The sequence below is a fragment of the Mustelus asterias genome, chromosome 7 (genome assembly GCF_964213995.1).
Source record: "Mustelus asterias chromosome 7, sMusAst1.hap1.1, whole genome shotgun sequence".
In the NCBI taxonomy this organism is placed as follows: Eukaryota; Metazoa; Chordata; class Chondrichthyes; order Carcharhiniformes; family Triakidae; genus Mustelus; species Mustelus asterias.
In genome coordinates, this window is record NC_135807.1 from 59,807,582 (window position 1) to 60,038,990 (window position 231,409).

Sequence of the window (231,409 nt, forward strand, 5' to 3'; positions counted from 1 at the left end):
GCATCTGAAAATCCCCAACACTCAAGGCTGTAATGAAATCTCCAGCTCATAACCAGTGCCCAAGAAAGAAGAGAATACTGTGTGAGTGTGTCAGACTTGCATTAAACAACCAATACGATGGGTGATTTTAATGACCACCCCCACCACCCAAGAGTGTTAATTTGTTGTGTGCTTTATGTCATAAATGAAAGCATTCCAAAGAATGTTTTTAATTGGATCATTTTGCAATCATCATTGGTTCCAGGTTGCTGATCTGGAAAAAGAAAGAGTAATTGTTTGGCTAGTTGTTCTGTGCTTCTGGAAGCTTTTTTTAATCTGCCCAGCCAATGGACCTGGTTATTGTAGGAGCATAGGGCACCTAGTCATGTATCAAATGCTTTGATTTCGTGAATAGAATATATGTGTTAATCAGTATGGTTAATTTAGCATAGTAGCTATCTGAACCAATCTTAGGCTGGAAACCTCCAACCTCATCCGCGGCTAGGATTCTCCGGTGCCACTGAAGTGAATGGAGTTTCGGCTGAATGCCAAATTCTCCATTTTCACTGGCAGCAGTGGCAAGGCAAATGAGATTGGAGAATGCTGCCCTTAATGTTTGGATGTACAGATTTATAACATTTTTGAGGTACAATGCTGTGGTTGTATACTAAAAACAAAAGTTGCAGTTAAAGAAATAAATCAAAGGAACAGCTAGTTCCTGAGACAAAATTTGAACATCTGTTGGGTGGATAGTATTTTCTTAAACTTTTGAAGGTAGTTAACAATCTTGATTTACTTATTAACAGAAATGTGGTACATGGCTCTGTTGAAGCTAGCATCTGTCAGTTGTCCAATGGACTATTGGCAATCTTCCTAGAGGAAGGTAATTGGGAAGTCTTTGGGGTTGAGGTGATTCCAAGAAAAAAAGACTTGATGTATGAAGATTCAAACATACTCTACTCACCACTGATGTGGAGATTCTGGCATTTAGCATCTAGTCTAAACTAAAGTCCAACAGACTCACCTGATGAAGGAGCAGCGCTCCAAAAGCTTGCGATTCCAAATAAACCTGTTGGACTTTGGTGTTGTGAGACTTCTTACTCTACTCACCACTGGCAAGTTTGATAGATTTAATATCTGAGCCGGACATATCTATAATGTTCCAAAGCATTGCTAAAAATTAATCTGCCATCCAGCCTATCTCAGCAGCGAGAGTCTGAAGAGGTAGGCCTATCACTCAGAACTGAAGATTTTCCTAATTGTTTCCAGATAACCCTTAATAGTTCGGGGGTTTCTAGTTGGAAAGAAACAATGGGAGTCTTAGAGCATTCTGTTCTGGTAAATTGTTCAGTGTTGATTGGGTAAACACTTGGAATCCCTAAAACTTGCCTGATCCCTATTTGCGTCCAAGTTCTCTGGAGCAAAGTGAAGAATCCTGGCTATCTAAAACTATTTACAAGGGGAGAATTACACTCCATAATGGACAAGGAGAAACTCTATGGGGTGAATTTTCTGTTCTGCCCGGCATGGGAATCGTAGCGGGCGAGGGGCGTATCATGGAAAGATCCGTTGACCTCAGGCGGGATTTTACAGTTTTAGGGCCAGCCCAGCTGGAAAATCACACCTATCTGTGTATATTCTGACTGGCATGATTTAAGATGACTTAAGTAGTATAGATTATGGAGATGAGTTTCGATGCATGATGGGCAACCAGTTGCCCAAAAAGAAAATAACATTTTCTCAAAGAGGAAGAAGGGAATTACAAGTATATGTGTGGTAAAACAAGTGGTAGTCTGAGAATCATTCAATTTGAACTTTGTACTTCAGGCAGATGACCAGATCTTTTCATACAATTTTGCAAATGATATTCATCTTATAAGTAAAAGATCAAGAAAAGGTTACAGGTGCAAATTAAAAGCAATCAGTTAATATCACCTTGGGTATTCTGAGTTGATTGGAGAAATTGGTTGTCTAAGGATATTCTAGCTGGAAGGAAATCTTATTGCAAAAATCTACTGCTAGCTATAAAAGACAATATACAGCAGCCAAGGTAAATTACGAGAAAATTCACTTTCCGAGTAAATTTTCAGGTCACTTAAGTTGCTGATTTAAAAAATATCAGTTTAAAATTAGATGATTGATTTCTGATGGTAATATTTGACAAACAGGCACAAAAGCAGAATCATCTGCAGGTGCTGAACAGAAACCTTAATGGAAATGATAATTCAGAAGTAATTGTTAGCCCGGAATTTCCTCTGAACAGCTTTTGCACCAGTGTCATATCGATGAAAGTGCGGCAGAAATCCCAAAAGATAAAGTTATGGTGGCAGAACAGTAGTGGTTACAATAACATTTTTTCCCCATTATCTGAGTACAGTGAATGTATTTGGTGTGACTGCTTCAGTCAAGTGCTGATAATATATACAGGAATAGCTCTTTACAAAACCTTTACAGAACTTTCAGCCACTGTTGCTGGGAAGGGCTATTATGTGAGTCAGTTATTCTGAGGGGTAAATATAACTAATGAAATGCTGACCAGATAGCATCCAAGCCCTTTTTTAAAATTTGTTCTTCGGATGTGAGTGTAGCTGGTAAGGCCCATCCCTAATTGCTCTTGAACTGAGTGGCTTGTTAGACAATTTATGAGTCACAAGTCGGCTTACGTTAACACTGCAATGAAGTTACTAAGAAATTCCTCTAGTCGCCACACTCCGGCGCCTGTTCAGGTCAATGCACCTAACCAACATGTCTTTCAGAATGTGGGGAGGAAACCAGAGCGCCCGGAGAAAATCAACACAGATACGGGGAGAACGTGCAAACTCCACACAGATAGTGACCCAAGCCGGGAATCGAACCCAGGTCCCTAATGTTGTGAGGCAGCAGTGCTAACCACTGCGCCACCATGCCACCTTAGTGTCATAAGTAGGCTTACAATAACATTGCAATGAAGCTACTGTGAAAATCTCCTAGTCACCACTCTCCGGTGCCTGTTCGTGTACACTGAGAGAGAATTTAGCATTGCCAGTGCACTTAACCAGCTCATCTTTCGGACTGTGGGAGGAAACCGGAGCACCCAGAGGAAACCCACACAGAGAATGTGCAGATTCCTCACAGGCAGTGTCCTAAGCCAAGGATCGAACCTGGGTCCCTAGCACTGTGGGCCAGAAGTGCTTGCCACTGTGCCGCTGTTAAGAGCAAACCAAATTGTTGTGTATCCCGAGTGCAGGCCAGCCTGGGTAAGGAAGGCAGATTTCTGGCCCTGAAGGACATTAGTGAAGCAGATGAGTTTTTAATGACAATCCAGGGGTTTCATGGTTACTCATGACACTAGTATTTAATCTTGATGTATTAATTAATTTAATTTTACTTACCCCAGCTGCTATGATGGCATATGAACTCCTGTCCCTGATGCGTTAATCCAGACTCTTGCTTATTAGTCCAGTAAAATTCCCATTGTTCCCCTTGCAATATTGTTTAAGAGATCATAAAAACAATAAAGGGCAGATAGTAATCAGTACATAGAAAGTAATTATTTCAGATAGATTTTTACACATTTAGCAACAGCTTGCAATTATATTGTGCACTTAACATAGTAAAGCATTACAAGGCAGGTCACAGAAGTGTTACCAAACATAATTTGACAATGAGCCACATACGGGATAGGTGAGCAAATTTTGGCCAATAGGTAGGTATCAAGAAGTGTCTTAAAGGAGAAGAGAAAGCTAGAGAGACAGAGAGTTGGGGAGAGAATTCAAGAGAGTTTCAGGCCTGGGCTGCTGAAAGAACGGTGGAGCGATTAAGATTGAAGGTGCACAAGTGACCAGAACTATGGAGTTCCCAGAGGTAGACATCGAAAAAGTTGCAGAGCTTGGGAGGGCACGGAGGGATTTGAAAACAAGGACGAGAACTTTAAAATCAATATACTGCTGAACCAGAAGTCAATGTAGTTTAATGAGCACAAGTGTGGTGGATGAATAGGAAAGTGCAAGTTAGGATACAGGCAGCAGAGATTTAGGTGGGCTCAAGTTAATAGAGGATGCATTGGAACAGCAGAGAAAAACTACCAGACGGGTCTCAAGATATTGGTCATCAGTAATAAACCCAATGTTTAGTTCACATGCTATGACACTTATCAATTTATAAATAAAATTAATATGTTTCAAAGACACCAGAATTTAATTATGTCTATGTCAAAACCAACTCGGGCTCGGGTTTCAGAACCAGAAGAGAATTTATGTTGTAACATCACATCTTATGGAAGTATTCTGTATACTTTAAATTTCTCATGTTTAGCCTAGCTAACATTTCATGAGAAAATATACAAAAAAATGTCATTTAAACCTGATGCAGAATGTAATGGATGTCCATCAGGAGGGAGAATATTCTAATAAATAACCTGTATGATAGAACTGCCATTAGAACTAGTGTTGTTCATTCTTTGACCAATCCAGTTTTCCAGTTTGATGCTGCATTCTACAAGTAGTCTAATATTTGATACAAAGCAGAATACGGCAGGTGCTGTAAATCGCAAATGAAATGGAAAATGCTGGAAGTATTCAGCGGGTACAGCAGCATTTATGAAGAGGGAAATCGAGTTATTGAGCTGGATTTTCGCAGTCATTGTGACTCTAGTGGACTTTAGAAAACGGCAGACAAGACCCAGATCCGGAATCCCACCCCCATTTCAAACAGAACTCATTTTCACCCGTAGGGCTTGACCCACATATAAGGGAAATCCTCTCTCTCTCTCTCACTCTCTCTTTATCTCTCTCTCTCACTCTCACTCTCTCTATCTCTCTGTCTCTGCGAGGAGAAATAGCTCTCTCTCTCTCTCTCTCTGGAGGCTCGAGGGCTGGCAGCCCAAGGATAAGTACGTTATCCTGTGTGTTGCTAAATGATTTTGAAGAATTTAAGTCTGTAAGAGGAATTTTGCTTGAATTGGAACTAATATGTTAGCAAATAAGAATTGTGTCTCGTCATGTTTAAGTATTTCAATTGGTAAAAGTTAAGCTAATTCATTCGTTATAGTTGAACTGTATTGTTAAATAAAGTTTTGATAAAAGCTTTCTAGTGTGTTAATAGAATCACCCGAGGGAGTGAAACACCCTATCCTCACACTAATGCCAAAATAGAAAAACCTGTTGGGGTCTAGTCGGGTTTCTTAACGTTCTTTGGGGTTTCTGATCTATACCTTTAAAAGGGGCCATTGAGTGGGGACATGAGTTAGCATGGTGGGCATGAGGGGGCCACAGCGTGTAGGTGGGAGTCATGAGTTAGCATGGGTGGGGAATGGGTGGGAGGATTGTGGGGTGTGAGGAGTAAGGACTAGAGGAGCTAATATTTAACAAACAACTTGGATAAAGTCCCAGAGAACTGGGGTGGGCTTTCAACTAGCCCATTTGGCACTTGGCAGCCCCTGCAGCTGCCTCTGATCTGCATTTGCGGGTGGTGAACCCAACTCTACCCACACCCACCACAATGACCATGCCATCCAAGGCACTTTTTTTTGAGGCAGGTTCACTGAGTCAGGGAATTTCCCAAATCAAGCTATCCGCTGAAGGAGCAAAAATCTTAACCAAAATTTCAGGACGATGATCTTTCCATCAGAAGATTTCATCGACCCGAAACATTAACTCTTTTTTTCTGCCCAGATGCTGCCAGACCTGCTGAGTTTTTATTACTCCAGTAACTGAATTTCAAAAGCACTTTTTATAGTTGTGAAACCCTGAGATTGTTAAAGATATTTAAAATGCATTTACAGGATGTGGGCTTCTCTGGCTTGGTCAGCATTCAATGCCCATCCAGAAATGCCCTTAAGAAGGTGGTGATGAGTTATTTTCTTGAACTGCTGCAGTCCATGTGGTGTAGGTACAACTAAAGTGTTGTTAGGGAGGGAGTTCCGGGAATTTGACCCAGCAACAGTGATTTCCAAATCAGGATGGTGAGTGGCTTGGCGGAAAATCTCCTGGTGGTAGCCTTCCCATGTGTCTGCCACCCTTGTAATAGGTAATAACGGTTGTGGGTTGGAAAGTGTTGTCTAAGGAACCTTGGTGAGTTCCTGCAGTGCATTTTGTAGATGGTACACACTACTGCTCCTGCTCGTCAATGGTGGAGGGTGTAAATGTTTGTGGAAGGAGTGCCAGTCATGTGGGCTGCTTTGTACGGGATGGTGTCAAGTTTCTTGAGTGTTGTTGAAGCTATATTCATCCAGGTAAGTGAAGTCTATTCCATCACACTCCTGACTCACGCCTTGGAGATGGTGGACAGGCTTTGGGGAGTCAGAAGATGAGTTGCTGCCGGATTCCTAGCCTCTGACTTGCTCTTATAGATGCGGTATTTATATGGCTAGCCCAGTTCAGTTTCTGATCAGTGCTAACCTCTGGGATTCAGCGATGTTAATGCAATTGAATGTCAAGGGATGATGACTAGATTCTCTCTTGTTGGAGATGGTTGTTGACTGGCACTTGTGTGCTGTGAATGTTACTTGCCATTTGTCAGTCCAAGATGCAAGGTATGATAAATGACGTTTCTTTACTTTTATATTAGATCGACAACATGTGGTGCAATGGTTAGCGCTGCTGCCTCACAGTGCCAGGGACCCTGGTGAGATTGGATGACTGTGTGGAGTTAGCATGTTCTCCCTGTGTCTGTGTGGGTTTCCTCCATGTGCTCCAGTTTCCTCCCACAGTCCAAAGATGTGCAGGTTAAGTGAATTGGCCATGCTAAATTGTCTCTTAGTGCCCCAAGTTGTGTAGGTTAGGGGGATTAGCTGGATAAATGCTCTTTTGGAGAGTCAATGCAGACCCAATGGGCAAAATGGCCTCCTTCTGCACTGGAGGAATTCTATTAGTCTGTTATTGAGCATATTCATGATTGAGATCAGTACATTAATGGACAGAAAATGAATCAAACAATAATGCAATAAGGTGGGGAAAAGATAGAAGATCAGCTATGATCTTACTGAATGATGGAGTACACTCAAGGGACTGTGCAACCCACTTTGACTTCGATTTCTTATGGTCTGAATGAAAAGATTATTTACTACCGTATGAAACATGATGTTCAAAATGCACACTATCCGAGGTTCTTTCAGAACAGCAGTTCTTGTCATTTATGTAAGTTAAGAACCCAGTTTCAGTTGTCATTGTGCCAGTCTTAGAAGATACTGAAAATTGTAACATGTTTTCTGGTGACTTTATACATTTCCACATCATCTTATCATGCATATTGCTGGAGTAAATTGTCACTTGCAAAATAACTCTGCCTGTCAGTCAGATTATTAAGCTCATAAGAAATAGGAGCAGCAGTAGGCCATTCGATCCCTCGATCCTGCTCGATCATGACTGATCTCACTATGGATTCAACTCCACTTTCCTGATTTCCCTCCTCATAACCCTTGATTCCTTATTGATCAAAAATCTGTCAACCTTGAATATATTCAATGACCCAGTTGCCACTGTTTCCTGAAGAAGAGAGTTCCAAAGACAATTGTCATTGTTCCACAGTGCTTGACATGAATGTAAATTTTCCCTTAACAAAAGCAGATTTAAATAGCTTAACAGTTCATTGGGTATGATTCTGGCCCTAGTGATGCTTCTGTTCATAATTATTTATTCAAAATGTAGAACTATATTTTCAAATTATTATCAGAAATTTCTGGTTGGTTCTGTTGGAAGTATCAGTCAGATTTCACCTATAGAGTTGACATAAACAGCAAGCTGATTGATTGACAGTTCAAATATGGATATAAAGGCCCAGATACTTGCACCCAGGTGAGGTGAGCAGACACTGGAAAATTCTCGACTCTCTGAACCTGACTTTTAAAAATGGCCACACAGAGTATGGATTTTTGATCCGGGAAGGGAGATGGGCTGGATTGGAAGTGGCCTGCCGCATCCGGAATGAGTGCAGATATTATCAATTGCGGAGGCAGACTGGTTGGAAGGCATGTCTTTGGGCTCCAGCGCTGTTGAAATAAATTTTACAAAAGAATAGAATGGAAAACAGGCCTTCATCCCTTACCTCCCCAACACACGCAATGCCCATCTTATGCCAACCCATGCCCCTCTACTCAACCCTATGGGCCCTCATATCCCCAATACCAACCCTTGCCCCTCTACCCACATCCAATGGCCCCTGCGTTCCTGTGCGCTGCACCCATCACACCTTACTTTTACCCCCTCTTTGCTAATTCGTCTAGTCTCCATTGACAGTTTTGACAATTTCTTAACAGATTTGACAGTTCCTTGATAGGTGGACAGTTGTTTTGCAATTGACAACAGAACAGTCCTTAGATAGGTGGACAATTCTTTGCCAGTTCTTTGACAGCTTGATGGTTCCAAGGAGATTGTGCATATAAAGTGCATAATCATGTTAATTTTTAATAATCTCTAAGGGTGCCTTATATTATTCAGAGGGATTTCCTGGCTATTTAAATGTAGTAAGAAGTCTCACAACACCAGGTTAAAGTCCAACAGGTTTATTTGGTAGCAAATACCATAAGCTTTCGGAGCACAGCTCCTTCGTCAGATGGAGTGGAAATCTGGTCTCAAACAGGGCACAGAGACACAAAATCAAGTTACAGAATACTGATTAGAATGCGAATCCCTACAGCCAACCAGGTCTTAAAGATACGGACAGTGTGGGTGGAGGGAACATTAAACACAGGTTAAAGAGATGTGTATTGTCTCCAGACAGGACAGCCAGTGAGATTCTGCAAGTCCAGGAGGCAAGCTGTGGGGGTTACTGATCGTGTGACATAAATCCAACATCCTGGTTTAGGCCGTCCTCATGTGTGCGGAACTTGGCCATCAGTTTCTGCTCAACGACTCTGCGCTGTCGTGTGTCGTGAAGGCCGCCTTGGAGAACGCTTACCTGAAGATCCAAGGCTGAATGCCCGTGACCGGTCACGGGCATTCAGCCTTGGAATCTCACTGGCTGTCCTGTCTGGAGACAATACACATCACTTTAACCTGTGTTTAATGTTCCCTCCACCCACATTGTCCGTATCTTTAAGACCTGGTTGGCTGTAGGGATTCGCATTCTAATCAGTATTCTGTAACTTGATTTTGTGTCTCTGTGCCCTGTTTGAGACCAGATTTCCACTCCATCTGACGAAGGAGCAGCGCTCCGAAAGCTTATGGTATTTGCTACCAAATAAACCTGTTGGACTTTAACCTGGTGTTGTGAGACTTCTTACTGTGTTCACCCCAGTCCAACGCCGGCATCTCCACATCATATTTAAATGTATCCACTTATTTCGGAACTCCTCTTACCTGCTCTAATCTACATGCTCCTGGTCTACCAAAATCCCACTTCAGTGAAGGCAGCTGGTGACCAGCTGCCTCTGCAAATCACACACGTACAAACCCCTGTCCTGCCCTGTGAAGCTGGGAAATGCCAGGTAAAACTGTTGGCCATTTCCGGGATTCCATAAAGGAGAACCTTTCCGACATAATGAAAATCTAGGCCAAGGTCATCTTATGCTGCTGATGCACACTTCAGAAAAGTCCATATTTGATTGTACAGATTAGAAAAATAGGTAAGCATCGGAAACTTAAGAAAACATGCATCTTTCCAATAATTTTAGTGAGTCACTTAAAAAAAAATACTGCAAAGAACCTTGGAAGAGTGAGGAGGTCCTAAAGAGTGAGTACAAAGAGCTTGGAAGGAAGTTAAAAAGCAGGACCCCAAGGGTAGTAATCTCAGGATTGCTACCTGTACGACGTGCCAGTGAGGGTAGGAGTAGGATGCTTGGGTGGATGAACACGTGGCTGAGGAACTGGTGTAGGGGGCAGGGTTTCCGATTCTTGGATCATTGGGACCTCTTCTGGGGCAGGTGGGACCTGTACAATAGAGACGGGTTACACCTAAACTACAAGGGGACCAATATACTTGCAGGGAGGTTTGCTAGTGTTATTGGGGAGTGTTTAAACTAGATTTGCAGGGGGATGGGAACCAGAGTGCCAGAGCAGATAGTGGAGCAGGGGTAAAAAGACAGGTTAGTTCAAGTAAAATCACAAATGGAAGGGTTGAGTGTGGTGGAAATTACCTTTTGAGGTGTGTCTATTTCAATGCCAGGTGTATTGTGGGGAAGGCAGATGAGCTGAAGGCGTGGATAGACACATGGAAATATGACATTATAGCCATTAGTGAAACTTGGCTACAGGAGGGGCAGGACTGGCAGCTCAATGTTCCGGGGTTCCAATGTTTCAGGTGGGATAGAGGCAGAGGGATAAAAGGTGGGGGGTGGCATTGTTGGTCAGGAAAAATGTTACAGCGGTACTCAGGCAGGATAGATTAGGGAGCTTGTCCACAGAGGCCCTATGGGTGGAGCTGAGAAACAGGAAAGGTGTGACCACATTAATGGGATTGTATTATAGACCACCCAATAGTCAGCGAGAACTGGAGGAGCAAATCAGCAGAGAGATAGCTGACAACTGCAAGAAACACAAAGTTGTGATAGTAGGGGATTTTAATTTTCCACATATAGATTGGGACTCGCATACTGTTAAAGGTTTAGACAGGGTAGAGTTTGTAAAATGTGTTCAGAAGAATTTTCTACATCAGTATATAGAGGTGCCAACTAGAGAGGATGCGATATTGGATCTCCTATTGGTAAATGAGTTCGGGCAGGTGATGGATGTGAGTGTGAGGGAACACTTTGGATCCAGTGATCATAATGCCATTAGTTTCAACCTGATCATGGATAAGGATAGATCTGGTCCTCGGGTTGAAGTTCTGAACTGGAAAAAGGGCAAATTTGATGAAATGAGAAGGGATCTGGGAAGTGTGGATTGGCACAGGCTGTTCTCTGGTAAGGATGTAAATGGAAAGGGGGAGGCCTTCAAAGGAGAAATGTTGAGAGCGCAGAGTTTGTATGTTCCTGTCAGGATTAAAGGCAAAGTAAATAGGAATAATGGTTCTCGAGGGAGATTGTAACACTGATTAAGAGGAAGAGAGAGTTGTATGAAATGTACAGGCAGCAAGGAACATTTCAGATGCTCGAGGAGTATAAAAAGTGCAAGAAGCTACTTAAGAGGGAAATCAGGAGGGCTAAAAGAAGACATGAGGTTGCTTTGGCAGACAGAGTGAAGGAAAATCCAAAGAGCTTCTATAGGTATGTTAGGAGCAAAAGGATAGTGAGGGATAAAATTGGTCCTCTTGAAGATCAGAGTGGCCGGCTATGTATGGAACCGAAAGAAATGGGGGAGATATTAAATGGGTTTTTTGCATCCGTATTTACTAAGGAAACGGGCATGGAGTCTACGGAAATAGGGCAAACAGGTAGGGAGGTCATGGAACCTTTACAGATTAAAGGGGAGGAGGTGCTTGCTGTCTTGAGGCAAATCAGAGTGGATAAATCCCCAGGACCGGACAGGGTATTCCCACGGACCTTGAGGGAAGCTAGTGTTGAACTTGCAGGGGCCCTGGCAGACATATTTAAAATGTCAGTATTCATGGGGGAGATGCCGGATGATTGGAGGGTGGCTCATGTTGTTCCGTTGTTTAAAAAAGGTTCCAAAAGAAATCCGGGAAATTATAGGCCAGTAAGTTTGACGTCAGTGGTGGGCAAGTTATTGGAAGGTGTGATAAGGGATAGGATCTACAAATATTTGGATAGACAGGGACTTATTAGGGAGAGTCAACATGGCTTTGTGCGTGGTAGGTCATGTTTGACCAATCTATTAGAGTTTTTCGAGGAGGTTACCAGGAAAGTGGATGAAGGGAAGGCAGTGGATGTTGTCTACCTGGATTTCAGCAAGGCCTTTGACAAGGTCACTCATGGGAGGTTAGTTAGGAAGGTTCAGTCGCTGGGTATACATGGGGAGGTAGTAAATTGGATTAGACACTGGCTCAATGGAAGAAGCCAGAGAGTGGTTGTGGAGGATTGCTTCTCTGAGTGGAGGCCTGTGACTAGTGGTGTGCTGCAGGGATCGGTTTTGGGTCCATTGTTGTTTGTCATCTATATCAATGATCTGGATGATAATGTGGTAAATTGGATCAGCAAATTTGCTGACGATACAAAGCTTGGAGGTGTAGTGGACAGTGAGGAAGGTTTTCAAAGCTTGTAGAGGTATTTGGACCAGCTAGAAAAATGGGCTGAAAAATGGCAAATGGAATTTAACGCAGACAAGTGTGAGATATTGCACTTTGGAAGGACAAACCAAAGAAGAACGTACAGGGTAAATGGTAGGACTCTGAAGAGTGCAGTTGAACAGAGGGATCTGGGAATACAGATACAGAATTCCCTAAAAGTGACGTCACATGTTGATATGATCGTAAAGAGTGCCTTTGGTACATTGGCCTTTATAAATCGGAGTATTGAGTATAAAAGTTGGAGTGTTATGGTAAGGTTATATAAGGCATTGGTGAGGCCAAATTTAGAGTATTGTGTACAGTTTTGGTCACCTAGTGACAGGAAGGATGTAAATAAGGTTGAAAGAGTGCAGAGAAGGTTCACAAGGATGTTGCTGGGACTTGAGAAGCTGAGTTATAGAGAGAGATTGAATAGGTTGGGACTTTATTCCCTGGAGCGTAGAAGAATGAGGGGAGATTTGATAGAGGTATATAAGATTTTGATGGGTATAGACAGAGTGAATGCAAGCAGGCTTTATCCACTGAGGCTAGGGGAGAAAAAACCAGAGGGCATGGGTTAAGGGTGAAAGGAGAAAAGTTTAAAGGGAATATTAGGGGGGGCTTCTTCACGCAGAGAGTGGTGGGAGTGTGGAATGAGCTGCCGGATAAAGTGGTAAATGCTTTTAACATTTAAGAAAAACTTGGACAGGTTCATGGATGAGAGGGGTGTGGGGGGATATGGTCCAAGTGCAGCTCAGTGGGACTAGGCAAAAAATGGTTCGGCACAGACAAGAAGGGCCTAAAGGCCTGTTTCTGAGCTGTAATTTTCTATGGTTCTATGGTAACTACATTGGCCCAGATTTTGGAGTCAGGAGCAAATGACTGACACTGATCTTTCATTACAGTTACACTTTCTTTCTGACTTTCTATGGTTCTTTCCTCTAGAACCTTCTGTGATCAAGAATTCATTTTGGCGAGCAATGCTCTATTAGAGATTTAGGAGCTTTGTGCATTGGCCCAGCAACAGTATGTCTCCTTAACCAATCACATTAAAGAATCATTAGAGCGATATGTAGGGCTGAATCGTAACTCACAAAAAACAAGTGGGCTGCTAAACACCCATCCCTCTTCTGATAACCGTGCTGGAATGGAGATGGGGCAACATGTCTGCTCACAGCAGGTGGATTTGTCACTTAAATATTATAATAAGGCCACCCTGTGCCTTCACTTAAATGGACATTCACTTTTTAGTTCACTGGCTGAATTTCCCATGTCTCAGGAAATCCGATGCTTAGAATGAGGCGCATTGGACTAACTCCATGAGCCTTTGCAGCACGGCTTGTTGGTCAGGAGGAGCAAAAGTGTTTCTTCCACATCCAAAAAGTTACCATCTCCGCTCCGTGATTTGTTGGTTTCTCCCAACGCAACCATCCTTGTGATGTTGGATTTTCCACCTGACAGCCTGTAACCTGTCAATCAAGCTGATTGTGGGTGGAACAGACGGAGAAAAATACATTTCAAGTTTCCCGACCTAAAACAGGATGGAATGCATCTCCCAGGCCACTATCTAAACCAGGAAGTGCAAGTTAAAATAGTTCATTTTCTGTCAAATCATGTACAGAAAGAAAAATAAAGACAGGATAAGAAAGTTAGGATTAAGTGAAACAAAGAGATAAAAGCAATGGAAGGAAAACACTTGCCAAAAACTTCAACAATTAAAATCTGAAGGAAAAGCTCTATGCTGGCAAAGGGTAATTTTCAGTGTTTGAGTTGTTGTTTGATTGAAACTCTCCAAGCTTTTAAAATGTCCCTACAATGAAATGGACAAGCCCTAACTTTTCCTGTCATGTTCAGTCGTTATCTACAATATAAGTATTTGAATCCTTCCAATCAGATTTCTATCGCTGCCACAGTACAGAAAAAGGTCTATCAAAATCACAAATCATATCCAGTGTGACAGTGACAAAGGCAAACTTTCCTTCCTTGTCCTTGTCATCCTGTTTGCAGCTTTTGACACAGTTGATTACACCATATCATCCAAGGCCTTGTCTTCAGCCAAACTTTTTTCTATTCATTTATGGGCATTGTAGCTGATTTAAAAAATCCTTAACTTACATTGATATCGAGCTGTAGAAGCGGAAACCGGGAAAAATGGCCAAAAGCTTGATCAAAGAGGTTAGGTTTATAGGAGCTTCTTAAAAAAGGATAGAGAGGCAAAGTGGTTTGGAGAAGGAATTTCAGAACTTAGGGGCCAGACAGCAGAAGGCCAAAGGATAGCATGTAGAAGAGAAGCAGAAGGGAGCCAAGAATAGATCCTTGGGGAACTCCAGAGCGAATAAAGGGAGAGTGAGATTAAGTAATTGAAAGTTATTCTCTAGCTATAATTAGAAAAAGAGGGATGGAATCAAGTTTGGGTGTTTCCATAAACCTGGATAACAAAGGAGAGGCATTGTAGCAAGATGGTGTGGTTAACTGTATTGAAAGCTACAGACAGGTCAAAAGAGATGAGAAGGGATAGTTTGTCACAGTCACAAAGGATGTCATGTTTAAGTTTATTTATCAGTGTCACAAGCGGGCTTACATTAACACTGCAATTAAGTTACTTTGAAAATCCCCTAGTCACCACATTCTGGCGCCTTTAGCATAGCCAATGCACCTAACCAGCACGTCTGTGAGGCAGCAGTGCCAACCATTGTGGACTTTAACAAGGGCAATTTCAATATTGTGGCCAGGTAGGAGCCTGGCTATAAGGATTCAAGCATGCAATTTTGAGAAAGAGGGGCATGGATTTGGGAAATAACAGCAAGTTCAAGGAGAGAATAGGAAGGTTGGAAATGGGACAGTAGGTGCAGATGCAGAGATCAAGAGGGGAAGGGATGATGCCAGCAGATTTGAAGAGAGGGGATCAGTAGCTGAGACAAGTGAATGGTTAACAATATCAATTAACATGGGACTCAGTAAGAGATGCTGAATGATCTGCAGTTTGGTTGGAATGGAGCAGCAAGTCTTCCTCACAAGATAAGGTAGGAGAGAGCATGGCAGGAGGTGGGATGGAATATAGAAAAATACATGAGAACAGGACGAGTGGACAAATAATTTTGGAAAGTTTTAGGGAAGGAAGGGGAACAGCAGAGGTGGCGACACAGATAGTCATTATCTTTGTGACAATATAGTCCATGAGCTCCTCATAGTTATTGCTGGAGTTGAAGGTGGAGGAGGCAGGGGAGGATAATTCATAGTAGAAAAGAGAAGGTGGGATTATCTTTGCATTTCTGGATGATCTTCGAATGGACAAAGACCAGAGCCACTCTTTGCATCTGTAGCTGATGACCCAGTGAGAAGCACCTCCTCCACGGCAAAATACAAATACAATAAGAGCCATGCCATCATACACTTTGGGGGCGATTTTGTGCCTACGTTCTCCATCTGCGAGAAAGATCTGGTGAAACCCGGAAATCGCGAATCTTGCCTTCGAGATCCTGATTTCCAATTTTTGTCACCTCTCGGCGGTGATGTAATCATGGGCGTGAATCTGATTTTAATCATCTTAAATATAACGAAAGACCATCCCATCATATATTGACCCCTTGCTGTATTTTCAAACCTCCCTGACGTGACATCACATCGGTGAGGTTTACAACAGGTTCACACAGACCTGGCACAGGGATCCCCGGGGGAGGTGGGGAAAGGTAATGGCCAAGCAGTGCCCTAGCACTTCCCCGGCACAGGTTGGCACTTCCAGGTTGGCACCATGCCAACCTAACAGTGCCAACCTGTGCCACGGATAGTGCCGGGGGCAGACCCTACTGGGAGCCTCATGGATCAGGGGGGTCTCATTTATTTGTGGTGGTGGGGGAAACGAACATTGGAGCAGTGGGATGCCAGTGATGGCTGTTTGAGAGGAAGGGTCAGAGGGGGTGCCAGCATTGATTGTTCAGGGTGGGGCTTGGGGGAGAGATGCCGGCTCTGATTGGGGGGGAGGGGAGAAATACAAACTTTGATCACAAGGAAGGGGGAGCCCCTCAAACCTCTTTGGTGGGGTTGGGGGAGAGGTTATTTTTTGCTTTGAGAGGGCCCTGACCTCTTCAGTAGTGCAGCTGGATTTCCTGGAATGTTTCTGCCCCTCCCCTGAACATGCCCTGCCAGCTGGAGGATCTGGAGGGAAAATCGGCCTGTTCCTCTGGAGAGAAACACATTCGTTTTTAGTCAGACCCTGATACTTTGCCATTTTTTCATAAGTTTCTTCTCCTTAAGACCACAAGATATAGGAGCAGAATTAGGTCACTCAGCCCATCGAGTCTGCTCTGCCATTCAATCATGGCTGATATTTTTCTCATCCCCATTCTTTAGCTCTAAACCTACTCTTCTGTATTTCTGTCAAGTGTCTTAATCTGTTTTGCGATGTTAAGTAGATAATTTAATGGAATGGTGAAGGAAAGAGGGATTAATTTTTATAGGAAACTCACACTAGTTTCTGGTACAGGAAAGAGCTGTATGTTGGATGGGCACCACCTGAACTGAGATGGGACCCAGGTCCTATTAGAAAAGGTAAGGGAGGTAGCAAAGGCTTTAAATTAGTAAGGGTGGGAAAAGGGAGCTGGAGGGAATTGTGCATTGAGAGGAACCACAAAACATAGCGATTATTGAGACACGGCTACAAACAAATCAGGATTGAGAATTAAACATTGCAGTCTCTATTTAGAAAAGATAGAAAGGGAAAACAGGGAGGTACTTATTTGGCATGACAAATGTCAATTTAAAAAAAAGGGATGCAGCTATCAGCAAGACAAAAATAGAATCTTCATGGAGAAAGATAAAAGATAATGAAGGATCCATAACAGTAATAGGTGAAGTCTACATCGCAACTAACACTGGAGGGAGGTGAAGGAAGAAACATGCAGACAAATTAGGGAATTAAGTGCAAAAAACTTTGAATAATAATCAAGGAGGATGTCAACTACCTTGATATTAATTGGACAGAAGATGGAGTAAAGGGGATAGGATGAATATAAACACAGGGAACCGTTGAAGGTTAGGAAAGAGGCGTACATTAATTATATAGACAGCAGAGGAGGACTTGATAATAGAGAATACAAAGAGATTAGGAGAGAAATCAAAAACACAATTCAGCAGATAAAGAGGAACCATGAAATTAAATTGTTAAGGAACACAAACAAAATAGTAAAATATTTTACAGGCACATCCATTAAAGAATGGGACAGACAGGATAAATGTTATTAATTACTGACTATTATTTTTGGCTATCCCTCGCTAGCGCGGATGAATGTCTTCCATGAGTCGGAGGAGGATGGGTGATGAGGCCGATGTGAGATCTGCAGAGGTTATGGCACCAAGGGCATTTATTGTCAAGTGTGATGTCTACTTGTGTATTATTAGTTTGGGTCATGGCATGTTCTTTTCACTGCTTTTGCTTCTCCTCTTCAGCTTGTCATCATTGGGTCTCACAATGCTGGGATCCTTCCACAGACTCTGCTGCATCTGTCTCAGTTCAAGGTGTTAGTCTCCCAGGAGTGAGTGAAATTATTACATTTCTTAATGTTGGCTTTCAACATATGACTCATCATGAATCCTAATCAGTGGGCCCAGAGTGTGTGCATTTGGAGTTTGCTGTTGGAGAACTTCTGAATGTTTAGTATAATTCTCATCTCTTTTACCTCAGTAAATGCTTCAACGATTCTCTACCACACATTATGATAGAGATGGCAGAAATATTAAATAATTATTTTGCTTTGCCAATACAAGTGAGATAGAACGTGTAGACATGAACTTGTCTGACAATTATTTAAGAGTGCATAAACACAACAAGCTTCACTGTTCTCATCTGCTGCCTTCATACATTCAATTTGCACCATCATTTAATATTTTCAATACATTTTCAAGTTAGAGTTTTCTAGAAAATAAAACATCCGTGCCAGCTTTGACCACTACTCCCGACAAGATTTTTGTTGCCGCAATAGCTGATCAGCCTATTTTTCTGTTATATTGTTGTTTTATATGTTAATTTTCAAGCCAAACACTTTTATTACTTTTCTCTCCCTTTCCCATCAGTTAGATTCAAGGAGCATAAGAACATAAGAACATAAGAAATAGGAGCAGGAGTAGGCCATCTAGCCCCTCGAGCCTGCCCCGCCATTCAACAAGATCATGGCTGATCTGAAGCGAATCAGTTCCACTTACCCGCCTGCTCCCCATATCCCTTAATTCCCTTATCGATCAGAAATCTATCTACCCGTGATTTAAACATATTCAATGAGATAGCCTCCACCACTTCAATGGGCAGAGAATTCCAGAGATTCACTACCCTCTGAGAGAAGAAGTTCCTCCTCAACTCTGATCTGAACCGGCCCCCACTTATTTTGAGGCTGTGCCCTCTAGTTCTGGTTTCCCTTCTAAGTGGAAAGAATCTCTCTACCTCTACCCTATCCAGCCCCTTCATTACCTTATATGTCTCTATAAGATCACCCCTCAGCCTTCTAAACTCCAAAGTGCATGCATGGCCAAGAGGCAAGTGGGAGATAAACTAAACTCCCATGTCTTTTAACAACATTGGGTGAAATCTTACCAAAGAATGGCAGAGTGTTGGTTCCGGTGCGAAAAACAGAGTGTTTTCTGCTTTTGGCTCCAACGTGTTTTCGGGCCAAATCTTATGCCTCATTAGCGATCATTTTTATTCCCAAAAGTTTCACGCCGCTCCAGTGGTATGCTCCCTCTGATTCGCCTGCCCTGCAATGACATAAATGGTTCCCCAGCACTTGTTCCACAACGATTGTGGGAGATGGCAGGCAAGAAGGCTTCCTCGTGCTTTTCAGAGGAGGTTCTCACAAGAATGTTGGATGGAGTGCAGCAGAGGCAGGACACGCACTACCCCCTGCACCAGGAGATGGCCTTCCAGCAGAATTAGCACCCCTGACTAGAATACAGTGGCAGCCTTGGTCAATGCAAGTGCACTCCAGAAGAGGATGGGGCAGCAGTATTTGAAAAAGATGAATGATCTTTTTCACTCATTCAGGGTAAGTGAACCACCTCGGTCTCCCACTGGATCCCCTCAAATACCCCTTGCACCTCCAACCCTTTCTCTCACTCAGCCACCTTGGCCTCTGCCAATACCAAGTTTCCCCCCTCCCTCCCACAATCACCCAGTTCCCCCTGTAGCTGCTATGCTCATCACACTGCAGCTCTGACCATAGGACAGAGAGGAAGTGTGTAGGTGGGAGTGTTGACATTTAAGATCATGTTGCAGTGTGGCAAGCATGGGACTTGGGTCAGAGCTGGAGTCATGCCCAAGCTGAGAATCCTCACATGTTTTGAGAAGTGTGCCCTTGACCTGACTGGAAGGAGGAAGAGCATACCTGTGCTGCTGGTGAAGTGGGGACAGCAGAGAAACCACTGAGCTAACCTGGCGCCTCATTTCTGTGGAATGTGAGAATGGCAGTGCTATGTCCCCTCCCACCCTCTTGCCAGCCCCACTATGGCAGGGCACTCCCTCAGCTGCAAAATGGACAAGTGGGTTACGGGAAGCACTGCCTGCGTACCAGCTTTCACAACCCCTTTAGAGCAAGGGGCATCCCGATAAGAAGGGAAGGTAGGCTGTAAGTGACCACTCCCAAGTGACCGCTCTTCCCAATATAGCAATTCTGGGACCCCCATCCCCAGCCCTGAGTTGAACTTATCTGTGTCCCCTGAGTATTCTCCAGTGTGCCTGAGCAGTGCACATCGCGGAGGGTGCTGTTTGCCTGAGCGCTCATCTCAGAAACCTCCCTTGTTCACACTTGCATAGACCTGTTCTAAATGGCATTGGCATGACATCACGCTGGTGTCTGCTGAATATCCGGTGAGGGGGCAAGTCTTGGAAAGAGTGCTTGCTAATGACATGCTAATGTATTAAAATGAGCTCTCTGCATCCCGTACTTCACGCCGCTCCACCGGTGAGGGGTTGGAAAGATCGGAACTCGGAAACTCGCTGACGTGAATCACGCTCTCTGGATTTTGAGCATGAGCTGCCATTCCCACAGACGGAGAATGCAGACTCTTGGCCAGCTTAAAGTGATTCACACTCCCCTCTCTGAGTGAGCCCCTGGCCTCTCGATGCTGGCATGGCTTGGATTAGCATTTGATTATTCAGGAGTTGTGTATCGCTTTTTAAATGGGATTATTCTGCTACATCAGCCATATGCAATGAAGCATGAAGGCTCCTTGCTGGTGTACAAATTGTATTCTTGAATGAAAACTGAGTTTGCTTAAGTTCAGTTGCACCTGTAGCAGTAAGAATTCTATCTGTGAATGGCAAAATTGCTTTTGTTTATGCAAGAAAATGTAAATAGCCAATGTATACTGAAACACGTGGCCACTGTATTTCATTAATAGCTGGAATACTTAAACTTCGAGCAACAGAAGCATTACAGTATTCAAATACAATATTTTATATTTTAACATAGCTTCTTATAATCCCTCAGTCCTCAAACTACTGATTTTTCCTTTCTGATTTAAATCTTTTCTATCTAAATTTCTAACATGCTGACTAGTTGGCAGTGCTGCCACAGGCACATTAAAATCAGTGGGGAATGATAATGCCTGCTGCTCTTATTTACCCCAGAGGTGGTGCTATGATTTTTTAACCTGTGAGAAGAAACATAATGCCCCTGAAAATTCCTGAATATGGATGGGGAGCACAAGTAAAATTTTTGAACGGACAGAGTTTGCTCTCCTTCTCAGCCATTTTTTTTTAACTTGAGTTCATTCGAAATGGGTGACTTCCTCCTCTAGCCTGAGGTTCTAGTCATCCCATAACTAATCCATGATTAGGGTATGAAGCAGATATATCTCATTTACATATATGGTGGTTGTGGACCAATGTTGGTTTCTTAGCACAATCAATCACCAGGAAGCCAGCAAGCAACATGAATTCATTTTTATAAACTCTGAAACATCCTGAAAGAGTGGCACAATGCCATCCCGATATTCTCACAGGGAAGATATCCGGGGCCATCGAAGAGGACGAACAGAACAAAATTTCACAAAAACACCAAAAATAACAGTGAAGAATTTTAAAATTATACCAGGGTAAAAGAATTGTTGTGAGCAAGTTAGAAGCTTCAAAGCAAGTGGGGGTGATAAAATAGCAGAAGAATTTAATAAGTAATTCACAATGGTCTTCGCTAAGGAAAAATACAATCAGAATGGAGGTGAATCCTGAAATTCACAAATTCCTGAAATTGAGAGTGACACAGGTGATATTATGTTGGCTAAAAGGAAAATTTGAGATAAGTTAGCTTAAAGTAAGACAAAGCCGTTGTGTCCAACAGTATACATCAATAGAAAGGAGGATGGAAATTGCAAGGCCCCAGAAATTCTACTTCAGGGTGTGTGTGTGAATGTGGATCAAAATATTGAAGAGTGATTAATGCAGTGTCCATTGTTAAAACAGAAGTCAGTGCTAATTTGGACAGTTATAGACATTTATAATGGGGAAAAGTTTGATAGGATAAAATTACCTTGTTTTCAAAATAGAGAAAATAGATTTCAAAGGAAAGATTTTACTTGACCAACCTATTTAATTCTTTGAGGAGATAAATGACACTGTAGATGACGGATTCAGCAGTTGCACATGAAATTGGCCCACTTTAATCAGGAAACACATGGGTGAATATTACAAAAGGTTAAGGCAGATGGAAGTAAAGGATAGAAAAGTAGATTAAAATCAGAGGAGAGAAAACAGCGAAGGAATTAAAGACAGTTTTTCGGGATGGATTGAAGTGAATGGAAGTGTTACTTTGCTGTAACAAGTCACTTGATGACTGTTAGAAGGGGAGGCGATGGCCTAGTGGTATTATCGCTAGACTATTAATCCAGAAACTCAGCTCATGTTCCAGGGACCCAGGTTCAAATCCCACCACGGCAGATGGTGGAATTTGACTTCAATTTTAAAAATCTGGAATTAAGAATCTACAGATGACCATGAACCCATTGTCGATTGTTGGAAAAACCATCTGGTTCACTAATGTCCTTTAGGGAAGGAAATCTGCCATCGTTACCAGGTCTGGGCTACATATGACTCCAGAGCCACAGCAATGTGGTTGACTTTCAACTGCCCTCCAAGGACAACTAGGGATGGGCAATAAATGCTGGCCAGCCAGCGACACCCGTGTCCCACAAATGAATATAAAAAAAAAGAAGCTATATCATGTGGCTTTATAAGGGAGGACCAGGGTAAAGAAATTCTGATATCGATCTTTATTCCTTCACAAACTGTTTTTCTTAAATTAGCTTACACTTTGCAGCAATGAAAGATAAAGCTGCAGTCCATCTGGTGTAGGTACATCAGCAGTGCTGTTAGGGAGGGAGTTCCAGGATGTAACCCAGAGACATTGAAGAAACAGCGATATAGTTCCAAGTCATGATGGTGTGTGACTTGGAGGAGAAGTTGCAGGTGGTGGTACATATGCATGCATATGCAGCTCATGTCCTAGGTGGTAGAAGTCATAGGTTTAGAAGGTGCTGTGACAGGTGCCTTGGTGAGTTGCTCCAACGTCTATTGTAGATGATGCGCACTAATGCCCATTGGTAATGGAGGGAGTGAGTGTTCATTTTGTTGGATGGGATGTCAATCAAGTGGGCTGCTTTGTCCTGAATAGTATTGAACTTGTTGGAACTGCACTCATCCAGGCAAGTGGAGAGCATTCCATCACATCCTGATTTTGCCTTGTAGATTGTGAAAAGGCTTTGGGGAGTCAGGAGGTAAGTTACTCTCCAGACAATTTCCAACTTCTGACCTGGTCTTGTGGCCACAATATATATTATGTATGTATATATAATACATTTGTTTGGTTGGTCCAGTTAAGCTTCTGGTCAATAGTAGCCCCCAGATATTGATACTGGGAGATTCAGTGATGATAATGCCGTTGAATGTCAAGGGGAAATGATTAGATTCTCTCTCCTTAGAGGCCAAGCCTGACTGTTGTCCAGATCTTGTTGCATATGTACCGAAGGAATTGTGAATGGTACTCTGCACTGTGAAATCATCAGCAAAGATCCCCACTTTTGACCTTCTGATGGAGGGAAGGTGAAGCAGCTGAAGATGGTTGGGCCTCAGACATTATCAAGAGGAACTCCTGCAGCAGTGCAATGGGACTGAGACGACTGGCCTCCAACAACCACAATCATCTTCATTTAAGCTACATATGACTCCAACCAGTCGGGGGTTTTCTCATGATTGGTTCAGTTTGCTGGGGCTTCTTGATGCCGTCAAATACTCTCTTGATGTCAAGGACAGACACTCTCACTTCACCACTTGAGTTCAGCTCTTTTGTCCATGTTTGGACCAAGATTGCAAAGAGGTCAGGAGTTGAATAGCCCTGAAGGTACCCAAACAGTGGGCAGAACCTGACTAAAAAATGGCAATGTCAGGGCCTGAGTGAAAACCAGTGTGTTTCTCTCCAGAGAAACCGGTTTTCTCTCCAGATCTTATGGCACAAAAGAAAACAAGGGGGATGAGTTGAGGGGCCGGACCAAAACACATCAGTAAAGCAGGCTGCACTGAGATCGGGGCGCCATTTTTAAATCAGAGGAAAATAAATAACCCCCCTCCCCAAACCAGCACGAAGATCTCAGAGGTTCCCCCTCCTTTGATCAAAGCCGCCTTCTCTCTCTTCCCCCTCCCCCATCACCCCACAATCAAAGCTAGCATCTCTGATCCCCCCCACCCCCAAAAGTCAATACCGGCATTGGACCCCACCCCAACTGGTCAATATCAGCATTGGATTCGTTCTGCTTTCTCAATGGGCCAAATGGCCTCCTTCTGCACTGTAGGATTCTACGATTCTATGATTTTATCGACAGGGCATAACTGGGCTTTTTCCCATATTGTCAGGTAGATGCCAGAGTTCAGTCTGCACCCAAATGGCTTGGCTAGGGGTGCAACTAGTCCTGAAGCACCACTCCTCAGTGTTACTGTTGATGTTGGCAGGACTCGTTGCCTTTGGTGTACAAATGCTTTCAGCTGTTTCTTCATGTTGCGTGGAGTGGTTTGAATTGGCTGAGGATTAGCATCTGTGTTGGTGGGGAATCCAGGAAGCGGTTGTAAACATTTGAAGGAGAGGACAGCAAAATGCAGTTTGTCTATTTTTTGATCATAATAGATCGAAGTGTTACAATGTTCTTGCATTGGGAACTCTCATATTTCTCATGCAGTGAGACTGGCGTTATATTGACTGAGAATTACAAGGTAATATAGTATTTCAATATACTATACAGAACATCAAATTTACCCTATCTTCACAAACTAGTACCTTATTTGGGATGCAACTGTTTATTATAGAATGTGGGTGTTGCTGGTTAGAGCAGTATTTATTGCCCGTCCCTTGAGAAGGGGGTGTTGAGCTGCCTTCTTGAACCTCTGCAGTCCATGTGGTGTAGGTACACTCACAGTGCTGTTAGAGAAGGGGTTCCAGGATTTTGACCCAGAAGCAGTGAAGGGTTGACAATATATTTCCAAGTCAGGGTGGAGACTGACTTGGAGGAGAACTTCCAGGTGGTGGTGTTCCCATGTGTCTGCTGCCCTTAACCTTCTAGATGTTCGAGGTTGTGGGTTTGCAAAGTACTGTCTAAGGAGCCTTGGTGAATTCCAATGGTGTTCTCAATAGGATGTTCCTTTCCTGTCTTTTTAAAAATAAATTAATATTTCTTCTCAATTGTGACAATAGAGTTTTTTTTCATCAATGTATATTTAAATAATTTGATTTGCCTTTCTTGCTCTCATGTTGTGTGTGTGCCTATTCATTTCTTCCAGGTCCTGGAAAAACATCCTAATACACCAATGACACCAAAGCAGATATTACAAGTCATTCAAAAAGAAGGCTTGAAAGAAATGAGGTCAGTAGACAGCAATGCAGTGCCATTTGTGACACTTGTTAACTTATGAACATGGATTTTTTTGCTCAAGTTTATTTCAATTTTGTAGGGATTTCCAGTCCAGATTTCTAAATCACTTTTCTTGTGAATCTGCTCTTGTGTATTAGTTCAGACTACAAATTCAGAACAATTTCTTGAGTTCCTGAATGTCGTACATATATTAACACCCTCCCTCTGCAGATAATTTCAGTTTTGTATTTGTTCCACCAGATTATGATCAGCGATCACAGATCTGTTAGAACACATTTTTTACAAATGTGGTTACATTGTCTTTTCGAAACAAATTGAATAAAAAATTGGAAAGTGAGAAGACCTACCTGTACCTTCAGTCGGACATCCTATCAATCATTCACTTATGTACAATAAATAGATGTTTTGTCATTGAAACAGAAAAAAACTGGAAAAAACTCAGCAAGTCTGGTAACATCTATGGAGAGAGAAATAGAAGTAATGGACTGGGTTTACACCTTAGAGGCAGTTAGCTTCAGTTGGAAAATTTGAAAGGCATAATTTTCATTTCAGGTTGGAGGGGAGCATTGGGATGGGTGCATACTGGGGTCTGGCCTGTTGTACCCAGATGTGGATCGGAGACAGCCGCAGGGGCTGTTGAGTGCTGGCTAAAAGGCTTGCCTCAGTTCTCTGGATCTTCGTTCCAGTTGTTTTGTGAAATATTAGGCCTTATAGCCCTCATGCCTGACACCCCATCATGCCTCCACCCACTCCCAGTGCCCCATCCATGCCAACCCCAATGGACCCTCATACCCTCCATCCCAACCCTTGTTTCCCCATCCACTGCTGATCCTCATGCCTACCATGCCAACCCATTCCCCCAACTACTCCTGATGGCATTTCATACCTTTCATGTCAATTAATTGTTCTTCCATGCCCATTTACATAGTATACACTCTGTACGGAACCAATAAAAGCTATAGTAACGCTGTCACATGTGAAACAGCTTTAAAAACAGCCTTTCATAAATTTCCGTTTTTATAAATGCTGTTACTACAACACTATAAATATGTCAATCAACCAGACCTTTAAAGTATCAATAGCAGAAACTATAAGTTCTTGACACCTCTTATGTAAATAAAAATTGAGCTATTGACAAAATAAATCCAAGAACACAAAAAATTTAGCTGTCTATCAGCAATGTTTTCCCTTTCCTGCACCTGTTTCAACAAAGTAATGGAAGTCTGTGCTCCCAGCCAAGCATGCATAATGAGGATTGGATGTTTTTGAGATTTGGAACAGGATATATTAGAGGAACAGTCCCTCTGGAATGGTGAAAGGGGACAGGATAGGTAGATAGGGCTTTAAACTAAATAGTAGGGGGGAGGTTTCAGTTATATGGAGAATTAGAAAATCAAAGTTAAAGGAGAGGGTAGAAGTGCAGGTTAATGTTGAGGACATTCAACTAGTTAAAGGAGCCGAGGGCTCAGGAGAGGTTAGTAAAGTTTCAAGACCATGTAATAGAGCAGAGAGTATAGAAGGTGGCAGGAATCTAACCTCAGGCAGAGCAAAAAAGGTGACAAGTATGAGACTGGAGGTGGTCAATGCAGGACTGAGGGTGTTGTACCTAAATGCACGCAGTATAGGGAACAAGGTAAATGAGCTTGTTACACACATTGAAATTGGACGGTACGATGTTGTGGGCATCACAGAGACGTGGTTGCAAGGGGATCAGGGCTAGGATCTAAATACCCAAGGATATGTGTCCTATCGGAAGGACAGGCAGATGGGCAAAGGGAATGGGGTTGCATTGTTGGTAAGGAATGAAGTTAAATCGATAGCAAGAAGTGATATAGGATCAGAAAGCATAGAATTTCTGTGGGTAGAGTTGAGGAATCGCAAAGGTAAAAAGACCCAGTTGGGAGTTGTATACAGGCCCCCTAGCAGTAGTCAGGATGTGGGGCAGAAAATGAATCAGGACATAGAAAAGGCATATAAAAAAGGCAATATTACAATAATCATAGGGGACTTCAATATGAAGGTGGACTGGGAAAATCAGGTAGGCAGTGAATCCCAAGAAAAGGAATTTGTGGAATGTCTAAGAGATGGTTTTTTGGAGCAGCTTGTGACAGAGCCTACTGGGGAACAGGCAATTCTGGATTTGGTGATTTGTAATGAGGTAGACTTGATTAGGGAACTTAAGACCATAAGACCATAAGACCATAAGACATAGGAGCGGAAGTAAGGCCATTCGGCCCATCGAGTCCACTCCACCATTCAATCATGGTTGATTTCAACTCCATTTACCCGCTCTCTCCCCATAGCCCTTAATTCCTCGAGAAATCAAGAATTTATCAATTTCTGTCTTGAAGACGCTCAACGTCTCGGCCTCCACAGCCCTCTGTGGCAATGAATTCCACAGACCCACCACTCTCTGGCTGAAGAAATTTCTCCTCATCTCTGTTCTAAAGTGACTCCCTTTTATTCTAAGGCTGTGCCCCCGCGTCCTAGTCTCCCCTGTTAATGGAAACAACTTCCCTACGTCCATCCTATCTAAGCCGTTCATTATCTTGTAAGTTTCTATCAGATCTCCCCTCAACCTCCTAAACTCCAATGAATATAATCCCACGATCCTCAGACGTTCATCGTATGTCAGGCCTACCATTCCTGGGATCATCCGTGTGAATCTCCGCTGGACCCGCTCCAGTGCCAGTATGTCCTTCCTGAGGTGTGGGGCCCAAAATTGCTCACAGTACTCCAAATGGGGCCTAACCAGTGCTTTATAAAGCCTCAGAAGTACATCCCTGCTTTTGTATTCCAAGCCTCTTGAGATAAATGACAACATTACATTTGCTTTCTTAATTACGGACTCAACCTGCAAGTTTACCTTTAGAGAATCCTGGACTAGGACTCCCAAGTCCCTTTGCACTTTAGCATTATGAATTTTGTCACCGTTTAGAAAATAGTCCATGCCTCTATTCTTTTTTCCAAAGTGTACGACCTCGCACTTGCCCACGTTGAATTTCATCAGCCACTTCTTGGACCACTCTCCTAAACTGTCTAAATCTTTCTGCAGCCTCCCCACCTCCTCAATACTACCTGCCCCTCCACCTATCTTTGTATCATCGGCAAACTTGGCCAGAATGCTCCCAGTCCCGTCATCTAGATCGTTAATATATAAAGAGAACAGCTGTGGCCCCAACACTGAACCCTGCGGGACACCACTTGTCACCGGTTGCCATTCTGAGAAAGAACCTTTTATCCCAACTCTCTGCCTTCTGTCTGACAGCCAATCGTCAATCCATGTTAGTACCTTGCCTCGAATACCATGGGCCCTCATTTTACTCAGCAGTCTCCCGTGAGGCACCTTGTCAAAGGCCTTTTGGAAGTCAAGATAGATAACATCCATTGGCTCTCCTTGGTCTAACCTATTTGTTATCTCTTCAAAGAACTCTAACAGGTTTGTCAGGCACGACCTCCCCTTACTAAATCCATGCTGACTTGTCTTAATCCGACCCTGCACTTCCAAGAATTTAGAAATCTCATCCTTAACGATGGATTCTAGAATTTTGCCAACAACTGAGGTTAGGCTAATTGGCCTATAATTTTCCATCTTTTTTCTTGTTCCCTTCTTGAACAGTGGGGTTACAACAGCGATTTTCCAATCCTCTGGGACTTTCCCTGACTCCAGTGACTTTTGAAAGATCATAACTAACGCCTCCACTATTTCTTCAGCTATCTCCTTTAGAACTCTAGGATGTAGCCCATCTGGGCCCGGAGATTTATCAATTTTCAGACCTTTTAGTTTCTCTAGCACTTTCTCCTTTGTGATGGCAACCATATTCAACTCTGCCCCCTGACTTTCCTGAATTGTTGGGATATTACTCATGTCTTCTACTGTGAAGACTGACGCAAAGTACTTATTAAGTTCCTCAGCTATTTCCTTGTCTCCCATCACTAGATTACCAGCGTCATTTTGGAGCGGCCCAATGTCTACTTTTGCCTCCCGTTTGTTTTTAATGTATTTAAAGAAACTTTTACTATCATTCCTAATGTTACTGGCTAGCCTACCTTCATATTTGATCCTCTCCTTCCTTATTTCTCTCTTTGTTATCCTCTGTTTGTTTTTATAGCCTTCCCAATCTTCTGACTTCCCACTACTCTTTGCCACATTATAGGCTCTCTCTTTTGCCTTGATGCATTCCCTGACTTCCTTTGTCAGCCATGGCTGCCTAATCCCCCCTCTGATAACCTTTCTTTTGTTTGGGATGAACCTCTGCACTGTGTCCTCAATTACTCCCAGAAACTCCTGCCATTGCTGTTCTACTGTCTTTCCCACTAGGCTCTGCTTCCAGTCGATTTTTGTCAGTTCCTCCCTCATGCGCCTGTAATTACCTTTATTTAACTGTAGAACCTTCACATCTGATTCTGCCTTCCTTCTTTCAAATTGCAGACTGAATTCTACCATATTATGATCACTGCTTCCTAAGTGTTCCCTTACTTTAAGATCTTTTATCACGTCTGGCTCATTACATAACTTGTGAAGGAACCCTTAGGGAGCAGTGACTACAATATGATAGAATTTACCCTGCAGTTTGAGAGGGAGAAGCTGGAATCAGATGTCATGGTATTACAATTAAATAAAGGTAACTATAAAGACATGAGGGAGGAGCTGGCCAGAGTTGCTTGGAAAGGGAGCCTAGCAGGGAAGACAATGGAACAGCAATGGCAGGAGTTTTTGGGGGTTATTCGGGAAGCACAACAGAAATTCATCCCAAGGAAGAGGAAACATGTTAAGGGGAGGACGAGGCATCCATGGCTGATGAGGGAAGTCAAGGACAACATAAAAGCAAAAGAAAAATCATACAAAGTGGCGAGGATTAGTGGGAAGCCAGAGGATCGGGAAGCCTTTAAAAGCGAGCAGAGGACAAGCAATAAGAGGGGAGAAGATGAAATATGAGTGTAAGCTAGCTAGTAATATAAAAGAAGATAGGAAGAGTTTTTTTCAAAATATAAAAGGTAAGAGAGAGGCAAAAATAGACATTGGACCACTGGAAAATGAGGCTGGAGAAGTAATAATAGGAAACAAAAAATGGCAGAGGAACTAAATAGTTACTTTGCATCATTTTTCATGGTGGAAGACACCAGTGGGATACCAGAGCTCCAGGAGAATCAGGGGGCACAGGTGAGTGTAGTGGCTATCACTAAGGAGAAGGTTCTGGAGAAACTGAAAGGTCTGAAGGTGGATAAGTCACCTGGACCGGATGGAATATACCCCAGGGTTCTAAAAGTGATAGCTGAGGAAATTGTGGAGGCATTGGTGGTGATCTTTCAGCTATCACTGGAGGCAGGGAGGGTCCCAGAGGACTGGAAAGTAGCTAATATAACACTGTTGTTTAAGAAGGGAGGGAGGCAGCAGACAGGAAATTATAGGCCGGTTAGCCTGACTTCAGTCATTGGCAAGATTTTAGAGTCCATTATTAAAGATGAGATCACGGAGTACTTGGAAGTGCATGATAAAGTAGGACTGAGTCAGCTCGGCTTTGTCAAGGGGAGGTCATATTTGACAAATCTGTTAGAGTTCTTTGAGGAACTAACAAGAAAGTTAGATAAAGGAGAACCAGTGGACATGATTTATTTAGAATACCAAAAGGCCTTTGACAAGGTGCCGCATAGGAGACTGTTAAATAAGTAAAGAGCCCATGGTGTTAAGGTAAGATCCCGGCATGGATAGAGGATTGACTGACTGGCAGAAGGCAGAGAGTGGGGATAAAGGGGTCTTTTTCAGGATAGCAGCCGGTGACTAGTGTTGTACCTCATGGGTCAGTGCTGGGACCACAACTTTTCACAATATACATTAACGATTTGGAGGAAGGAACTGAAGACCCTGTTGTTAAGTTTGCAGATGGTACAAAGATATGTAGAGGGACAGGTAGTATTGTGGAAGCAGGGAGGCTGCAGAAGGAGTTGGACAGGTTAGGAGAGTGGGCAAAGAAGTGGCAGATGGAATACGATGTGGAAAAGTGTGAGGTTATGCACTTTGGAAGGAGGAATGGAGGCATAAGCTATTTTCTAAATGGGGAAATACGTAGGAAATCAGAAACACAAAGGGGCTTGGGAATCCTTGTTCAAGATTCTCTTAAGGTTAACGTGCAGGTTCAGTCAGCAGTTAGGAAGGCAAATGCAATGTTAGTGTTCATGATGAGAGGGCTAGAATACAGAAAGAGGGATGTACTTCTGAGGCTGTATAAGGCTCTGGTCAGACCCCATTTGGAGTAATGTGAGCAGTTTTGGGCCCTTATCTGAGGCAGGATCTACTGGCCTTGGAAAGGGTCCAGAGGAGGTTCACAAGAATGATCCCTGGAATGAAGAGCTTGTCGTATAAGGAAAGGTTGGGGACTCTGGGTCTGTACTCGTTGGAGTTTAGAAGGATGAGGGGGGATCTTATTGAAACTTACAGGATAATGTGAGGCCTGGATAGAGTGGACATGGAGAGTATGTTCCCACTAGTAGGAAAAACTAGAACCAGAGGGCACAACCTTAGGCTGAAGGGACGATCCTTTAAAACAGAGATGAGGAGGAATTTCTTCAGCCAGAGTGTGCAGAATTTGTGGAACTCTTTGCCGCAGAAGGCTGTGGAGGCCAGGTCATTGAGTGTCTTTAAGACAGAGATAGATAGGTTCTTGATTAATAAGGGGATCAGGGGTTATGGGGAAAAGGCAGGAGAATGGGGATGGGAAAAATATCAGCCACGATTGAATGGCGGAGCAGACTCGATGGGCTGAGTGACCTAATTCTGCTCCTATGTCTTATGGTCTTATGTACTTGGTGGTGGCTACACTCTGGATGTGACAGAAATAAAGGTGCATGATCTGTTTAATGTGGAAAATGTTGGATTATAAGGGGAGGACAAGGTGAATCCTATCGTGGCTCTGGAAGGTGGGAATCATATGAGAACAAATGTAACCCAGGCCTAGTGAATCATGTTAGTGGAGAATAAATTCCTTATAGTTTAATATGTTTTCCTATGGTTATACGTTAACATATTAATGTACTATCCTAACAATTTGATGGTAAAGTTTTAATCTGTCTTAACAGTAAACCATAGCAAAATATCCTCCAGTGAGTTGCTTACTTATCCACCACCATTCACAATTGGATGTGGCAGAACTGCAGAGCTCAGATCTGATCTGTTGGTTATGGGATCACTTAACTCTGTCATGTGCTGCTTCCTTTGTTTGACATACAAGTAGTCCTGTGTTGTTATATCTATGTTTTGGTTGCGTATTCACTTTGCTTTTTACATCATTAAAGATTTTTAGCATGAATGCAATTATATCTGTATATTATTTTGTATGCATAGTCCTATATTACTATTTTCTTTTTCTTTCTACTTTAACACATGGATTTTATTCAACATCTGGTGACATATTTTAGAAGGTAAGCTTTATTGATATAGTTTATTGTTTGCCTGAAATCTAATGTAATTTGTTGTAATTGAACTGTTATGATTCATTTTCATTTTATTAAAAGAAAGATTTTTATCCATAATCTCCCCCATCCTTTTTTATATTATTTGACTAAGCTGGGCCACTAGCATGCATGATGTTTCTTTCAGTGTTGTTCTTGTGTCAGCTAGTGAAGAAGTATGTAAAAATGCCATCCCGCAAGATGGTGCCCATTTCACACTTCTTTACCAGATTCTTCCTCCTCCCACCTAAAATGCCTGACTAAGATTGGTAAATTATTGATTGGGACGGCACAGTGGTTAGCACTGTTGCCTCACAGCACCAGGGACCTGGGTTCAATTCCTGTTTTGGGTCACTGTCTGTGTGGAGTTTGCACGTTCTCCCCGTGTCTGCGTGGGTTTCCTCCGGGTACTCCGGTTTCCTCCCACAGTCTAAAAGACGTGCTGGTTAGGTACATTGACCCAAACAGGCGCCGGAGTGTGGCGACTAGAGGAATGTCACAGTAACTTCATTGCAGTGTTAATGTAAGCCTTACTTGTGACTAACAAATAAACTTTAACTTTTAACTCCTGTAACAGGGACTTGTAGTCATACAGTGCCAGTCTGTGACATAATTCTAGTCTTTCAATGTCTGGTACCAACTTGTTGACATTAGTTGCGATCACCTTGGTAAATAATTCTGCCTCAATAGTAAGGGGTCTGGTCTGTTTTTAAAATTAAATATTCGTGGAAGTTATCTGTAGTTAACTGCAACCTAAATTTTCTTCTAACTCAACTCAGTACCTTTATTTTGTAATTCTTGCATCAAACATTTATTACCAATCGCCCCTTTTCCTTAAGAAAATGGTGATGAGCTTCCTTCCTGACTTTTGAATGGTTTGATCGGCCATTTCAGAGGGGAGTTAAGAATCCTCTATATTGTTGTGGGTTGGAGTCACATATAGGCCAGACTGAGTAAGGGCAGCAGGTTTCCTTCCCTGATGGACATTAGTGAACCAGATAGGTTTTTAGAATAATCCAGTAATTTCATGGACACACTTATTGATATTTGTTTTTAATTCCAGTCTTGTTAATCTAACTGAATTCAAATTCCCAATATGTGGTGTGGTGGGAATTGAACTCATGTCTTTGACTTATTAGCCGAGGCATGTACATTATTAGATTACCAGTCTTGTAACCTAGCCATTATGTTACTATAGCTGAATATCTGGCCTGATTTTCACGAATGTGATAAATGTCTTTCTGATATAATGCAAGCAGAACTATGGATTTATAAGACAAAAGTTGTAACTATACATGATTGAGTTATGCTTTTCTTCCTTTAACTGCATTTTAATTGCACTAATAACTTTCAAGATAGTTAATTTTAAAAATGGGTCCCTTACTATTGAGAGAGAAAGGTATACTTTCTAATCATTTCTCATGTTTACAAAAGTTAGCAAAAACAATAATTTCCAGTTGCTGCCATAAGTAGTACACATCCATCAACATTTGTGAATTTTAAAATCAAATATCTGAATTATAGTGAGAGTTTTAAGAATGTATAACTGTAAAAGTTGCATTCACTTTTGGTTCAGAGTTCAATTTTCATGATCTGCCTCATTGCCAACTTTAGTTACTCTCTATTGACCTAATGCCACAATAATGAAAATTCGGAAGCTCCTCTGTTTTTCAAATCATAACTGAGTCTCTTATCCCTGGAAAATTTATTTTGTACCACAACCTTTACATCCTTCCTAAAGTAGAGCAGTCAAACTATTCCAAATGTGGCCTCACTCTTGATTCATACAGAGTTAGAATGGCCTCTTTGACCTTTTTATTTTGTGTCCCGTTTATAAAACCAAGGATCCCATGTGTTTTCTTTAAAAAAACAGCTTATTAACATACTCCACTTTGAAAGATTCCTGTATCTGAACTCCTAAGCCTCTCAATTCCTGTCTTTCTAAAGCAACTAGTAAACTATGCAAGATCAATCCTGAAGCGGTTATGAATGGGATGATCGGCTGATACTTGCCTTTTAGGTGGGATGAGGTCCCTCCCCCCAGTTTTCAGTCAAACACACTCTGCATTGCACAGAGTGAGATTCGTTCAGGTAAGTACACTCAAAAAACAGGCAGGAATTTCTCCCGTTTTCCTGCCCATTGGGCACTTAGTTTTGTTTCAGGAGAATCCTGGACGTGGTTTGCCGTGATTGTTGTTAGTTTATAGATTCAAGCTAACAACAACTGACTTATTAAAGGAGCTGTTGCCTGTACAGAGTACAAAATGAAAGTAAACAGGAGCCTATGAAATATCCCAATGACATCACCATCAAATCTTGCTTTTAAAGCAATCATACAACCACTTAAATATATAACATCCCTCCCCCTTTTACTTCTGTGGTCATGACAACAAATTACTACAATGTTACACATTGGATCAATAATACTCTAGACATAGTACTATGCATCATTAGTCATTTTACACAGTCAATAAGAAAGTCAATCAGGAGGAAGTTGATTCCTCTTTGGCTGTATATGTCTTTCTGGAATTTGGCTGCCCTTGACACTGGATATATGATTTGAATCTTCAGTAGACATTTCTTCTCTTGGAACTAATTCTGCATTATTTGTATGTGTTATAGCATCATCGACACAATCATCAAACAACTCAGATTCAACTGAGAACATATGAACAGGAGTAGGCCATTCAGCCCATTGAGCCTATTCTGCCATTTAAGAGGTCATGGCTGATCTGTGGCCTAACTTCATATACCTGCCTTTGGCCCATATCCCTGAATACCTTTGATGAACAAAAATGTATTTATCCCAGATTTAAAGATAGCAACTGATCTTTCATCAACTGCCATTTGTGGAAGAGAGTTCCAAACCTCTACCAACCTTTGTGTGTAGAAGTGTTTCCCAACATCTCTCCTGAACAGTCTGGCCCTAATTTTTAAACTATGCCCCTTGGTTCTAGAATCTCCAACCAATGGAAATAGTTTATCTTTATTTACCGTCTTTTCCTGTTCGTACCTTAAAGACTTCAATCAGGTGATCCCTTAACCTTCTAAATTCTAGAGAAAACAGGCCTAATTTGTGTAATCTCTCTTCATAATTAAGCCTCTGAAGACCAGGTATCATTCTTGTAAACTCACGCTGCACACCCTCCAAGGCCAATATATCCCTCCTAAGATGTAGTGCCCAGATCTGCTCACAGTACTCCAAGTGGGATCAAACCTGGGTTTTGTACAGCTGCACCATAATTTCTGTGTCCTTATACTCCAGTCCTCTGTATAAAGGCAAGCATTCCATTAGCCGCCTTGATTATTTTCTGTACCTGTTCATGGCATTTTAAAGATCTATGCACCTGAACCCCCAAGTCTCTTTGGACATCTACTGTATTTAACTTCATACCATCTAGAGAGTACCCTATCCTATCTCTTTTCGCTCCAAAATGAATAACCTCACACTTGCTTAGATCCAAATCCATCTGTCACAGTTTTGCCCTTTCACCTCGTCTATCAATATCCCTTTGTAATTGTATGCTATTATCTACACTGTCTACAATGACACCTAACTTTGTGTCATCTGCAAATTTACTTATATGACGTTCTATGCCATTATCCAAGTCATTAATGAATAACGTGAACAATTGAGGCCCTAACAGAGATCCTTGTGTCACATCTAGTCATATCCCACCAATTTTACCTATCCATTATCCCTACCTTCTGTCGCCTGCCACTCAACCAATTTCCCAGCCATGTCAGTAAATTGCCTTCAATTCCATGGACTTCTACCTTAGTTAACAGTCTTTTATGCGGGACTTTATTAAACACCTTCTGGAAGTCCATATAAACAACATCCATTGACATTCCCTTGTCTGCCAACTTAGTGACCTTTTCAAAATATTCAATGAGGTTTGTCAGGCATGATCTACCTGTCATGAATCTATGTTGGCTCCCGCTGACTAACTGAAAATTTTCAAGGTGTTCCGTTACCCTATCCTCAATTATAGACTCCAATAATTTCCCCACCACAGATGTCAGACTAACTGACCTGTAGTTCCCCGGGTATCCTCTTTCACCCTTGTTAAAAAGCAGAATGACATGAGCAATTTTCTAGACTGGGAGATGACTCCTGAATCTAGGGAACTCAGAAAGATTATAGTTAGGACATATACAATGTGCTCCCCTCCTACCTTTCACACACTCGGATGAAAACCATAAGGTCTCAGAGATTTATCACTCTGTAGTTCCATTAATTTCCTCATCAATGTTTTATTTACTTGAATTGTATTTAATCCCTGTCACTGATCCACTATTAATTTCCTTGGGACTTCCAGCAAACTATCCCCCTTTCCTGCTGTAAATACTGAGGTAAAGCAATTATCTGAAATGTGCGCCATTTCCCCATAGTCATTAACAATATCCCCAATTTCAGTCTATAGTGGGCCAGCATTGCTCCTGACCACCCTCTTTCCCCTTGTGGAATTATAACATTATGAAACAAAGTCTTCCTTAGTAGTCCCCACAACACTAGGGACTAATTAAGTGGATACTTATGGAGATGATTCTGAAAAAATAATTTTGAAATGTCAACATTTGGTTTGAACCGTGTAAGAAATTGGACTTGTTTTTAGCTAAAACTGTGGCTGGTATCCATTTCTCACTCATGGCATAATTATGCACTAGCACTCAACTTCCTTGTTGAAATGAGCATTGTTTTGCCCTCACTACCGTCTAGCAACTTGAGACTGTCTTTGACCTTCTACTATCGCTGAACTTTCTGGAAATAATAAATCAAATGTAGTTCTCAACTTTGTCTTTAATGGTGGTAATGCAGTTGAACTTAGAGTAGTCACATGAATAGTGTTTCTACAAGATGTCAAAAGGCTGTTGACATGATGTGATAATGGGCCTTGCTCTTTTGAAGCTTTTAAAAAATGTTTGACTTAATTTATTATTGACACATGTATTAGTATACAATGAAAAGTATTGTTTCTTGCGCGCTATATAGACAAAGCATACCATTCATAGAGAAGGAAAGGACAGGGTACAGAATGTAGTGTTACAGTCATTTCTAGGGTGCAGAGAAAGATCAACTTGATATGAAATAGGTCTGTTCAAAAGTCTGATGGCAGCAGGGAAGAAGCTGTTCTTGAGTCGATTGGTATGTGACCTCAGACTTTTGTATCTTTTTCCTGACGAAAGAAGGTGGGAGAGAGTATGTCTGGGGTGCATGGGTCTTTGATTATGCTGGCTGCTTTTCCAAGGCAGCGGGAAGTGTAGACAGAGTCAATGGATGGGAGGCTGGTTTGCGTGATGGACTGGGCTTCATTCACAACCCTTTGTAGTTTCTTGCAGTCTTGGGCAGAGCAGGAGCCATACCGAGCCGTGATACAACCAGAAAGAATGCTTTCTATGATGCATCTGTAAAGGTTGGTGAGACAGACAGGCCGAATTTTCTTAGCCTCTTGAGAAAGTAGAGGCATTGGTGGGCTTTCTTAACTTTAGCTTTGGCATGGGGGGACCAGGACAGGTTGTTGGTGATCTGGACACCTCGAAACTTGAAGCTCTCAACCATATCCACTTCCTCCCCATTGATGTAGACAAGGGCATGTCCTCCACTATGCTTCCTGAAGTCGGTGACTATCGCCTTCATTTTACTGAGCTTGAAGCAGAGATTATTGACGTTGCACCAATTCACCAGATTCTCTATCTCTTTCCTGTACTCCACACAGCCATAGCTGTTAAGGGGTATAGTAAGGGGTTGAGGACACAGTCTTGTGGGGCACCGGTGTTGAGGATAATTGTGGAGGAGGTGTTGTTGCCTATCCTCACTGATTACAGTCTGTGGGTGGGAAAGTCTAGGATCCAGTCGCAAAGGGAAGAGCCGAGTCCTGGGTCATGGAGTTTGGAGATGAGTTTTGTTGGAATAATGGTGTTGAAGGCTGAGCTGTAGTCAATAAATAGGAGTCTGACATATGTGTCTTTATTATCCAGGTGTTCCAGGGTTGACTGTAGGGCCAGGGAGATGGGGTCTGTTTTGAATGAGTTGCAAGTAATAGGCAAACTGTATTGGATCCAGGCAATCTGGGAGGCCAGAATTGATCTGTGCCATGGCTAACTTTTCGAAGCACTTCATAATGATGGGATGTCAGAGCCACCGGATGATAGTCATTAAGGCATGCTGCCTGACCTTTCTTTGGTACAGGGATAATGGTTGTCTTCTTGAAGCAGGTAGGGACCTCAGATCGGTGTAAGGAGAGGTTAAAGATGTCTGCGAATACACCCGCCAGCTGGTCCGCACAGGATTTGAGTGCATGTCCTGGTACCCCATCCGGCCAGTCACTTTCTGTGGGTTGACTTTCAGGAAGGCTGATCTGATGCCTGCAATGGTGACCTCGGACACCGGTTTGGGCGAGGCTTCCGAAGCGGAAGGTGTGGTCTTGCTGACCTCCTGCTCAAAACGGGCATAGAATGCGTTGAGCTCATCGGGGAGGGGGTGCATTGATTTGATTTGATTTATTATTGTCACATGTACTAGTATACAGTGAAAAGTATTTTTTCTTGCGTGCTTGGTGCCGGCGATTCTACATACATTCATCTTGTAGCCTGTTACGTCTTGCAGACCTTGCCACAATCGGTGGGAGTCCATGTGACTAGTCTGGGACTCTAGCTTGGTCCGGTACTGTCTCTTGGTATCTTTGATGGTTCTCCGTAGATCGTATCTGGATTTCTTGTATAGGTTAATGTCGCCTGACTTGAATGCCTCAGATCTGGACTTCAGCAAGCTGTGGATATCCCTGTTCATCCATGATTTCTGGTTGGGAAACACATGGATTTGCTTCTTTGACACACAGTATTCTACGCAATCTTCTATGTTTCAAGGATTATATGAATCTTTCACCTAATCCATTAGTTCCTGAATGACAAGGTGTGGATTTTATATGCTGAATACCATTTACTTTGAGATAATCCTCAAACTCATGTGAAGTAAACAGCAAACCATTGTCACTAACAATCTGCCCCGGTTTACCAAATCTTGCAAAGATTTTGTCAAGTTTTTCAATGGTTTCAATGCCATACGGCAGGGCAAGGTTTATAATTGGGGGAGGGGTAATTATGATGTGATTAGGCAAGAATTAGGGAACATAAGATGGGAACAGAAACTGTCAGGGAAAGGCACAAATGAAAAGTTCAAGGAACAAATACTGCATGCCCTTGATAGGTATGTCCCTGTCAGGCATGACCCTGTCAGGCAGGGAGGAAATGGCCGAGTGAGGGAACCATGGTTCACAAAAGAGGTTGAATGTCTTGTCAAGAGGGAAAAGGAAGCGTATGTAAGGATGAGAAAACAAGGTTCAGTTGGGTCGCTTGAGGGTTACGAGGTAGCAAGGAATGAGCTAAAAAAAGGGCTTAGGAGAGCTAGGAGGGGGCATGAGAAGTCCTTGGCGGGTCGGATCAAGGAAAACCCCAAGGCTTTTTACTCTTATGTGAGGAATAAAAGAATGACCAGGGTGAGGTTGGGGCTGGTCAAGGATAGTAGTGGGAACTTGTGCATGGAGTCAGAAGAGAAAGGAGAGGCGATGAATGAATACTTTTCTTCAGTGTTCACCAAGGAGAGGGGCCATGTTTTTGAGGATGAGAGTGTGATACAGGCTGATAGGCTGGAGGAGGTGGATGTTCTGAGGAAGATGTATTAGCAATTTTGAAAAACCTGAGGGTCGATAAGTCCCCTGGGCCAGATGGGATATATCCTAGGATTCTTTGGGAGGCAAGGGATGTGATTGCAGAGCCTTTGGCTTTGATCTTTGGGTCCTCACTGTCCACGGGGATAGTGCCAGAGGACTGGAGAGTGGCGAATGTTGTTCCTCTGTTCAAGAAAGGAAATAGGAATGACCCTGATAATTATAGGCCGGTTAGTCTTACTTCGGTGGTCGATAAGTTAATGGAAAAGGTCCTGAGGGATAGGGTTTATGACCATTTGGAAAAATGCAGCTTAATCAGGGATAGTCAACACGGATTCGTGAAGGGTAAGTCTTGCCTCACAAATTTGTTTGAATTCTTTGAGGAGGTAACTAAGTGTGTAGATGAAGGTAGAGCAGTTAATGTCGTATACATGGATTTTAGTAAGGCGTTTGATAAGGTTCCCCATGGTCGGCTCATGAAGAAAGTAAGGAGGTGTGGGATAGAGGGAAATTTGGCCGATTGGATAAGTAACTGGCTATCTCATAGAAGACAGAGGGTGGTGGTAGATGGAAAATTTTCAGACTGGAGACCAGTTACCAGCGGTGTACCACATGGATCAGTGTTGGGTCCTCTGCTATTTGTGATTTTTATCAATGACTTGGAGGAGGGGGCTGAAGGGTGGGTCAGTAAATTTGCTGATGACACCAAGATTGGTGGAGTAGTGGATGAGGTGGAGGGCTGTTGTAGACCTCAAAGAGACATTGATAGGATGCAAAGCTGGGCCGAAAAATGGCAGATGGAGTTTAAGCCTGATAAGTGCGAGGTGATTCATTTTGGTAGGACAAATTTGAATGCGGATTACAGGGTCAACAGCAGGGTTCTGAGGAATGTGGAGGAACAGAGAGATCTTGGGGTTCATATCCACAGATCTCTAAAGGTTGCCACTCAAGCGGATAGAGCCATGAAGAAGGCCTATAGTGTGTTAGCGTTTATTAACAGGGGGTTTGAGTTTAAGAGCTGTGGGGTTATGCTGCAACTGTACTGGACCTTGGTGAGACCACATTTGGAATATTGTATGCAGTTCTGGTCACCTCACTATAAAAAGGATGTGAAAGCATTGGAGAGAGTGCAGAGGAGATTTACCAGGATGCTGCTTGGTTTGGAGGGTAGGTTTATGAGGAAAGGTTGAGGGAGCTAGGGCTTTTCTCTTTAGAGCGGAGGAGGATGAGAGGCGACTTAATAGAGGTTTATAAGATGATGAGGGGGATAGATAGAGTGGACGTTCAGAGACTGTTTCCTCGGGTGGATGTAGCTGTTACTAGGGGGCATAACTATAAGGTTCATGGTGGGAGATATAGGAGGGATGTCCGAGATAAGTTCTTTACTCAGAGAGTGGTTGGGGTGTGGAATGGACTGCCTGTTGTGATAGTGGAGTCGGACACTTTAGGAACTTTCAAGCGGTTATTGGATAGGCACATGGAGCACACCAGAATGATAGGGAGTGGGATAGCTTGATCTTGGTTTCGGACAAAGCTCGGCACAACATCGAGGGCCGAAGAGCCTGTACTGTGCTGTACTGTTCTATGTTTCTATGTGGTTTGTTCAGTTGTCATAGATCTCATGATAACAACTTCTGGCCACTTTCAGTGTTCATCAGTGATGATTAACAACATGTAACCCTCAAAAAGACCAGCAAAATATACATGCAATTATTGCAAGGCATTTTAGGCCATTTCCAAGGGTGCAAAGTAGACAACGGTGGTTTATTTCTTATTCGTGAACAGGATTGACACTGTTTCACTTTTTCTTCAATCTGAGCATCCAGACCCAGCCACCAAAAATAACTACATGCTCATTCCTTCATCCAGGCTATATCAGGATGTCCTTCATAATAATTTACTAATTCTAGAAATAACCTCAATCGCATCACATCCATCGGCCGTGGTGCTTGTAAAATAGGTCCATCTTTTTAGGTGCCTTATGTAGATCTTTACTATCAATAACGTGACCCAAATGCTGGATTGAAGTCTGGAAAAAGTCACACTTTTTTCTCTGGATACCCAGACCATGTGCTTGAAGGCATTCCCATGTTGCTTCTAAATTATTCAAGTTCTCATGCTCACTGGACGACGTAATTAGAATATCATTCAGGTAACATTGTACACCAGGGAAACCACTTAAAGTTTGAACCATCGATCTTTGGAATACGGCTGGTGCAGATGTTATTCCAAAAGGCAATCTTATGTAGCAAAAAATACTTCTGTGAGTAGTGATGGTAAGCAATGATTTTGATTCAGCAGCTACATTCACTTGTAAATATGCTTGTGAAAGACCAATCTTGCTGAATCTCTGCCCACTTGATAACCCAGCAAATAAACCTTCCATTAAAGAAAGTGAATATTGATCAGCAGATATCACTGGATTTATGGTGCTTTTGAAATCGCCACAAATACCAACTGTATCATCTGGTTTCACAACAGGTACGATGGGGGTGCCCAGTCACTAATTGTAACCGGCTCTACCACACCAGTGTTAACAGGTCAAACTAATTCTTCTTCCACCTTGGGATGAATCGCATATGGCACCGCTCTTGCTTTGGAACTTTTTGGTTGACTGTTACGCTTTATCTTGAGTTTCACTTAAACTTCCTTTATTGAGCCAAGTGTCTCTTTGGATACATTCTTGTATTTATCCAAGGGTTCCAATGTTGAGCTGACCTTGTCCATGATGTTGTCATGGAAAAAGGAGATCACATTCAGCAACTTCGATGGGCAGCCAATTTTCTCCAGCAGCTTAAATAGACTGCCTCACATAGTCGAATGCCTTTTGTGAAACCGATGAATGCAATGTATAGTGGCCTCCTTTGTGCACAGCATTTCTCTTGCAGCTGTAAGACTGAAAAGATCATGTTGATCATACATCTTCCAGTTCTGAAACCACTGGGATTTGGGATAGATATGTTCAGCCAAGATTTTCAGTCTGACAAGGGCAACATAGGAGAGTACTTTTCACTTGATGTTCAGTAGGAAGAAGCTTTGATAGCTGTTGCAATCACCTTGGTCACTCTTGTTCTAGTACAGGGTCACAATCTAGCATCACATAATCCTGGGGCACAGTCCCCTCCCTCCAGCAGAGACTGAGAGGTTCATGCAGATGCTGCAGGAGTGCCAATTTCATGTGCTTGATAAGTTCAGACAGAATAGCAGCAGCATCTGGAGCTATACCCATGGCAAGTGAGTAAGTAACATTGCCAAGCTCCTCCACAAAGGGGTTGATATCCAACTCTGCCATGATAGGCAGACTTTCTGTTTAGTGCTTCCTTGGTTTTCCAGAGAGTTCAACTCAAAATAGTGTTCCACCCATCTCTCCAACTGTTTATTGCAGTCAGTAATGATCACCCCTGCCTTTGTTTTCAGTGGAGCCATTTTCTTTGCTGATGGACTGTTGCCTTTTTGATCCCTTCATGCACTATATTGAAGGGCATCCAGATATTCTGGCAAAGTTGTAACCAGCAGTCACTGATGTTAAAACTGCAACCCCAAGCAGTCTTCTACAGAGCTCTGAAGAAGAGTCATACGGATTTGAAATGTTAACTCTTTCTCTCTCCTCAGATGCTGCCAGACCTGTTGAGTCTTACCAGCTTTTCTGTTTTTATTTCATATTTCCAGCATCCGCAGTATTTTCCTTTTATTCTCTAGCAGCTTGTTGGACTTTGTTTTGAGGGGCTCTTCATGTATTCAGTCTTCTCGCTCAGAACTCTTCTGTAATTAATGAGAGCGGACTGTTTGGCATCAATTCTGTGTTCCGTCACAGTGATGCTAGCCTCAAACCAGTCAGCATTTTTCTGCTCTTGCTTCTAATAAGATGAGAGCGCGGTTTTGTAGATTGTGTCTGGAAGTATGTTCCATTTCACCTCTGCACTCTGTGCGGAATGCTGGAGAGTGCCTGTTTAGTTTAGTCAAGGAGCTGTTTATTTTTATCTGGTAGACAGTATGGCTGATGTTGATACTTTCTGTTTTGAAAAAGAACATTTCAAGGGTTGCATCCTAGCCTGGGTGCACACCAGGGAGTGATCTGTATCACAGTCAGCACTATGGTATCTGTATGTGTTGAGAATATTCACAGAGTCACCTCTGGTGATATCAGATTTAGCTCATGGCAGGAGCAAAGCTCAAGTAATCTCTCTCCATTCACATTTATCTATCCAAGCCCATAATGTCCGAGGCAGACGGGCCATGCCTTATGATCTGTGCCCTTTCTTGCATTGTAATCCCCCAGTAGGTAAAAGATAGTCTGACTTAGGGAATCTATTGATAATAGTGTCAAGCTCCTCATAGAACGAATCTGTTGCCTCTGTATTGGAGCACGGCGCTGGTTACCTGCTCTGTTTGAGTTGAGAGGTAGATAAATAGAACATGTTCTAAAGCATTTTGTGGGCGGGTCCTATCATTGAGAGCAGCAAGTTCTTTTCATTTGCTCACACATTCTCACTGAATTATTCCCCTGCCAGATGAATGTGAAATGTTTTTCTTTCAGTAATTCACTCTCTTGCAGTGAAGTTACATCAATGTTCAACCTATCAAATTCCATGTCAATCACTACTGCCTTGCACGGGTTACTGACAAGCTGCAAGTTTCTGTCAGTCCTATGTGCGTGGTCCTGATATTCCAGTTTACCAATTAAAGAGTTGGCATCTTCTTTCTTTTTGTCTGTTACATTTGTTTGCCTGGTGCAATTCATTCCATACATTTGTTGAATACAGACTCTAAGCTCCAAGCACCCATTAAAGTAGATAGAGTGTGATGGATTAGCACCTTGCTAGTTGAAAGCTGCCTTGCTTCAGGTGTCGGTAACTGACAAGTGCGACACAATCGTCCCTCTCTCTGCTGGAGACAGCCTGTAACATCTGTAAGCCAATTGAGTTCACTCCTAAATGCTGTCTCCAGTGTTGTATTTACACTCCACAGCGAAACTAGGGCATCATCTCCAGTGCACAAGACTGGGCAAAATGTATGGGGACCGTGGGCTGCCTAAATATCTGGGCTGCCTCTCGATCTCCCCGGTTGAGTCCAAAGGAATACAAAGCACTACACTCAACACTGGCTTGGTTTGCAGGAGTTGTTGGAAAGATGACAGGCAGGATTTTATGGCCTCACTTGCCCCCGAAACTGTAAAATCCCACCCGAGGTCAATGGACCTTTTTATGGTCCCCTGCTCACTCGCTCGCTCCGATTCCTATGGCAGGCGGGACGGTAAAATTCCGGCCGACCTGTTCAGACATCAGTCCGTCTTTGAGCTCCACTCCAGATTTTTTGTTAGGGTTTAGCCTCTTAATTTTTCACACGTCCATTGTATCCACAAGGAGTGGAGTTTCATGAATGCCAGAGCACATCCATATGCTGGTGGGTCTGCACATTGCTTGTCTGGGGACCACACATCCTCTGAGTTTCTCTGAAACTTCAGCCTTGGTCCAAAAAGGACCCAGTTTCCAAATGTCACCACACAGCTGAGGACTTGCCAATGGAGAGGCTGTGTACTGATAGGGAGAAACTGAACACCTTTGTCTCTTTTCTGAATTCCTGCTAGCTAGTGGTAAAGACTGAAAATGAGAAAAAAAGCGGAAAATATTCCAACTGTCTTCAACAACAAACGAGATGTATCATGTCAATCTGCTGGACACATGGTGCTGAGGGAGAGGCCAAAATGAGAAACACATATCTACCAAATTCCTAGTCCTGTTATAGAAAGAATAGAAATTTATCATAGAAATCCTACAGTACAGAAAGAGGCCATTCAGCCCATCAAATCTGCACTGACCACAATCCCACCCAGGCCCTATCCCCATATCCCTACATATTTTACCCACCAATCCCTCTAACCTACGCATCTCAGGACACGAAGGGGCAAACTGTTATCAACAGTTACACTTACCAAATTTGTTAAATTTTCTTTTTTCCCTATGATCTCCACATTTCTATTATTGAATTTGTATCCAATAATTATTAATACTTAAAACTTGAAGTTAGATAAATTCACTTTGAACAATATGTAATGGAACCTACGAGGGAGCAAGCTATCCTAGATCTGGTCCTCTGTAATGAGACAGGAATAATCAATGATCTCAGGGTTAGGGATCCTCTCGGAAGGACCGATCACAGTGGTTGAATTTAAAATACAGATGGAGGGTGAGAAGGTAAAATCCAATACCAGTGTCTTGCGTTTAAACAAAGGAGACTACAATGGGATGAGGGAGGAGTTGGCTAAGGTAGACTGGCAGCAAAGACTTTATGACCTAAACCTTTAAGACCTAGAAACGATCATTATCACTAAAGAGATGGTATTGGGGAAGCTAATGGGGCTAAAGGTAGACAAGTCTCCTGGCCCTGATGGAATGTATCCCAGGGTATTAAAAGAGATGGCGGGGGAAATAGTAGATGCGCTCACTGGACTCTGAGGCGGTTCCAGCAGATTGGAAAACTGCAAATGTGATGCTACTGTTTAAAAAAGGAGGTAGACAAAGGATGGGTAACTATAGGCCTGTTAGCTTAACTTCTGTAGTGGGGAAAATGCTTGAATCTATCATCAAGAAAGAAATAGCAAGCCATCTGGATATAAATTGTCCCATAGGGCAGATGCAGCATGGGTTAATGGAAGGCAGGTCATGTTTTACTAATTTACTGGAATTCTTTGAGGACATTATGAACATGGTGGACAATAGGAAACCGGTGGATGTGGTGTATCTGGATTTCGGGAAGGCATTCAACAAGGTGCCACACAAAAGGCTGCTGCATAAGATAAAGGTGCATGGCATTATGGGTGAAGTATTAACATGGATAGAGGATTGATTAACGGGCAGAAAAAAAAGAGTGGGGTTTAATGGGTGTTTTTCTGGTTGGTGATCAATGGCTAGTGGTGTGCCTCAGGAATCAGTGTTGGAACCACAATTGTTTACAATTTATATAGATGATTTGGTGTTGGGGACCAAGTGTAGTTTGTCAAAGTTCGCAGATGACCTACGCTGAGTGGTAGAGCAAAGTATTCCGTGGACACAAAATCTGCAGAGGGATATAGATAGTTTAAGTGAGAGGACAAGGGTCTGGCAGATGGAGTACAATGTTGGTAAATGTGAGGTCATCCATTTTGGTCGGAATAACAGCAAAATGGACTATTATTTAAATGGTAAAAAATTGCAGCATGCTACTGAGCAGAGGGGCCTGGGTGCCCTTGTGCATGAATCGCAAAAAGTTGGTTTGCAGGTGCAGCAGGTAATTAAGAAGGCAGGTGGAATTTTGTCCTTCAATGCTAGAGGGATGGAGTTTAAAAACAGCGAGGTTATGTTGCAGCTGTATAAGGTGCTGGTGAGGCCACACCTGGAGTACTGTGTACAATTTTGGTTTCCTTACTTGAGAAAGGATGGACTGGCACTGAAGGGGGTTCAGTGGAGAGTCACTAGGTTGATTCTGGAGTTGAGAGGGTTGGCTTATGAGGAGAGACTGAGTAGACTGGGACTATACTCATTGGAATTTAGAAGAATGAGGGGAGATCTTATAGAAACATAAAATTATGAAGGGAATAGATAAGATAGAAGCAGAGAGGTCGTTTCCACTGGTGGGTGAAACTAGAACTAGCCTCAAAATAAGTGGGAGCAGATTTAGGACTGAGTTGAGGAGGAACTTATTCACACTAACGGTTATGAATCTGTGGAATTCCCTGCCCAGTGAAGCAGTTGAGGCTACCTCATTGAATGTTTTTAAGGCAAGGATAGATAAATTTTTGTTTAGTAAAGACCTTTGACAAACTTTGTGTCCTCGGAATACTTTGCTCTGCCACTCAACGTAGGTCATCTGCGAACTTTGACAAACTACACTTGATCCCCAACACCAAATCATCTATGTAAATTGTAACAGTGGGCGGCACGGTGGCACAGTGGTTAGCACTGCTGCCTCACAGCTCCAAGGACCTGGGTTCAATTCCAGCCTTGGGTCACGGTCTGTGTGGAGTTTGCACATTCTCCCCGTGTCTGCGTGGGTTTCCTCCGGGTGCTCCGGTTTCCTCTCACAATCCAAAGATGTGCGGGTTAGGTTGATTGGACATGCTAAATTAACCCTTAGTGTCCAGGATGTGATAGATTAGAGGGGTTAGCAGGGTAACTAAGCAGGGATAGAGTCTGGGTGGGATTGTTGTCGATGCAGACTCGATGGGCCGAATGGCCTCCTTCTGCACTGTAGGGATTCTATGATTCTATGAAAAGGAATTAAAACTTATGGTGAGCGGGTGGGTAAGTGGAGCTGAGTCCATGATTTTATTGAATGGCGGAGCAGGCTCGAGGGGCCAGATGGCCTACTCCTGCTCCTGCATAAGTTCTAATGTTCTTATTTGGCATAACCCAGGAGAATAGCAAAAGGTCACATTTTCTCGACTTCAGCTTTTTTTCATGAGTTCAACAAAACCATATTTTCCCATAATTTTCAACTCCTAGTTAAACTGAAGCAATAATGTGTGGAAACTTTGTGATTTTGTAATTTAAATAGCAACTGTGCATTGTATGAAATATGCTGTGCTCATATCAAACTGGAATGAATACAAAACCAAAAAGTTTACGCATTATGTAAATGAGTTCTATAGGCAGCATCAGACTGTGCTACTTCTAAGAGGAAAAGAGAAAGCGAAGAATGTGTGTTTGCAGTGTCTCCCAACCCCCCACTTCCAGGTCATTCTAATGCATTTTCCTTTATTTCATTGAATACGATACTCTTGAACTTTCCCCTTCTTTGATCATTCTGGCATTTTCAAACACAAGGGTGGTTTCTTGGATTTCTGCTGAGTTTGTTAACTTGTAAATTTTGATTTGTCTTCAGTCTTCAATGACTGAATATATTTTAGATTGACAACTTGGATTGTGATTTCATTTGGATTTTATTTTCCTTTGGTGACTGATGGCTGATTTTACAAATGGTCAAGATTAAAATTTTCTCTTCAAGTCTGCTATTGTCATGTTAATGCTGGTCAAGGTTGGAGGCATTTGCACAAAGTCCAAGTGGAAAGTGAATATTGTGTGAGAAGCACTCCCACATTTATTTATGCATCTGTCTCTCAAATCAGTGGAACCTCTCCTCTGGCTTGCCTTAATGCCATGCTACATACCAATGCGCGTGTGGAAGATGGAGCTTTCTGTCGAATTCCAGGAAAGATGGGTCTTTATGCTCTTAAAGTAAGTGCAACACTTGTTACATTTCTAACGTTTTACTATACTAGGAGTTCAGCTTGTATGTCTCCCTATAAAAAAATGGTAAAAACAAGATGTATAAATGTTTCATTGGGGAGGAAAAAACATATTGATTTTCATTTTGATACCAGTAAGGAGAATAAGTAAGCTCTATAACATCACATGGTGGTGGAGACTTTATTCCTTCCAATCTGAAGTAATTTTTAAAGCTGTTGCTATATCCATCATGTTACCCGTTTGTCTTCAATATCAACTATAAATCCTGATTGCTAAATATTTTTGGTTGACGATTAATTAGTCTTATATTCTTTCATTATATCTGAAGATACAACATTATGATTTTTTTCAGCCATATAGATTCAATCTTGAGGTCAGGCCTGATTGAGGATGTTCTCACTATAACGAGCAATTGTGTATCAGTTAATCAATCACACTGGTATGGCAGCAAAAATAGCGAACTTTCAAGCCCAGTCAGTCATTTTTAGAAGAAAGACTTACACTTACTTAATATATATCACTTCTGTCAGACACATATCAAAATGCTTCAAATACAGTATGTTTCCTTGAAGTGCAGTGACTTATTATAAAGGCAAACACAATCGCCATATTCTGCACGACATTGAGAGTAATGAGCAGTTAATCTGTTCCTAGTGATTGGCCAGTGCACCAGGAGAAGTCTCTGCCCTTTTAGATATATAATGTTCAGTTGAACGGACAGAGTTGAGGATCGCAATTAAGTACATGAAGTACATTGAGTAGGATTTTCCAGCCGCACGTGCTCCAAGACCGGAAATTCCCGCCAGAGGTCAATGGACCTTTAACTGGTCTGCCGCATTTCCCGCGGCGGTCTCTAATAATGCAGCACTTGGGAGCAACAACTAGTACAGCCTTTTTAACATTGCAAATGTCCCAAGGCATGCCACTTAGAAAAGAAGTACTAAACCAGGGTGTCAACATAATTTATGTGTTCAGGTCCTAGCTTGCGGCTTGAACCGTATTGATTCAGAGGCAAGAATGCTACCAATTGAAGCAAACTGGAATTGTACTGCAATTGGCTAGAAATGCAAGATAAAGGCTTAAACAATAAATAAGCCAAATACTGATTTCCCTGTGTGTCTGAAACAGAGAATGTTGGCCAAAATAGCAGCAACCTCTCTGTGCCCATCTAAATTCCCCAGTTATTACGGTGCAAGTCATAATTATTACTCTAAAAAATAATACAGATGCTAATGATCTTTCACAGTTGGAAATGAATTTTTGGATTTAAATTATTTATTGTCAAACTTTTATCTAAAACATAGAATGGATTGTTTTATATATATAAACATTTAAACAGTTCAGGTTCAGGAAATATGCAGCCTCATTAATATTGAGAGTTTTATATTTCACCTCTGATATCTGGTTATTGATGTCACTGGCTGGAATTAAAGTTAAAAGTTATAGTTGTGAGCTGATACTAGTAAACTTATAGTATCACAGTTCAGTGTATTCATCAATGTACAAGGGATATATATCAAAAATAACCCACATGTTTTGTATGCAGAGCAAGCCTCGACAAGATGTACATCAAGGTTTAAGGTTGACAAGCTGCCTACCGTTCAAATGGAACATGAATGTTGCACTATTTTACTTTAAAAATGCTTTTGTAGAAAAGATATGTAACCACTAACTTAACTGCTTTTGTTATCCACAGAAAGATGAATTGGTAATGTCGGCAGAGGGGGTCATTGATTTGGAGGGCGAATCAGATTTAGACAGCTGTGAAATGGCTGAGACAAACAACAGTAATGGAGAGGAAAATGGAGGTATGTGGAGTTTTCGGGAATTTTCAATATGATGCTGTGGTAGTTTGCAAATTGAGAAGGTAGGCATTTGACATTTGTTAGGTTCAGTTTCGAAACAATGAATAACTCACAGTAGCTTTATGTAGTATCTGCACCATGCTGTTAAATACTCGTGTGGACTGCACCTAGCAACATGCTCTGTGAATGAACAGTAAATGTGTTTTGTGCCATTTAGTAGATTTGCCATTGCAGGCAGTACTCTGTTCCATGGATTTCAGAATTATAAAGTGAATGTTTTGTTTGGATTGTTATTTTACTAATCTGAATTTTGCAATGTGGTTTTTACATAATTTATATAATAGTACCATTTTACAATGTCTTCACATTTGCAGTGGGTGTGGGGAGTTTTATTATAATAGTCTGAAGCTTTTTTTCAATGTTTGGCTGACTTTACAGGACTAATAAAGAAAGCTCTGGGGTTTATTGATTGATTGATTGAACTATAAGAGCTGTGATAGTTTTTCTTTCAATAACAACTTTCATTTACAGTATACAGCAATTTTAATCTAAAACATATCCCAAGGCACTTCACAAATGGATGTAAAGAAAACAGATGCCAGATTGAAGAGAGGGATGAGGAGGAGTGATTGAAAGCTTGGTCAAAGAGAAGGATATTAAAAGTGGAACACAGGAACATAGGACTTCAGAACAGGAAAAGGCTATTCAGTCTTTTGAACCCACTCTACCATTCAATAGGATTATGGCTGATTTGGTAGTGGTCTCAACTACACTTTCCTGTCTGCAATTCATAACCCTTGACTCCCTTGTCTATCACACAAGATCCGTCTAACTCTACCTTGACCTCCACATGCAAACGACTCTCTGAGAAAACAAAATCCTCATCTCTGTCTTGAAATGGAGACCTTTTGTCCTTAAACTGTGTCCCCTAGTTCTAGACTCCACCACAAATTCTTTCAGGATCGTATATGTTTCAATAAAATCTCCTCTCATTCTTCTAAACTCCAATAGGCATAGGCCCAACACGTTCAACATTTCCTCTTAAGAAAGACCTTCATCCCAGGAATGAGTCAAATTAACCTTCTTTGAACTGCTTCTAATTCAATTCAATCTTTTTTCTGGGTTTCCTCCGGGTGCTCCGGTTTCCTCCCACAGTCCAAAGATGTGCGGGTTAGGTGGATTGGCCATGATAAACTGTCCCTTAGTATCAGGGGGACTAGCTAGGGTGGATGCATGGGGATGGGGCCTGGGTGGGATTGTGGTCAGTGCAGACTCAATGGGCCAAATGGCCTCCTACTGCACTGTAGGGTTCTATGATTCTATGATTCTAATAAGGAGACCAAAACTCTACACAGTATTTCAGATGTGGTCTCACCAAGGCTCCATTCAGATGCACTAAAACTTCTCTACTTTTATATTCCATTCCCCTTGCAATAAATAGCAACATTCCATTTGCTGTCCAAATTTATACCTACATTGTGATTCATGGACAAGAAACCCAGATCCCTCTGTGCCACCAAATCATAGAATCCGTACAATGCAGAAGGAGGCCATTTGGCCCATTGAGCCCGCACCGGCAACAATCCCACCCAGGCCCTATCCCCATAATCCCACGTATTTATCATGTTAATCCCCTGACACTAAGAGGCAATTTAACATGGCAAATCAACCTAACCTGTGCACCTTTAGACTGTGGAAGGAAACCGGAGCACCCAGAGGAAAACCACGCAGACACAGGGAGAATGTGCAAACTCCACACAGACAGTCACCCAAGGCCGGAATTGAACCCATGTCTCTGGCACTGTGAGGCAACAGTGCTTGCCACCATGCCACCGAGTTTTGCAATCCCTCTCCATTTAAAAAGTATACTGTTTTCCTATTCTTCCTGCTGAGGTATTGAAAAGTAGTATACTATGGAGACTGTATGTAATGCATACTACCAGTATGCAATGTGGAGATTGAGGTGGACAAGCAAAATATCAAAAAATAAAAATCCAACCCCAATCCACCATCAAGCTGCCACTTCTGGTTTAATGGAGATAAGTCGGACAAACAACCAATCTAATCTTAGGTGGTGGGTAGGTCAGTAACATATTTTAAAGAAGATGCAGGCTTTCATTTTAACCAAAGCTTTATTTTTAACTTCTGCAATCCAGCTTTCCCAGGAATCGAGAAACCTGGCAGATAAGGGAGGCAAGAAGGGCAATATCCATGAGGCAAACGCTTCCTCTGTCAGCCCAGCAAACTTACCTTTTAAAAACCCTGCAATGTTTAATCCCCAAACCCTCCCATCTCCCCAGGGCCTGCTTTCACCCTCATCTCCGGACTCCAACTGATGATGGATGGCTTGTCCCCAGCCCCCACAATGCCCAATTGGCCAACCCCGCCTCCGCCACGATGTTAGACAAACCTGCCATCCACTTGGGTGTTCTTGAGTCTTACAAAGAACTGAGAACCTGTCATTCTGGCTGACTATCGGCTGAAAAACCTTTCAAAATAATTGAAAACAGGCCCTGGCTTTACATTCAGCAGAACCTGTGGGAAACCCTTACTTCCAGTTTCCCATCTACAAATCCTCCCCTTATCTCTTCCTGTCTCTAGGTTGTTATCAGCTTCTGTTTGCTTTTACTAAGTGGAAGCATCAGGGACGATCATGCTCTTACTCAGCTCAGGAAACTGCTGATCCAGTAGTTTCAACCTCATTCCATGTAAAAGAAATGATTCGTTGATCAGGAATAAACTGAGTATTAGTTTAATAATAGCCTAGTAAACAATATCTAACATGGGTTCATAAATAGAAGATCATGCTTTGTAAAACTCTTCAGCTTCTTTGAGGAAATAACATCTGGGGTGGCACAGTGGTTAGCACTGCTGCCTCACAGCGCCAGGGGCCCGGGTTCAATTCCAGCCTCAGGTCACTGTCTGCGTGGAGTTTGCATGTTCTCCCTTTGTCTGCATGGGTTTACTCCGGGTGCTCCGGTTTCCTCCCACAATCCAAAGCTATGCAGATTAGGTTGATTGGCCATGCTAAATTGCCCCTTAGGTGGACTAGCAAGGTAAATACATGCGGTTACGAGGATAGGGCCTGGATGGGATTGTGGTCGGTGCAGACTCGATGGGCCAAGTGGCCTCCCTCTGTACTATAGGGATTCTATGATTTCAAGTAGATGCTGGGAAGCCTAATGACATAATGTAATGGCTTTTGATAAAATCCATTCTGAAAATCTATGTTTAACTGAGCAGAGCTTGAATAATTCTGCACCCTCCAATAGACAATTTCCACTGTTGTTCCTGTCTAAATCCCTACATCATGAAAGTGTATTAGTTAGACTCGATTCTGTGTGGAATTAGACTGAACATTGAAAATGGACAAGAAAATGACAAAAGGGATGGATAACATTGAATATTAAAGGAGTTATGTCAATATGATAAAATACTGGCTGCGATCTTCTCTGCTTAGTCCATGCCAGAATAGTGGGACCGTTTTCGGGTTGGGAACCTGACTAACAGATTTGCCGCAGCAACGCGATGATCATCCCGCTTCCAGGTTCCACAATCAATTAGGGAGGGTGGCTGGGTCGTCCTGCCAAACTCACAATGAAGAATTTCTATTTTAAGGGACCCTGGCAGGATTCATAAAGGCAGTGATGTGAGAAAGGGTATCCATTGTGAGGGAGGAAATAACAGCAGCTTGGATGGGATATGTGCAAAGGCTGCTCCCCTATCCCTCCCGGTTCACAGACTGGTCCCTAGAGGTGAAGACTGATGCAGTAAGAGCATGGTGTGCAGTTCTCTTTCCTAAGGACAGCAGGAGGAGATCAGCCAGCCTCACCAAACAGGCAGGGGTTCAATTTGCTGAGGGTGTCAGTAGCTGGTGTGGGGCCAGGACCTGGATCCAGGGCCAGAAAAGGTTTGATGCTCTGATGATGTCCAGCGAGGTGAGTGTCCTACACCTCTCAGCGGGCAGCCATCACTCCCTCACTTCCCCAGCATTCTCCTGCACAGCACTCCTCTGACTGCCACACCTTGCTCTCACGCACATTCCATTCACTCCAGCCACCTCCTCAAATCTCCATCTCAGCAGACAACACTCACACTCACTATCAACATTTTACCATCTCGTTCTCATCTCTCACAGTCACCCTCCTCAAATGCTCACATTCAGTGACCAGTTAACTCTTCACGCTTTTTGCCTTTTCTCAGTGCAGACAAATAGAGGCCATAACTCCAGGCAGAAACAGAACTTGGGGTGGATCTGCAGCCATAGCCACCCTGACCTCAATGGAGGAGAAAACTCTGGAGATTGACAGCGTGGCAGCAGTAAAGGCCATTACCGATGGAGAGATGGGATTTCCCAACAATCTAGTGACAGCATTAGATATGAGACTGCTACTTGGCACTTAACTGTCACTCAGCTTGAATCAATGTCACCAATACATTAAATATCATGAATACCTGCACTGTACCAACTTGGAATCCTATTTCACCTACATTCATGTCAATCATCTCCCACAGATGCATTGACAATGTTTTCAGAGGAGATGAGAAGAAGCCCCAGGATTCCTCAGAGGAGAATCAGCGGTCTCAGATTGCACTATCATGCCACTGCTGTGCAATCTCCACCAGTGCAGATACACACACCTCAGTGGGTTCAGCTTCGTCGATAGATGGGGTGGTTCATGGGGACGTGCACATCCATGACCAAGATCAGGTCATGGAGACAAGAGTGGAGAGAACGTGCAAATCAGTTCAAACTCTGCTCAGCTGGGTGCAGATTTTGGGGTGGGGTGTCATTCACTAAACAGGAAATGTGTGTGCATCTGTCAGAATCTCCAGAGGCAGTGAACACTCTTACATGGAAAAAGGAGGAATCCATTAGTACCATGATGTCTCAGACATTTGTTCTGATGATCAACTCCGTTGAAAGAATAGACAACCTCATGGAGAGTTGGGTGTGACAGACCACCGAGCAATGCTGGCCCACACCAATAGCTTGCACACTCTGACACAACATCAATTGTGCACAACATCACTCTGTGCACAACATCAGTTAAAGCTGAATGCTACCCTTACGTGCAGTCAAGCCCTCTCCCACTCATGGTTAGAGATATGAGGATAATGTGGGAAGGTAAATTTGAGGTAGAAGATCAGTCATGACCTTATTGAATGGTGGAGCAGGTTCAAAGGGCCAAAAGGTCTATACCTATGTCTTGTATTCTTAATGTTTTGTCTACCTTTGTGCACTTGGTAATTAAGTACAAAGTGGCATTGGAAGGAAATTGTCTTTATGGTCTTTCAGATTCTGATCCATTCTTGGGTAAGGCAAAAAAGAGAGAGGAGAAATTTATATTATATCATTTACTTAACACAGTCTTTAAAGAAATACTGTATTGCAAATGCTAACACTGCTGGAGTCATAATTCCTCTGCAATGTTTGTACAATGTTTAAAAATCTTTATATCTGTTGCTTTAATTATAGATAGTTCATTCAGTATAGACATTGGTAAAGGTTGCATGAAGCAGATATTTTGAATGATTCTGTCAACGTTGCTAACTGTAGTGGAGCACATTACGATATTGCTGTGCTAACTGAATAATTCAGAAAAGTTCATGCTGTTTTCAGCAGCTTTTTATTCTGTGATGAATCACCCCTTTATATCTCTAAATGTCTAAATTATTCAAAAAATGTATCCTGTCCTTTTTCTTTGGGTAGATTTCTAATCTGCTCTGACTGGCCCCTTCACAGTTAGTTAATAATAATCACTGACTGCATAATCACAACTACTCATTAGCCTCACCAGATATATCCTGACTCTAAAGCAGACTGAGACAAAGTGGACTGGAGACAGGGGGGATGGGGGATTTCCCCTTCCCCCTCCTTCCGTTTTCGGCAGGCAGGATGGCAGCAGGGGCGGAAAATCAAAGGGGAGTCCCATAACAGTTTCCACGTTGGTAGGATTTCCCCGCACGATTGTCCATGCTCCCTGCAAATGAAATAATGGGGTTCCAATGAGAACACCATTACGATACATTAACATATACTTAGCAGGCTTCCCTGCTGTATCATCCCCTCATATAGAGATTCTCTCCTCCCACCCCCACATGACATTGGTGGGGTTTACAACAGGTTTTGTAACACGGGAACCTGGCGAACGGCCCCTACTGGAGCCACACACTTAAACACAGCCCCCAGCGAGGAGAGGGTCCTACTTGGAATAGTTCCAGATGTCAGTACTAAAGGCCTGTACTGGACAGGTGTCCATTGAACAGGTCCATGGAGAGAGGAGGCGGGGGGGGGCGGGGGGGGGGGGGGGGGGTGGGTTCCCTGTTTCCATGGTGGAGGGATTTATTTGTGTGCGTGGGAAGTGGGGGGCCCCCCGTGTCCATCAGGGGCGATGGCGATTCCCTGGGGAAAAGGTTCCATGTGTCCCTGGGAGGAATTCCCAGGGAGGATTCCCTGTGTCCTTGGGGTGTGGGGGATTTGGGTGGGGGGCGGGGGGGGTGTTGATGGGCAGTGACGTGTGCGTAGTGAGTGGTCTGTGTCGGAACCTCTTATTTCTATTATGCTTAGATCGGTGCACCCTTTAAAAAGGTGCCCCAATCCCCTGAAGGCTGACGTTGCTGGCAGAGCAGTTTCACTTTTGACCAAGTGTCAAAACGTATGGTGGACAAAGCTGGCAGTGGAGCCAGCAGGCTGCACACTGCTTTCCCCACCTGAAACGGAAAATTCTGCCCAGAAAGTATTGATGGAAGTTTCCCTAGTTTTGTCAGTTAGCGAGCATCATCAAGATTTACCTGCTTGGAGTAGGTAATGTGCTTAAGCGGCCAAAATGGTTGTGTTGCAGACTATTATCTGTTGCCACGTGAAGCATTGTTTACTTTGTTTTGCTATGTTGTGATATGTATCTTCGTGGTGGTGCACTGTGTCTGGGATGTTAAAAGATAAAGCTCAATCATTAATTTTGTTCAACATTACTGGACAACCATATCCCAGGCAGTTTAATGTGTTTTTCCGAGTGGAAATTGGCAATGGTGAGCTTGCACCAAGTAAGTTAATGAGTCTTAGAAAAGTCATCCGAGATGTATTTTCGGTTTATAAGTTGAGTACACATTTATGTGCATGGTTGCTATCTTCGAAGTAATTTCAGTCAGCAATAAGATAGCAATTTTATTCTTCATAAAGCATTAAAATTATTTCATTCCAAGAGAGTTTTTTTACCCCACAATATGACAGAGGTATTTGTGTGCTGCTGTGTGTAGCTATTTTTTCATTGATTGAATAGCTTTGATGCAAGTTATTAAATGAGCGCCGACTGTAACTTTTGTAAAGTCATTGGGGGGGGTGTGATTCTCCCAAAAACATTTTAAGTGTCACATTCGCGTAAAAACTGGAGTAAATCACCCTTTTTTTTCAGTGGGAGTTTCAAAATGAATCTCCCACACTCTGCACTGCAGAGTGCACTGGAGTGAATCACACTGAAAATCAGTGGGCGGGACCTATTCCCGCTGGAGAGGCCGGCAGCATAGTGCTGAGTGAGCCACTGCGCATGCGCAGTGCCCCGCACTGCCAACCTCCCGATCGCTGGCCAGCCCTGTGACCCCTCCGCATCGCCGACCGTGCGACCAACCCCCCTCCCCACCCCCAACCCCTGATTGCTGGCTTCTCAAACATGCCCTGGCCAGCTTTGACCCCACGGCCCCAGCAGGCTGACCCCCCCCCCCCCTTCCCCCACCCCAATGGCTAGCCCTGATCACTGGCCTCCCTCCCTCTGTCACTCAGTCCAAATGCAGAGTGGCACACACCCACAGATAGCCCCATCCCCTTAGCACTGCCCTATGTCTGGTGGGCAAGGGGTCCAGTCTGGCACTGCCAAAGTGGCAATGCCCAGGGGGCACCACGGAGCCTCCCCCCCATGCACAGCTGCACACTTCCAAGTCCAAAGAAGCCACTAAAAAGTCATGGCTGCCAGAAGCAGGAGATATTCAGCACCCTAATTTACAAATATTTCCCTCGAGTCCCTGCTAGGTACAGTAGAGGCTCGCTACCCACACTCTGGGTGAAGCCTGAAACTAAGCTCACCAGTCCAGCATGGGAGGCAGTGGCAGCAGTGGTCAATGCCAATGTCCAGCAGAAGAGAACAGCCATCCAATAGCACAAGAGGGTAAATGATCTCTGTTCTTTTAGGGTTGGTCAGTTTTCTTACAGACGAGTTGAATTTTGTTAGTTGAAGCCCCCTATGGTTCATTTAGTTGACTCCTCGATGCCACAGAGCTCTGAGTGCCATGTGAATGCAGTCGCTGGCACCCAGCACCTGTGGAAAACCAGAAATCTCTGCAAATCCCATTGCTCTTGCTGCCTGGCTTGCCTCATCCCGCTCAAAAAGGACAAGGTTGCGTGTGCCCTCACAAAGATTCCGTCCATGGCCTCTTAAATGCAGTTATTTGCGGAGGATTCCAAAGACCCATAGAGTTCAGCCATGAAACCCTAGAATGAGCCACTGGCATATAAATTGAACACCACAGTCACTTTCAATGACACTGACAGTGATGCCCTCCAAGTCCCTGTGGCATCAAATCCTGTAGCAGATGGTAGATGTGACCAACCAGTTCCCTGGACATGTGCAACCTTTGGCGAGACTGATTCTCGGATATCTACAGGTGTGTCAAATGCCACCTGTAGACCCTAAATCTAGCAATGTACCTGCGAGCAACAACTATCTGGAGTTCATCCTTTACATGTAGAGCAAGCCCGGCCACACCTTCCTCTTGGCAGTTCTGCCTTTGTTGAACAAAGCACCTCATTGACATCCTCTTCTTTCCTCCCTATGAGCGAGAAAAATTGCCATATCAAAGGGAGAGACTTGATGGTTATTATTTGTCTGCTGAGGTCCAGTCTTTGTCCAGTCATTGTCTGCAGCTACCTCTCAAAGCCTCATGTCCTGGCTACAGCATTGAAGCCCAGTCTTTAGTTCGCGTGTTGGTTGGGCAGGACCCCACACCACACTGCCCCATACCACATGACCAATCGGCAACATCTTTGGCCACTCTACTGTATCCTAAGCTCTCATCTCGGGCACAGACATTTTCTTAACCTTTACTCCAAAGCCTTGCGCTCAGCTTGGCCCTTTGAGGTCACTTGTGAATAAACGCACAGTACAAAGGATTACTCGGGCAATTTTTCAGGGCCAGTTTTCAAAGTAAATATAGTTGTTTGCCCAGTTGGGAAGTGGTACACCATAAAAGGCATTGAATTTGGACATCCGTGTGCCAAGGACTAAATGTGGAGCAGCAATCATTGGCACTCTTTGGCAAAATGCTGCGAGTGGGCACAATTGCGAGACCAGTTTGATTTCAAGCAAGTCAATTGAGCTCAAGCTGAAAGATTTCAACTTCAATTCATTGACATATTTTTCTACTGGCCTCGCCTTTGTCTGCATCCTGCCTCCATACACCCCTCCCCTCCCGTGATTGCGAGCGATCTTCAGTCCGTGCTCTACCGCACTGAAGCCCAACCTTCCCTTCAAAGAAGCCTATGACCCTGCACCAGAAGGCAGTCATGAATACGCTGCTATTCAGACTCCTCTGTGATCATCCCGCCCCCTCCCAATCCCACACCCCCAGTCACCCTCCATCCCCCACCCACTCACACCCTGAAGGCATGAAGCTCCTTTGCGAGCACTGCGCCAGTTGTGAGTGCCCTAACCTCCAAGCTCCCATCGGAGTTCTGCTCTCAAGGCGCACACCTTTTGAAGCTAGTCGTACATTGCATTGATGTGGCGATGCCGGCATTGGACTGGGGTGGGCACAGTAAGAAGTCTCATAACACCAGGTTAAAGTCCAACAGGTTTATTTGGTAGCACGAGCTTTCGGAGCGCTGCTCCTTCATTAGGTGAGTGGAGAGTTGGGTTCACAAACAGGGCATATATAGACACAGACTCAATTACAAGATAATGGTTGGAATGCAAGTCTTAGCAGGTAATCAAGTCTTTACAGATGCAGACAACGTGAGTGGAGAGAGGGTTAAGCGCAGGTTAAAGAGGTGTGAATTGTCTCAAGCCAGGACAGTTAGTAAGATTTTGCAAGCCCAAGCAAGTCATGGGGGTTACAGGTAGTGTGACATGAACCCAAGATCCCGGTTAAGGCCATCCTCATGTGTGCGGAACTTGGCTATCAGTTTCTGCTCGGTGATTCTGCGTTGTCATGTGTCTTGAAGGCTGCCTTGGAGAACGCTTACCCAAAGATCAGAGGCTGAATGCCCTTGATTGCTCAAGTGTTCCCCGACAGGAAGGCCAAGTTCCTGTCACACATGAGGACAGGCTCAACTGGGATCTTGGGTTCATGTCACACTATCCGTAACCCCCATGACTTGCCAAGGCTTGCAAAATCTTAATAACTGTCCTGGCTTGAGACAATTTACACCTCTTTAACCTGTGCTTAACCCTCTCTCCACTTGCATTGTCTGCACCTGTAAAGACTTGATTACCTGTTGAGACTCGCATTCCAACCATTATCTTATAATTGAGTTTGTGTATACATATGCCCTATTTGTGAACCCAACCCTCCATTCACCTGATGAAGGATCAGCGCTCCAAAAGCTCGTGCTACCAAATAAACCTATTGGATTTTAACCTGGTGTTGTGAGACTTCTTACTTTACATTGCATTGTTCTGACATCACACCACTGTGGATGTTTTAATTGATGTAGGGGTATAATTCTGGCGTATAGGCCTATGGGCTCGATAATGATATGCTAACATGTTATAATGAAGTTCCTGACATTGGACGGCAGGAGAACCAGCCTGCCACTGATGGGGGGAGGAGACGATCATATCCTGCATTTGTGTTGATGGGAAACATGTCTAACACCAACTTGTGATATTTTCCACTTGCTCTGCTGAACCCACCCAACACAAATGGGAGCAGAAAATCCTGGCCATAACACCTGTATTAAACCTCAGTTCTGATTTAACACTAAAGGATGCCAATCGTGACTTTGATGTGGAGATGCCGGCATGGGACTGGGTGGGCACAGTAAGAAGTCTCACAGGAGCAGCGCTCCTTTAGGAGCAGCGCTCCGAAAGCTTGTGATTCCAAATAAACCTGTTGGACTTTAACCTGGTGTTGTGAGACTTCTTACCGAATCATGACTTTCATTAACTAGGACAACCACATTGCACTCCCATGAGCAAAAAACAGACCGGAAGCATTCAAGCAGCGAATTCCTGGAGAGATGAGCACAGAGCTGCAGAAAATGGCAAACTCTGGAACTTTAAAACTGAGAAAAAGGTTGGCGATGAGATAATGGTGAGAGAGGACTGATTCATTGATGGTCATAGAGGAGTTGATGATCTCATTAATGAAGTGGGTGGGGTGGTACCAGGTTAACATTGTCAGCTAACATGGGGACTATGCAGTAGCATGTGTCATCAAGAAGTGAATCAGCAGGAAATTTGATCGGCAGGAGATGGGTCACATGCAAGAGATGAAGGCATGGGGAGCATTGGGAAAGTGATAAAATATTGCTACTTCTCCATGCAGTTGGGAGGCTGGGTATGAGGTAGGCTCTGGGAAAAAGGATGAGACTAAAGGTTATATATTCTTCCATGGGATGTTGGCATCACTGGCAAGGCCAGCATTTGTTGCCAATCCCTAATTGCCCTTGCATTGAGTGGCTTTCTGGGCCATTCAGAAGGTAATTAACCACATTGCTGTGAATCTGATGTCACATGTGGGCTAGATCAGCTAAGGACAGAGGATATCCTTTCCCAAGTTCTTTATTATACCCAATGGGTTTTTATAACAATCAGTGATAGTTTCATGGTCACAATTGCTGAGACTATCTTCTACTTCCTGATTTTTCCTTTGTGTTAACTGAATTTAAATACCATAAGGTGCAATGGTGGGAACTAAAACCAGTCCCAAATGAGCCTGAGTCTCCGGATTACTAGTCCAGTGGCATTACCACTATCCCACTGTTTCTCCTATATAGGAACAGTAGAGATAACCAAAAGGATAATCTCAAGCTTCAGAACAAAAAGTGATGGAGTATGTCCGCTCTTGTGAAAATAGACCTAATTTCAATTCTCTCTTTATAAAAGTAAGCCATCGTCCTTGGAATATCCAAGCAATCTATGTAGGCTTTTAAATTCTTCCTCTAATGGAATGCCCAAAATAGTGCACATTGGTGCAATTGTAGCCTAAATTAGGTATTCTACACATTTAAAATTACAGCCATTCCGTAATCCATGCCTCCAGAAACATGGCCTTACGTGCGTGCACAGACCTTATTAATAACCTTCATATCTGAACATCTCATCATTGTTTACGCCTCTGTCGTAAATGTATGTTTTTTATTTAAAAAGATAGATTGAGTTCCTTAATACAATGAGGAAGACCCATAGTGTAGTTAGTGATCTTACAATTTCTAATATCCTTTTCCAGTTTGTCCAGATGCAAAACCTGTGCCTGATGAGAGTTCTTCTCCAACTAGTACCAGTTCTTCAACCACAGTTGCACAAAACAAAGTGTTGTCTTCTACTCAACAACATACCAAAAAAGCACTAAAACAGGTAAGGTTCATGTAATGTCACTCTTCACTCCTTGTATAATGTTGTAGGCATTTTCTTTTACTTAGTTTAATTACTATTCATTTTATGGCCATGTAAAACCCTTTTAGACTTCGGACTGTTTGGGGTAATGTTCCTCCTCTGAGACCAAAGTTGATATCTCCTTTGTGTTAAATATTTTAAGTTCTTCCAGCATTTCAGCAAACTTCAAACCTTTTGTTTTAGGTCTATTGTTTATGATTTTCCCCTTCCAAAATATATGATCTCAAATATCATTAAAGCACCAAATAAAAATGTGAGAAACTTTTATTATGTTGAATAGTTCTGATTAAATAATTTGTTGTAATTCAGACTTTATCAATTCTATTTAATCTTCCGAAATATATACCTAACCATAGATTGATTCAAAATTTCTCCGTAACACGACAGGAAAAAGTCATTAATTTTCAAGTTTCGTCACTTTAGTACTTCAGCAATATTGTTCAATCCTTGAAGCATTCGCAATGATACTGTATGGTTTGTGGAGCCAAATGATCTAAACTATATATATAAAATTGTAATAATAATATTTTTTATAGTACCTCATCAAGTTAAAGCAGGAATTATTTTTGAAGCGCAGCGACTGTTAAGTTGACAAAAGTTATAACCACGTTGCACCAACAATGTTCCACTAGTTAACAATGCAAAGAATGTATATTAATCAACTTTTTAGTATTAATAGTTGAGGACCAATACTGGGTAGGGGCAGTCTGAGAATGCTCTGCTCTCCTACAAGTACTGCCGTGGGATCTTTAAAATCATCCCTCAAAATGAAATCTTGGCTTACTCTTTTCTGGAAATCTATTCTGAAATGCAGTACTGCCTGAACTGGGTGGGAATTTACGGCCTCACTCGAGCGAGACCAGAAAATCCCACCCGAGGACAATGGACATTTCCATTGTCTGTCCCTCACCTGCTCTGATTCCGTGGCAGGTGGAGCGGTAGAGTTCCACATGTCTGAGTCTCAGAGTAGATATTGAATTCAATCCTTCAGTATGCAGCTGTAGATCTGTGACCACAGGAGATGTACCCTCTATTAATAAAAACAGAAAATGCTGGATAAACTCAGCATTTCTGGCAGCGTCTGTGGAGAGAGAAACAAAGTTAATGTTGCAATTTTATAGCACTGATAAGATGTAGAAATGTGTTGATATATACATGGGGAGGGGCTGGGGCAGAATGGAAAGTCAGTGATAGGTTGGAGTTAAGGTGAGATTGACAAAGAGGTCATGGACATGAGACAAAGGGGTTGTTAATGATATAATTAGGGGCTGAGGAGTGGCTTCTCACCCACAGAGAATCCTGAGAGGAACCGCAAAAGAAAGCTACCCGAGGAGGTGGGACATCAGGACGCATGGCCAGGTGCCTAACACCCCTCTTGCACGTCCACTCTGTATATAGACCAAGGGCAGAGTAATGGCACGCAGGTCAAGTGAACATCCAGCAACTGCTGACTGGTTGGCCTAACCTGGCTTTCGTATTTATTTTCATCCTTCCACAGGATGTGGGCATTGCTGGCTAGACCAGCATTTGTTGCTCATCCTTCCTTACCATTGAGAAGGTGGTGGTGAGCAGCCATCTTGAACCGCTGAAGACCATGTGGTGTAGGTACACCCACAGCGCTGTTAGGAAGGGAGTTCCAGGAATTTGATCCAGTGACCATGAATGAACAGCGATACAATTCCAAATCAGATTGGTGAGTGGCTTGGAGGGGAACTTCCAGGTGATGATCCAGGAATTCTGTGTTACAGAGGAACGCTGACTCAGGAGACCCTGGTGATAAAGCTGGGATTCTGTGTTAGAGAGGAGAGGGGAAATCATGCTTGATGAATCTACTGGAATTCTTTGAGGATGTAACTAGTAAAGTTGACCAAGGACAACGAGTGGCTGTGGTCTGTTTAGACTTTCAGAAGGCTTTCAACAAGGTCTCACATAGCAGAGTACTATGTAAAGTTAAAGCACATGGGATTGCAGGTAATTCTTGAGATTGATAGAAAACTGGTTAGCAGACAGGGAGCAGAAAGTTTAAAGTTTTAGGGTGGAATTTTACTACCTCATCGCGCCCGTTTTTGTGGTGAGAAAATGATGTAAAATTGGGCGTGATGCGATTAGCGGGAATGGTGCCGTTTTCGCGCCCATTTCCATTTTGCCGAGAAAAAAAATTGACACAATTGTGACCCCACCCAAAACGGGCAAAACGTTCATTTGCTTCATTTTGCATTCGTCACAATGTAATTAGTGAGTTTCACTCCCAATCATCCCAGTTCACCTGCCTTAACCACCTCATTCACTGAAGCCGGATCGGTCAAGAAAACACCTCATGCATAAAAGTTGCATTCAGACGCTTGAGCAGTGAGGGTGAGCGAGGAGGTTACAGATTAAAGGGGAGGAGGTGCTCGCTGTCTTGAGGCAAATCAGAGTGGATAAATCCCCAGGACCGGACAGGGTATTCCCACGGACCTTGAGGGAAGCTAGTGTTGAACTTGCAGGGGCTCTGGCAGACACATTTAAAATGTCAGTATTCACGGGGAAGGTGCCGGATGATTGGAGGGTGGCTCATGTTGTTCTGTTGTTTAAAAAAGGTTCCAAAAGAAATCCGGGAAATTATAGGCCAGTAAGTTTGACGTCGGTGGTGGGCAAGTTATTGGAAGGTGTGATAAGTGATAGGATCTACAAGTATTTGGATAGACAGGTACTTATTAGGGAGAGTCAACATGGCTTTGTGCGTGGTAGGTCATGTTTGACCAATCTATTAGAGTTTTTCGAGGAGGTTACCAGGAAAGTGGATGAAGGGCAGGCGGTGGATATTGTCTACCTGGATTTCAGCAAGGCCTTTGACAAGGTCCCTCATGGGAGGTTAGTTAGGAAGGTTCAGCCGCTCGGTATACATGGGGAGGTAGTAAATTGGATTAGACACTGGCTCAATGGAAGAAGCCAGAGAGTGGTCCCTAAAAGTGACGTCACAGGTGGATAGGGTCGTAAAGAGTGCCTTTGGTACATTGGCCTTTATAAATCGGAGTATCGAGTATAAAAGTTGGAGTGTTATGGTAAGGTTATATCAGGCATTGGTGAGGCCGAATTTGGAGTATTGTGTACAGTTTTGGTCACCTAGTTACAGGAAGGATGTAAATAAGATTGAAAGAGTGCAGAGAAGGTTCACAAGGATGTTGCCGGGACTTGAGAAGCTGAGTTACAGAGAGAGATTGAATAGGTTGGGACTTTATTCCCTGGAGCGTAGAAGATTGAGGGGAGATTTGATAGAGGTGTATAAGATTTTGATGGGTATAGATAGAGTGAATGCAAGCAGGCTTTTTCCACTGAGGCTAGGGGAGAAAAAAACCAGAGGGCATGGGTTAAGGGTGAAAGGAGAAAAGTTTAAAGGGAATATTAGGGGGGGCTTCTTCACGCAGAGAGTGGTGGGAGTGTGGAATGAGCTGCCGGATAAAGTGGTAAATGCGGGGTCACTTTTAACATTTAAGAAAAACTTGGACGGGTTCATGGATGAGAGGGGTGTGGAGGGATATGGTCCAAGTGCAGGTCAGTGGGACTAGGCATAAAATGGTTCGGCACAGACAAGAAGGGCCAAAAGGCCTGTTTCTGAGCTGTAATTTTCTATGGTTCTATGGTTGTGGAGGATTGCTTCTCTGAGCGGAGGCCTGTGACTAGTGGTGTGCTGCAGGGATCGGTGTTGGGTCCATTGTTGTTTGTCATCTATATCAATGATCTGGATGATAATGTGGTAAATTGGATCAGCAAATTTGCTGATGATACAAAGATTGGAGGTGTAGTGGACAGTGCGGAAGGTTTTCAAAGCTTGCAGAGGGATTTGGACCAGCTAGAAAAATGGGCTGAAAAATGGCAAATGGAATTTAACGCAGACAAGTGTGAGATATTGCACTTTGGAAGGACAAACCAAAGAAGAACGTACGGGGTAAATGGTAGGACTCTGAAGAGTGCAGTTGAACAGAGGGATCTGGGAATACAGGTACAGAATTCCCTAAAAGTGACGTCACAGGTGGATAGGGTTGTAAAGAGTGCCTTTGGTACATTGGCCTTTATAAATCGGAGTATCGAGTATAAAAGTTGGAGTGTTATGGTAAGGTTATATAAGGCATTGGTGAGGTCGAATTTAGAGTATTTTGTACAGTTTTGGTCACCTAGTTACAGGAAGGATGTAAATAAGGTTGAAAGAGTGCAGGGAAGGTTCACAAGGATGTTGCCGGGACTTGAGAAGCTGAGTTACAGAGAGAGATTGAATAGGTTGGGACTTTATTCCCTGGAGCGCAGAAGAATGAGGGGAGATTTGATAGAGGTGTATAAGATTTTGATGGGTATAGATAGAGTGAATGCAAGCAGGCTTTTTCCACTGAAGCTAGGGGAGAAAAAAACCAGAGGGCATGGGTTAAGGGTGAAAGGAGAAAGTTTAAAGGGAATATTAGGGGGGGCTTCTTCACGCAGAGAGTGGTGGGAGTGTGGAATGAGCTACCGGATAAAGTGGTAAATGCCACAACACTTTTAACATTTAAGAAAAACTTCATGGATGAGAGGGGTGTGGAGGGATATGGACCAAGTGCAGGTCAGTGGGACTAGGCAAAAAATGGTTCGGCACAGACAAGAAGGGCCAAAAGGCCTGTCTCTGAGCTGTAATTTTCTATGGTTCTGTGGTAAGTCACTGCTTTCAAACTGCTCCTTGCTGCTCAGAGGTGGTTGTTTCATGGCAGTCATGTTGCATTTCAGGGGTGGGGGGACGTTGCTGCTCACGGAGTCCAACTTCAGACTCTCAGCACAGACCCGGGTCTGAGTGCTGACCTCTGGTTTTAGCCTTCACTCTGGGTCCTAGTGTAGGCAGCAGCAAGCACTGTTGCAGGTGATGGATGGGCTGGAAACTCTCTGATGTAGCAGTGCTGCAGCCTCAGGACGTATCGAGCAGCACTGTCTGAGCAGCAGTGGGGACCGCGATGCCAGATGGCCCAGGTGCATCAGGTTCCCTTCTTGCAACACAGGATGGAGAGGAATCTGGGCGATATACAACTTACTTGAGATTTCTCCAACAAACGGAGGATTGGCAGGTGCTCACTTCTATGCTCCAGCCCGACCATGCTGTTGCTAATGGTCTGCATCCCCTCCTCTCCCGCAAGCTCCAGTGCCCACTCCTCAAAGGGGGTGAGGACCCGGACCTCAGGCACACCATCCCCTGGCTTCACCCTCTCCCGGCGATTACGGGTTTTCTTCTCCTATGGGGACAGAAGGATGTGGAGATGCCGGTGTTGGACTGGGGTAAGCACAGTAAGAAGTCTCACAACACCAGGTAAAGTCCAACAGGTTTATTTGGTAGCATAAGCCACAAGCTTTCGGAGCATTGCCCCTTCATCAGGTGAGTGGGAGTTCTGTTCACAAACAGGGCATATATAGATACAAACTCAATTTACAAGATAATGGTTGGAATGCGAGTCTTTACAGGTAATCAAGTCTTAAAGGTACAGATAATATGAATGGAGAGAGGGTTAAGCACAGGTTAAAGAGATGTGTATTGTCTCCAGCCAGGACAGTTAGTGAGATTTTGCAAGTCCAGGCAAGTCGTGGGGGTTACAAACAGTGTGACATGAACCCAAGATCCCGGTTGAGGCCGTCCTCATGTGTGCAGAACTTGGCTATCAATTGACTATCAATAACCATGTTCCGCACACATGAGGACGGCCTCAATCGGGATCTTGGGTTCATGTCACACTATCGGTCACCCTCACGCCTTGCCTGGGCTTGCAAAATCTCACTAACTGTCCTGGCTGGAGACAATACACATCTCTTTGACCTGTGCTTAACCTTTTCTCCACTCACATTGTCTGTATCTTTAAGATTTGATTACTTGTAAAGACTCGCATTCCAACCATTATTCTGTAAATTGAGTTTGTATCTATATCTGCCCTGTTTGTAACAGAACTCCCACTCACCTGATGAAGGGGCAATGCTCCGAAAGCTTGTGGTTTGTGCTACCAAATAAACCTGTTAGACTTTAACCTGGTGTTGTGAGACTTCTTATGGGACAGAAGGAGCCATGTAAAATCAGATGACACAGGTTTCAGGGGGTGGCCCTCGGAGGGCAAGTGTTGTGATACTCTTGGGTGGGAGAAGGGGGGTGCTTTGGGGTCAGGGGCGGGAAACATGCAGGGTGCTGGGGGTGAGGGGATCTGAGGTCATTTAGGAGGAAGATGCAAGATGAGGTAAAACACTCACCCTTGCTGCCTGGATGCTGTTACCATTGCTAAATTCACTATCCCTCCCTGACACAATCTGCTTGATTTTACCCAAGAGGCTACATTGCAGAGCAGACTTTTCTGCCCCTTCCTTAACAAGTGGTTTACTACAAAATACCTTTCTGCCATTGCATACTCTCTGTCTCTCTGTGGGATGGCGACTTCCTTAGAGCCTTGCTGTAGGAACATCCCTTTTCCCTATGTGTCAGATTGTATTCAATTCCAGGTTTTCTTGGTCCCCTGATGCTGTCACTGGAGAAGGGCACCTCCTATAATTCCTGGAGTGGAACCTGAAGTTGGGGGCCATACTTTGACTGAGCCATGTGCCACTTGAGTTTGAGATTTTGTGCTCCAGTTATTTCACTTGGAGATAGTTTCTTCAAATGCGTTTTCCCAAGTTGATGTCCTCAGTTCGTAGGTTCCACATCTTGTAGAGACTCTCAGCCTATTCCTCTGGTACCATTCTTGATATAGATAGTTGGTTTTAAACCTAATGTATTTAATAATTTAAAATTACTTAATTATTTAAAAAACTACTTAATTATTTCAATTAACCTGCTCTGTTGCCCTTTTTTCCTGTGCTCCCACTTTCTGATGTAGCAAAATTACTGTTTCACAATGTATTAGGTTTTGCTCTGTTCCTACATCTCTCACACTAGAGTACTCTCACTCCCATCTTTTGTTTATTCATTCATGGGACATGGGCGTCGCTGGCTGGCCAGCATTTATTGCCCATCCCTAGTTGCCCTTGGGAAGGTGCTGGTGAGCTGCCTTCTTGAATTTTTGCAGTCCATGTACTGTGGGTTGACTTACAATACTGTTAGGGAGGGAATTCCAAGATTTTGACACAGGGACTGTGAAGGAAGAGCGATATATTTCCAGGTCAGGATGGTGAGTGGCTTGGAGGGGAACATGCAGGTGTTGGTGTTCCCGTGTATCTACTGCCCTTGTCCTTCTAGATAGAAGTGGTCATGGGTTTGGAAGGTGCTGCCTAAGAATCTTTGGTGAATTGCTGCAGTGCATCTTGTAGATAGTACACACTGCTGCTACTGAGCGCCAGTGGTGGAGGGAGTAGATGTTCGTAGATTTGTCCTGGATGGTGTCAAGCTTCTTGAGTGTTGTTGGAGCTGCACCAATCCAGGCAAGTGGGGAATATTCCAACACACTCCTGACTTGTGCCTTATAGATGGTGGATAGGCTTTAGGGAGTCGGGAGGTGAGTTACTCACCGTAGTATTCCTAACCTCTGACCTGCTCTTGTAGTCACTGTGTTTAAGTGGTGAGTCCAGTTGAGTTTCTGGTCAATGGTAACCCCCGAGGATGTTGACAGTGGGGGATTCAGTGATGGTAACATCATTGAGTGTCAAGGTGTGGTGGTTAGACTGTCTCTTATTGGTGATGGTCATTGCCTGGCATTTGTGTGGCACGAATGTTACTTGCATGCTTTACTGTGACATCCTTGGTTCAGTGGTAGGACTCTCACTTCTGAGTCAGAAGAACAATGGTTTCAAGTCCCACTCCAGAACACAAGTGCTGCTGACATTTCAGTGCAGTAGTGAATGCTGCACTGGCTTTTCAAATGAGATATTAAATTCAAACCTGATTTCTTGGGTTTATCTAAAACATACTATGCCACCATTCAAAGAAGAGTTCTCCCTTTATCCTGATCCATATTTGTCCCAACATCACTAAAAATACAAGTTACTTCTTATTTATCTCATTGCTATTCATGAGATCTTGCAATAATCCATCCTTTCTCTTTACGGAGGCTGAAAGATGATTATTGTATTGATAGCATTTTTATTCCTAGGAATGCATACCTTTTGAAATATGTTTTCTTTCTAATATATTTCACTTTTTTTTCTATTATATTCCTCACTCATTTTGGGTAAAATACATTTCTAAGCAAATATAATACTGTTGTTGAATCTGTTTCCTTCTGATGGATAACATGTATCATATCCAATAGTTCTCCAGCAATTGACTCTAGATTTTATGGACAAAACACTATACTGTACCATCAATTTTGACATTTCTTTCAGAAACCTGCTATCAATCAAGTTAACAACAAGCAGGTTAAATAAGAAGGCCAAATTTTCAATGTACATTGTACAGCTTATTATTGTTTGATAGATCGACACCATTTACTTGTATATTTTATCAGTCAGATAAAATCAGTAATTTACAGGGCGCATATCTGCCCAAGTTTATGCTGTATATTATTTCTCCTTGTAAAGGCAAAAGCAAATAAAAGTACAATTTAGAAAAACGAAATTAGGCTTTTTGAGAAAAATAATATCTTGATCAAGTTTAGTTATTACTTAAAAGAGCGATTCCTACTAATTCAGTTCAATATCTCAATAAACTAATTGTCCCTCTGAGTGAACTTTGAAAAATCAAAGTTAACGTGGGGAAAATAGAACACAATATTTCTTTGCAGTCTCTTTTGAACTTCTTTGACTAGATCATTTGATTTTAGTGATATTGACTGAGGGAAAGTATTGTCAGGACACTGGGATAACTCTCCTCTTTTTTGAAATAGTGCCTTGGGATCTTTTGTACCCACCTGAGAGGGCAGATAGAGCCTCAGTTTAAAATTGCACACAAAATTCAGCATCTCTGAGAGGTAAGCATTCACTCGCTGCTGCCCCAGAATGTCAAGCTTGTTTTTGTCCTCTTATTTGTTGAGTTTAACTTAAACCCACAGCCTTCTGATTCAAAGGGCCCGATTTTACCATTTGGAGTCTAAGGGCCAGATCCGGGCGTAATGCAGAACCGAGCCCGGAATCCTCTTTGCAGCGCGCCCATATGCTTTTTGCCGGCTCCAGTCCGATTCGCGCAGTGGGTGGGGCTTAGCACTGGCGGAACGACCGTAGCTCTGAACTGCGCATGCGCAGTTCAAAAAAAAATCTGAAGCAGTGCGCCCGGGCGCGAAAGAAAAAAACAGCAGAGAGAGCAGAGAGGGGGGGAAGATGGACTTGGGAGAGTCTTGCAAACTGAAAATAATGTAGCATCTTCTTTGTGCTGCCTAATTATCTATGGGAAAGGTAATTAAACTACAGTGTCCTAGTGAGCAATTAGTGACCTGTATAATACATTTGTGATCTGTAACTGGATTGTTGATGTCCCTGTAGCCATGAGCCAGGTGCTCAAACGTTCAGAGTCATGTGGTGAACTTGGAAGAATTGTCCCCGTGGTGGAACTTGGTTGGAAATAAGATTCAAGGAGATTACTAAATCTGGGAAATCAACCATAGTGAAAAGAAGTTTGTATTAGCAACTCTTCTCTCACATTCCATGGCAGATGTGCCCCTACTTATGAATGTGATTTGCATGGGCAACGTTGGGTGCAGCTAATCTGCCTCTGGAGCAGCCTTGGATCCTTTCTGTCATCTTGTTTTCATCTGAACATTGCACAGAATTAGAGGAATTCCCTTTGGAAGATAATGTCAAAATTATAATCGCAGGAACTAAAAACCTGACAGTCAAAAATTTGGGAAAATATTTCAAAATATAAATATGCAAAAATGCAAATCACATTCATAAATAGGGGCACATCTGCCATGGAATGTGAGAGAAGAGTTGCCAACTCAAACTTCTTTTCACTATGGTTGATTTCCCAGATTTAGTAATCTCCTTGAATCTTATTTCCAACCAAGTTCCACCACGGGGACAATTCTTCCAAGTTCACCACATGACTCTGAACGTTTGAGCACCTGGCTCATGGCTACAGGGACATCAACAATCCAGTTACTGATCACAAATGTATTATACAGGTCACTAATTACTCACTAGGACACTGTAGTTTAATTACCTTTCCCATAGATAATTAGGCAGCACAAAGAAGATGCTACATTATTTTCAGTTTGCAAGACTCTCCCAAGTCCATCCTACCCCACCTGCCCCCCCCCCGCCAACCAGAGATCCATCTGAGCCCGCCCTCCTCCTCCGGCGGACGCCAAGGAAGGCCAGGAAGGTGCTGCAGGCTCTCGGAGGACTGCAGGTCAGAAGGATGGTGGAGGGAGACCAGCGATCGAGGTAGGTTGGGGTTGTGCTCTGCCGAGGGGGGCCTGCCTCTCAGGGGGGTCCGATCCCAGTGGGGGGGGGGGGCGGTTTGCTGGGGTGGTTAGCGGGGGGGTCCGCGAAGGATGGTCGAGGGGGATGGTGACTTCACAAGGGCAGAGAGGGCTTCGGAGGTTCCCCTGAAGAATAGAAATCCGCTTCGGATTTTTATTCAGCAGGTCGCTAAAAGCGTGGATCCGGAACGGGCCAGAAGATGGTAAAGTGGGATTTGGTGGTAGAGTTGGGTGCGCGGTTCATTAAGTCGATTTAAATGCATGCTAATGCATTTAAATCGTCGGGCCGCCCGATTCGGGCGCAGACCGGACCCGCGCCCGAATCGGGTGTCGGTAAAGCCGTGATCTGCTCGGAATCGGGTGCAGATCGCGCTATAGGCCCGACGCCCAGCTTTACCAAAATCGGGCCCAAAGTATCACCAACTGAGCCATGAGTGTCATTTCTGGAAATTTTAGTAGAATAAGTTGTTGGTAATCTATTAAACCTTAGCTATATGTTTAATGGATTACCTTGACCTATTCTACTAAAAGGTTTCATCCAAAATCCCAATTTGCTTTTTTTCTGTAAATTCATAGAACTGATCTGCACATTTGCAGCACTTTCTGTTTTTATACCGAGGCAATTGTTTATACAAATCCTGCAACTTGCCACACATCTGTTATTCTGTTTAGTTTTTTGGTTACTGCCAAACTACTTCACGTTGGGTTTCCTAACTGAAATAGATACAACATGTATGTCATAAATTCCATCAGATGTTCACTAATGATTGCACAGTGTAAAGTTGCATTCATAACTCCTCAGATAATGAACCAGCCCATGCCAATATGCAGACTAGGTCCCAGTCACAATTCAGGCATGTAAATGGCAAGCAACCTTTATGGCACACAAGTGCCAGGCAATGACAACCAGTGACAAAATCCTACAACTGAAGTACTGCATTCAGTTCAGGAACTACACCTAGGATATATTGGCCTTGGGGAGTGGAAATCTTGAATCCTGTCCCCCAAAACACTGATGCCACTAGGGTCAATTGACAATTTAAAAGCTGAGATTGATGGCTAACGGTACTAAGGAGAATAGAATCAAGATGGGTATATTGAGTTAAGATACAGATCAGACATGATTTTTATGAATAGTTGGACAGGCTTCAGGGCTTGAAAAGGGAGACAGTGGCATAGCATTAATGTCACTGGGTAGCCCAGTGATCTTGGCTTATGTTCTGGGGACATGGGTTCAAATCCCACCTTGGCAACTGGTGGAATTTGAGTTCAATAAAACCTGTATTTGAATGCTAGTCTCAGTAATAGCTGAACTGCTATTGAAGAGTTATAAATAGCTATGAATCTATCATTGATTGTATGAAAAAATCAATCTGGTTTACCATTGTCCTTGAGGGATAGAAATCTGTCATTCTTACCTGTTCTGGCCTACATGTGACTCTAGACCCATTGTCATGAGATTGGCTCCTAACTGTCCTCTGGATTGGCCCCAGCAAGCCACTCATTTCAAGGGCAATTATGGGTGGGCAATAAATACTGACCTTGCCAATGATGCCCACATCCCAAGAAAGAATAAATAATAAATATACCCGTTCTTTTGGAATTAGCCTCCAAATTTATCATCTATAGTTTGCTCCTTTGTTAAAGATTTTTGATTAAAATCTATGTTTTATGTGTTAGTTTCTCATTCATTTCCCATTTTTATAAGTTCATAAGATACAGGAGCTGAGGAGATGAGGGGCAATCATGGCTGATATGCCCCTCATCTCCATTTTCCTGCCTTCTCCCCATAACCCTTCAACCCATTACCAATTAAAAATCTGTCTAACTCCTCCTTAAATTTACTCACTGTCCCAGCATCCATCGCATTTTGGGGTAGCGGATTCCACAGATTCACAACCCTTTGGGAGAAGTAGTTTCTCCTCAACTCTGTTTTAAATTTGCTACCCCTTATCCTAAGACTATGACCTCTCATCCTAGAATGCCCCACAAGGGGAAGCATCTGCCCCACGTCTACTTTATCCATACCTTTTATGATCTTGTATATCTCAATTTGATCTCCCCTCATTCTTCTAAATTCCAGAGAGTATAGGCCTAAACTGTTCAATCTCTCTTCATACAACAAACCCTTCATCTCTGGAATCAATCTAGTGAACATCCTCTGAACTGCCTCCAATGCGACTAGTGATCCCTGTTTTCAACATGATCAAAGATTGAGCCTCCACAGCCTTCTAAGGTAGTAACTTGCAAATATTCACCATCCTCTGAGTGAAAAAATATTCCTCATTTCAGTCCCAAATGGCTAGCCCATTATTCTGACACTGTGTCCCGTGGTTCTTGAACGCAGCGCCACCCCCCCGCCATTGAAAACATCCTTCTTGCATTTATCCTGTCAAACTCTGTAAGAATTTTGTATATTTCAATGAAGTTATCTTTCATTCTTCTGAACTCTAGAGAATATAGACGCAGTTTCCTCATAAGACAATACCGCCATCCCAGGAATCAGTCTGGTGAACCTTTGTTGCATTCCCTTAATGGCAAGTATATCCTTTCATAGAGACCAAAACTGTTCACAATAAGGCTCTATACAATTGCAGTGAGACATCTTTAGTCCTGTACTCAAACCCCCTTGTGATGCAGACCAACATACCATTTGCTTTCCTAATTGCATGCTGCACTTGCTTATTGGCTTGATAGATTTTTGGACTCTGAGGGATATGGGGTTTGGATGGGAAAGTGAGGTTGAGGTACAGGATTAGTCATGAACTTATTGAATAGCTCAAAGGGCTGCATGAACTACTACTGCTCCTATATGTTCTTATAATGTTTTATTACCAGTTTAATTTCTGTTTCTTTCATTTCACTTTATCTGTTTTATCCTTTTCTGCTTATTTCAGTCATTTATCTTTGTTTCCTCTCCTTACTCCCAAACTCTGTTTTGTTTTCTAGTGTTGTAAGTTATTTTTAAAAAATGTTTTTCCCTTTTATATAAAGTTTCAGTTCTGTGGATTTATATTGGAGTACAGGGTTAACACTCTCGGGAAGCTATCTGAGCAGATTCTAATGGAGTGCTTATTGACTAGAGGGCAAAAGAATAAAGGAAAATGACAGTAAAAAACTGATAACACATCACAGCAGGGAGTTACCTCCACAGCAACAGAACGATGTTTAGTGAGTAATTAGGATCCGGAATGTTATATGCAAACAACAATATTCGTACTGGATTGTATAATTGCATTCACAATAGTTCTGCAGAACTAGACAACAGGGTAAAAGAAACCGAGAAGGAGATGAGTTCCATGGTAAATTTGTGCTTCAATATGTACTATGACCTAGTAATCACGTTGCTTTCTCATGCTCTTGCCATGCCCCTTACTCATATTTTCATATGAAGGCAGGATGTGGTTTCCGTTGTTTGATGTCTTGTTTTTGTCTGCTGGGGTATTCCTGCATGCGTATGTAGATAGTAATTCAGTTGACTGTTTTCATTTTTGTACATTCCTAAAAATTAATTCTGAAATGATATTGCCATCCTGCCCTTAATTATATATAGTATTTTAACCTCCCTTGAGTTATCTAGTTGTTTGTAGTTTAATTTTCTATCTTGTTGGTGTCAACATTTTTCTGTGTTGCCATAGTGATAGTGATATAGATGTGCACTTTGTGGTTCATTTCTGTTCGGCTTCATTGTAGCTTTTATAATTTTCCTGTCAATTCTACCCACCAGTTGCGGGTCAGGAAATCCCCCACTGAAGAGAAATCTCTATGCACACATTTCATTCTTTTCCAGCTTTGTCCACAGCATAGAGAGGGTTTCCTAACATGCCCTCTGTCTCAGGCCTCATACTGCTCTGTTTTTGTTCTCCTGCTGGCACAAGTGGAACCTCCTACAAATGACCTCTTACTAAAACAACCTTGTTTAACTGGAGAACAATAAGAAAAAAGAGGAATGATACTGATTCCCAACACAAACAACAAACAGAGGAACTCTGCTAAGAGGCAACATGAGAAGGAAAGCAGCAGAAGAGACAGAAAAACAGAAAAATGCTCCTAATGCTTTCACATTATGACATTAAAGTTATTATGAAACCTTCCTAAAAAGGCATTGAACAAGATATGGCTTTGTGATCCATAAAACCTGTGCCTTTTATGATCGATATGATCTACTCAATTAAGAACAACACCCATTTGTTTAATATCCCGAAGAATAGTTCTGCAAGGTTTCTTTACATTCTCAAAGATAAATCAAGCAAAACTTTAGAACATAAATCTAACACCCTGTATTACATCTTTGACATTTGTACCATTGTCTCAAAGGGAGAAACAGCAAACATTATACTCTGATAAAAAGCAAATTACTGCAGATGCTGGAATCTAAAATAAAAGCAGAAAATGCTGGAAAATCTCAGCGGGTCTGACAGTACCTTTGATGAGAGAACAGAGTTACTGCTTTGAGTCTGGATGACCCTTCATCAGAGCTCTATACTGATGTCACATTATACTCTGTCCCTTGCCGCCATCTTGCTGCTTCTTCCTTATTTTGTATCATATGACACTTCCTATGACAAGGCTAAAGGCTACTATCCCCAGGGCTCTGGCTTAGCTGTTCATTCTGTAGCCAACCATGAGGAAGGGCACATGAGTGGCCGAAGATGATTGGACTGACGCTTCCTTTCATTATTTCTTTATGGGAAAACCTGGTTTTCACTTGACAATTTCTGTAATAATACAACTGGGGGTTAACACAATGTGTGGACATTATGGGAACAGAGCTGTGTCTCCCCACTGGTGCAATATATTAAGTTTTCGATAAATGCACACTTTTTATCTCAATGTATTTTAATGCTTTAGAGCAATCTTATAACAGGGATGATGCTTTAGCCTTCAGTATAAATTTGTCAGTTTCTCAGATTAAACTCAGAAGGACACAGTTCCTGAACAGCTGTGACACCGGGAAACTCATCTCCATACATTTCAATCAATTTTATTATGGTTAGTGGGCTTCCCCGCCATATCATCCCCCACCTTTGGAATTCACCCCATGGTGAGGTTTACAACTGCTTTTCACAAAGGTGAAGCAGTTGAGGTGTAAAAATAGCCCCATGAGGGTAGAGGTACATGCCTTGACAGTGCCCTGGCACTGTCAGATTGGTAATGCTGGGGCAGCGCCAGGGTGCCGGGGGCAGTGCCAGGGTCAGGCCTTCTGGTTAGGGGGAATTTCTTTCTTTTTTCCCCAGCTACTTGCTTTTTCTGGCCCCACCCTGCATTGTTAAGGCATGAGTCATGCCTCCAGCATATTTTTTTCCCAAAGTGTTGAAAAATATAGTAGGAAAAGCAACTGTGCAGCCAGCGAGCTACACACCGCTTTTCTCGCCTGAGCCAACACTTTGGAAAAAGTATGGAAAATACCACCCCCGGTCTCCTGATGCTCAGCTGTGGGATTTTACAATAATCATGTCATTGGCTGTCAAAAGGAGGTGCTTAGGCCTGGCACATGTGTGGCGTGATTGTTGATTGCTACTTTTCTGCCCACGCCCTTATTGAGGTCCTGCTGCGACTTGGCCGGCCTCATTTTCAGAGGGATTGTGGGTGAAACTGAGCACGGCAATCATCAGCAAACGTCTCTATTTGTGACATTATGGAAGGAAAGTCATTGATGAAGCAGCTGAAGATAGTGGGACACTCTGAGGAACTTCTCCAGCAATGTTTTGAGGTTGGAAAAGATATGGAATAATTTCTTTTCTATTGACTAAGCCAGGGTAAAGTAGAACCAAGATAATTGCTAAACTTGGGGTATAGTTAAAAGATCACCAGCAAAATATCTGTAGGTTTGTGTCTTTTGAGAGCACATTTGGAAAACAGCCGTTTTATTATTTCACATGGACTCAAGCAAGTTCTTCCAGTGAAGGCAGAAATGCAACATTGCCATCCATGGATAAAGTGTGGAATGCAAGTTTAACCATTCTAGAATTAACAAACAAGAATTTCAATTCGAATAATCAAAATATTGAATGGCTACAGCACAGGAGGAGGCTATTCCACCTGTTGAGTCATGCTTATTCTATGCAAGAGCAATTTAGCTAATCCTCACATCCTTCTCCTGTAGCCCTGCAATTATTTCTCTTCAGGTGCTTATCCAATTCCCTTTTGAAAACCATGATTAAATCTGCTTCCACTACACTCTCAGGCTGTACATTCTAGATCCTAACCACTTGCTGCACAAAACATGTTCCTCATGTCACCTTTAATTCTTTCACTTTGTGTCCTCGGATTCTCAATCCTTCTGCAAATGGAACCAGTTTCTCTCGATCTACTCCATCTGGACCCCTCCTGATTTTGAACGATTCTTTCAAATCTCCTCTCAACCTTCCCTTTTTATAAGGAGAACAACACCAGCTTCTCCAATCTTTCCTCACAACTGAAGTTCCTCATCTCTGGAACCATTCTCGTAAATCTGCACCCTTTCTAATTGCTTCACATCCTTCCTAAAGTGCATGCCCAGAACTGGGCACAGTACACCAGTTGGGACTGAAGCAGTGTTTTAAAGAAGTTCACCATTTTGTACTCTATGCCTCGATTTCTAAGCTCTAAGCTTTAACCACTTTCTCAATCTGCCCTGTCACCATCAACAATTTATGCACAAATAATCCTGTGCCCCTTTAGAATTTATCTTTTAATTTAAAGTAAAGTTTATTTATTAGTCACAGGTAGGCTTACATTAACACTGCAATAAAGTTAGTGTTAAAATCCTCTAGTCGCCACACTCCAGTGCCTGTTCGGGTGCACGGAGGGAGAATTTAGCATGGCCAATGCATCTAACCAGCACACCTTTCGGGCTGTGGGAGGAAATCTGAGCATGTGGAGGAAACCCACGCAGCCACGGGGAGAATGTGCAGACAGACAGTGACCTAAGCCGGGAATTGAACCCGGGTCCCCGGCGTTGTGAGGCAGCAGTGCCACCGTGCCACCTCTCCTATTCTTCCTACTAATGTATGTCACTTCACTCTTCTCTGTATTAAATTTTATCTCCTATTTGTCCACCCACTTCACAAGCCCATCAATGTCCTCTTGAACTCTACCACTCCCCTCCTCACAGTTCACAACACTCCCAAGGTGTGGGTCATCCATAAATTTTAAAATTGTGCCTTGCACACTAAAACATAAATCATCAATATATATATTAAGAAAAGCTGTGGTCTCGCACTGACCCCTGGGTAACCCCATTATATACCTTCCTCCAGTTTGAAAATCAACCATCATTACCAACATTTCTTTGGAGTGTGCAGGTGATTTATTTAAGTATGCAGCCCCTTCAAATTATTTTGCACAGCCGTGCTCAGGTGGCAACTTAAGTTGTCAAATTGTGCACCCCTGTTCAGGAAGTTTTAAGTTGCTGCACAGATACACACCCACGCAGCTTCCAGGAAAAAAGGTTCATCACTTCGCCCTGTTCCCTGTCACTCAATCAACTTTGTATCCATGCTCCTTCTGTTCTTTCTATTCCGTAAACTTCAAATTTGCTTGCAAAACTATTTAGCGCTCTGTCAAATGTCTTTCGAAGTTCACATACATCAACTGCATTACCCTCATCAACAATCTCTGTTACCTCAAAAAAAGTGCAGCCACGTTGGGTACAGAAATTTGCTTGTAACAAATCCAAGCTAACTTTCCTTAATTAACCACAATTATGCAAGTGACTGTCACTTTGGCTCAGATCATCATTTCTAAAATCTTTTCCACCACCAAGGTTAAAGTGACTGGCCTGTAGCTGTTTGGTTTATCTTTACACCCTTTTCAAACAGGCGTATAACATTTGCAATTCTCTCAGCCATTGGCAAAATTCTTGCATCTAAGGAGGGTTGAAAGATCATGAAAGGTTATTGTGCAGTTTCTACCCTTATTTCTCTCAGCATCTTTAAATGCATTCCATCTGGTCCTGGTAACTTCAATTTTAAGTACAGCTGCTATTTCTATTACCCCATCTTTATTAATGTGTAGCCCATCCAACATCTCTACTCTTTCACTATGACTTTGGCAGCATTTCTTTCAGTTGTAAAGACAGATGCAAAATGTCAATTAGCCATGTCTTCTGCCTTCATGTGTAGATCCCATTTTTGTCCTAAAACAGCCCCACTCCTCCTCATATTCCCATTTTACTGTTTATATGCCTGTAGAAGACTTTTGAACTGTTTTTTTTGTTAATTTCCAGTTTTTTCACATACTTTCTTTTTGTCTCTCATAGTCCCTTATTCATTTCCCCTCCCATTTTTTAATATTGGGTCTGATTGTTATTTGTATTGGTATGTGTTATATGCCCCTTTTTATGCCTCATCGTAATCACTATCCCTTTTGTCATCCAGGGAATCTAGCTTTGGTTGACTTATCTTTCTCTTCATGAGAATATACCTCAGCTGTATATGAACCATCTCCTCTTTAAAGCCAGCCCATTGTTGCATTACAATTTTACCTGCCAACCTTTCATTCCAATTTACCCACTTCTCAACCCACTGAAATAGACCCTCCTTCAAATATTTATATTTACTCTAGATTACTCCTTGTCCTCTTCCATAGCTAATCTAAACCTTATGAAGTTATGATCACTGTTCCCTAAATGTTCCCCACTGATGCTTAATATACTTGATCCACTTCATTCTCCAGAATCAGATACAGCAATGTCTCCTTCCTTATTGGGCCAGAAATGTACTGTTCAGGAAAATTCTCCTGAATACACTTCAGAAACTCTTCTTTTTCTATGCCCTTTACACTTTATACCCCAGTCTATATTGGAAGAATTAAAGTCCATCTTTATCACTACTCTAAGTTTTTGCATCTCTCTGTAATTTTCCTGTAAACTTGTTCCTCTAAATCTTTCCCATTCATTGGTCCCTTATGATCTACAGTATTGTTGTTTCTTATGTCTAACCAAATGGCTTCTGTCCTTGACTCCTCAAATACATGCTCTCTCTTCAGGGGCCAGTTTTCTCCATAACCAATATTCCTCTTCCTCTTCTTTTCTTTCCTGTCCTATTTTTCCTGAGCACCTTGCATCAAGAATATTGTAGTATGCAGTCTGACACTTTTTCAAACCATGTCTTTAATTACACTGTGAAATCGTATTCTCTCAAGACTGAGAGTTGTGACATTCCACAAACTGACTCATCTGGGTACAGTACAAATGTTTAGTGGCTGCAGCCTATAAACTTACTTTGGGAAAAAATTCAAATTTGCTTTATGTTGAAACATGTGACTGGGTGTTATGAACAACAACATATAAAGGTGCTATAAAACAATAGTTCTGCCCACACCTATCTTATGCATGCGAGACCGGTGTATTAGTTGTCATACCAAGAAGATGAACCACTTTCACCTGAGTTGCCGTCAAAAAATCAGACGGGAGGACAAAATACCAGATACTGAGGGGCTCATTCCAGATGACATGCCAACCATCCCCACCATATTGAGACAGTCAGAACTGAGTTAGGTTGGCCATGTGGCCAGAATGGCTGACACTCGCTTACCAAAGCGAATCTTCCATTGAGAGCTTGAATCTGAGGTGCGCTCTCACGGTGGTCAAAGGAGACACTGTAAGAACATTTTGAAAGTTTTGTATCGGAGTGTTGGGTATCAAAACCAAGCCTTGGAAGAAGCTTACCCAGGTTCACTGCAACTGGTGCAGCCAAGTAAAAAAACAGTGTGGCCTTCTTCAAAAACAAGTGTATATCTGAAGGAGGAGAGGAAATCCTGAAGCAGGAGAGGAAATCCCGAACCAGCAGCTCATACAAAATTGAACCATGTTTGGTATCATGTCCTATTTGCCACAGAACCTTCCTGGTGAAGATCAACTTTACCAATCACCTACCTACCCGCCAGAACTCCAGATGATGGACATGGCCATTTTGCCTCGGATGGCAAAAATATGTATGAGTTACTTCTTATAAATGGGTGGCAATACTATTTATTTGTTCACTTATTTTTGCCCACAGTGTCAGTAGTAAAAAGCATATTTTTACCGGTTGTTAGAATAATGTGGGCTAGGAACAACAATATGGGTGAATATGAATTATAGATCAGGGCGAGCAGCCTGCAGTTGTAATGGCAGCTATTTATTTATTCATTTTTAGTTTGACAGCAGAAAAAATACCTATTCTAAGAGGTCGGTGTTTACTTTATTTTTGGTTTACTGGCAGAAGTGAGCGTATGTGAATTACATATTTTGAAAGGCTGGTATGTATAACTAGATTCCCGATGTGGGTGAAATTAATACCTAGAATGGCTGGTATTCATTTCCTTTATTTCTTGCGTTTCTTCATTTGAATGATTCGAAGTAAAGAAGAGATAAATTGAAGGGGACAATATTGATTTTTAAAGGTCGGTACATATTTTTGTGTCTAGGTTGGCAGCAGGGGGATGTCAGCATTTTGAATGTCTTGTCAACGTAAAAAATGAAATCAGGAAGAAAATCTTTATTTGGGAAGGCTGGTGGTATAAAGCTCAGTGAGTATAAATCTTGGTGAGCAGAATTATGAAGGCAATGAGAAATTGGGATGAGCAGCCAGCAGCTGCAGTCAGTCAAATCGCACCTATTTGTTTATTTATTTATTTGAGGTTTCTGGCAGTGAGGGAGATGCTGTTTTTGAAAGGGTTGGAATACAAAAGCAGAAATCAAGGTGTAAAAGATGACAGTGTAAGTTGGAACTCGAAGCAATTATGAAGGTGAATTATAAATTGGATCAGGCAGCAATGGCAGCACGATTATTTATAGATCAACAGAAACGTGAAAAATGTTCAGATTTGGGAGAGGAATAGAAAAGGCCATCGAAAATATTAAACAATCCTATCAGTTATAGCAAGAAATTATAAGTAAATCTTTACATGGGGAAAATATAATTATAATTATAGTGATATCCAAGGGGTGAGAATCCTGAATAATATACAATACAGTATTAATCATTAAAAATATCAGAGGTGGGTGTTATTATTTACACTACAGGTAGTAACTACAGGAGTTAACTAACGTTACAAAAGCAATACTAAATGATATCATTGGAATTGGGTTCAGTGGGCTGAATTTTACCAGCTATTTGGGAACAATCTGGGATGCAGGACTGCTGGCAAAGTGGTGTGGGAAGACAGTGAGTGGTGTCCCCCCACATTTTCCCACTCCTATGCCATATAGCCATTGGGAAAGGTGACAGACAAGTTGCCTGCCTGGAGCCCAATTGGGGCATTTAAGTGGCCAATAAAGGGCCTCTTGTTTCTCCGTGGCCATTTGGCCAGCAGTTGGACTGCCATGTGGCATCCATCCATCAGGCTTTGGTGGGTGGCCCTTCTTTTTAGACACCCTTTGGTCTATGGAGAAGGGCCCTGGTGTTACTTGTTGAATGGTCACTGGAGTGTGTTTGTCTTGCTTTTCTTCTTCCATATGGCTAGGTACATAACAACAACCATAATTTTACATCAAGGTGGTCAAGCCAGGGTAATACTTCAGATGTGTATCACTACCTCCTTTCTATTTCATAGAATCATAGAATCTCTACACTGAAGAAGGGGGCTATTTGGCTCATCGCATCTGCACCAACTCTCCAACACAGCACATTACCCCAGCCATGTCTCCATAACCCCACGTATTTACCCCGTTAATCCCCTTAACCGACATCAATGTCATTTCAGGACATTAAGTGGCAATTTAGCATGGCTAATCCACCTAATCTGCACATCTTCGGACTGTGAGAGGAAACCGGAGCACCCGGAGGAAACCCACGCAGACACAGGGAGAACGTGCAAACTCCACACAAACAGTCACCCAAGGCTGGAATCGAACCTGGGTTCCTGGTGTTGTGAGGCAGCAGTATTAACCAATGTGCCACTGTGCTGCCCTGTGTGCATTGAGTCATTGTGCTCCATGGTCTGTACTGGGTGACCACAGCAGAATTTTAAATTTTCCATTTGTGTATCAAGTATCTGCATCTGCCAGGGTTTGCCTGGATGCGGTTTGTTGATGCCCATAAGCTTTATGCAAGGTTGAAATCAGGAATCTTCTGCACTAGGTTTGCTCATGACTACTTGTGGGAACCATTCACTTTTCCAAGCTTTTTTGAAGGTTGAAATCACATTGCCGGAGGTTGTGTGTATGGATCCTAAAGGTTGCTGAACTGCTGAGAGCTCTTTCATAGGCCACCATCTTTAATAGGATGGATATCCTGACAGTAGCCTTTTAATTGGCTGTCTCTGGTAAATGCAGCCCCAGGTCTGCCAATGGTTAAATAAGGGTTGCTCCCCATGCTTTTTACCCGAGTTACATAAAATTCAGCACTGCTGCCTCACAGAGCCAGGGACCAGGTTCGATTCCCAGCTTGGGTCACTCTCTGTGTGGAATCTGCACTTTCTCCCCGTGTCTGCGTGGATTTCCTCCGGGTGCTCCAGTTTCCTCCTACAGTCCAAAGAGGTGCAGGTTAGGGGATTTGCAATGCTAAATTGCCCCTTAGTGTCAGGGGGAATAGCTAGGATAAACTCATGCAGTTATGGGGATAGGGCCTGGATGGGATTGTGGTCGGTGCAGACTCGATGGGCCGAATGGCCTTCTTCTGCACTGTAGGATTCTATGATCTATGTGTGTCAGTTTCCCACTGGCAGGAAAACCTCCCCCAATTAAATTGAAGGACAGAAATGACTGCTGCAGGATTCCCGGTTGCCAGTGGCTCATTAATGAGACAATTGACCCATTATCACTCAGCCCACAGCAAAGATTACAGAGGTCACACATGTCTGCTGCTCCCATGGAAGCCTGCCCAGCAAAACCAATCAGATTTGCCAACGGCCTCCTGAGGAAACAGAGGGGGGGAATCCCCCTTTATCAGACACTCTGTGCCCAATTGAGGGAGCTGGTATTGGGCAGGGAGTGGCAGCTGAAAGCCACCCCACTATCCTTGCCTCCTATTCCCTCCAGTCCCCCTCCCACAACTCTTCCCTTCTGATCCCCTTCCCACTTTGACTTATCTGTGGTCAGGGGTCCCTCCCTGATCATGAGCCTGAGGTGGGCGCTCGATCATGCTGGTGCAGATAGCAGTGATGAGCTGTCAGCCTCTGATTGGCCGGCAGCTCTCACTGGGGAACTCAGTCGCAGGGAAGGCCCCACAGCGGCCACGAGCCACTTGATTCTATCGGGCAACCCTCTATGTGGAAGTAACAGGGGTTCCCCACCAGTTCCCTGGCAGGTGCATGAGAATCCTATCAGTGCTATAAAGTCGCAGCTAGAATTAATGATTCACATCAATGACCTTCGATCAGAACAAAGAAATAATAACAGAAATGATGCTGCTTGATCTCCTGAGTATTTGCAGCATTTTCTGTTTTTATCTTTAGTAGGAGGAGTTAGTTTGCTGCCAGGACATATTATCTCTGATCATACCTCAGGATTATAGTGGCATGAAACCTGTGGGTTCATTGGGGTCAGACACACCTGGCTCTGCTCTGGGTGTTTTCTGCCACTTTTATATGTGTTTGGGCATTTTACGGCTGGGATATGAATCAAATCCAGCCACCTAACCTTAAACCACTACGTATTGCACATCATCACATCAATGTATTCAGTAATCTGTTTTGAGAGTGAAACATTTGACACTATAAGCTTTTTGAATCTCTGGCTCAAAGTTGGTTGTGAATACATCATTTAGAGTTTAAACAGCAATGTGCAGTTTACTTGCATCACTGAGATCTCCACTGCACATGCACCAGCATTTTCATATACTCCACAGCACATTCCACACAGCCATTCATCAATAACTGCACAAATCTGTTTTTTTGGAATTATTCAATATCTCCTGTGAGTTTTTCATTTCTGTGAAAAGCAGCTTAATTTATATAGCGCCTTTCATTTCCTTATTCCAAAGAGCTCCACAGCCAATTAATTTCTTTTGAAATGCATTAACTGTTTGCATGCAGCTGAATGTGACACATAGGCTGGAATTCTCTGACCGTTCATGCCCCACCGCTCAGCCAAATCTCCATTCACTGCAGCGGGACCCAGCTACGGGAATCCCAGCTGTGGGTGAGGTCGGAGAATCCAGCCCAAGCTTCCCAACTGGGAGTTAAAATGAGTGAATAGTTGCATTTTGGTGTTGGTTGAGGGATAATTGTTGACCCACACATTGAGAGAACTCCGCCACTCTTTGATGAATGCTGGAGAGTGTTTTACATCAACCTGAACAAATAGACTGAGCCTCAGTTTACTGTTCCATGAAACGTGGCACCCTCAATGATAATGGACTGCATTGAAATGACAACAGAGATTATGCCCTCAGCCCTGCTTGAACTCATGAGAGTGCCACTAATTGTGCCAAACCCCCAGATTCTATGGGCAGAGTTTTATACTCCCCCACAGGCAGATTCAGAGGCGGGGGAGTGTAAAATTGAATGGACAGAATTCCCCCGGGAACCCAGACCCAAACCCAGATCCAATTTCATGCTTGGGCAGGCAGGCCTCTGGCAGGAAACCCACCCTTTCACCTATTAAGTCCTTGCCCAGGCCCAATTTTTATAACTGGTGTGAGTAGGGTGGGAAACAGAGAAAAAAACTTTTCTCCATCTTGGATGGGATAGTGGGGAACGCCTCAAACTGAAGGTCCCTTCAGAGTTGGGACACTCTCCCCTTCAGGACCTTGGAGCTCTGGCCCTCCTTCCCCCCCCCCCTCCCCCGGCCTACTCCCCAACGCTGCGATTGTTCCCCCCTCCCCTAAACCACGTCCAAGGTGGCCCCTACCCTCCCGTCCCTAGCTCCAGGACTTAGTTCCAGGCACAGTGCTGCAGTACCGCTTCTGGCCACTGCAGCACTGTGTCTGGCCGAGGGTTCGGACAAAGGGTCACCCTGACTCAAAACGTTGGCTCTAATCTCTCTCCACAGATGCTGAGTTTCTCCAGCATTTTCTGTTTCTGTTTGTGTGGGTTGGAGAGCTGTTGGCCAATCTCTCATGGGCAGAACTTCCTTCCAAGTGTGCCCTTTATCAGTAAGCGCTCAAGTGAGCGTGAAATGGCAATGGGTGTCTGAGAGTCAGCAATAGTGCATTATACGCCGACTCTCAGGATGGTGAGCACCAATCGTTCGCCATCCTTAAAATTCAACCCGATCAGACTGTATCATCATTATCATTGCATAGTTTTCTCTATCTTTTTGCATGAATAAGCATGTCCATACATGATTCTTATTCGAAAAATAATGTTATGACCATTATGGTGCTTGTTATGACCTCAGGGAAAGCTACTGGTTTCACAATTACCTGTTCCTTCTACAATTCCCAGCATGATTTCCTTGAATCAGATGAAAGAGTCTGCAATCCCTTGCTGCAGTACCAGTGCAGGCTGTTCATGCCACTTGAAGGTCTGCTTGTCCTTGTGGGTAGGAGCACAGTATTGATCCTGTGAACAGATATAGAGCACTGATACTGGCAGGGAGCAGTAGTTTGTGAGACAACTGGATTTTGTAAGTGAATTGGCACCATCCTGCTGGGTCTCCTTTCAAGCATTTACAGTCTTAATAGGTTTTCTGGAATTCTTGCTGTGCACAGAGGTTTAAAGGAGATCAACAAAGTAGCCTAATAATTTACTTCAAAATTGTGTATTTTCTGTACCAAGCTGTGCTCTCTGTTCCCCTGATCCTGTCTTCCACTTCCTCGCTTGTTTGATTAAAACTGCAATCGTCTTCTTGTGAAATGGGCCTCCATTCTGATTGCTTAGAAAGCAGGCAGATGAGGATGTCTTAACCACTTTAAACAGCTATTGGGTGTGAGTTTCTTGCCCGCATTTCATTTGCATCTGTAATATGCAGACATTACACAACACGCGTTCTCTCACAAAACTGGGTCCACGATACAGTCTATAACCAAAACATCACCTTGATTATAGCAATATTTATGATCTCTGAGCTGATACCGAAGTACCTATTTCTTAAAAAAGATGTTCTCTCTTTGACGGCCGGAGCTTTTATTGCTAGCTCTGGTTGGGGCATTTTATTTTCATGCTTTAGACATAAATACAGTAGCTACTGGTAGCTGGAGTCCTTTTTCTATTAATGCCCCATGTAGGACTAAGCTTGCTCCTTTACTGCACGCAGCTACCATGTGCTTTGAAATTCCCACTAGACTCGAGACCAAAACCCACTACCTGAGGAGATAGTTGTGGAAAGCTTAATGCAGTAACCTGTAGGTTCCTTTATTGCACACTGTTATAAAATACGGCACATTATGGAAATATTCAGAAGCTGCAGTTAGTCAAAGCTCCACAATGAACTTGTATTGATTTTACAATCCACTTGTAAATTGTGCTTTTAAACTAAATAGAATATCTAATCAAACACTGTAAAATTGTTAGAAATATTCATTGTAATTTGAAACTACTGATGCTTTTTCAGACAAAGCTGGGCACAGGAGGCAGGCAATGGCTGGAGAGCATGGATTGTGGGATGGAGTGAAAGCTGGACAGGAGCAAGCTTATTGGGGAAGAGTGGGAAGAGTGCCCAAGAAAGGGGTGCTGGGGGGTGTTGTCTTAAAGGTTTGAGGGAGTGTCTCCTGGGAACATAATAAATAGAAGCAGGAAAAGGCCACTGAGCCCTTCAAGCCCATTCCACCATTCAGTGTGATCATGGATGAACTTCTACTGTGGTCCATTTTCCTGCACTATCACTGCATCCCTTGATCTTTTTGATCTGTAGAAATCTATTGATCTCACTCTTGAACACACAAGGCGAGGGGAGTATCCAGTGAAAGGTGGAGGCGGTGGTGAGTGTCCAGGGAAGGATGGCGGGGTAGAGGATCCAGGGTAAAGAGGGAGGTCAAGAGTGACAGAGGAATGGTGATATTGAAGATGGGGGGGGGTCCAGGTTGATAAAAGGAGGTTGGTAGGCGGCAGGGGGAAGTTAGAAGGTGGGAGAGTGAGTTTGAAAGGTGATGTGCACCATTTTTAAAAATCCAACTTTTACTCTTAGTCAGTGAGATCCCTCAAAGTGGGAGGAGGATCTTTTTGAGTGGGTCGAACTCAAGGTCAGCACAAGTGGCCAACTAAAGGGACATACTAATAACTGTGAGGCAACTGGATGTCAGCCCCATCGTTGTGTTCCCTCTATGCTGAAGGCCACATTGCAGTAGGTTTGTTCCCGACTCATGGGTCTCATAACAGAGATCCCAGCAAGGTGTGGAGCTGTCGTTCATTCAGTGCCCTTTGCCATTGGCTACAGCCAGAGGCAGGGATGAAAGGAGTGAGGGAAGGAGGGAGGTAGATGTCTGCACAGGCCACAGCAGGTGCAGGGCAACCAATTCGCGATTCCAAACCTCCATCCTCCTGGATGCATGGTCATGGCTGACAAGAATTCATCCATTTCCTCTTCATATGCTGCCAGGGAATGGTTTCTTGATAGAGTTTTGATGATAGTGGAGACAAGTGTAATATGTCAGAGGGAGGCTTCTTGCACATGGCTCTCATCACGCTGATCATAGAGCAATGATTCCATATGCAAACATGCATGAACAGGAGGAACAACAACAATCTCTGGTCCTCCATGATATCCTTTACTTTGAAGGAGGGAATTGGGAATGCCATGTCTATACAGAAGGGCTTAGCACTGTCTTGTTGGCTTTGAGATGGAGGGACATAGGCATTAAATGTATCACTTCAATTGGCTCACACATCCACTGAGGTATTGATGATGCAGGCCGCATGTAACCCTGCCTTGGTAATGGCTCTCATCCTGATGAGGAGAGGGAAGGCCCCTCACAGATTGGCACAGGGCCAGGAGGAACAAGGGTCTGAGCAAGAAGAGGCAGCAGAGTTACAAACAGTCAAGATGCTGGTGCACTGCAACGGCGAGCATGTGTCTGTCGCAGGCAATGCTCTTATCCAGAGATGAGTGAAAGGCAATGTCGGAGGCGTCCTCGTACCCCAGGATGTGGTTATTCACATCTGCCAGCTTTTCCAGCTTGAGCTGTGGCCTCGAGGATTCTAGAAGAGTAATGCAGAGCTCCTAGCCTGCTAGCAGTGATTATCTATCCAGGTTCCCTTTGCATATGGCACCAGGACCTTCGCCCCATGAGATAATAGCAGTACGGGTGACTTCCTGCCCACCCGCTGCCATGAGATTCACCGAGCTTCTCACTGATGCATAATTAATTAGCTAAAATGTAGATGATCATGCATGTTCATCCGCCCTGTCACCCAGCGGGAATCACGTCGACCTTCCCAGCCACCCGCCAACGGACTTAGTCTCCAGGATGGAATATTCTGCCATCTGGTTCTATGAATGGACAACCCTTTTAATACAAACTGATTTTTTTCCAATTTCAGACAATTTGTAAGATGGCTGCCAATTTGCTATTGCCTATTTTGCAATACTTCCCGAGGTGAATTCCAGCCCTGATCTGTCTTGGTCTTGTTTGCTTATTCTCCATTGAATGTCTGTGTTTGGTATTCCCAGTCTGCAAATGCTTTCCTGCATCTATCTTTTAATGTGTGCCGGATGCAAAATCAAAGGATTAGTTTCTCAACCACTGAAGTGTAAATGAATTTAATGAATCTAATTTAAATGCCACCCTTGTAGCCTATTTATAAGAAATATGATGTTATTTAAATTATAAGGTGTATATGTTAGGATGCCGACTATTAAAGCACATTCCAGGATTATAAATGATAAAATTCAATGTTTTGTAGTGTGCTATTTTGTTAATTTAATGTTTTGCAATTTTAGATCTAACATATTCTTTTTATTTGCCCCTTTCATTGCTTTCCCAACAACATGCTGTCTACTTTTTAAATTTATTTACTCATTGTATGTTGACACTGCCACCCAGACTGGCATTTATTGCCCATCTCTAATTGCCCTTGAGAAAGTAGCGGTAAGCCACCTTCTCGAACCACTACAGTCCATGTATTGTAGGTACACCCACAGTAGCATTAGGAAGGGACTTCCAAGACTTTGACCCAATGACAGTGAAGGAATGGTGGTATAGTTCCATGTCACAATGGTGTGTGATTTGGAGCGGAATTTGCAGGTGGTGGTTCTCATGTATCTGTTCTCTTAGTCCTTCTAAGTGGTAGAGATCAGAAGTTCAGAAGATGCTGTCGAAGGATACAGTTGACCACACCATCCTCCTCGAATGCCTATTTTTGCACACGGCTCGAACAACATTCAAGAAACTTGACACCATCAAGGACAAAATAACCCGCTTGATTGGCAACCCATCCACCAGCATAGAAACCGTAGGAATGATACAGCATAGAAGGAGGTCTTCGGTTCATCTTGTCCATGCCGACTCAAAGAGACCCTGGTGCCCTTTCTAATACAATCTTCCTGCAACTTACAGCACTTAAGGTGCAGACCCAGATACTTTTTCAAACAAGTTTAGGGTTTCTGCCTCCACCACCAAGTCAGGCAGCGAATTCTAGTCACCCACTACCATCTGCATAAAAAGTTTTTCCTCATGTCCTCTCTAATCCTTCTGCCACTTGGCTTGAATCTATGACTTTGAGGCGTTAAATTCTCTGTCAAGGAAAACAGGCTCCTCCTGACTACTCTCTCCCTACCCTTCACAATTTTGTATGCCTCAATCATGTCACCCCTCAGTCTTCCCTGTTCCACAGAAAACAACCCCAAACCCTCCAATCTCTCCTCATAGCCACAATTCTCCAGCCTTTAAACATTCACTTCTTCCACCATCAATGCATAGTGGCAAAAATGTGTACAGCCTGCAGTGAACCAATTCACCGAGGCACCTTCGCAGCAAACCTTACTGTCATTGTTAGAGTACTGATCAGCAACCCCAAGGTATATTAGGAAGCTAGACTAGTCCCCAACTATTTGCTATTTTTATATTAATGTGAGGATACGTTGTTTCACTCCAGATGTAATTCTATTGACACACTAGGGCACTTTTATCAAACAAACTTTATTAAACAATACAGTTTAACTATAACAAATAAATCAGTTTAACATTTAACATTCGAACAATACTTAAACATGAAAAGATACAATTCTTAACTGCTAACCTATCTCTATTACTTCCAATTCAAGCAATATTCTGCCTACAGACTTAAAACCTCTCTTAAAAATCAGTTAGCAAACAACACAGGCATACGTTCTTGTACTTGTTAACAGTCCTGGAGCTTTTTGAATACCTGTGGAGAGACGGGGACAAAGAGACCCTATCTTCTTACAGCACCAAACAGCAACCTCCAGAGAGAGAGAAAGACACCCCTTGCTTCTTTAAGTACCAGGTAGAAACTGTTTTTAAAAAAAAGAAACCATATATCTTTCCTGCAAGCTTAGCTCCTCCCATTAGCACATGACTCTGAATCTGCCAATCAACCTAATCAAAACTCTACTCTGACCCCAAGGGAAACCTGAGTAAACAAAAATGCATTAACTCTGTTTTGATAAACACACCATTAGCTAAAATCTTATCCTGTATTCCCAACATTTGAGCTGCCTCTGCCCAGGCAAATTATTGAATCGTAGAATCCTTTCAGTACAGAAGGAGGCCATTTGGCCCATCAAATCTGTTCCGACTACAATCCCACTCAGGCCCTCTTCCCATAACCCCACACATTTACCCTGTCAATCCCCTTGACACTAGAGTCAATTTAGCATGGCCAATCAACCTAACCCGCACATCCTTACATACAATCAGCACCATATAAAACAGAGCTGACAATCAAACATATCTCTTACAAGAAACATGATAAAACTACATTTCTCAAAGGCACAGTATCATCGCAGTTATATAGATCTTTAATTTTAAGTGGTATGTTTCCCAAGAAGGTAATGCGCAAGCTTCCTCAAGGTTAGGTCTTGGTCGATTCAGGAGGTAAGTGCCTACGTGAGATGCCTCATCCAATCCACTACCTTCCATCCTCCTTCCATCCACTTCCAATCGAGCACCTCCAACTGAGCTCCCTACCCCTGTCAAAATGCCTGGCTCCACCTGTTCTGATCAACCTTAGCCCCAGTACAGAGCTGTCCACTGCTAAAGCTCTCTCTTACTGTCTCTCTACCTGACTGAAGGTTCAGCTATCAATCAGGCTGGCTGGCCACAATGTGGGATGGGGGCTGAAAATATTTATGACATCAGAGGCAATTTGTAGAATTAGAATTCTGTCAGTCAACTCAGTAAAAAAAAACTACCAAATCTTGATAGTGGGCTGATGAATGGCAGATGGAATTTAATTTAGATAAATGCGAGGTGATGCATTTTGGTAGAGTGAACCAGAGCAGGACTTACTCAGTTAATGGTGGGGCATTGGGGAGAGTTACAGAATAAAGAGATCTAGGGGTACATGTTCGTAGCTTCTTGAAAGTAGATTCACAGGTGGACAGAGTGGTGAAGAAGGCATTCAGCATGTTTGGTTTCATTGGTCAGAACATTGAATACAGGAGTTGGAATGTCTTGTTGAAGTTGTACAAGATATTGGTAAGGCCACACTTGGAATACTGTGTACAGTACTGGTCACCCTATTATAGAAAGGATATTATTAAACTAGAAAGAGTGCAGAAAAGATTTACTAGGATGCTACCCAGGACTTGATGGTTTGAGTTAAAAGGAGAGGCTGGATAAACTGGGACTTTTTTCTCTGGCATGTAGAAGGCTGAGGGGTGATCCTATAGAGGTCTATAAAATAATGAGGGGCACAGATCAGCTAGATAGTCAATATCTTTTCCCAAAGATAGAGGAGTCTGGAACAAGATGCCAGAGGTAGTAGTAGAGGCGGGTACAATTTTGTCTTTTAAAAAGCATTTAGACAGTTACATGGGTCAGATGGGTATAGAGGGATATGGGCCAAATGCGGGCAATTGGGATTAGCTTAGGGGTTTGAAAAAAAGAGCTGCATGGACAAGTTGGGCCAAAGGGCCTGTTTCCATTCTGTAAACCACTATGACTCTAATAACAAAAGGCAAAGGAGATGGTAATGGAATAAGTAAAGGAACGAAAGATGGGTCAAGAGGAGGTGTAATAAGCAGAAATTCTCAATTTTTCATTCGTCTTGAGGCTTTGATAAAATAGCAAGGTGGCATTTTATTCCAGAGCCCACTCCACCACAACAAATTCTCAGGAAGCATTATGCAATGTGGACATGAATTCCCATTACAGACATCTCAACATCCCCCACCTCCCCATACTTCAGGTGGTGTCTGGCATCCAAATAAGAATTTTAGGACTCATTTCAAGAAATCTACTTTTCTTCAGTTTTTATCTGTTTTGTTATTTTCTTCACCTAACTAATCCTTTCGACTCCATTAACGTTTATGTGTCTAAATTAAACAAGTCATCCAATTAATTTTATTCATCCAATGAGAATTAAGAAATTTCCAACACTTTTGCAGAATAAAACTATTGAGCTCGTTCTTCACTTGAGTCATTTTCTCCCCCATTAAGTATCTGATGCCACATACCATCCACAAGGAAGGGACATGATGGGTAGTCTGCTGCTTGACTTCTCTCCATACTGTTCTAGAATCAAATCCCATCAGTTGTGCAAAGTCGAATAATTTATGCATTTTTCCTTTCCTCTATATGTGAAAGACTGTCTCTGCATAATGGTGCATGGTGTTCCAAAGGACTGCGCTACCACATTACCTGTATCAATTAATTTCTAATTGTGTTTAGAAGGTTAAAGATAAATTCCCTTAGTCACAGTTGAATGTAATATGTTTAATATCTGAATATGGTAGGGCTGGTTAGTTCAATTGGTTAGTACAATGCTTGATGGCATGGGTTTGATCCGCGTACTAACTGAGGTACTTTTTGGAGCCTTTCCAATCTACTTGCCCCATTGTGACATCTTGGCATCATTGAGCTATATGATTAGCAACCCTTAGATAATGAGAATGCTGCATAGAGAGAGGGGGGGGAGAGAGATCAAAATGTGTCATCGAGTATTGCTTTGTGATATTCACTTCCAGTTCTGCTATTTTTCCCTTGAACTGTAAAAGACATTATACACAATTAACCATCACATGCATTTCTTTCATGTTTTACACAGTATTTGTATAACAAATGATACATTCTGCACCAAGCAAACAGGTTACTGCAGTTTATAACGAGTAAATGCATTTACTGTATTGAGTACCAGATTCACAGCTCCATTTTCCAGTTTTAAATCTTAACTAGTCATCTGAAAATAAATCTATCACTTCACAACTGATTCTTCGATTGAAAAAGCTTATCCAGTACTTGCTTTAACTGAAATTTTAACTATATCCTTTATTGAACAATTCAACAGATTTTCTTCCAGGAACTTGGAAGCATTCATTTCTTCTAAAATTGGTGGTAGAGCAACATTTTTCTTTATCTATTTTGAATGAAGTCTGAAATTTACTGCTTCAAGGTATAGTTACCAACCTTGGTCATGGAATAAATGTAATCATGAGCGACTGGAATTATGATATTGATTAATCAATCAAATCTGTTATAAATTATTTAAGTAATAAAATGCAACACTACATTTAAACTTTCAGTTGAATACTGAATCCTGTAGGAGAGGATTTTATTTGATCCTGACTGATTATGGTCATTAAACCCTCCTATGCCCCCCTTTAACACTGCTGCCTCACAGCACTAGGGGCCCAGGTTCGATTCCCGGCTTGGGTCACTGTCTGTGTGGAGTTTGCACGTTCTCCCCGTGTCTGCATGGGTTTCCCCCGGAAGCTCCGGTTTCCTCCCACAGTCTGAAAGACATGCTGGTTAGGTGCATTGACCCGAACAGGCGCCGGAGTGTGGCAACTTGGGGAATTTCACAGTAACTTTATTGCAGTGTTAATGTAAGCCTTACTTGAGACTAATAAATAAACTTTAACTTTAGGGGTGGTGATGGAAGGGCAGACTTGCTAGTTAGGCCACTGGGTGGGGCATTGCACGACTGCAGAATGTCCCAAAATGGGTAGGGAAGGGGAAGACAAAAAAGACTAGAATAATTCCTCCTGCAAAAAAAACACTTATCTTGGGTGATGGTTGCAGTGGAGAAGGCTAAATTTTAAATTGTCTTCCAGCTATAAGAGATACAGCCTGGTTGTGAGGAGAGAAGTTACAAACGTTTTTTCATTTGTTTAACTTCCCAGATATAATTGGGATAGAGTCACATTCTGACAGGCAAAACATCTGAAAATGTGGACTTGTTTCATAAATCCTTTGTGATTGTGTCAAGTGGCTATCGTCTACTATGCTGCCTGTAACGCCTATTTCTAATGCACAGTAATTAACAATAGATTCCTCTGTTTACACACCCATTAGGAAATGCTTGCAATTACATTATCAATTATCTTGAGTTGTCTCCTTTTTGATTCCTTTTGGCATTTATGTCAGTTCTTCTCTTAAATGAGATTTGACCAGGAACGATTTCACAGAATTCTGCAGTACCATTTTGAAAAAGTAGAGGGAAAAATAGGAATCTGCAGAAAAGGTGGAAGAAAAGTCTTACAATATAGAAAATAGAAATGGCTAGTAATCAAGGCCAATAAAGAGATGGTTGCTGACTCCTCTGTGAAACCCCAAAACTTAGGCACGGGAGTAATCAAGGCCAATAAAGGGATGGTTGCTGACTCCTCTGTGAAACCCCATAACTTAGGCACGGGAGCAATGCAATGGCTGTAATATCACAACAATGGTCACATTGAGCAGGTAGTCATCTTAATGATGTGGCGCCTGTACCTTGGTCAGTTGGGGGATAGTCTGCTCACCTTGTTCCATCCCTTCTAATATTGCCTGAGGCCCCACCAACAAGTTACATGCATCTGGACCAGTGGAGGTTGCTGCTTAACTCCTGTAATAGTGGATTTTCACAGTGCATAATTTTCTGAGTCACCACTGCCTCCACATTTGGCTGTTGATAATCCTCTGGCATTGGCCCTGTGTAAGACATTTAGACAACCTCCTTCATCTCAGCAGATGCTTCATCAGAGCACATCTACTGAATCCAATTTCACAATGTCGGAGCTGCTCTAAGGTATGTTCATGGAGCATTCATAAATCACCCGTTCTGTTGGACGCCAATCCCACCATTGCCGACTGTCTGCTCTGTGGCCACATGCCAAAGTTAAGAGCCTCCTTGTCTGGGCATCAATATTGCGAGGTCAGCCCTGCTACCCCTTGAATGGCAGTTCTCATGGCCAGTGTGAGATCTTTGCTCCTACAAAACGAGGTTGAAGAGTTCAGCTTTAGTTAACCTTAGCACCTGACCATCAGATGTGAAGATCTTGGCATTGCATTCCTTCTAGGATTACATGAGCACCTTCATAAGCCTACCCTGCTTTGAGCCTTTTCCTCGGGTGAGAATTGGCACTGGACACACATTTCGTCAGTGTTTCCATACACTTCCTATCTTGTGGCCCTTCTGTTTAGAGGTATGCAGTCTCTTTACGAACCCCCCATTGCTCAGAACCTAGCTTTGTGTTACTCACCATGCCAATTAAGGGCTGTTTTTAACCCTGTGGTGGATGATTACACAACAAACAAACCCGGGTGTGTTTGCTTGCAGGCTCCTGGGGGCTCATGGACGGGGTGAGGATAGGAGAGGCAGAGGTGCTTCCCTTGTTCAAAGGCACTGAGTATCTGAGCGAGGGACCTGGCATCAATGTTGCTGCGTGATCCTTTCAGATCCTAAACTAGACGACAATCCCTGAAGCCCCACATCCGGCACAATGTTCTTTATAAAAGTGCCTTGGGAAAATTTTGACATTCACTATATATAAATGGCAGTTGCTGTTAAGATGACATATTATAATCAATGTTGTAAAAGTTGATGGGCTGATTTTTGAATAGATTGTAGTCATCATTGTGAATTTTCACAGCTAATTCTTTCTGCGTCCTCAATGACTGTCACACTGAAATACTCAATTTGAGAGATCAGCTTTCCAGCACATTAAGAAACAAAGGGCAGTAACTAATGATTAGCAGGATTCTTGCATACAATTTGCAATAAGAGTTTCCATTTTTAACACTTAGTCTGTGACAGTCAAAATATGAAAGTTTTCTGTAATTGCTAATTTTGGGGTCAAGATTTTTCAGCAGGTGGTAAGGAATTTGTTATCAGTTTGAGTAGCAGATGTGTATTCTGTTGTGTTGCTATGACTACGGTAATTATTTAAAATTATGTATGTCAGGATTTAGGACTGATAAAAGCTGAAAATGTACAATCGTAAAATGTTATCTCCAAAATCCACCCTGAGAACAAAATATCAACAGGCCCTGCAGGAGCTACTGTTCCAAGAAATGCACTCATTGAAAAGAGGAAAATCATACAAATTCAGTATGGGAACCATATCCAATATATTTATGATGCAGCAACAGTGGATATGTCCCGAAGTTACCACCAAATCTAACTTGATGAGTCCATGAGCAGGTGAAGAATGGCTAATCCGTACTGGGGTTATTTTCTGCACTGAATAATTGGTAGCAACTGTCAAAATACAAACAAAATGCTGTTTCCCTCTCTTAGAATTTTGCATTATACTTCATAACAGGCCTTCCAGTATCTGACCACAGAAAACAAGGGGTAAACTAAGGTTGTAATCTAATTCTTATATACCCATGCTTCACTCGTGTAATTTTGGCCATCCTTCAAATCCTTTATTAGATTACAACCTTGTAACTCAGTCTCACTTATCACCATTAACACGGTAAGATATTGTAATCTAGCTTCTTAGCTCTAAAGGGGCTGATTGATTTCATAATAACAGTAAAATATCCAATAGATCTGCTCCCATTCTTTGGTTAGAAATTCTGCCATCTACTTTAGGGATTGGAATATTGGCCAAGGCTCTTTAGGGACAATATTCACCTTCACCACTTGATGTTAAACAAGTACAGCAGTTAATTCACCTGATTGCACTCAATTGGATGTGCCCGATTTTCATTTTTGGTCAAATTTAATTGAATGAAAATCAGGTGTGTCGTATAATGAACAAGTGATCAGCTTCATACTTTACCAACCAAGCAACAAAAGTGAAAACGATCCTTTTTAGACCTGGGACAAACATTTGTTATCATAGCACACATTGAAAAATGCATGTGGACCACCTAAGCTGTCCAGGTAATAAAAAGAGAAAATGCTATATAAACTCGGCAGGTCTGGCAGCATCTGCGGAGAGAGAAACAGAGTTGATGTTTTGATTCCACATGATCCTTCTACAGAACAGTTCTATAAAAGGGTCATGTGGACTCGAAACCTTAACTCTGTTCCTCTCTGCACAAGTGCTGCCAAACCTGCTGAGTTTATATAGCATTTTCTCTTTTTATTTCAGATCCCCAGCATCCCCAGTATTTTTATTTTTATAAGCTGCGTAGGTCATGGGTTACAATGCTGTCTAACCCCAGGATATCATCAACAACAACAGACATTTATTGAACACCTTTAATGTAATGTCCCACGGGCTTTACAGGAGCATTATAAAACAAAGTATGACGCCGAGCCTCATAAAGAGATATTAGGTCAGGTGACCAAAGAGGTAGGTTTTAATAAGTATCTTCAAGTTGGAAAGTGACAGAGAGAGGTGGAGAGGTACAGGGAGGGAATTCCAGAGCTTGAGGCCTGGGCAACTGAAGGCATGGTCAACCATGCTGCAGCAATTATGATCAGGAGGTAAATCAACGTCAGCACAACTTCCATGAACTATTTCCTTCCCCTTAGGCTTGTTAACAGATTGCACAGTAAATCATTACAACATAAAAAGAAGATATACAAGAATTCTGAGAGGTTTTGTCTTGCATTAAATACTAAATAAAAGTAATTAAAGTTCAAACATATTATACACAGTATTGTTAAAGCGTGATCAGAACATGCACCAGCTACCATTAACCTCATTGACTTCAACCAAATAATGGGAACAATATTAGTCAGCATAGTTTTAATAGTTTTAGAGGAAAGTTTCTACTGAATAATCTCGTCCGGTTTAGTTTAAACCTCAGGTAATAATTATCACACAGTGGCTTATTCCTTTAATTACAGCACATAATATCCATCTAATTTTTAGATTTTTCTAATATACCGTACATCGATGTGAATATTTATTTTTTGAATTGAAAATTGAGTACACCTCAACAAATTATAAATCCAATCCAGTTATCTCTAAGGTTAAGCCTCTCTGACATGACCATAAAATTCTGGGAATAATTCATTTTAACATTTGCATTTGAGTCAACATCACCTGCTTCAAGTATGATTTCTTGCTTCTTGAAACCTGGTAAGTTGGATGTTCTACTGAAGGACAAAGGATTGTAATAGTAAAATAATTATTTTTGATGCCTATCACACAAATTCCAATTGATTCAGACTTATACATGCCACCTCATTATTCCCAGCCCTGTAAGTGAGTCGCATCAAGCCCAAGCAGCTCAGAACTGATCCTATAAATTGATTTTTGTTTACTATATCAATAAATGTTATTTTGTATGCTTCAGGTAAACAGGCTGATTCTGTATTGTGGCATTATTATTGTGTTAGTGTAAGAAAATACAAGCTTCTACCTTCTGTTAGTTTTGCTTTTGCACTCCCCTGTGGTCTGAACAAAGAAATTCAGAGAGCAGCTGAGCCACACAGACCTAAGTCTGCACTGAGATTGTTTATATATGAGTTCATTATGGATTCTTCAACTATATTCAGCACAATTAGGTTAGGTCAGGAAAAGAAATCAGCGAGGGTTACTGCTCCCATGTAGAACTTCTTCTGGAAACAGGTATTAGATAAAGCATATAAGAAGAACAGGCTATTCAAATCTTTACATTTACTTTGTTATTCTATTAGATCAAGGTTGACCTGTACTTCAATAATTCAATTCTACTTAGCTCATTTTTCTCCAGATCCTTCAATAAGTTAAGTCGCAAAAATCCTTGGATCTCAGTCTTCAAAAGTTCAATTGAGCCAGCCTCCAGTTTTTGGGGAAGAGCGCTTTGGATTTCCTGTACTTTAGATCTAATTTTAAAATAATAGCCCCTTGTTCTGGATTCCCCACCAGAGGAATTATTATATCTGTATTTGCCGATTAAATCCTTTTTTCACTTTACGGATATCAATTAGATCACCCCTCAATCCTCAATCCAAGGAGTACCAACCAGATTTTTGCAACCTTTAAGTCCAGGTATTGTTCTACTGACTTTGCACTGTACCTCCTCTGCAACCAATGTATCTTTCCCAAGATTCAGTACCTAAAACTGAATGATGTACTCCATATAGGGTGTGACTAACTGAAGTATAATTCCTCAATGTTGTATTCCAGCCCCCTTGAGATGGAGACCAATAGTCCATTGATCTTTTATTATTTTTGTGGAGTTACATTGGTTTTTACATGGTTGGTCATGTACACACCTGTGTACATGGATCACCAACTCCCTTTGCTGCTTATTTTAAATAACCTGATGGACTATTTTTAATGTAGATCTTTTTTAGATTCTTAATCCAGCACTGAATAATAAATGTATAGCATCTAGATTTGGTATGATTCCCAATAACACAACTTTTGTTTAAAAAAGTCATCTTGTCATATCCCCAATTTGATGTCTTTAATGGAATTCAATATTATTACTTCAATTGCAGATCATTTGTGTGTATTGGAAATAAGTGTGGCCCCAACAAAGCTTCTGTGAAATCTGACTTATCCGCCTGAAATCTTTGTCCTCCTTGGTGGGTGGGATTCTCCGATGCTGCTGAAAATAGATGGAGTTTTGGCCAGAACACCAAATTCTTTGTTCTCACTTGCAGTGGGGCTGCCATGGATGAGATCAAAGAATCCCGCCCATTATGTCTTTGGTTTATATGGCACCAAATAGCAATATAGAACTCATTGTAGCAAGACATGGAATAGATGTTGAGGAGCAGATGGGGAAACAGATCCTGGAGAGATGTAGGAATAACAGAGTTGTCGTGATGGGAGATTTTAATTTCCCAAACATAGATTGGAATATCCCTAGGGCTAGGGGTTTGGATGGAGAGGAGTTTGTTAGGTGTGTCCAGGAGAGTTTCCTGACACAGTATGTGGATAAGCCTACTAGAGGAGAGGCTGTACTTGATCTGGTGCTGGCTAATGAACCTGGACAGGTGGAGGATCTCTCGGTGGGTGAGCATCTTGGGGATAGCGATCATAATTCTATCTCCTTCACGATAGCATTGGAAAGAGATAGGATCAGGCAGGCTAGGAAAGTGTTTCTCTGGAGTAAAGGGAAATACAGTATCATCAGGGAGGAAATTAGACGGGTAAATTGGAAGGAGGCATTCTTGGGGAAAAGTACCGAAGGAAAGTGGAGGATTTCCAAGGAATGTTTGTCTGGAGCTCTGCATGACAACGTTCCGATGAGACAGGGGGGTGTTGGTAGGGTACAGGAACCGTGGTGCACGAAGGTTGTGATGAACCTGGTGAATAAGAAAAGAGAGGCGTACAGAAGGTTCAGAGAGCTAGGAGGTGTTAAGGATTTAGAGGAGTATACGGGATGTAGGAAGGAACTTAAGAAGGAAATTAGGAGAGCGAGAAGGGGTCATGAGAAGGCCTTGGCGGGTAAGATTAAGGAGAATCCCAAGGCTTTCTACAAATATGTCAAGAGTAAAAGGATGAGATGTGAAGGCATAGGACCCTTAAAAGGTGAAGGGGGAAAAGTTTGTGCAGAACCGTTAGAAATGGCGGAGGTGCTTAATGAATACTTTACCTCGGTATTCACGGTGGAAAGGGATCTGGGTGGTTGTACTGCTGGTTTGCGGTGGACAGAAAGGATCGAGCATGTGGACATAAAGAAAGAGGATGTGTTGGAACTATTGAATGGCATCAAGGTTGGTAAGTCGCCGGGACCGGATGGGATGTACCCCAGGTTACTGTGGGAGGCGAGGGAGGAGATTGCGGAGCCTTTGGCGATGATCTTTGCATCGTCGATGGAGATGGGAGAGGTTCCGGAGGATTGGAGGATTGCAGATGTGGTCCCTATATTCAAGAAAGGGAACAGGGACAGCCCGGGAAATTACCGACCGGTGAGTCTAACCTCAGTGGTTGGTAAGTTGATGGAGAGGATCCTGAGAGACAGGATTTATGATCATCTAGAGAAGTTTAGTATGATCAAAAGTAGTCAGCACGGCTTTGTCAAGGGCAGGTCGTGCCTTACGAGCCTGGTTGAGTTCTTTGAAAATGTGACCAAACACATTGACGAAGGAAGAGCGGTGGATGTGGTCTATATGGACTTCAGCAAGGCGTTCGATAAGGTCCCCCATGCAAGACTTCTTGAGAAAGTGAGAGGGCATGGGATCCAAGGGGCTGTTGCCTTGTGGATCCAGAACTGGCTTGCCTGCAGAAGGCAGAGAGTGGCTGTGGAGGGGTCTTTCTCTGCATGGAGGTCAATGACCAGTGGAGTGCCCCAGGGATCTGTTCTGGGACCCTTGCTGTTTGTCATTTTCATAAATGACCTGGATGAGGAAGTGGAGGGATGGGTTGGTAAGTTTGCTGACGACACCAAGGTAGGTGGTGTTGTGGATAGTTTGGAGGGATGTCAGAAGTTGCAGCGAGACATAGATAGAATGCAAGACTGGGTGGAGAAGTGGCAGATGGACTTCAACCCGGATAAGTGTGTGGTGATCCATTTTGGCAGATCCAATGGGATGAAGCAGCAGTATAATATGAAGGGTACCATTCTTAGCAGTGTAGAGGATCAGAAGGACCTTGGGGTCCGGGTCCATAGGACTCTTAAATCGGCCTCGCAGGTGGAGGATGCGGTCAAGAAGGCGTACGGCGTACTGGCCTTCATTAATCGAGGGATTGAGTTTAGGAGTCGGGAGATAATGCTGCAGCTTTATAGGACCCTGGTTAGACCCCACTTGGAGTACTGCGTGCAGTTCTGGTCACCTCATTACAGGAAAGATGTTGAAGCCATTGAAAGGGTGCAGAGGAGATTTACAAGGATGTTGCCTGGATTGGGGGGCATGCCTTATGAGGATAGGTTGAGGGAGCTTGGTCTCTTCTCCCTGGAGAGACGAAGGATGAGAGGTGACCTGATAGAGGTTTACAAGATGTTGAGAGGTCTGGATAGGGTAGACTCTCAGAGGCTATTTCCAAGGGCTGAAATGGTTGCTACGAGAGGACACAGGTTTAAGGTGCTGGGGGGTAGGTACAGAGGAGATGTCAGGGGTAAGTTTTTCACTCAGAGGGTGGTGGGTGAGTGGAATCGGCTGACGTCGGTGGTGGTGGAGGCAAACTCGTTGGGGTCTTTTAAGAGACTTCTGGATGAGTACATGGGATTTAATGGGATTGAGGGCTATAGATAGGCCTAGAGGTAGGGATGTGATCGGCGCAACTTGTGGGCCGAAGGGCCTGTTTGTGCTGTGGCTTTCTATGTTCTATGTTCTAGAAAGAAGTCAGTCATATAGTTCTTTGGTTAGTAATGAAAACATCTAAAAGGCTGCTATGTCAGATGCTTTTATCTCAGATGAGAGAATCAATTATTGATAGAATTAGATAAGTGCAGGAATGCTCAGAACATTTAATCATTTTGGGACAGTCATTTCATTTGATGTAGAGTTCCATCACATTTTGCTGACTTTGTGGGAGAAAAATAGGTCTTGGCTTAACAAATAAAAATGCAACCTTAAATGAACCAATGTTACAGAATCAGATTTTCTCATTATAACCGCTGCCTCTGGACTCGCTGCCCCTCTACCGGTCCCACTCAATCACTCATCAGCTCGCTACCTTCCTCCTCCCTGACCCTCTTAGTCACCATGGATTGTGTTTGCTGACTCTCCCTCCTGCTAATCTTCTCTCTCTCATTGTCCCTTACTCTCGTTGACCCTCACTCTCACCAAATCTCCTTTTTGCTACCTCTGCCTGCTTGCCGCTTCCTTCTCTCGAGTGAGGGCTTACAAGATAAATGGCGAGAGGCAGGAAGAGTAGCTTTGAGTTGCGCAGCTGCAAACGTAAACCACAACCCAGAGAGGCAGCAAGAGGGAGGATTGGCAGGGCAGATGGTCAGCAGTGACTGGGAGGGTGAGCAAGAGGGGAAGTCAGTCACAAATGGAAGTGTAGGCAGCGACTGGGAGGTTGAGTGAGAGGGGTGGTTGCCAGAAACTAAGAAGGTTGGTGGAAATAGGGTCAGTGGCAACTGGACAGGTGTGCAAGAGGGATTGGTGCAGAGTGCAAAGGTTGGCAGTGACTGGGAGGGTCGGGAGCAGGAGAGGCTACTTCAAAATGGTGTCAATCAGGTCATGTGACTCTTGAACCCAGTGAAACAACATTAGGACTAAACTCCCGACGCTAACTACAAATCCAGGCCCTATTAACTGGTCTTAAAATGGAAGACTTAAAAAAGGGCAACTTAAAATGGGAACTTACTGTGTATCATAATGCTTCTGGATTGTGTTCAAATGCAAATATAAGTGCAGTACTAATCGCAGTGCTAACCAGTATTAGAACTGTTATTTATATTTGGGTACCAGAAGCAACATGCAGAAGTGGCTCATTGCTCAGGTCTGTAGAAGTCAAGTAAAAATGTAACCAATAATTTCAAAACCCCTACATGGTGTTTCTTTGAGACTGAGGAGAACAAACATGAGAGACATTTCCCTTTAGAGAAGGAAATAAAACATTCTTTGGATTAAAAATGCTTCCACTTAATGACAATATTCTACTTAAAGGATGGGCCGGCATTAGTGCAACAACCAGTATTGTTAAAAGAAAAACCAAACAGAAAGGTTTGAATTAAGACAAAACTGATGAAAACCTTTGCAGATAAAGCAGAGTAAAACTGTTATAGTTAATCACTAAAACAGTAATCATGTTCTTGAGGAAAAATAAACGTGATGAAGAAAAAAGCACAGAATTTTGTGGCTCAAAGTTTCTTCCTTTAATTTTTATGCAATGAATAGGCACTGAAGCAGCAACAGAAGAGGAGGATCGGTGTTTCTATGATGATGAACAAGGCAATTCCTTGTGTCGTGCTGACACCAATAAAAGTATCAGAAGAGCACTCAGAGTCATTGGCTGGTAAGTAGCAATTCTGAATAAATCTATTATCATACAATTGATTTTTCTATGGAAGAAGCTCATTGAATAAGGTTGAGTTGAGATGACAACCTGAAAATATCTGTCAATAATGGCATCCCAATCAAAATGCCAACCATTTGAGCTTTCCTGATAGCTGTGTCACCAGAGGCGCCATCATAGCGGGAGTTGACTGCTCAGTCCACATTGGACAGAATGGTTTTCATGCCTTATGCAAAGTCTTGACAGAATTGGAACTGCAATCTTCTGTGCTGTGACATTGTACACAAGTTCACTGATGGACTGTCCAATGGTATCAATCACTAATACCTTGACAGGATGTGACTAGTCCATCTAGTGATATTCTCATCTTCAAATAAAAAACCCATAATATTGTATTACCAATTCTTGTTGCATGATTGGTATGTTTACGTTGAAGACAATAATGTAACATGGTGGCAGCATAGTTTAGAAGATTTGACTGAGCAGAATATAGGCCTTAACCCTTTCACATCCAGCAGAGGAACAAGTTTGCTGGAAGTGAAACAACTGTACAGAACTCACTCTGTAGAAGTGATTCTGCAGCTTTGTCGGAATCCAACACACCATACCTTTGTTCTGGGATCATGCCTCGCTCCAGGCGGCAGGCACCAGGTCCCAGTAAGATTGATTGAATTTGGGAGAGCTTAGGCGGTATAACTCTACATGCTGTGTAATTTAAGCAGGAACAGAAATTAAGTATCTGACTCTGAAAAGTATAACTTTAAGCTGAATTCACAGACCGGAGAGAGAGACCCCATTACTTATTGTCCATACAGGGGGTCAGTGGATGATCAAATACAAAAGGCTGGCTGGGAAGAAGAATCCATCCGGTAACAGCTCCGAGCAGCCAAAAGAAGTCTGTAAAAAAAGCTTTTTTCACTGTTCAATTCTACTTTTGAAGTCTGCAGTACAAATTAGCACCTAAATCACTGGGAAGCCCTTACTGTTAACCAGGAATAAACCAGAAAGATCTCAATAGTGTCACCATTGCAGTCAAGCAGCTGTGACCAGCTAACGTACTGCAACTTAGAACTAAATTAACTTTAGAAGAGCTGTCAGAACAGCCATCAACAGTTCCAGAAGTATTAACAATCCTGCAAAAAGCTAAATGATGGCCATAACATTTCCAACATCAAATTGGAAGGCAGCAGACCTCCTGTCTGAGTTTACTTTGTTCCAACAATGTGTTAAACTGTGTTTCCTGGACCTCAATATTTCAGAACCAAATAAACAAGCCATTACTATTACAAATCTCATGATGCGTACATGAGGGGGGTGGGGGCATGCTGGAAGGAGATTGGCATGGGAGGTTGGAGGGGAGAGTTGGGGAGGTTGGAGTGGGAATTGGAGGAATGGAGGGGCGTTGGGGGCGGTTGGAGGAATTGTTGAGGGAAGTTAGAGAGAGTTGGGGGAGAGTTAGCTAAGGAGTTGAATTGCTTAGTGAATGTAGTGATTTGTTTGTAGCTACTTTCCTAACATCATTTGATTGCTCTGTGATTAATTATCCTGACAGAATCAGCATTGGTCCTTTAAATTTCATCATTGTTACTGTTACCCTGCTTGCTCCACGCGGGTGCCATGAAAAAAAGCCAAAACCTACATTTGTACGGTCCCTTTCACTATGTCTTAAATCACTGTACAGTCAATTAAGTACTTTTGAGTTGTATTCACTGGTATAACGTAAGTCATGTTATCAAATGACAGAGCAGGCTCGAGGGGCCGAATGGCATCCTCCTGCTCCTAATGCATATGTTCGTATGTTGTTCTTGGATGGATGAGATGAACTGGGCTAGGTGGCCTTTGTATCCATAGTTATGTGAACAGTGGGTGGAATGATAACTGGAGTTTTGTTTATTTTGTTGCTAATGAAAAGGGGCTTTGTGGAGTGGGATTACCAGGGCAGAAGTATATATTGGGCTCACAGTGAATCAGTAATCTGCTTTACACTGCACATGATTCACAAGAGTCGTTCCCGTTCACTTCATTCTTGTCCTTTTGTCTATTTACCTATTATGCCGCTCTATATTGGTATGTTTGAGTTTTTTTGACTCATGGAAATATCATGTTGCTTAGTAGATACTGAAAATATATTGTAGTGAGAAGCAGCAATAAGCAGAGTTTGCAGATGTGCTGATCAAGAAAACACAGAAACAATTGTGAATGATTCAATCTTTGCCCTCTGACATCTTAAAAGTTGTGTTGCACAGAGACACCTGGGAGTGCCAATGCTTCTCACTGACAGTGGAGGTTTATGCTGTGCAATCATTCCACTTTGTTGCTCAGGAATCATTTGATCTTCCTGCCCTGTGAGGTTACTGATCAGTAGAATTCAATTACATCCCTTATATGAAATAATTTTACTGAATAATATCATGCATCCAGGAAGAAGAAACCCACCTTCTAGTTCTGCAGAATGGAAAAGATCTTGTACAGTTTATCTGGGTTGAATCTTTCTCCAAATATGAATTTACTGTCACCATGTCCATCTGATGCAATGTGCAGAACATGTTAGTGTAGGTTGAGACAATCACTCGAATCAGTATTATTGCCTACAGAGTTATAAATAACTAATGTGATATTTTCCTGTCAAATTAACAGTACTGAAATTTGTACTTTCTGGTTTGTTTAATAGTTGCAGTGGGATCACCTGTAGGGCACTCACAAACTAATACTGCATTAGATGGTTATTACATTTAATATAATGCTGCATATAAAATACATTGATATTTGCAACCCAATGCCAACAATGGGTGTCATTATTTTACCAGGATCTTTCTGTGATTGTTGAATCTTAAAAGGGGAAAGAATATCATGCATGATTGAAGTGAGATATATTAAATTGCTGGCAGAATGGGGGTGGGCGGGGGGGAATAAGAGACCTGGAAATATGAGAAGTATGGGGGCACATAATTTCTCTCCCTAGCCCTGCTGGAGTGCCCTGGCATGGTGAGGAGTTCCTGAATGGAACCTCTTCAACCTCAGCTCCAGGAGGCACTGTGGTCACTTGTCAGAGAGGGTGAAGAGTGGCTGCTCACCCTCTGAGCACCCTGAGAGGAATTGCAACAAGAGGCATCACTCCTCCTCCCTCTCAGTACAAAATGGCACCTCCCTGACTACCTGAGGAGGAGGTGCAGCTGAAGGAAGATCCAGGCACCTTATGGGCCTCTTGTCTGGCTAGAGCCCATGACCAGAGGGTGGGATGCTAATCCAACTGCATATCAGTAGCCACTGACTGCTCTTCTGACCCTGGCTCTCCATGACCACATCCACACTCCAACTGGTATGTCATTTCAACTATGAAGGAAGTATGAGACTGAAAGCTTGGGCCCAGATCTATCTAGGCCTCATGGTGTATCTGCTGCATGTTTCATTCTCCCACCTGCCAAACCTTCCCCTCAGTGAAAGCCTTTCCTTACTGCTTTGTGAGATCCGCATTGATCTAGCCCTACCATTGAACTTATCCTGGTGGTGCAGAGTAAGTCATTGACCCTCTTCCTGCATTGGACCCAGGTGGGCCTGCGGATCCCATGGCTGCTAACCTCTGCTACAATTGCCATCCTGGCTTCTTGGTTAGGCAGGAGGGTCTCCTGGAAGGGAAGAGCACCCCTTGCTCTTCCTGGGAATCTGGAGGGAGATATGAGGTCACACATTGTCTGCTCTGAGCCAAGTGCTGACTGATTCTGGAGTTGAAGATGGAGATCCTGGAGTTCTGTGTCAGAGATAAAGTCTGGGTCTGGAGGCTATGGTGGATTCTGGGGTTCTGTGTCAGAGAATCTGAATCTGGAGGCTATGGTGATTATTCTGTGACAGAAAGAGTCTGGTCTGTGATGATGGTCCTGGGGTTCTGTGACAGACTCTGCAAAGCCAGTACTGTTGGTTTGGTACAGGCTCCAAGTTTGCTTAAACTTGGAGCCTGGACTTTCAACCCATCAGCTGACGGCAGATTCAGCAACTTCCTGTCCATCCCATGTAACGTAACTTGCTGGGCCCCAGTCCTTCACCGTGTTTATTGGCCAGTTGCTGCATAATCACAGTCAGTCAGCTGTTCCTACTGTTCTACCCACTTCTGAGTCTGCCATCCTGACCGACACAGGATGACTAAATTAAGTTTGAAAGGGTACAAAGACAAGCAACAACAATTATTTATCTTGCTGCAATGTTGAGCAATTTTGATTTACAAGGTGTGCAAACTGATGTTTTCAGGGGAATTGACTGGATTGATCCAGGTACATTGTTCACCATGGTGATGGATTTGCCTATCAATGAATAGGAGTTAAATTCAGAAAGTTAGGAGCAAGAAAAGTCAGGTGAAAACTTTTGATCTGAAAGGTAATAGAGTTGTGAAGAAGACTGTATACATGATTGAAGAGGCAATTAATTGCACCACTGGAGAGGGAAGTGATTGAGGCAGCGGTGAAAAAGCAGGTAGGGAAGCTGATGTATGAAAAAGATCGGGTTTGACAGCCGTTTGCCCTTCTACCATTCCTAAAAAATTTTTACATTTTTAAAATATATTTTGTATGATGCTTTTGATACCACATTAACAACACAATGAACTTTGTGTTTTGGGATATTGTAAATTGATTTTGACTCTACAACTGTCAAGTTTTATGAACAAATAAAGGATTATTAGAGTAACCTTTATTTATTTAAATTTATTCTGATTTTAATTACTGTCTCGATTTCTCTCAATTGAGAGTATTATTCCATTCATCCACAATGCCCTGCTTCCAGAATGTTCTCCACTGGCTGACGAAGCCATTGAGGAATACAGTGAAAGTAGGAAGGAACTAAAACATGGAATTAGGAGGGCTAAAGGGGGCCATGAAGTGCCTTTCACCAACAGGATCAAGGAGAATCCCAAGGCTTTTTATGCATATATTAGTAACAAGAGAAAGAATAGGTCCACTCAAGGACAATGGAGGGAAATGATCCGTGGAGCCGCAGGAAGTGGGTGAGATCCTTACTGAGTACTTTGTATCGGTATTCACTGTGGGGAAGGACATGACGGATGTTGAGGTCAGGGATAGGTGTGTGAACTCTCTAGAGAATGTCAATATATCGAAAGAGGAAGTGTTGAGTACCCTAAATTGCATTAAGGTAGACAAGTCCCTGGGGCTGGATGGGATCTATCCCAAGTTACTGTGAGAGACAAGGGGAGAAATAGCTGGGGCCTTAACATAGATCTTCACATCCTCTTTGACCACAGGCAAGGTTCCAGAAGATTGGAGAATAGCCAATGTTGTTCCCTTGTTTAAGAAGGGAAGCAGGTGTAATCCAGCAAATTATAGGCCGGTGAGCCTGACATCAGTGGTGGGGAAGCTTTTGGAGAAGATACTGAGGGGCAGGATATATGGACACTTAGAAGAAAATTGATTAGTTAGTGACAGGCAGCATGGTTTTGTATGGGGAAGATCATATATCACCAACTTGATTGAGTTTTTTAAAGGGATGACAATGATAGTTGATGAGCAAAGAGCTGTGTATGTAGTTTATATGGATTTTAGTAAGGCATTTGGCAAGGTCCCACTGTACAAAAGCTAAAATCACATGGGATTCGGGCTGGGCTGGCTAGATGGATACAGAACTGGCTTGGTTATGGAATAGTAAGAGTTTTAACAACACCAGGTTAAAGTCCAACAGGTTTATTTGGTAGCAAATGCCATTAGCTTTTGGAACCCTGCTCCTTCGTCAGATGGAGTGGATATCCACTCCATCTGACGAAGGAGCAAGGCTCCGAAAGCTAATGGCATTTGCTACCAAATAAACCTGTTGGACTTTAACCTGGTGTTGTTAAAACTCTTACTGTGTTTACCCCAGTCCAACTCCGGCATCTCCACATCTTGGTTATGGAAGACAGAGAGTAGCAGTGGAAGGGTGTGTTCAGAATGAAGATCCATAGCTAGTGGTGTTCTGCAGGGATCAGTGCTGGGACTTCTGTTTGTAGTATATATAAATGATCAGGAGAAAAATGTGGGAGGTCTGATTAGTAAGTTTGAGGATGACGCAAAGATTGGTGGAGTTGCTGATACTGCCGGGGACTGTCAGAGGATATAACAGAATATAAACAGATTGGAGACTTGGGCATAGAAATGACTGATAGAGTTTAATCCAGACAAATGCGAGGTGATGCATTTTGGAGGATCAAATTTAGGTGTGAACAATACTGTAAATGACAGAACTCTCAGGAACATTAACATACAGTTCCCTAAAAATGGAAACACAGGTGGCCAAGGTGATTAAGAAGGCACATGGCATGCTTGCCTTCATCAGCCAGGGCATTGAGTACAGGAGTTGGGAAATCATGTTGCAGCTATATAAAACCTTGGTTAGGCCACATTTGGCATATTGTAGCAGTTCTGGTCATCGCACTACCAGAAGGACGTGGAAGCTTTGGAGAGAGCAAAGAAGGTTCACTAGGATGTTGCCCGGTCTCGAGGGTGTTGGCTATGAGGAGAGGTTGAATAAACTCGGATTGTTTTCACTGAAAAGACGGAGGCTGAGGGGAGAGCTAACCGAGGTCTACAAAATAATGAGAGGCGTAAACAGGGTGGATAGTCAGAGGCTCTTTCCAAGGGTGGAAGTGTCAATTACAAGGGGGCACAGGTTCAAGGTGAGAGGGGGAAAGTTTAAGGGAGATGTGCGGGGGAAGTTTTTCTCACAGAGAGTGGTGGGTGCCTGGAACTTGCTGCCAGAGGATGTGGTGGAAGCAGCAAATTAGCAACATTTAAGAGGCATCTGGATGGGTACATGAATAGTAAGGGAATAGAGGGATAAGGACCGAGTAAAGACAGAAGAATTTTTTAAAAGTTTAGCTTGGGGAACATGACCAGCACAGACTTGGAGGGCAGAAGGGCCTGTTCCTGTGCTATACTTTTATTTGTTCATTGTTCTCTTTATTCTTTGTTCACTGCCACTTCCAACTTGTTACCGCCCTTTTTATTATCAAAAGACTCCTTAAGACCCTGCTTTATGATCATACTTTTACAATCCTTCAACCCTCATTTTTCATTCCAAGAATGTCTACTCTTTGTCCACTGTTTAGAGGGTTTAGAGGTTGCTATGCATATGAGGAACATTTCAAGTGTACAAATGATTATGCCGGATTCTTAACATGTACAGAAGGGAATGCAAGGTGACTTGCTTTATTGACAATGATCCATATTCATGCTACTCTTGTTCAGCCTTGGTTCAATGATAGCTGTCTCACCTATGAATCCACTGTCATCAAAATTATGCCTGGCCCACAAGTAACATGAAGAACAAACTTTGTATTGATTTTGTGAAGGTAATTTATTTACAAATTGAGAACATGCTCCATGCACCCATTAGTACAGACAAAGGAAGCAGGTTTAATGAGTGGTAATTTTTAATGGAATGCAGTCAATTAAGGGTAAAGTCTGTATAATAGAGTGGGGTTTCCCAAACCTTTCGAGACACTGAACCCCGTGACCTCCCAAGTGCATCAGGGAATCCCAAGCATTCCCATAACATCAGTGTTCTTTTTTTGCCATAAAATAGATGTGAACACAGAAATCAAATGTAAACAAGTCTTTCCTAGCGATATCTATGTGTATATTAGGAATTGGCACACAGTCACAAATATATTCACCCTCACATTAACCCCAACCCAAGCCCCTCTCCCATGCCCCTCAACATTAACCCCTGGAAGTAGTATCCACTTTGGGAGTGGGTAATCCGTTAATAATTTAAAAGTTTGCATATTAAAAAATACTTCATTCTTATCTTTAGACATTGTTAATGGGAGGAATAATGCTGGAAAGCGGATTCTCATATTGGACATGTGCACCTCTGTCCCTCACACACAAACGTATACACACACACCTCACTTCCTCACACATTCACCTCATTCCCTCACATAAACACTCATGTCTTTCTCTCACATTCACACATACACCTCTCACACACACTTAGCCCCTCTCTCTCACACACAACCTGAATGTTTCCAATAACTTAACCTAGCTGCATGATGCATTCTCACTTGCTAACAACCAGGATGGTTCAATGGTTGGCCAATGGGTGTTCCTTTACCATTAGCTCTCAGGTATTATTTGCTCCCATTTGTCCTTGTTCTACTGCAAGTGCTTCACTTTCAGTCTGCTTTCAAGTGACTTTGCAAGCAAAAGGATGTTTGAAAAATGCTTGCTGTAGGAGGTAAATAAAAATTGATTTTCCCAAAAATTATTCCATACATACATTATTGATAAAAATTTCAGGCATAGTACTTTAATCTGGAATGCACTGACTGAACATGTGATGGAAGCAGATTCAATAGTAATTTTCAAAAGGGAGTAGGATAAACATTTGATAAGGAAACATGCAGGCTATACCAAACAAGCTTGGCAGTGAGACTAATTGCATAGCTCTTTCAATGGTCTGCATTGTGCTGCATGATTCTATGAAACATTTTTGTAGGCCCTCTACACACCATACTTCCTCCCTACATTACTTTCCTTCTTTAAAAGATCTTCTGAAAGCCTTCCTCTTTTGGCCATCTGATCAATGACATACTTCACTTTAAAATGTCATGTGCTGTGCCTTGAGATGTCTCATTATGTTAAAGGCACTATACAAGTTATTATGTCTCTGAACTATTAATGAAATTATTGCTGAAGCACTCTAGATTACAACATGCAGTTAATCAGAAAATTGCAGGCAGAAGGATTGTCTAATCTCCACAATGCCCACTGAAGGCACAAACCAGTCGGCCTTTTGGAATATTAATCAGATTTTGCTTTGTTAATCAATTGAATGATTCATTCACTTTTCTATGGCACCACAGCAAACACAGTATTTTTATTTACAGTATTTGTCATGCTGATTTATCTTAAGGTTCTGAGCGCAATTTATTCCACTTGCGTACTGGGTTAAATTGCTACAACAGAAAAAGATTTCATGCAATGATGTTCATACAATTTGTGATGGAATGAATATTGTATGTACAGTTGCTCCTTAGCCAGAGTCTTGTCATGACTGATTCATTTTATCATAATCGTACAGAAGGTTTAAGATGGACCTAAAATCTTTGAGGATGGGTGATGGTGGTTATGGACTATAACCTTATATCCACAAATGCTTTCCGAAGCATGTCAGCCAGTAGCATAATAGCCGTCAGTGCACTGAAGATGTACTTCAGATGCCTGCATTGAACCACGAGAGCATTACTGTGCAATTCTCAAATGGTGTGGCAGATTTTTGTGACATCCTGTGCATCGCATAATATTATTACTTACTGGATTGCAGTATGCTTTTTAAAAAGACAGTCTAAAATTTAGACACAAATGGCTTCAAAGTTTGATAGGTATGATATTATTCATTATCCTCTCGACAATAAAATGGCCATTATTGTTGTTACATTTAGACATTCCACATAAATTTAGCATTAATGACCATTCCTTTATGAAGACCTCATTTTCTCAACAATGCAGAGCATGGGGTGAATTTCCTTGCCACTTTTGAGACAGATAAACAGGGCAAGAAAATTTTTGTGACAGCAAAGTCAAGCATGAGCTGTTTCCGCCTGTTGTCCACCATTAAATAGCTTCCCCCGAGATACCTTGTGCTTTTTAGCTCTGTCTGCAATCTAAATGCCATTCCTCGGTCCCTGAGTTCCAAGTGGCCATATGTTACTGAATGGCAATGAAGGGGAACGATGTTGCAGCTCCAAGTTTCCTGCTTTTACATCTGTAATGCACTCACTATAGCTTAGACTGAGTCTTAGGGCGGCACAGTGGCACAGTGGTTAGCACTGTTGCTTCACGGTGCCAGGGACCCGGATTCAATTCCGGCCTCGGGTCACTGTCTGTGTGGTGTTTGTACATTCTCCCCGTGTCTGCGTGAGTTTCCTCTGGGTGCTCGGTTTACTCCCATGGTCCAAAAATGTGCAGGTTTGGTTGATTGGCCACGATAAATTGCCCCTTAGTGTCAGGAGGATTAGGAGGGTAAATATGTGGGGTTATGGGGATTGTTGTCAGTGCAGGCTTGTTGGGCCAAATAGCTTCCTTCTGCTCTGTAGATTCTATGATATTACATGGTGCCTGATGCGCGTCTGGTAAATAGACAAAGCTGATGTTGCCAGGAACAGAAGGCTTTTATTCACTAAAAAAGGAACGATGTGGAACAGACAATAAACAGACAATACTGAGCATGTGGACCTCCTGACTGAAGGCCGGAGGGGGAGGGCTGCAGCCTTTATACCCTGAGGGCGGAGCCTCCAGTTAAGGGTGCAGCTGAATTAAAGGTGTCAGGGAGTGTCTCATATATGAACAGTAGTGGCAACAATATATACAGCTCAACCGTGCCGAAGGCACGACAGTGGTTTACCACAGTGCCACATTAGCTAAGACAGGTGAAATGAAGAGATTCTGGGCCTAAATAATCTTAAGGATTTGACTCGGGTTGCTGCAGCTTGGAAATATATATTCTGGTAATATTCTGTCATTCCAACAAATGAAATCTGGACTTGCTGTGCAGTCCCTCTGTCAAGGTCAGATAACCAGCAGTTTTTTTTTTGCCCATGCTCACCAATCTGCACAGATAGCTTCTAAGAATTAGATATGGCATTCGCTATGGGTACACCCTTATCATGAGCAGGAACAGTACAGGATTGAGAAATACTGTTATTCAGTATTGTTATAATATTCATAAAGAAGTAGGAACTAATTTTTATGGGGATTTACATCCAGGGTGCCACATTTACTGCTGCGCCGCTGTCAAGTGCTGAGCATCAATGTATCAGTCCATCAGCCATATATAGAGCAGCAAGAAATACACTCCGTGAAGCTCCAGCATTTTAAATAGTGATTATTTCTAACTTATGGAAACCGGAAGACACAACATGATGGCAGTAGTGGTCTGTGAGCAAAGAAAGCACAAACATTTAAAACATATTTAATGCTGAATTAGATTGAAAAATCAACCCAATTAGTGCAGAGAGAGAGAAAAACTGAGGGAACCATACAAAAATGAAATGCCCACCACAGCAATAAACAAACATAGATCCAGCCCATGGTGGATTGGGAGGCTGATGATGTTGAAGAGATATTTGAGAAGTTTTAGCTAAAATGAGGACTCAAATTCAGTACATTTCTAAAAGACGCTAGTTAAGAGGAAAGGGCAGCACATTCAGTTGTGAGGAGGAAAGGATTATATTTGTTTAATAGCTGGGAGCTGAGCGACGACAAGTGCAAAAACCCAGACAAAATTTTGAAAAATTCAGCACCCGTCCCCAGCCAAAGTCAGATCATCAGATCTACCAACTTCAAGGCCTGAGACAGGAATCAGGGGAGCCTGCTGATAAGTTCATAATAAGCTTGAAAAATGCAATCAGAAGATGTAAATTAAGGCTGTGAGATCAGCTCGTTTGGGGCTTTGCACATCCTGAAGTACAAAGCAAATTGATCCAGTTTTAGTTTCGCTTTTGCTTTGAGCAGAGCACACACACACTGCTCTGATGTCTTCAAGTTTTATACTTATGTATAATGGTTCTCATGTGCCTAGTCTTAATAAATTAACCCACGTCATGTTTACCAAAACCCTTATGAGTGATTGGTGACTTGTGTCTTGTAGAGTAAATAAGCCCAAGGTATTATATTATTAGAACACAATATATTTGAGTTCACAGCCAGAAGGAAATGTCCCACATTATTTTTCCCCTGTGTGCATAAATATTTTGCTGTTGAATCAATTTCAAAATGAGATGATGTCTGAAACCATTGAGACGTTTTATTTTTTAAAAATTACAGCTGCATGTGAGAAAGGACAGACTTCAATGGATGCAGCAAAATGTAGTTATTGATGTGACATATGCCATCTACAAGGAGCTTTATTGACGGGATGGTAACAGATAGAGATAACCAGCGACTGCCCTATTAAGTTTCCACCTAAACGCAGCACGTTGATCTGGTGAGCTCCACATTCCAAAGGTGCATCTTGAACGAGAAGTCTGTCACAAATAAACAGCAGTCAGTTTTCTGTGGATGGTCTCATGAACAGTAAATGAATGTATTTCCTGATTTTGGACATTTATTTTGAATGAATATGTTGACGAGAGGATTTTTCAAAATACCGGCATTAATTTCCTTTGTGCTGGAATAAGGCCCGAATAAATTTGGAAGATTTATCTGAAATGGAACCCTCGAAGTTTAATATAATGTTAGTACAAAGTGGAAAGATCATATTTCGTTACACATTCCATGTCACCTGGGTCACGAGGGACTGCCACTTGGTAAAAGCGGGTCGCCAGAAAAAAGGTTTGAAAGACACTACATTAGATATTACTTTGTACCTAAAACACATATAACTTGTGCTGCTAATATGTTCTATGAGAACAAGTTGTATGTGTTGTGGTTACAAAGTAATATCTAATAGGCTGCCTGTCTGTTCTGTGAGGACATTATTGAGGATATATTAGGGGATGCAGTTCATTAAAGAAATAATGCTCCGTCACCTACTGCATAAGGACCCGTAGCTCCAATCATCTCCTTACACTGTTCTCTCAGTAGCTATGAAGATCACAGAAGGTGCATTCATAATGTGGCCAAACAATTAATTATCAACCTGTAAATACTCTCAATATGCCAATAGCAAGTGGCTTGAGCGGAACAGTTTCCCAGTCAGCCAGAACCATGAGGTAGCTGCAGCACCTTATTGAAATTCTAGTAACAACACTGAAAGCATTTGTTTTGTTTTTAAGAAGCAAAAATATAGAACTACATTTTGCTATTTTCTAACACTTTGGCCAGAATATTATGGTCGTTCAGGCCGGCGGGATTTTCCCATCCTGCTGCAGTGAATGGAGATTTGGCTGGACGCCAAATTCTCCGACTTCACCACAGCAGGAGCATGGCATGAACAGCTGGAAGATCGCACCCATTGTCTTTACTATTCTGAAAAGTTATTTGATTGTGATTACTTCACATATCACTTAACCATGTGTCGCTTCGGAGAAACGATGGTACAAGCACCAATTTATTGTAAATATGGCCCATTACTTGTTAATAAATGTGTTCACAGACTACATGTTAAAGGTTTGGCGCACAAAAAGATAAACAATTTTACCAAGTATTGTTCTCACAGCAGAGTGAGTAATCTGAATCTACAGTCTGACAATTGTCACAAGCAAAGAAAATGTTTGGTATTACCCTGTGTATGCCACGTTATTGTAGCAAAATCAGATACCCTTAGTGCATCTATCCGACATTTCCTGAATCCTATTTGTCCCTGCAGTATTGTTCTAGCAAAAACAAATTAATTAAGGTCACTGGAAAGACAAAGCAAAGCTTTGTTAGCAAGTACAGTCTATTGCAACACAGCACCCAACGATTTATTATTTGTCGGATCTTAATTTTCTGGAGAATTGGTGTGATATATGTGTCCCTTTTGGCTCACCATAGAGCCCTGCTGTAGTAATATACGCAAGGAAATTATGCAATGTGATGTAGAAGCAGCAGGTATGAGAGAGAACACACCACAATAAAGTTACATTCGTTTATTGAGTGTTCCTAAATGTCATTCTCCAAATACACAACAAATCTGGCGACAAGGATGGGATAACAGAGGTGCACTTGCTAAACCACTCAGAAGAAGCAGTTTAAGCAAATAAAAGTTAGAGAAAGAGAAACTTTTCACAAGTTGACTAGTGTGGACATGAGTAAAAAATAATCTGAAAACAGATTCCAGAGCTGGCTGTAGCAAATTACAGACTGACGCTCAAATTAATACCTTGTGTAAATAAGAAAACCGAGGTAGCTACTGGAAAGGTGGTTGCAAAATTTGCCTATGGGAAACCTGCATGAGTGCAAATGGCAGGGGTTTACAACATCATTGGAGCTTTTGATGAAAATGTGAAGCAGTGGAGCTCTCATATTGACCATTTTGATTATTCTGCACTGGTGAACAAAATAGATGACTTACAGTTAGCTTGTGATGCACCTCTTGATGGTGGAAGAGTGGTGGTTTTCCACATCATGCCAATGGGTGAAGAAAGATCCATTGTTTTTGTTTCTCAAACCTTAAGCAATGCTGAGAGCAGTTATGCCCAGATTGAACAGAGAGGGAGCGCTGGGGATCATCTTTGGCACCAAGAAATTCCATCAGTTTATGTATGGGAGAAAATTTACATTACTGATGGACCATCGCCCACTCACCACCATTTTTGGATCACACATGGGAATTCTGTCACTCATTGCAAAGATAGGCATTGCTCCTGTCTACACATATTTACACCATTAAATACCACCATTCTAGTTTACAATGTTATGCAGATGGATTATCAAGACCTCCACTACCTGTCAGTTCTTCAGACTGCTCAAAGGGGAATGTTTTCTACTTTAAGCTCATATACAACACACCAGTTACCTCCATGCAAATGAGAAAATACACTCGGAATGACTCCGTGCTGTCAGAACTGATAGACGAAGTTTTACAAGGAAAGACTTCAGGACTAACACCTAGCCTGAAAGCCAACTACTCCAGCAGAATGAAGCTGTCAGTTCAATCAGAGTGTCGTTTGTGGGCTCAGAGTGACTGTACACCACCATTGAGAAAGGGGGTGTTAGAGAAGCTACATGAAGACCACTGTGGAGTTGTTCGCATGAAGGAATTAGCAAGAAGTTATTTCCCATGGCCTGGACTTAATGCTCAGATCGAAGAAAAAGCTAGAACATGTTCTTCCTGTGCAAAGGTAAGAAACCTGCCACCCTTAGCACCCCTGCATCAGTGGGGAATGGCCTGAAGAGGCTTAGCAATGTGTGCATATGGATTTTTCTGGATTTTTCAAAGGACACATGTTTTTAGTAACTGTCGATGCTTATACAAATGGCCAGAGGTTGCTGTAATAACATCTACCTTATCTGAGAAGACTATTGCGAAACTGGGAGAAGTGTTTAGTAGTTTTGGATTTGCAGAACAGCTGGGTGAGCGACAACGGACCTCAATTTATCTTATAGCAATTTGAGAACTTTCTACAAGAAAATGGCATTCAACACACTACATCTGCTCCATATCACCCTGCCACTAATGGATCAGCAGAACACTTTTTCCATACTATAAAACATGCTTTGAACACAACCAACGAACAAGTTTCACTTATCCAGTGCCTTAACAAATTCTTATTGGTCTATCAGAACGCCACACAGGCCACGACCAAGATCTCCCCTGCATTACTCTTGATGAAAACATGTTTTGCATTTGATCTTCTAAAACCTCATAAAATCCAAGAAGATTGTGCGACAACAACAACAAGCATAAGTGGAATGGCATGAACGTAGGGCAAAGCAGAGTTTTTCACCAGGAACAAGGAGTCTTAGCTTGAAATGTTGGTGTTGTTCCGCATCACAAACCAACCGTACAACCAACTGAGCTAACCCCAGCCTATTAACTGTTGTTCAGGTTGAACTTGTTTTGGGAACGTTCAAATTAAGGGGGGAGGAAATGTTATCTATTTGTCCTGTTTGGCTCACCACGGAGCCCTGTTGTAGTAATATGTGCAAGGAAGTAATGTAATGCAATATAGAGCAGCAGGTATGAGAGAGAACACGCCACAATAAAATCACGTCTGTTTATCAAGTGTTCCTGAGTTCCTAAACTTTAAAACTGAGTGTCAGTCTCCAAATAAAAACAACTGGGAAATAGAATTAATTTACTGTTCCATTTGAATAAACACTCAAATTAGTGTGGTCATAACTATCTGCTTTTATTTCTCAACCTGCCACAATATTCCATCAAAGAAAGGCAAAGTAATGCGAGAATAAACATACAATTGTAATTACTTCCAATGGGCTTACTCCCAGCAAGAGGCCATCTAGTGTTCAGAAAACAGTATGACCATATCATACATATTACTTCCCATCGGATATTCTGTTTTTCAATTGATCCTTTTGTTGGTGATTGTGTATGAGCTTAGCCCCAAATATAAGGTTTGTAAGTGATGGATGGATTGATCTAAATAGCTCAATCATGTGTGGCTGCAAACCTTCAAATGATACTCGGGCTGACTCACAAACAGAAAGAAAAAGTGTTTTGACAAAGAAAATGGAGACAAATTATGTGGACCGACAAAAGAGGTCACAAGATAGTGGACAGGCTTTGGGGAGTCAGAAGGTGAGTTATTCACCGCAGGAATCCTAGCCTCTAATAATGTGCTGGCAATAGGCAGTCACATCCTGATGAGTTTAATAGTTGTCTGTTGACTTAAACTAGTCCATCTTCATTTATTTCAATAAATTCCCAAACTATCTTGCAATTAACTAAGAGCAAGAGCTGGGATGTTAAAGGCAGATGAGTGAAACATTGTTATTGTTGTAGTGTATCAAACAACACTCAACACGGAGATGTTAAAGGTCCAAACAAGACAAAGACTTTCGCCGGAATTCTACCGCCCCATCCGCCATGGAATCAGAGCGGGCGAGGGGCGGACAATGGAAATGTCTGTTGACCTCGGGCAGGAATTTCTGGTCTCGCTCAAGTGAGGCCATAAAATTCCACCTTTTTTAAAATTTCAAAATTCCACCCTTTATTCCACCAGTATGTATACGGGGAATACAGCTTGAGAGAGACTGTTCAATGAACAAAGTTTGCTGTGCACATTTATACACTTTACAATTGCGCTTGTTGCTCTGGTATCCAGTTGTCACATGACCACAAACAATACTAGAAAATTACAGAATCGACGTCTCAGCAGAAGTCTCTGGTTGAAATAAACACTTTCTTTGTAAAGCTAATCAAGCTCCTGTACTATAGTGACCCATTTCATGTCAATGCAAACAGGTTCCCATTTGCAGCAATTATTTCTCTGTTACTCTAAACAAGTTTAGACTTTACCTACATTATCATAGTTGTGTAGCTAAACTACTCTCTGGGTCTTAGCAGAGTTTGGATTAATTTTTTAAATCTTTGAAATCCTCAGTCTTGTATCAACCTTAGACTAAGCTCCCAGCCTGCTATGCACTGTATACCCTTCCACATATCTGCCTAATTGTCTAACTAATTTTTGTACTTATGTACCCCTACAATGTATGTACTCCCAAGATGCCTGTGCAAAAAGCAGCCTTGTGGAGTCCATCGACCATAAATAAATAAATTGTTACAGTCTGCCCCCCCTTTATAGTTTCCTTAAAAATGTGTTACTTCAGTTTTGTTTGCACTTCAGTTCCACCCTCTTGATCCAAGGGCATCCAGTGCAAAGTTTTTTAAGTCTATTTATTCGTGTCACAAGTAGGCTTATGTTAGCACTGCAATGAAGTTACTGTGAAGGGGGCAGGGAGGGAGGAAGGCCTCTTCATGAACCTGCTCCTGGGCCTGGCCAAACTTGCCATAAACAAGTACAGGAAGCTGGCAATCAAGGGGGCCATCTGGCCCTATTTGCTGCCTCACACTGCCAGGTAGCTAGGTTTGATTCCAGGCTTGGGTCACTGTCTGTGCAGAGTTTGTATGTTCTTCCTGTGTGTGTGTGGGTTTCCTCTGGGTGCCCCGGTTTCCTCCCACACTGAAAGACGTGCTCGTTAGGTAGATTGGCCATGCTAAATTCTCCCTCCGTGTACCCAAACAGGCGCCAGGGTGTGGCGACTTGGGGATTTTCATAGTAATTTTATTGCAATGTTAATGTAAGCCTACTTGTGACTCTAATGAATAAAAAAAATATTGTCTGTCCCTTAATGTAACTATATTCGCAGCCAGGTGTTCCTGGAGTGAGAGATTACCCGCTGTCTGCCAGCACCAAAGAGGTCTTCCATGTCCAGTGGGCACCATGGGGACTGGATGTTTTATTGACCCATGCATTTTGGTAGATTGAACCAAGCAGGACTTACTCAGTTAATGGTAGGGCATTGGGGAGAATTACAGAACAAAGAGATCTAGGGGTACATGTTCATAGCTCCTTGAAAGTGGAGTCATAGGTGGACAGAGTGGTGAAGAAGGCATTCGGCATGCTTGGTTTCATCGGTCAGAACATTGAATACAGGAGTTGGAATGTCTTGTTGAAGTTGTACAAGACTTTGGTAAGGCCACACTTGGAATATGCATGCAATTCTGGTCACCTTATTATAGAAAGGATATTATTAAACTAGAAAGAGTGCAGAAAAGATTTACTAGGATGCTACCGGGACTTGATGGTTTGAGTTATAAGGAGAGGCTGGATAGACTGGGATTTTTTTCTCTGGAGCGTAGGAGGCTGAGGGGTGATCTTATAGAGGTCTATAAAATAATGAGGGGTACAGATCAGCTAGACAGTCAATATCTTTTCCCAAAGGTAGGGGAGTCTAAAACTAGAGGGTATAGGTTTAAGGTGAGAGGGGAGAGATACAAAAGTGTCCAGGGGGGCAATTTTTTCACACAGAGGGTGGTGAGTGTCTGGAACAAGCTGCCAGAGGTAGTAGTAGAGGCGGGTACAATTTTGTCTTTTAAAAAGCATTTAGATAGTTACATGGGTACGATGGGTATAGAGGGATATGGGCCAAATGCGGGCAATTGGGATTAGCTTCGGGGTTTTTTTCTAAAAAAAAGGGCGGCATGGACAAGTTGGGCCGAAGGGCCTGTTTCCATGCTGTAAACCTCTATGACTCTAATCATATTTTGATTTAATGTTTAAATTTCCTTTGCCATTTGCCTATGTTTGATGCCACAACCCTTTAAGGGGCTGCCCCTTTAACTTGTCCTTCAGTTTGTTTAATTGACTTAACCCAAAATAGTACAATATATAACACGGAATCCATTTTGTATATTTTTCAGGACCTGAATCAAACAATATTGGTGAGTTGAATGGTTGTAATAAAGAATTAAGAGAAGGTGCAAGATCCTCACCAAGTCCCATTAAAGTACCAGATCAACATCTGAAAAGATTGAAAAGATCCAGCTCAGGTATGCTTCACAGAGGACTTCAGGCCGTAGCAAGTTTATTAACTGTTGCTTTGACTTGTCAGTTACAAGACATAAAGCAAAAATTTAAACCATCCTTTTATTAAAAAGCAATGGGACAAATGTTGCCGTAAGCAACATTCATTCATCTTACATTTGTCTGTAGATTTTCTGAGGGCTGTTGCATGGCAATTTGTTGCAACCAAACAACTAAAGAATGCAACACCCTCGACAGGGAAAATGGGACTTGTATTAACAGGGTAACTAGCTTTTGTGATGATAGTAGTACAATTGAAATATATATATATATTTAATGTTTAAGGGGAATGTTTAAAAAATCACATTTATTCTCCAGAACTGGGGATCATAGTCTAAGAAAAAGGGATAAGCCATTCAGGACTGAGATGAGAAAAAACTTCTTCATTCAGAGAGTTGTGAGCCTGTGGAATTCTCTACCACAGAAAGCTGTTGGGGCCAGTTCATTAGATATGTTCAAGAGGGAGCTGAACATGGTCCTTGTGGCTAAAGAGGTCAAGGGGTATGGAGAGAAAGCAGAGTGAGATACTGAAAGTACATGATCAGCCATGATCATATTGAATGGTGGTACAGGCTCGAAGGGCCGAATGGCCTACTCCTGCACCTATTTTCTATGTTTCTACAGGTAGTCAGTATGTCTGGTAGGAATGCAATTCAGATTTTGAGAGAGCAGGATAATTACTCATTTCAGCCTTGTAAGTGGTTATGTTAAGTAGAGCTAGTGGACTTTTGTTTACTGAAGTTCCCTGGGAGTTCTGATTAGAGTGATTGACAGGGTCATATGATGATGTGGTCATTGTGCAGTCCTCTGTCTGTAGCAGAGAGAAAAAAGATCTTTTTCAGAAAGCAGTTAGTTGCAGCTGAAGTTGAAAGGAGTTTTCAAGCTTCTGGACCTCTATTCTCTCTCTGAAAGCTCCAAGACTATTAACAAATGTTAAAACAAGTATGCCTGGATTTGCTAACTGTATTTATTTTAAAGTAGGTTTGATCGATGCGTGAATGTAGCTTTTTTGAAACTGGAACAGTCATGAGCTAGAAAATAAAGTTTCTTCCTTTCATTTTTAAATATTGTTCAACTGGTTAAGCTGATTCATTTGTTAGAGCAATATTTAAACTGTGTTACTAAATAAAGTTTGTTTCACGATAAAAGATTCCTACTTTGTCAGTGGATTCAACCCTGGAGAGAAATATCCTCTACTCACATTTATGTCAATAAGAAATTGTTGAAATCTAGTCTGGCTTCCTAATGGAACTTGGGGTTCTGATCTGGGACCCTAACGCTGTGTAACTCCTTAACCAACCTAATTGAAAAATCGATAATGATCAGCACAGTCTGAACCAAGAAATGTAGATAGAATACTGAATTCAGTATCAAATCAGGTATGGAATGTGAAATAAAGAGAAGGAAAGAAAGATTGGATTAAACAAGGGTAATACAAGTGGCAGGAAGAAAAGATTTTTAAAAATTACATCTTTAAAGATCTTAACTAATTCTAAGTTGAACATTTGTACAATTTAATTTACAGTGTCGGAGTGGTTGTTTGGTAGTAATTAAGACTTTGCATGCCATTAAAAGTATGCACAGGCTATGATGAATAGGTTAGTGAGGCGAGTTTAGTCCATATCTATGATGAGATGGCTAGCAGTCCCTGCCCTGGAGGCGGCGAAGTTCCGAAGTTTTTAAAGGAGGACACCTCCACCTGTTTAAAAGAAGGAAGTAAAAAGTTTTTTAAATGGCCCTTGGATCGGATCACCAGTAAAATCGACAGAAATGGTCAAAAAGCAAAGCATACGTGGACTCCTGAAATGGCCAGGAGAAGAAACAAAAAGCTGCAGAGTTCACTGAGAACGTTCCATCAGTAACAAGAAGTGAAATTATAAAAATTTAAAAGAGATTCAAAGGAGGAACAGCAGGTTCACGCCAAAACTTCAAAAGCACAGGAAAACACAGAGAACCAGCAGCTGCTGACAGCAGTGAAAATAGCTGACAGGCTTAAAGCTGTGATGTATTTAAAGAGGTAGTGCATTTAAAGTGGTAATACATTTAAAATGACAATGCATTTAAAGCAGCAACCACAAGAAGAAACAGAAAGCAATAGACAGGAAAAGTGGAGAAGATCCAGACAGAGGGCAACTCACAAAAATTCCATAAGTGATGAGGACCTCATGAAGGGACAGCGCAAAATCTCAGAGGAGGCAATGAAGACCTCAAGGCAACAGAAGACCATAATGAGGGCACTGAAAGATCCTGGAAAGAGGGCACTGAAGTACCCAAGAAGGAGGGCACTGAGAGACCCCAGAAGGAGGGCACTGAAGTACCCAAGAAGGAAGGCACTGAGAGACGGGAGAAGGAGGGCTCTGAGGGCCCATTTAACAAAAGAGAAAGAGGGTGAATGGAGAATTACAGACCCGTTAGTTTGACGTCAGTAGTTGGAAAAATGTTAGGATCCATTGTAAAGAATGTGATAACTGGACTTTTAGAGAAGAATGGTAAAATTGGGCAGAATCAACATAGATTTGTGAAAGGCAAATCATGTTTGACAACTTTGTGGAGTTTTTTGACTTGTAGCGTTGAAAAAAGAGAACCAGTGGATGTGATGTATTTGGTTTTTCAGAATTTTTGATAAGGTCCACACAGGAACTTAATAAATGAAATTAGAGTGTGTGGGATTGGGGGAAATATACCGTATGGATTGAAATTTGTTAACAGATAGAAAGCTAAGAGTCGGAATAAATGGATCATTCTCAGAATGGCAGGCTGCTACTAATGGCGTACCACTGGATCAGTTCTAGGTCCACAGCTGTTCACAATATATATATAAATGATTTGGATGTTAGGGTATCAGGTCAGAAACTCCAAGATATATTATGAAGCCAGACTAGACCCCAACAGTTTTCTATTTTGGCATTAGTGTGAGGATAAGATGCTTCACTGCAGATGTGATCCTACTCACAAACTAGGGAGCTTTTATCAAAACAAACTTGATTTAACAACAAAGTTTAACTATAATAAATGAATGAGCTTAAGTTTTAACAATTGAGCAATATTTAAACATGACAAGATACAATTCTTAATGCTAACCGATCAATATCAGTTCCAATCAAGCAACAGTTCTCTTATAGATTTAAACCCCTCTTTAAAATAAGTTAACAAAACACAGGCATCCTTGCTTTGTATTAAATTAATAGTCCTGGAGCTCTCTGAAAGCATCTGGAGAGAGACAGAGCAACACTTATTTCTTCCAACAGCTCCAGGCAGCAACTCATATTCGCTTTAAAATGAAACTGTTCTTTCCTGCAAGCATAGCTCCTCCCATTAACCACATTACTTTGTACTACCTGTCAATCAACCTAATCAAAACTCACATGATTCTGCATACCTAGTGTAAAATCCCAGGGGAACATAAGTAAATAAAAGGTCTAATAACTCTACAAAGTGACACAGTCCTAGCTAAAATCAGTTAATACCCTGCATTCTCAGCTTTTGAGCTGCATATTTTCCTGACAAATCAACTCTTGTAACAAAACATCGCCTCTTAAAGCAACCCCACCTTAAACATAAAATATATCAATATAACACAGTATCATCACAGGACCATTTGTAATATTTCCAGATTTGCTAATTACACCAAATTGAGTGAGAATGTAAGTCATGAGGAGGCTTCAAGAGGACTTGGGTAGGTTAGGTGAATGGACTAGAACATGGCAGATAGAATATAATGTGAATAAGGTGAAGTTAATCACAGAAAGGCAGAATATTGCTTAAATGGTGAGATGCTGGGAAGTGTGGCCTGGATGTCCTTGTTCATGTGTCATAAAAGATAGCATGGAGGTGCAGCAAGCAATTAGGAAGGCAAATGGTATGTTGGTCTTCATCGCAAGAGGATGGATTTGATTTGATTTATTATTGTCACATGCAGTAGTATATAGTGAAAAATATTGCTTCTTGTGTGCTAAACAGACAAAGCATACCATACATTGCGAAGGAAAGGAGAGAGTGCAGAATGTAGTGTTACAGTCATAGCTAGGGTGTAGAGAAAGATCAACTTAATGCGAGGTAGGTCCATTCAAAAGTCTGATGGCAGTAGGTTGGTACGTGATCTCAGTATCTTTTTCCTGACAGAAGAAGATGGAAGACAGTATGTCTGGGGTGCGTGGGGTCCTTAATTATGCCGTCTGCATTTCCGAGGCAGCAGGAAGTGTAGACAGTATCAATGGGTGGCAGGTTGGTTTGAGTGATGGGCTGGGCTTTGTTCACGACCCTTTGTAGTTTCTTGCGGTCTTGGACAGAGGAGGAGCCATACCGAGCTGTGATACAACCAGAAAGAATACTTTCTATGGTGCATCTGTAAAGGTTGGTGAGAGTTGTAGCGGACATGCCAAATTTCCTTAGTCTTCTGAGAAAGTAGAGGCGTTGGTGGGCTTTCTTAACCATAGCGTCAGCATGGAGGAATCAGGACAGGTAGTTGGTGATCAAATCAAATCAGGAATGATCAAACTGAATGGTGGAGCAAGCCCATCAGACTGAATAGCCTACTCGTGTTCTTAAAGAGGATATTTGACCATTTTAGTCAAAGGATGCAACCACAACAGCTCTAAAGTGCTGCCACCCAAATTCACCTCCCAGCCTCTGTGTTAGTTAATGTTGGTAATACTTCTGTCTCTTCAGGTATTGTCCCTCTCTTCTTTAAACCTGTCGTCTTTCCCCTCCCCTCAAACAACGCAACTCATTACCTCACCATCCCTTTCAACTTCAATCCCATCTCCCACCACCTTTTCCTCTCCAAAGTCCTGGAAGATGCTGCTGCCCGTCAAATCCATGCCCATCTTTTCTGGAGTTCCACATGTGGATACTTCAATTAGGTTTCAGTCCTGATTGCAGTAACAAAATATCTATTCTCAAAGTCACAATGACATCCTAAGTGACTGTAACAAAGGTAAACTAACTTTCTTTGTCATCTCAACCTGTCTCAAGCCTTTGACATGGTTCATGACACCATTCTCCTTGAATGCCGCTCCACTGTTGTCCTGCTGCGTAGGATTGCACTCGCTTGAATTCTTTCTTATATATCTAATCATAACCAGAGAATCATATATAATGGATTATGTTCCTGCCTCCTTTTGTGCCGTAACTTTTCTATGATTCTATGGTTCTAATTCTATGGTTCTAAAAGGGAATAGAAATGACCCTGGTAATTATAGACCGGTTAGTCTTACTTCGGTGGTTGGTAAATTGATGGAAAAGGTCCTTAGGGATGGGATTTACGACCATTTAGAAAGATGCGGATTAATCCGGGATAGTCAGCACGGATTCGTGAAGGGCAAGTCGTGCCTCACAAATTTGATTGAATTTTTTGAGGAGGTAACTAAGTGTGTTGATGAAGGTAGGGCAGTTGATGTCATATACATGGATTTTAGTAAGGCGTTTGATAAGGTCCCCCATGGTCGGCTCATGATGAAAGTAAGGAGGTGTGGGATAGAGGGAAAGTTGGCCGATTGGATAGGTAACTGGTTATCTGATCGAAGACAGAGGGTGGTGGTGGATGGAAAATTTTCGGACTGGAGGCAGGTTGCTAGCGGAGTGCCGCAGGGATCAGTGCTTGGTCCTCTGCTCTTTGTGATTTTTATTAATGACTTAGAGGAGGGGGCTGAAGGGTGGATCAGTAAATTTGCTGATGACACCAAGATTGGTGGAGTAGTGGATGAGGTGGAGGGCTGTTGTAGGCTGCAAAGAGACATAGATAGGATGCAAAACTGGGCTGAAAAATGGCAAATGGAGTTTAACCCTGATAAATGTGAGGTGATTCATTTTGGTAGGACTAATTTAAATGTGGATTACAGGGTCAAAGGTAGGGTTCTGAAGACTGTGGAGGAACAGAGAGATCTTGGGGTCCATATCCACAGATCTCTAAAGGTTGCCACTCAAGTGGATAGAGCTGTGAAGAAGGCCTATAGTGTGTTAACTTTTATTAACAGGGGGTTGGAGTTTGAGAGCCGTGGGGTTATGCTGCAACTCTACAGGACCTTGGTGAGACCACATTTGGAATATTGTGTGCAGTTCTGGTCACCTCACTATAAGAAGGATGTGGAAGCGCTGGAAAGAGTGCAGAGGAGATTTACCAGGATGCTGCCTGGTTTGGAGGGTAGGTCTTATGAGGAAAGGTTGAGGGAGCTAGGGCTGTTCTCTCTGGAGCGGAGGAGGCTGAGGGGAGACTTAATAGAGGTTTATAAAATGATGAAGGGGATAGATAGAGTGAACGTTCAAAGACTATTTCCTCGGGTGGATGGAGCTATTACAAGGGGGCATAACTATAGGGTTCATGGTGGGAGATATAGGAAGGAAATCAGAGGTAGGTTCTTTATGCAGAGAGTGGTTGGGGTGTGGAATGGACTGCCTGCAGTGATAGTGGAGTCAGACACTTTAGGAACATTTAAGCGGTTATTGGATAGGCACATGGAGCACAACAGGATGATAGGGAGTGGGATAGCTTGATCTTGGTTTCAGATAAAGCTTGGCACAACATCGTGGGCCGAAGGGCCTGTTCTGTGCTGTACTGTTCTATGTTCTATAATTCCAAAATATAATCTTGTGCATCTCATAATTGTAACAATGTGTGTTGATAAACACAACTCCACCTCATCACTACCTTGCTCGGCGATTCCACTGTCACTAAATTTTCAAACTGTTTGACTGACATCCGGTACAGGTTGAGCAGGAATTTCCTCCAATTAAATAATGGGAAGACAGAAGATACTTCCTTCGATCCTCACTGGAATCTCCTTTCCCTCTTCACTGACCCTATCTGTCTATCTTGTAACTGTCTGAGACGAAACCAGACTATTCAGAACCTTGGTGTCATTTTTAACCCCAAGATAAACTGCCGACCACATATTTGCTCTATTACTAAGGCTGCCTACTTCTTCTCTGTAACAGTGCCTCACTTTGCCCCTCCCACAACTCATCTGCTACTGAAATCCTCATCCATGCTTTCATTACTTCTAGATTTAGCTATTCCAACTCACTCTTGATCGGCCTTCCACATCCTACTTTCCGTATGCAGCACAGAAAAAGGCCCTTCGGCCCATCGCATATATGTTGGTCAAAAACAAACCACCCATCTATTCTAATCCATTTCCAGCACTTGGTCCACAGCCTTGTATGGCTTGGAATCGCAAGTGCACATCAAAATAATTATTTACTGTTATGAAAGTCTTTGCCCCCACCACCCTTCCAGGCAGTGAATTCCAGACTCCCACCACCCTCTTAGTGAAAAAGTTTTTCCTCACATCCCCTCTAAACCTCCTGCCCCTTACCTTAAATCTATGCCCCCTGGTCATTGATCCTTTCACCAAGGGGAAAAGTTTCTTCCTGTCTACTCTATCGATGGTAGTCATGATGTGGAGATGCTGGCGTTGGACTGGGGTAAACACAGTAAGAAGTTTAACAACACCAGGTTAAAGTCCAACAGGTTTATTTAGTAGCAAAAGCCACACAAGCTTTCGGAGCTCCAAGCCCCACAGAATTCCCACTCACCTGAAGAAGGGGCTTGGAGCTCCGAAAGCTTGTGTGGCTTTTGCTACCAAATAAACCTGTTGGACTTTAACCTGGTGTTGTTAAACTTCTTACTCTATCGATGCCCCTCATAATTTTATACATTTCAATCATGTCCCTCTCAGGCTCCTCTACTCCAAGCAAAACAAGCCCAGTCGATCCAATCTCTTTACATAACTAAAACTCTCCAGTCTAGGCAACATCCTGGTAAATCTCCTTTGCACTCTTTCCAGTGCAATCACATCCTCCTACAGTGTGGATTGCAGAACTGCATACAATAGTCTGGCTGTGGCCTAACCAGCTTTTAATATGGTTCCAGGGTAACCTCCCTGCTCTTAAACCCTATGTCTCAGGTGATAAAGGCAAGTATACCATATGCCTTCTTAACCACTTTATCCACCTGTCCTACTATTTTAAAGGACCGGTGTATGTGCAAACCCAGGTCCCTTTGATTCTTGGTGCTTCCCAGGTCCTGCCTTTCATTATATATTCCCTTGCCTTGTTTGTCCTGCCCATGTGCATCACCTCACACTTATCCAGATTGAATTCCATTTGCCACTGATCAGCCCATCTGATCAGCCCATCTATATCATCCTTTCTCTTTACCACCCCACCAATTTTCATATCATCTACGAACTTACTGATCAACCCTCTTGCATTCAGGTCTAACCAATTATATAAACCACAAACAACAAGGGTCCAACACTGATCCCTATGGGACCCCACTGGACACAATCTTCCAGTCCGAAAATCACCCCGCGACCATCACCCTCTGCTTCCTGCCACTCAGCCAATTCTAGATCCCATTTGTCACATTTCCTTGGATCCCTTGGACTCTTAACTTTGCTATCAGTCTCCCATGTGTGACCTTAGCAAAAACCTTCCTGAAACAACGGCACGGTGGCACAGTGGTTAGCACTGCTGCCTCACAGCGCCAGGGACCAGTTTCCTCCCACAGTCTGAAAGATGTGCTGGTTAGGTGCATTGGCCATGCTAAATTCTCCCTCAGTGTACCCGAACAGGTACAAAGAGATCCGAAAGGAACATATGTTGAAATAAAAGATTTTAGAAATGTATGTTACTCAAATACTTAGGCGAGCAATGATCCAAATGAATGTATCAACATACAGCATGTGTGAGCAGCATAGTTGGAAAAGTTACCATATGGCCAAACAACAACCCAGGCACAAATTGCACTCAACATTGAGTTCATTGAGATATATTCTTTTCTATTTGAGGTATGTTCTGTTCCATTAAAATATGTTCCTTGATATATCTAAGCATACTAACTAGCTGCAGTTCGTTAATTCAGCTGAGAAATGTTTTTTTCACAAAAAGATATTTTTAATCAGTGTCTTATTCCTTATTTAAGGAAGGATGTAAATGCATTAGAAGCAGTTCAGGGAAGTTTCACTAAACTAATATCGGGAATGGGCAAGTTATCTCATGAAGAAACATTGGACAGGCTAGGCTTCTATTACTGGAGCTTGGGAGAGTAAGAGGCGTCTTGATTGGAACACATAAGATCCTGAGGCATCTTGACAGGGTGGATGTGGAGAGGATGTTTCTCCTGTGGAGAATCTAGAACTCGAAGTCACTGTTTAAAAAACGAGGGGCCACCCAATTAAGACAGAGATGAGAGGATTGTTTTTCTGTCAGGGTAATGAGTCATAGAATCATAGAATCATAGAAACCCTACAGTGCAGAAAGAGGCCATTTGGCCCATCGAGTCTGCACCAACCACAATCCCACCCAGGTCCTACCCCCTTATCCCTACATATTTACCCGCTAATCCCTCTAACCTACGCATCTCAGGACACTAAGGGGCAATTTTAGCATGGCCAATCAATCTAACCCGCACATCTTCGGACTGTGGGGGGAAACCGGAGCACCCGGAGGAAACCCACGCAGACACGAAGAGATTGTGCAAACTCCACACAGACAGTGACCCAAGCCGGGAATCGAACCCTGGTCCCTGGAGCTGTGAAGCAGCAGTGCTAACCACCGTGCCGCCCCGGTAAGGAATTAGTTACAAAAATAGAAAATGCTGGAGATCTGGCAGCATCTGTGGAGAGAGAACAGAGCTAACGTTTTGAGTCTGGATGACTCTTCATCAGAGCTGAAGACAACAGAAAATAGGATAAGATTTATCCTGTTGTGGTGAGGGGGTGGGGAGACTGGAGGCTGGATAGATGGCCAGCAGTTGGTGGAGACAGGAGAGATTGACGAAGGTGTCACAGACAAAAAGACAAAGGGAATGTAAATGGTGGTGATCATGGCTAAGAAGGGTGCTGATAGTGGAACATTAAGAGATCAGAATGTGTCAATGGCAGAACAAAGGTAAGCAGTGTGACAAAGGACAACCTGAAACAGGTAACAGATGGCCCTCGTGGGGTACGGGAGGGAAGACAGTGGTCAGGGAATAAAGATGGAAAGCGAGATTAAAAAATTGAAAAATAAAACACTGGGAAAAATGAAAATAAATTTATCAATTAAATAAATTGATGGAAGTGGGGTGAAGAGAGGGGAGGGTTCATGGTCTGAAATTGTTGGACTCATTGTTAAGTCCAGAAGGCTGTAAAGTGCCGAATTGGAAGATCAGGTGCTGTTCCTCCAGTTTGCATTGGGCTTCACTGGAGCACCAGTGAAGGACAGGCATGTGGACATGAAAGCAGGATGTTGTATTAGAATGGCAAGCGACAAGAAGGCCTGGGTCATGCCTGTGGATGGACTGAAGGTGTTCTGCAAATCGGTAACCCAGTTTGCATTTGGTCTCTCCGATGTAGAGTAGACCACATTGGAAGCAGCAAATGCAATCGACCAATTAAAGGAGATGCAAGTGAAGCGCTGCTTCACCTCAATCAAGTGTTTAGGCCCTTGAATAGTGAGCAGGGAAGAGGGAAGGTGTTGCATCTTCTGTGATTGCATGGGAAGATGCCATGGGCAGGGGGTGAGGTGTTGGGTTAGATGGAGCGTGGACCAGGGTATCCCAGAGGGAACAGTCCCTGCAGGAAGCTGACAGGGGGAGTGGGGGGAAGATGTGTTTGGTGGTGGCATCTGCTGTCAGTCCTGCTGAGATTTTCTAGCATTTTCTGTTTTTGTTTCATATTCCAGCATCTGCAGTATTTTGCTTTTACTTTAGTCATTAGTTGCATTGGTCTAAAGTAGTCAGTTCCTTTGTAAAATGAAAAAGTACATAGTTTTTAATACATGCCGATTAATGCTCTTGTGCATTTAAAGAAAACTTAATTTTAAGAACCTCTTTGTTTGGCTGCAATAAGCAAAAACTTGCAATGGTGTTTAATTTGATCTCGGAGTATTTTGAGGGTGATGATTTTAAACTAACACAGAAGACTGCAAAAACGTGATTGCCTCAATTGTGATTTGCGTTGAAAACTCTGCCTTCTTTTGCACTGGTTAAACCAAATTGCACTGAAAAAAGCACAACCTAGTGGAAACTCCTGCCACGTTTTATTGGTCAAACAGGACAAATACACAATGATTGGCAATAATGATGGATACATTAATGCATTTGTAAATTAGACCAGCTGGAGTGATGGGCATTCCCTCTCCCTGAAAGATACTGCAATACTGCAGTGCCATTAAAATACCTTTTAAGGCAACATGGTTAAAATATGCAAAGAATGAATGTACTTACCTTGGAATTCTTGCACGGCCCAGCAATTTTCTTTTTCATCCAGGTTGCTGTGTCAGTACTCTTGACTGGAGAGTACCAATTGCTCTAATCGCTCCTCACAGTACCACCCCCTGCAATAACAGCTCGAAAGCATCATGCAGTTCTGCCTTTGTGCCTTGCTTTTGTCAATCTGTAACTTCAGAGACATTTCCCTGCTAAGCATGGCCTGGAGCATTTTAATAGCAATTAGCACTGGATAATGTGCCTCTGCATGCTTCCTGCATATCGATAGCACCATGTTTCTATAATAATACCCTGGCCTCACATTCTTTTGTAAGGTCGGTTCATAGGCATGTACGATGCCTAAGGAACAATAACACCACTACATTGAAATCACATTTTCAGCCTCATCATACCATTTAATTGAAACAAATTTAAACAATATGGAAGTGAATCGATAAATGTGAAAGAAAATATTAACAGACTCAAAAATCCTCAAACCTGATGTGTCATCTTAAATGTTGCTGACCTCCACAACATTCCTGCTGGAGTATTTGGGATCCAGGTGGAGTCATCTACTTTAAATATTTACAGTAGGCACTCTTGTTTTTGGTGCGCCTTAGGTACCCACCAAGGAAAGTGAGGAAAATCAGGAATGTGGGAATACCTTCCCCAAAAGATACAGCAACAGTGCTGACTGATACCTTTTGTAAGATATTAAATAATGGATATTAATTCCAGCATCTTCTGATATGCCCCTGATCCCCAGACTCGCAAAACTGGAGACCGTGGTGGTTTTCAGTTATACCCCTATACATGCTTTAATCCTAGTTTCTTTCTCATCTCCAGATCACTGCCTGAAAAGAAGGTGGAAACTCTGGAAAATCCAGTAGGGAAGTGCTTCTGTGCTCTCATGATCTTGTTGCTTCATAGCTGTTATCCAGAGAAGATGAGACATTTGCTATCTTTGGGCCAAGCTCAGACTATTCATAGCTCCACTTCTATGTGGAGACTTGGCATTTTAATATCCCACCTGCATTTCCACACTATCAAGTATCTTGCATTTGCTTCCCTAATTCCACCGTTATACCTCAAGTACACAAGTATATTTGAGGACATTTATTTAATATAATTTTAGCAAATGTTTTTAAGATTTAGATTTTTATTATTTTTTCACTTTATTGATTTTTTCCTATTCATTTTTCGGTTTTGAAATGCTACAGTAGCACATGTCCTATCTGGCTTGCTATAGTCATGTGACCTCTGGCATGAGGCAATCTCTTTGTAGGCTGCCATTTTAGATCAGTTCAATAAACACAGGCACTAAGAAGCACTGCTGTCTTTGAATTCAAAACATGGAGCAGAATTAAAATAGAGTTTTAAAACCCAGAAAATGCTACAGAGAAGCCACAGCTCAGGAAGGCACACAGAAATGTTCAAATCTACTAAATTCTGGTGAAAAAAAACAAGAAAAAGTGAACGCAAACCAAAGGCTGCAAGTAAAATACTGGGTGACTTAACATCACTGTGAACCTTCCACCCCCAGAACCTGTCAAAATGAAAAGTGACGTGTGGCAGAACTGGCAGATTTTTCACTTGCAATGGCAAAGTTATGAGCTGGCATCACAATTAACAAGCTAGAACAGATACAAATAGCCACACTTCTAACACTGCTGGGGAGAGGACTCTACAAACTGTATTCCACCCTAAATCTATCAGACAGCCAAAGGAAACGAATGACATGGATGTTGAAAACCTTGCATGCACATTTTGAACCTCAAGTAAATGTTATTTATGAATGATATGTATTCAACACGAGAGCTCCAGGTGCAAACCAGCCCATTGAACAATATGTGACTGCAGTAACACAGCTTGCAGAATCATGTGAATTCGGACAGCTGAACAATGACCTGATTAAAGATCCAATATCCTTAGACCTACAAGACCTTAAGAAAATGATAGACATGTGTCAAAATGCAAAGGTTGCAAATGTCAATTAGAGCAGATGTATGTCAGAGCAAACCAGGAGATACATTATACTGAGAGACATTGCAGGCTGAAAGAGTGCAGCTGTTGCAAACAAAGGGCAAGATGTAAATACTGCAGAGGACATAATACAAAGGAAAAATAGGATTGCCCGGTGTGGGGAAAGCAGTATTTTAATTACAAGAAGTTGAATCATTTCATATACAAGTATTTGGCTAGAAAGGAGCAAACAAACAGTTACAGATGACCACAGAAGAGTCTGATGAAGCACTAAGCATGATACAACAAGCTGGTTCAATCAAGTCCACAGATGATAAATGGTTTGTGAATGTTACAATGATGAGCTCAGAGGAAGAGAATCGTGCAAACAAGAAGTGTTAGATAGACACAGGTACATCATGCAACATAATAACAGATCTGTGCAAAGTGGCTCAACATGGCAATCCAAAAATGAAGCCCTCAAAAGTAAAGTTGAAGCTATATGATTACACAATACTCTAACCAAGAGTTCAAATTAGTCTGAGAGCCCAATGCAATGGCTAGAAGAGAGATCTAGAGTTCCAAATCATAGATGGGGTACAACAGCCACTTATCTCTGCTGAAGCAGGTCTAAAGCTTGGACTGGCAACCCTGAACGTGCAAACGGCGATTCACAATGTTGTCGCAGCACACAAAACCATTGAGTGCCAAACAAATCCTAGAAGAGTGCCAAGATGTGTTGGGATGTCTACCAGGAGGATATCATCTAGATGTAGATGAAAGTGTAAGATCCATTCAGCATCTGTCGAGAAAAGTAACAGCTGCCCTCAAGTCGAGCCTAAAGAATAAGAGAGAAGAGCTGGAAAAGAAGGGAGTAATCAAGTAAGTGACAACTGCTGCAGACTGGATTAGCAGCAGGGTAGCAGTGAAACAACCTGGAAAGCTGTGAGTAGGCTTAGACCCAAAGGATCTAAATAAAACACTGAAGAGATCTCATTACCCTGTGCCAACCATTGATGGAATATTTCCAATGCTCGCCAAGGCAAAGATCTTTACTACCCTAAATGCAAAGGATGGTAGCTGGCAAGTGAAGCCGGATGAAAGCAGCAGCTTTCTAACTACATTCTGGGGGGATGCCGTTTGGGAGATATGTTGGTTGCACATGCCGTTTGGCATTTCCATGGCTCCAGAAGAATATAAAAGCAGACAGTATGAGATAGTAGGTGATCTTCCCAGAGTGGATGATCTGCTTGTCTATGGATGTCGAGACACAATGCAAGAAGTCATGGCTGACCATGATCAGAATTTAATATGGTTGCTAGAGAGAGCTCGCCAGATGAACCTCAAGCTGAATAAGAAAAGATTGTAATTGAAAATGCCCGAAGTCAAGTATATAGGTCATGTACTGACAGCAAAAGGTCTTCACCCAGATCCTGACAAGGTGAGACCTGTAGCAGCAAACAACAGATGCGAAAGCTGCGCAATGATTTGTTGGATTCGTGAACTATTTAGCAAAATATTTGCTCGATTTGTGTGAACTCTTAAACAGGCTCACTGCCGAAGAGGTGCAGTGGTACTGGGGCACAGTACAAGAAGCAGAGTTCACGAAAATCAAATAACTAGTGATGGCAGCAATGATGACGCCACCTTGCAGTGTGACACCAGTGAGACGGATCTTGGGGCAACCCTAATGCAGCAAGAACAACCGGTCACATTTACATCCAGGGCACTAACACAAACTGAATGGCGCATTGCCCAGATTGAGAACGAGTGCCTGGTTATTGTTTTTGCTTGTGAGCATTTGCATCAGTACCTGCTTGGGAGACACAAGGTAACAGTGAATCCGATCACAAACCACTTCAAAGCATTTTTCTCAAACCGCTACTTTCTGCTCAAAACTGTCTGCAAAGAATATTAGTTTGTTTACAGAGATATCATCTGGATGTCACATACAAGCAGGGGAAAACAGATGCAGATTGCAGACATGCTATCGAAAGCAATGCTCCCCCTGAGTACAGTTGCAGATGCTACAATAGAATGTGAAATCTTCCAGATTCAATGTGGTGCAGCAGCTCAACGTGATCTTGAAGTCATCAACCCAGCAAAGACATTGAATCTGATAGGCAAGTCCCTTGCTCAAATCCAGCCAAATGCCCAACAAGATGCAACTCTCCAAGTATGACAAGAAGTACTGATGAAAGGATGATCTGTGAGCATCAGAGACACACCTGTGGACACAACAGCATATTAAGTATACCAACATAAACTGACAGGCCAAGATTGCATCTTGTACAAAGGAAATAGAGTCATCATCCTGAAGGAGTTGAGAGGAGAAATGTTGAAGTGCATTCATGCAAGTCTTCAAGAAATTGAATCGAGCCTGAGGAAAGCAAGAGAAGTGCTCTACTGGCCAAACATAAGCAATGAAATGAAAGATCACATAGGCTAGTGCAATGTTTGTAATGAATACCAAACGAAACAAACTGGAGAACTGTTGATGACACACAAAATCCCAGAGAGACCATGGATGAAGCTGGGAGTAGACCTTTTCACTCTAGCAGGAACCGTATCTGGTCACTGTAGACTACTATTCTGACCACTGTGAGAACGACAACAGGAGAAATAGTAGAATGCCTGTAAGCACACTTCAGTTGTTATGGCATTCCTGACATTGTCACGAGTGACAATGGCCCTCAGTTCATGAGTGAAGAATTCAGCCATTTCACACAAAGGATTGGGAAATTCAACACTAAGCATCATCCCCACACTAATCCCAGTTGAATGGAAAGGCTGAAGCGGCAATAAAAATTGCCGAAGGAATCTCAAAAAATTGAGCAAATCCAGCACAGACATGTGCAAGGCAACTCTCAAGTGGAAAGACAAGCTAATTGAAGGAATGGTCAGTGTTCCAATCCAAAGACTAATATCACACCTCATCTAACCTACTCTTCAATAGTAAAAAAGGCACAGAAGCCAGAAATCGTAACAGGCATGGGTGAAAAAAAAGGTGAAAAGGCAGGAAGCCAGATTTCATTTTGGCGAGACTGCCAAACCATTGCCAGAGCTGAGCATTGGAGAGCCAGTCAGGGTAAACTCGAAACAGTTCATACTGCTACAATTGCTGTGTAACTACTTCAACAAAAAGCACAAAAAGTCCCATTTGCAATTTCTCTACAATTCCTAATATTTTCCATGATGGGTCCTCAGGTCTGTATAGAGAGCAAAGTTGAGAGGATGTTAAAAAGGAAATCCAGAATTAATGGTTTCCCGGATATCCTGCTAAAATAAAGAGGACGTCTTTTATATTTTCTCAGTAAGTTTCCCTCCCGACAGGCAATGCGATTGAAGGACTAGCCGCTGCCTATTGGCTCCGAAAGCTTGCGGCACAGGGCAGGATGTGGAATAGAGGGGAGAGAGGGAGTGATCGATGGGAAGGGGTTGCAAGAGCATGGAGATTACAGGAGAAGCGGAGACTGTGAAGGTCGAGGGGGGAAATTACAGGGGCAATGGATGTGGAGACTGAGGTCAGGTTTTGCAGACACAGGTTGGGGTACAATCATAGTCGGTGGGAGATTGTGGAGGATGCCGGGGCAGGGAGTAGGTGGGACTGGGGAGATCAGCCGTATATGAGTTATTTAAATAAGTTTGTTGGTTGGGCCCAGAGGAAATATTCCTGCTCCTTCTGACTCATGAACAGTGCTGTAACTGTACTTACCTTGTGGGTCTGGCCCTTCTCAACTCCTTTTACCTGGCAGCTTTCCTGAGTCCCAGGAAAACCTGCTGACATCAGTTAAAAATCGAACTCATCACGCAGCCGCCTGAGAGCAAATTGATCGCCTGCTCTCTGCTGGCTACCAAACTATTAAAAAAACAAAAGAGAAAATGCTGGAAAATCTCAGCAGGTCTGGCAGCATCTGTAAGGAGAGAAAAGACATTTCAAGTCCGGATGGCCCTTTATCAAAACTTTGACGAAGTGTCATCTGGACTCGAAACGTCAGCTCTTTTCTCTCCTTACAGATGCTGCCAGACCTGCTGAGATTTTCCAGCATTTTCTCTTTTAGTTTCAGCTTCCAGCATCTGCAGTAATTTGCTTTTATCCAGTGTTTAAAAAAACAAAAGTGGCCAAGATGGGGTCAGGTTTCGAATTTGTTACATGTTTATTTCTAATTCTCGTGGATTAAAATTACTCCCCGAATATGTCTGTTGTGAAACGAAAGCTACCCTGTCAGCATTCACAGTTTCATCACTGAGATTTTTTTATTATCCTTATTCTATATTGGCCTCCAGCCTCCCCCAACCAGTGAGTCTCTGAGATCCATTTCCACACAGTCCTCTAATTAACAGCCTGCTGGAGAGCCGTTGAAATTACCAAATTAGCTATGTTCAGCAATGCGTATTAAATTATACTTTTATGTGCTGCCAAGCAACATTTTAAGGCTCAGTAAGAAGCAGTGTTGTGTGCAGAGCATGGCAAAATGCCAACCAGCATGTCCTTTTCATGCATTGACCATGATAGATAAAACTCTCCTGGAGATATTAGAAATCCTGTATTTTATATATTGCAGCAGATGTTTTCAGACCTCTGGCCATTCGCTCAAATAGTCTTCTGATTAAAAATATAGTTCAGAGCGCTGTCCTTGATTACAATAGGAAACCAGCTCTTTTGTTCTGTAAGATGTACACCCATGACTTTGATTCAGTGATTCCATTACCAGATACACTTCCTGAATTGTAATTAGTTAAAAACGTAGAACACTAAAATCAAGCTATTCCATCATTTTGGAAACAATAAGAATGATCTCAAACACAGCCAGAACTTACGTTGTCCGAGCCTTGAGTTAAAACTTCCTGGATAGTCTTGTGGGAACAGAGCCAGCAAAAATACCGAGGCTGAGAAATCGCTCATGAAATGCTAGTTCGGCCATGTGCTGCTCTGCCTGTGTCCCTGTACTGCCAGCCACTTCCTGCGTGGCTCCAGCAATGTTCTGCCAGGGTAAAGACCCACACTCTGCTTGCACTAGAAGGATGTGATACCAGGATGTCAGATGGGGTCAGTGAATATCCAGACAGCGTCTGCATAATTAACTCGAAAAAAGAAGCACAGAGTTGCTAGGTGGACCCTGCAGTGGTGTTAGTGGTGACAAGTGGTGTCCCGCAGGGTTCAGTGTTGGGGCCACAGCTGTTCTCTTTATATATTAACGATCTAGATGACGGGACTGGGAGCATTCTGGCCAAGTTTGCCGATGATACAAAGATAGGTGGAGGGGCAGGTAGTATTGAGGAGGTGGGGAGGCTGCAGAAAGATTTAGACAGTTTAGGAGAGTGGTCCAAGAAGTGGCTGATGAAATTCAACGTGGGCAAGTGCGAGGTCGTACACTTTGGAAAAAAGAATAGAGGCATGGACTATTTTCTAAACGGTGACAAAATTCATAATGCTAAAGTGCAAAGGGACTTGGGAGTCCTAGTCCAGGATTCTCTAAAGGTAAACTTGCAGGTTGAGTCCGTAATTAGGAAAGCAAATGTAATGTTGTCATTTATCTCAAGAGGCTTGGAATACAAAAGCAGGGATGTACTTCTGAGGCTTTATAAAGCACTGGTTAGGCCCCATTTGGAGTACTGTGAGCAATTTTGGGCCCCACACCTCAGGAAGGACATACTGGCACTGGAGCGGGTCCAGCGGAGATTCACACGGATGATCCCAGGAATGGTAGGCCTGACATACGATGAACGTCTGAGGATCGTGGGATTATATTCATTGGAGTTTAGGAGGTTGAGGGGAGATCTGATAGAAACTTACAAGATAATGAACGGCTTAGATAGGATGGACGTAGGGAAGTTGTTTCCATTAACAGGGGAGACTAGGACGCGGGGGCACAGCCTTAGAATAAAAGGGAGTCACTTTAGAACAGAGATGAGGAGAAATTTCTTCAGCCAGAGAGTGGTGGGTCTGTGGAATTCATTGCCACAGAGGGCTGTGGAGGCCGAGACGTTGAGCGTCTTCAAGACAGAAATTGATAAATTCTTGATTTCTCGAGGAATTAAGGGCTATGGGGAGAGAGCGGGTAAATGGAGTTGAAATCAACCATGATTGAATGGTGGAGTGGACTCGATGGGCCGAATGGCCTTACTTCCGCTCCTATGTCTTATGGTCTTATGGTTATTTAAAAAGCGAGGCACTTTGATTGTAGGTTTACAGAATCACAGAATGCTACAGTGCAGGAGAGGCTCTTCGGCTCACCGACTCTGCACCGACACTCACATCCCACAAATACATGTTTTGAAGTGTCAGATCAAATGACGGGACGTAAGAGCATAAGACAATGAGACATAGGAGCAGAATTAGGCCACTCGGCCCATCGGGTCTGCTCCACCATTCAATCATGGTTGATATTTTTCTCATCCCCATTCTCCTGCCTTTTCCCCATAACCCCTGATCCCCTTATTAATCAAGAACCTATCTATCTCTGTCTTAAAGACACTTAAAGACCTGGCCTCCACGGCCTTCTTCTTCAGTGCTGTGTCACTGCTCTCTTTCCTCCTCCGATGGCTCCTGAGGCTAAGCAGGTGAGAATTCTTAGGTGTCCAAAAGCAGAAGCACAGAAAGGAAAGATTGGTGTGAGAGAGGCAGGGTGAGGTGGAGAAATCCATGCTCACACCATCTGCACCTTGCTCATTATACAAGACCAGAGGATAGGGATATGTTGGGAGTTGAGAAGGGGCTTAAGGCAGGAATATAGCATCATCCTCAATGTTCTCAGTGGCGTTGGATGCTGCAGGCCCCGACCCACTTGGCAACATGAAACAGAGAAACCCCTCTTCTGTAGAGCTCAGGCAATGCAGGCATCCTTTTCAATGATGTGGAGATGCCGGCGTTGGACTGGGGTAAACACAGTAAGAAGTTTAACAACACCAGGAGGCTCTGAAAGCTTGTGGCTTTTGCTACCAAATAAACCTGTTGCACTTTAACCTGGTGTTGTTAAACTTCTTTCTACATCCTTTTCAATGCCAGTTCTGCTCCAGTCCAATCTATTCTTTGCCATGTTGTTCTGCAAGAGTGTGAGCAGAATGTCAATGTTTGAGTAACACTGAGATTGCATGATTTACCTGCCATAGCCGAATGGCTGGAGATATTGAAGGTAGTGAGACATGGATGTGAGGCTGGCAGCATTGGTAGGTGCATGAAGGTGAAGTTGAGTGTTTGGATGCTACACAAGATTCCTGAATGTGAGGAACTGCTGCTAGGTGAGTAGTTTGGTCCAACAGTGAGGGAGGCTGGTGTGTGATGAGTTGGCAATGTTCTGGGAAAATACAGGCATTGCAGACTCCTACCATTTGCATGAAATCATTAGACTGCACATGACAATGCTGCCAGGTTCTGCAGCCTCTGGGGGTTAACTTTACTGGCCACACCCTACCATCCATTCCTGAAAATAGGCGTTGAGGCTTCTTGGTCCTCCATGGAACCATGGCATCTCTCTGCTCACCTGCACCTTTAATACATTCAGCATGCATCTGACATTGGCTCCCTCTGTTGTCCTTGTAATAATTTACATTGCAGTAATATTTTTTGCAGCTTCAATTTAAGATGCTGCATACCATTATGAGGTGCCGGCTGTCTATATCATGTGGCCAACAAGCAATGCTACTGGGCCCTCCTGCTGTATGCAGGGGCTGCAGGCAACATTCAGGCATAGGAAGCAGTGCGGGAGCTGCTCAGAACACCAGTAAAATCATTCAGCTGAAGTGGGTGCACAAAGTTCACATGTTGCTCACCTTGACCTGAACAGGTGAGGATAGGTCGCAAATCATGAACGCTGTCCCTTGGAATGGAGGTAATAAATTTTCAGTCTGTAGCCTCACCTTCGAGTACAGAAGTGGGGTCCCCTGAGATTCCAGATGATAATTGAGGCCTGAGCCTCCAAAAATGAGAAGAAGTAAAAATGTTTTTTTAAATTTGTGTGTAGTCCCTGACATGTGCCCTTATCTACAATGCCTCAACGTTCCAGGCAGGAAACAGTTTCGTCCTTCTTTCAGAAGGCAAGCTGATACCACCTGGCTCCCTCTCACTTAGATCAACAAGTTTCTACTGACATGACTAATATCTTCAACAAGGAGGTGGCACAGATGTACCCCAAGTTGGCTCTTTGAGGCTCTTCGTCCCGACCCCATGGACTTCAGCAGGACATAGTTCATCAATGGGTATAATGCTATAATAGGTGCTGGGATTATGCTTCAACGAGGGCCATATCCTTTGTGACTTTTTATCAAATCAGTTATACCAGATTGTCAGGTGCAAAGTGAATATTATCCATCGGAAATCAAGGCACACATTCATGATATTGGAATTTTCCCAGTTTTCACCCTGTTCAAATTAACCCCAGTGGCCCCAATTAAAATAGATGTTCAGGTTTAGTAAAATTGAGCAAGATGTGGGAGATTTGTTTCTGGAGCCCAGAAAAAAGATTCATTCAATAATTATCAGGCTATCTCTTCACTGCTTTTGTGCTTTTTTTTACTTGTTGTCATTTAGATTTTCAGAATCCTTCATTGTAATTCTATTGTGACTGACTTCTTTCCAGCTGCTCCAATGGTACATCAGTAGATTTCCCCATGATCATTTCCATTAGCTTTGTGCCTTATGAAAAAGGAAGAGGAGGACTAATGAGAGTGACCTTAGGCAGCTACAGAAGTAATTTTCTACCCTTCCTTTGAAATACAGCACAGAAAAAGGCTGTTCTACCTAAGTGTTATGTTCCATTTGAGCCTCTTTCCATTCTTGCTCATCTAACTTTGTCAGCAAAACACTATTCCCTTCCCTTCCACACGCTAGTCTAGCTTCCCCTTAAATGCGCCTATATTACATGCCTGTGGTAGTGAGTTCCACATTCTCATCACCTTCTGGGCAAAGAGGATTTTCTGCATTCTCTTTCTAATTTTTGATGACAGTATTAAATTGATGATTTCCAGTCTTGCTCTTCCCCACAAATGCAAACTCACTCTCTCTATATTCTGCAAAACCTATCATACCTTGAATGACTTCTACCAGGTCAGAGCAAAGAGACCCAGCCTGTTCATCCTTTCCTAATAGGTATAAATGCAAGCCTCTCTTTATATCCTCATATTTCCAGTATAATCCATAAATCATTTCTGCACTCTGCTAAGTGTCTGTATATTCATTCCATAATATGATGACCAGAACTGTACTGCACACGATACTCCAAATATGGTCTGACCAAGATACAAGTGCCTATCTGCTTTTCAATTCTATTCTTCTAGAAAGGAACTGTATTTCTTGGTTTGCTTTTGACGTGGCCCTATTAACCTGCATCCCAACTGTTAATGATTCATATTTATTTGTATTCCCAGATCCCTTTGTTTCTCTGTTCCATTTAGATTCTGATCTTCCAAGTAATATGTGACCTTCTTACTTTTCTACCAAAATGTATTCACATTTATTTATTCATATATCCTACCAAAATGTATTCACATTTATCTGTGTTGAAATTAATCTGCCAATTATGTGCACATTCTTCAAGTTTATTTATGTTTTCTTGTAATGTGTTGCAGTCCTCCTCAGTGTTGCTTATCCCTCCCAATTTGGCAATTTAGAAAATGTTTTTGATGTCAAAGTCACAATTGTTGATACATGTTGTTAACAATAGTGATACCAGCATGAGTCCTTGTGGGATTTGACTTTCCACCTTCTACCACTCTGAATAGCTACATTTTGCCCTACTTTGCTTTAGTCTTACAGCAAGAACTCTTGGTGGTATCCTCTACACCAGAATTTACAGTCAGGACCATGCCTCTTTCAATGTCAGAGATGCAATGCCTGCAGAGGCTACAATTTACAAAATTGTCGTGATAGTTCTGCTGCATACTCTAACCCAATCTGCAGGCAATCTCTTCTGTCGGCACTGCACTTGTCAGTAGCTGTCAAGGTCACTATGCCTCTTAAGTTTTATGGTCTGGGATAATTTCAGGCCGTGTAAGCCAATCAACTGTCCGTAAACGTGTAAAAGGAATGACTAATGCTTTGTTTGCTAGAGCAAGAAATTTTATCTCTTTCCCCATGGACAACCTCCAGTAACTTGAGAGGACTGTGTAGTGTTATAGAGTACCTGGATTCCCAATGGTCCAGGGGATTGTGAAATGTGTCAGTGACACTCTCTTTTGTGCTCCCCCACACAATGTCATGACCTATGTGAATTTCACTCATGTTCCACCAGATTATGCATGTCAATGCTGAGTTTCCAGACAGCTGTCAAGTGCCTTCATTTTAAGATAGTCCATTGTACTACCAACATTACACCTACAAAGATAGAATTCCCACTGCAAACTTTCTCCCTCAGTGTAGCCACACAGGTGTCAGAGTGTGGCGACTAGGGGATTTTCACAGTAACTTCATTGCAGTGTTAATGTAGGCCTACTTGTGACTAGTAAAAATAAAAGTTTGCAACTTTAAAACTGTATGTAGCTGAATCAAATTATTCACGACTTCAATGTCATGTTTGATCCTGAGATGAGTTTCCTACCATATGTCCACACAAAGGACCTCCCTAACATTGCCCAATTCCACCCTTGAATCAGTTCATCTACTGCTGAAACCCTCTGTCCCAACTCGCATGATACAGAAGCAAAATACTGCAAATACTGGAATTTTGAAATTAAACAATAATATACTGAAAATACTCAGCAGGTCTGGCAGCATCTGTGGGGAGAGAAATAACGTCAATGTTTCAAGACTGTGATCTTTCATCAGAACTGATAAAGGTTAGAGATGTGGCAGGTTTTAAGCAAGTGAAGGGGGAGGGAAAGAAGGAGGACTGGAAAGAATAAAAATGAAGGTATGATAATACGGTGGAAAGCAGGAGAGATTAAATGACAAAAGGGATGATAGCGCAAAGCACCGGTATGAAAACTGGAAACCGTTAAAGTAGAAGAGGTCAACAGAATAATTGGGGATGTAAATGGGATGAGACTAGACAAAGGGAGAAAAAAAAGAGTCCAGATAGGTAGAAATCAGGGCTGTGGAACAAGAGCAAGCTGAAACAATGGGCCGACCAACTCTGTCCTCTTTCTGGATCTTGGGAAGAACAGGGAAATCAGCTCACAGAGTTGGGAGAACTTCCATGGCCCCAACATTCCTTCCAGATTAAACACTAACCTATTGCTACTTCTTTCCATTTGGTATCCTGTATTCATTGCGGAAAATGCAGTCTTTTTTACATCACGGAGAATAATTGCAGATTGGGCGACTGTTTTGTGAAACACAAGAGTGACTCTGAGCTTCCAGTCACAAGTCATTTTAGTTCTCTACCCACTCCCACTCCAACTTCCCTGTGTTCAGCCTCCTACATTGTTACAATGGAGCTCCAGACAAGTTCGTGGAACAGTACCTCATTTTGCAATTAGTCAATTTAAATCCTTCCAGACTCAACTTTGAGTTCAACAATTTCAGATCGTAACCACTGCTCCCATTTTTTGGACAGCAGCTATTGATTTTGCTACCACCAATTACATCTCCTCTTTTGTTTCCAAACATCATTAGAACTTTTGTCCAAACATGGAGACAAGTTTAAACTCCAGTGGCTGGAGTCACAAAGGAGGATGATTGTGGTTTTTTGAGGCAAGACATTTGGAGCCTCAGGATATCAGTGCCAGAGTTCCTCAGGATAGTATAAAAAGCCCAACCACTTCCAGCTGCTTCACAGTTCCACTGATAATGAAGCAGTCTCTGCCCACATACAGCAAGACCTGGACAATATTTAGGCTTGGACTGATAGCTGGCAAGACCTCCAACACCTAAGAAGGAAAGAACACCAAGAGCATGGGAACATCATCACCTCCAACCTCCCCTCCAAGTTACATGGCAACTTGACTTGGACATATATCACCATTCCTTCATTGTCTCTGGGTCAAAATGCTCGTGTTTCCTATCTAATATCACAGTGGGCATACTTTCACCACATTGACTGCCGTGATTGAAGAAGATGGCTCACGATCAACTTTTCAACGGTGACAATGGATAATAAATGCTGTCCTTGGATAATAAATGCTGTCCTTGGATAATAAATGCTGTCCTTGCCAGCAATGCCCACATCCTGAGTATGAATAATAACAAGGAAAATCTACATTTGTAAGACTATCACATTTCAAAAGAAATCACCTTTTCATTTAAAACAATTAGAAAATGAATACTAAAGGGTTAATTGCACAGTGGGCCAGGAGCAAAGCTGCTGTCGTGAGTTCATTGTGAAGCCTAAGCCATTTTAGCTCCTAAATCTTACTGGAATTCAGCAGAAATGGGTCAAGGCCAGCGAACAGGATCATACATAAGGACAGTAGCCTGAGGATGCTAGGACATAAGGGAATGTTATGGGCATGGAATTAGTGCCATGGACTGAGTTTGAATGAAGAATCTGAAGCTAGGAGGAATAAGGCTTGGGCTGGTGACGCCAAATAATCAAGATGAGCACCATTGCTCCTGGACTACAAAATCTCACAGATAGTCGTTTAATTATTCACCTCGGATTCTTTTGGTCATTGCACTGCCTCCTGCCAGTGATGTTGATTTTGATGCTCTGCCAGCCTCGCAATGTTTTAAGTTAAAATGAGATCGCAGTGCCAATGAGATGATTGGCCTACAATACTTGCATGTGGGCCAAGCCACTGCCTGCCTGGAGTACAGAAAGCTCCAATGCACAATCTGACATGGTTTAAGATGGTGACAGTGGCAATGTGTGGAGAATGTGGAGTGGGCCCTGCACCCCCCCTCCTCCCCCCACACCATTCTTGACCTTCACCCATTCTGTTTCCACCAAGTAGGGCAAAAACTGATCTTTAAGATTTGTGGTTTGTACAACTCATGTTCAGAGCTCAAACAACACTTACTAAATAGCCCCTACCCAAAAGATTGCCTCTGCCTTGAACTGAAAATCAAATTGTTTTAGCAGCTAAATATGGATTCAAGTGTATATTCAAATAGGTTTGCAGCAGGCCTATGATTAATTCAGTTGTGTCACTCATAACATGGTTACTGATTTGGTTGCTATGCAATTTTATAAAAATCACTGTGCTCTGCATCCTACAATGCCAGGGTTACTGTTGTGATGAAGCTCGCTTGAGGGCATGACAGCTTGGATGCAGTCTTCAAACTACTCTTTGTATCCTTAAGCCTGGCAGTAATGCACACTGATGTGAAATGGTGATTTGACAGAGCATGTGATATCAATGGTAATTTTTCATTCATTTCAAGTGTCAGTATTGTTGTGCTGAGTTACCAATAGTATTGAAACTGTTGACAAATCGGTATTTCCAGGCTTGAAATAAAAATTCTACAATTATGATTTAACTACCCTGTCACTTTTGGCTTGCACTTGGATTAAACAGACATAAGTGGAAACACTGTGAATATCAAATTAAGTAAAAAGCAAAAAAAAGTACTAATGTTGGAGATCTGAAATATGAATTCAAAGTGCTGGATCCACTTAGCAACTCAGAGAGCATATATAGTTACTAAAGATGTGTTAGCATCTAAGGTACAGAACATACACTTGACACGACAATTCCCCATCCAACTCCCACTCTGACCTCTGCCTTTTATTGCTGTTTTAGTGAAGCTGAAACAAGAGCCTCATGTCCTTCTATTAGACATTGTGCAGAGCTAATATTAACTTTAATAACTTCAGAACTCAACTATATATTTAATTAGATCGGTCTCTTTGGTAGGAAATACTACTGATTTGAGATGGGTATGTTGCTGTTTGCGGGCTGAGTGAGTGGGGTAAGTGTGTTTGTGGTGAGGCCCTGTCCATCGGAACTGCATGCTGTTGAAGCTTTGTATTGATCTGTATGTTTATTCTCTCAGGTTCTTGGGTCAATGAGCACAGTTCCACTTTTCTAATTTTCCATTTCTACCTGCCACATGCTCCACTGCCTCAGCTATTCACACGTTCTCTGTATTTCCAAATGTCTTTCATTTCTTCAGTTTCTCTTGGATTATTTTATGTTATGATCACTTCTGACCTGGACTTGGGAGTGCAGACCCAATTTTAACATTTTCAGGTTGCATAAAGTGCTGTAAGCACAGAGGAAGATAATAACAGACTTCATAGAATCATAACACCCTAAAGTACAGAAAAGCCCATCGAGTCTGCACCAACTCTATGATAGATTATATTACCCAGGTACTCTTCCCCGCCCTATCTCTGTAACCCCAAACATTCACCATGCTTAATCCATCTAACCAACACATCTTGAGACACTAAGGGGCAATTTCGCATGGCCAATCCACCTAACCTGCTCATCTTTGGATGATATGGCTGGTGGAATGAGCAAATACAAAAGTACATAAGAACTAGGAGCAGGAGTAGGCTATCTGACCCTTCGAGCCTGCTCCGCCATTCAATGAGTTAATGGCCGATCTTTTCGCGGACTTAGCTCCACTTACCCACCCGCTCACCATAACCCTTATTTCCATTACTGTTCAAAAGTCTGTCTATCTTTGTCTTAAAAACATTCAATGTGGTAGCCTCAACTGCTTCACTGGGCAGGGAATTCCATAGATTCATAACCCTTTGGGTGAAGAGGTTCCTGCTCAACTCAGTCCTAAATCTGCTCCCCCTTATTTTGAGGCCATGCCCCCTAGTTCTAGTTTCACCTGCCAGTGGAAACAACCTCCCTGCTTTTATCTTATCTATTCCCTTCATAATCTTATATGTTTCTATAAGATTCCGCCCCCCCCCATTCTTCTGAATTCCAATGAATAGAGCTCCAGTCTACTCAGTCTCTCCTCATAAGCCAACCCTCTCAACTCCTGAATCAACCTAGTGAATCTCTTCTGCACCCCCTCCAGTGCCTGTACATCCTTTCTCAAGTAAGGAGACCAAAACTATGCTCAGTACTCCACGTGTGGCTTCACCAGCACCTTCTGCAGCAACATAACCTCGCTGTTTTAAATTCCATCCATCTAGCAAGGAAGGACAAAATTCCATTTGCCTTCCTACTTATCTGCTGCACTGCAAACCAACTTTTTGTGATTCATGCACAAGGACACCCAGGTCCCTCTGCACAGCAGCATGCTGCAATTTTTTACCATTTAAATAGTAGTCCATTTTGCTGTTATTCCTACCAAAATGGATGACCTCACATATACCAACATTGTACTCTATCTCCAAGACCCTTTCCCACTCACTTAGACTATCTATATCCCTTTGCAGACTTTCAGTGTCCTCCACACACTTTACTCTACCACTCATCTTAGTGTCACCTGCGAATTTTGACACAATACATTTGGTCCCCAACTCCAAATCATCTATGTAATTTGTAAACAATTGTGGTCTCAACACTGATCCCTGAGGCACACCACTAGTCACTGATTGCCAACTAGAAAAACACCCATTTACCCCCACTCTTTGCTTTCTGTTGGTTAACCAATCCTCTATCCATGCTAATACATTACCCGTACCACCGTACACCTTTATCTTATGAAGCAGTCTTTGGTGCGGCACCTTGTCGAATGCCTTCTGGAAATTCAGATACACCATATCCACAGGTTCTCCATTGTCCACCATGCACGTAATGCCCTCAAAGAATTCCACCAAATTAGTCAAACATGACCTCCCTTCATGAACCCATGCTGCGTCTTACCAATGGGATAATTTATAACCAGATGTCTCACTATTTCTTCCTTGATAGATTCAAGCATTTTCCCCACTACAGAAGTTAATCTAACCGGCCTATAGTTACCTGCCTTTTGTCTACCTCCTTTTTTAAACAGTGGTGTCACATTTGCTGTTTTCCAATTATGGGAACCACCCTAGAGTCCAGTGAATTTTGGTAAATTACAACAAGTGTATTTGCTATTTCCACCGCCATCTCTTTAAGTACCCTGGGATGCATTCCATCAGGGCCAGGAGACTTGTCTAACTTTAGGCCCATTAGCTTGCCCAACACTACCTCTTTAATGATAATAGTTTCTGGGTCTCACCTGCCATAGCCTTCTTGTCATCAATTTTTGGCATGTTATTTGTGTCTTCCACTATGAAGACCAAAACAAAATACCTGTTCAATGCCTCAGCCATTTCCTCATTTCTAGTCATTACATCTCCCTAGTCATCCCTGAAAGGACCAATGTTTACTTTGGCTACTCTTTTTTCATTTTATATATCTGTTGAAGCTTTTGCTATCTGTTTTTATATTCTGAGCTAGTTTACTCTCATAATCCATCTTACTTTTCTTTATAGCTTTTTTCGTGGCTTTCTGTTGACCTTTAAAAATTTCCCAATTCTCCAGTTTCCCATTAATCTTTGCCACTTTGTATGTATTTTCTTTCAGTTTGATACCCCCCTTTATTTTCTTAGATATCCATGACTGATTATCTCTTTTCCTAAAGTTCTCCCTTATCACTGATATATACATTTGCTGAGCACTGTGAAAAATTGTTTTGAAAGTCCTCCACTGTTCCTCAGTTGTCCCACCATAAAGTCTTTGCTCCCGGTCTACCTTGGCCAACTCCTCCCTCATCCCATTATCGTCTCCTTTGTTTAAGCACAAGACATTGGTATTGGATTTTACCTTCTCACGCTCTATCTGTATTTTAAATTCAACCATACTGTGATCGCTCCTTCCAAGAGGATTCCAAACTGTAAGATCATTAATCATTCCTGTCTCATTACACAGGAAGAAGTCTCACAACACCAGGTTAAAGTCCAACAGGTTTATTTGGTAGCAAATACCATAAGCTTTCGGATGATTTGTGCCGTCAACTCATTTACCTTGTTTCGAATGCTACGAGCATTCAGATAAAGTGCTCTTATGCTAGTTTTTGTACCCTCTTTTTGAATCATAACACCTCCATTAACAACATCTCCTGAGTTCTCCTTCCTTTTAACATTTTTCCTAATTTTTGATCTGATGAAATTCTCCAAAGAAAACTATGAGGTTTTATATTTTGGTAGGAAGGAAGAGAAGAGACAACACAAGCTAAGCACGCCAATCTTATAGAAGATGCAAGGCAAGAGAGAGAGAGAGTGCTGGCAGTGATTTTGCACAAATCCATGTAGGTGGCAGGACAAGCTTAGTAAGGAATATGGAATCCCAGGCTTTACAAATAAAAACATGGGGCCAGATTTTAGTGACAGAGTCGGGTAGCTTGAGTAGCGCTGCTCCTTCGTCAGATGGAGTGGAAATGTCTGACGAAGGAGCAGCGCTCCGAAAGCTTATGGTATTTGCTACCAAATAAACCTGTTGGACTTTAACCTGGTGTTGTGAGACTTTTTACTGTGTTCACCCCAGTCCAACGCCGGCATCTCCACATCATCATTACACAGGACCAGATTTAGGATAGCTTGCTCCCTCATAGGTTCCATTACATACTGTTCAAGGAAACTATCACAGATATATTCTATGAACTCCTGCTCAAGGCTGCCTTGACCTTGTTTGACCAATCGAAAAATGGATTAAAATCCCCAATGATAATTGCTGTACCAATTTTGCATGCATCAGTTATTTCTTTGTTTATTTCTCGCCCCACCCTGATATTATTTGGCAGCCTATAGACTATGCCTGTCAGTGGCTTTTTCTCCTTACTATTTCTAATTTCCACCCAAATGGATTCAATCCTTTTCTCCATAGAACCTATATCATCTCTCACTACCGCCCTGATGTCATCCTTAAATATCAGAGCTACATCACCTCCCTTACCTTCCTGTCTGTCCTCCTGAACAGTCTGATACCCCAGGGTATTTAACTCCCAGTCATGGCCATCCAGCAACCCATGTCTCTGTCATGGCCGCCAAATCATACTCGTTCGCGATGATTTGTGCCGTCAACTCATTTACCTTGTTTCAAATGCTACAAGCATTCAGATAAAGTGCCCTTATGCTAGTTTTTGTACCCTCTTTTTGAATCATAACACCTCCATTAACAACATCTCCTGAGTTCTCCTTCCTTTTAACATTTTTCCTAATTTTTGATCTGATGAAATTCTCCAAAGAAAACTATGAGGTTTTATATTTTGGTAGGAAGGAAGAGAAGAGACAACACAAGCTAAGCACACCAATCTTATAGAAGATGCAAGGCAAGAGAGAGAGAGAGTGCTGGCAGTGATTTTGCACAAATCCATGTAGGTGGCAGGACAAGCTTAGTAAGGAATATGGAATCCCAGGCTTTACAAATAAAAACATGGAGCCAGATTTTAGTGACAGAGTCAGGTAGCTTGAGTCAGGAAACATGTGGACTTAATGGACCTACCTTGGTGAAATGCTTCCTTGAAACGTACAGAATAGAGTCTGGCTCACTGACACCAGTAATAGAGCATGGACTGCCACAGAGGCGGGTGATGCCAAGGTGGGTTGGTTAGAAGAATCTGGTTGTTTTAGCCCTCTAACCCTTACCACTCACACTCCCACCCATCCACAATTCATGTCCCCGATCCACTCTTGGCTCCTCATACTCTCTATGCCAGTTCAATGCCAACTCATGCATCTAGCCTCCTCCCATGGACCCTCATACCCTGAAATGCCACCTCCATAGCTGCTTACCCAGTATGCACCATAGACAGGTGTTAGGAGTCATGTTGAGATGAGAAAAAAATGACAGTCTAAGACATCTCTCACACGTACACACTTGATAGTGAAAAAAGCCCATTCATAAAATCATTTCAACACTTTTAAATCTCCCCAAGTGATTAACCCGGCCCCAGCAAAACAGGATTCAATGAGAATCAGGGAGAAACTTCTCCACCAGTTGGAGTCGTACCTATCACAAAGGAAAATTGTTATGGTTGGACATTGCTGCAGGATTGTGTAGCCCTACGTCCAACCATCTTCACCTGCCTCTTCATTTACCTTCTTTCCATCATAAGGTTAAAGGTGGTGATGTTTTCTGATAATTGCTCAATGTTCAGTAAAGTCATGGTTCCTCATTTGATTTGATTTGATTTGATTGAATATTGTCACATGTATTAACATACAGTGAAAAGTATTGTATACAGACAAAACATACTGTTCATAGAGAAGGAAACGAAGGAGTGCAGAATGTAGTGTTACAGTCATAGCTAGGGTGTAGAGAAAGATCAACTTAATGCAAGGGAAGTCCATTCAAAAGTCTGACAGCAGCAGGGAAGAAGCTGTTCTTGAGTCAGTTGGTAAGTGACCTCAGACTTTTGTATCTTTTTCTCAAAGGAAGAAGGTGGAAGAGAAAATGTCCGGGGTGTGTGGGGTCATTAATTATGCTGGCTACTTTGCCAAGGCAGCGGGAAGTGTAGACGGAAGCTGATTTGCGTGATGGATTGGGCTACATTCACGACATTTTGTAGTTCCTTGCGGTCTTGGGCAGAGCAGGAGCCATACCAAGCTGTGATACAACCGGAAAGAATGCGTTCTATGGTGCATCTGTAAAAGTTGGTGAGAGTCGTTGCTGATATGCCAAATTTCCTTAGTCTTCTGAGAAAGTAGAGGCATTGGTGGGCTTTCTTAACTATAGTGTCAGCATGGGGGAACCAGGACAGGTTATTGGTGATCTGGACACCTAAAAACTTGAAGCTCTTGACCCTTTCTACTTCATCCCCATTGATGTAGACAGGGGCATGTGTGGCACCTTTATGCTTCCTGAAGTTGATGACAATCTTTTCATTTTGTTGACATTGAGGGAGAGATTATTGTTGCCACACCAGTTCATCAGATTCTCTATCTCATTCCTGTACTCTGTCTTGTCATTGTTTGAGATCTGACCCACTACGGTGGTGTCGTCAGCAAACTTGAAAATCGAATTGGAGGGGAATTTGGCCGCACAGTCATAGGTGTATAAGGAGTATAGTAGGGGGCTGAGAACACAGCCTTGTGGGGCACCGGTGTTGAGGATGATCGTGGAGGAGGTATTGTTGCCTATCCTTACTGATTGTGGTCTGTGAGTTAGGAAGTTCAGGATCCAGTCGCAGAAGGGGGTGCCGAGGCCCAGGCCACAGAGTTTGGAGATGAGTTTCGTGGGAATATTAGTATTGAAGGCTGAGCTGTAGTCAATAAATAGGAGTCTGACATAGGTGTCCTTGTTATTTAGGTGTTCCAGGGTTGAGTGCAGGCCCAGGGAGATGGCGTCTGTTGTGGACCTGTGGACCTGTTGCGACAGTAGGCAAACTGTAGTGGATCCAGGTAGTCCCAGAGGCTGAAATTGATTCGTACCATGACTAACCTTTCGAAGCACTTCATAATGATGGACCATGACTAACCTTTCAAAGCACTTCAGATACTGAAGCAGAACATGTCCATATGTAGCAAGACCTGGACAACATTCAATCAGCTTGTGTTCGTATGTGACATGCATGTTACTTACCACTTAAATGCCAGAAAATGACCATCAAAAATGAGAGAGAATTTTACTATCTCCTAATATTCAGTGGCATTATCAACACTCTGAGGATTACCATTGACCAAAAACTGAACTGGACCAGCTATTTTAAATACTACAGCTACAAGAGCCATCAGAGGCTAGGCATTCTGTGGCAGGTAACTCTCTTGACTCCCCAAATTCTGTCTCCTATATACAAGATTCAAGTCAGGAATGTAATGGAATACCGTCTACTTGCCTGGATGAGTACAGCTCCAGCAACACTCAAGAAGCCGAACACCATCCAGGACAAAGCAGCCCATTTGATTGGCATTCATTAATTGCCTTAAACATTCACCATTCACCACCTCCATCATCGATGCACAGTGGCAACAGTTTGTGTGGTCCAAACGATGAACTGCAGCAACTCACTAAAGCTCCTTTAACAACACTTCCCAAACATGCGACCTCTACCACCTAGAATGATGCATGGGAACACCAGAACCTGCGCTCCATGCCACACAATATTGTGACTTGAAACTACATCGCTATCCCTTCTTTGTCACTCAATCAAAATCCTGGAATGCCATTCCTAACAGCATTGTGTGTGTACCTACATATGGACAGTAGCAGTTCAAGGCAATGGCTTGCCACCAAATTCTCAAGGGCAATTAACACAATAAATGCTGGCCCAGCCAGCAAAGCTCACATCCCATAAATAAATAAAAATTAAATTAAACTTCATATTAAAACTTATAATTACTATTCTATTTAGTAGCCACATCAAAGACAGCTAATGCTTTACCAGCCTCCTTAAGCTGTCAATCAAACTGTGAACTCAGAACCCTCTGCTGAGTTACCTGTAGCTTTTGAAACTCAGCCAAGCATTCAAATTAACATAATGATACACAGCCTAAGTTCCCCATTGATTTCTCCAGGCAACACCTCAGTCAATCATAGCTGATTTACTAAACAATCAACACCCTTCTTTCCTATAGTGTAAATTGTTGTGATTGTTTTAAATTTGGCTTGCCAGTTGTTCAAATGGCAATAACTTGTTCAAAAAGCTACATTATGCCTTGAGTCGCAATGTCTTAGTGACGAAGAAAAGCAGTGACAGAGAAGGAATAAAAAGGAAGCAAATCATGCACTCCTGATTCCATTACTTTGTGGAACCTCTTGCCTCATGTGCCCAAAGATTAATGAATCAAGAATCAACCTGTTCAGCCACATATTGACCCTTGGCAGAAGCTCACAACCCTGAATAGATGCCATTCTCAAATCAAGGGACACCTGGTGATGATTCAATGATTCACTGTGCCTTTGTCAATATTATGTTACTCTCATCAAGTTATTATAATTAGACACTGGGCTAATTCACTGTTAAAGATACAACAATCACTCATAAGGGATTGGGTAAACACATTTTGGGTTCACTTATTAAGACTAGGCATATGAGAACAGTGATACATAGGTTTAAAGCTTGAAATTATCAGATCTATGTATGTGCTCTGCTCAAAACAAATGTGAAAATAAGACTGAATCATGTGACACATTTCTCTTCTAATGAAGTCATGCTGATATCCCTTAAAGGTTTATGACAACTATCGCCTCAGTCATTTATCGTGTCTGGATTTCCATTGAAGATGTTAAAAACCATTCTGTTTCTTCTTTTGTATGCATATGAGATTTTTCCTCATCCATCCCTTTGTTCTGTTCATTTTTAATTTCTGTTCATCTGTAACATTTCCCCCATTTGATGAAGATTTGCACCTGAAATGTAACTTAACTGTTCTCTACACCTATGGTGACTGCTTGCTGAATGTTTCCAACATTACCTGTTATTGTTTCAAATTTTCAGCATTTATATTTTGTTTTTTTTGTTTCAACTGACAAGAGCACACTTGCAGAGACACGTATGCACATATCGGCACATGCATGTATACACACAGGCATGAAGACAGGCAGGAAAGGACAGATGAAAAGGCTAGGGTTTTACAGAGCCTTAGGGTGTGGGCTGGGCAGTAGGTGTCCAAAACAACTCTGGTGGGTGAGAGGGGTTGTCATTGTCTTCTTGCCATCACCAGCATTTCATTAGCAATGGGAAAACCCTCCACCACATGAGGAGATATCTCTCCATGTATAAAATAGCAGCCTCCTTGAAGCTCAGATGGGGGGACTGATCTAATTGGATGCCTTTGGCCTACAAAGGGCCCCCTCAGAGGGAAGGAATGCCCCCTGACAACCCCCCTTTACTCTCACCAACCACCCCTACCTCCACACCAGGGTCCAGCTGAATGGCCTCTGCAACTCCGGCCCCACTCACCAGGGTATGTGCCCAAGATGTTGTTCTGGGCCGGGTGGTCCCAGCAGTGGTTCCTGATTCCAGCAGCTCTACTGGAAGAGCTGCAGGCCCTCCAACTGGTCGACAGCTCTTATTTGATTTGATTAGATTTGATTTATTATTGTCACATGTATTAACATACAGTGAAAAGTATTGTTTCTTGTGCGCTATGCAGACAAAAACATACCATTCATAGAGAAGGAAATGAGAGAGCACAGAATGTAGTGTTACAGCCATAGCTAGGCTGTAGAGAAAGATCAACTTAATGCAAGGTAAATCCATTCAAAAGTCTGACAGCAGCAGGGAAGAAACTGTTCTTGAGTCAGTTGGTACGTGACCTCAGACTTTTGTATCTTTTTCTCGAAGGAAGAAGGTGGAAGAGAGAATGTCTGGGGTGCGTGGGGTCCTTAATTATGCTGGCTGCTTTGCCAAGGCAGCGGGAAGTGTAGATAGTGTCAATGGATGGGAGGCTGGTTTGTGTGATGGATTGGGCTACATTCACATAGAAATCATAGAAACCCTACAGTGCAGAAGGAGGCCATTCAGCCCATCGAGTCTGCACCGACCACAATCCCACCCAGGTTCTACCCCCACATATTTTACCCGCTAATGTACGCATCTCAGGACTCTAAGGGGCAATTTTTAACCTGGCCAATCAACCTAACCCGCACATCTTTAGACTGTGGGAGGAAACCGGAGCACCCGGAGGAAACCCACGCAGACACGAGGAGAATGTGCAAACTCCACACAGACAGTGACCCAAGCCGGGAATCGAACCCGGGACCCTGGAGCTGTGAAGCAGCAGTGCTAACCACTGTGCTACCGTGCCGCCCCACGATCTTTTGTAGTTCCTGTCTTGTAGACAGGATCTCATCCTTTCAAGGGACAGGAGTCCCAAGGCCAGGCTGTTAATTGCCCGCTGCTTGTTAAATCCATCAGATTCCCAGAAACAGCTGAGACAGGGTTGTCCCAACCAACCAACCCGGGGACAGAACAATTGCCACCCCCGTAAAATCCCAGCCACACTCACAGAATAGGAACAACAGCATTTGTGAATGCTGCTGCTGGTTAATTAATGTTTCTCAAATCAAGAGATTAATTAACTTCATAAAAAATTGCCCAAACAGGCTTTTCTGAATTGTGTACAGCACAGAAAAAAAATTTAATCAATTACAATTCCGCTGTATTTAACTAATTGAAAAGAGCAAAATAATCTGAAAAATGTTTTTATTAATTTGAAACGCAGAGTGACTTGTTCATTTTTATGAGTTATTTTTAAATTTGAACATTTCCACAGTGATCACCCGTTACGAAAGATTACTGGTGCAGATGCTGTATGAAAGACAGTGGCCGAAACTCTCCCACTTCACCCCCACCCCCGGAATCAGGGTGGGCGAGGTTCCCAGAACAGAAATCTCCGTTGGCCTCAGGCTGGAGTTTACGATCTTGCCCAAGCAAGGCCGTAAAATCCAGCCCATTGTGTACTCTTAAAACTGAAAAAGGCCACATCATTCCACGATTTTAAAAGTATGTTTTAAAAGTTTGTGGTACCCTCAGCCTGGTAATCTATTTGTAGTGCCTGCCACACCTACCAATGACCCTGGAAATGTTCATGACAGTCTTATTCTGTGTCAGTCTTCTGGAGTAAAGAATTACAAAGATTCACCACCTTCTGGATGAAGGAACTTCTCATCTGAATCTTAAATATCCTGCCCCTTATTTTGAGACAGTGTCCCTTGGTTCCAGACTCACCAGCCAGGTTAGCATCCTGACCACGTCTATTCTGTCAAGCCCTGGAAGAATTTTGTAAGTTTCAATGAGATGGCCTCTCATTCTTTGGAACTTTAGAGAATACAGGCCCAGTTTCTTCAATCTCTCCTGTGGCAGGGAAGACAATGTGAGACAATTGTCTGTAAGATAATTTGGTTATTCCAGAGATTAGTCTGTTGAACTTCTGCTGCACTCCCTCCATGGCAAGCGTATTTTTCCTTAGAAAAGGAGACCAAAACTGTGTACAATACTCCAGTTGTGGTCTCATTAAGGCTCTGTACGATTGGAGCAAGACATTTTACCCCTGTACTCAAATCCCCTTGTGGAATCAATTGCTTTCGGTCTCCTTCATTTAGGTCCCATTTCAGTCCCATCATGGGACCAATACTGGAGACAGAATGTTTTCCACAAGCTTCAGAACCCCAACATCAGTGTCAAATGGGGTCAGAAGCCTTCATTGTGTGGGGAACAGTGACCCGGCTCTGATTGATTCTTGAATTGGACTGTTAAGAACAGTGGGCAGACTCCATAGAAGTAACTTGCCTTTTCAGGTAACTGAGCGAGGCTGCCCCAAGATAGACGTAACCTCAATCCAACTCTAGCATCGATCAATAATAACTCAATGAGCTGAAACAGAAATTTTGGAGCAGCCAGTACATGCTTCATCGGGACAGTATGTGTTTGCCATGCGATGCAAAGACCTCAGTTGTGCCAGTAGCAGAATTTCAGCCCCTTTAAAAGTCTTTCAAAAGTTACCACTTTCTGAATAATAAGCATTTGTACAACCATTGAATAGCTGTCCAAAGCACCTTAAGAATCTTGAGTTAATTGTTTCAATGATTTGAAGCACTAGATTAAAACTTTTATACTGTGGCCATTTATTGATGCCCTCACTGCTATTAGAATCATTGGCTGAAAAAAATAAATGAAACAAACGAACATTTTAAACTAGTGCTGCCGAGAGAGGGGGCACTTGTAACACTCAATAACGTAGCAGGTTTTTCTTGTTGTAAAAATATAAGTGTAGCCAAGGCCACGGAGAATTTCATATGAGAAAAATATCAGCCATGATTGAATGGCGGAGCAGACTCGATGGGCCAAGTGGCCTAATTCTGCTCCTATGTCTTATGTCTTATGGTCATATGAAATGACATTTCTCTTACCTTTTTAAACAGGACAACTAAAACGGACAAGAGGGGAGGATATTGATGTTGAAACCCCAGGATCTATCCTGGTGAACACTAACCTGCGAGCTTTAATAAACAAGCATACGTTTGCCACTCTACCACATCATTTTCAACAACAGCTCCTGATTTTACTACCAGAAGTAGATAGGCAGGTGAGCAAAGTATAAATTACTTTATATGCTGCATTAGCAGCATAGATGTGGAACACGTTGCCTTATAATACATGGAAGCAAACTGCGGCTAGTTTGTTTGCTAACTGATAGTGGGAAATCTAATCTGTGAAAAATTTGATGACAGTTACAGTGAAAGTATCTTTCTCTTTCAGATAATGGTCAACCTGCTCTGTATTCACAACATTTTCTGTTTTTATTTTGAGTTCTCATAAAATAGAAACTTTTGTTTTAAGACAGTAATTATAAACAGATTGTAAATTGTTGTTTGGTAATTCAGAATTTGAGTATTGCTGAAAAAAGAGAAGCTTTTTGTCTTGCACACGTCAAGAAAATGTCTTGACCAATCAGAGACAACCTGCCTGGTTTGAATTTAAACAAAACTTGGCAGTTAACTATCAGTCCTTGATTAACCAGTGCACTATCCTTGGCAATGTCTCTACCGATCAGAGTCTACTTGCCAACCAATCAGAACTCACTTGTTTTGCCCTTTACATTTGGTATTCTTGCAAATTGTCCTGATGAGTGCAAGACAAAAAGCTTTGACAACGTGTGTCTTTTTCAGCAATACTCAAGATTACAAATTGAAACAGGATGTCTGACCAACAAATTACTAATTATTGGCAAGACATAAACATTGAAGAAATCTTTATTTTATGCAATTAATAAAGTTATACATTGGTTTCCACATGCTATAAAAGTGTATATTAGCAATTGTGTATTTGCCAATTTGTTCTATATTTTATATATCGTTACTAATTTGTGGAATCTTTTATATGTCTGTTTTATCTCAGAGCAATGTAGTGATGACGCTAGTTCTAAGTCTACAAAAGATTTATCACAAGTGCCTTAATCAACCACAGGATTTCTACACATATGTTCACAACTCAGCTTCTCAGGTCTTTTCTCTGGAAACTTCTATTTCCTTTCACTTGGAGGCTCAGCTATGCTTAAGCAATCAAGTAAACACAAATCTGTGACCAGACTAACGTGATCAAACACAGATCAATTAAACCTTTGACCATTAAATCTTTTCCCCATTTTAACTGATGACCTATTCATACAATCAAGTCATTGAGAGTTGAACTTTTCTGTTTTCTCCAAGTACAGAAATAATCTTTCAGAGAGAAAGGTCTTTGATGTCTGTGTTGAGGTCTGTGCACTTGAAGTTGTGGTTCTGTGTGATTAGCTCTGTTGCACAAACCTGCAAGATACTCAATCTCAAAGCTATGCAGATGAAAACGACCTGCCCATCTTTAGGTGTATAGAGGTCAATGACCTCATCCTGACATAGCTAATAATTTTGTCAGCACTTAGTGATCAGTGTAGAGAGTGAACTTTCTACCATGGCGATACAAGTTCCAATGTTCACATGCATAGATGTAGGCGAGTATTTCTCACTCTCAAGTAAAGTATTTATATTCAGTTTGTGACAGTGGACGTGATGCATAAGCAATTGGCCATTCGCTTCTTTCAATGAACTGTGAGAGTACAGCTCCCATTGCATTTCCTAACACATCTGTTGTGATATACATTTCCGCATGAGGGTTGGAGTGCACATGGACTGATGGAAGTGCTATCTTTGCCTTGAATTTTTCAAACATTGTAATTGTCCATTTCTATTCTGCTAAGTAACTTCTGAAGAGGCTCCAAGATGTCTGTGTACTTTGAGACAAATTTGTGACAGAAGTTGTTCATACCAAGAGCAAGGCCAACTCTTTCACATTAGACTGGACCAGAAGTAGATGAATGGCTGTGGCATTGTGTGTAGGCTTTTTCCAGCTGCTGTCATTCTGCATTCTAGAGAATCAATTTCAGGTGCTGCAAATGTGCATCTGTCCAAGATGAGCATCAACTATGTTTTGTAAGTCGAATGAGCATTGTTAATAAACACTGAACATGCTGTAGTTTGTCCTTTCTATGGACAATGACATTATCAATTAGGTTGATTGTCCCATCAACATCTAACAAAACTGAAGAAACTATCTTCTAGAATCCGCTAGGTGCTGAACTTAGTCCATTGGACATCCTTGGGTTCTGAAACACACTTTCTTGAGTAACAAAATAGTAAGGTTTTGGCTTTGCCCTGCTAAAGGTACCTGAAGATAGCTGTGATAAATATAAAGCATTGTGAAGACTGCAGAGTCATAAGAACATAAGAAATAGGAGCAGGAGTAGGCCATCTGGCCCTTCGAGCCTGCCCCGCCATTCAACAAGATCATGGCTGATCTGAAGTGAATCAGTTCCACTCACCCGCCTGCTCCCCATAACCCCTAATTCCCTTATCGATCAGAAAACTATCTACCAGTGATTTAAACATATTCAACGAGGAAGCCTCCACCACTTCAATGGGCAGAGAATTCCAGAGATTCACTACCCTCTGAGAGAAGAAGTTCCCCCTCAACTCTGTTGGAAGTTGATCTTTGTCTAGTAATGATGGCTTTGTTGACCACATTAAGGTCATCATTTCTAACAATGACTATATTGGATAATGAGTTGACTCACTCAGTGATACCATCTGCTTCGAGTTGCTTCAGCTCCTGTGGCACTTCAGTATGGATTACAAACAGCAACTGTCTCAAATTTCGCAATCACTTTTTTTTGAGGTGGATGTGGTGTGACTTGATGAGCATTTGCACCTTTTGAGACCAGGTTTTTAAAACTCATTGAAAGGATGTGGGTGTTGCTGGCAATGCCAGCATTTATTGCCCTCGAGAAGCTCTTTAGGAGCTACTTCTTGAACCATCAGACCATTAGACATAGGAGCAGAATCAGGCCACTTGGCCCATCGAGTCTGCTCTGCCATTCAATTTTTCTCATCCCCATTCTCCTGCCTTTTCCCCATAACCCCTGATCCCCTTATTAATCAAGAACCTATCTATCTCAGTCTTAAAGACACTCAATGACCTGGCCTCCACTGCCTTCTACGGCAAAGAGTTCCACAGATTCACCACTCTCTGGCTGAAAAAATTCCTCCTCATCTCTGTTTTAAAGGATCACCCCTTTAGCCTGAGGTTGTGCCCCCTGGTTCTAGTTTTTCCTACTAGTGGAAACATCCACTCCACGTCCACCCTATCCAGGCCTCGCAGTATCCTGTAAGTTTCAATAAGATCCCCCCTCATCCTTCTAAACTCCAACGAGTACAGACCCAGAGTCCTCAACAGTTCCTCATACGACAAGCTCTTCGTTCCAAGGATCATTCTTGTGAACCTCCTCTGGACCCTTTCCAAGGCCAGCACATCCTTTCTTAGATATGGGGCCCAAAACTGCTCACAATACTCCAAATGGGATCTGACCAGAGCCTTATACAGCCTCAGAAGTACATCCCTGCTCTTGTATTCTAGCCCTCTCGACATGAATGCTAACATTGCATTTGCCTTCCTAACTGCCGACTGAATCTGCACATTAACCTTAAGAGAATCTTGAACAATGACTCCGAAGTCCCTTTGTGCTTCTGATTTCTTAAGCATTTCCCCATTTAGAAAATAATCTATGCCTCCATTCCTCCTTCCAAAGTGCATAACCTCACACTTTTCCACATTATGTTCCATCTGACACTTCTTTGCTCACTCTCCTAATCTGTCCAAGTCCTTCTGCAGCCCCCCTGCTTCCTCAATATTACCTGTCCCTCTACATATCTTTATATCACCTGCAAACTTAGCAACAGTGCCTCCAGTTCCTTCTTCCAAATCGTTAATGTATATTGTGAAAAGGTTTGGTCCCAGCACCGACCCCTGAGGCACACCACTAGTCACCAGCTGGTATCCTGGAAAAGACCCATTTATCCCCACTCTCTGTCTTCTGTCAGTCAGCCAATCCTCTATTCATGCCAGGATCTTACCCTTAACACCATGGACTCAACTTATTTAACAGTCTCCTATGCGGTACCTTGTCAAAGGCCTTTTGGAAATCTAAATAAATCACGTCCACTGGTTCTCCTTTATCTAACTTCTTTGTTACCTCCTCAAAGAACTCGTAACAGATTTGTCAGACACGACTTCCCCTTGACGAACCACTGCAGTCCATGTGGTATAGATACACCAACAATGCTGTTAGGGAGGGAATTCCAAGATGTTGACCCAATGATTGTAAAAAAATGGTGATATATTTCCAAATCAGGATGGTGTATGGCTTGAAAGGGAACTTCCAGGTGCTGCTGTTCACATGTATCTGCTGCCCTTGTCCTTGATGATAGTGATTGTGGGTTTGGAAGGTGATGCCGAAGGAACCTTGATCTGTTCCTGCAGTGCATCCTGTCGATGGTAAACACTGCAATCATTGTACGTCGGTGGTGGAGGGAGTGAATGTTTCTGGCAGGAGTGTCAATCAAGTGGGTTCCTTTGTCCTGGATGGTGTCAAGCTTCTTGAGTGTTGTTGAAGTTACACTCATCCAGGTGAGTGAAGAGTATTCCATCATACTCCTGACTTGTGCCTGGTAGATGGTTGACAGGCTTTGGGGAGTCAGGAAGTGAGTTGCTTGTAGCGGAATTCCTAGCCTCTGACCTGTTCTTGTAGCCACAGTATTTATATGGCTAGTCCAGTTCAATTTCTGGTCAATGGTAACTACCAGGATGTTGATAGTGGGTATTTAGTAATGATAATGCCAATGAATTCAAGGGGCAATAGTTAGATTCTCTCTTTTTAGAGATGGTCATTGACTGGAACTTGTGTGGTACAAATGTTACTTGCCACTTGTCAGTCCAAGTCAGGATAGTGCATTTGGCCATGCACAGCATGGTAGCTGACTGTGATTGGACATATGCTCTTTAACAATAACAACTGGTTGGGCATTCCTGCATAAATTCTTTGAATCTAACATGGCAGATTTGATTTGGACTGCCAAAGTTGTTGTTTTTAGAACATAGAACATTACAGCGCAGTACAGGCCCTTCGGCACTCGATGTTGCGCCGACCAGTGAAACCAATCTAAAGCCCATCTAACCTACACTATTCCAATATCATCCATATATTTATCCAATAATCATTTTAATGCCCTTAATGTTGGCGAGTCCACTACTGCTGCAGGCAGGGCATTCCACACCCTTACTACTCTCTGAGTGAAGAACCTACCTCTGACATCTGTCCTATATCTATCACCCCTCAATTTAAAGCTATGTCCCCTCGTGCTAGCTATCACCATCCGAGGAAAAAGGCTCTCACTATCCACCCTATCTAATCCTCTGATCATCTTGTATGCCTCTATTAAGTCACCTCTTAACCTTCTTCTCTCTAACGAAAACAGCCTCAAGTCCCTCAGCCTTCCCTCATAAGACCTTCCCACCATACCAGGCAACATCCTGGTAAATCTCCTCTGCACCGTTTCCAATGCTTCCACATCCTTCCTATAATGCGGCGACCAGAACTGTACGCAATACTCCAAGTGTGGCCGCACCAGAGTTTTGTACAGCTGCAACATGACCTCCTGGCTCCGAAACTCAATCCCGCTACCAATAAAAGCTAACACTCCGTACGCCTTCTTAACAACCCTATCAACCTGAGTGCCAACTTTCAGGGATCTATGCACATGGACACCGAGATCTCTCTGTTCATCCACACTACCAAGTGTCTTACCATTAGCCCAGTACTCTGTAATCCTGTTACTCCTTCCAAAGTGAATCACCTCACACTTTTCCGCATTGAACTCCATTTGCCACCTCTCAGCCCAGCTCTGCAGCTTATCTATGTCCCTCTGTAACCTGCAACAACCTTCCACACTGTCCACAACTCCATCGACTTTAGTGTCATCCGCAAATTTACTAACCCATCCTTCTACACCCTCATCCAGGTCATTTATAAAAATGACAAACAGCAGTGGCCCCAAAACAGATCCTTGCGGTACACCACTAGTAACTGAACTCCAGGATGAACATTTCCCATCAACCACCACCCCCTGTCTTTTTACAGCTAGCCAATTCCTGATCCAAACCGCTAAATCACCCTCAATCCCATGCCTCCGTATCTTCTGCAATAGCTTACCGTAGGGAACCTTATCAAACGCTTTACTGAAATCCATATACACCACATCAACTGCTTTACCCTCATCCACCTCTTTGGTCACCTTCTCAAAGAACTCAATAAGGTTTGTGAGGCACGACCTACCCTTCACAAAACCGTGTTGACTATCCCTAATCAAATTATTCCTTTCTAGATGATTATAAATCCTATCTCTTATAATCCTTTCCAATACTTTGCCCACAACAGAGGTAAGGCTCACTGGTCTATAATTACCAGGTTTGTCTCTACTCCCCTTCTTGAACAAGGGGACAACATTTGCTATCCTCCAGTCTTCTGGCACTACTCCTGTATACAATGACGACATAAAGATCAAAGTCAAAGGCTCTGCAATCTCCTCCCTAGCCTCCCAGAGAATCCTAGGATAAATCCCATCCAGCCCAGAGGATTTATCTATTTTCACACTTTCCAGAATTGCTAACACCTCCTCCTTATTAACCTCAATCCCATCTAGTCCAATAGCCTGTATCTCAGTATTCTCCTCGACAACATTGTCTTTTTCCTGCGTGAATACTGATGAAAAATATTCATTTAGCGCCTCTCCTATCTCTTCAGGCTCCACGCACAACTTCCCACTACTGTCCTTGACTGGCCCTAATCTTACCCTAGTCATTCTTTTATTCCTGACATACCTATAGAAAGCTTTAGGGTTTTCTTTGATCCTACCTGCCAAAGACTTCTCATGTCCCCTCCTGGCTCTTCTTAACTCTCTCTTTAGGTCCTTCCTGGCTAACATGTAACTCTCAAGCGCTCTAACTGAGCCTTCATGTCTCATCTTTACATAAGTCTCCTTCTTCCTCTTCACAAGAGATTCAACTTCTTTTGTAAACCACGGTTCCCTCGCTCGACCACTTCCTCCCTGCCTGACAGGTACATACTTATCAAGGACACGCAGTAGCTGTTCCTTGAACAAGCTCCACATTTCAATTGTGCCCATCCCCTGCGGTTTCCTTCCCCAACCTATGCATCCTAAATCTCGCCTAATCACATCATAATTTCCTTTCCCCCAGCTATAACTGTTGCCCTTCAGTATATACCTATCCCTTTCCATCGCTAAAGTAAACGTAACCGAATTGTGGTCACTATCACCAAAGTGCTCACCTACCTCCAAATCTAACACCTGGTCTGGTTCATTACCCAGTACCAATCCAATGTGGCCTCGCCTCTTGTTGGCCTATCTACATACTGTGTCAGGAAACCCTCCTGCACACATTGGACAAAAACTGACCCCTCTAAAGTACTCGAACTATAGCTTTTCCCGTCAATATTTGCAAAGTTAAAGTCCCAAGATCCATTTTTTCCAAGATCAAATCATTCTCCTCCATGAGGACACGTTCCCTAATTTGTAGAATTGAAGCCTTTACAGTTAAGTGGTCACAAATTTGTTTGTTAATGTGCCCGATTCACATGTAGGAACCGTGTGTTTTTTTAAATTTGTTTATGGGATGTGGGCATCTCTGATTGGGTCAGCATTTATTGCCCATCCCCAAGGGCATTTAAGAGTCAACCACATTGCTATGGGTCTGGAGTCACATGTAGGCCAGACTTGGTAAAGACGGCAGATTCCCTTCCCTAAAGGGCATTTGTTAGGATCATCATTAGATTTTTAATTCCAGATTTTTATTGAATTCAAATTTCACCATCTGGTGGGATTCAAACCCGGTTCCCCAGAGCATTACCCTGAGTCCCTGGATTACTAGTCCAGTGACAATACCACTACACCACCATCTTCCCTGATGGGCTTTAACCCTAAACTTCATCAATACCTTGACATGGGATGATCCCTGGACAATGAAATATATGGTTCCGAGCTTTAAAATTAACATTTTCTCAACCGTTGCCAATATTTTTATGTATTCACTGCCTTGTTGTATATTTTATATACCTGATTTACCTATGGCAATGCAGAGATGATACTTGGTCTAAATCTAAAACAGATTTACCTATAGTCCTTCAAAATACCTCAGGAATCACAGGATTTCTACACAACTGTTCACAGGCCAGGTCAGCTCTGCAGGTCTTTTCTCTGGAAGCTATTGGTTATTTTGGCTCAGAGGCTTCACCTAGGCTGAAGCAATCAAGCACAGTGAACATAAACCTATGAATAAACTAACACAGATCAATTAAACAGTTGAACACTACAGGGGTAATTCTAAATCCCTTAGTGACCATGGAGTGTAGCACTCAAGAGTGGTATGGGATGGAGATAGAGCTGCAACACTGCAGCCAGATGCCCTGAACTGTGATGCCATCAGAAACGTTTCCTCCCTTGGACTCAAGAGCACAGAATAACCTTTATTCTTTAAACATGGCATTTAGAGAAGGGTACAAGAATAACATAGCTGTGTTTGTTTGTGCTGTAGTCTACACCAACAGAACCATATCATGCTATTTTAGATAAGAGTCAGATTGGAAAATTCTCATGTCAAACAGAAATTACTTTAAGTTTAAGTTTATTTATTAGTGTCACAAGTAGGCTTACATTAACACTGCAATTAAGTTACTGTAAAAATCCCCTAGTTGCCACACTCCGGTGCCTGTTCGGATACACTGAGGGAGAATTTAGCATGGCCAATGCACCTAACCAGCACGTCTTTCAGACTTTTTATGGTGTATATATAGAATTGTAAGACGGTCATGTCTCAGTTCAATCCTGTTTTATTAAGAGGTTGCAAACATCTTCTGAAAGCGTTGCCAAAGTGTACATGACTTCAAGCAGAAGATATTTCTATTCAACTTTATATGGCGTTTCTTCTCAATTGTCATTTTTCCTTCTCCTTGGTGTTGTTTAGTCATATTGTATTCAGAGAAATTACATCCATTTTACATTTTAACACATAAGCTTTGTTTTAACTGAAGATGGAGTGTAGTGTCTGGTCTTCTCTACTGCTCTCGCTGTTGGAGAGGTGTAAATAAAGTTAGTTCAATAACAGCTGTCTGCAACTGAGTATGTGCCAGTCTTACTCAGTGCTGCACAGCAATTGGAGTATGAGTATTAAGATTCATTTTATTCCAATCATCCATCCCTGTTGCATAATATGTGATAAATGATAAATCAGCACCAATAACAAACTACATCTTTTAGCTCAGTTCAATTTTCTAATAAAGAAGAAATCTAAACTCCAACTGCTTTTGGATTAGTGCAGCATAATGTTCTCTGCCCCATTAACCTGGGTTTCTTCACTTCCTCCACTCTTGGAGGATTTTAGGGAATTCTGGTGCTGAAAATTACAATTATACTGTGAGTCCAAATCATAAATCTTGCTGAAAACCCCCAGAATGCAAAAAGAAATAGAGTATCTGAAGGTCATTTTTCAGATTTTATTAAATATAACTTCTAATTTTGCAACATTATGAGAAACATTTTTCTCATTTTTTTGCAGATGCTGTTATTCCAATTTGCTTTACCCTTAGCAGTTGTGATGAGTGTTTTTTGTAATTCTGCAATATTACAGGGTCAAGAATCCAGAAAAAATGTATTATTGCACTCGGTTCTAAGCAAACCAGCTCAAAAACAAGAAAAAAACATTTTTCCACTGTTTCCTAAATAAGTGAGGACCAATTTTATGAATATAAACTTCAGGCATGGAGCCATAACTGCTCCAAGAGACAGTTTTTCTTTAACATTGTGTTATGGGATTTTCCCTGCTATTTTCTGGATTTAATTCCCTGATTTTGTCCATTTTTAAAATTTAAGCTAAATCAGTGGTCTTGATTATTATTGTATGTCCCATTATAACCAGGGGCAGGGGGGCGGGGCGATCATGGCATCAGAAGATTGATGTAAATATATATTTGCCGATATATAGATACATTTATCTCTTTCTCGCTTATAATTGGTAAACTTTCCTAAACTTCCATGAAAGGGGTGATATATGTACCCGTTCCGTATATTATTTCCTACATCAAACAATAAAATGTCACTATTGATAGATTTTAACAAATCTTGTTCAATTACATTACATTGTCAGATACTTGCTTGCTTTGGAACTGTTCATGTGTCAGTGTAATTTATGTTAGAAATTCCAATGGATTTTTGGATGTGATGGTAATCAGAAGGTGAGAAATGCTGTCTCGCTACAGACTGACATTCATAGGTGTCTTGAACTAGTTACATCATCCTAGCTCCAGGCTCTAGATAATGTACAGTGAAAAATATAAAGGGGTGGGGGAGGGAGGGGGGTGGAGAAGTGGCAATTACATTTCTTACTAAAAATGGACAACTCCTTCAATACAAAATTACAATGAATCCTATTGCTCTGCAATTCAGCGCACTTGCTATTCCCATGACTTTTGCCAGAATCTTACTGTGTTCCTGCCACCAATGTAAAGTGAGCCCTCGGTGAGGGTTACTGTGTGCTGACTGAAGAAACATCAACATTTAAGGAGAAACTGGTGATTTTGCTTGTAAATTGAATCAGCAACTTCTTGTTATATTTCTTGCCCAGCTATTTTGTTGGTTTGAGCCAAGAATTTTAGCTCGGTTTTTTTAATTGCTGCGATTATAATTTGAGCATTTTAATGGAACTCCCATTATTTCTGTTATTTTGAGGAAAAAGAGCAGGAAATGTCTATTCCATTGACATGAGGCTCCTGCTGCGATGGACAATCCACAACTATTATTACCCACATAGCCACCAACATATCACCTACCTTGGCAAGTCTGAGGAAGACTGTCTTTGCAGCTTACATTTCACAGGAATGACAATGACAGACTTGTGCAGTCTCCTCAAAACAATCTCCAACACGAGAATGGCAGTGCCAGTAGCTAGCAAATTCACCATACCCTGAACTTCTAAGCTGTGGCGCTCACCAGCAACATCGACCAGCCTGCAATTTGCAGATATATCAAAAAAGTGGCTAATGCACTGTTTGACAGGGCCGCATTTTCCCTGTACACATAGAAGAACAGAATGAAAGAATACATAGTTTTCAAATAGCAGGATTCCTCATAACACTGAAGGATTTGTTGATGACATGTGTATGGCCCAATGAGGTCCTGCACACAATTATTTTATCTCCATTTCCACAAATGTTTCTATCCCATCAACAGTTACTAATTTATTGCCATGCAAGAGAAAGAGAGATGGAGAATATCTGCTTCCCAGGCACAGCCTTGACATCATTTATTTTGTACAATTAATGAAACATTTGCTATCTGATTCTCCACATTGTACCCTACCTGGTAACTCACTTGCTAAGGAGCTATTACAGGGGAGATTATACTTCTGGTAATAGTTGGGCTGAGGAAGAAGATTTGGCAGGGTGGGGAGAAACACCCTCCCAGGCACCCTATAGGTGGGTTTGATGGGTGGTGGTTTTGGGGGTGCTGGGAGGGGGGCAAGCATTTGGCCAATTTACTGACATGTTCCCACCTCCAGCGGCTTTTCCCAGGAGTGGGATGAGCCTGATGTTGGCAACCTGTGCACCTGTGGAGGGAAGTCAATTTAAGGTAATTGTGCAATTCTCTGCAATCTTCCCAATACAAGTCAATTTAGCCTGTGTCACAAAGGCTCCCATTGTGTCAACACACCGACAATCAGAGGAGGTGGCTGCAAAGTGGGAAGTCGGAGCTGCATGCGATTTCAAGGATTTTTAATGGTTATCAGCAGAAAATGGCAAGGCCAATATATTTCCAATTTGCAGACTTCCCATCTCCTGCAGGTGTATCCCTCAAAAGCACTGTCACTGGTAAGGGCTGCTGGCCATCATAGCGATATACTGCATTGTATCCACTTCCTGCCTCCTGAACACCCTCTCTCCCGCCGCTGCCCCTACTTGGACAGTGAAGACAGAGACAGCTTGCTAATTGGCCAGAAGGCGTACTATGGCAGCGAGTGGGGCCAGAATCTGCAAATGATTCCACCTCACAAAAATATTCAGAATCCAGAAGATTCCTTGGAGTAGGGGGAATGAGTGAAGCACTGCTTCCTAGGACTCAACTCTACAAAGTGAAGAGCATCAGGTGTTAGTATGTAGCTGCATGAAACCTTTTCAAATGTCTATTTCATAAAAGCAGACTGGGTCAGATGGGATTGTGATTCAGCAAGTTAGTGCATCAGGAGACTGAGGAGAACGAGCATCAGGAGAAGGTACCTGCCCTGACCGGAAGAGGCCTCCAACATCACTCTCCTCTGTCCTCTCTGTGCTGTCTAGTCTACTGATTATTAAAATAACATCTGCAGATGCATTCCAGGGATTAGTGTCCTTTGACTCTTCTATTTATGATGCAAGCAGAGAAATTGACCAATGAAAATGTCAAGCAGGAAAAGACCAGGAGATCCATTTAGTTTGTCCTCCTCAGTCGCGATGTGTTTTACATCACCATTCAGATCCAACAGGAACCATGTAGTTTCCTCAGAGAATTGAGTGATATAAAGTATCATAAGCACACTCGCTTCCAGTCATACACAAATCTATCTCCACCCATGCACTATTTGACTGTACCTCATCATCAATCATTCATTGGAGTTCTTTAAAATGCTCTCCAGTTGAATGTTCATTTAGGAGCCATTTCTCCAGCTCCCTTTGCTGTGGATTTATCATAGATTTTGTTCGATTCTCTTTACAGGGCTGGAGGAATTAGAAGGTGAAGTTACAGAGGTGGTAGGAAAAATAGAGAGATCTGCACCTTCGTTGCACGTTGATTTATTCAAAAAATATTGGAAAGAAGAGACTACTTCAGAAGGTTATTATAAAACATGAAAGGACAAACAGATTTTTTTCCAAAAAGGTTTTTAAAGGGATAAGTGTCTATTTGGATTTTCTTTTCTGGATATGCTACTCTATCTGCAAACAGTACTCTTTAGCAATGTTATGATGAAAATCACAAAGAAAAGGTTGTACTCTTTATCATTTTGGAAACAAGGCAAAGACACTGACACCCGTTATTTGTTTTTTATTTATTTGTGGGACATGGGCATCGCTGACTGGCCAGCATTTATTGCCCATTCCTAGTTGCCCTTGGAGAGTCAACCACATTGCTGTGGCTCTGTAGTCATATGTATGTCAGAACGGGTAAGCATTGCCGGTTTCCTTCCCTAAAGGGGGGTTTTTCCAACAACCATTTCATAGTCATCAGTAGATTCTTAATTTCAGATATCTTTTATTGAATTCAAATTCCACCATCTACCGTGGCAGGATTTGAACCCGGGTCCCCAGAACATTAGCTGAGTTTCTGGATTAATAGTCTAGCGATAATACCACTAGGCCATTGCCTCTCCAGAGGTTAATACCCACCAAGGAGGTACTTTGACGTTGTTAAAGAGCAACTTTTTCTTTGTGGTTTTCATCATAACTTTGCTAAAGAGTACTGGTTGCAGACAGGGCTGCTGGCAGGGTAGCATATCCAGAAAAGAAAATCCAAATAGGCACTTATCCCTCTACTTTAACTTTGCTGGAGCTCATTTGCTTCACAACTTTCTGAGAAAATAAAGAATGTACAGATATCTGTAGAGTTGATCTGCAAAAGTGAATGCTTTAAAAATAAGGTACCACTATCTGGCCTACACCTGATGAAAAGTAGTTGTCTATCACAGTGCATTGTCCTCGAGTTACTTTCTCATTGTAACATAACATTCTAATTAACCATGATTAAATTTTACAATTGGGTATTATCCAGTAAATTTCAATAAACTAATTAAATAGGTTTTCAGACATATCAGGGTAGATTTTCAGATCAGTCAAGCATATTTTTGGATGTAAAGTAGGCTTAACCAATCAGAAAATTAGATCACTACCTATTAGACTGGTTCCTCATTCATTTTAACCTGATCCAATCTGGCATCATAAATTTTAATGTGTGCAAAGAAACATCCTTGAGTTTGTGGACGGATGCACATAAATGATGGCAGATACTGTGTAATGAATGGCCATAATTTTCAATAATATGAACACAAAATGCAAGATATACTCTGCAGTCGAACAGCATCTGTGGAGAGAGAAACAAAGAGTAGCAGTATTAGTTGGAGAGCATATTACAGCGGTGCAGAGGGAGGACAATTCAGAGGGGTCGTGTAACGAGTCACTCTGGGTGGAGCTTAGAAACAGGAAGGGCGCAGTCACTATGTTGGGGGTGTACTAAAGGCCCCCCAACAGCCCAAGGGAAGTGGAAGAACGGATATGTCAGGAGATACTGGATAGGTGCAGGAAAAATAGGGTTGTTGTAGTGGGAGACTTCAATTTCCCTGGTATAGACTGGAAATCGCTGAGAGCAGGGACTCTGAATGGGGACGAATTTGTAAAATGCGTACAGGAGGGTTCTTTGGAACAATATGTAGTTAGCCCGACTAGAGAGGGGGCTATACTGGACCTCGTACTGGGGAATGAGCCCGGTCAGGTCTTCAAAGTTTCGGTAGGGGAACATGTGGCAAATAGTGACCACAATTCTGTTAGCTTTAGGATAGTGATGGAAAAGGATGAGTGGTGTCCCAAGGGTAAGGTGTTGGATTGGGGGAAGGCTAACTTTAGTGGGATTAGGCAGAAATTGGCAGCTCTTGATTGGGCGAGGCTGTTTGAGGGTAAATCCACATCTGGCATGTGGGAGTCTTTTAAGGAACAGTTGTTAGGGCTACAGACAGGCATGTGCCTGTTAAAAAGAAGGATAGGAAGGGTGGGATTCGAGAACCGTAGATAACCAGGGAAATTGAGGGACTGGTCAAAAAGAAAAGAGAGGCGTATGGTAGGTCCAGGCAGCTAAAAACGGAGGGAGCTCTGGAGGAGTACAAAGAAAGTAGGAAAGAACTTAAACGGGGAATTAGAAGAGCAAAAAGGGGTCACGAAATGTTCTTGGCAGACAGGATTAAGGAGAATCCCAAGGCATTTTATTCATACGTTAGGAACAAAAGGGTTGTCAGGGAAAAAATCGGACCTCTCAGGGACAAAAGTGGGGAATTATGCTTGGAGCCCAAAGAAGTAGGGGAGATCCTAAATGAATACTTTGCGTCGGTATTCACAAAGGAGAGGGATGTGTTGACTGGGAGTGTCTCGGAGGGGAGCGTTGAACCGTTGGAGAAAATCTCCATTACAAAGGAGGAAGTGTTAGGTTTGTTAGAGAATTTAAAGACTGACAAATCCCCAGGGCCTGATGGAATCTATCCAAGGCTGCTCAGGGAGACGAGAGATGAAATCGCTGGGCCTCTGACGCAAATCTTTGTCTCGTCGCTGGACACAGGTGAGGTCCCAGAGGATTGGAGGATAGCTAATGTGGTCCCGTTATTTAAGAAGGGTAGGAAGGATAACCCGGGTAATTATAGGCCGGTGAACTTGACATCCGTGGTGGGGAAGTTGTTGGAGAAGATTCTTAGAGATAGGATGTATGCGCATTTAGAAAGGAATAAACTCATTAATGATAGTCAGCATGGTTTTGTGAGAGGGAGGTCATGCCTCACTAACCTGGTGGAGTTTTTTGAAGAAGTGACCAAAATGGTTGACAAGGGAAGGGCCGTGGATGTCGTCTATATGGACTTTAGTAAAACGTTTGACAAAGTCCCTCATGGTAGGCTGGTGAAAAAGGTTGGATCTCATGGGATAAAGGGGGAGGTGGCTAGATGGGTGGAGAACTGGCTTGGTCACAGAAGACAGAGGGTGGTAGTGGAAGGGTCTTTTTCCGGCTGGAGGCCTGTGACTAGTGGTGTTCCGCAGGGCTCTGTATTGGGACCTCTGCTGTTTGTGATTTATATAAATGATCTGGAAGAAGGTGTAACTGGGGTGATCAGTAAGTTTGCGGACGACACAAAATTGGCAGGACTTGCAGATAGTGAGGAGCATTGTCAGAAGCTACAGAAGGATATAGATAGGCTGGAAATTTGGGCAAAGAAATGGCAGATGGAGTTCAATCCTGATGAATGCGAAGTGATGCATTTTGGTAGAAATAATGTAGGGAGGAGCTATATGATAAATGGCAGAACCATAAAGGGTGTAGATACGCAGAGGGACCTGGGTGTGCAAGTCCACAGATCCTTGAAAGTGACGTCACAGGTGGAGAAGGTGGTGAAGAAGGCATATGGCATGCTTGCCTTTATAGGTCGGGGCATAGAGTATAAAAGTTGGGGTCTGATGTTGCAGATGTATAGAACGTTGGTTCGGCCGCATCTGGAATACTGCGTCCAGTTCTGGTCGCCACACTACCAGAAGGATGTGGAGGCTTTGGAGAGAGTACAGAGGAGGTTTACCAGGATGTTACCTGGTATGGAGGGGCTTAGTTATGAGGAGAGATTGGGTAAACTGGGGTTGTTCTCCCTGGAAAGACGGAGGATGAGGGGAGACTTAATAGAGGTGTATAAAATTATGAAAGGCATAGATAGGGTGAACGGTGGGAAGCTTTTCCCCAGGTCGGTGGTGATGTTCACGAGGGGTCATAGGTTCAAGGTGAAGGGGGGGAGGTTTAACACAGATATCAGACGGACATATTTTACACAGAGGGTGGTGGGGGCCTGGAATGCGCTGCCAGGCAAGGTGGTGGAGGTAGACACACTGGGAACATTTAAGACTTATCTAGACAGCCATATGAACGGAGTGGGAATGGAGGGATACAAAAGAATGGTCTAGTTTGGACCAGGGAGCGGCGCGGGCTTGGAGGGCCGAAGGGCCTGTTCCTGTGCTGTATTGTTCTTTGTTCTTTGTATAACACCAGTGACATTTCATCGGAACTTTCCATAATTTTTGCTAATTTAATGCTGTTTTACCCTACCCAAATATAAACTGGATATCCAGGATTGCAGTGAGCCCAGCCCTATAACAAGAATGCCAAATTATTAAGCAATCCTCAATTGTTTTATTTTACTATTTTTTCCTGTTATCACTTAGATATTCAGAAGCCTTTGCAGCAATTGCCATAGTGCATTTTTTTAACAGTGGCTGATATAGTGAAGTGGTGGGTTTTCCCTGTGGGAATCCACCCCCTCCCAGGATTGAGAGGAGGGAAGGATCAAGGAGGGATGTCAGAGCATTTCAAGCTGTACCCTAAAGAGTGTAATTTATATATCGAGATGTGCTCATCATGTGCTTATCATGAAAAGAAATCTAATGCACCATTTTATCTACATCTTTTCTGTGGCTTCAACTAATATGCTATCACCTATGCTAAAGTATTTTCCCTTTTCAATATATTACAAAGCTTAAACTCTTGTTACCTGATGAAATAATTTCCCAAATCTTTGCAACAACATTTGTGTAACCAAAATGTTAATAATTAAAGCTATATGAGTCTAGTGTTTTCTGCTATATGTTCCCGGTAACAGTGCGTATGTAAATACTCTTAAAACCAGCACAGTCCTTCTTTTAGATTATGTCTCAGTGGAAGGAATATTTGAGTTGATCAATTCCTATATGTGATTTGCAGCCTCAAGGGATTGAAGTGCCTCTTGCTTCCTGTCATTAGAGTTCTGAGGCGAAGCTATTATGGACGGTGATCCATCCACAAGAGCAATTCAGCCTGTTCTACACCCCTGCTCTTTCCAGATGGCCCTACATTTCTTTTGCCTTCAGATCCTTAGCCAGTTCCCTTTTGAAAGCCAAGATTGAACCTCCCCCAATCGGACCATCAGGTAGCAGATGTCAGATCTGAGCCACTCACTGTGCAAACTGTTCTTACTCATGTTGTTTTTGGTTCCTTTACCAATCACTTTAAGTCTGTGTCCCCTAGTGCCAGTGGAAACAGTTTCTCCCTCCTCAGGACACCTCATGATTTTCAGCACATCTATTAAATCTCTCAACCCTTCTCTTGCTGCATCTGCTTGCGTACTAAATCACTATGAATTCCACAAACTAATCGATCCCTGATTAGTTCATCAGTGAGAGTTCCAAGTACACATTTTTTTGCCAATATTTCCAGAGTGGTCATGTAAGATTGTACTGATTCATCCACTCTTTAGTTTGCTGAATTGACCACATGTCTTCCTTGGATTATGTTTTTTTACCAGGAGACAGATATTCTCAAACTTTTTAAAGATTATTTCAGGGTCCTTTTTTTCTGGAAAATGAACTATTCCAATTTTTCTAGAGCCTCGGGGCACATTCTCACATGACCACTTGGTCTACAATTGTTATTTTCCAAATTGAAACATCTGGATTACTTTCCCTGTTAAACTACTGCAGACTCTAAATCCTGCAGTAGTGCACAAACTTTCCACACTGAGTAAGTGAACTGCCAATTACAATTGATTCCACTCTAAAGCTCAATTATCATTTTTAAATTCGGTTAACCCTGGAATATACCAAGGGTGAAATTCTCCCATCCCACCCTTGTCGGGTTGGTGGTGGGCGGGAGCAAAGAATTTAGTGGGAACCAAAAAGTCGGAGACCCACTGGTGTAAAATTCTTCCAATGATGTGTTAATGATGCATCGGTCTTCCCAATGGCAGGTGCTGTGAATGCCATTTGTATTCATTTAGTTCACGAGTGCTCATTAAAACAGCTGAAAGCTGACATTCATCAGGCATTCCAATCTTGCTTCACATCAGTGGAAAATTACGCCAGTTTGAACTCAATTGATAAGTTCGTCAGAAACTTTGAGGTGAGGGCAACAAAGCCTTTCTGCCATAGTGCTACACTATTCCTGATGCACCACTCTGCTGGGGCAGACCAGTTCCTGCCCTGCATCTCCCTGCCGAGTTGGTCTTCATGGACAGCACTGTGCTGCTGGACCAAGCCTGCTGACTTCTATATCCTGATGCCTGTGATGACCTTGGCAAACCTCCTCTGGTGGCCCTGGCCCTAAGGGTCTCCTGTCCAGGGGCCGAAACACACTCGGCAGCCTGTGCTGCCCACGTGGGTGCAGGCACAGGCAGAAGGGACTCTGAGTGGCTGCACACCCTGCGTGGAGGCCTCTGGGGTGCCTGGCTGACACTCATCCTCCCTGTGGATACCTGAGGGTTCCAGCATGACTCCTGCAGCAGATGAGGCATCTGGGGCGGCACGGTAGCACAGTGGTTAGCACTGCTGCTTCACAGCTCCAGGGACCTGGGTTCGATTCCCGCCTTGGGTCACTGTCTGTGTGGAGTTTGCACATCCTCCGCGTGTCTGCGTGGGTTTCCTCCGGGTGCTCCGGTTTCCTCCCACAGTCCAAAAATGTGCGGGTTAGGTTGATTTAGCTGTGCTAAAAAAAAAAAATTGCCCTTAGTGTCCTGAAATGCGTAGGTTAGAGGGATTAGTGGGTAAATATGTAGGGATATGGGGATAGGGCCTGGGTGGGATTGTGGTCGGTGCAGACTCGATGGGCTGAATGGCCTCTTTCTGTACTGTAGGGTTTCTATGTTTCTATGGAGGGAAGTCAAAGTGCCTGGTCCCTATATGGCCTACAACCTGATGGGGCCCACCAGAGTGCATAGCCATGGAGTGCATGGCCGAGCACCAATCCAGCAGAACCTGCTGGACCAAGGTCTCCTTGTTGGTTGCCAACATTCCCACAGCCTCGAGGCACCTGCATCGCAAAACCATGACATCAGACAGAATGCAGAGTGTCTCTTCCATCACGCACTCTACGAGTGGCTGTCGAAGTTCTTCCCAATGTTCTGATCCAAGGCTGGAATTGAACCTGTGTCCTGGCACTGTGATGCAGTCGTGATAACCACTGTGTCAGTGAAGTGTTCCCCAGAAGGTGACCTCAATTCTAACCTTGAACTATGCCCCACTGAGTTGTGTCTCTCTGCACTGGTGGAGGGTACGGGTGAGTGCTGTGATGCTTCTTTCCGAACCCCCTCATCCTCAGACATGCTCTGGGAACTCAGAGAGCTGCTAACCTGACCAGCTGGCCAGGGACTGCTGGTGTCTGTAAAACACAAAAAGATGGTGTTAGTTCATAAGCTGAAGCCATTTCTGAATACATTGCACTCAGAGTGAATCACGGGAGTCAGTGAAGTTATAGAGCTGAGATCCGTACCAGGTTGTTGCGAGAAGCCAGCCTCTGCGTCACCAGATGACTGGGTTCCTGTCCTCAACAGCGAGCTCTGCAGCAGCCTCCTCAATCTCGGTGAGACTGATGATCTCTGCCGTCCCTCCCCGGGTCCCCGGGTCTGGGCTTTCTCTCGCTTGTCGTACGCAAGTTTGACCTGTATGGGTACAAAAGGAAGAGATGTGATCAGAGGGGATGGAGCAGAGGTTGGCTGAAATGCATATCCCTTGTGTGTGGTGTGCCCTACCCAGAAGGGGCAGAGAATAGAGTTGGAGCATCAAGACAGATGGGATGGTGGTGTTGTGAAAGTCTTGTAGAGAGAGTAAGTGTTGATATGTGTCCCCCGCGAATGGATGCATGATCTGTGAAGGGAGTAGCTGTTTGAGTAGATGATGCTGTGCTGAGAGTTTGATAGTGCAGGGCGCTGAGAGTAGACTTAGCTGATGGAGCAGATGAGATGATCCATTGGATGGTACTTCATGGACAGGTGACAGCCACACTGAAATCCAGTGCAATGGCCTCCCAGGCCGGAGAGGTGCAGTTCATGTGCTTCTTTGAGCTATCACTGGGGTAGAGGACATGCCAGAGGGCCCAGGCTCCCCAAATGAGGGCCTCAAGGATCCTGGAGCTGAAAGCAGGTGCTACCTTCTTTTTGAGACGACTAGCCTTTTGCTTCAGTGTGCTTGACATGTTGGAGGGTCTGATGAAGGCAGGTGGCTGGAGACAGTGATGAGTGTGTTTGACTCATATTTAAATTTAAAGTCAGGGCTTTCGAACCTGCCAGTTGACAGCAGGTGGACGAATCAGCAGGTGGACGAATCAGCAGGTGGACGAATCAGCTGCTGGCCACCAAGTAGTTCTGGGGGAAACTTGTCTGTGTATAATTAATGAGTTTTCAATCGCAGAATCTGGCATGGGATCCCACCATTCCGGCCAGCGAAAAAGGCATCACCAGAGGGGCCCAACATCACACTTAACCTCAAAATGGGAGAATTCCCTCCAAGTGTCAGTACACTGCAGGATATGTTGTGCAATTTATGCACAAGATGTAGAAACATACCCACTGAGGTCAATTACCATTGATATACAGAGCTAAATGGTTCCTCTATGCTATTGGGACAATTTCTGAATGCAAGCGAGTTACATCAAATTATTTTTTTTGGGAGAAGTTCAATATTGATTCGTACCTGAGGCAAATTCACCAGCTACAATCTCAATGTGTAACAGTTTAATCCAATCCTGACTGCTTGCCGCATATAATGCACAAACAGTTCCGTAGAAAATTTGAAATCTTTGTTCCCAATTGGTAGAGTAACATTTCTAGAATGTAATGTTTATTTAATTCTATCTCATGCTGCGATTACCTTGTTTTTAGGTTGGGTGTGATGGTGTTTCTCGCCTCAGTGCTTCAGCCCTGAATAATGAATTCTTTGCTTACGCAGCACAAGGTTGGAAAGAGCGATTAGCAGAAGGTACAATTAATTCATCAATACATCTAATCCTGTGAGATACAAACTGAAATTTAAATTTTATGCTTGTCTTAAAGTTGGAATCATTGCATATTGTGTACTCTGTGTGCATATTTTTGTAATATTTCTCAATCTTTTCCCCCTTGAATAGTAAAAAAAAAAGGGCCTTCACAGCATTGTTACTGTAGCTTTTGTCAGCCTCTGCTTAGCAGGCAAGCAGCCAGATAGCAGGGTGAGTGCAAGAGAGCTCCTACTTACCGGTCTCACAAACAGAGCTCATATTCACAGCACTTCCAAGTAATGTACACAGTATGCAATTGTCATTGAATTTCAGGCACCACTGTTCAGTAAAAGTTAATGTGAATATCTGTGTAAAATCTGCATTGTTGTCCACTGAGCAGTTTATTGGAGACTTCACAAATGCGTCACGCTGTCTTTTTGAGCATTAACTCAGTTAGGTTCAAACCCATAATGATAGCAGTGTAGGGAATCTTTCCGACACAAATCACTACTTTCTTCTGGAATAAATATCGGTTGTAACTAGAGACTGTGAAAATTTAAATCCCAAAGACATGGGCTTATTAAAACTTAAACTTCAGGTATATCCATAATTCATTCATTTTTGTAACAGGGAGAGGAAAACTAACAGACATTATTACAGATTTAGAGGTGAATTCAGGCAAATTCTGATTCTGGCATTTTATTTAGTGCATCGACATTTTAGAGTGTTTGTAATTCTGTATTATAAACCAAAAATAATTTCTCTTGAAAGGATATAAATATGAAAATAGAATCTTACTTCAGTACAGTTTGGCTAAGTCCAGTAAATATGAATTTAGATATATTATGGCCGGAATTTTTCGGTCCTTCCCATCAGCGGGATCTTCCAGTCCTGTCGATGGCCCCCCCGCGGCATGTTCCCTGGCGGCAGGACATGCAGGGCACACAAAACCCTGTAGACATCAGCAGCCCTGAAGATCCCACAGCCATCCAATGGAAATCCTGCCCTATGTTAATTTATAAATGGAAACATTTACAGCACACAGTTACAATGCTCATAAGCAGAAAAGCATTTTGTGGACGCAAAACAAAACTGGCCTTTCTCACTGTGCCTGACCCTGTGGTAGCCCAGAGGCGAGCATAATTATTATATGAATTGAAGGCTCATTGATATAACTACCTTGAACCAAATATATATACTTTTTAGTGACTTCAGAAGGAAAAGGAATGGGTTGATACTGAAAATCTTAGAAATAAGGTCTGTAAAAGGGTCACACCCAAACGCCTTGAACTTCATGTTTGAATCCCTTCATTCTGGTTTCTGCCGTACAAGAACACCAAAACTGCTCTTATCAAAGTTACAAATGGCATCTGAGTGATGATGGTAAATTATCCCTCCTTATCCTTCTCAATTCTCTGCGGCCTTTGACAATTGTTCACCACATCATTCTTCCCCAACACTTCAAACTGGGTAGGATTACACTTACATAATTGCATTCTTATCCATCTAATCATAGATAGACAGGCTTCTCTTCCTGCTCCCGCACTGTTCCCACTGGTGTCTCCTAAGGAACTATCCTTGGCCTACTCTCATTTCTTACATGCCCTTTGGCGACATCACCTGAAAGCACAATGGTCAAAAAAACTTATGGTTTCCGGAACATTGGAAATTGGACATAGCACTGAAAATGTATGTCAGGACCCTGTGGAAGTCCTGATGCGTAGACCTTTGTGGGAATTGCCCAGGTAGTTTCCATTTCTGATAGGTAATTCACCTGCTCCCCATGAAACTCTGCTAGAGTTAGAGATTTGGGACGGTTCCATGGTATTACAGTTTAAAACCTAGTCTAACATCTGGGTAACTACAAAACCAACCCTCCAATCATTCACCCTTACCGCTCCCCATCATGCCCTGATCACCCGACCAACCCCCCCCTACTCACAGAACCTGACCCGACTACCCCCTGACTACCCAAATGTGCCACCAACATGATCATTGTCCTGACCTGGTCACCCCTCCCAGTTCAACTACATCCCCCTCTACCCCCTGACTACCATCGCAACCTGATCTGACTACGAACATACGAAATGGAGCAGAGGTAGTCCATTCGGTCCCTAGGGCCTGCTCCGCCATTCAATAAGATCATGGCTGATTTGTTTGTGTTTCGACATCCACTTTGCCATCTACCCCAATAATCATTGATTCCCTTGCCTAAGAAGAATCTATCAACCTCTGCCTTAAAAATATTCAATGAGCCTGCCTCCACTGCCTTCTGAGGCAGAGAGTTCCAAAGTCACACAACCCTCTGAGATAAAAAAAATTCTAATCATCTTTGTCCTAAAAGGGTGATCCCCAGTTTTAAAACAGTGCACACAGTATTCAATATGTGGTCTCACCAATGTACTGTACAACTGAAGCATGACATCCCTACTTTTATGTTCAATTTCTCTCATACCTGCACACTCACTTTTAGTGACTTGTGCAAAGAACACCAAATCCCTCTGCACCTTGGAATTCTGCAGCTGTTCTCTGTTTAAATCATATTCGGCCTTTTAATTCTTCTTGCCTAAGTGAACAACTTCACATTTTCCACTCACTCAACCTATTTATATCCATCTGCAAACTTCTTATGTCCCCTTCACAACATACTTTCCTCCCTATCTTGTATCATCTGCAAATTTAGCTGCCATGCCTTTGTTCCCCTTGTCGAAATACATTGTAAAAAGCTAAGACCCCAGCACAGGCTCCTGCAGGATTGCATCCTGCCAATCACAAAAAAGACCCATTTATGCATACTCTGTTTTCAGCCAGCCAATCTTCTATCCATGCTAATGTGTGACCCATAATGGCTACCAAATCATATTTATTTATTTCAATGTGCACTTTCAATTCACTTATGTTATGAATGCAATGTACATTCAGATAGAGAACCTTAAGTTTTGTCCTTTTGTTATCTATGTAACCTCTAGAGCTGATTCTCCCATAAAAAATCAAAGTACCGAATTTATGTGAAAATGAGTGACTCCCGCCAATTTTTTAAAGTGGGATTTTCAAAATGAATCTCCCACACTCTGAGCACTGCAGAGTGTGCCAACAAGATTCAGACTGAAAACAGGGGGTGGGGCCTATTCCCGCTGGAGAGGCTGGCAGCATAGCACTGAACGGGCTACTGCGCATGTACCAATCTGTCAGCGCCGAGATTGGCACATGAGCAGTGGCCCCACACTGCTGGCCTTATGATCACTGGTCATTTCAATCACTGGCCAGCCCTGCGGCCCTGCATCGCTGCCCATTCGACCCGCCCAACCCCTGATCGCTGGCCTCCTGGGCAAGCCCCGATGTCTCCCCCACTCCCCCCCCCCCCACTAGCCTCAATCTCCCCGACCCAAGCCCCACCTCCGGCAGTTCCGAACCCTTCCCCGCAGTCCTGATCACTCTGACCCCCCCCCCCACCAGGCCTGACCACCCCACCCTCAGCAAACCGCCCCCCACCTCACCCAGATGGCCAGCCCCGCTCACCCCCTTCCCTCCCTCTGCCGCGATCCCTATGCAGAATGGCAATGGGACCCCCCCACTCCCACCGATTGTCCCCCCCACAGACCCCTCTCCCTAATAGGACCCACCGCCTCTAGCCCCACCCCTTGGCACTGTCCAATGCCCGGTGGACATTGCCAAGGTACCCCTTGGACATTGCCAGGTTGCCCCTTGGACAGTGTCAGGGGCCAGACTTGCACTGCCAGGCTGGCACTACCCAGGAGGCACCGCCCCTGACTCCTAACCTCCATCTCTTCTGTTCCCTCCAGTGGGGTCAGCTGCCTGTCCCCCATTAGCGGGGAGCAGGATTAAACCTTGCTGGAATGAACCACTCCGGGCGGGGGGTAGACGCTAGTGGGCCTGGAAACTTCAGTCTCAAACTTAAGCTGATGTCTCCCTGCCCGCAGCACAGTGGGCTGGGAGAATCACCCCCCGCCAGTCTTGAATATCAGTGTCATAGGGTCATACAGTGCAGACAAGGTCCTTTAGCCCATTGACTCTGTACCAACAATAACTACCACTAAAGTCGCATTGATCCCATTTTCCAGCACACGTTCCATATCCCTGAATGTAATGGTTTCAAGTGCTCATCAAAATACTTAGGTTTTTCCTTTCTGTCCCGTCCTGCCATCCTCTGATCCTCATTTCCCATATTACTAGTTTGCTTTCCTGCCTTGCCTCTACCTCTTGATTTGCTACATCGTGCCAAGCTTGACCACTCTCTGCCCCTGCCCTTGTTTAGTTTAAAGCCCTTCTTACTTCCCTGATTATGTGGCTTGCTGGAACACTGGTCCCAATACAATTCAGGTATACCATTTCAATGGTACAGCCCCACTTTCTCCAATACTGATGCCAGTGACCCATGAACCAGAACCCACTTTTCCCACCAGTCTTTGAGCTATGCATTCAGTTCCCTAATGTTATTTCCCCTATTCCAATTTGCACGTGGCTCAGGTAACAATAGAGATTATTACCTTTGAGGCTCTGCTTCTTAATTTGGTGCCTAGCTCTTCATAGTGACTGGGCAGCATCTCTTTCCTTGTCACAGAATCATAGAATCCCTACAGTGCAGAAGGAGGCCATTCGGCCCATCGAGTCTGCACCGACCACAATCCCATCCAGGCCCTATTCCCATAACCCCACACATTTACCCTGCTAATTCCTCTGACACTCGAGTCAATTCAGCATGGCCAATCAACCTAACCCGCACATCTTTGGACTATGAGAAGAAACTGGAGCACCCAGAAGAAACCCATGCAGACAGGGGGAGAATGTGCAAATTCCGCACAGACAGTGACCCGAGGCCGGAATTGAATCCGGGTCCCTGGCGCTGTGAGGCAGCAGTGCTAACCACTGTGCCACCGTGCCACCCATATTGTCCTGCCTATATTGTTGATATCTATATGTATCCTGACAGCTGGATTCTCCCCCCTCCCACTCTAAATTCCTCTCCAGCCCTCAGCAGATGTCTTGAACCCTGGAACCGGGCAGGCATCACAGCCTCCCGGACTCTTGCTGTGTGCTACAGAGAACATTGCCAATCGCACTCACTTTATTATTGCCTACTATAATATTTGTTTTTGCTTCCCCTACTTGGACAACTTCTTGAATCATGGTGCCATGGCCAACCTGTTCATCCACCTTGCAGACCCCACTTTTGCCCACACAGGTTGTGAGAACCTCAAATATGTTTGACAATTGCAAAGTCTGAGGCTCCATCTGCTCAGTCATATTTCACAGTTAGAACATCCCAATCTAAACCACCCAGCCCCCAACCCGACCCAACTACCTTCCTGAACCAACTACCCTTCAGAATGCAGAATGAAATGTGGCTGATAATCTGCTGAAACAGCTGCGTCCCAGGGAAAATGTTCCTGATTGACAGCTCTTGCTATCTAATCTGTTCTGTCAATTGCATGATATTTACTTACGTAAGATAAAGACGTTTCAAATGAATGCAGTTTCAGCTATTGATTCTTTAAAGTATCTGGCTGATTGACATTTTATAGGGCTGTAGTGAAAGGAAATTGCATTAAGAAAGTAGAAAGTTATGAATGAATAACTGTTCCTTTGAAACTTTTTCACACATCCTATAGTTACTATAGGGTTCATTGGTTCTGTTCAGACTGTATAGTGGGTGGAAGGGCATGGAAGTGCCATGGCTTGGCTTGGACACTATGAGGGACCATGGGGTTGGGTAGAGGGGCACGGGTTGGCATCAATAATGTGAGGGGCTTCAGGGGATGGGTAGAGAGCGATAGCTTTGCAAGGAGGGTATGAGATGTCATGGGCAATGGGTATAGCTTGGCACCTTTGAAGTGCCGTGAACCATGAATCCTTTAAAAGCTGGCCCAACTCCAAGAATATTGTGGAGGACTAGGACATGTCTATGCACAATTGAGCTGACCAGGTCAGGAGTGCAGGGTGCAGATTCACGACTCGAACCAATCCACACCCTTAATCTGCACTGGTGAAAATTGGGGCACCAGCAATGGGGTCAGGAATCCCAGAATCAGGTGCCAATCGCCATTTTTACACCTCCGACTCCTTGAAAATCCAACCCTGTATAATTAGAAATTGTTGTTGTTGCTGTTGTTGTAATTAGAAGCTATTGAAACATTTTCTAATACATACAGCTAAAAATTAGCATTGATGATAATTGCACATGAATGCTTAACTTGCTTATATAACATTCCTCGGTCCTTTATTTTACTAGAGATGTTTACCTATTTAAAATACATGATTAATGCCCTTCATTAAAATAAAGACGGAAGAATGTCATTCAAACATGCTAAGCTCCTCCAAAAAATGTTTATTTCTTGTACGTTGTAATTGTTTTTTTTAGGACAAAAATGAACCAGAACATAGTTTGCAGGAAGGGGAATTGTGCTCTCTTGTGGACCTGACTGACAGACTGGAGTTTGTAATCCATTATTCTCTTATTGATTATCAATATTGCTCTTTTCATTTCGCCATGGATGTTGACTGCTCTAATAAGACTGGGTTCATTCTCAATTTATTTCACATGAGCAATGGGACCGAGTTCACTACTTTCAATGTTACAGAACATCACCATCCCGACTTGGAAATATAACACCGTTTCTTCACTGTTGCTGGGTGAAAATAATGGAATGTCCTCTCTAACAGCACTGTGGGTGTACCGACACCACAAGGTCTGTAGCGATTAGGGGTGGGCAATAAATGCTGGGCTAGCCAGCAATGCCCACATTCCATGAATGGGTGAAAAAATTAACCTAGCCAGGCATTGGAACTCACCACAACCTGCATCATACATCATAACAGTGCACTGTGGGAAAATCCTAAATATAGGGATCTCAGCTTCATTCTTTAAATTAAGTAAAACTCATCACTGTTTCAACTCATTCACTATCTCTTTTTCACACCTGAGCAATCCTGCAACTGGTGTTACAGAAATGCTTGCATAAAGCCATTTAATGTATTTGCAGCAAAAACAGCTTCTCAATCTCAAACAAATTTTGCAACTAATCATGAAGAAAATTATTCTTCACATAAGGCAATTGTTGGGCATACACAAAAACTTCCTTGAGAAGTTTCTTAATGCTGAATTTAGGCAGTAGATTATAGTTCCTGGATGGGATCACCGGTTATTATGTTCTCAGTAGAGACCAGTAATGTGTTTACTTAATATGTGGAATCTGAAAATCCAAGTATTTACTAAAAGATTGAGGTCACGAGGTTCACGGTTTAAATCAAAAGAATTTTGCTGAATAAAAATCCAAGAAGCTGAATATTCATAACTTTGTTCTATCTTAAATGATCAGTTAAAGATATTCAAAATACAAATAATACAGTTACCTATTTTCTAAACTGAATTTTTACCACATCAATTTGACTGACACCCCAAACCTCATATCAGATACTCAGCAAAATTTGGGATTAACTACTTAACTGAGTACTGCTTTGAAGATTCATGTAAGAGCTAAGATCTCTTGGGCCTTTGTCTTACTTCCGGCAAGGTTTTCTTCCAACCACTTCACAGTTCAACACAGACGTAGCTAGCTTCTTAGGCATAGTCACCTCAGATCAGGACTCTCCTGGTTCTGATGTTCTTTGACTCTGGGATATTATATCTCTCTCTCTCTAGCTATCTATATATTTCCTATTAATATCGCTGTCACTGTCTCTCACCTCTCTCACACAGCTTGGCTATCTCAGATACCTAATTCACTTTTAAGAATTTTTTAGTTAATAAGAGGTTTAAAATCTTTCAGCCAACACAACACATTTCAAATGAATTTTACTAGAAAGAGATGTTCCTTGCTCTGTAGCTAAATTGTTCTAAAACTAAAAACTAAAATCCCTGCTTGAGACCAGAGCCATACCCACAATCTGCTCATCCTGATAATTAGCTTCCTTTTGACCAATTGCTATTCTATTATTTATCTCCAAGGCAACTTGGTCACATGATTGTTGCCAGGTATTTTGCCAATTACTAGAGGAACCTAATTCTTAATGGATCTAATGACCCAACATAGAATATGGATTTTCTTCCCCAAGACATACAAGCCATCACAATTATAATCTTCTTCAAAGACAGACAATGAACACACCCCTGTGACTGCATTTCTCAGAAAACATCATTTCACTGGAAACCAACCGTGCATCAAACTAATAATGGCAGACCCTAAAATCCAATCAGTAGCTTCTAACAACTTTCTTTCAGCACCACACCCAACTAAACTGATTGGGTGATACTGTCAATTTTTAATCCCAGTTTTTTAAAAAATTGTAAATTGAAAGGAAGACAAAGAGGAAGTAAGAAGTTAAATGATCAACCATCTTAAAGGAAAATGGTAACATATTTTATAGGGACATCAATAAAAAAGGAAGGCCATGATCGGAATAGAAACATTAAGGGATAAACATGTTAATAGCATGGATAAGGATAAAGAAAAAGCAGAATTATTAAAGAATGATTTCACTTTGGTATTTACTAGGGAGACATGAAATTAATGGATGAGATGAGTAATGAGATATGTGCATTTAAAATTTTAAACAGGGGATGTGTTGAGTAAACTAAACAAACCCAAAGAGGATAAAACCCTTAGTCCGGATGGATTGTACTTGTGTATTTTAAAAGAATCTAGGGAAGAGATAGCAGAGGCATTACTACTCACATTTAGGAAAGGCAATGGCATTGTAATATTGTCACTGGACTAGTAATTCAGCGACACAAGTAATCCTCAGAAATCCCATGGGGAGAATGTGCAAACACCACAGAGACCGGAATCGAACACGGGTCCCTGGCGCTGTGAGGCAGCAGTGTTAACCACTGTGCCACCCTGCCGCCCCAAAGAGCAGCAGATTTAAAAATGTAATATCCTGGCCATTACAGAGACCTTATCTGCACTTCAAGAGTGTCCACGTCTAATCCATCAATTCATGACTCCCACAGTGTGGGTTAAGGCCCTTGCAACATCGAAAGTTGAATCTGTTTGAATGCAGCACTAAGTTCAAATGGCCCTGCTGAGTTTGGGTTTCCTGCCTACGTGAATCATGCTCCGTCCCCTTTCCCCCGCCAGCAAAAATTAGATCTGTCGGAAATGAGGGTGTGACATCCACACCTGGCTCCTGTGAGTCATTTTTAAAAGACCTTAGAGTCTTTCCAATTCTGCAAAAATTCAACTTAATGTTTCTGTTGTGGGTAAGTGAGTGAATGAAAGGCCATTAATATAGATTAGACAGCAAGAAATCCAATAGAGAATGCAGAAGAAAATTCTTCATTCAAAGAATGGTATGAATGTGGAACTCGCTATTACCAGGAGAGCTTGAAGCAAAGAAGATAGATGTTTACAACAGTAGATTTAGATGAGAAAAAATGGGAGGAGGCATGAGTGCAGCACAAACAAATAGGGAGGGCCTATGGAATGGTCTGTTTCTGTGCCGTATCTCCTTTGTAATCCTTTGTTGACAAGCTGATATTTGGGTTATAGGCATGCACTGTATGTAAATGTAAAGAGGAATCCTACAAGTTAATTCTGATACAGGCCAGAAGATTCTAATATATTTCTTAATATACTAATGCATTTGCAACGTAAAAGTGTACTTGACTAACTCCAAATAGTGATTAAAAAGGTTGTCCTCAATCTTCAAATTCATATTTCCTATTAAACGTTTAAGGTAATATCAATGAAGTTTTAGGGTCTTGATTGGAATTGATAGAGTGGATAGAGAGAAACTTATTTCACTAGTGTGCACATCTAAGACAAGGAACATAACCTTAAAATCAGATACGGGCATTCAGGAGAAAAGAAAGGAAACACTTGTCTATTAAAGGGTGATAGAAATGTAGAACGTTCCACTACAAATGAGTAGGTACTAATTGAATTAATAATTTTAAACCTGCAATTGATAAATTTTTGAAGATCAAGGTTTTATAGAATTTGGGGTAAAAAGAGTTAGGACACATCATCTCACTGAATGGTAGGCCAGGCTGTAGGGTCTAATGGCCTTTTCCTGTCCCTAAGGACATGTTGTAAACCTCTATGACTCTATGAATCTAAGGACGGCATTTTCTGGCCCCACCTGCCGCAGGAAACGTTTAAAGTTTTAAAGTTTATTTATTAGTGTCTCAAATAGGCTTACGTTAACACTGCAATGAAGTTACTGTGAAAATCCCCTAGTCGCCACACTCCAGCACCTGTTCAGGTACACTGAGGGAGAATTTAGCAATGCACTTAATCAGCTCGTCTTTCGAACGTGGCAGGCAGGGTGGAAAATTTGACAGACTAGCAAAAGATCCATTGACTTAGGACGGAAATTTCCACCAGACCAGAAATTCCTATCCTATGTTCTGAATCAGATTTCCTAGGCCTGAGGGCACTGCAATGTTACAAAATATTTTTAATAAACATTAAAGTTACATCCTAACAAAGATGATTCTCTTTTTACTTCACACACGTATGTGCAGGTGAATTTACTCCTGAAATGCAGTTGCGTATTCGACAAGAGATTGAAAAAGAGAAGAAGATAGAACAATGGAAAGAAAAATTTTTTGAACAATATTATGGACAAAAGTAAGCACAGTAGTGGTTCTTTGATATTGCAGCTGAACCCCTTTACAGTGTGAGTTGTGGTTTTATTTATTTGTGCTTGGAGGGTGCTACAACAAGCTTAGCACTTTCTGTGTCCTCTGTTTCATGGTTTTTAAATTTATTTACGTAACTTTCCCTCAGTTGTTCTCCTATTTTGTCCGATTCAGTAACTATTGCTGAAAGGGTGGACAGTGTGCTTTCTGCTCCTGACCTATCTCTTTTCTGGTACTGTTTAGATAAGAAAACCTCAGTTAATTTACATTGCTGCTCACAGACAGAGGCTGCAGTATCCATTCAGTTTACTCCTGTCTATTTCAGATCACATCAAGGATTACCTTTCCTCACTCTGTTCATGTTGCAGCACTCAGTGCCTCCCGACTACCCCCTATCCACTACACATTTTATTGAATTGTCATGCTTGTTCACATTTTAACCTTTGTCTGCAGATAATCTGCTTTTGTCTCAAGACATTAATAATAAGTTGCCACATTTTCTACGTCGTAATTGTTACATTCACTTTTTTTTGTTGTATTCAGGATGGGTGTAACACAAGAAGAAGCGATAAAGCTGGAATCAGTAAAAGAGTCTTTTGAAAATCAAGACAGATGCTTATTTTCAGCACCACACACTATATCAGGTCCCTGTGAGATCACATCTGGTATTGAGCGTGTAAGCAAAGAAACTCCTGTGCCTTATACAGATCTAAAGCAAACACAATGCAACATACAGCAAATCCCGGCCAAAGAACCATCCAAAACTGCTAAAGAGGACGATATACTAATATCCTTGTGCTCAGACATTACCTCAGATGGATCTGTTATTCAGGAAGAGATAGCAGAAGAAGTTGAACCGAATATTTGTGGAAACCTTGATGAAAACAAGCCTCCTGAGTCCAGTATCTCTGCCTTTGATCAGTCCTGCCTGCATAGCCCTGAAAAGGCAGGACAAGAAATGCTGGCAGATGACTTAAAGCCTGATCTCATTACACAAAGTATCAAGGAGTTTGAGTATCAATCTGAGCATGCTGTAGATCCACAGATGCCTTCCCCGGGGATATCTAGCATGTCTTTCGAGCTGCTTCCTTCCACTTCTACTCCACCTCAACTTTCTGATTCCTTTAGTGTGTCTAACAGTGACATATGTGAACCGGCGCCTAACATGAGTAATGAGGAAAGTACCCTTGAACAATGTAGTGCTCCTATGTGCTCAGAATCTTCACCTTATTGCGAAGAGCTTGACACTGTTACCAATAACCCCGATTCTCCACAGAAAAATGCACAGTGCATATCTCAGCAACAACATACCTCTACATTCTCCGAAAACTCCATATTGGACGAGCATTCTGAAAATGAGGACAAAAGTCAAGAAAACCAACTAAGGACATCGAAGTACATCCCTCAGTCACCACCACTAACGTCCCCATCCTCAGACCTTTCTACATCAGAGGGAGTTAGAAATGCTAACAAAGATCTTGAGCTACAAAAGAGAAAGCCACTGGAACAGCACAGCCTGGAGTACTATCAGGAGAAAAGACCTAGAATTGAAAATGACCCGTCCTTTCAGACTCTGCCCAGCAGGTCACAAAGTGAAAAAGAGATGCCTACAAAAGAAGAGCCAAAGGTCCCACCTATCAAGGTACATTACATAGAAAGAAATAGGACAAAGTTTAACCTATGTGATTTCATATTTCTAGACATTTTTGTAATATTATAATAAGTGTAAATTGCATTAGTTTTCTTTCATACCACCTTGGATTTATATCCATTTTTTTGCCCTGCTACCCTATTTGAATGTTTCTTGTGAAAAAAATTATGAAGAATTTTTTTTAACAAACATATGAAAAAGAAGTAGGGGTAGGCCATTCAGCCCCTTGAGCCTGCTCCACCATTTAATAAGATCAGTCTGATCTGATAGTAACCTCAAATCTGCCTGATCCCAAGTATGAAATCTCCAGTAACTATCTAAAATTATCCAAGCATTTTATCTAGATCACACTATCAGATTTCAGTCATTGAAGATGGTATTTATATAACTTTTACTCAGAAAGAACCCTAAAAAGTAAGTTTAGGCCTAAACACTTGAGGTTAAAGAATTGTGCGCTGCATCTGACTTTATTCAATTGTGGAAATAAACATATCATAAGTGAAAGTTGACATCCACAAAATATTGTCCAGATGTTTTAATTGCCCTATAATGAGCATGCCAATAAACTTCAATTTTAATTAATGTTTGGAAACTTCATTATCACTCAAACAAATGAAAAGTATTTAATGAGGCAATACTGGACCAGTTTGAAGTGTAAACTGGGCAGCCTTAATGAGTACTACAGCATATTCTATAAAAGTGAATTCATTGTCCAATATCAATTATCGTTACAATATATGACAATATGGGGACAACTTTTGAAAAATGTGTAAATTAAAACATTAAACTGTAGGGGTCTTTAGACAGGAGCTGGACCAGGATTAACAGTGGAGGTGGTGGCATAGTGGTATTGTCACTGGACCAGTAATCCATCAACCCAGGGTAATGCTCTGGGTCCCGGGTTCAAATCCCACAACAGCAGATGGTGAAATTTGAATTCAATGAAATATCTGGAATTAAAAGTCATAAAAACCGATCTCGTTCATGAATGTCCTTTAGGGAAGGAAATCTGCCATCCTGACCTGGTCTGGCCCTACAAGTGACTCTAGATCTATAGCAATGTGGTTGCCTCTTAAATGCCCTCTGAAATGGCTGAGCAAGGGCAATTAGGGAACGTGATTGAAAAGATAATTATTCAAAAATGAATAACATGTAAGGATCTGGAGGGAATGGAGTCACAGAAGAGAGCACTGGAGGTTGGCACAAACCCCAGAATCTGAGTGGCCCCCTCCAGTGATGGAATTGGTAGCATTACATAAAAACTTACATTTGTTGATTCCAGGGATTGGTTATAAATGTTGGTGCTGAACTGACTTTAAGATGAAGTGCCCATATCCACTGCCCTTTGCACAGACTCTTGGTTTGGCTCAAATCGCTTTGTGCCAGCTAGGTTTGACATGTGAAGTCCAAGTACAGATCAATTCGGACTGGGCTTCCCAGTTCAGAGTAATCACCCTCAGAGAAATCTTGGGCAGAATTTTCCCAGCCAGGTAGAGATGGCTTCAGGAATGTGTGGTGTGGAAAAGGGCTGGAAAAGGAGGTCAGGTCAGGATCCTAGGACAATTCCACCTTCTTCTAGATGTCCTTGAGATATGTTGTATTGTCAGCAGGAATTGGTCTGGCCATAAATCAATTGAGATAGTGAAAAAGGCAATTAAGAGCTTTTTTCTCCAGCAACATGGGGGTTAGATGCTGTGTCTGCAACTCACTGGATTGGAGGAGATGACTGCACAACAGAAACTCATCATAGACCAAATTTTCATGTTGGAGGCAAGAATAGGGAGATGACACTAATCCTCCATTCCATTCCCAGCTTCATCTCAAGACGGCTTGGAATTTCTGCAGTCCAGACAGGCCAAGACCAGGGTGGGCAGGTTAAAAGACCCACCTCCATTCCAAAAGAAACTTAGCTCAGTTCTTTCTATGAAATCAGTGACTCATCTATATAGAGTTAAACCTTTTGACCACCTTAAAACGCTCCCTTCACTCTACCCCGCATTCCCACATGCACATCTTCACCCCATCAGCCCCTCACCCCTTTTTCCTCACTCTCTCACCCTTCACCTCCTCACTCCCTTACCTATTATCCACTTTAGGAAGAGAATTTACACATGTTCAATATTACAGTTGGAAGCTGTTTAATAGTCCATAAAGCTACCCACTTAAACAAACAGACTCTTAAAACCAGCTGTGTAAACAGAATCATGTCGATCCATGCCCCAATGTGTCTTTCATAGATACTCACCCAGTACCTACCAGTCACAGTCCTCAGGAGCCATGCAATAATAATAGGAATTAGGGAATTATTTTAAATGAAAGTATAAAAAAATTAAACCTGTGACAACCTAATAAAGCACTCATTCAGAAATCTGCCATTGATACTGGAAAGAACAAATAAACAGTACACCATAGAAAAAAGGTTTAATCCCTTGATATTAAAACAAATAATATCATCAAAAACCAAATCAAAAGCAGAATATCTTATTACAACCTCTTAAAACAGTCAATCTTTTCTCCTGCGCTGCCATGTGAATAGAGCACCAACTAAGCTGAGGCTACTTTAGGCCTTTGCAACTCAGCCAAACATTAGTAATAGACATAGCTATCAAAACTAATAATTACAGCTACAAGACCCTGAAATTGGAAGTACCAATGGTGTTACATTTCCATTTCAAAACAGATTGCATGTCGACCAAAGGAGGGGAGCAGCTTAAACTTCTTTTAACATTCAACAGTAGGAGATGTTTCTCCCAATCTGTCCGTACATTTCAATTACAGAACCAATCATGACAGGAGAATTTGACAGAGATGTTCAAAATCATGAGGGGGGATGGATAGAGTAGATTGAAAAAAATTATTCCCGCTCGTAAAAGGATCAAGAATAACAGGGCACAGATATTAGGTGATTTGCAAAAGAAGTTGCTTCCCTCAAAGGATTTCCACAGGAGTCACAGGCTGCCACTCTTAGAATCATAGAATCCCTACAGTGCAGAAGGAGGCCATTCGGCCTATCGAGTCTGCACCGACCACAATCACACCTAGGCCCTGTTCCCGTAACCCCACATAATTACCCTGCTAATACCCCTGGTATTAGGATCAATTTAGAATGGCCAATCAACCTAACCCGCACGTCTTTGGACTGTGGGAGGAAACCGGAGCACCCGGAGGAAACCCACACAGACACGGGGAGAATGTGCTAACTCCACACAGGCAGTGACCCGAGGCCGAAATTGAACCCAAGTCCCCGGCGCTGTGAGGCAGCAGTGCTAACCACTATGCCACGGTGCTGCCCCTTTAATGGTCAGCTGCTTTGAGTAGAAATAGTGCAAAGTGTGCACCAAGTATCCAGGCAGCTGCTGTAACTTGTTTGTCCTTTGACAGTCTCAGGTTCTGCAATTCTTTCTCCACCAACTGTCTACTCATGATCTGACTCTGGAATAGCCTCCCCACACCTCTCTGCCTCTCTACCTCACTCCTCTCCTTCAAGGCACTCGTTAAAACCTACCTCTTTGACCAAATCTTTGGTCATCTGACCTAATATTTCTTTATGTAGCAGAGTAATATTTTATTTTATATTGTTCCTGTGAAGCACCTTGGGACATTTTAGTACATTAAAGGTGCTGTAAAGATATAATTTGTTGTTGTTTATCCATGCTGCAACTCTTTCCTCCCTCACACTGGATTTGTTTCCTGTTTTCACTGCAGTGAGTCCTGTTTGGGTCCACTTCATCACTGCCTTAGGCTTGTCATCCCACCCACCTTCCCTGATTGGTTGGGGTCCCTAGGGATGGGCTGATGATTAATTTGCTCTGGGAAAGACCAACCACAAGGCCTGCAAATCAGAGTTGTGTTTCCAGCCCTGAAACTACCCTGCCATTTTGGCAGGGACTAAAATGAGAAGATTCAGTCTCTTGAGTCCAAACCAGAGTCTAAGGAGAAATTGGGAGGATTGGGCCTATTAACAGCAAAGTAAAGCAGAAAATGCTGGAAAAACTCAGTAGGTCTGGCAGCATCTGCGGAGAGAGAAACAAGAGTTAACATTTCAAGTTTAATTTGACACTTCAGCCCTAAAAGGCATATTACAACAGGAGCCCTATGTTATCTGGTGCTGAGACCTATCTATGTCCTACATATACTAAGCCCCCATTTTTTATTCATTCAGGGGATTGTGGGCATTGGGGCCATCAATTTTGCCCATCCCTAATTGCCCTTGAACTGAGTGGTTTGCCAGGCCATTCAGAGGCAATTAACAGTCATCCACGATGCTAGAACAAGATTAGAAACCTGAAAATTAAATGTATTTGAGTGCCATAAATCATATAATCCCTACAGTGCAGAAGGAGACCATTTGGCCCATCCAGCCTGCACTGACAACAATCCCACCCAAGTCCTATTCCTGTAACTCCATGTATTTACCCTGCTAATCCACCTGACACTAAGGGTCAATTTAGCATGGCCAATCAATCTAACCTTCACATCTTTGGACTGTGGGAGGAAACCGGAGCACCTGGAGGAAACCCACGCAGACACGGGGACAACATGCAAACTCCACACAGTCACCCGAGCCGGTATTGAACTCAGGTCCCTGGCACTGTGCCCTTATGCTTATGCAAACATTATGGATATTCCCCATAATGTGGCTGGAGCACTCAAGAAGCACTCTATCCAATCAAAAACCATCTGGAATGGGAACTTTAGGCGAGGTCTATATGGCCCTTTTCTTCTAATACTGCCACATTTGGTTTTCAGACCTTTCTTCCTCAGCATTCAAAAGCTTTAGCCAAGTACCAGTATAGACAGTTCAGACCAAATGGCCCCCTTCAGTGCTGTGAGTTTATATGATTTGAAGTTACCACTGTCTGCTGTGTATTCTTTTATCTGGAAACATAAAAACTAGAAAGAGCAGTGGGCCATTCGGCCCTTTGAGCCTGCTGGTCCATTCATTTTGATCATGGCTGATCATTAAATTCAATATCCTAATCCCCCCTTCCTCCTATATCCCTTAATCCCTTTAGCCCCTAGAGCTCTTTATAATTTCTTCTTGAAATCAGACGTTTTGGCCTCAACGACATTCTGTGGTAGTGAATTCCACACATTCACCATCCTCTGGGTGAAGAAATTTCTTCTCACCTCAGTTCTAAAAGGTTTACCCCTTATCCTCAAACTATGCCCCGTAGTTCTGGACTCCCCCACCAGTGGGAACATTCTTTCTGAATCTACCCTGTCTAACCTGTTAATTTTTTAAAAGTTTCTATAAGATCCCCTCTCATGCTTCTAAACTTCAGTGAATATAATCCTAACCGACTTCGTCTCTCCTCATATGACAGATCTGCCATCCCAAGAATCAGCCTGGTAAATCTTTGTTGTACTCCCTCTATAGCAAGGAGATCCTTCCTCAGATAAGGACACCAAAACTGCATAATACTCCAGTTGTGGCCTCACCAGCGCCTTATACAACTGCAGCAAAATGTCTCTATCCCTGTACTCAAATCCTCTCACTATGAAGGCCAACATACCATTTGCCTTCTTTACTGCCTGCTGTACTTGTGCACTTACTTTCAGCGACTGATGCACAAGGACACCAAGGTCTCGCTGAATATCCACCTCTCTCAATTTACACCCATTCAAGTAATAATCTGTCTTCCTATTATTGCTACCAAAGTGGATAACCTCACATTTATCCATGTTATTCTGCATCTGCCATGCATATGCCCACACACTCAGCCTGTCCAAATCATGCTAAAGCATCTCTACATCCTCCTCACAGCTCACCCTCCCACCCAACTTTCTTTAATCATCTGCAAATTTGGACATAATACATTCAGTTCCCTCTTCCAGATCATTAATATATAATGTGAACAGTTGGGATCCAAGCACAGATGCCTACGGAACCCCACTAGTCACTGACTACCAATCAGAAAAAGACCCAAATCTTTGCTTTTCCTATCTGCTAACCAGCTTTCTATCCATCTCGAGACATTACTTGCAATCCCATGTACATTAACTTCACATAGTAGTCTGTTATGTGAGACCTTGTCGAAAGCCTTCTGAAAGTCGAAATAAACCACATCCATTTGTTCTCCTCAGTCAACTCTACTCATTACATCCTCAAGCATAATTTCATCATGCATAATTTCCCTTTTGTAAATCCATGCTGATTTTATCTGATTATACCACTGCCTTCCAAATGCTGAGTTATGAAATCCTTGATAATGGACCCTAGCAGATTCCCCTGTACTGACGATAGGCTCACTGGTCTATGGGTCCCTGTTTTCTTTCTACCTCCCTTTTTGATTAGTAGGCTTACATTAGCTATCCTCCAATCTGTAGGAATCCGTCCAGAGTCTAAAGAATTTTGGAAAATAACTACCAATGGATCTACTATTTTCAGGGCCACTTCCTTAAGCACTCTGGGATGAAGGTTACCAGGACCTGAAGATTTATCCACCTTCAACATCTACATTACGATCTGTTTCCAGCTCTAGCATTTCATTATGTAACAGAAAATAAAAACTGCTCATTACCTTGGGGTATCAATCATAAAATTTGACAAAGAGCTTTGCAGATACAAAATGAAATAAATAAATTTTACTGTTTACTGTGCTACTGATAATGGGGAAAGAAATCACAAAAATAATAATTAAATAAATATAAATCTATATTTATGCTCCACTTCCAGATTTGTAAAAGATTAATGCAGTTCAAATCAGGAAGGTATAGCATGGCAGTGTTAAATTACATCCAGGTCACGCTAAACCTGATCCATTATGTCCCACACTTCAAAGCGGAATAATAATGCCATATCAAGGAGGAGGAGTTTGTGAATCAAGCTGACACTGGAATTATTAACTCCTCCCTGTCCACACAAGGATATTTACTAATGCAACTGAAGCTTTGGAGAAAAATTAAATGGACAAAATAAATTAAAAACAAAAGAAACAAGAAGCAACATTGAGAACTAGTCCCTGGGTGTGGCTCAAATACAGAAAATGCTGGAAAACCTCATCCAGACTCGAAACGTTGGCTCTATTCTCGCTGCACAGATGCTGTTACACCTGCTGAGATTTTCCAGCATTTTCTGTTTTTGTTGCAGATTCCAGCACCCGCAGTATTTTGTTTTTATCCTATGGGTGGTTGATTGCTCACCCACATCCCACCTCCATTAAAACCACAAGTAGAAGGATGAGGGAGGTGTTGAAGGTGGATGGATGATGGGTTTAAGACGTTTTAAAATTTTAGCATCCCATCTAACCTCAAAACCCAACATTTTTGGTGGGGGTAAAATTACCCCATTGTGATTTTGTGCTCTGAAGGCAGGAGTTTAGAAACTGAGCACAAGACATTACAAAAATATGTAATGGCCCAAATCCTTTGCAAAGCGACACTCACCGTTGGGTTTGCTACTCCGCTCATATGTTTCTGCATTATGATGGAGCACTGTATTTCTGGCTGGGTCTTCCAATCCCAGCTTCTTCAGAAATGCAGAGCAATCTTTCATTGAACTGCTTCCTCATAACGTGAGATCATCAGGGTGGGGTGGGGAGAGACAAGGCCTTTTTACATAACTAGCTGCCATATTCTGATGTGTTCTCTAACACTGAAAGGTTTTGGGACATTTAAACAGCTTTTTGGTGTGTAAGTGAATATATGAATGAATGATTGGATGAATGAATGGGCAAATGTGTGGGTATGTTAGTGGGTAGGGTGGGTGAGGTAAGTGGGTTCATGGGTAGGGTGGCAGCTGGGTAGGGTAGTAGATGAGCAGCTGGAAGCTGAGGAGGGTGAGTAGGATGGTTGGCTGGAAGCTGGGTGAAGTGGCAACTGGGTAGATTAGTAAGTGGTTAGGATGGCAAAGTCACAGATGGATAGGGTGACAGGTGAGCCGCTAGGTGGGCTGGGGGTTGGTCAGGTCATGTTGGAGGGTGAGTCAGGGAATCCAGCAAGAGTTGCCAGGGGGGGAAGGGGTCAGATTTGATTTTGATTTGATTTATTATTGTCACGTGGATTAACATACAGTGAAAAGTATTGTTTCTTGCGTGCTATACAGACAAAACATACCATTCATAGAGAAGGAAATGAGAGAGTGCAGAATGTAGTGTTACAGTCATAGCTAAGATGTAGAGAAAGATCAACTTAATGCAAGGTAAGTCCATTCAAAAGTCTGACAGCAGCAGGGAAGAAGCTGTTCTTGAGTCGGTTGGTACGTGACCTCAAACTTTTGTAAATTTTTCCCGATGGAAGAAGGTAGAAGAGAGAATGTCCGGGGTGCGTGGGGTCCTTAATTATGCTGGCTGCTTTGCCGAAGCAGCGGGAAATGTAGACAGAGTCAATGGATGGGAGGCTGGTTTGCATGATGAATTGGGCTACATTCACAACATTTTGTAGTTCCTTGCAGTCTCGGGCAGAGCAGGAGCCATACCAAGCTGTGATACAACCAGAAAGAATGCTTTTTATGGTGCATCTGTAAACATTGGTGAGAGTCGTAGCTGACATGCCAAATTTCCTTAGTCTTCTGAGAAGGTAGAGGCATTGGTGGGCTTTCTCAACTATAGTGCCAGCATGGGGGGACCAGGACAGGTTGTTGGTGATCTGGACGCCTAAAAACTTGAAGCTCTCGACACTTTCTACTTCATCCCCATTGGTGTAGACAGGGGCATGTTCTCCTTTACGCTTCCTGAAGTCGATGACAATCTCCTTCGTTTTGTTGAAATTAAAGGAGAGATTATTGTTGCTGCACCAGTTCACCAGGTTCTCTATCTCATTCCTGTACTCTATCTCATCATTGTTTGAGATCCGACCCACTACGGTGGTGTCGTCAGCAAACTTGAAAATCGAATTGGAGGGGAATTTAGCCGCACAATCATAGGTGTATAAAGAGTAGTAGGGGGCTAAGAACACAGCCTTGTGGGGCACCGGTGTTGAGGATGATCGTGGAGGAGGTGTTGTTGCCTATCCTTACTGATTGTGATCTGTGAGTTAGGAAGTTCAGGATTCAGTCGCAGAGGGAGGTGCCGAGACCTAGGCCACGGAGTTTGGAGATGAGTTTCATGGGAATAATAGTGCTGAAGGCTGAGCTGTAGTCAATAAATAGGAGTCTTACATAGGTGTCCTTGTTATCTTGGTGTTGCAGGGTTGAGTGCAGGGCCAGGGAAATGGCGTCTGCTGTGGACCTATTGCGGCGGTAGGCAAACTGTAGTGGATCCAGCTAGTCCGAGAGACTGGAATTGATTCGTGCCATCACTAACCTTTCGAAGCACTTCATAGGGGTGTAATTGGGGTGAGGCGGGGAGGGGTGGGGGTCAGTAGGGTTAATTAGGGGTTCAGTCAGGGAGTCAATGGGAGTTGTTAACGTTGTAATCCTATTACAGTGAAATGAATGTTCTAGTTATAAGTGAGAGTAGCTATTACTAATTGGGAAAGGTTACAGCATTATTCCTAATGTAGATAAGAACCGGTTTCCAACTGTGGGAGAGGAGGTTTTGGAAGCCTATGCCTGTGTTCTCTGGGCTTTGTGAATAAAACTGTTAAGGAAAGACTGGCTACAGATTCCTCCTTTACCCAGTGAATGAACAGTGAGTTTATCAGGGGGGATTTGGGATCAATTGTATAGATGCCCAGGCAGCACTTGGAATATCGTGTTCAATTCTGATTGCCACACTACCAGAAGGATGTGGAGGCCTTGGAGAGGGTACAGAAGAGATTTACCAGAATGTTGCCTGGTATGGAGGGCATTAGCTATGAAGAGAGGTTGAAGAAACTTAGCTTGTTCTCACTGGAATGACGGAGGTTGAGGGGCTACCTGATAGAAGTCTACAACATTATGAGGGGCATGGACAGAGTGGATAGTCAGAAGCTTTTTCCTAGGGTGGAAGAGTCAATTACTAGGGAGCATAGGTTTAAGATGCAAGGGACAAGATTTAAGGGGGATGTATGAGGCAGATTTTTTACACAGAGGGTGGTGGGTGCCTGGAACTCGCTGCCGTAGTGGAAGCAGATACGATAGTAACTTTTAAGGGGCGTCTTGATAAGCACATGAATAGAATGGGAATAGAGGGATATGGTCCCCGGAAGGGTAAAGGGTTTTAATTCAGATGGGCAGCATGGTCGGTACAGGCTTGGAGGGCCAAAGGGCCTGTTCATGTGCTGTAATTTTCTTTGTTCTTTGTTCTTTGAGTTAAAAAAGGATTTTTCTGTTGAACATTTTCTGGGTAACTGTCCAGGTTAAGTAGTTGTAATTGTTCAAAATCTCAAACAACTCAAGTCGGAGACTTTTGCAGCGGGGACCAGAGCAATTGCCCATCAGATGTTCAGCAATTCTTGCAGAGTTCAGTTCATCAGGATCTCCGCAAAGTCCCAGTAGCATCTTGGGGTGGTGGTGGGGGGTGGGTGGGGGGTGTGGGTGGGGTGGGGGTGGTCACCCAGTCTCCGACTCTCTGGAGACTGGAAGATCTAGCCCATCAATACAAGGGCATCCAGCAATCTGCCAATAGATATATAATGCATCCTCAGTTAAGGAAAAATTTGTACACTGGTCTGCTGGAAATCCCGTCTAGACCGCAAGTGTAAGGGATCTACCCGTACAATGGGGATGCAGAATTCTCAGGAAAACAAAGTGGTTTTGTATCTGGTACACATTCTACTAAGAATAAATTACCAAAAGGTAATATATTTTGAACAACTATTCTTGATTTATAGACTGTGGGGACCTATTCCTTTTTTATCATCCCAGCTTGCCATTAAACATTATCGGCTTTGCTCACAACCAACCACTTCTGGCAGGGGTGGGCATATGTAATAGTTGGGGAGGGGAAGGGAGGGAAGAGAGATTGTATACACCCACTGTTTGGAAATTTGTTTTTGGTTTATTTTGTGCACCTGGTTCATCTTACTGAGCAATTTGTTGTCTCTAGAGCCCCTGTGCAGTTTGCAGACTATTCAGTGATAAACTACATCCAATTTCCTGTTTAGCTTGGCTTGGCTGTTTAAGCAGAGAAGCTCCAATAGTGCGTGCCTCTGGGCTTTTCAAAGAGAAAGCAGATTTTAGTGCATAGAGCTTGGTAATACTTTACTGAAATCACATTTCACAATCTAAGTAGCTGACATCTTCTTGATCTATCTTTCAATTGACTTATTCAAGAAACTGGATCAGTCATATGGAATAGCCTTTTCTTGATGCAGGTTGAGTCTCTCCTACTTAGCCAAGATGTTTGCAGTAATTATTAAACGTATCCCACGGATGCTTCCCATTAATTTCCCTAGGTTGGTCGGGCACGGTCTACACCTTGCCCATTGAGAACAGTGATGGGACATCCTATTTGGTACAATCTGCCAGTCCTTGGGATGTACAGCCTACATGCACACCATCACACCAGCCCATATTTGCAACACTCAAAACACAGTGTCCAACAATAGATGATCCCTCAATTGGAGTACATTTGCTAAATAATCCTCAGTGTGCTAAGAATTATGCTGACAGCCAATTTAAGATTGTCAGTTGGGCTCATAAAGTGGTGCATTTGCGTGTACTGGAAGCTACATATATTAATACACAGGGCCTTGTTCTTTGCAGATAGAAAGAACATGTACACACATTGCGCCTGTTTCAGTAAAACAAAATAAGTGACAGTCATTTGCTGATTCATTCATTCTGCAGGGCAACGCTTTTACCAATCAGAGTTAAGCTGAATGGTTTAAATTTCAAACCATGCTCAGCAATTATTTATCAATCACCATCTCCTGGTGCATTTTCCACGGCAATACCTCTACCAATCAGAGACCACGCAACAAATCAGCACTCTCTTCTCATACAATATAAATTACTGTTTTCCCCTTATACTCGTATTCTTGTGAAGTGTCCTGATGAGTACAAGATGAAAAGCTTCAACGTGTCCCTTTTTTCAGCATAAAAAATGAATATGTTACTATGACATGAGTTCAAATAAAACTACTGACTACCCTTTATGCCTAATTTCTTGAACTCATCAAAATACTTACAATGAGAAGCAAATATGATTAAAACATGAATGGCATCAAAGTGTTAACTGTAAAATTGATATTCCTCGAAACGACATTTGTTCCAGAATAGCCATAACAATTTCTCAAGTAATGACTGAACCCAAGCTTCATTTTATTTTTGATCAAACAACATGAAAATCTGTTATTGCTGAAATTGCTTAAGAAATGTGAACAATTGTATTGTCATGTTCTTTAAATAAATAGTCTGATGCAAATAACAGGATGCTCAGATCCATCCTGATTTCTCAGTGTATTTGCCTGGATCTAATTATGGTGCTTTTCTTTGTCAGATTCACTTATCAAGAATCAAACTTCCGTTTGTCATCAGGAGTCATCCATCCTACCAGATCTGTCCAAAGGCATCCTCCAGTGTGGTGCCAGGTGGAGGAAGAAATACTGGTGCAAGGACCCTTGCAGATATCAAAGCCAGAGCACAGCAGGCTAGAGCTCAGAGGGAGGCAGCAGCAGCCGCAGCAGCTGGCACAGTGGGAGATGGAGGTATTGCTAATACAGGATCAAGTGGAGGACAGACCAGAACACTGGCAGATATTAAAGCTCAAACAAAGGCAAAGTTACTTGCAAAACATTTGGCAAGAACACAATTACTGCAATCAGATGAACAGCCCTCCTGTAAACAAGGCAGAACTGCAGTAGTGGATGTGCAGGACACCAGCGTTTCAAGGAGTGAAGAGACTGCTAAAGCAGATCATATCCCATCCATAAATACCTTTATAACATGCTGTACTGAAAGCACTTCAGTTCTAAAAGTTGATATTGTCACCAATAGTGCTATGCCTTACTGTCTTGATAGTGCTACAGTGGCTAACTCTGCTCAAAGCAGCACAGCATCCAGCTGTGTCAATAATGCTACAATTCTACACTGCACTGACAATATTGCAGTGCCAAGCACTGTTAGTTTTACTCTGGCCACCTTTACTGACAATACCACTGCTCCCAGCACTAGTGTCGATGAACAGCATCCTCACAATATTATCAAACAGAAGTGTGTTAATGATACTAGCATGCCAAGCTGTGCTGATAGTTGTACTATGCCAAGCTGTGCTGACAGGGATCCCATTCCAAGTAGTGCTGCCAATAACACAATGCCAAGTTGCACTAATGAAATTACTGTCCCGAGTTCCAATGATTTTGATAATACTACAGTCTCTCCATGTTCTGTGGACATTGTTTCCAAAGCTCTCACTGCAGAGAATGCATCCATGCAATGGTCACCTGAGCGTACTGTCCTGGCAGAGTATTGCACCCGAGCCATTTCTTCTGATCAAAGTTCAACTCCAAACACTGGTAATGACATTACCATTCTCAACGATAATGAAAATGAAGTTACTACTTGTGATGATACCTTTGGACCTCACTCTGTTGATAACACTACAATACCCAACTGTGTTACCAGTACAGACAATTCAAATTTTGATAGTACTTTGAATTCTGTCAGTGATATCAGCATGTCAACCAACTTCAGTGTTACGACCATCCCAAATTCTGAAGGCTTGTTGCTAGATGTGGGCTCCACATCAGTAAATGAGAAAAAGATTAATATTGCAAGCTCTGAGCTTTTGAACTCTTCGAAACCTCTTATCGTTACAGAAGAAGCATCAAATTCTGACGTGAGTTATAGTGCAGCTAATTCACAAACCATGCTAGGAAGTTTATTTTCAAATTTCAGTATGGACTCCCAGGCTGAAATGGTTAAAACAGAAATTGCCTTGAACGATAAAGTGCATTCTCAGGAATTTGTCAGTAATTGGTCTGAATCAGACAGTGATAATCAATTACAAAACAGTGACTCTAAAATGCTAACAGGTCAAAAGAATGACAGTCAACCGCTACCATCAAAAGACTCAGAAGGAACTACACTCCAACATGAAACATCAGGCACTACTGACCGACAGTTCGAACTTACTGATCCACAACATCAATGTTTTACAGTTAAAAACTCAACAGATTTAGAAGGAATAGTTATTGATAACCAGGACCAAAATGTCTCAAACCAAAGTAAATCAAGTTATCTTCTCAGTGAAGAAACACAAAGTATCAATAAACGAGTGAGCAACATTACCGAAAGCCACAACTTGAATCATGTTAAAGAATATGATGATGGTACAGTGATGAGTGTCAAATTGGACACTTATACACACCCTGAAGAATCTGCAGTTACAAAAGGAAGAACATTGGAGTCTCTTAACATTTCTGTCAAGGCCAAAGCTAATCAGTCCAGGCTAAAAGAAGAATATTTGTCCATTACTCAGAGCTCTGAAATTAAACAGGGAAACCATCTGGAAAAGTGTGACGCAATAGAAAATGCCCTACTCCCCCGAATCAATCCGGATGTAGATAATTTGCAAGGAAAAGATTCCAAAACACCTTTGGGCACGAGGCAGTCTCAGCCTTTCACATTGGCTGCTATGGAAAGTCAAGAAAGAAATTCTGCTCCTGGAAGCACTAATCGTCATCTTTCATCAGTTGAAGCCAATAACCCTCTTGTGACACAGTTGCTGCAAGGCAACCTGCCTTTGGAGAAAGTGTTGCCTCAGCTTCGATCAGGTGCTAGGCTTGAAATTAATAGGCTTCCGTTGCCCTCTCAAGGATCTGCTGAATCCAAAGTGACTACAAGTGATAGAAACGTCGCCATTAACATTCCTCATTCTCTTTCCCAGGCCTCGAAGGGGCATACTTGGGGAACAGTATGGCAGATTCAATGCAAAACCCGTGAAATGCAAGTAAACAAGAGACAGGCTAAGTCAGTAGGAGAACAGTCACAAAGTAGGTTTAATCAAGCAAAGCAGTTCACTGCGGTAGGAGTTAAAATGTGGGCACAGAGTCCACTCAGTATAGATCAGGATCAATTAGGGGAACAGCAGACATTATTTAAACAGGAATGGATTAACAAGGCTTTCATTCAGCGCAACGTTGCTCAAAGCCCAGAGTTTAAAGAGCACAAGAGACCTTTGTCTTCATGTAGTTTGGAGCAGAGTTTGTTGACCAGTAGTGATAACAGCAGCTTGACTATTGCAACCCCTATCTCGCAGCCCAACCCTCACCAAAATTCTGTTAATTTGAGACAATTGGCTGAAGCAGAAGCCTCACTGCAAGCTACCCTACCAACCACACTGGGCTATGCCACTCCAAATGTATTCAAATTCAACCGACATCTGGAGAAAAGCAGCCCAGCATTTAACTCCACAGCACAAGTCAACGTATCTCCAGACACAGATCAGGAAAGCACAGATGCTGTTTTCTCAAACAGCCTGAAAATTAAGCAAACTGATAACAGCTGCAGAGCAACACAAAGTGTCCAGAATAAATCTGCAAAACATCTTACAACACTAAGCGAATGCGAAGTGCCACCTAATCAAAACCGAGGATCTGTTACTATGGAAACCAATAAAAGAATGAGTTTGCTTTCTACAACTGATAGCTGTAGTGGTATTAAAATGGAGCAGTTTTCTGTTGAGGGCCTAAACAATGGCTGTGCAGTGGATGTCAAAGATATTTCAAGGGACCATTATGAAACGAAAGAACACGTAAAGGTTTTTGGACCAACGGTGGATGTATTTTTCGGCAAAATAGTAAATGAATCTGACTTTCCTTCCGCTCTGGCCTCTGAGTCAAGTAAACCAGCCTCACAAGTTGCTGCTTCAAAATTTCTGCATCAGCAGCAACTCTATGGAAATTATTCCACATTGCATTTCAGTGGCACTAATTTGAAACAAGCTGCCTCTGTTATTGAACAGTCCATTGGTAGTTTTTTGGGAAGTAGTGGAAACAATGCTATTACTTTGTCTAACCAGAACACCAGCATTCCAGCTCATAGATTTTCTGGTACGAGTGGTGGTGAAGAATTGGAGCTGAAGTGCTCTTGCAGGCTTAAAGCCATGATTATGTGTAAAGGATGTGGGGCCTTTTGCCATGATGACTGCATAGGGCCTTCAAAATTATGTGTAGCCTGCTTAGTAGTGCGATAGAGGATGCGTCACCAAAAGGACAGTTTCCACATGATGCAGAGTACAGGAATAGGAATATTTTATCAGTACTTTATTATGCTGAAGAATCTTAAAGGGTGACTTGATATAACCCTTTGAGGATTCCACCGTACTACACCAAATTCCAAGATTGCAGTATTTATTCCAATTATGTTCTGGATTAATAAATATAACATAGTCCCCTACATTTACCAAATTCCATTTTTAGAACAGTTCCCACGAGATGCTTTGATGAATAATTGCTGTACCTTGCTACTTCACTGCAGCATCTTGATGAACTGGTAGGGGAGTAGGGTTGTGCTAGCAATCCCACACAGTATGCTCCCAAGAAAAAGAGCAGGGCAACAATCTTCACTTCCTAGCAACAGGAATAGCAATAGAGTTACTGGTAGCATCATGAGAACAAGTCAGCTGTCTGTTTTCTCAGTCAGATGGCAATTGAACAATTTAGAGAAAGCGACACAAAAACAAGGAGAATTGGATTGCAAAAGAATTACAGGAAGCCTTCTAGATATGATACAATGTGGAATGCTTTACTTGGCAAGGGTATTCTGTTTTCAAAGGGTTTAAAATCCTTTTGGATTCTTGGATGCTTTGCAAACAGTTTCATAAAATCAATTTTAATCATTCACAGATAGGTTTTTTTAAACTTTTTTTAATATAGAGAACCCTATACGAGAAGTTCAAATCCTATGGGGTTTGTTTTTGTAAAGGTCTATTCTTATTTTTGTTGTGCAGAAGCAGACTAATCAGCAATTAAGTTAATTATGTGCCATAATACTTGAATGCATAATCTTTGCATACTCTATGCGCCGAAACACTAAAGGCAGCTGTGTTTTTAAAATAAACTATATAAGCTATATAAAAGTGGTTAAATCTTAGCACTATTTTTTAAGTTTTATAACACTAGGTTTTATAGTCTTGAAATGAATTCTGCAACAGGATCTTGCAAGTTAGCACATATCTGAGACTGAAATACAATGTGAATTTGTTTAGATGTATTTTTTGTGTAGTTTTGTCACTAGAATTGATGTACTTCTCTCTCTGAGTCTTCACCAGTATAGGGAATTTTTAACCTTTTAAAGCACTGATATTTTACACAAGCTGCTTCCGGGGCTAGCTTAGCCCCAATATACAGTTTATCTCTATACTGTAATTATTCTGGCAATGTTAGATAAAACAGGGAATGGTATTGTTGCAGTGCATGAATGTTACAACCAAATGAGTGTGAATCTGATATAAATCTTGTTTGATTAGGCACAACATTCAAGTATTACACATACATATTGAATTTATTAATTGTAGAAATAGAATTTTAAAAATAGCATCTACACTATTTTTCAGAGAAATAGGGTGGTCTGCATTTATTTAAGATAGTGTACCTATTAATTGTGCCCATCCGGTTTTTTTTGCCTTTTCAACATGTAATAGCACTTTGTACGAGTATGCAGTAAACACAACAAATGTAGAATTGATTGAATGTGGCTGTTTGCGATATATCTGTTAGTTAATGCAATATGGTCAGATTTTGCAAATATTTTACCCTTGTTTAAACACATCTAGGTGTTGCACAGAAACACAGGAAGTTGGTGCTGCTAATCTGGTTTACTCGTATTTGTACAAACACTGGAGGTTTGGGACTAAGTAGATTACCAGTGGAGAACATTACATATAATTTCCAGGATCTTTATCGTCTATACCAGGTCACTTTTCATCCTGTATGATGGCACCTTACTTGTTACCATCATAAACCATTTTCTAAATGAATTCATCCTTAATTATTAGTAATTTGCAAGAGCTATTGAGAATTTGTAGAAAGAGCAGTGCTATATCGTGAACATAGGTTTTGTACTTTTTTGTCCCCTCCTCCCCAGCTACTCATAACACTGACGGGTCTTCAATTACTCAGTTTTAGTGGATGAACATGGACAGTGAATTCCATCATGGAATGTGAAGTCTGCACTGATCTCATCCACTAATCCGCATGTGTAGGACTGGATTTAATGGCTACGGCAGTGGGCCTATCCACCAGCAATGGCAACCTCGCAACGTCGCTGTGGCCATTTTCAGGAGCACTCATGTGATTAAAAGCCAATCAGGCACTTTCCCGTTTTCCTGTATCTTGCAGATGGCTGTCTCACTTCCAAGAGCTGCCAGCCAACCAGAGGCCAGTAATTCTTCAATCTCAGCAGTGCCGCCAGTAGTGGTGGCTGCAGCCAGTATTGCAGTAGACATGGGACCAGCAACAGAGTTAAAGGCCCAGAGAAGAGGTAGGTGAGATAGGTTATTGGGGCCAGTCGGGCAGAGTTGGGGTAGAGGAGGTCAGTTTAAAGGGCAGGAGGAGGGAAAACCCCCCTTACCACCGGCAGCACCCTCTGTTGGAAACAGGGCTCCAATGCAGGAGGGACCCCTCCCCACTCACCCCACCTCTCCCAGCTCATTCCTGATGTTTTGTCTGAAGTGTTCTGTCCCCCATTATTAGAGTACCAGCATCAGCAGGCTTAGACCTTTTGCGGACCCTTTAGTTGGGCACTTGGTTCATGCTCGGTACCTTCCTGGTCTATATAACTCGACACTTATCAACTGATCCGTTAGCAGAGCCCAAGAGTTCTACAGTTTCATAGTTCCAGTACATTGTTTATCTTGGTAGTATACAAGATACAAAAAATTAAACTGAGCACAGAACTTCAAATAAAATAACAAGCCATTTGTTATAGTATATCTAAATTGAGGTAGAGTCAGTCAATTAGTCCAATAATTTAATGCATATCAATCCAGTTACAGGAATCACCATTCAGACAGGCCCAGAAAAGGCAAGGGGAAATGCACCAAAGAAAGTTTAATCTTTCCTGATCTGCATTTTCATAGAATCATGGAATCCTACAGTGCAGAAGGAGGCTATTCAGCCCATCGAGTCTGCACCAACTACAATCCCACCCAGGCCCTATCTCCATAACTCCATGCATTTACCCTAGCTAGTCCCCCTGACACTAAGACCCATGAAAACCCATTGCATTCTCAAGAAGGAGATAGTTGTCACATGAAGCCCATCTTTTGTATGTTTTTTTTCAGCTAGCTAATATTTGTTTACCTGCTATCAATGGTATCTGTACCTTCTGGGCAAGATGACAAGGTGCTGAAGGTGGAAAAAACTAAATGAATTAACACATATCTCAGCACCTTGACAATGTTAACTCATTCTACTTTGTCTTAAACCCATTCAATATGGTGTGCTGACAATGACGTCACAGTTTTTCTAAAATTAACTTATTTGAAGCCTGGTGGTATTTTAAATAGTTTGATGTATCTCTGTTTGTTGCGATCAGATTTAATGCATGGGTTTGTTATTCACGGTTGCCTGAAAGATTGCGTGTATGAATGAATACCTTGTCCAATAGTAATAAAATAGTATCCAGATGATAATTATTGCATCCACTGTGTTAGTAAGATTCATACAAAGATAGATTTGTTGCCTCAAATGCCCCTAGAGAAAGATCAACACCAATTATTCTCAGGACTCTGCCTCTCTTATAAAGGAAAGAAGGTACTGTAAAATAGGTTTTAACGTGGATTTGTTTTTTTTGTGTGTCTTTTTGGTTTTGATGTGAAAAAAGCCATGGCTAAAATGTCATTAAAAATGCATTTTAATGGAACTTTTGCTGAATGAAATCTCAAGAATGCTGGTAATGGTCTGAACCATAAATATGACAGTAAGCAAGGGTTGCTAACAATGATGAATATTGTAGGTTAATACAGATACAGTATCAATTAACAATCAGCAACCAGCACTATAATGAAAATTGTCATCATGTATTTTAGAAAGGTATACTTTAAAGTCTTCAGTGTGAGATTTGATGCTTGCTATTTCAAATCATTTTGAAGTAAAATACCATTTGGTTTTCATGCTGTTATTATCCATTGCAAACACAAGCTTTACATTTCTCACCATTGATGTTTATAATTTTGCTTAATTCAAAAATTTGAGTGCAAAAATGGCTGAATTATTGGACGTACACAATTGTTCCACGATAATTCTACCCCCGCAAGAACTGTAAAACCCTTCAGTGAAATAAATCATAAATCTGAATGGCAGTTGAGGAATGGGTTCAAACTTGTGGCTCCTTTCCCAAGTCAGATGCTACAAATACTGAGTCCAGCTCTGGGATTCTCCCCTCACATTCGCGGCTAGGATTCTCCAGTCCTGCTGATAGAACAAAGAAAATTACAGCACAGGAACAGGCCCTTCAGCCCTCCAAGCCTTCACCGACTGTGTTGCCCGCCTGAACTATAACCCCCTACTCTTCTGGGGACCGTATCCCTCTGTTCCCATGATGTGAATAGCAATTTGTCTGAGCGCCAAATTCTCTGTTCTCACTGGCAGCGGTGATGGGACGAACAACATCAGAGAATTCTGGTCCATAACTTTTAATTCCAGAAGCTTCTGCTTCCAAACTATTGAATTAACAGATATTTTTTAAATGTTGGGAAACGAGGAAGTAGATTCCTAAAAATTGGTAAGCAGAAAAAAAACCTTTTCAAATAAATTATTTGTTTCACATAATTACCACCATTCTACTTACTTCAGAACTCAAATAAAGGTGATCAAATATCTGATTTAAGATTAGTGCAAATTTCTAATATTTAAAATTAAGTTCAATTTAAAGGCAGCTTTATAAAGCACTGGGAAAGAACAGGGGAATGGGACTGAGTCAGTAGTTGTTTTAGAGAGCTAGAGCAGGCACAGTGAGCCAATTAGCCACTTTTAGTGCTTCAACATTTTATGATTATATGAATAAATTGAATGGGGCAATTTTCCAATCCCGCTGCGCTAATTCTTTAACGCAGTGGGTGGGGAGAATTCCACGGCAGGCAACGCACAGGATTCGCGCATGTGCTCCCGCCACGATAGCGTCTCCCAGCGCCAGATTTCCGGTGGTGTCTGCTCCATGCCAGAAATCAGCAGGGAGGTGGGGTATGTATGTTAAATCTAATTTTAATCTAATTTAAATGCAATTAGCAGACTGAAGTCTCCAGGTTCGCCATCCCCTCTGCCCCCTGCCCTCACCCCCACCACCAGAAGTATTTCACTCCAGCGTGATTTACAGTAGCCCCCCACTTTTGGGGAACTAGCGATTTGACCCTGCTGGAGTGAAGGAGGGGCAATTGAGGACCCCCAGAGGATCAGGTGCCAGGGGTGCCCCCAGAGCATTGGCCAGCCTGGACCCTTGGCACTGCCCAAGGGGCAAAGTGCCAATGCCCAGGGAGCACCACAGCAGTACCCATTGGGCATGGGGCAGTGCCAAGGGGTGGGGCATATGGGAGCAGGGCCAATGGGTGATCTGTGGGGGGTGGGAGGATCCCACAGCCACTCTGCAGTTGGGATTGGTTGGGGAAGAAGAGATGGGCTGCGGGGTGGGGAGTCAGCGGGGCGGGAAGTGGTCAGTCTGCGGGAGGGTTCAGTTACTGTCAGGGGGTGGGGGGGCACTGGAGATCGCGGTGGGCTGGCAGGAGGGGAGTCGGGGTTGGGGGCCGGGAATGGTCGGGGGACCAGCAATTGGGGCGTGGGGGGGGCGGAGAGCCGGCATTGCGGGGGTCATGGGGCTGGCCAGCGATCGAGCTAGGCGGCAATCAGGAGACCATCAGTGCGGGGTCGCTGTGCAGTGCCAATCTTGGCACTGACAAATCGCCGCATGCGCAGCAGCCCACTCAACGCACTGATTTCAGGCCCTCCACAGGAATAGGCCCCGGCCTCTGAAATTTAATGATATTCACGTTGGTGGCTGCCACAGTGCACAGAGTATGGGAGATTCTTCTCTGAGCTCCCACTGAAAAGAAAAGCATGAATTACTTCAGTTTTCACACAAATTTGACACAAAGTTTTTGGGGGAGAATTCCGGCCAATAATTCTTACTTCTTGGCTTTAATTATGCTTTATGGTCCAGTTAACGGGATAAACAAAAGTGGTTCATCTGTGGCCCTCAGTTTTTGACATGACTGATAACCTTTAACTGGTGTCTGCTTGCACTGTGCACCCTCCCAGGATTGTTTGTTCCAACCATTAATCAAGTGTTGCCGCTTGTTATGTAAGCAGATGCTTTCCTTTAAATTAGTATTGCACCCATGGGATCTCAGACAGTATTTATATTGATAAGAGCAAAAGATCTGAAGAAAAGTCATGTTTAACGCAAAACATTAACTCTGTTTCTCTTTTCACACTTGCTGCCAAACCTGCTGAGTTTTTCCAGCATTTTCTGTTTTTTATTTATATCGATAAATATGATTTAAAATATCATATAACTACACCACATGTACTTAAATAATCATTTCATTCTATTTTCTTTTCTCTGTTCTGTTCTTCTACCAAAGAAAAGATAAATTGAATCAGGTGACATAAATTCAGAGATGGTTTACAAAGACCTCTGAAGAGCTTTTCTTCTCAGTGTCTTTCTGTTTTTTAACATTTATTGCCTAACATTGACTGAAAGAACCAGTCCTATTCAGTTCTCATGAGTAAACCAAAAGTGTTTATTTTGCTGTAAATTCAGGGAGTCCCATTTTACATTGTGTTATATTTTTGTTTTATGCGTTATATAAAATGACATTCCACTGTGTCGTAAACTTAAAAGAAATCTTTTGAATATGTTTTCTGTATTTTTCCTGATTAAAGATATACTGCGCAATTATTTGCATTAGTGAATCTTCTGTAGTGAGGGGAAAAGGTTGTTGCAAACATTTCTGAACACGCTTCTTCAAATCCTGAGACACCAATTGTTAGTAAATTGAACATCGTTGTGCAACACCTCACTGCAAACTGAAGGCATTGTAGAATCACACAACCTGTAATAATTGGTTTTAATAGATCCACAAGAAAAGAAGAGTCTTTATGTCACTGTGCAACCTCCTTTTAATTTTGATATGATCTTATTTTCAAGCTATGGTCTGTCAGAGCTAAGATCCCAGCTTCATGTTTTTACTGATGTTTCACAATGCGTCTTATTTTTATGGGCTACTAATACTAGCAGTATTTCACCACTGAAAACTCCTCATTATATTTGAACACAGATTTATTTTAGGCTTCATTTCAATGTTAAATGGTGTACAGAAATTCCAACATTCCAAAATAAAGAAAATAACATTGAATAATTCCACTTCTGCGATTCACAAGTTAGAAATGGTTATGTGTGTTCCTTTTATTAAAAAGTCATTTTGTTTAAACCCTAGGTGCATCTACTTGTGCTATATTTGTAAATTACAAGATTACGGGCTCAAATTCACTTATGTAGCACTATCTGAGTTTTACACATGCACAGCATGCTGCTGGTCACCTCCTGCATGGCCCACACGGCATTAGTGAAGTAGGGTGTCAAAACCCAGGACCCTTGGGAGACACTCCTTCTCAGCCAGGCAGTGGCAGAGGGACACATGGGCACATGAACACACTCTGTATGTGTCTGCGGACTTTGAATTGACAATATCATGATGTCATGAATCTAAATGGACTGACGCAATGCTAGGATATCAAATATGGTTAACACATGTGCAGGCAGCACCAAAGAGAAATAGATGGTTGTGGTAGTTGTAAGATGTGATATGCAAATACCTTCATTGACCTTGACCTCCATGTGAAGTCATTAACTTCTTTTGGTACTGTTGCTGTTACTGAGTGCGACATTCTGTGTCTTAACTGCTCTTGCCACCTGCTCCCATTCCTTCCTGAGGCTCATTTGTGAAGACTTCCTGCATCCCTGGAAGAAACCTGAACCGCAATTCTCCCAAGAGGACTCTAAGACCCTGTCAGTGGAAGAACTGGATTGTTTCCAACTGGCGCTAGCAACACTTCCCAGGTGGTATTCTCCCACCTGAGCGATGCAAACTTATGCATCATGGGAAACATGCCGGCAAAACCAGGGGCGGGATTTTCCAGTTGCATTCGCCCCAATATCAGAAAATCTCGCCCAAGGTCGACGGACCTTTGCATGGTCCCGCCCACTATGATTCCCGTGGCAGATGGGATGGGAAGAGTTCAGAGATCAAGGGTGCAGTCACAGAGAGCCTCCCCACAATGGAAATCATAGAATAGAATCCCTACAGTGCAGAAGAAGGCCATTCGGCCCATCGAGTCTGCAGCAACAACAATCCAATCTAGGCCCTATCCCCATACACGCACATATTTACCTCGCTAATCCCTCAACCTACGCATCCCGGTACACTGAGGGAGAATTTAGCATAGCCAATGCACCTGACCTGCACATCTTTGGACTATGGGAGGAAACCGGAGCACCCGGAGGAAACCCACACAGACACTCGGAGAATGTGCAAACTCCACACAGACAGTGACCCAAGCTGGGAATTGACCCCAGGTCCCTGGCGCTGTGAGGCAGCAGTGCTAACCACTGTGCCTCCGTGCTGCCCTAAATAGTGACCCCTGCTGACAAGGGGAGCACCCCCAACCCCTCAGCACAGAGGGTCATCCTACCCCCCCCCCCCACCCCAACCACAGAAAGAACAAGTCACCCTCCCACGCAGGCATGAGGATGACCCGATCCCCCCCCCCCCCCCCCCCCACCTTCCCAGCCAGAGGCCTTAGACACCCACCCCCCCCCCCCGCCCCCACCTCAGGATCCTCTCCCGGGAGCCCTAGTGCCAACCTTGCCAGTGACCCCGGCACCCTGCCCCTGCCAGTGATGCCCTGATCTGGTGCCTTGTACATAGAGGGGGTCAAGGAGGTAAATGCAGTGCCCATGTGTTCCTCTGCCATTGCCTGGCTGAGAGGGAGTGTCCCCCAAGGGTCCTGGGGTTTGGGTGGGCTCAGGCTGGGAGAAAGGGGTTGATCTAGGGACTCTTCACCCAGGATGGGAGTCTTGTGTCTAGACTGCCCCTTCTAACTCACGGAAACTTAAACATTAGTCTTGGCCTGATGATTTCATGCATCTTTCTGATCATGAGCGGCACAGCAGCACAATGGTTAGCACTGCTGCTTCACAGTGCCAGGGACCCGCGTTCAATTCCAGCCTCAAGTCCCTATCTGGTGTTTATACATTCTCCCTGTGTCTGCGTGGGTTTCCTCCGGGTGCTCCGGTTTCCTCCTACACTCCAAAGGTGTGCAGGTTAGGTTGATTGGCCAAATGTATCAAGGGGACTAGCTGGATAAATCCATGGGGTTACGAGGATAGGGTGGAATTGTTGTTGGTGCAGGCTTGATGGGCCAAATGGCCTCTTTCTACACTCTATGGATTCTATGAAAAGTTTTCATTCTAGTCTATGGACTGAAAAGCTTGAAGTGGCCAGGTCACTTTAATCTCCATTCCCCCTGGACACCAGGGAGACTTCCAAATCACAGCCGCACTCCATTTTGCAAAAGCGATTCCCCTTTCCTCTGGCTAACAGCAGAGGTCACTTTCACTGGAGGGGATTCATTTCCCCACAGCTGCTCACTCAACCCCATTTTTGAGCACTGTTTTCATTTCTAGCCTCTGAGCCCTCTTAGAAAACACAAGACCTTGTAAATCCCTTGAAACCTGTTGAAGTGTTTTGTGGTTTTTGCTCAGCAGACAACCAGCTGTATCTGTTTACCTTTCCGTAACAGTTGAGTGCACCTGAAGTACCCCCTAGTAAGAAAAGAGGAAGTGAAAGCACTTAGCCGCTTTGAAGGTGCCTTCAGCTGTTCTGGTTGACAATAAATCTGTCAATCAGAGGCAACTTCAAAGCAGCTAAGTGCTTCAGACACATCCATGGGGGACCAATGCCCCCTGTTGCAGTGTCCCATTCCCATGTTCACCAGTCTCATAACTTTGTTGAGACTCCACTGCCTCTTGCCACTCATGCCTTTGCTCCTCCTGGCCTTGTGCTAACCTATGATGGGCCCTCCATCTCCTCATCTGGATGAGAACCATTACCAAGGCAGGGTTGCTTGCAGCCTGCATCATCAATGCCTCAATGGATGAGTGAGTGAATTGAAGTGATACATTTAGTGAGCATGTCCTTTACAAGATTCCCTCCATCTCAAAACCAGCAGACAAGTGCAAAGTTCTTCACCTGGCTTCTATCTAGGTACAGCATCCCCACCCCACCCATGCTAAGTTAAAGACATCCTGGAGGACCAGAGATGGGTTTTCCTCCCATTCATCCATAAATATGCATGGAGACATTGCTCTTTGACCAGGATGGTAAGAGCCATGTGCAAGAAGTCTCATGTACACTTTTCCACTTGTCTCCACCACCCTCAAACCTCTACTGAGAGATCATTGCCTTGGCAGCAGAGAAAAACTAACCGCCTGATCCATTGTCAGCCATGACCATTCACCCAGAAGAATGGAGGTCTGGAGTTGTGAGTTGGCTGCCCTTCCCTTGCCCTGTGCAGACATCTACCTCACTCCCTCATTCCTTTCATCTCTCTGCCAATGACAAATAGTAAAGAATGAACAGCAGCTCCACACCTTACTGGGATCTCGTGTAATGAATTGGAAACGAACATGCTGCACTGCAGTTTTCACCACAGATACGAGAACATATGTGAGCATTTTTGATATCCAGTTGCCTCAATTATTAGTTTTCCTTTAGTCAGCAAGTTGTGTTAACCTTAAACTCCACCCACCCAAAAAGACCCTCCTTCCACTTTGAAGATTTACATGTCCAGAGTATCTGTGTTCCAAGAACAACCTTGAGAAAGTGTGCATAACTTTCCAAACTTATTCCACCACCTACTACAATTCTTCTGTCACCTGCCAACTTCCACCCATCACCATAGATCCACCCAATATCACCGTTCCTCTCCCTTCTGTCACCCCTTATCCTCCCCCATTACTCTGGACCTTATAATGATCCACCTCCCCTTCCCTCCCCTCACAGCTGACATCCATTACCATTTCAATGTCCACCCTGACCCTATCCCCTCCTGTTTTCCAGGTCACTTATCTCATCCCCCTCCATAACTTGTCTCATCCCCCTCCAGCTGAGGGCCAATCGAAAGCAGCCACGGTGTCACCCTTTCCAATGTCCTCTGCTTGAACACCTCCAAACTTTATCAAATGTCCAAATACAAGAGAATTTTAAGAAAATTGTTTACCAAGAGGGAACTGAGAAGACTGTGATCAATAAACCTCTATTCATATAGGGACACCAGCTCTAACACCCAAGTTGCTGAAGCAATTGTTCTACTCAGTTGCAGTAGAAGGTTCCCAGGAGAATAGCAGGAACACTTTAAGATGCCCTCAAAGCATCTCTGAAGAGAACAAACATCCTGACCTTCATCTACCAGACTGTCACCTTGGACCCCCACATCCCACTTCCCTCTCTGACTCTGACTGTTTCCTTCCAACACCAGCATCCCAAGTTCTCCCCACAATCGATAGAGCTAAGCTCAGCCTCTCAGACAATCCCCCTTCCTTCATCAGACACTCTGCTGCTTTCCCCAAACAACCACCCCACCCTCCTTCCACCATAAGTCTGCTTCCCCTGAGCAGCCTTCATCAGCTTGTGGTACAAGCATCCAAAGTCTCACCACATCGCTCTTAAGGTAGGTGAAAGCAACATATATGTATCTCAAGATGAACTGAAGTTCACCAGGTGCTCATCACTTCTATACAGTCGGACACAGACTGATCTAATAAATCCTCTGTCAGAGAACTTAATTTGGAGGGAGAACGTAATTCTGGCGAGTTGACCTTTTAATGAGCAATCATGAGATGCAAATATCGGTCCCGACATAGATCAGTGGGAAACTTGAGCCACTTTAACAAACCATCAAAGTTGAGAGAACAATTCCCAACTAACTTCCCACTGGTGGAAAATATACTTTTGCCATCATGCCAACTTTTGTGCCCCACAGTGCTGAACTAAGTAGGAACAGAAGGGAAGGAGAGGGAAAATGTTGTCAGACACAAGAGTATGTATCTCTATGTTTGTACAATTGTGTGCTACTAAGATTTCTTCTGTCATTACCTCACTTAAAACTTATTACTTTCCACTTCTTTCCTGTGTTGTCCATTCTTGGTTGCCAGGCATCAACTTGCCTCATCAGTTCCAAAAGCAGAACATTGCAGATGCTGGAAATCTGAACCGAAACATGCAAACTCAGCCATTCTGTTTGTCTCCTCTCTGTTGACTATCTGTAGTTCCCTCCAGTACATGGCCATGTTGCTGTGGGATGGTTGCCTCACTGCACCAGAGACCTGGGTTCGATTCCAGCCTTGGGTGGCTGCCTGTGTGGTGTTTGCACATTCTCCCCATGTCTGCTTGGGTTTCCTTCAGGTGCTCCAGTTTCCTCCCACAATCCAGCAATGTGCAGGTTAGGTGGATTGGCCAGGCTAAATTGCCTTCCTCAGCTGAGGGCCAATCGAAAGCAGCCATGGTATCCCCTTTCCAATGTCCTCTGCTTGAACACCTCCAAACTTTATCAAATGTCCAAATACAAGAGAATTTTAAGAAAATTGTTTACCAAGAGGGAACTGAGAAGACTGTGATCAATAAACCTCTATTCATTCAGGGACACCAGCTCTAACACCAAGTTGCTGAAGCAATTATTCTACTTGGAACTCAGTTGCAGTAGAAGGTTCCCAGGAGAATAGCAGAAACACTTTAAGATGCCCTCAAAGCATCTCTGAAGAGAACAAACATCCTGCTGACTCATGGGAGTCCCTGACTTTTGACCAAGCAAAATGAAGGAGTTATATTTGGGAAGATGCCAAACATATTGAGGGATTTTGTCAGAAGCATGCAGAGGCAAAGTTGATGCATCAGGGAGAGTGCACAGACTGCCAAATTCCTCATCTGCCTAACCTTTTAAGCACCATCTACCCTGTAAGAGACACAGTGTGCAGATCCCTCATTGGACTTAGCAGACCCCTCAGAACCTATCAAACCAGAGTGGAAGCAAATATTCCTTGATCCTAAGGGACAGCCTAAGAAGAAAAGAACCTTCCTCAAGAAGTGTTATTCAATCTCGGAATCCATGCTGAAAACATTCATTTCAAATTGTCAAAATCACACAAAAATGCTTTCATTAACATATTGTCATGCTGAGTAGGCACGAGGACATTGCAACTTTAAAAAAAATCTGTATGTCTCTTCCAGAACACTGCAGATCTTTAAGGTGGCTGCCACAGGTCACCTGACATTTGTAGCTACAAGTTAGCCAAGCTTCTGGAAGCTGCTGAAATGTGGATTACAATGAATGTACCTGGATCACATCCTAGTGGAGTGTCACACCTACCTTTGTCAGGGCTTACCCCAAAATAGCAAGACAATAAAGCCTCAGGCTTTCTGTCTCCAGGACGAACTAAGGAGAACTAATGAAACTGATTATACACAAGGAATTGCTAAGGACCTCTTTCTACCTCTTGAGGCAGCTTGGGGGATTGCTATCTTTGCCTAGTAATAGTCCCAGTTTTCCTAAATCAGAAAAAAGGTTTGCAGCCCTAAAGTTATCCAAATTTGTTCCCAAATTTGAAAAGAGTAATGTAGAATTCCTTTTCACCACTTTTGCTCGTCTGCATTGGTCACAAGAAGTGTGGACCCTCATGATACAAAGTCAGTTGACCAGGAAGGTCCAAGCGATCTATGCTGTCTCCTCAAATGTCTCCCAGTTACAAACAGTCCAAGGCTACTATTTTTAGTGCTTGTGGGTTAGTCCTGGAGGCATGCCATCAGCAGTTTTGAAATATCAGTAAGATACTCAGGCAGATCTACTTGCCACTTATCAGCTCAAGTCTGAATGTTATTCAGATTTTGCTGTATTTGGTCATGGACTGCTTCAGTATCTGAGGAGTTGTGAATGGTGCTAAACATTGTGCAATCATCAGCGGACATCCCCACTCTGACATTATGATGGAAGGAAGGTCATTGATGAAGCAGCTGAAGATGGTTGGGCCTAGGACACTTCCCTGAAGAACTTGTGTAATGATGTCCTGGGACTGTGATGAATGATCTCCAATGGTCACAACCATCTTCTTCTGTGATAGGTATGACTCCAATGAGTAGAGAGTTTCCCCCAGATTCCCATTAACTCCAGTTTTCATAGGGCTCCTTAATGCCACAATCGATCAAATGCAGCCTTGATATCAAGTCAAGGGCAGTCACTCTCACCTCACCTCTTGACTTCAGCTGTTTTTTTTCCTATATTTGGACCAAGGCTAGCATGAAGTCAGGAATTGAGTGGTCCTGGCAGAATCCAAACTGAGCATTAGAGGAGGCTATTGCTGAGTAACTGCCACTTGATACTACTGTTGACGACACCTTCCATCACTTTACTAATGATCAAGACTAGCCCAATGGGATGGATTGGAATTATCCTGCTTTTTGTGGACAGGACATACCTGGGCAATTTTCCATATATTGCCGGGTAGATGCCAATGTTGTAGCTGTACTGGAATAGCTTGGCTAGGGGTGCAACTATTTCTGGAGCACAAGTCTTCCGTACTATTGCCGGGATAGTGTCAGAATTTGTAGTATCCAGTACTTTCAGCCATTGGAGTGAATCAATTTGGCTGAAGTCTGGCATCTCTGATACTGGGGACCTCAGAAGGAGGTCCCCAGGATGAATCATCCATTTGGTTCTTCTGGCTGAAGATTTTTGCAAATGCCTTTTCTTTTGCACTGATGTGCTGTACTCTCCTATCATTGAGGATAAGGATATTTGCAGAGCCTCCTTCTCCAATCAATTGTTTAATTGTCCACATGACTGGATGTGGCAGGACTGCAGAGCTTAGATCTGATCCGTTGGTTATGAGGTCGCTTAGCTCTGTCTATTGCATGCTGATTCTGCAGTCTGGCGTGCAAGTAGTCATGTACTGTAGCTTCACTTTACCTAGTGCCACTCCTGGCTTGCTCTCCTGCACTCTTCATTCAGCCAGGGAAATGGTAGGGTGGGGCATATACCTGGCCATAACATTACAGACTGTGGTTGTGTATAATTCTGCTGCTGATGGCCCACAGCACCTCATGAGTGCTCAGTTTTGAGTTGCCAAATCTGTTTGAAATCTATCCCTTTTATTCAGAAATAGAATACAAAAGCAGGAAAATCGTGATGATTTTTTCAAAAAAATACTGGTTAAACCTCAGTTCGAATATTGTATTAAGTCCATAAGGAAGGATGTCAAGGGTTTGGAGAGGATGCAGAATGGTTATGTGTTAGAATGGCACCTGGGTTGAGGGATTTAAACTATGGAAAGACTGGAAAAGTTGGATTGTTCTTCAACAGAGAAGGTTAAGAGGAAATTTGCTGGCAGTGTTCAAAATCATGAATGGTTTTGATAGAGAACAGATGATCTATTTCCAGTGGTAAAAGGGTCAGGAACCAGAGGCTACAGATTTTAGGTGACTGTCAAAAAAAAAAGAAGCAACATGAGGAATAATTTCCTTACGCAATGATTTGTTGTGATTAGGCATGTCTGAGAGGGTGGTGGAAGCAAATTCAGATTCATTGAAAAGAGAATTGAACAAATACTTGAAAGGGAAATCTTACAGGACTATGGGGAAAAGGCAAGAGAGTAGGCAGCACCTTCCAAATCCATGACCACTGCCATCTGGAAGGACAAGAACAGCAGGTATCTGGGAACACAACCACCTCGAGGGTCCCCTTCAAAGCACTCACCATCCTGACTTGGAAATATATCGCTGTTCCTTCAGTGTCGCTTGGCCAAAATCCTGGAACTCCCTCCCTAAGGGCGCTGTGGGTGTATATACGAGTAAATTCCTTATTTTTGATATCACTTAAACAGATTTAAAATTGAAGATCTAAATGCAGTGTGAAATTAAAGAATCCACAAAATCAACATTTATGAAATATTCGACTTTACATAAATATTGGCCACTGCCTGTCATCAGTTTGAGGGGAAGATTATGTTATCTTTAAATTT

General features: G+C 42.6%; 1 protein-coding gene across 1 annotated transcript; it reads left to right on the top strand.

Annotated features, from left to right (window-relative positions):
• Nucleotides 1-19,037: 19,037 nt before the first annotated feature.
• On the top strand, nucleotides 19,038-215,537 carry LOC144495476 (putative Polycomb group protein ASXL3). Its single transcript, XM_078215493.1, has 12 exons — nucleotides 19,038-19,088; nucleotides 24,863-24,945; nucleotides 49,177-49,285; nucleotides 50,994-51,105; nucleotides 63,544-63,671; nucleotides 107,891-108,008; nucleotides 126,795-126,923; nucleotides 165,728-165,891; nucleotides 187,188-187,284; nucleotides 197,769-197,874; nucleotides 198,429-199,527; nucleotides 211,842-215,537. Exons 1-12 carry the CDS (start codon nucleotides 19,038-19,040, stop codon nucleotides 215,535-215,537), a joined length of 5,892 nt encoding a protein of 1,963 aa, XP_078071619.1.
• Nucleotides 215,538-231,409: the final 15,872 nt, after the last annotated feature.

Bases quoted from the DNA above. Each gene is read 5' to 3' on its own strand.
- LOC144495476 (XM_078215493.1), top strand. From the start codon at position 19,038: ATGGGGCAGCAGTATTTGAAAAAGATGAATGATCTTTTTCACTCATTC. The intron at 49,286-50,993 runs GTAAGTGCAACA...TGTTATCCACAG, and splicing joins TGGGTCTTTATGCTCTTAAA to AAAGATGAATTGGTAATGTC. The intron at 199,528-211,841 runs GTACATTACATA...TTTCTTTGTCAG, and splicing joins CAAAGGTCCCACCTATCAAG to ATTCACTTATCAAGAATCAA.